This window comes from Mchenga conophoros, linkage group LG19 (genome assembly GCF_057382185.1).
Source record: "Mchenga conophoros isolate Kocher_MC1m ecotype Shallow Benthic linkage group LG19, M_conophoros_male_GT1.1, whole genome shotgun sequence".
NCBI classification, from domain to species: Eukaryota; Metazoa; Chordata; class Actinopteri; order Cichliformes; family Cichlidae; genus Mchenga; species Mchenga conophoros.
Window position 1 is genome coordinate 20,594,358 of NC_140544.1, and position 221,057 is coordinate 20,815,414.

The 221,057-nt window shown below is 40.4% G+C and overlaps 13 protein-coding genes across 23 annotated transcripts; 7 read left to right on the forward strand and 6 right to left on the reverse strand.

The window, feature by feature from the left end:
* The first annotated feature begins 1,524 nt into the window (after positions 1–1,524).
* On the forward strand, positions 1,525–3,522 carry LOC146552162 (uncharacterized). The gene is made up of 2 exons (XM_085256336.1): positions 1,525–1,771; positions 2,474–3,522. Exon 2 carries the CDS (start codon positions 2,476–2,478, stop codon positions 3,337–3,339), a length of 864 nt encoding a protein of 287 aa, XP_085112462.1. The 5' UTR covers positions 1,525–1,771; positions 2,474–2,475; the 3' UTR covers positions 3,340–3,522.
* Positions 3,523–4,846: 1,324 nt separating this feature from the next.
* LOC146552163 (uncharacterized) lies at positions 4,847–8,079 on the forward strand. 2 transcript variants are annotated; one of them, XM_085256334.1, is made up of 5 exons: positions 4,847–4,963; positions 5,232–5,328; positions 5,702–5,812; positions 6,261–6,427; positions 6,760–8,079. In XM_085256334.1, exons 2-5 carry the CDS (start codon positions 5,239–5,241, stop codon positions 7,685–7,687), a joined length of 1,296 nt encoding a protein of 431 aa, XP_085112460.1. In that variant the 5' UTR covers positions 4,847–4,963; positions 5,232–5,238; the 3' UTR covers positions 7,688–8,079. The 2 variants fall into 2 exon arrangements, with proteins under 2 accessions (XP_085112460.1, XP_085112461.1); XM_085256335.1 differs by having other exon boundaries at positions 4,890–5,130.
* Positions 8,080–9,216: 1,137 nt separating this feature from the next.
* Positions 9,217–13,872, reverse strand: LOC146552164 (uncharacterized). 3 transcript variants are annotated; one of them, XM_085256333.1, is made up of 13 exons: positions 13,711–13,872; positions 12,898–12,923; positions 12,726–12,758; positions 12,540–12,629; positions 12,057–12,128; positions 11,860–11,948; positions 11,645–11,747; positions 11,317–11,419; positions 11,185–11,237; positions 10,998–11,076; positions 10,304–10,776; positions 9,911–10,104; positions 9,217–9,802 (listed from the first exon to the last, which is right to left on the reverse strand). In XM_085256333.1, the coding sequence occupies exons 5-13, from the start codon at positions 12,111–12,113 to the stop codon at positions 9,658–9,660; spliced, it is 1,296 nt and encodes a 431-aa protein (XP_085112459.1). In that variant the 5' UTR covers positions 12,114–12,128; positions 12,540–12,629; positions 12,726–12,758; positions 12,898–12,923; positions 13,711–13,872; the 3' UTR covers positions 9,217–9,657. The 3 variants fall into 3 exon arrangements, with proteins under 3 accessions (XP_085112459.1, XP_085112457.1, XP_085112458.1); XM_085256331.1 differs by lacking the exon at positions 13,711–13,872 and having other exon boundaries at positions 12,898–13,063; XM_085256332.1 differs by lacking the exons at positions 11,645–11,747; positions 11,860–11,948; positions 13,711–13,872 and having other exon boundaries at positions 12,898–13,063.
* Positions 13,873–28,249: 14,377 nt separating this feature from the next.
* On the reverse strand, positions 28,250–38,346 carry LOC146552165 (uncharacterized). Of its 4 annotated transcripts, none has more exons than XR_014889902.1 (7): positions 38,210–38,346; positions 36,929–37,068; positions 31,937–33,057; positions 30,882–31,024; positions 30,016–30,180; positions 29,804–29,938; positions 28,250–29,413 (listed from the first exon to the last, which is right to left on the reverse strand). XR_014889902.1 is itself a non-coding variant. In XM_085256779.1 (7 exons), exons 6-7 carry the CDS (start codon positions 29,870–29,872, stop codon positions 28,791–28,793), a joined length of 672 nt encoding a protein of 223 aa, XP_085112905.1. In that variant the 5' UTR covers positions 29,873–29,938; positions 30,016–30,178; positions 30,882–31,024; positions 31,937–33,057; positions 36,929–37,068; positions 38,210–38,346; the 3' UTR covers positions 28,250–28,790. The 4 variants fall into 4 exon arrangements, 2 of the variants coding, with proteins under 2 accessions (XP_085112905.1, XP_085112904.1); XM_085256779.1 differs by having other exon boundaries at positions 28,250–29,393; positions 30,016–30,178; XR_014889901.1 differs by lacking the exon at positions 28,250–29,413 and having other exon boundaries at positions 29,425–29,938.
* On the forward strand, positions 38,340–45,362 carry LOC146552166 (endophilin-B1-like). The gene is made up of 10 exons (XM_085256777.1): positions 38,340–38,473; positions 38,623–38,764; positions 40,073–40,201; positions 40,447–40,580; positions 40,729–40,821; positions 40,935–41,018; positions 41,125–41,148; positions 41,449–41,538; positions 41,677–41,777; positions 42,732–45,362. The coding sequence occupies exons 1-10, from the start codon at positions 38,417–38,419 to the stop codon at positions 43,300–43,302; spliced, it is 1,425 nt and encodes a 474-aa protein (XP_085112903.1). The 5' UTR covers positions 38,340–38,416; the 3' UTR covers positions 43,303–45,362.
* A 6,352-nt stretch (positions 45,363–51,714) lies between these two features.
* LOC146552167 (uncharacterized) lies at positions 51,715–54,321 on the forward strand. Its single transcript, XM_085257067.1, has 2 exons — positions 51,715–51,990; positions 52,928–54,321. Exons 1-2 carry the CDS (start codon positions 51,801–51,803, stop codon positions 53,530–53,532), a joined length of 795 nt encoding a protein of 264 aa, XP_085113193.1. The 5' UTR covers positions 51,715–51,800; the 3' UTR covers positions 53,533–54,321.
* Positions 54,322–55,699: 1,378 nt separating this feature from the next.
* LOC146552168 (solute carrier family 35 member G2-like) lies at positions 55,700–60,777 on the reverse strand. The gene is made up of 2 exons (XM_085257968.1): positions 60,497–60,777; positions 55,700–57,289 (listed from the first exon to the last, which is right to left on the reverse strand). The coding sequence occupies exon 2, from the start codon at positions 57,265–57,267 to the stop codon at positions 55,906–55,908; it is 1,362 nt and encodes a 453-aa protein (XP_085114094.1). The 5' UTR covers positions 57,268–57,289; positions 60,497–60,777; the 3' UTR covers positions 55,700–55,905.
* Positions 60,778–69,141: 8,364 nt separating this feature from the next.
* On the forward strand, positions 69,142–107,496 carry stag1a (STAG1 cohesin complex component a). Its single transcript, XM_085257093.1, has 32 exons — positions 69,142–69,349; positions 94,015–94,209; positions 94,690–94,810; positions 95,017–95,172; positions 95,326–95,422; positions 95,509–95,585; positions 95,828–96,032; positions 96,377–96,528; positions 96,649–96,722; positions 96,814–96,937; positions 97,114–97,212; positions 97,376–97,455; positions 97,864–97,971; positions 98,063–98,177; positions 98,308–98,425; positions 98,662–98,765; positions 99,825–99,917; positions 100,262–100,555; positions 100,653–100,723; positions 101,004–101,172; positions 101,628–101,720; positions 101,890–102,064; positions 102,193–102,332; positions 102,676–102,777; positions 102,888–103,036; positions 103,505–103,633; positions 103,832–104,034; positions 104,159–104,327; positions 104,444–104,560; positions 104,701–104,815; positions 104,916–104,996; positions 105,982–107,496. The coding sequence occupies exons 2-32, from the start codon at positions 94,181–94,183 to the stop codon at positions 106,003–106,005; spliced, it is 3,783 nt and encodes a 1,260-aa protein (XP_085113219.1). The 5' UTR covers positions 69,142–69,349; positions 94,015–94,180; the 3' UTR covers positions 106,006–107,496.
* A 1,025-nt stretch (positions 107,497–108,521) lies between these two features.
* LOC146552170 (propionyl-CoA carboxylase beta chain, mitochondrial-like) lies at positions 108,522–114,314 on the reverse strand. Its single transcript, XM_085257681.1, has 15 exons — positions 114,026–114,314; positions 113,363–113,482; positions 113,202–113,270; positions 113,053–113,109; positions 112,811–112,924; positions 112,487–112,597; positions 112,195–112,303; positions 110,861–110,981; positions 110,701–110,782; positions 110,483–110,606; positions 110,291–110,398; positions 109,982–110,082; positions 109,567–109,665; positions 109,381–109,480; positions 108,522–109,269 (listed from the first exon to the last, which is right to left on the reverse strand). Exons 1-15 carry the CDS (start codon positions 114,269–114,271, stop codon positions 109,148–109,150), a joined length of 1,683 nt encoding a protein of 560 aa, XP_085113807.1. The 5' UTR covers positions 114,272–114,314; the 3' UTR covers positions 108,522–109,147.
* Positions 114,315–116,725: 2,411 nt separating this feature from the next.
* LOC146552171 (E3 ubiquitin-protein ligase MSL2-like) lies at positions 116,726–122,715 on the forward strand. The gene is made up of 3 exons (XM_085257235.1): positions 116,726–117,797; positions 119,009–120,414; positions 120,783–122,715. Exons 1-3 carry the CDS (start codon positions 117,656–117,658, stop codon positions 121,083–121,085), a joined length of 1,851 nt encoding a protein of 616 aa, XP_085113361.1. The 5' UTR covers positions 116,726–117,655; the 3' UTR covers positions 121,086–122,715.
* Positions 122,689–128,081, reverse strand: LOC146552172 (tumor necrosis factor ligand superfamily member 10-like). 4 transcript variants are annotated; one of them, XM_085257239.1, is made up of 6 exons: positions 127,785–128,081; positions 126,724–126,834; positions 126,387–126,423; positions 126,212–126,283; positions 124,860–125,101; positions 122,689–124,321 (listed from the first exon to the last, which is right to left on the reverse strand). In XM_085257239.1, the coding sequence occupies exons 1-6, from the start codon at positions 127,896–127,898 to the stop codon at positions 124,112–124,114; spliced, it is 786 nt and encodes a 261-aa protein (XP_085113365.1). In that variant the 5' UTR covers positions 127,899–128,081; the 3' UTR covers positions 122,689–124,111. The 4 variants fall into 4 exon arrangements, with proteins under 4 accessions (XP_085113365.1, XP_085113364.1, XP_085113363.1 ...); XM_085257238.1 differs by having other exon boundaries at positions 126,387–126,426; XM_085257237.1 differs by having other exon boundaries at positions 126,703–126,834.
* Positions 128,082–134,067: 5,986 nt separating this feature from the next.
* LOC146552173 (neutral cholesterol ester hydrolase 1-like) lies at positions 134,068–139,888 on the reverse strand. Its single transcript, XM_085257588.1, has 5 exons — positions 139,649–139,888; positions 138,186–138,441; positions 137,929–137,998; positions 137,630–137,801; positions 134,068–136,121 (listed from the first exon to the last, which is right to left on the reverse strand). The coding sequence occupies exons 1-5, from the start codon at positions 139,787–139,789 to the stop codon at positions 135,501–135,503; spliced, it is 1,260 nt and encodes a 419-aa protein (XP_085113714.1). The 5' UTR covers positions 139,790–139,888; the 3' UTR covers positions 134,068–135,500.
* Positions 139,889–150,649: 10,761 nt separating this feature from the next.
* LOC146552174 (serine/threonine-protein phosphatase 2A regulatory subunit B'' subunit alpha-like) lies at positions 150,650–213,224 on the forward strand. 2 transcript variants are annotated; one of them, XM_085257161.1, is made up of 13 exons: positions 150,650–150,838; positions 181,680–185,200; positions 205,314–205,598; positions 205,859–205,962; positions 206,059–206,161; positions 206,270–206,344; positions 208,430–208,673; positions 208,899–208,947; positions 209,044–209,133; positions 209,245–209,420; positions 209,563–209,681; positions 209,946–210,052; positions 210,156–213,224. In XM_085257161.1, exons 2-13 carry the CDS (start codon positions 182,432–182,434, stop codon positions 210,247–210,249), a joined length of 4,215 nt encoding a protein of 1,404 aa, XP_085113287.1. In that variant the 5' UTR covers positions 150,650–150,838; positions 181,680–182,431; the 3' UTR covers positions 210,250–213,224. The 2 variants fall into 2 exon arrangements, with proteins under 2 accessions (XP_085113287.1, XP_085113288.1); XM_085257162.1 differs by lacking the exon at positions 150,650–150,838 and adding an exon at positions 151,008–151,199.
* Positions 213,225–221,057: the final 7,833 nt, after the last annotated feature.

Consider the following 221,057-nt stretch of genomic DNA (forward strand, 5'->3'; position numbering starts at 1 on the left):
TAAGTACCATTTTTTAACGCTGTGTACTCACTCTTGCTAAGTACATGTGAACAGATCTTGAAGAAAAAAAACAAAACAAAACATACTTTTCTTTTCTCTTTAATTCAAACCACTTTACAGAAAGTACAATTGTTTACAATGAACAAAGAAGTAGGTAGGTTTCCAATGCTTAATTAGTGTGTAAGAATATTGCAAAATCTGCTGTGCTGTGTACTTTGTAAAAACCATGAGAAGGGCTGGCTGGCTGGCTGGCTGGCTGGAGAAGAAATGATAAATGTCCTTTTTTTTAACCATTCTCTCGGCCGGCCGTTGGCGTATGATGTGTGGCAGAGCACTCTGGTACAGAGCGCCGCCAGTTCGAACCCCCACGATCTCGCTGCCACGGCCCTGGCTTGGGGGGCGGGGATGCGCATTCGCGCTTCCCCTTTTGCCTTTTCCTGCTCCAGCCAAGTCCTCCGCCTGCTCGACATCTCTCCTATTACCTTTTATTACGCTTGCACTCATGCCTTTGCCTTTCACCACTTCAAAACTGCGCCTACTTCAATATTACCTTCATATGCTCTCTTTGCTTTTCGCCTTCCTCACTACACTAAGTACCATTTTTTAACGCTGTGTACTCACTCTTGCTAAGTACATGTGAACAGATCTTGAAGAAAAAAAACAAAACAAAACATACTTTTCTTTTCTCTTTAATTCAAACCACTTTACAGAAAGTACAATTGTTTACAATGAACAAAGAAGTAGGTAGGTTTCCAATGCTTAATTAGTGTGTAAGAATATTGCAGAATCTGCTGTGCTGTGTACTTTGTAAAAACCATGAGAAGGGCTGGCTGAAGAAGAAATGATAAATGTCCTTTTTTTTTTCAAGCCTTCTCTCGGCCTGGCTTGGGGGGCGGGGAGACGTGCACTCGCCTTTCCCTTTTGCCTTTTCCTGCTCCAGCCAAGTCCTCCGCCTGCTCGACATCTCTCCTATTACCTTTTATTAGGCTTGCACTCATGCCTTTGCCTTTCACCACTTCAAAACTGCGCCTACTTCAATATTACCTTCATATGCTCTCTTTGCTTTTCGCCTTCCTCACTACACTAAGTACCATTTTTTAACGCTGTGTACTCACTCTTGCTAAGTACATGTGAACAGATCTTGAAGAAAAAAAAACAAAACAAAACATACTTTTCTTTTCTCTTTAATTCAAACCACTTTACAGAAAGTACAATTGTTTACAATGAACAAAGAAGTAGGTAGGTTTCCAATGCTTAATTAGTGTGTAAGAATATTGCAGAATCTGCTGTGCTGTGTACTTTGTAAAAACCATGAGAAGGGCTGGCTGAAGAAGAAATGATAAATGTCCTTTTTTTTTCAAGCCTTCTCTCGGCCTGGCTTGGGGGGCGGGGAGACGTGCACTCGCCTTTCCCTTTTGCCTTTTCCTGCTCCAGCCAAGTCCTCCGCCTGCTCGACATCTCTCCTATTACCTTTTATTAGGCTTGCACTCATGCCTTTGCCTTTCACCACTTCAAAACTGGGACGATCTGATTTCCTCGTGTCAGCATTGTTCCCACATCATCATAATTAATGTTGTTCCAGGTTCAACATTGCAAGTGACCAATCACCTTCTTGTGACGTAATTCCTTTGCGACTTCGAAATACCCGCCTTCGATTATTTCGAAATACAAGTGAAGAAGCGAAAAACCGCCGCCTGTCCGCCGAATTTGAAGTCAATTCGCCTGTCCGCCGAATTTGAAGTCAATTTAGGATACTTTCCTTTAATAAACGGTAAGCATTATACATATGTTCCTCACTTGGCTTGCTGTTTGTTTGCTAGCGATAGGCTACTTGACGACAGCATTAGCTAACCAGTGTTCTCTAGACCAGCGTTCCCCAACTTTTTGGGTGTTTCGTGGCCCGGGGGTTGGGTCAGGCAAAATTGCAGTAGCTTCCCTGATCATTTTACAAACATAAGTGAAGAGAATCTGGACTAAAAGGCCTAGACTTATGGTTGTGTGCTGAATCTATGAATCAAACTATCACCTGGAAACATAATTAACTGGTCCATAGCTGTGAAACTGGACATGAGTTCTTGATTCTATGGAGATTAACAGTAATCCAGAAATTTACAAATTTGTCCTGGTACATCGCGTAAATGTTGTCCCAGGGACATCGCGTAAATGTTGTCCCAGGGACATCGCGTAAATGTTGTCCCTGGGACATCGCGTAAATGTTGTCCCTGGGACATCATGTAGAAGTTGCCCTGGGACATCGTGTAGATGTTGTCCCTGGGACATCATGTTAAAGTTGCCAGAGACATACCATATGAAAGTTTAGCTTCTTTTAGCCCCTGTTTGTTTTATATTATTTTATATATATATTTTTTTAATATTATATTTAATATTTACATTGTATTGCAAAAAACCCCAAAACAAGTTAAAATGAATTAATGAATATTGACTAATTAAACCTTCGCTATTTTTCCACCAGAAATGGACGACATAATTAGAAGAAGTGTTCTGAATGACGAAAAAAAAAGAACTGGAAAAGACACACAACTTTGTGTGCATGTGTCACAATGCCAGGAGGACCCATTCAGTGTTGTGTTAGAAAAATTGAACTCATTAACCCTTCATGGACATTATAAATGTTTAAATGTTGCCTCAGGTAAAGACAGGAAAAGAGACTATTACAAATTCAACTGCATCAGAGCTGGGGAAAAAAGTCGAAACAGCTACAGAGCAGTGGGCTGTAAGGCCTATGTTTCATTTAAAGTACTCAAATGTTGGAAAGACCACACAGTCATCGTGCAGCGTACATATGATAAGCATGATGGGCATGATCCTTCGGACCCAAAAGACGCACATTTCAACAATATTTCCAGTGATTTGAGGAGGAAGATTGAGGAACTGCTTTCCCTTGGAACTAAGCCAGCCATCATACTAACCGAATGTCATAAATGGGCCAAAGAACATGGACACAGAGATCTTCACAACAGAGAGCATTTTGTCACACCACGTGACATTGACAGTGTTAGAACCTGCATGATGAGGAAGAAGCACTTTAACTGTGGAGACAGTCAATGTGTACATACCTTACTTAATGGAAAACATCAAGAACATGTTCTCTTCTATCAACCATACACATCTGACCAAGAACTAATGATTGTTTTGCAGACACCTGTAATGAAATCAAACATGGAGAACTATGCAAAACAGTTAGTATTTGTTGACACCACGCACTGCGTTAACCAGTATTCATTTCCCTTATTCACACTTGTTGTAAGAGATGATCATGGGCATGGAGTCCCTGGCCCTGTGCTTCGTACGTCGCTTACTACATCCAAGATCAAATGAAACATCCAAGACCAAATCATCGCGCTAACTCTGAGCTCGCTATTCCGGTTCCCCGAACACACCTGTTGTTGACGATTAGTATAGCTGGATGAAGTAATGTGAGATCACTGGGTGGCCCAACAGGGGCTATGCATCGATAGTAGAAACATTGATCGGCAACCCTTTGATTGGTCGGCGAAAATGTCGAAGGAGCGCGCTCGGTATTTTTCGGCAGCAGAGCAAGAACTCTTGAGTGAGGGATTTCAGGAGTTTCAGAGTTTAATTAAAACGCAAGGGAACACTGCAAAGGCTGCAAAAGCAAGGAGAGAGGGCTGGCAGAAAGTTGCTGACAAATCAAACTCGTAAGTAATTTAATAATAATAATAATAACAATAATAATGGAGTGGATTTATATAGCACTTTTCAAGGCACCCAAAGCGCTTTACAATGCCACTATTCATTCACTCTCACATTCACACACTGGTGGAGGCAGCTACGGTTGTAGCCACAGCTGCCCTGGGGCAGACTGACAGAAGCCAGGCTGCCATATTGCGCCATCGGCCCCTCTGGCCAACACCAGTAGGCGGTAGGGTAGATTTATCATATCACACCATATTATCCAATATTATATTACATTATATTATATTATAATATGTTATATTATATCCCCTTTCACATTAGAGCCACAACAGGACCCACTAGAACATGGGAACAAGTAAAAGTGAAATATAAGAATATTCTACAGAATGGTAATATTTATCACTTATATTGCTTGTCGTCTCTTGGAAAGAGACCCTGGAATACTCTGTTTGTTTGTTCATAACAGCAACCAAGAAAAGGGCAGAGCAAAAAAAAAAAGACAGGTGGTGGTCCTGCACCCCCTCGTCAACAAGTTGGTTAAGTGAATAATACCCTCACGGGAAAATCGATATCTCTCTATGAGCACACTGTCGCGCTGAGCTAAAGGATCCTGTCTGTCCCGCAATATACGCTGAATTCTGAGGACTATCCTTATCAATCTTGCACCTTCCGCAATGGGTTGCTCGCGTAAACGGACAGGATATGACTGCGACAGACTTCCCAAATCCACCTTCGCTTTTATAGCCGTGGTCTCTCATCTTGATTACACGAAGTAATTTACAATTACTACTCTGAAATATGAATTACATCTGTAATAATCACATACATGTAATAGAATGTTAATAGTACATTTCCCTTTTTTAGGGAATGACCTGTATGTATCTGTGTGAAATCAATAAAAGGATCAAGTGCTGCATTATCTTTAGTTACATTGATGTTATTTATTTATGGTGAAACAGTGGTGGAATATCGCTGTTGCTTTCGTATGAATGACGCGGACATACCTGCGTGGCCGCGATCTAATCCTGTTTACATAAAGTAAACCTGCTCCCCAGCAGGTTTACGCTTACGGCTCTGTTGCTATGACAGCAAGTCCCGGATGGGCTTCGGGGAACCGAACGATCCAGGATCACGTGAAATCGTCAACAATCTCATCCAGCTAACTCACTTAGCGCGGTACGAAGAACAGGCCCCCTGTGGCCTATGCTATTGTCAGCAACGAAAGTCAGAAAACCCTGGAAACTGTTCTTGGAATAGTTTGTGAGCATTTCCCAACTTCCCCGAGGTAAATAATACATTGACAGCTATTAATTTTGAAATAATTCCTTTTCAAAAAAGTTATAACATGCCAGAATCTAATGCTATAGCTGCAGCATGGGCTGCAAAAAACTTTCCTTTCCAGTTGTTAAAGTTATTCCTATAGGCTGTATGCAGTATTTTATATATCTACTTGTGAGTTGAAATGTTTAATTTGGCATTGAAGTGGTGCTTTGAGATAGCAAAAACATTTTCATACTGTTTAATCTCATTTAGTGTTTTCTTTTTTTCTGTAGAGCATTTATGGTTGACAAAGACTTTGCGGAAATAAATGCTTTGCAGAAGGTTTTTCCAGAGTCAGCTATCCTTCTATGCTGGTACCATGTCTTGCAGGTAAACCACATTGTTTTCTTTTCACGTTGTCTAAGATGCACCTGAAACACATTTTTACAACAGGGTCCTGTTGTTATGATTTGCCTCATTGTGATATTCACCTACTCAGGTTAATGAATATAAAGGGATAAAATGTTGAGTGACTATGTCCATCCATTTAAGACCACAGTGCACTCATCTTCTGGTGGCTGCTTCCCAAAGCTCTTTTTGACATTTAAAAATATGTTTGCCTGGTTGATTTCTGTAATGCACAGGTCCTCTTGTCCAGTGAGTGACAAAGTTATTTTTGGACGTCAGCTTTCTTTTATGCTTTTTGTACAGCTGCTCCTCTGTCTCTCTCTCCAGATTAACTTTTTTTCTCTTACATTCACAGGCTGTTAATCGATGGCTTTCAAAATCAGAGTCCGGGGTCCATGGGCTTTCTAACACCCAAAAGAGAAATGAAATCATTTCTTTCTTTTGTAAGCTGAAAGCTTGCACATCTGTAAGTGTAATTTGTCTATTTCACATTTTGATTTCTTGATTACACTAAGAGCATAATAACTTTCAGTTGCTAAAAAAAGTTACAGAGAGATACAAAATAGATTTTTGAAACAATTTCTAAAACTGGCTTCTTATCTTGCTTATCAAAACAAGTACTTAAGCTGTGCAGAACATCATTGTGTCACCCACTGTGCAGTAGAACTTGTGAGTGGGATTCTTTCACAGACAGATGCTGAAACCAAATATGCTTATAGGTTTAGTGTTCCTTCTTAGCCATTGTAAGGGAAGAAATAATTGCTTCTTAATACAAAAACACGACATATTATTAATAACTTAAAATTCTTAATGTTATTCAATAAAAGGAAAAGGCCTTCAATACATAATATTAAAGATTTCAATAGGTCTGTTAAATGGATTGAAATATATTCTGTTGCATCCAATTCTCTTAGGAGGACGACTTTAAAGCCACATCAGCAGAGTTCTGCCAGACATTTAAGCAATACCCTTTGGTGTGCCAGTATTTTCAGAAGCACTGGGAAGGCATTGGCCACATGTGGTGTGACTACGGCCGTCGCTTCAGTCACGCTCGTTCTGAAACAAACAATGTGATTGAAAGGTATGATTTATTATTTTGACCTCATTCAATTGTATTGCTGAAAAAAAGATATTATGCTTTAATCCAAGAGGCTAAACTGAGTAGGTTCGTCATGTCATTGCCAGAACAGGTTTTAGGCAAATCCTTTAAATTCTAGCAGCGTTTTTTATGTTATCACAACAAAAAACAGAGTAGGTGGATTTGCCTAAATCAGCTAAACCGGCACAGAGCATTCCTTTATAAAAGACGTGTGCAATAGGTATTCCAATTTTTAAAAAAATAATACAGTCTTGATTAAAACTTTAAATTCCTTCAATTACAGTTACTAATCATTTCAAATAACTGTTTTTCAGATTTTTCCACCGCCTGAAATACCAGTTTTTATCTGGCTACAAGAATAGGCGTCTGGATGATCTGATTGAAGTGCTCCTAGGGAAGGCCGACGACTACTTCTCAGTCATAAAAACCCTGCAAGATGTGGGCCGCATGAAAAACAGGTTTGCTGACACCTTGTCTCAAGTTTCAGACTCTGCTTCAAGACTGATGGAAAGTGGTTGGGCTCTTAAAATTACAGTCAAGAACAGCCATGGAGTTAATGCATATCAAGTCCCATCTGAGTCAAGAGAAGACATGGTGTATGACGTCTGCCCTGTTGAGTCCTACTGCAACTGTACATATGGCTTACGAGGACTTCTTTGCAAGCATCTAGTGTTACTTGCAAAATTAGCAGAGGCTGACAATGACATCTATCCAAACATGGAAACAGACATTTCTACCTTGGCAAGAATTGCAGTGAAAGAAAGGCATTACTTTGTACACTGTGAGGACTTGAAAGTGATAAAAATGCCAAGTTTGTTTGGAAATCTGTGTTTTTTTGCATCGGCTGAAACACTTCAGTGCACTTGTTGTACGTTCTCTCACTATAACACATGTGCTTGCCTGAAGGTGGCTTGTAGCCATTTTAAAAAAATGAAAAACTCTCTGAAAAGTCCTCTATCAACTTTGAATGACACTCCTGTAGTTGAAAGCACAGACAAAAAATGCACAGAAGATGCAGTTGGAAAACTAAATGCTGTTTTAGACACAGTTAAACAGTGGGCATTCATTCCAGAGGGTATTACTCCAATGATAGATGAACTGCATACAAATGTCTTAAAAACAAAACAAGTAGGCAAAAGTATATGCCAGTACGAAATAAAGACGACAGAGAATGCACGCAAAATTAGGCCATTGTATTCTAGCAAGAAACGTTCGGCCAGCATCGACATTCCAACAGTCTGAAAATGAATGTGAACAGTCGATAACCACTGAAAGAGAGACATCCTCTGGAGAAAATGAAAACCTTTTGGAATACAAAACAAAAAAGAGAAGAGTTAAAGCTAAGTATATGCATAAGTAGACTTTTGTGTGACATTTCAAAGGGACTGCATCCATTACTTCTGTTTATTGAAACCTAAAGCTGAATAGCTGTCTTAACTTTCTGCCAAGGAACAGATGAAAAGAAATTGTTTGGTCTCTCAAGCAGTTGTTATTTATGTGTGTTATTCATTACTTTGGCTTGGTTGCTGTTTTTGATACAAATTCATCTGTGCCCATTGTAATATTTTCATATGTTACTATTTTTATATTGCTATGCATTATAAATAAAGGATTACTTATTACTATTAAAGGTCTGCATTTGTAATTGTTGGTATTATTTATAAAATATGCGCTCTTAAGTTTTTTGCTCCATAAAACGATACCTGTCACTTTTTGGACATAGAGTATCAGCTGTTGAGAATCCTGGCTCATACAAAATAGAAGTAAAAGGTTTCAACATCCAGCCTTTTTATGATTAAATACAAAGTGTAATAACAGAGTTATTGGGGTGTGATTTTGTTAATAGTTAGTCTTAAGTATAAGTTTAATAGTAATGAGTAAGAAAATATAGCCAGAATAATGGAATGAGACTAACACCTGACCTCACACTGAGATTTGGTATGAAGTGGCATGTTTGTGCTAATGCTGACATTGGGGCTCAGAGTTCCTCTGTGTGTATATATTTGTGAACGTTAACTTGGCTAATGTCCAAGGGTTTGACTGCTTTCCTGTTGGATTGTATCACAAAGAACAGGGATAAGAGCACCAGTGGCCGTGCACACCCTCATCTCTCTCCTTCACCCGATCATTAGTGTTGGAAACCGGCATTAGCTCAGAGTAGATTAGACTTCAGTATATGCAAGTGATTTGATTTTATGATTATTTGATTCAGTTTTTTCTGTGTTCAAGCTCAATTACTTTAATAAAATATGTTGAATTCAAACAAATAAATAAACAAATAAACTGTGGACATTACCCTTTTAAACCTTTCTGAAACAAGACAGGTAAAAACCAGTGTATAAAAGTTTACATAGGTATAAATAGCTCTAACACTTTACTCCAGCCTGGCGTCCACACATGTGGACATCACATTTTGGGTTATTTAGACCAAAATACTAAATCTTGATCAACAAGTGCCTGATATACAGTTATGAGGACATTATACTGCAACTGTTCTATCGAAATTTCAAATTAATGTCCTCATATGTGGCTCTCATTTTTCTCAGAAACAAAAATTAGGTAAAAAAAACCAAAACCTGGTAATTCTTTCTTTTTACATTCATCGGGTTCCAATCGGCCCAAATATCAAAGAGAAATTAAAAATGCATGCCATGGAAGATTTCGGGTCTTAGGGGGTTAAAATGACCAGACCCCTCTGGCCTGTTTTCCAGGCCACTAAATTAAACCCAGTCAATTACCAATTGAACAGAATAAAAACCTACGAGGTCCACTAATAGTCCAAAAGTCCAAATCTTTAATAGAAAAGACAGGCAGAACTCAAACAAACAATAATCCAAACGAGGAGCATATATACACACTGGAAAGTAAATAATTATAAGTTATTAAATCAGACTAATTAAATACAGTAAAACTAATAAGGGAAGACGAACACACGGGAAATAAAAATAACAGTGTAAACATACCAAAACTCAAAATAAAACAGGAAAGCTACTACAAACCGAGTGTGACACAATTACATTCATATTGAAACATATGTGATAATTTTCTTTCTTTGTAGCATTTTTAAGATATGTGTTAGAACAGTCATTATGCTGTTTGGATTAGGAACCAATCATTTTTGCCAAATAGTTAACACAAACTTAGAACAACAATGAACAATTTTCAAGATTCTGATTTACAGAACAAACAAAAGTCACAAAAGGTTTCATTATTTAAGAGACAAGATCAAGTTTTTCACACAGGAATGAAATGACAGAATCCAGTGCAGCGGGGCCAAAGGTGTGTGTCAGCAAACTGAAGGTTGAGGAATCAGTCAGCTCATGTTTAAGATTGTGTTGGATTTTGAGAAGAGTCTGTCTGTTATTAGAAAGTAAGATTAACAATGTTACACCAATAACCCAAATACGGGGAAATGACAAATAATACCAAAAAAGATACAACTTTCATATTGTTTTACTAACTTACTTTGTCATATCAGCACTTGAATGGTCGATGCCTTTACAGACCATGTCTGTTGTGACATCGCAGGCCAATCTTCCGGCAAACCCGAGGGCTAGCTCCCCAGCCTCCTCTTCACTCAGAACACTAAACACCGTTACTTTAGTTTTGGCCTTCTTAGGCCTGTCAAGAATCATTGCGGGCAGTTTGGCTTTACGGCCCTAAAAAAGAAAAAGTGCAAACACCAAAAGAGCAGAGAGAGACACACACATGCGCACAAAGTTAAATGCTTTTGTTTACATGGTGTAATTGTGTATATGTTGCAGCAAATGCACAATTTCCAGCCACATTGTCACTTCATTGATACGAGTAACCCGGATTTATTTCAGGTGACATCAAAATCACGAAATGTATATCTACCCCAATCAAACCTCTGAAAACATGAACTGACATGTTCTCTGCGTTGATTCTGCGCTTGATCTCGTCTTCTGTTATTGTGTAGGTTTTCTTTTTTGAGCTTGGTACAGATAAGCGACCATGCACTCTGTAAACTGTACTAGTTCCTTCTGAATCAGTTTGGAATTCTGTATCTGCATCGATCCTGTCAACATCATCAGCAGCAGCATTATCTGTACTCAGACTTGTGCCGTATACTTCTGTTTCTTTTTCTTTGTCTTCAGTCTGTGTACCTTCATCTCTGACTGTCAGTCTTCCTATCTCACTGTTACTTGTCGATTTGCTGCAGATGTTCTCTCCCTTAGGAACTTTTCCTTTGTCATTCGCTGCCTGATGCTTTCCCTGATGACATTCTTCACTGGCTACTTCTATTGCTCCTCCTGTATAGCCACCCACTATGCTGCACAACTCCTTTCCCTCTGCTGTGCTGCACTGTGCTGTTACATAAAGAAGAATGATATAAACAGCACTATATCAATTTAATTGTGAAGAGAAATCCCCACAATACGACACAGTTATGTCTAAAATAGTTTTGTGTAAAAACTGGATCTTGAAACGTCCACTTTAATTACACAGTCCTGGTGTGCAAAGGCAAAATTACGAAAAAAAAATTCACTTTAAACATTTTTGGACATTGTTTAGTTATATTGTGACTTACTCTCACAGAAGATACAGATGCCACAAACAGACTTTGAACAACGCATGTGCTTGTATGCACCACATTTCTGGCACTGCACCTGTGAATTTAAAAAAAAAAAAAGAAGAAGAAATAAACAAACAAAAAACAAATGAACAAAGTCCATTAAATAAACAATCTATATGGCTAAGGACATGTCATAGTGTACCCGGTCTTTGGCTGCAATCACACACCAGCACTGACTGCACTTCCTAGTTCGATCTGCAAAATATAATTTGTTTAAGTACAAGTTACATTTTCCAATGTTAGAGAAAAAGAAGGCAGCTAATTTTATCTTTACCTATTGAGGAAAATAAGTAGTGGCAAAGTCGGGACCTGAGCTTTGTGATTTCAGTGTTGTACTCCTCCACTTGTGTTTTACCGTCAATGAGAGATTGGGCAAACTAATAATTGACGAAGAATTAGATTAACAAAGAAATGTTTGTTTGTTTTTAACCCCCCCGAGAAAAAAAAAAAAAACAGAGCAACCAAAGCAAAGCATTACTGCTGAAATGGTTCAATCTACAAAAAAAATTGAGATTTTACCATCCTGCCTCTAAGGCTTTAAAAACTGAATAGGCAAAAATGTAAACATTACTTATATAGGTTAAAGCTATAGTTTTCAGTACCATTATGACATGCACTCCACATGAGTTCCCATCCTGTTGATGTGGGTGGCTCACATGTGACAAGGTCCACTCTCCAGCGCAGCCTCTTGCTGAAGCAAATGAGCTGAGAGATCGCAGTTATTACAAATAAAAAGCATATAGAGAAATCAATAACCACGTTCGGTAATGATTTCAATTAAATTAAATATGTTATGTTAAATATGTTAATTAATTACCTCCAGTTTTTCAACACCGCACTTTTTCTGACCTCCGACTCGCCAAATGAATTCATATAGACTATGGTCCTCTTGGGTATGTCACAAAACTGTTTTGTAAAAAGATGGATATGGTAGGCTTGGGCCTTGAGCTTTCCTAATGAGGGACACTGAAAAGTATCATGCACTAGAGAGAGTGCAAAATCTGTGCAACTTACAAACAAGGTCCAGTGGCTGCCGTTTTCCAGACAGGCTCCAATCAATTTCTCATACATCTGAAAGATGTTTTTCTGGAAATAAAAATAATGTGACAAGTATGTTTTTCTGTCAAGAATGACACTGCAAAACTGCAAAAGCTTGTCAGGTGAGACTTATAATTAATTCTGCAGATACACAAACATATAGAAAGTGTCATTTTTGGTTTACATTAATTAATTTCTATAGTGTGTACAAAACAAATCAAGACCACAGACTCAACACGCACCACTCAGTTTTTGGTGTTCTTTATCAGTTGGCCAAGACAGAAATGTTTTAATCTGTGTGCATTGCTTTTGAACAAGTCTTTACACAGAAAAGGTTTCAGAAAGGTATTTTTCAGGTTCTTCTGACAAGGCTTCAATTTTGGAAAATGCTGTTTGTTTATAGTGGCAACTTATAAACCCTTTGTGATAAGAACATAGTTACCACAGTCCAAGTCATACCTTCAAAAAGTATGCACTTTGTGCTCTTGTGGACCCATCCAAAATTTTTCCAGTGATTTGGCTTGGTATTGGATAAATGTGAGGGAAATTCTATAAAAATAACATAAATACACCTATGTTTTCAAATACATTACAAAAAACGTAAACATGCTATGTCATTATGATCAAACAAGCTTTTCAACATACCTCACACTGCAAATAGATTAGGCCATCTATTACCTTATAAAACAAATAAATAAATACATATAAATAAAAACAGAACTAAGGAACACGATTCATTAAGTAAATTGTACAATAACATTGCATGTGATAATAAAAGGCTTGATTGGTTGATTATTCAACATGAGTTGACATTTACCTGACATTGTGAAGGAGTCACAGTTTCTGTAAGGGTGTAAGAACATAACATGTGGATTTGTTACACTTCTTTTTCACAAGTTAATAACAATCAATAATTTTCATTCCATTATTTACAAGCTATCACACGATGTCCCAGGGACAACATCTACACGATGTCCCAGGGACAACATCTACGCGATATCCCAGGGACAACATTTACGCGATATCCCAGGGACAACATTTACGCGATGTCCCAGGGACAACATTTACGCGATGTCCCAGGGACAACATCTACACGATGTCCCAGGGACAACAATTACACGATGTCCCAGGGACAACATTTACACGATGTCCCAGGGACAACATTTACACGATGTCCCAGGGCAACTTCTACACGATGTCCCAGGGACAACATTTACACAATGTCCCAGGGACAACATTTACGCGATGTCCCTGGGACAACATTTACGCGATGTACCAGGACAAATTTGTAAATTTCTGGATTACTGTTAATCTCCATAGAATCAAGAACTCATGTCCAGTTTCACAGCTATGGACCAGTTAATTATGTTTCCAGGTGATAGTTTGATTAATAGATTCAGCACACAACCATAAGTCTAGGCCTTTTAGTCCAGATTCTCTTCACTTATGTTTGTAAAATGATCAGGGAAGCTACTGCAATTTTGCCTGACCCAACCCCCGGGCCACGAAACACCCAAAAAGTTGGGGAACGCTGGTCTAGAGAACACTGGTTAGCTAATGCTGTCGTCAAGTAGCCTATCGCTAGCAAACAAACAGCAAGCCAAGTGAGGAACATATGTATAATGCTTACCGTTTATTAAAGGAAAGTATCCTAAATTGACTTCAAATTCGGCGGACAGGCGGCGGTTTTTCGCTTCTTCACTTGTATTTCGAAATACTCGAAGGCGGGTATTTCGAAGTCGCAAAGGAATGACGTCACAAGAAGGTGATTGGTCACTTGCAATGTTGAACCTGGAACAACATTAATTATGATGATGTGGGAACAATGCTGACACGAGGAAATCAGATCGTCCTCAAAACTGCGCCTACTTCAATATTACCTTCATATGCTCTCTTTGCTTTTCGCCTTCCTCACTACACTAAGTACCATTTTTTAACGCTGTGTACTCACTCTTGCTAAGTACATGTGAACAGATCTTGAAGAAAAAAAACAAAACAAAACATACTTTTCTTTTCTCTTTAATTCAAACCACTTTACAGAAAGTACAATTGTTTACAATGAACAAAGAAGTAGGTAGGTTTCCAATGCTTAATTAGTGTGTAAGAATATTGCAAAATCTGCTGTGCTGTGTACTTTGTAAAAACCATGAGAAGGGCTGGCTGGCTGGCTGGCTGGCTGGCTGGAGAAGAAATGATAAATGTCCTTTTTTTTAACCATTCTCTCGGCCGGCCGTTGGCGTATGATGTGTGGCAGAGCCCTCTGGTACAGAGCGCCGCCAGCTCGAACCCCCACGATCTCGCTGCCACGGCCCTGGCTTGGGGGGCGGGGATGCGCATTCGCGTTTCCCCTTTTGCCTTTTCCTGCTCCAGCCAAGTCCTCCGCCTGCTCGACATCTCTCCTATTACCTTTTATTAGGCTTGCACTCATGCCTTTGCCTTTCACCACTTCAAAACTGCGCCTACTTCAATATTACCTTCATATGCTCTCTTTGCTTTTCGCCTTCCTCACTACACTAAGTACCATTTTTTAACGCTGTGTACTCACTCTTGCTAAGTACATGTGAACAGATCTTGAAGAAAAAAAACAAAACAAAACATACTTTTCTTTTCTCTTTAATTCAAACCACTTTACAGAAAGTACAATTGTTTACAATGAACAAAGAAGTAGGTAGGTTTCCAATGCTTAATTAGTGTGTAAGAATATTGCAGAATCTGCTGTGCTGTGTACTTTGTAAAAACCATGAGAAGTGCTGGCTGAAGAAGAAATGATAAATGTCCTTTTTTTTTTCAAGCCTTCTCTCGGCCTGGCTTGGGGGGCGGGGAGACGTGCACTCGCCTTTCCCTTTTGCCTTTTCCTGCTCCAGCCAAGTCCTCCGCCTGCTCGACATCTCTCCTATTACCTTTTATTAGGCTTGCACTCATGCCTTTGCCTTTCACCACTTCAAAACTGCGCCTACTTCAATATTACCTTCATATGCTCTCTTTGCTTTTCGCCTTCCTCACTACACTAAGTACCATTTTTTAACGCTGTGTACTCACTCTTGCTAAGTACATGTGAACAGATCTTGAAGAAAAAAAACAAAACAAAACATACTTTTCTTTTCTCTTTAATTCAAACCACTTTACAGAAAGTACAATTGTTTACAATGAACAAAGAAGTAGGTAGGTTTCCAATGCTTAATTAGTGTGTAAGAATATTGCAAAATCTGCTGTGCTGTGTACTTTGTAAAAACCATGAGAAGGGCTGGCTGGCTGGCTGGCTGGAGAAGAAATGATAAATGTCCTTTTTTTTAACCATTCTCTCGGCCGGCCGTTGGCGTATGATGTGTGGCAGAGCACTCTGGTACAGAGCGCCGCCAGTTCGAACCCCCACGATCTCGCTGCCACGGCCCTGGCTTGGGGGGCGGGGATGCGCATTCGCGTTTCCCCTTTTGCCTTTTCCTGCTCCAGCCAAGTCCTCCGCCTGCTCGACATCTCTCCTATTACCTTTTATTAGGCTTGCACTCATGCCTTTGCCTTTCACCACTTCAAAACTGCGCCTACTTCAATATTACCTTCATATGCTCTCTTTGCTTTTCGCCTTCCTCACTACACTAAGTACCATTTTTTAACGCTGTGTACTCACTCTTGCTAAGTACATGTGAACAGATCTTGAAGAAAAAAAACAAAACAAAACATACTTTTCTTTTCTCTTTAATTCAAACCACTTTACAGAAAGTACAATTGTTTACAATGAACAAAGAAGTAGGTAGGTTTCCAATGCTTAATTAGTGTGTAAGAATATTGCAGAATCTGCTGTGCTGTGTACTTTGTAAAAACCATGAGAAGTGCTGGCTGAAGAAGAAATGATAAATGTCCTTTTTTTTTTCAAGCCTTCTCTCGGCCTGGCTTGGGGGGCGGGGAGACGTGCACTCGCCTTTCCCTTTTGCCTTTTCCTGCTCCAGCCAAGTCCTCCGCCTGCTCGACATCTCTCCTATTACCTTTTATTAGGCTTGCACTCATGCCTTTGCCTTTCACCACTTCAAAACTGCGCCTACTTCAATATTACCTTCATATGCTCTCTTTGCTTTTCGCCTTCCTCACTACACTAAGTACCATTTTTTAACGCTGTGTACTCACTCTTGCTAAGTACATGTGAACAGATCTTGAAGAAAAAAAACAAAACAAAACATACTTTTCTTTTCTCTTTAATTCAAACCACTTTACAGAAAGTACAATTGTTTACAATGAACAAAGAAGTAGGTAGGTTTCCAATGCTTAATTAGTGTGTAAGAATATTGCAAAATCTGCTGTGCTGTGTACTTTGTAAAAACCATGAGAAGGGCTGGCTGGCTGGCTGGCTGGAGAAGAAATGATAAATGTCCTTTTTTTTAACCATTCTCTCGGCCGGCCGTTGGCGTATGATGTGTGGCAGAGCACTCTGGTACAGAGCGCCGCCAGTTCGAACCCCCACGATCTCGCTGCCACGGCCCTGGCTTGGGGGGCGGGGATGCGCATTCGCGTTTCCCCTTTTGCCTTTTCCTGCTCCAGCCAAGTCCTCCGCCTGCTCGACATCTCTCCTATTACCTTTTATTACGCTTGCACTCATGCCTTTGCCTTTCACCACTTCAAAACTGCGCCTACTTCAATATTACCTTCATATGCTCTCTTTGCTTTTCGCCTTCCTCACTACACTAAGTACCATTTTTTAACGCTGTGTACTCACTCTTGCTAAGTACATGTGAACAGATCTTGAAGAAAAAAAACAAAACAAAACATACTTTTCTTTTCTCTTTAATTCAAACCACTTTACAGAAAGTACAATTGTTTACAATGAACAAAGAAGTAGGTAGGTTTCCAATGCTTAATTAGTGTGTAAGAATATTGCAGAATCTGCTGTGCTGTGTACTTTGTAAAAACCATGAGAAGGGCTGGCTGAAGAAGAAATGATAAATGTCCTTTTTTTTTTCAAGCCTTCTCTCGGCCTGGCTTGGGGGGCGGGGAGACGTGCACTCGCCTTTCCCTTTTGCCTTTTCCTGCTCCAGCCAAGTCCTCCGCCTGCTCGACATCTCTCCTATTACCTTTTATTAGGCTTGCACTCATGCCTTTGCCTTTCACCACTTCAAAACTGCGCCTACTTCAATATTACCTTCATATGCTCTCTTTGCTTTTCGCCTTCCTCACTACACTAAGTACCATTTTTTAACGCTGTGTACTCACTCTTGCTAAGTACATGTGAACAGATCTTGAAGAAAAAAAACAAAACAAAACATACTTTTCTTTTCTCTTTAATTCAAACCACTTTACAGAAAGTACAATTGTTTACAATGAACAAAGAAGTAGGTAGGTTTCCAATGCTTAATTAGTGTGTAAGAATATTGCAAAATCTGCTGTGCTGTGTACTTTGTAAAAACCATGAGAAGGGCTGGCTGGCTGGCTGGCTGGCTGGCTGGAGAAGAAATGATAAATGTCCTTTTTTTTAACCGTTCTCTCTGCCGGCCGTTGGCGTATGATGTGTGGCAGAGCACTCTGGTACAGAGCGCCGCCAGTTCGAACCCCCACGATCTCGCTGCCACGGCCCTGGCTTGGGGGGCGGGGATACGCATTCGCGTTTCCCCTTTTGCCTTTTCCTGCTCCAGCCAAGTCCTCCGCCTGCTCGACATCTCTCCTATTACCTTTTATTATGCTTGCACTCATGCCTTTGCCTTTCACCACTTCAAAACTGCGCCTACTTCAATATTACCTTCATATGCTCTCTTTGCTTTTCGCCTTCCTCACTACACTAAGTACCATTTTTTAACGCTGTGTACTCACTCTTGCTAAGTACATGTGAACAGATCTTGAAGAAAAAAAACAAAACAAAACATACTTTTCTTTTCTCTTTAATTCAAACCACTTTACAGAAAGTACAATTGTTTACAATGAACAAAGAAGTAGGTAGGTTTCCAATGCTTAATTAGTGTGTAAGAATATTGCAAAATCTGCTGTGCTGTGTACTTTGTAAAAACCATGAGAAGGGCTGGCTGGCTGGCTGGAGAAGAAATGATAAATGTCCTTTTTTTTAACTGTTCTCTCGGCCGGCCGTTGGCGTATGATGTGTGGCAGAGCACTCTGGTACAGAGCGCCGCCAGTTCGAACCCCCACGATCTCGCTGCCACGGCCCTGGCTTGGGGGGCGGGGATGCGCATTCGCGTTTCCCCTTTTGCCTGCTCCAGCCAAGTCCTCCGCCTGCTCGACATCTCTCCTATTACCTTTTATTAGGCTTGCACTCATGCCTTTGCCTTTCACCACTTCAAAACTGCGCCTACTTCAATATTACCTTCATATGCTCTCTTTGCTTTTCGCCTTCCTCACTACACTAAGTACCATTTTTTAACGCTGTGTACTCACTCTTGCTAAGTACATGTGAACAGATCTTGAAGAAAAAAAACAAAACAAAACATACTTTTCTTTTCTCTTTAATTCAAACCACTTTACAGAAAGTACAATTGTTTACAATGAACAAAGAAGTAGGTAGGTTTCCAATGCTTAATTAGTGTGTAAGAATATTGCAGAATCTGCTGTGCTGTGTACTTTGTAAAAACCATGAGAAGGGCTGGCTGAAGAAGAAATGATAAATGTCCTTTTTTTTTCAAGCCTTCTCTCAGCCTGGCTTGGGGGGCGGGGAGACGTGCACTCGCCTTTCCCTTTTGCCTTTTCCTGCTCCAGCCAAGTCCTCCGCCTGCTCGACATCTCTCCTATTACCTTTTATTAGGCTTGCACTCATGCCTTTGCCTTTCACCACTTCAAAACTGCGCCTACTTCAATATTACCTTCATATGCTCTCTTTGCTTTTCGCCTTCCTCACTACACTAAGTACCATTTTTTAACGCTGTGTACTCACTCTTGCTAAGTACATGTGAACAGATCTTGAAGAAAAAAAACAAAACAAAACATACTTTTCTTTTCTCTTTAATTCAAACCACTTTACAGAAAGTACAATTGTTTACAATGAACAAAGAAGTAGGTAGGTTTCCAATGCTTAATTAGTGTGTAAGAATATTGCAGAATCTGCTGTGCTGTGTACTTTGTAAAAACCATGAGAAGGGCTGGCTGGCTGGCTGGCTGGAGAAGAAATGATAAATGTCCTTTTTTTTAACCTTTCTCTCGGCCGGCCGTTTGGCGTATGATGTGTGGCAGAGCACTCTGGTACAGAGCGCCGCCAGCTCGAACCCCCACGATCTCGCTGCCACGGCCCTGGCTTGGGGGGCGGGGATGCGCATTCGCGTTTCCCCTTTTGCCTTTTCCTGCTCCAGCCAAGTCCTCCGCCTGCTCGACATCTCTCCTATTACCTTTTATTACGCTTGCACTCATGCCTTTGCCTTTCACCACTTCAAAACTGCGCCTACTTCAATATTACCTTCATATGCTCTCTTTGCTTTTCGCCTTCCTCACTACACTAAGTACCATTTTTTAACGCTGTGTACTCACTCTTGCTAAGTACATGTGAACAGATCTTGAAGAAAAAAAACAAAACAAAACATACTTTTCTTTTCTCTTTAATTCAAACCACTTTACAGAAAGTACAATTGTTTACAATGAACAAAGAAGTAGGTAGGTTTCCAATGCTTAATTAGTGTGTAAGAATATTGCAGAATCTGCTGTGCTGTGTACTTTGTAAAAACCATGAGAAGGGCTGGCTGAAGAAGAAATGATAAATGTCCTTTTTTTTTTCAAGCCTTCTCTCGGCCTGGCTTGGGGGGCGGGGAGACGTGCACTCGCCTTTCCCTTTTGCCTTTTCCTGCTCCAGCCAAGTCCTCCGCCTGCTCGACATCTCTCCTATTACCTTTTATTAGGCTTGCACTCATGCCTTTGCCTTTCACCACTTCAAAACTGCGCCTACTTCAATATTACCTTCATATGCTCTCTTTGCTTTTCGCCTTCCTCACTACACTAAGTACCATTTTTTAACGCTGTGTACTCACTCTTGCTAAGTACATGTGAACAGATCTTGAAGAAAAAAAAACAAAACAAAACATACTTTTCTTTTCTCTTTAATTCAAACCACTTTACAGAAAGTACAATTGTTTACAATGAACAAAGAAGTAGGTAGGTTTCCAATGCTTAATTAGTGTGTAAGAATATTGCAGAATCTGCTGTGCTGTGTACTTTGTAAAAACCATGAGAAGGGCTGGCTGAAGAAGAAATGATAAATGTCCTTTTTTTTTTCAAGCCTTCTCTCGGCCTGGCTTGGGGGGCGGGGAGACGTGCACTCGCCTTTCCCTTTTGCCTTTTCTTTTTTTTTTTTTAAAAAAAATCACTTTATTTAAATATCAATATTCACAATTACAAATACACATAATACAAGCGCCATGCACAAATTATTCACATCTTATTTTACATATTACAAAAATAAAAGCTCCCACGGCAAGTCATTTCCTAATTTCATATCTCTCGTTTTTCTTCTTCTCAGCTCCGTTACAATGTTTTTACATACGGTGAAACTACTTATCATTTTTTGTTCTATAACACATTTAGCTCTTGTTTTCCATATGTGGACATTTATAATACACATCACCAACCAAAACAATCTTCTTTTATTTTCACTCATCTTTTCTTTAAACAAACCATATCTTACTGATTTTATATTATTTTCAATATTAAAACCTAGTTTTTCCATCCTCCTTCTTATTTCAACCGTCCTGTAACACGATATCAATAGATGATCAAGAGTTTTGTCTTCATCACAATTCTCCATAGGGCATTTCTTAGTGGTAACGAAGCAACTCCACAGAACCACAGCTCTTACTGGGAGACGGCCGACAGAGATAAGCCACACTGTATCTCTCATGTTCTCGGATATTACTTTGTCATATATGTTTTTAACTATTTTCTGATTTTCTTCTTTTTCCACAGCTTTATATTGTATCATACCTTCATTTTTTTTAGATTGATTTTATTATATATCTGTTTTGAATTTAATTGTAAAAGATTTAAATCATCCAATTTCCACTGATCCACAAGATCCCCAAACACAAGTTTAAAGTATGGCACTCCCGATCGGGCTCTCCCTTTCATTTTTTTCCACAAAGATTCCTTCCCTTGGATCCAGTGGGTGCTTCGCTCAAATGCGCTATATACATTTTTTAGAAAAGGAATCATCAAATTAACGCTAAGATCTGGCGCTCCTAATCCTCCATTTTCTTTTCCTTTATACATTAATTTCCTCTGTGTTACTTCGCGGTTTGTCCCCCAAATCAATTTGGTACACAATTTACTTAATTTAATAACAGTTTTGTGAGGAGGAGGAAAGACAGTAGCCAGAAACAACATCTTTGAGACTACATGTGTTTTCACGATATTCACACGCGCTTTATAGTTTGTATTTTTATTGTCCCATTTAGCTACTTCGTTTTCTATTTCACTCTCTTTCTTTTTCCAATTCAAAAGACATGGATCATTTTTAGTAATCCAAATACCTAAAATCTTCATCTCCTTGTTAGTTTTTAAATCAATTACAGGTTCTTTTAAGTTTTGTCCAAACCAAACTCCTTCGGTCTTTTCCTGGTTTAGCTTAGCACCAGAAGCTTGTTCGTATTTTGTTAGCAAATCCTTAAGTATTGATAGCTCCTTTTGATCTTTAATAATTACAGAGACATCATCCGCATAAGCAAGGGCTGTCACCTTGTAGGTGTCATTTAGGATGTATCCAGTAAAACGGCTATCACTATTGATTGTTTTAAGTAACGGATTTATTGCCAGAACATATAAGGCTGCGCTTAAAGGACATCCTTGTTTCACTCCACATTCGACATGGAAGGGTTCGGTCAGTCTTCCGTTTACTTTAATCTGGACAAGGGATTTTTTATATAATACTTTAATCATGGAGATGAAGGTTTCAGGCATATTATATGCTTTCATTACTTCCCACAAATAAGAGTGGGAAATGTAATCAAAAGCTTTCCTTTGGTCGAGACTTAAAATAAAAAATTCTGTGTCTTTTCTACTGTAAATTATTTCACGCAGAGTACATAAATTATCCCACATCAGACGACCTTTTATTGCACATGTTTGCTCTTTTTCTATAATTTTATCTAATACCTCTTCAAACCTATTCATAATTATTTTAGCAAATATTTTGTAATCAACATTCATTATTGTCAATTGTCTATAATTATTTATATTATCTCTTTCCCCTTTCTTATATAGCAAACACATTAATCCATTATAAAAGGAGTCACCCAAAGTTCCCTCATGCATGCCTTCATTAAAAACAGTGGCTAAAAATTTGGATATTTCATTCACAACTATTTTATAAAATTCGGACGGAAGCCCATCTAAACCAGGGGTTTTGTTTATGTTTAACTGACTGATCGCACATTCTACCTCCTCTTTAGTAATATTTCCTAAAAGTGAGGTATATTGGATGGAGTCCAGAGGTTCTATTTTACTTAACAAATATTTTACTGCACTTGTTTTTGTAGATAACGGAGAGAACATATGGGCACATAGCCTTCTGATAACTCGCCTTTTATCTACTTCTTTTACGAAGGAGTTTCCTCCCTCATCTCTTATAGAAGAAATGAACTCATTATTACGTTTCTTTTGGTTAGCACCAATCATATAATCTTTATTACCATTTATATCACCTCCCATTGATTTTTGTATGTTAAATAATATTTCATTATTTACTTTTTCAATACTAACTCTAAGTTCTTCAATCTGGTTCTCTTCATCCTCTTTTCTAAATGTTTTATTTTTCAACAATATGTATTGATTTACTTGTTCGTTATACTTTATATTTTTTGCATAATTTATTTCTCTACATTTAAATTTAAAAAAATTTCGCATCCGTTCTTTCAATATCTCCCACAATTGTATATCAGATGTTGTGAGTTTTTTAAGTTGCAAAACTTTCACAATTTCTACCTTTAATTCCGAAACTAGTGCCCCGTCACTTAGACAGCTCGTATTTAATTTCCAATAAGTGGAAGGGGGGTCAGTGCCACACAAAATCGTAGCTCTGACTACCTTATGATCAGAGAAATCAGTTACGAAATCATTATATCTTAAAGCTACAATCTCGGAAGATATATAAATCCTATCTATTCTAGTTTTAGAGGATGAGTCAAACCTTGTAAAATGAATTGTCTGAGGGTTTAAGATCCTATATAAATCCCTAAGAGATGCGTCATTACATATTTGTGTAAGTAATTTGCCTTCCCTGGACTCTTTGAAAATCGTACTAGCAATCCTATCATTCTCTTCCGTAACCATATTAAAATCCCCACATAGAACAGTATTAAACCCACATTCCAACAAATGTCTCATTTTCTTTAGTAATTGCATTTTCTTTGTTCTTTCTGGTGCGGTATACACATTAATTAACCGAAATTTTTGACCACCATAATGGCAATCAACAAGTAAAAGCCGTCCTGGTATTATATCTCTTTTCTTTATGATGTTCACATGAGTGTTTTTGAAGAAAAAGCCCACCCCATCTGCACTATCTTCCCCTATTGAGACTACTGAGTGGCTTGGACCCCATAATTTAATCAGTTCTTCAATATCTTCCTTAGTTTTCAATCTTAATTCTTGTAGGCATAATATGTCATAGTCCAGTTTTTGCAGAAAAAGCACTTTCTTCTTCCTTAGTCTTTCTGATTGTAACCCTCTAACATTCCATGTTATTATTTTAAGAATGCTCATATTTATGTAGTAGGAGGGTTATTCAGTAGAGGGAGGAAACATTGTAGATTCAACAGTACCTTGCGGAGGGCTGGATCATCGTCTTTTCTTTTATCTCTGCCATAAGACGCCATCGAGACACTTCTTTTCCTTCCTCCTGTCGTTGTTTCATTGACCAATTCCTCCATCGCAGGATGCTGTTTGTTAAGAAAAATCCCTGTTTGTGGATCCACATCATCTTGTCCTGCAGGATCATCTGTAGGAGAAATCTCCACAGGAGTCGAAACGGGTGATTCTTCACTATCACTTGCACTTAGATAGCTTTCAGATGAATTTTCTTCCTCGCTTTCTCTTCGCTCGTCATCGCTCTCACATTCCACATCAGAGGTTTGTGAGAAGGATTGGTCTCCCGGTTCCTCTCCACCTCCAACTGCCATTTCTTCGGGTTGTCTTGAAAGCGTCAAATCCTCTTTTATGTTGTTATTGTGTGCCTGCGGCTCCGTTACTCCCGGAAGATTTGTTGTGTTACGACTGCCTGGGTCTTGTCCTGAGGCAGCATCTGAGACAGCCAATGGATTTATCAAGGACACATTTCCATGTGCGGGCCTTTCCTGTAGCGGGGCTGGATTTGAAGCCACTGACAGCGCTGAGATGGTTGGAAGGTTCGTGCGAGAAGCACCCGTGGAGGGCTGCTGGGAAGCTTTAGTTATATTAGCAAAGGATTTGGGACATTTAAAGAAGGTGTGTCCCTTCAGTCCGCATAGAGAACACTCGCTGTCATTTTGGCATTCTTTAGCTTTATGACCCAACTCCCCGCATTTCCAGCACTTAAAGGTAGGACAGTCTCTTACTTGGTGGTCTAAAGCTTGGCAGACGAAACATCTGTTTGCCTGTCCAGGATATATGACACGCCCATTAAAGGGGCCAAAAGAGATGGAGTTAGGGATGGAAACAATATGACCTGCTCCATCTCTCCGCATTCGTACTTTGAATTTTCTTACTCCGTACCATAAGCCGAATTTGTCAACCGGCTTCACAGGAGGTTGCAAGACTTCACAGTACCTTTGTAGATAGAGCTCAATGTCTTGGTCTGGAACTCTCCCTGTCCAAAATTTCACCACAATTGTTGTGACTTCTAGCTGGACTGGAGATTCTACAGACCATTCCTTCCACTTCGGGTGATTTAAGTTGGTATGATGAATTTCCAAGAACCGTCGTAAGGGGGCTTCTTGAAGGAAGCACAGCTCAAACTCTCTTCTATTGGGTAACGAAATGAAAGAATAGATGTCCTGAGGGTTTACCCAAGAAGATTGGAAAAGGAGTTCCTCCGCCACATAATCGCGGGAGGGTGGGTCGTTACTTCCACCATATTTCAACCTTACCCATAGGTTGCCAAATTTAGAGGCATAGGGCAAAGGCACATAGGGGGGCATGTTCAAGAACACAAGGGCTACAAGCAGAAGGGAAGGGATAAACTCAGGATAAACTCAGGCGAAAAAACCTCCCTTTCCTCTTCCACTCATTTTGGCTGTTCAGAAACTTTTCCTGCTCCAGCCAAGTCCTCCGCCTGCTCGACATCTCTCCTATTACCTTTTATTAGGCTTGCACTCATGCCTTTGCCTTTCACCACTTCAAAACTGCGCCTACTTCAATATTACCTTCATATGCTCTCTTTGCTTTTCGCCTTCCTCACTACACTAAGTACCATTTTTTAACGCTGTGTACTCACTCTTGCTAAGTACATGTGAACAGATCTTGAAGAAAAAAAACAAAACAAAACATACTTTTCTTTTCTCTTTAATTCAAACCACTTTACAGAAAGTACAATTGTTTACAATGAACAAAGAAGTAGGTAGGTTTCCAATGCTTAATTAGTGTGTAAGAATATTGCAGAATCTGCTGTGCTGTGTACTTTGTAAAAACCATGAGAAGGGCTGGCTGAAGAAGAAATGATAAATGTCCTTTTTTTTTCAAGCCTTCTCTCAGCCTGGCTTGGGGGGCGGGGAGACGTGCACTCGCCTTTCCCTTTTGCCTTTTCCTGCTCCAGCCAAGTCCTCCGCCTGCTCGACATCTCTCCTATTACCTTTTATTAGGCTTGCACTCATGCCTTTGCCTTTCACCACTTCAAAACTGCGCCTACTTCAATATTACCTTCATATGCTCTCTTTGCTTTTCGCCTTCCTCACTACACTAAGTACCATTTTTTAACGCTGTGTACTCACTCTTGCTAAGTACATGTGAACAGATCTTGAAGAAAAAAAACAAAACAAAACATACTTTTCTTTTCTCTTTAATTCAAACCACTTTACAGAAAGTACAATTGTTTACAATGAACAAAGAAGTCTTTCTGGAGATGCTGGTCTAGAATGACAGGGTGTTCTAGATTCTCTGCCACTTTTTTGAGAAGAGTCTGACTCTGTATCTTTTGCCCATGTCTGTGCTGTTGCAAGGAAGTTTTGGATATCTTTAATAGCATCGGACACTTTTTCGCTCTGAATAATTACATCAATTGCTTCATCATCAACCAAGAGCAGAATCTTTTGCAAAAACTTTGCAACTGCGTCTTCTATGATTACATAGAGGACTTCGGGAGAAAAGGAAACTCTTGATTCAGCTGCTGTCAGTTGTGTACTGGAGATAACAGAGTCTGATAGACTTCTACCCATAAAAGTATTGGGAATTTGGTATATACGACTTGTCATTAAATGGTCGTACATTTTCTCTGTTAATTCCCTTGAGAAATTTTTGATGTCCTCGCTTATTCTAATGTTCTCAAAGGTTTTTTGGATAATATAATGTTCTTCCTCTTTTGTGAACTTGTATATGTCAATAATTTCAGATCTGATGACATTAAAGTTAGCTGGAGTAGAACATTTTACCATGGTTTCCAGAGTAAATGAGCTTCTTGAAGGGGAACCCATTCCCTCAGTTTCAGGGGAGTGGCTTAGGTTTAACAGACTAATCAAATGTCTTTTGCTCTCCTCCACTGTGTTTTTCAGCCCCTCTTTCATCTTTTCATAATGTTTTTGTGCGAACTTCAAAAAATGGTGTTTGCGGGATTTTTCTGGTGCGCAAGGAGCACGTGAGTTGAAAAACTCTCTCACTTTATCGAAGATGGCTCCCATAAATCCAGATTTGGGTGAGATACATTTCTCACTGTGGGAAGAAGAATCAGTGTCAGAAGAAAGGAGATTGTCAAATATAATATTGACAATGTCAGCTGCAAATTTTTCTACTGTGGCATCAGGTTCCAAACGTGCCTGCCTTTCAGCTTCTGCACATTCCCCACTTTCTGAACTTTCTTTCTTTTCTGAAAGTTGCTCTATTTTAGCAGGTGACTCAGTTTCTATATCTTCGTCGTCATCTGATAATTCATCATCTGCAGAATATGATTCTCGACTATATCTGGTCAGAATATCACTAACCTCCCTGATGGCGAATTCGCGTGAGATGCCGGACTCACTGCTGTCTGTGCTGGATTCAGATTGACTTGAATCGCTTACCGATATAATGCGTGAGCTTCGCCGTTTTATTGCGTATAATTTCAAGCATGAGAGAGCAAGAGAAACCATGACACGGAGTCTTCCAATATTCGGAATTTTTCCGCTGATGTAAACAGCAGGGTTTAGCGGTAAATTGCTCTGCCTGACCACGGTGGCAATCGACTTTACCTTATCTGAAATCTCCCTCTCAATCATCATTGTCAGCTGTGTAACACTCACACAGTACTGCTCAGGGATGCTGAGCGCTTTAGCAAAAGTGACTGAGATGGAGTCACCAAGAAATGGATTTTTTTCTAAATCCGTAGATGCACCACGCTGAATGGCGGGAAGCGCAAGTATCAAGATTTTGGCTGTGGCGATCTGTATGATTTCAGAAATCATGTCGGCCAAAACTGCTTGAACATCAGAATCCAAAAGTCCATTTTCTATTAAGATCCACTGTTCGTCAGAGAGCTTGTTGAAGGCATTATTGATAGTCGGTAACTGTCATGGTCCTGCGGCCATGACTGAGTGACTTTGTGTTTGTGTCCCTTATTGTTATTATTCTCTTTATTATTCATGGGCTGTTTTGGGATGGTTTGTGTTTTGGGATTTTAGATACTGGGTTCTGGGTTTGTGCTCCCTCTGTTGGTCCCTGGTGTTAGTGTTCCCCTGTCTCGTCAGGTTAATCAGGTCCAGCTGTTTCCCCCACCTGTGTGTGATTTCCCAGTGTCTCTTTGTGTACTTATAGTGTGTGATTTCCTCTGCTCCTCGTCGCGTCGTCTGTGTTCATACCTGCACTCAGAAAAATAAAGGTGCCAACTGGAACCAAAAGTGGTTCTTTAGACTGATGCCATAGAAGAACCTTTTTTGGTGCCACAAAGAACCTTTCAAACAATGGTTCTTTGAAGAACCATTTCTTTCAGTGGTTCATTGAAGAACCTTTAAAGGTGCCCCAAAGAACCATCAAGAAATGGTTCTTTGGGGCACCTTTAATGGTTTTTCAAAGAACCTTTTTAAAAATGGTTCTTTAAAGAACCATTTTTAAAAAGGTCCTTCAAATGGTTCTTTAAAAGAACCATTTTAAAGAACCTTTTTTGAGTGGTTCTTTAAAAACCATTTTAAATCTTTCAAAATAAAATGCATCATAAATTGAATTTGAGTAGGGCAAAATAAATACTAGCACAGCATAGACATATATTAATGGTTTATTGTCATTTTGTAGTTACCAAAACCCAAAAAGGCATTTTAACCCTCAGCACAACATCACTACTAATACATGTCACATATTAAGATAAGATAACCTTTACTAGTCCCACACGTGGGAAATTTGTTTTGTCACAGCAGGAAGTGTACAGTGCAAAAGTTATGAGGCAAAAATTAGAATACAATAAGAATAAATACAGTACACAGCTGTACAGAATATAATAAAATACTATATACAGTAGAATAAAATAAAATAAATATACAATAAGATAAGAATAGAATACAAATACTATATACAACTGAGTAAAAATACAACGATGACAGATAGGATTATTGCACTTAGTATTATTGCATATGTATGGATGTGTGTGCTTGATCAGTTAAAGTCTTTATTATGGAGTCTGACAGCAGTGGGGAGGAAAGACCTGCGAAATCTCTCCGTCCCACACCGTGGGTGCCGCAGTCTCCCACTGAAGGAGCTGCTCAGTGCTGTCACAGTCTGCTGCATGGGGTGGGAGACGTTGTCCAACAGGGATGACAGCTTAGCCGCCATTCTCCTGTCACTCACCACCTCCACTGGGTCCAGAGGGCATCCTAGAACAGAGCTGGCCCTTCGGATCACCCTGTTCAGTCTCTTCCTGTCCCCAGCAGAGATGCTGCCGCCCCAGCAGACCACGCCATAAAAGATAGCAGAAGCCACAACAGAGTCATAGAAGGTCTTCAGGAGTGGGCCCTCCACTCCAAACGACCTGAGTCTCCGCAGCAGGTACAGCCTGCTCTGCCCTTTCCTGTAGAGGGCGTCTGAGTTATGAGTCCAGTCCAGTCTATTGTTCAGATGAACACCAAGGTACCTGTAGCTGTCCACAGCCTCAATGTCCATACCTTGGATGTTCAGTGGTTGCAGTGGAGAATGCTTGTGCCTGCGGAAGTCTACCACCAGTTCCTTGGTTTTACTGGCGTTGATCTGGAGGTAGTTCAGCTGGCACCAGTCCACAAAGTCTTGGGTCAGTTAGTGTTTTAAACAGTAATAATTAAATATATTTGCTATACTATAAATAAATATATATAAATACTATAGCTACAGATAACACAACAAATAATACATGTATTGTTTAATTAATAAAACATCAGAAAGTGATAAAACACATTAGAAATAGCAATAGCTTCATAACAGACCAATAAATCAACACATTTTCATCAGCAGATGTTTGCATGTTCAGTAAAAATATTTCAACAAGTTTATGATTAAAATGATCAATGAACTTCAGCCTTACGCTATGTAATGTACGTTTCATGTTGTACTCATGGTCCTTTGTTAGTTCAGTTTAGGATAATGTCTCTGACGTATGTATCATATCAAATATATGTCATATCAAAACAAGCCCACACCTGCAGTTGTTTCAGTTTTTCACTGGTGTTTCCTGTCAGCTGGTCAACCTCACTCAGGCAGACATCCATATCAGCCAACCAAACGACAAGTTCCTCCCTTTGTGCTTCAAACCCCTCCCACTCTGAGACAAGGAGCTGAAAGAGAGAGAAAAGAGTCAATTATAAAGAAGAGAGAGAAGTGAAACCCTCCTCAGAAGGTCTGACTCGCATACCTGCAGTTGACCTGTGATGGACTCCAGTTTGGCGTTCACGTCATCCCTCGCCGATGCCAGCAGCCGAGTCTGCAGGGTGCCCTGGAAGAGCTGAGTTAATGTTCGACTCGTCCTGGTCAGGCTCTCCAGCTGGATGAGCTGAGGTCTCCCCTCTCACCGCTGCCTCTGAACACAGAAACACAAATTGCATCTGAAGCAGGAGGTGCAAGTTTTTTTTGCTATTCTTTTCTAAATCCAGGCTAGATCACGTGGAGGTATTTGGAAAACTTTTTTGGCCAGTGGACGACTGTTGTCTTGCAGAAAGTCAAATCAAACATATGCGATACACAATTAATTCACAAGAACACATTATAAAAAATAAGTCCAGTTCTTGCCTGATTTCAAGTGAAATCTGCATCAAAACAGGGTGACAGAAGTAAAACGAGTGCACAAAGCCTCACTTTGTAAAAGCCTGCTATTACAGTTCTCCTCTATGCAGACGACTTTCCTGTTTTCAAGGCACAACTTGGATCTGCTGTACGAATCTTATGGATACACACTAAATGAAACAATAGTGTGCATGACTCCAGATTCTGATCCCTCATCCTAATATGGTCCCAACATAGCAACAGCAATAAAGCAAATGTTGAGGCTTCAAAATACAAAGTCCATAAACCAATGGCTGACATGGGTTTTATCATAAGGGTGATAAATATACAGATTTCAGTCTGTCTTAGAGATCTGATGTTCATTTACCTGCAGATGCACTATACGTGCCTGTTCCATGGTTTTTCACAACATTTTGCACATCACTATTTAATACAGGAAGTAGGTGAACTAAAACAAGTCATCTTTCTTTGTGAGAGGACCATATTAATGAAACAAACCTCATCATAGGGAGCCCTAAAGATGCTCCTGCTGCTTCTCTTCCTCCTCATCCTAAGCTTCCTTCTCCTTGTCCTCGCCTTCCATCCAATTGTAATTCAACCTAATTGTGTTTCTCCCCCTCCTCTTCCTCATTTTGTTGGAGCTGTGAACACAATTAATGTGAATCTGGATTAATTTGTGCAAACAAGAAAAATCTACAGCTTTTTGGTCAGAGGTGCTCTTGTGATTTAAGCCGGGTAGAGTAGATTTATCTGTTGATGCTACCTGCTTCAGCTCTGGCTGCTGAGTGATATTTACACCCTGGCTGGATTACAAACTTTACCCATGTGCTGAACTTTGGCCCAGCGTTGATACCTCTTGTTAGTATAACGACCTCTTCTTAGCTTGTATGTATGATGGTGGATAAATGAAATATACAAAAAAATTAACTATATTGCAAAAGAACATCTATCTTGGAAACATCAAATGACCGGAGCATAACTTGTCAACTAGTCCGAAACTAAGTTATGCAGGAACAGTCAAAGACACCTTCTCATGTCACATTTCTATTCATTTCTATATAATTCGATTAGACAATAAAGAGTTATCTAATCGAATTATTCATTCAAAACTCTTATGCATAGCTGCATTTTATACAGCTCATACAGAATTCAAAGTACAGGTTCATGTGAGTATTTAATGTACGGCTCAGATCTACAGAATTTCAGAGTTTTTAGAGCAGACACAGAGCTCACGCCACAACAGGCTTCAGGCGCCATTTTAGTGACTTTAACAATATATTAAATTTTAATTTCGGTCTAGCTGACATTAGGTTATGTACGCAGCACGCAATTGAACCACATATTTTAGAAGCCAAAGGTTCAAATTAGCTGGGAGCACCTTCACTTAATTATAACAGTGGTTTTGTTAGGAAAACAGTTGGATACTAAATTGCGTTGACCTCAACGGCTAACGTATCTAGCTAATCGCTACTGTTAGCACAACATTAACAGCAAGCTACAATGACGAGTAACAAAAACAAAACAGTAATAAGGTTTTAATGAAAATGTTTTACCTTTTCCAACAGTCCCAGAATCCACAGCTTCAAAGTCCAGCAGGTACTGAAGACTGTTATCCGTTTCGCTGTCACCGTCCGTGAGGTTTTTTTTCCCGAAAGGTCAAGGCCCGCCGCTCGCACACTCTGTCTGCGCATGCGCATCCCAACGACGGACCCCTCCGTCCGCTCCCGGGAGGTTATAGTATGACGTGTTCTGACGTCACTCTCTCTCTCCCTGTCATTTATTTGGCTCGAAACACATATTAACAAATTGCTCAGTGATGAACAACTACTCAGATCATTTACCTAAGCAGTGTGCTTTGTCAAAACGAAGTGTGTGTCCATTACACTGACATTCTGTTCTGCAATTGTTATTTACTTGTATTTTATAATTTGACTTTACATACTGCTGGGTGGTTTGTAAAGTTTACAATAACTAGTATTATCATTATGCTATATTTTCAAAAATATATAATAATGTCAAAAGCAATGCCTTGGAGTAGAAAATAGTAATGCTTTATTAAAATTTAAAACTAAAGTACAGTATTTGAATGTGTGTATTGTGTCTACTGTTTGCAAATATTTCTAACTTTTATTTGAATATTCAGCTTCCTACCATCTTCTCTTAAAGGGTAATTGCCAGGTATCCCGCCCTCCCCCTTCACACACACATGCACACAAAGAAAACACACAGTATAATTCACAGCCTCATTATAGTGAATAAATATTTATGCCATTTACACCATCAAACTTAGATTGCTAAGGATGAAGAACCTTTTGTTCTTTAAAGAACCATTTGTAATAGCTGAAGAACCATCCACAAAATAAAAAGGTTCTTTGACGTATGATGGTTCTTTAAAGAACCATGAAGACATCTGAAGAACCATTTAAGAACCATAATTTTTCTGAGTGTGGTGTAATCCCCTGCGTGCTCTCCCTGCTGTTCTCCCTTCATGCTCAGGTTTGCTATTTCTTTGTGTAGTTTCTCCCAGTTAGTTCATCCTTAGTTCTGTTTTACCATCACTTTATATTTGATATTATCAATAAATCACCCTCACACCTGAATAAGTGCTGCGTTTTGAGTCCTCCTTCCACTCTCCACACGGCCGCTGCCCCGGACCGTGACAGTAACAGCTCATCTGGTGATAGGACCAGAGGAATATGAAAATTAGAATCCGGTGTTTGAGACATTGTTGTTCCACAGGGATTCCCTCTGTTAAAATCTTCCTGAAATGCTAAACTTTCTGATTTGAAAGACTGGGGAACGTTTCACGTGTATAAACTGCCAGGCGAACTCTGGAAGCTGTAACCTTTTGACTTAGCTTGGGTCCTATTTGAGGACTGTCCCGGATCAAAGGCAGATCAGACTTTTTTTTTTTTTTTTTTTAATTAAACTTTATTTACAAACAACAGTTTAACATACAAGGCACCATCATTAATCCGATTATGTTACATCCTCGGTTGAGCATTATAGCAAAACAAACAAACAAACAAAACGAACAAAAAAAACAACAACAATAAGCACAAAGTTAAAAGAGTTAGCACAAAAATAAAGAACAGTCATTGAAGGATTCGAACCAAAGGCAAAAACTAACGTGCAAAAAAAGGGCAGTCGTGATTATAAAATAGGGAGTTTTTTGTTTTTTTTAACATAGGTTAAACTCTTTAAATAAAACAACAAGTTTATGGGCTTTCTTGTTATTCACAAGTTTCAGCGATTTAGCCCAGAGTCTAAAGTCATTCAGCCATCTGTTTATACATGGTTTAGCTTTAAAGTATCTGCATTTGTGAATAAAGAATTTTCCCATTAACAAAATCGTCCTAATCAACAGGTCAAAATCTGCATTCTCAGCAAGTATTCCAAATTTTATTACTGTCACCGTCAAATGTGGTAACTGAATTCTCCTGGACTGTAGCCAGCTCCACATGTCAGTCCAGAAGGAGTGCACTGATTCACAGTTGAAAAACAAGTGATCCAGACTTTCAATATCATTTTCACAAAATGTGCAGGCGTTCACATCTAAATTAAATTTCCGTCTTAAGAATTCATTGGTTGGATAAACCTCATTAATGATTTTAAAGTGAACCTCTTTTGCTTTAGGGGAAAGAGGAAGTGAAATATACTTTTTTCTTATCAAAGGCAGATCAGACTTCTTCTGTGACGGCACTTGTTCGAATGCACGAATATTCACGCATGCGCAAAAGCACCCGAGTTCCAGACACGTCATAAAGGGTGCGCAATCTCGGCAGATCATCGCGCAAATAAATCTGCAACTGACAATGAAGTCCATTTTCTGAGAATGAGAAACTATGGTGCAGTGAGCTCTCAAGCCAGCCGCACTTTGGATTTTGTTGAATTTTTTTTCCTTAATACAGTATGCGAGTTACTCTGAAACTACGGAGCTCCGCAGGGGACATGGGAGAAAAAAAAATTAAGACGGACTTTTGCGAGATCCCGAGTTTGTTTTGCGAGATCTCGCAAAAGTCCGTCTTAATTTTTTTTTTCTCCCATGTCCCCTGCGGGGCCCCGTATGTATGAAACACAGCAGAGGTCGTTTTTTTTTTTTTTTTATCCTGCAAGTCTTTTCCTTATTTACTCCGGAGTGCAGCAGATGTTTTGCTGTGTTAACAAACAAAATAGACTATAACCCTTACTTTAAATATTATATATATTTAAAAAACTATGTTAAAAATTCTTTAAGAGGTGACACAAATTTCACATTTTTGTAACGTGGCAATATGCTGAGTGGCAGCTTTTTCCTTCATCACTTCCACAGTTTTTCTTAATAAGTTAGGACTGTAACAACTTCCAGAATAACCACTGCCAATTTTATCTATAAAAAAAAGTAATGTCACATAAATCAATCTTTATTTGTATTTATTGACAACATCAAGTAATAAAACACAGCTTTAGTGGTTTGCTGTGGAAATTAAAACATTTTTGTCACTGTATACAGAAAACCAAACAAAATGCAGTCCTTTGCTCAAATTACTGCAGCAGTTCAGTACCGCAGCTGTACATGTGTTGAGTTTGTCGAGTATGCCTTTGTGCTTGTCCTTTTCTTTCCATCATGTTTGCCAATACGAACACACACACACTTGATTTAAGATGGTGTGTGCTCAGTCTTCTAGCAGTATGTCCAGTTCTTCTAAAGGCAGTCGCACACTCTCACTTCTTTCTCTGTCAACAGGTCTACAAACCCCTCAGCTGATCGGGAAACAGCTGAATTGTATGTACCAGTATACATACATACTGATTTAGTTTGCAGAAGCGGTAACTACAGCAGGGTGATAAGTGTAATTGGTCAATTTGGTAAATATGTGCTGAGCAAGGCAGGATATTGATCAAGTGGCACCATCTTTATTTTTTATTTCTTTTATTTAACCAGGAAGATTCCAATGAGATTAAAAACCTATTTTTCAAGGGAGACATTTAATGAAATCATCTAACAAATAGTGTCGCCTACTGTGTGATTATTTGTTCTAATGTACCATCAAAGAAGTGCGTTTCAGTAAAAGTTTAAACCCTGTCTCATCTATAGTCTGTTCATCTTTTATATACAGGTTATCTTTTTACTGAATTGTAACCAAAAAAAAGATAAGGAGGAGTGGCTATCAGCTACTGATTCTTGTTATGCTCCTGTTTTCTCTTCACCTCTCTCAGTTGTCCGTCCCTAAGCTTAGTCCTTTCACAGGTTTCTTCCTCTCAACAGTCGCCAAGTGCTACTCACTAGGGATCCTCTCTAACACTGTTGAGATTTATACATATACACATTCAATGGTTGCACCCTTAACGGTTACTGGTATATGTAACATGACCACTTCTGTTTTCTTAAAAGTAAAATCATAGTCCTCAAAACACTAATGTTAAGGTTTCAAAGCCATTTCCTCTTTTTTACAAATCTGAGCACCCCTGTATAAAGTCAGTTGGTTGGTAAAACGAGCTGTTGTTCGTTATTAATTAGCTCAGTTTCTCTCGTATAACCGCACCTAATGAGTCTGCAGGGACTATAACTATAAATTGAGTTTTGGGAAATATCACTTTCACAGTATGTGTGTGCCTCACCAGGGGACCAGGGGATATTCTGTAAGGCCTTGTAGAAGATTACTGTGGCTTTATCCACTTTTCCTTCAGACACCTACAAATTCAAACTTACACACTTTACATATACAATGTAATCACTGTGATATTTGTGTATCCACAGCCACAGAAGCTGTTCTACACTTCTGTCTCCATGTTCAATATTTGTAAACTGCGGACAATTCAGTCGTTATTCCTGAAATGCACATATTAATATTCTCCTTCTTTTTTAATGATACTGACGCTTTCAGAGGCATCATTTCTTTTTCTTATTTAAGCAAGATCAGGTCTCTACTTTCTTCCTAACAGGTTTAGTGCTCCAGAGCAGAAAACAGCATCAACGTGAGTTTGTATGACCGGTGTCAACTAGAAGGTGTACATCCTCCAAAGTAAAGAGCAAAGAGCCCCGGTTTCTGTTGCTATGGCATTTTCAAAAAGTCCACGGATGCGGTTGCTGAGGCCATTCTCTGGCCGGACAGATAAGGGATCATCATGGAAATGTGATCTATAAATATTGCAGACATGTACAGTAAGTGCTAAGTATCGTTTGATAATGTGCAACCCTGTTTCTATGAAAGCTGTATTAAGTAAAACTAAAAGCAAGACTGCAAATCACTTAAATCTGCATTTAAACAACATTAAACACTGGGACTTTTTGAGATGCTCATCTTTCATCATGCTACTAAATCTTATTTGTGTTGTGATGTTCCATCAGATGTATTTATTTAATGCTTTTGAGCATTAAACAACTTTTCCAATTTTTGTTGTCCCTCACTGGACTTTTCTGAAATGTAGTTTTTTGTAAATACTTTCGAAATCATCACCTTCTGTTTTTATTTGCAGTTTTTTGGGGAAACAAGGATGTAAATTATGTGAATTTTGATGTGATCCTGCTATCTGATGCTTGTGATTATCGTCTGTTACCTTACCTCTGAGCTGCATCTACCAGCTGCTTCCTTTGTTATTCAGCAACTATGGCAAAGAGGCGCGGCACCAACTGCTGCAGTCTCTGGTTACAGAGTGAAAAAAAACGGCGAGCCCAGCGAGCAGTATGGCAACGGTACTCCACCTGAAGCACACATCACATGGAGGTCAGCCAGACCAAAATAAACAAATAAGCTTAGGGCTCAAAAAGCTTTGAGAAACACATCTAGAGAAGAATGGGGAAAAGGAGCTTTTATTAGCCTGGCCTGTACATAAATGCTTCAAAGAAGGGCGCTGGTGGTCCAGACTGAGAGGGCCGATGGCAGTACTAACACCTCACACTGTGCCAATGAGACAGGAGAGATTGTTAATAAAAAAGTGGGCATGTTTCTTGAATTTGAGTTATCTAGAAAAACATTGAAAAACGCAGCACTGTTGTACATTCCCTTGTAATAAAGCCATTTAGTTGGTAAACGTGCCGTAGTGTGTATCTTCTAATCTCTTAACCCTCCTTAGACTCACAGAGCTAGACAGGCTTGTCAGCTGATTGTTTTAATCCCGTCTCCCGCTGCTTCTTCACTCCTGATTACAGCCAACTGGTTCAACTTTTTACATAAAAAGAAATCGCCACTAAGAAATGTCTGCTTAAAAGGCTGGGTGAAGGCGTGAGTATAGCAGTAGTTTCCTTTTCAGCTAGCAATATTTTTCTTATCTAGTAATGAGTTCAGGCAGTCAGAAAATCACTGTATTTGTAATTATTACTTTTCTTCTTTTTGTTAATGCTTGGCTGTTGTTTCAGCTGGCTTTGGGATAGATCAGGATGAGCTTGGTTGTATTTATGTATTTACATATTTATAGTGGGAAAGCAAGATAAATACATAGGAATATGCTTTTATTTTGAATGATCTGAACCGGAAGTGTGGATAAAGGCGCTCTCTTATCAGGTAAATCTTTTCTTTTTTTTTACTATACTAACAATTTTACTGAATTTTCGACACCTATAAATGTCCAGTTTAATTTATGTAAAAGCTTAATATTATTTAAACCTGTCGGTATTCAAAATAATCCGTTTTATCGTTGTAGTGAAGCTTTGAAAAAAAAAAATCAAAAACGCTAGCTAATATTTAATATCACTGTGAATCTGTTGCTGTTGTCAAAGCCGACCGTTTTGGATAGCCGATGCGATGCTGTTATTTTCCACGGTTCTGAAACACATGTTAAAGACATCCAACTCGACAGAAGACGCGCTCAGGATGCGGAGGAGGCTAAACGGTCAACATACGCACTTGCTTCGTCCTCTTGGGCTCGGCTGCTCGGTGTTAACGGACCGTAATCTTGCCAGCAGAAAGTGGGGCGGTTAGCCGGGAGGCTATGGCGAGGTCTTCCTCTTGTTGTTGGTTAGCTGTCTTTTCATAGCGTGGTTACCCCGGTCCTGCTTGGCCGCTGATTGTCAGTTGGTCCGCCGGAGACGACGCGACCTTGGGGACGCTGTCATGGATTTGACTTGGTTGGCCGTGGATGCTGGTCAGTTCATCAACCGCGCTGTTCAGGTAATAATAATAATAATAATAATAAAGGAAACTATTATGTGTTTTTCCTGGGCTTTAATCTCAACCCTAAATCAGCGACTGCCCTTACTAAAAGAAAAGTGCGCAGTTAAGCAGTTTGTTAATCAATGTTACCCTGAAATTCGCTCCAGTACACTGGAGAGAGTCTAGGACAGGCCGAGAGGACTGAGTTGGATCCCGGACTGGAGGAGCTTTTATCACGGGCGGACGCCACCAAGACGTGGACGGACCAGATAATCTCCCAGACTGAGGCTTTACTGCAGCCAAGCCTCGGTAGGAGAACATGAATTGATTTAATGAAGCTGCCCTGATTCATTGAGCAGTTACAGATGTATACATACCCACTTCACTAACAGTTGGTCCTGTTTTTGCCACAATTAGCCCTGTTTTTATGATCCTGAACTCTAACCTGTTCACTGTATCCAAATATATAAAAGGTGAGAAAAAAGATCTGAGCATCATAAAACATCATCTCATTAAGAGTAATGGAGATGGTTTCCCTCTTCCGAGGAAGGTATTCTATGGAGTATTTTTAAAGACATTTACAATGAAGATGAGAAATATTTAGATGACCTGTAAATATTTATGAAGAAAATGCATCTGGGATGATATCAAGCAATTTCCAGCTGCCAACATACAGATAAAAGCAGAGTCATCAAATCCCATCAACTTACTGTTGTGGTCCTGAGTTAGCTGAGAGTCTTTACCTCTGGGACCAATCGTTTCAGCTCTCTTTGTCCTCCCACAGTACATGCATACATCTTCCTTGATGTCTCTTGTTGACTTTGGTAGCAATTGGCCTGTTCGGATGAATAGAGATGCTAAAGTTATTTATTTCATATTCTGTATAGTTTTTCATATTTATATCCTGTTCATATCCTGTACATAGCTTGTACTCACTACAGCCTGTACATACTTATAGTTATAGAATATTCACAACATACTTCATACCGTGTACATTATAACATACCATAATAGACCCATTTCTGTAATATACTCACATATCTATATTATTGCTAATATATATTGTAATATATCTATATCACTAAAAGCACTTCTGGATGGATGCAAACTGCATTTCGTTGCCCTGTACCTGTGCATGTGCAATGACAATAAAGTTGAATTCTAATTCTATTCTATTATTCTTTAGCCTGTTTGAATCCAATTACGTTTTCTAATGGAGTTATGAGTGGATGTGGTCTGCAATCTATCAAATAAAAGGTACATTCAGCTGCCAGATGCATCCAGGATACATTTTCAGGTCATGTCTCGCTGAATTTATCTTCCAAGGGTTTATAGTCTTCTTGTAAAATCATTTTTACAATGATATTTATTATATGAAACAATATTTTAGGACCTTCTCCTTGTGGAAGAAACTATGAAACCAATGCATTACAGTTTAAATCACAGGGATGAACTATGTTTTGAGAGGTGTTGTGTGTGTATTGTTTATTACCATTTTTATTAATTGTATTGTCACAGGTGCATCCTTTAACAAATGTACATGATAAAAATTGTCACATGGTGTATAGAAAATGTAGCCACTGAATTTTGATGTGACCTTTGACCTCTGATACACAGGAGTGCGGTTAGAGGACCGGCTGTATCAGCATCTGGAGTGGAGCGTCCCACCCCGGCCTCGTGCCGTTGAGTTACTGGGAGATCAGATGACTCAGGCCGGGCTGGAGATTGGATCAAACACACCTTATGGTGAGTACACACTCACCAGCCATTTTATTAGGTACATGCAGTTTGCCAATACAGGGTTGGTTACCAAGCAGTTGAGCAGGAATACCTAATAAAGTGGCTAATGAGTACGTGCATTTTATTGATCTGCGAGAAGGATCTCAACTATTTTCACATGTTCATTTCTTTGCTTATTCTTGTCTTTTTTGTGTTATGAGTATATATTGAAAAGTTGTCACTGTGTTGTATTTTTATGTTTCTCTGCTCAGGTACTGGATTGATAAGGTGTGGAGAGGCTCAGAAGCAGCTCGGCGAGGCAGAGAGGAAGTTTGTCCAAAGCACTAACGTTCACTTTCTCACTCCCCTGCGGAGTTTCACTGAGGGGGAATACAAAGCCATACAGGTAAACACATGCCTCTGTATCACATGCACACAAACTCGCACCTTTATTGTGATTATCACAGCAGTGATTAGGTTATTTTACGCTGTCACCCAAAATAATATTTAGTTTATAGGTTATTTGTAAAGTAAACAAGATCGCTTGTTCCTAGAATGAACGCAAGATGTTGGTGAATAAACGTTTGGACTTGGATATCACTAAGGCCAGGCTGAGAAAAGCCCACGAGGCTGAGCAAGAGGCCAGAGTGAGTTACACCTTTACATTATTACATACTTTTCAGTTAGTCATACTCTGACTAAAAGCTAAACATGTTGATATTTGACATTACAGTTCTTGTATCTTCTGTCTTTTTGTCAGAACCTAAATGCCAACCCACTGGAAGATGACTACTTGTCTCATGTCTCCTACATGTTCAGCTTCCTGCGTGTTAAATGGCTAAAGGTCAGCAGTTCTGTGTAGGAACGTGCATATTAACAGACGCAGATGAAATTGTTGTTCAATCTTCAAATAAGGCATTGGTCTTCTTATGTCTCTTTCATGCAAACAGATCTGGGCTCAGGAAATCTCACAGGTGAGTTCCTTATCAGTTTAAAGAACACAGGATCTGAAATGGTCTTCATACAGTATATCAGTGAGGCTCTCAGCAGTAATTGATATGAATATGGAGCTGCTGTTAGCACAGACAATATTTCCTTTCTGTAGTTTTCTGTTTGTTTAGACTTGAGCTCATTTTAAATGTTGTATTATTTCGGCAGCCATTTTTAGAAAAATAAGAGAAAAACCATACAGATGTGTGTGTGTGTGTGTGTGTGTGTGTGTGTGTGTGTGTGTGTGTGTGTGTGTGTGTGTGTGTGTGGGTTTGTATGTGTAGGCAGAGATGGAGCTGAGGATTTGTCAGAGTCTTTACAATCGACAGTCAGAAATCACAAGAGCTGTTGTGGAAGGACTCAGCAACACACATGTACGTACACTTAACGAGTTCAAATTTGTGTTTGTTTTTTTTTACTATCTGTTTCTTAAAGGAACTGTTGCTTTTTATATTTAATGCTTGTGGCTCTTTACCTTGTTGGATATGTTTTCCTGCTATCTACCTCTACAGACCAACCATATGCGGAGCCTCACTGACTTTGTGGATGCTCAGGCTAGCTACTATGCTCAATGCAACCAACATGCTCAGGAGCTGCAAAAACAGCTGGCCAGGTCTGTGTAGTCTCATTTCCATCTTCAGAAGAGGAAGAAGAATAGCTTCATTTGTATAGCGCTTTTTAACACACAGTTCCAAAGTACTTCACAGTTCGAATTAAACCATACATGTACATGTTTCAGCATACAGACACACAGTCAGGCATACAGTCTTATGCCCAACTGGCCAAAAATAATGGGAGAAAGCTTAAGAAAAAGCAGTTTTTTAAAACAAATGACTCTTTTGCCTGACCTGACAGAGCGAGGAAGACTGTTCCAAAATTTAGGCTCTCCAACATCAGAAGTGTGGTCCCCTCTGGATTTAAAATAAGAGCAAGGAGCAGTTAAGATACATTGATAAGATGATTAGAGAGGCCAACTAAGGTTATAAGCTCTTGGTAGCTGAGCTGTATATACAGGAGCCTGGCCACGTAGGGCTCTGTATGTTATTTATTTCACTAGAAGCCAGTGAAGGAAAGCAGAAAGGTTGCATAAAAGGTTTCAAGATTTCATTTTTGCAGTGTTTCCTAGAAAAAAGATTGGATGAGCCTTCTGGTGTGAGATTAAATTTCTGTTTTTATTATATTTATACCTTGAGCTGTTTAGGTTTGTAATTTTTCATACAGCACAATGAATCTCCAAATCATGGCTGTCTAAGAAAACATGTATTTTCAGTTTTGGTGTTTAACAGTTATTTTATAACTACAGTGTGAATAAAACAGGTTATTTGCAAAATTTCTTTAAAAAAATACAGTTTGTAGTGAGATTTGGGTCAAATCCATTATATTTTTGTATCGTTTTTCTTTTAATTGAAACTGAATAAATTAGAAGTTTTAACGAGCAGATTATATAACTTCAGTACAAAGTAGAAAATATTCAGGACATTTGGTCTTCTAAAGAAACCAGGACTACAAAGAATACTTTATGATTTGAACATGAGTGGATTATATTTATGGTTTTATTTCTCTGCAGCATTTCAGCTGTCTTCTGTTCCAATAACTGGCAGTCTGCAATTAGTAATCCCGTTGGTCAGCCATCAACAAGCAACCACGAGGCGAATGAACCCATCAGTGCAAATCACGTCACTCCGTTACCTGTGCTCGTCCACCAGCTTCCAGATTTCGACCAGGACTCGTGGACTTTAAACTCACCACCCCAAACTGTGAAAACCACAGCAGATTCATCTTTCAGTGCACTTCTGACTCACCAGACAAATAACAACAATAACAACATCATCATCTCCACCACCAGACAAACACCCAGCAACCATGCACCAATCTACAGCCAGTCAACAACTGTTCGAGCGATTGATCGTGTCTCTACACCAAACCAAACGGATCAGCTCCAAGCACCCGGCAGGACGGCCAGGATGTCTGATGCTTCTCCTGCTTCTACCCAGGTACTAACATTCAATACAACATCTTCAATAAGCAATGGTGCAGCAACAGCAGCCTCCCCGCCTTTACAACCCAGTGCAACCTGTAGCATCAATGAAGGAGATGTCCAGGAGTCTTCGTCAGGCCATCAGGATGTGGGCCAGTAGAGACGGCAGGTTGGGAACATGGCATCAACCCAGAGTATTTCAGCTTTGACTTTAGGAATATACACAGTGATTATATCATGTTCCAGTTTAATTAATCCCTTAGGGATTATAATGTGAAGTTGTTGAAGTTGCTTATTTTTTAAAAGCGTAATATAGTGCCACAATCATTTTAGACTTGAGCTTTATCCATGTATTATTCATGCTGTGTGAACATGATGATGGTAGATGTAAAGTCTGTTCTGTGTGTAACATTTCTTGGTTTCAGGCTGGAAGATGAAGCTAACAGACTGTTATCATTTTGCAGTGTAAAGTTGTTTTCAGTTAGTGTCTGTGAAACTGATCTTTTTTTCTTTCTTTTTTTTACGTTCTGGTCAGTGAGAACTAATCAAGCTCTGTGCCAAGTGTATGTGTTGGTGTGAATACATGAATTTTACTGTGTCTCAGTGACCGTGTGAACTTGTGGTAATACTTTGGCCCAAACATGTGACACCTTTAGAAAGAAGTGTATGTGCATATATGTGACTGCCACCTTCTGACTCTTGTTTGTTAAACATGAGGTCATTTTCCATACGAAACACAGTTTCACTTCTGTCTGAGCGCATTTGCATTGGGGAACCCAGAGGTGACTGGACCTTTGTGCTTCTTCATACACGTGCTGGGTCTTTTCCCACGCATACACTCATTTTTCACCCTTTACCTTCTTAAAGCCCCCATTTGGTCAAATGGGTGGAAATTTCCACGTCCAGATGTTGTTAATTTTCTTCATGAGGGCAGACCTGCCTAACGTGGGTCTACTCTGGAGGGACTCTGGATGGAAACAAATATTAATGTAGCACTGGCTGTACTGAAATAATTGCCTACAAGCTCAATGCTTTTGTCCCAGTATGTAAAGATGTGTGTGGGTTTGTGTAGTCTTCATATCAGAGCTGCTGCCAGTTTCAAACTACACGCACGCAGTCATGATTCAGCCACGAGTCGTTGAGCTGACGTCAGTGTGGGTTTGAGTTTGCGCTTGATTCATGTGAAGATGTGGAAATAAATATGCAAACAGTGATGTCATGCCGGTCTAAATCAAGTGTGGCGTCTATCTTTGTTCTCCAGTCAAGGTGTTTCTGTAATTTCCTTGTTAAAACTACAGTTCATATAGCTCACTTTCCCATCATACCAGCCATCTGTCTTAGATTTACACGCAGTGACAATATTTTCAGACTGAGGTCTTGATCAAGCCTCCAAAAAATTCTGTTTGTTTCACTGTTTCTGACTCACTGCCAAGCTTGCAGTTAAGCTGGATTCGCTTCACTTTTTCTTTTTTACACAAGAGTGAGATCTCCTTTTGTTTTACATGAATCACAGCCTTTCAACACATGCACACAAGCTGTAATAGTTACCCAGAATTGCTGACAAAAGTGTGCATATGTGTGTCTGTTTTTCACTCCCACTTAACCTTTTTCCTGTCTAGAGCTGTCCAAATAGATTAGATCAATTAAGAGCAGTTGGTGTGATACTGATCAAAGCAGAGCCTGCGGTTCATTAACACTATAAACAGTTATATCTTACGTCTTTACAGGGGCTGAGGTGCAGCCATCGCTGAATGCAGATTCAGTTCTTGCTATTTTTTCCCCTACAACTCAGCAAGGAAAAATAAATCTGTCCCTAAATGTTCATGAGCGTTCTTCCTCTGCACCGACAAAACAAGTCCCTGTCACAATTCCAGCATATTTTTATATTTCCGGTTCGCACTTTGTCCTTGAGCAGATCTCTCATAAGTCTTGGTATGAATCTTTTGTTTGATACAGGAAGGAAAGGGACGCTTTGTTCATGATGAGTGAGTTGGGGAAATGGATAAAGGAAATTTTGATTTTTTTTTTTTTTAGCTTATTTGGTTTCTTCTGATGCTACCTGAGGGGCACATGTTACAGATGGGTGCAAACCCTCATAGTTTAGTCTGTAAAGGCCTCATGCTAATGCATTGTTATTCAAAAATATAATTGAAATTCACTAAAGATAAAGGCCAGATTTTCCTACCCATGCTTAATAAAATAACAATAAAAAGAAAACAATCTGCATAATACATTTATTATCTTGTTATTTCTATCACATGATTTGTCTTCCCTTAAAAATATAAATGTCCCCAGTGTCTGTAAGAGCCCTCCTTATCTACATTCACCACGAGTTTGATTGCGAGACCAAGCAGAGAAAAATAATGAAGGTGGACTGATGTTTATTAGAAGATGTACTGATATTCAAAGCATCATGTCATCTGTGCAGTAAGAAAATCTAAGTGGACTGAGCTCATAACCTGGAACTACTCACCCAAGTACAGTAAGGTGCTCTAATTACTTTGATATTATTTTTAAACTATCTTAGCTATAAAGAAGATTGTTAGATAACCTATACATTAAAAAAAAAACCTTTTAAAACAAATTCTAATGAAACCCCATCTACCTTGTTTTACATTTAGATAACTACACCTTCAGGTGAACTACAAAACATGACATATTGTTCAGCCATTGTTTATCCAAAAAATAAGCCAAAATGCAGAAGCAGTGTGTGGAGAAACTAAGTACAGCCTTAAAGCTTAACACTTAACGGCTACCCTGAGGTACCCCTGAGCAAGGTACCGTCCCTACACACTGCTCCCCGGGCGCCTGCTTAGTGGGCTGCCCACTGCTTCACTGAGTGAATGGGTCAAATGCAGAGAAAAACAAGTAATTTCCCCATGGGGATCAATAAAGTATCCATTATTATTATTATTATTATTATTATTATTATTATTATTATTATTATTATTAAAGCTTACACAGCAATTAAGACCGTAAACAGCAGCCAGGTGCTGTTAATAAAATGCACTTGATTATCGATCATTAGCTGCTCTAGAAACGCAGACGTTTTGGCAGCTTGCATGTCTGAAACATTAAGGTCTGTGTCAACACGGTGCCCTGAGGAAAGACATGAGCAGTGATCTTAGACATTTTTTGCCCGTTATTCTGGAAGAGTTATTTGAAGTCCATCATTCTATAGTAACAAAGATTATTCACAAGTGGAAAACATTCAACACAATTGCCACCATTCCTTGGAGTCGACCTCAGAGCAAATTCACCCTGAAGCCAGACCATGTAATGCTCAAAGAAATAAAATAAAAAAATGAAATAAGAGTAACATCTCAGACTCTACTGGCCTCGGGTAGCATGTTAAATATTAAAGTTCATGACAGTACAATTAGATAAAGACCAAACAAGGATGGCTGTCAAGAGAAAACCTCTTCTCTTTTTAAAAAGAAGCAGCAGAACATCTGAAGTCTCCAAAGTTGCATCTGAAAAAAGACTTCTGTAACAATGATCTTTGGACAGACGGGACCAAAGAGGTCATAATGTACAAAAGCAAACACAGCACATATAAATGCTCTATCATGGTAGAGCAGGAAGGAATGCTGAGCGTGCTTTCTTTTTCATTCAATGCTTCTGTATTTTGGCTTAGTAAATATTAACATGGTGTAATATGTCGCATATTTTTGTTCACGCAAAATTGTATTTACCTAATTTTAAAACCCGCTAAGGACCAGATATTTTTTTATTATGTCCTGATATGTAAACCCTTGGATCTAGTTTATTTTTAGCATCACTGTATCCTGTGCGGTGTTTTATTAAATCATGCAATGATGACTAATGCAATCATTTTAAATGATTAGACACTATTATAAGTCTGCTATATGATTTCAAGGACTCTACTGTTTTACGGCATGCTCTATTTTAATAATAGCGCCATATTTGCATGTTTTCCTTCCCTCCCTGTCCCACATATTGGTAACAAAAAGCGTGTACACCCAATAATAACACTCAGTTCTCATAAAATGGTCTGTGTGATTTTGCACTGTTACCATGTGGTTTGCGCAACAGTGAAGTCCTGTTGCTGTTTTACATTGCCTGTTTAATGCAAGCTTAGCTGACAACACCCATTGTCCCATTTTCCCTAACAGCCCTGTTTCGTCAGAATGAGCCAAATCACAGGATCTGTTTTCTTCTAATTTCCCGGCTCTGAAAATTAGAGTCAGGAAAATTAGAGTGAGAAAAGCAAAAAAATGGGGGGAAAATGCTTTAGAAATCTAAGTCATCACCATCTTTCTCTCACTCTCTCCCTTCCTTTCCATCTTTTCCCACATCTCTGTATTTTTTGTCCTCCCTTCATCTCTCATCACCCCCCCTCCCCCGTTGCCAGCTGGGAGTGTTTTACATGACAGCTAAACTGTCAGTGTGGTACGCATGTTGGGGTGGTAAACAGCATCTGGCAGTTGCTGATAAATGTAACTCCTTTCTGATGATTCATGTGATGGCTTACATGGAAAGATGACCTATAAAGAGGAAAAAAGAAGTGGAAATCCTTTAGATGGGATCGAAGAAGGAAGATGAAAATAGCGACACTATCGGTTTCATAAAGCTCAGTTGTTAGTTCTAACATGTAACTCTTCCAGGGAGCTTATTCAGTTCTGTTTTACAGAAATGGGACAAGGAATTGCATACGCAATAATGACGAAAGACAAACCTGACCTTCTGTACGTTTCCTCGCCCACAACTCAAAGTCTTTCATCTTTTTCTAAATCTTCAATCCATCTTTTCCTGCAGGTTCTCTGTTTTCCTGAAATAAATGTGCCAGCTTCACAGTTGTTGCTCCCACTGCTACAATTATAGCCGCCCAGACAGAGACTATCAGGAATAGAGACCGGCAGACGTGCTGACATGTGCAGTAAAGCGGTCACTCTGGAGGTCTGCAGGGAGAAGAGTCAGGGTTTTTCCTTTGACCTTGACCTGTCCTACTTCTGCTGTTTAGCCACAACACCTGTTGATCAGAGACCTGAACATGCAGCTGGTTTTACTAAGAATGCAATAATGCTATTTCACAAGCATATAATGAAATCCAGACCATTCAGTGTTGCAACTTTTCCACGTTAAGAGGTCTGATGGTTGTGCAAACTGTACATGGGGACTCAGTCTATCCATAAAAAAGGTACGTTTTACTAAAAAACACAGAGAAGCAAGTTTCTAGGAATGCCTTCTTCCACTTGCTCAAGGTCCCTGGGGGGGTTAACTCAGTGAGGCACTGAAAAAGGTTAGTCTCTGTGGAGCCTTGTTGGCTAAAATGACCTGTTCTACAGCCCAGCTGCTGTTGTAGACATGTTGTATATGCTTATCTGGACAGTTGTTATTGTGAGATTAAAATTTAATACATATGTTTATGTATTCATTGTTAATAGGATGTCCTTATAGGTCCCTGATGAGCTCCAAAATGCTGCAATGTTGGAATACTGACCGATCGCAAAGAGATCATGTTTGTCCAGTAGTAGTGTCTCTTCACCAGCTGCCTGAAAATCAAAATAGAATTTGCAATTTGTGGTCTTACATACAAAACTCTTATTGACAAAACTCTGTATTTCAGAGACATCATAGTACATTACCCTGATCTATGAACCTGTTAAAGCACCAAGGGCAATAAGGGAGGCAGAATCCTCTTCAGTGAAATCGGTTTTCAATCTGTGTTCAGAAGATAGCTATTGGAGGTAATTTAAGATTAAAACTTTAGGCTTATCTTAGTTGACCCTGAATTCCCCCTTAGTCGTGCTGCTATAGATGTTCAGGCATCTGGATACCTGCGCTGAGCACCTTCCCTCTGCTCTGCTTTGCATTTATGTCTCACTACTGCACACTTTCATCTCTATGCTTTCTCTCTGATTGTACCTGATATTTACCATGCTGTGTTTACTACATTTAAGCCATTTAAATTTTGTTTTGCTAGTTTAGAAATATTTACAGTGGGGCAAAAAAGTATTTAGTCAGCCACCGATTGTGCAAGTTCCCCCACTTAAAATGATGACAGAGGTCAGTAATTTGCACCAGAGGTACACTTCAACTGTGAGAGACAGAATGTGAAAAAAAAATCCATGAATTCACATGGTAGGATTTGTAAAGAATTTATTCGTAAATCAAGGTGGAAAATAAGTATTTGGTCACCTCAAACAAGGAAAATCTCTGGCTCTCACAGACCTGTAACGTCTTCTGTAAGAAGCTTTTCTGTCCCCCACTCGTTACCTGTATGAATGGCACCTGTTTGAACTCATCATCTGTATAAAAGACACCTGTCCACAGCCTCAAACAGTCAGACTCCAAACTCCGCCATGGCCAAGACCAAAGAGCTTTCGAAGGACACCAGGAAAAGTATTGTAGACCTGCACCAGACTGGGAAGAGTGAATCTACAATAGGCAAGCAGCTTGGTGTGAAAAAATCAACTGTGGGAGCAATCATCAGAAAATGGAAGACATACAAGACCACTGATAATCTCCCTCGATCTGGGGCTCCACGCAAGATCTCATCCCGTGGGGTCAAAATGATCATGAGAACGGTGAGCAAAGATCCCAGAACCACACGGGGGGACCTGGTGAATGACCTGCAGAGAGCTGGGACCAAAGTAACAAAGGTCACCATCAGTAACACACTACAACGGCAGGGTATCAAATCCCGCAGTGCCAGACGTGTTCCGCTGCTGAAGCCAGTGCATGTCCAGGCCCGTCTGAAGTTTGCCAGAGAGCACATGGATGATACAGCAGAGGATTGGGAGAATGTCATGTGGTCAGATGAAACCAAAGTAGAACTTTTTGGTATAAACTCAACTCGTCGTGTTTGGAGGAAGAAGAATACTGAGTTGCATCCCAAGAACACCATACCTACTGTGAAGCATGGGGGTGGAAACATCATGCTATGGGGCTGTTTTTCTGCCAAGGGGACAGGACGACTGATCCGTGTTAAGGACAGAATGAATGGGGCCATGTATCGTGAGATTTTGAGCCAAAACCTCCTTCCATCAGTGAGAACTTTGAAGATGAAACGAGGCTGGGTCTTCCAACATGACAATGATCCAAAACACACTGCCCGGGCAACAAAGGAGTGGCTCCGTAAGAAGCATTTGAAAGTCCTGGAGTGGCCTAGCAAGTCTCCAGACCTCAACCCCATAGAAAATCTGTGGCGGGAGTTGAAAGTCCGTGTTGCTCGGCGACAGCACCAAAACATCACTGCTCTCGAGAAGATCTGCATGGAGGAATGGGCCAAAATACCAGCTACTGTGTGTGCAAACCTGGTAAAGACCTATAGTAAACGTTTGACCTCTGTTATTGCCAACAAAGGTTATGTTACAAAGTATTGAGTTGTATTTTTGTTATTGACCAAATACTTATTTTCCACCCTGATTTACGAATAAATTCTTTACAAATCCTACCATGTGGATTCATGGATTTTTTTTTCACATTCTGTCTCTCACAGTTGAAGTGTACCTCTGGTGCAAATTACTGACCTCTGTCATCATTTTAGGTGGGGGAACTTGCACAATCGGTGGCTGACTAAATACTTTTTTGCCCCACTGTAAAAATATTATGCATGTAATATTTTTATTTCAATTTATACTTATTTGATTTTATTGTATTTATTTTGACTTCAGATGAGTTTTTCCTTATTAGGTAGTTATTATGTCATATGTACACATATGGCATTCTGCTTCTGCTTAGCTTGTCTTATTTTTGTTGTAAATATAACAATATGACAGCTGCCTAACTCTGGGAGATATAAAATATATCTTCTGCTGAGGCAGATAATTCACCTCTCTGATTTCTGCTTCATTGTTGTCACTGGGAGTTTGCTCAGTGAGGACCACTGAAGGTCTTTATATAATATGAGCAAAAGTCATGGTGCTACACATATAAAAGTGAATTAAATTAGAAGAGCATACAAATATCTCTTCAAATCAATTTAAATATAGCCGTGATGATGTAATGTCGTTGTTAATGAATAAGAAGTTGAAGGCTATGCATTTATCTGGCAATAATTACACTGAACCTGGACATTTATACACTTAGATATTTTATTATACTACTGGTCTGTTATATAGAAAAAATATATATCAGTAAGATATCTTCTCTATCTATAGATATATCTTATCTATAGATATCAGTAAAGATATCTTCCATATCAGACTTTGATTAAACAAATAATATGATATAATAATAATATAATAAATAATAAACTGAGTTGGGAGACAAATTTTAAAATGACACAACATCTGCCAAATGGCGTAATTGGAGTTATGTTAAATGTCAAAGCTACTGCAACAGTGTAAACGTGTCATTACATCAGCAGACTGACTCAGAGTCTAGAGATGGCTTAACTTTAACAAGCGCACATAGCCTGTCCATCTCCATCGTGCATGCTTTTTGTCAGCCCCTGTGAATTATGACATATTACCTCCGCTGGAGCATTACTCACTCATTCAACAGAACCAGCTCTGCCCCACCCCTCCCCAGCTTGGTCCCCCCTCCTTCCTTCTCTCAGGGTTTATAACCCAGCAGCTCCAATAGTTGGCTAACTCAGAGGTGCTCTACATATAGTGAAGTAGGTGACTAAGTAAAGACAGAGCAGCTGGAGTGTGCAGGAGCAGGAAAACTTGCTGATAGAGGATTCTGATGTTTTCAGATATATGCGCTGCAACCCAACAAATCTTAAGAAAAAACATGCATAAGAACTCCATCATGCATGTGTTTTGGATCTGCCTGGTGCTGTGTACGGGTCCATCGTTGTGTATAAATGACATCAAGTATGAAAGAATCTATGAAGACAGCTATGACAATGAGATCCCCCTGGACCAGCAGGAGGGTGAGTTTTATTTCTTTCTCTTTTTTTTCTCTTTTCTGCTCCCTGCTTGTTTGAACAGATAGATATTGTGATGAATTTCTCTTCAGTTTTACTACGCTTTACTAAACCGAGCTAATTAAAATTTTTACTGTTTAATTAAATTTTTAATAACACACTGATTTAGATATGTATAAAGGTCAGCAGTTGTGTTTATTAAATTTGGTCTAGAGTATTTCTTGGTCCAGTTTACTATAATGCACCATATTTAAATATTTGATGTTGTAAAGTATATTTTTACTCAGATGATACCATCTTTGGCTTTCACAGTTTTATCAGGTGAGCATCAGACTTAATGAAACAGACTTACCAATAACTGGAACACATACCTCATACCGTGAACACAGAGCACAGGCAATAAGCAACCTCTGTGATTTGAGTCCACGTAAAGAATGCAAACTGGTAGCCTCAAATACCTACAGAAGGTGGACATTTCACAGTTTAAGCCCCCTCTGATGTTTGCCAGGTCCCTTTTGCATCGGTTTTCTTCGAGCGTCCAATCTCAAAGACTTCGTTGCTGTACCCCTAAATTAATGAGGTCCCCTGATGTCATTTTGGGATTGTAGCACGTGTATTTTATGTGTTCTTCATGACCTTTACATCTGTGTTGAATAACTCCCCAAAGCCATTTTCATACTTCACAGTGTGTCCAAACTTAAACTGGCATCATATCTGTGAAATACATCCAACTCTAATTACTGCTGTATGTTTAGCAGAAGTTCAGTTTTAACACCTTCTTGCCTTCTTTCCGTGTACTCGTTTCACTGATAAAGTCCAGTCAAATTATGACAATAAAGTAAATCTCCTTTTTTGGGGTTATATATGGCATGTGTTAATTCTATGTAATGCTTAAATTGCCTTTTGGAATGAATAATCGATGCATCTATGTGGTTGTGTGCAGGTGAGTCTCCAACTGCAGCATGCCAAACAGATTTCTCCCGCTGGGATAAACTTTTTATCGCTCTAGAGGACTCCAACATGAGACAAAACATGCTGCTGGAATCTGTGGAGCAGTGCTGCGGGGGAACGGCGTCTCTTAAGACCCAACTGGAGAAGCTGACGAAGGGGATGTGTCAGCAGTGTGCACCCAGCTTGGAAGCAGCTTGCAGGGTACATGCAGAGCAGGCAAGTCTTAGGCTGCAAAAGAGTTTGGTGGATCTCAGGGATGAGGAGGAAGAGAGGGAAAGAAGATTAAATGCAACCTTGCGGATGCTCCTACATGGTAGGCACCAGGACGATGCTTGGCTGAAGAGGCTAGAAGAAATCATTTCATCTGCATCTGCTGACAGCAGCATGAGAGACCAGCCAACACCAACACCTGACGGTTTGGGAATGAAGCTCTTCACATCTGGCCTGAAGGAGCAGGAAGTGACCTCGCCGGTGAACATAGTCACCATGGAAAGTGCTCTGGCTGCCATAGCAACAGAGCTTCAGAGGATTCATAAGCAGCTGAACAAAGTGATAGAGCAGGTAGGCACGCTGGGAAAGGGCAGAGGAGACACATGAATTGCCCAAAGGAAAAATAAATAGTAAAAGCTTGACTGGAAAACTCCTATTGCAGATGATGATTTTGCACATGTTGTTTGTATTTCTACCGCTCTGCCTTTTTATAAAGCCTCTGTTACACATGAGATCGTTTTTGTCTGGTGACAATGAGTTTCAATGTACCATAAATGTCATGGGTTTGCTATAATGAATAAAAATTAACTAAACAACTGAGTCAGCCTCGTGGAAAGGTTTCCTCCCTCCTCCCACACAGTGTCACTTAATTTTAAACTGTGTATTTATGTTCACGTCCATGCCCACTCTTTCATTAGTCTAGGTTACTACATGTGCTTTATCTACAAGTGCCAAAGTTTGCACCACTTGCCTTGGTGTTTGTGTAGTTGTGGTGTGGTCTGCAAATCCCCAAACCCACAAGAAGGTGTGTCAGTGATTTGGGATTTTTATTTAATTCATAGCAGGTCTCTCCCACTCATTAACTGCTTTAAAAGTGTCTGAATAGAAAGAGGCCACGACTTACGATGCTCGGAGTGTTTATGATTTGTGAAACCCTGCCAGAAGTATTACACTGCCACCAGTGCCTCCTACAGCTTCATACACACACGTGAATGCGTGCTCATTATTAAAAACCACAAAGACTGACTGTTGTTATGGCTAAAGGGAGTTTCTGTATACTTTACAGTGTCTGTGTATCCGTTTTTGGTCTTAAATCCTATTTTCATTCATTTTTTTAATGTACTTGCACTTCTGTTTGGATGTTTTGTTAAGATGAAAGAGGAAATTAGGCAAAAGGTACATCAGTGCAAATTAAAGTCATACTAACCAAATACGTTTTATTGTTAGCTAAATTTATATTTAATTTATAGTCGGTGTGGTTCAAAAGCACTCCTAGGTGATAACAGCAGCATTTAAATTTGTAGGTGATCATTGAGCTTGAAATCCACCATCCATCGATGGATCAGTAGTAGGGCAAAACTAACTTGTTTCACAGTCCTCTTAATATGATATTTGTATATAAAATCACAGTCAGTCAAGTAAAAATTAAAGCTAGCAAATAAATTTAGCAGAACATGAAGCACTTTGTTTTTCTATGGTATTTACTAGTGTAGAATTAAAAGGCAGAAGAAGAATGTAAACATACGTTAAGTTTGTCCTTTACACAGTGCTTACTCACACTAAAGCACTGAGCAAAGTGCAGCAACAGAGTATTTTAATGAGGCCAACACACTGACATCACAGAAACATTTCACTAGTGAAACACTCATGAATGTCTTCAGATGCCTACTCCCGTTCCCAAGTGTTTGTGGGCATGAAAGCTTCTTTTTAAATCTACAGCTGCCTCGAGAACTAAATGCAGGATTAGACTGTTTTTGGGGGGCGTTTCCTTGGATACAACTAACAAGATGGAGAGGAGTGTAGAAGTTATATCTCCTATCAATTCTTTTACACCTGTTTCACAGCGGTACCTGGCATACGCACAGAGACACGCTGGTCTGTTCAGTGTGGAGGCACCTGTTTTAATTAAAAGTCTCCATCTGTGCGATGTGTGATGGGGGAGTTTGGTGAATGGAAGTTATATCGAGAGAAAAAGAGCAACAAAGAGGAAAGCAGGAGGTTAATGATGAGGAAAATAGACGAGGAACGACACAGAAATGTAGTGATGGTGCTTATGTGTCATGCAGATCGTTATTAGACATAATAACCGTTCCCCAACACACGAAACAGTGTTTTTATCAGCCAGCTGGCCAGACACGCCACAATAACCAACCACCATCAGCCCTGCTTGCTACCCTGACATCCTCTCATTCTGCTGCTTCCCTTTCATCTCTGCTTTGTCATCGGCCATCACCCCTCCACCGCCCACCCACCCGCTCCTTATCTGTATGCCAATCCCATCATCTTCTCTCCCTCTGTCCCCATTTGTTTTCCTCTGATTGTGTGTCTTGCCCCTCTCCCGAGCCTCCAATCTTCCAGGGTTTTTTTCTGTTCTTTTCTCTAAGTCTTGCTGGCAGCCAAGAGGCAAATAGATGGCAGCAGTCCTTGGCCGAATCTCAGTTGGCAGCAAAAAGTGACTGACATCACATTGATTGTTAAATGTACTCAGTACACACACACACACGTGGGGTGGGGGAAAAGAGGGTGATAGTGATTACAAGTGGCTACAGAAATGTGCTGTGTTCATCAGAGATTTTAATATCACATCACTTGGTCACTGTAACAGACAACACCATGTTGGCACTTTTCCAAAAGCAAAGAGGATGATACCAAAAAAAGCTTCAATAAACACTTAGAAGTCTCTCGTGTACACTGGAAACAATCTCATGAAGGAGCAAGTGAACGATAAGAGTGACAGTGCTGCAAGGTGAGAGGAGGTGTCTATTTGATGGGAGAGTCCAGAATCTCCTCATACTCCTCCCTCTGCCGACGCCCACCAACTCGAGAGGGGAGCAGCTTCATTGCTACCAGCCAACCGACACTCAGGATGACCATCACGCTCCCCACGACCTCTGGTGCAGTGGGAGCCAGTGGCAGTACAGCCAGATGCAGGAGCATGGCGATGGGTATCTCCAAGCTCTGAGAGGCGGAAACCAGAGCCGGGTGGAGTCGGGTGAGAGCGTGCGTCATTCCCAGGAAGGCTACGACCGAGCAGGCTGCGAGGCCCAAGACCAATAACCAGGCTTCAACACTCATTGGCCAGGACCAGCCCTCTTGTAGCAGGGCCAGAGAGGCTGGGGCAAGTAAGCAGCCTGTCCAGCTTACTGTGAACAAAGCAGTCCCAACTCCCACCCTCTCCTTCAGGGAACGATACCCAACCAACGCTAGTGCCATCCACAGCCCTGCAAGCGCTGAAAGAGACCATCCAAATGCACCCCTCCAGAACACAGCCGGATCAGTTGGCGAATCTGAATTGGTCTCATCTACTGCAGGAAGTAACACAAGCCCCAAGCCACACAGCCCTGCAGCTATGGTGATCCCATCAGCCAATCCCAGCCTCTCTTCTAAGAGCAGGAAGGCAAGGGTCGCTGATAGTGCTGTGGTCGCCAGACGCCAGGTTGTTGTAGCATTTCCAGGAGAGACGAATGTTAAGGAAGAGTAGGCGCAACAAAGGGAGAGGGAGTAGGCGATGCCGTAACAGAGTAGACGTAGTCGATAGCCCTCTGGCCCAAAAGGGTTCTCCCCCCTGTGCAGTGGTACAGCCAGAGACAGGAGCTGTACGATGGACCGAACCAAGAGTAGAAACAGGGGGCCGAGGCTGAAGCGTTCGGAGGCCACTCGAGTCAGAACAATCAAGCTGCCATGTGCCAGCGCCGCACCGAGCAGGCCCACCCAGGTGAGTCGAGATGCAGACACAGAAGCCTCACCGAAACTGGCTAGCTGTTCCCCAACCCCTTTCCCAGACCCCTTTGCTGCTTTGGCACTACCCTCACTCCCTTCTCCTCCCCCCACGGTTTGAAGTTTGTGGGCTGTATCTTTGTCGTTGTGTCTTGAGCCAAAAAGAGTCAGGGGCCACTTCCTGCTCTCTGTCAGTTGTTTCTTATCTGACGTCTCCTCCACGAATGAGCCAAAGTCCTCAAAAGACGGAGCATCGTCATAGCCATCATCCCCAGGTTGGGGAAAGTGTGTGTGTACTCCTGGCTGGGGGACATAGGGTGTGTGGGTGGCATATTTGGCTGTAACAGTGTGAGGGTGGATCTTTACTCTCTTCTTAGAGCCACCCAAGAGGTGAGTGGACTCCATTTTGAAACTTTAGAGAAGACACCTGTAAGGAAAAACAAAACACTTTTAGCTCAGCACATAATATATAATTCACACGTGCACAAATCCTCTCTCCTCTTTCCCCTCTCACAACATCCCGCTGTGAGATTCTGCTTGATATCTCATATATCTTTAATATCCGAGATAATAATAGCAGTGACTCACATCTTCCCGTGTGCCTGCGTGTTTGGCAGGGAATGTACGTAAGCTCTACCCATGTGACCAATCATGACTTTATTGTTTTCTGTGTGGTGATACTTTGAATTATATAGAACAATTATGTCCTTGCAGCACTTCTACATCCTCATGGATAGCTCGACCTTCGTGGGGGCTCAGAGAGTGTTATGGCAATGACAGTTACATAAGCAAGTGCTTCCTGCCTCATTTGTCTTCAGTCTTTCTCTCTCTAATGACTTTTGCCTCATTCTGTCGCTTCCCATTGTCCTCCCTCACTCACTCTCGTTTGTCAATTTGTGAAAAATATTACGCTGGCATTTAAATAATGTTTGTTTATTTCCTTGTTCATAACATCATTTAACCACCCGCTTCGCCACCTTTTTATTTCTCCCTCTCTCTTTAACTCTCTCTCCAGGCTACACATATATTTTTAGGGCTTTTTGGCATTTATTGTGTTAGGACAGTGGAGAGAAGACAGGACTGAGAAAAGAAAACAGGGGGCAGACATGCAGTAAATGCCCTCGGGGTGGATTTGAACCCAGGCCTGCCTGAGCGTTATGGTAAGCTCCACAGTCTCTTAAGTGTTGTGATTACTGTGGAACAATATTGCTATGCAAGTGCAAAAGCATAGAGAGCATATGGCTCAGTTATTTCCCAAGAGATATGAGGCAATTGTCCCCAAGTAAGTTTACAGTAGTAAAATGACTCTTTATTTTGGTGTATTTTATGAATAAAGCATCAGACAAGTATTACTAAGTATTACTGTACCCGCTCATTCAGCCTCAACCAGCTCATCTAACAAAAATGACTTGTGAGCACTGTTGGCACAGACTGTAGGAGAATCACATTTCACAAATGACATTTTCCCTGCAAATTGCACATAAAATTGAAGTTGGCGCACGATTCACAGGTTTCTACAGCATCTGATTGCTTGGATGTGAAATATTATCAAAACTCTGATTTAAACAGTTGTTTGTTTTGTTATTTTTTATGGCAAAAAATAAGCAGTTTCTTTTAAAGAAATGAACTATATATGGACATATATATATATGATTATTTTTTCTTCATTATGTTAAATGTCATTTTATATCACTATATTACAATAATGATGTGTCGGAATGAAACAAAAAAGGCCATTTATTGATAAATTAACTTAAGATAATTGTGTTTGGTTTTTGGTTATTCTGGTAATTTCTCCCAAGCCGATTTTAACCCTCTGACTCTGGCACCAAACAGTCCTGCAGCAGATGACATAATTCACCAGGAGATGTCAAGAGGAAAACTACCATCGGGTAAACCACATGACAAAAGAACATCTCTTCAGACCAACACAAACTACATTTCTGCATGACAAACGTCCTGAGCTCAGACTATAAAAAACAGCATTTCACTATTATTATAATTTCCTACTAGCAGACGGACTCAAAGCCAGTCGTTTTGGCAGCTCGCTGTTGTTTCTCTCATCATCAGTGATGCAGTCATTTCAATTTGGTAGTAGCAGGGGGAATTTGTTAATTTGTGGTTATGTGCCCTTCGTGCACTCTCTCTTCATGTATACAGATTATTCCACAGCACCTAACATGAATTGGTGTGTTTTAAAAACAGCTGGGGGGTTAAGTAAGGGCTGTTTTTTTTAGCTGTTTGCATCTCTCTGGTTAATAGCAATTGCCCATAAATAATTGAATATAAAGTGCTTTGCATATACCTTTTTTTTAAAGATGATCTTTGGAGCTTGTATAACATAAGTAAACTATACTTTAGACAAGTCCCAGGAATATGGCGAGAATATAGACTGAAATGAATGATTTCATGATTTCCCTATGTACTTCACAGTTTGCTGAATCAGGCAAAAAGCCACATATGTAAAGTTGTTCTGCTGATATTTTAGAAGCTCTCTTATCATGTATGCTAACTGAAGGTTATCGGTAACCTGATCAGCTCCTCTGTGAAAACACAAAGAGCAAAAAGAGATCCGGATATATTCCTGTCTGCCTTTTCTCTTTTCAGTCAGTTAAATATACTCTGCTGGATGATGCAGCCAGCCACTGCAATGCTGCTGCTGCTCCTGCTGCTGCTACTCCCAAAACCTTGTTTTACACCTTACACAACCATTAAAGTGGTTCGCTGAAAGACCTGCAAAATCTGAGAAAGGAAGCAATTAAGCTTGCATTTCCAGAGAGAGAGAGAGAGCCCTTCTGATTCAGTCTGACGGAAAAGATAAATCGTGCACAGTCCTCTCTGTGCATCTTGTGTATTTCATTTGACATCATCATCTTCTAAGGGCTTAAAATCAATAGTATCTTTGAAACTGACTATTTATAGAACAATCACTTAATGGATGGCACTCTTATACTGTAACTAAACAGACTGGAAAGCATATGCAGCTGTCAAAGGTAATACAGTTAAAGTATGACTGATAGGCTGCTTAATATTATAGAGGAGGGAATAAATGGCTTTGTGTTATTTTCTTAAGGGTTCATGAATGCTGGACTCTCTGTAACCTATGCTTTTCTCAAGGTTAGGCTCATCGATGATGCGCCCCTGTGACGCCAGAAGGTTGAAAAAAAAAAAAAAAACACGGGCGCGCACACACTCACACACACGTACACAGAGTCATAGCGAAAAGCAGAGGGTTTGTGCTACCGCATTTAAAGCCACTTAACCAATTCCTTTCACACTATGAAACACTATGTCCCTGCTTGTTCCGACATCATAAGCTGCTGTCAGCAGCTCCAGGTACGACTGCTCGATTCTTGGACCTGACGCAAGGAGATATTTTGGCCTACATGCATCAAAAATCTCAGTCTACCTTACAATGACAGCCCGACCAGTGACCCACGGCCAATTCTTGAATGGGGAGAAGCGCGCGCTCGCTTACACACTCTGCGTGCGCTCGAGGATTGGCACAACACAACCGAATCGATGTCGACTTCCCAATTAGCGGTTTACTCTATTCCCGGTAATAATGGGCTATAATTAGTAACCACCAGGTGGGTTATGCGTATTTTAAAGCTTTAGAAACACCTCGACTCACCTGCTTTCCCTCAAGCCAGCTGACCACCAGGTTGAACTTCACTCTCGGGCAATCTCAGTCATTTACTGAGCACCTCCAACACTCCATCACCTCGTCTTGGCCATTTGTTCATCTGTTTCTTCCTCCCTCACCTCTCCTCTTCTTTTCCTTGGAGCAAACGGAATTTTCCGCAAGGGCACCTGCGGTCCCTTCACCTCACTCTGCAAGCGGAAAACGCGTGTTTTATAACAACCTGCTGCCCTCCATCACTCTCTACACTGATACAGATGCTCCTCCTCGGCTTGTTCAAAGAGAGAGCGAGGGAGAGAGAGAAAGGTCTAATCATAACGTCTGAGCATGCGTGACATTCACCGCACATCTGATCAATCTGTTACCCGTGAGAGATAGAGACTGGCAGGAAAATAATTTCATCGAGCACAATTATTATAAAGTTACGATTATGCTAATGATCGATTAATCGATTATTCAAGGCTATTTACATTGTAAGGTGAAGACCCTTCAATAATACAGAGAAATTATCATCAGCTTCACCCATCTTTTCTGGCTGGATGAGAGTTATTCCCCGGAGCTCCATTAAAGCCTTCACAGACAAGCCTAGACTTTTAGCATATTAATGGATTTTGGAATAGTATGTCAACATTTATAGATGGGTGTCTGACCACATTTTTAAGGTCTTGTCACGCATTTTAAAATTTAAAGTAATGATGATGGTAATGAAGAAAAAAAGATTAAAGAAGGTCAGCACAGTTTTCCTCCCCGCCTTTTTAATTCAAACGTTGCACAACCTCGCACATTTTCATCTTTCTGCAACCTGACAGTAATTGCTTTGACATTTTGCTGCAGAAACACTTGTGTGCTCTGTTTTCTTTTGAGCTATATTAACCTTTAGCAAATGTAGCTGATGTTGTATTGGATCTTCGTATTGTTTAAGAAAAAAGCCTCCAGCTGCTGTTTCGTTACACGCAAGGAGGATCCACTGGGACTCTAGGGTCAATATTAAGGTCAAATACACTGTGTACCCTATCTCCATGTTCACTAATTGACTCAAATTTTTAGATTATGGACATGACGCAGCCCAAAATTGGTCTCTTTTCTACTTGCCTCATTTTGTTCCTTTACTTTGTGATGAGGATGTGTGCGAAGACTTAAACACTAGTCTGTATGGTGCTATTGGATAGCTGCAAAAATCTGTTAAACTGTGATGCAGATTATTCTCTACTATTCACTGACTCAAGGACAGTTTTTGTTGCGATTCACTGAGTGTGTCATGTATTTGATTGCACTGAAAGTTAAGGTTCAGTTTCTCAGACGTGGATTTAATGTAAAAAGAAATTTCACTGGACCTAGTCATTATATTTGTCTTTTAGTTTAGCACTAGGTTTAGCCAATGTCTTGGAAACTGGCTGTAAGAGCTTTGATTTCTTTCTCCTCAAAGAATGTTTTTGTTTTTAATTTAATGCACCCGCCCATGTGAAAAGCCAATTACCAGCGCAATATTTTGCCATGTAATAATTCATTTTTAAACATCATGTCTAGCTGGAACAAGCTGGACCGCACACAAAATTTTAGCTTGGTCTCACTGGCCCTGCTCACATTAAAAGTCATAAACAGCTCCATGAAAATCTAATCATTCAGACTGCAAATTTGTAATGTTTATTCATTAAAAAAAAAACAAAAATTATGCCCAGATAGCTCATTAAAATGAAAATAACAAAGCCAAATTGAGCCGTGGTTCTAAAAGTTAATTTTCTTTTACTGTTTTTTAAATTTTGAAATGTCTCTGTAACTGTTTTTATAGTGACCTCTTTTCTACTTTCTTTCTTTCTTTGACCCTCTCTTTCTCCTCACTCCTCTATGCATCTGGTTTAGGCTGTTTCACTGAGGATGAGGAGGACTATCTAGTGTTTCCATGGTTACAGTGAATAAGAGTGGATCGGACGCAGCTATTTGGGGCACTGTTTGAATCCAAAGGACTGCAGGTTTTGGGAAAAGGTTCATGATATCCAAAGACCTGCCCTCCAGGGAGGAGTTGGTGTGATGAGATGAGAATATGCTAAGAGAAGAAGAGCTGAGCTGACAGCAGGGAGAGCATAATGGGTGAGGGGTAGCTGGGTTTGGTGGGAGCAGTGAAGCAGAGAGAAAAATTTGGGGATGATAGAAGGATGGAAAGTACAGGAAAGGATATATATATATATATATATATATATATATATATATATATATATATATATATATATATATATATATATATATATATATATATATATATATATATATATATATATATATATATATATATATATATATATATATATATATATATATTGGTTGTACCAGCAGGTTGTACCTGCTGCGGAGACTCAGGTCGTTTGGGGTGGAGGGCCCACTCCTGAAGACCTTCTATGACTCTGTGGTGGCTTCTGCTATCTTTTATGGTGTGGTCTGCTGGGGCGGCAGCATCTCTGCTGGGGACAGGAAGAGACTGAACAGGGTGATCCGAAGGGCCAGCTCTGTTCTAGGATGCCCTCTGGACCCAGTGGAGGTGGTGAGTGACAGGAGAATGGTGGCTAAGCTGTCATCCCTGTTGGACAACGTCTCCCACCCCATGCAGCAGACTGTGACAGCACTGAGCAGCTCCTTCAGTGGGAGACTGCGGCACCCACGGTGTGGGACGGAGAGATTTCGCAGGTCTTTCCTCCCCACTGCTGTCAGACTCCACAACAAAGACTTTAACTGAACAAACACACACATCCACACATGTGCAATAACACTAAGTGCAATAATCTTTTCTGGCATCGTTGTATTTTTACTCAGTTGTATATAGCATTCGTATTCTATTTTTATCTTATTGTATATTTTTATTCTATTTTATTCTACTGTATATAGTATATTATTTTATTCTATTCTGTACAGCTGTGTACTGTATTTATTCTTATTGTATTCTAATTTTTGCGTCATAACTTTTGCACTGTCCACTTCCTGCTGTGACAAAACAAATTTCCCACGTGTGGGACTAATAAAGGTTATCTTATCTTTATATATATATATATATATATATATATATATATATATACATATATATATATATATATATATATATATATATATATATATATATATATATATACATATACATATATATATAAAACACCCAGCACGCCCCTGCGGGCGGTTTATCCTTCAAGCTCGGGTCCTCTACCAGAGGCCTGGGAGCTTGAGGGTCCTGCGCAGTATCTTAGCTGTTCCCAGGGCTGCGCTCTTCTGGACAGAGATCTCCGATGTTATTCCCGGGATCTGCTGGAGCCACTCGCCTAGCTTGGGAGTCACCGCACCTAGTGCTCCGATTACCACGGGGACCACCGTTACCTTCACCCTCCACATCCTCTCGAGCTCTTCTCTGAGCCCTTGGTATTTCTCCAGCTTCTCGTGTTCCTTCTTCCTGATATTGCTGTCATTCGGAACCGCTACATCGATCACTACGGCCGTCTTCTTCTGTTTGTCTACCACCACTATGTCCGGTTGGTTAGCCACCACCATTTTGTCCGTCTGTATCTGGAAGTCCCACAGGATCTTAGCTCGGTCATTCTCCACCACCCTTGGGGGCATCTCCCATTTTGACCTCGGGACTTCCAGGTTATACTCGGCACAGATGTTCCTGTACACTATGCCGGCCACTTGGTTATGGCGTTCCATGTATGCCTTGCCTGCTAGCATCTTGCACCCTGCTGTTATGTGCTGGATTGTCTCTGGGGCATCTTTACACAGCCTGCACCTGGGGTCTTGCCTGGTGTGATAGACCCCAGCCTCTATGGATCTTGTGCTCAGAGCTTGTTCTTGTGCTGCCATGATTAGTGCCTCTGTGCTGTCTTTCAGTCCAGCTTTGTCCAGCCACTGGTAGGATTTCTGGATATCAGCCACCTCCTGTATCTGCCGGTGGTACATACCGTGCAGGGGCCTGTCCTTCCATGATGGTTCCTCGTCTCCCTCCTCTTTCTTGGGTTTCTGCTGCCTATATATATACATATATATAGGAGCTCTGCACTGTCTGTCTCTCTTGCTCCATCTCTGGACAAGAAAAAATTAATTATAGAGTACAGGGAAGGAGTGGCAGCAGAGGACGGAAAGCTCACTTTGAGTGCACTAAACTTGGGTTTTGCATTCTGGAAGCAGTCTGTCTGCTGCTTCCTTCTATGTATTTTCCTGTGAGAGTGTCTTTTTTCTCAGTCTCCCTTTTGAACACATATTCTCTCCCTCTGCTTCTTTATTAGGCTCATACGCACTCTCACACACACATTTGCACATTATGCCACATGTCTGCCAATTTCACAGTTTGATTCTCAGTCAGTTATTCTCCTTGGTTATTCCACAGACATTACAGTTCCACTTTGTAACAGTTTAATCCACAACTCGCATCCACAGTAAACAAACAAAAAATACTTCAGCATTAATCCTTCTTCCTCTTTCTCTGTAGACTAGGGCTCTTTTTTTTTAGCCTTGGCTGTTAATCGGCATGTCATTATTCAAAGCTAGGTTTCTTCGATGTTTGACAGCTTCGTATTAAACCCTGGGCTAATAAGTGAAGCACATCACCAGACAGGACACATTCATCAGCAGACCCCTGGTGTAGAGAGGACAAATGGGGTAATTAAAAAGAAAAATGGGAAAAAATCTTCAACTGAGATTCAGATGGGGATAAGATGCAAGAAACTGGGAGCCTGGGCTGTTGGTGTATGACACACAGGCTGCAGCAAAAAACCTTGGCTGTGTCCACTACCATCTGTGTGTGTGTTCCAGCGACGGAGGTGGATGTGACGGACGATGACGGCCTGATTCACAAGCGCTGTTGTGATAGACTCAAATGTTTGCTTTTTCTACTCAGCAAATATAGCACTCAGCCTCTCATACATTTTGCATTACCACAGTGGCGATAGAAAGAAAAGAGTAAGGGAGGGTGGGGATGACATGAACATGATGAGATAAGGGGCAAAGGATGAGAGGCGTTTGGAGAGTCTGGAAATGGATGTCAGAGAGGCAGTGAGTTAAATAAAATAGCTTCAGGAGTGAGAACGCTACAAGCAAGGTCAGAGGAAATTAAAAATAGGACAGGCGTACAGGCAAAGAACAGCCATATAAAGCTTTTCTGTTAGTCAGCCGCCCTAGAGATGAGATGAGACAGAGCTAAGAGTAAAAAAATGTCTTTGCATAACTCAATACGTCAAATGATTACGTCTCGGTCTAAAAAACATTCACCCTTGAAGCGCTCGGATTTCCAAACAGATAGAGATGCTTGTCACTGCTATTGGATACTGGTGTCATAACCTGAGATTACCTTGACAGTCTAAAAGGGTTTTCTCAACCGATGCTGCACCACACAGCCTCTGTTTCCATGGTTACAGCCCCAGAAAAAGTTTATAGATTATGACGGATGCTGTTGTCGGGTGTGTTATGAGTGTGCATCCATGTCGTGTGCGCGTATAGATACTAGTTACCAGACGTCCGTTGGTTATGTAACACAACACTGCGCCATGCATACAAAGGTTTTTCTCAATGACACAGCTTAAATATGGCAAAGATTTGAACTGGAATAACCCTGGCAAACGTCTGCACAATATGTTGAGATTTCTAATGTTGAGGATTTGGGCGGCCCAGAGGAGGAAAAAAAACTTGAAAAGCCAACGAAAAGAAATGCAATACGGTGCAACACCCTTCTCATACAGATATAATGTGAGTTTTTTCTGGAAAAAAAAGAAAAGGCTTAATACTCAGGGCAAATCAGCCAGACAGTATCTCATTTGTGGTGTTATAGTGTGTTTATATGTGTGTGCTTGCTGCCTGGCCTAAGATAATGCAGGAAAAAAACATAAGTAAGACATTGAATATCAAATAATTAGATTTTGAATGTGGAAGACTGTCATTCATCACTTCCTGTGTTCATTCACATTGAGCCAGTGCTGAGAAAAATAAGCAGGTCAAAAGGCAATGATGGTCCTGAAACCTCCTAAAATTAAACACACATCAGTTGAAACAATTGTACTGATCATATGTAGATTATATGCAAACTCAAAATAAACAACACAGTGAGAACATAAATTTGTTTTCTTTGTGGGCATCCACTGAAAATCTGAAGTTAGCAAAAATATGACATAGTATGCTGCTTCGCATCTCAGAAGCAACTGAAGGAAATCTGGATAATGACTGCCCCTGATCTGAGAGTCTGAGCCTTTGTAAGCAAAGAGTCATACACAGCAATAGTGAATATTGTACTTGTGACCTTTGATTGGTGTTTAATGCATGCTTGGGGTTATTAGATATACTTTCTTGCATTTTTTTCTCAAAATATGTGCACATATTTCAACATCTACACATTTATGAGTTTTATTTTGAAAAATCTGAAAAGCAATAGTTTGATTATTTGCATTGGCCTTTATCTTTGTACTCATTGTACCCCAGAGCAGCTTTATGATTGCATTGGCCTTTATCGTTGTACACACTGCACCCATGAAATTCCTCAAATTAAGAATAATAACAATAACTATGATGGGATGTTTGTGTGGGTGTACTTGTGTTCTTTATCTGTCTTTAGGAGCAAAGTTTTGGAGTGGAGAGTTTTTGGAAAAATAAACATCTTTTAGCTTCTTCCTTAGTTTTCACACTCCTTCAGTTGTTAGAATTAGCTTCTATCCATCCATGGATTGCACAAAAGATGGCATATACCCTGGAGAGGTTGCCAGTCTATCATAAGGCTAACAATAGCTTTATAAAGGCTGGTGTTTGTTTATCCTAATGCACACGAGTGTTCAAAGGTATTCTGTCTCATCTTTCCCAACCATACCTAATTTGTGTATTCATTCCTATCATAAAAAGTAATGTAAAAACAATCAGTGACAGGTCTATCAAAAACCATAAAGCCTGTGATGAAAACAGACATAATTCATTAAAAAAAACAAATACGTGAATAAGCAAGACTGAAAAAACAGTGAGCTTGATTTAGAGAGAACAAGGTAGATGCAGTTATTTTTCCTGAAAGCAGTTAAGTGAAAGATTAAAGTCATGCGCCTTACCATCACCATTTTCATTTGGGTCAGCCTATAACTGATTTAGGTTATTTTTTAAATAAATACACAAAAGAAAAATGGTATTAAATTTATGTGTGGTTACATGAAAATGGAACTGATTTAAATTTGGAAGCCTAGAATGAAAAAATATATAAATGCATTAAAACATAGAGCGAATACGAGATATAAATGTAGCATGCTGTTGCACAGAATCTACAGAACGCTCTTTTTTCAGTCTGTTGAGTTTGGTGAGCCACATATGCAGAGCTTTCTTGCATTACCTGCTGGCCAGGGTTAGATTGTAGGCCTCTGATGATAAGAAGCTCCATAAAGTGCTGCAGTAATTCTGAAACAAAAGACACCCTTCCCAATGCATCCCAAGTGTTGTTAAGGTCTGAAAGAAAAACTGAGGCCTTTTGGGTTGGTTAAGGTTAGGGAATGTATTATGTCAGTGAATGAGCCACACAATCATGAGTGTGTGTATGTGTTTGTATGTGTGTGTCAAATAGCCCTGAGGGGAGGATCTTGCTACAGCTTTTATGGGCAAGATGTGGCGTTGCTATGGCAAACAGTGCATCCGTCAAATGAATAACCAGTTGGTCTGTTTGTGCGTGTGCTCTTGCGTCTATCTGTGCATTTGCAGACGCATCACTGCCCTATCTTAAAAGATGTAATAAAGGTTAAGCAGCCTTTCTTTTTGATTTATGCACTCACTCTCTAACTCTCACACACATGCAGTATGCACTGCTGGTGTTTGATATCCACTTAAAGACACTGATGTGGGAATAATATAATTAACTGAAGTAATTTCTTTTTCTGTCTGTGTGTCTCTATCACCCTCCCTTTCTGGCAATATCACGCCATGTTGAGCTGGAGTGAGTAATGTGAGTACATCCAGACTATAATTGGGTTTATGCACATCCAATTTCAGCCCAAGGACCTGCTGTAGGAGTTCGGCCATGTGCACATGCACACTCTTATTTTTGTCACTCTCCATCTAGGATGTGAGTCTGAAAAGCATAAAAAAAATCTACAAGCCAAAGGTCATTAATGTAGAAGATTTATGCATGTGTGGCCTTGTCACACTTTGTCAACTTTAGAAACTAAGAAGTATCGTAGTCCCTTATCTATAGAGAATACACCCTAGAGTTTATCAGACTGCTTGTCAGCCAAAAAAAAGGATAGAAAAAAGGCTACTCTGGGCTCTGAAGAAAAAATGCCTGTCACTCACTTTTACTTAGGTGTACTGAATAACTCATATTTATTAAAAATAATTATAAGGAAGAAAGGAACTACATAAGGGTTTTGTGATGTAGCCTATTTGAACACAGAAAGGTGTAATGTATAGCTGTAATATTCCAGATGACAACCAGTAAGTGCTTGTAGTTTGTAGAATTTTAAATGGCTTCTTATATGCAATTCTCGCCAGACAAGCCCTTCAAAGTAGTAACTCAACTGGGAAAGAAGCGGGGAGTCTCGCTGCTCCTGTGCGCGTCCCCGTCAGCGATGTGTTGGCGGGGTCCCTCCCTTCTCCCCGCTCGCCCCCGGAGGCTCGTGTCCGCCGCAGCTCGGTGTGTCCGCCAGGGGGCAGCTGTGTCTCGGTCTGAGGCTGCGCCGCTCCCGCTGCATCACAGAGAGGAAAATACCACCAGATGGCGGTTTAGGATTGCTGCTCTTCTCTCAAGGCGCGGTTCCGCTCGCTCGGCCAACTTTCAATATTAAAATACGCACGATATTAAAACGAAAATCGATTTTTTAGTTCGGAAGGTGATAATCGATTTGGCGATGGTCGTTAAAGGTGAGTGTCTTGTGTTTTTGTCGTGTTTTGTGCGGTGGGAAGTGAGACGGAACACAGATTAAAGATGGTGGACACAGACAGGGAACACTGGTTGGTTGGGGGATGGGCGCTAGCGGCTAACGGAGGTGAATGTGCTTTCTCTCTCTTCCTCACTTACATTGTAGCCTAGCGGAGCCGTTAGCTTGCGAGCTAGCCCCAAAAATTTTCGGCAAGACAACTTGATGGAAGGGCAAGTGTGTGCCGCAGCACCGGCCTGTTTTGCCACCGATTTCCACCCGGCGGAGGAGTTTGGCTTGTCAACAAATAAAGAGCCATGCGGTGTGACGTGTTTTCATGGTCTTTGCAAGGCAGGATTCAGAGCATCACCTTCTCTCATTTGCAGAGCCGTATTATGATTGTACAGTATTGCCCTCCTGCCGTGCGCTGCTTTCTTTGCTTTGGTTTGTCACCAGCTCAAACGCTACTTGCCACGTTGTTGTTGACATCGTTGTTATCAACCAATTGGCAGTTTTTCCTTTTGCATACGCACAAGATACACAACGTGAGATATCCCAGTTTCTACTTTTTTCTTTTTCTTTCCCACCCCCTTGTGTCAACATCAGCATGCCTTCAAGTTCCTGGGAGTCGTGGTGACTTTCCAAGCAGCAAAATAAACATGTTGCTTTATTAGTCAGTGACAGCACATGCATGCTTTTCAGTGCAAACATGCAGGACGGACTCCTGCATGTTTTACATAATTATTATGGCGCTTCTTCCCCCCTTTCCTGCCCCCTTCTGTGCGGGAAGCAGGCAACATTGAGCGGGGAAACATGAGTCACATAAGGGGGGGGGGGGGATGGGCTCCACCAGCTACCCCTACAGGTTTAAACAGGCTTCGGTCCTAGCTTCCCTCCAACACTGACCCCTGTGCAGCTCACCCAGTGCAGTCTAGTTAGGCGATCGGTTATAGTGGGTCAGAGTGCCTGCTGGCAGTTTGCATGAATCTCAGATTGTTGCATAACTGCTTTGTTTACAGTCAACCATGTGATTTCTCATGCAGGCTGTGTTGGTTTGCTATCTGCAGCCTGCTTGCCTTCCATTATCACACTGCAGAAATATACACTACGAACAAATAAAACATGATGGGACCTGGAAAGGGTTTTAGCTGTTAGGCTCTTGACTCATTTTTCACAATAAACCAGTGTAACAAGTATATCATGGTCTGTTGTCATCTGCAGATGTTAGGCTAGTTTTATTTATTTGTCTAAAATCCAAGCACATTCTGGGTAGACATTTTAATAGCAAAACTCCATAATATTGTCTATATATGTGTATTTCATAAAATTGTCATGCATATCGTGCTGTATAGTTATAATAATCAGTCGCTAAAATATCTTATAAATCTTTTTTTTAGGACTAACCAACAAGTGAGTACCTGGGAGATTGTGTATATCATAGCATTAATGCAAAAATATTTCTGTAAGTGCTTCTTCCATTGATTTGAATCATTGTTAATCTACTATGTTTGGAGAGTTAGCCTTCAAGCAGTCTTACAAATATTATTAGATTGATATTAAACTAGATTTTTATTTGTGGCGGTGGGTGTTCTTTATCATTTTCATGCTGCCACCAGACAAGTGGAATAGGGAAACTACCACTTCTGTAAAAATGTATTTAGGCAATTTATACAAATGTACTACTTGAAATTTTGTGGGGAAATGCAGCTGACGGCTGCATTTATTTGACTCTGTGCTATGACTATATCTGCCTGACTGAAAATCTGTCCCAGCTCTGTTTGTGAAATCCTGAGTACATTCCCAATGAATGTCCTCACAAATTACCTCTTGATTACATTATTAGGTTGCAGTTTTGTGGTAATGTACATTGGGAGCAATTTTCTTTTAGTGAAATGCACATACCAGGGTTTTTCCTGTTTAAGAAAGGTCCATTGGGGTGTGATTTTGTGTGTAAGGTGAATTGGTCAGGACAGTTTTGGGTTTCTTGTTGTTGTTTTTAATGAATGTGCGATACCTTACCTAACATAAGTTGAAGGATTTTCCTGTGATTTATGGCTATTTAATAAACAAAAATGTCTTTTATCATTAAAAAAATGAACTTAAAAATGGTTACACATATTTCTATTACAATCCTAGAGATTTTCCTTCAGAGTGAGGCCCAAACCTGTTTGCCAAAATTAAACACACATGCACACGCATAACCACACACAATCACACTTCCCTGTAAGGCCTCACAGACAAAACATGTTTCAGTGGTATTTGCACTACAGAGTTTGTTTACTTTTCCAGCAGAAGAACCCATATAGGCTGTTGCCTGTTCCTGTACTATCCTAACACACTAAAACACATTGTAGCTGTAGTAGTAGTACAAGAGTGTTCCTAGAACGTAAATAGGAAAAACTGTTCTTATTTGATCCCAAATTACTGGTTAACTTGTATCCACCTTAATGGAATGTGTTTAAATGGTGTAATACTAGACACAGAGGTGCTCTGTTTAATAAAAAGTAAAATTTTAATGTCCATAAAATTGTCATTTCTATTTGCGGAATTCAGTGAGTGCTAAAATATATATCCTTCCCTTTGGCTTCAGAATACAGCAATTCAAAGCTGACACTGGGTGACATTTCTTGAGCATGTCATTGTTTAAACCTTTAAATAACAGAAGATTAAGGGAAATGGTGAATAATCCTTCCTCTGTTCCTCGAAATCGCTTGGCTCTTTGCCCTAGCTAGAAAGCCAAAATAAAAAGGACTTGGATATTAGTTGTAATTAGTATTATGAACACATAATGCTGCTTGTTGTAATTTTTAAATTATGGCAAATGTGTTGCAGAACGATTTTACGTCTACACTGATCTTGACGATAAGATACTGTAATAATTCAAGCATATCAGAGTTTTGTTTTAGACCTTGAATCAAATTGTAAAGAGCAGACCTTGATTTATGTTATGAGCGCTTGATCATTTCTTAGCCAGAGGCTTTCACCACTGAAGTGCAGCGTGCTTTTTGTTAGAGCCATATTCCTATAATGTTACAGCTCAGGGGATTATTTAATGGCTTTGACATTTGTCAGAGCTTATTAAATGGTGACCTTGATTTAAGATGCTGGAAAAAAATGGCACTATCATTGAAAACCAGCTTTCAGTGGTTTGCAAGAGTCAAAAAAAAGAAGAAGAAAAACAAGTAGTATTGTCATATGTGCAAACTCTCAGCGATTAGCCATGTAACACCTGAGAAGTGAGAACAGCACTGATTTATCGTTTCACATTCACAACGATGTTTTACTGAAGATAATGGAAGATCTTTTATAGGTGTATTTGGTTCAAAGTTCTGAATGAATTCATCCTATCAGCAATCGCAGAAGTCTTTGTTTTATTACTTTTATTGCTATGGTGATAGTTGACATATTTACTGTAGTAGAATTCCACTGTGCACACGTTACACCTTATTTTTTGAAGCGTAAGTTGTGTCACTGTGGTTGTGCACTATAAGCCCTGCAGCTTGCTCCTGTCAATATGGAATAAACCTTTGGAAAGCTTTTGAAATAGTTTTGTCACTGCTGGTTCGTTGCAGGCGTTCCTTTTGCGGTTTGCTGGATTGTAATTAGCCTCATTGCTGTTGTCAGACCTGTTGACTGTCAAGTAGAATGATGTTCTTTCAAAGCCAAGCTGAATTTATAGCGTTATGGCACAAGGGTGCAGGCAATGTGGGCCTTTTGACTGGTTGGCAATAGACAATGCATATCTGTATTTTCTAAAAAGTAAGTAAGTAAAAAGATGATAAATGTTCAATTTCTAAGTAAAAGTAACAAAATGAGATGCAGACAGAGCAGAGTACACACATAGGATTACCTGTATTAAAAACACTTAGGCTTGCAGAGCAGCACAGGTGACTCCCTTTTAGCTTAGCATGCACCTAACAGTATACACTAGATATATTAGTTGGCCCTTTTTAACTCTATGACTAACTCTAAAAAATTGCAAAATTAACTAAAGTTAGTAAGTTAAAGGGTGGGGTCCATTTGGTTGGAAAAATGCATGCCTGTCAGTTTTCTGTCATGCCACATGGACTTGTCCATACAGACTTCAGTGCACCAACTCTGCTTGCACCCATCAGACAGACTTTAAATGAGTATAACAGGAATGACTAGTTGGCTCTGAAGTTTCCAGCTGTTCATATCCACAACAGAATATAATTGCCACTGTCACAGGCGGCGAGAGTAGGCGGGGTCATGCAGAGTGCGAAAGGGGAGAGATTTAAAAACTGGCATGGCTTTATAGAGGAACTGCTGTGTGTTTGTGGACATTTGTAGAGGTGGGGGGTATATGCATTTATTCACAAACTCTGACACATCAATTTTCCTTCAAAGATTTATTATGTAATATAGTTTATAAAGTGCTCGTCTGGAAATACTTAACAACCAAGGTCTCTTAGGGAAGTTTCTAGTTTAACCTGATCCAACCCTACACTAGTGTCTTGGCTTAGCATCACTGAGTTCATGGTGGCAACACATGAACTGGCTCTCTGCCTGCTGAGCCCTTAACATTGAGAACAGGAAAAGGAGTGATGTCACGAGTTGCAGTTCAAGACTGTGGCAATTGAATCTGTCCAACCAAGGGATGAAAGAGTTTTCGGTAAGGCAGCGGAATGACCCTCAATGACGGCCACAACGCGACCTGCACACCCAGCCAGTGGGGAAGTTCAAGACTGCAACGACCGGGTTGGCTGGTTAGCAGCAACTGAACTTTGAGGGAAGAGATTATGATTAGAAAACAATCCAGAGGGGAATAAAATAATTGTATTTGATTGTCTGTTAATATACAAAGTCTCCCACCCTAGTAAAGTTTATGTGAGCAATAAAATGTCTGTAATGTCCAAGTCTAATTTCAGCGTGGCTCTGGACATAAGATAGATAAGTAAACAAAGTGAAATCATGTTAATATTTGAATATACCAACTGGACTTAATATGTCAAATGGCACAGTGGGTTTTGTTTTTTGTTATAAAATTACTTACTGGAGTCTGGAAGTAACAGTGAGGAGTCTAAATAGGCTAGAGCATGATCATAAAGAACAACTGTACATCTTTTGTTATGGGTTATGTAATGCAATATACATGGACATGGAATGGCACTGCATCGATTGCCGGTTTGATTACCCATTACACATGCACAAGGAAAAATGTTTTGAAAGGGTCTTGCATTGCATAGTGTTTTCTTCTTGAATGAAATAACAAAGAATTGAGCTGCTGGCTAGGAGTAAGCTTTATTAACATAGAAGTGTGTGCTTGGGCATGCTGATGGCATTTTAAATAAAGATATAGAAGGCCATTAGTCGTTTCAATATTCAGGGAGCTGTAGAGATATCAAAGCCCACACTACAAGTGAGGAAATCTGGAAAAAAAAATTACAAGTCAAAGCACAGAAATATGTAAAGTATGTGTTTGCACTATCAACAAGAAACAAGAGATTTTTTTTGAAGAACTGTTGCTTTTGTTTGTTTGATTTTTAACTATCCTAGCTCACATTAAACCAAGATGTTACAATACCAGTCGATGTATATGTATATTAACCCAGTATTTTTCAGTATTATCTATTCCCTGATATAGTGCGTACAAAGGAATACTAGGCTGAGTATCATTGCTAGACTGTTTGAAAAGGAAAATGGCATGTTTTATAAATAATATAGTAATGCAATCTTGACATAATGATGGGTTTAATGAGATGATGTCAACTCATGAGGTCTTTACCATAAGGCAGCAAAATCTGTATTCAGAATCTATCTGTTAAAAGCTCCTCGGTTGTCAGAGTGAGCACTAATGAGAGGAGATGTGCTTTGCTCTGTGTATGCGTGAGAGAGAGTGTTTGTGTGTGTTTTTGGAGGGTTGTGATCTCTCACTGGTATTACTATATAGTGGCTCAGTGCTTGCTAGCCCGAACAAGCTGATTTTACCTCCTGACATGCAAGCGTGTTTGCTGACACAGCTCAGCTGTTTGGCTGGCACTGGCTGTCAAGAGTCAAGAGCACAGAAAATAGTATAAACCATTTATTTCCAAGAGTCAAGATCTTAATTTTTCTTTTCAGGAAGAAAAATTGTATTCCATCCTGGATCTGAAAGGTTTTCTTTGCAGTGTTTCAACATATATAACATATATTTAGGCTATTTTGACTCCCTGATATGGGACTATTATAGTTACCCTGACAGTGTTTCTACATCAAAGGTTTTTCAGCTGTGTTTTACCGTCATCGATGTCACAGCTTAAGTGATGGAACGACAGGCTGAGTAATAGTTTCCATTTTACTGGCACTACCTGCCTGCGACTTGACGGCTGTTTTTTGAGCTTCAAGTCAGTTTTTCTGATTTTTTATTTTTTAAAATTTTTTATGAATAAGCTATTCAGCTGTTAGCAGCTGTGACTCTGCTAATGTTCTAACAGGGCTAAGGCTTCTGATAGACTCAATTTTCCACTCTTAGTGAATAGTGGAATGTATTATTTTCTCAAATAGGTCACATTTTAATACTCATCTGTATCTTTTGCAGGTGACTCAAATATATTTGTATTCTATGACACTTGGTCTATTGTCGATAAAGGTTTTACAGTGCCGGACGTTGGTTGTTCTTTGTATTTCCTGTTTTAATTTGACATTTTAAATCACCTCAGATTTTCCATTCTGTTTCCTTCCAGACTTTTGTGCTTGGTCTCCCCAACCTTATTCATTTAACCTGTGTTCACATAGCTTGTTACAGTTGTAGCCTTTTTGTTTTTCAGTTTCTGCCCTTCACTCTTAAGTGTATTTTTGCATTAAAGTGTAATTATGCTTGCTACTTCTACTTACCTAATGGATTTAATAAAATTTAAATTGGTAAATAAACTGTAAAATATGAATAACCTTTTACTTTTGATACATAGAAGATTGTAGTAGATCACAAATATCAACTGCATGATTGCTTGCTTCCTTATTTTTCAGTCAAGCTCTATCAGTGATGTGAAAATCCATAGAAACATGAGACAACAACAGCATAACAATGTGCCCCCGAAGTTTCCTCTTGCTGGAGGCATAACAGGTGAAACATTGTTTTATTTCCATCATTTAAAAAAAATATCCAGCAACAAAGTGGGGGTGTTTTTGTCACCTTTTGCACATCTGCAGTAATAGTTTGAGATTATTTCTGTGGGGGCTGTTAAATATTAAAAGTTCATAAACATTAAACAGCTAGATGACATTTTCAATACGGGCCATATTTTGCAGGAGGAGTAAAGAGGAAATCAGTTTAAAACATCATCTAATTTCCCACTCTATCACCTAGAATTACACATTGTTTAAGTAGATGTTTTGGCGTGCGTCATCTGTCTTCTGCTGTTAGGGCAGACGATTTTGTTCCTGTCTGATTGGATTTCTTGCTCTGCTGAAACTGACAGCAGTTCATTTTACATCAGCAATGTAAAGTCGAGCTTTGTGGACTGGAACACCTTATTAAAAACCAAGCCTCTGACAGCCAGCTTGAAGAAATGCCTGCCCACAGCACTTCTTCTCTCTCTGAATGCAGCAGAGAGTTCAAGGTGGCATTAAAAAGTAGTGCAAGCAGTGATTTCTATATGGTGGCTATCTTATGAGTAAATTCCCCAAAATTATAATAAATAACTAATAATATGTAATAAAGAAAAGTTGTAAACATTTGCGTGACCTACCGATGCACAAACAAGCGTATGTTTGCTGGTCTACTAAAAAAGTAGGGCAACACTGTTATGTAATGGAGAAAAACGATATAGAAAACATCACAGTTCATAGTAAATTCTAGGTTAATATATTTGTAACAAGCTGCATATAATTGGAATATATTTTTTAAGAACATTTATTTTGTGCTTCTTTTTCTTCAAAAGAGGCATAGATTATTTTCACACAAGTTGCTGGTAATCAAATTGCTTTATAAGTGACTGGCTAGTGATAATTAGGCTGTAAAAATAAATGATGCATGTATGAATAATAAATAAATCAACTTTTTAAAAATTAGCTTCCAATTTTATCTTAAAAAACATCACCAGGTTAAGCTATGTTCGTATCCCCCAGGCAGCTGTTTCCACAGCTCAGGGCATAAAAAACAAAAATAAAAAAGAAGAAAAGCTTGCTGCACCGAATAGTCTGCGTTTCTCAGTTCCCTAATCCCTGTGTGAAAAATTTCTTTTAAAGCAATAGCCAGCAGTATAATAAAGAGAAAGTCCTGGATGTGCATAAACATTGATTGAGAGGTGTGAAATGTATCTGCGGCTCCTCCAGGACTGTAGTCCATAAAATGAAAAGAGAGGTTATGATGCATTATTGACTCGTTTTGAGGCATTTAGTCTAACCTCTGTTTTGCTTCCTTGCTGTCCGGGACATGAGTAAATTCCCGCCTCGGCCCGGGGGGTATTTGATTTGTTATTTACATTCAGAGCAGTCCGATCTAAATTTGACACCAGACCAGACCTGCAAATCCTTAAGGTGTCATTTATACGACCGAGGTTAACAACCAGCTTCAAGCGAGAGCAAACACCACCTCCTCAGTATCAGCTGCGGAAGTGTTTGTCTCAGCGGTCAGTGCTATTTGTACACAGTCTTACTTAATATTGATTCCCTGGCTTGTGCCAAGTCAATTCTCTGACTGTAGAGGGGGAAATTAAATGGTCACTACAAGACAAGAATTGCAGCAACGTGAACTAATAGAGGGAGCTTTCCTGCAGGGTTGGAAGCTAAAACTAGTTTTAAAACCATGAAAAGTATTTTAGAACTTAAAAGTTTTTTTTTTATAAATTTCCCTGCACATTGTCTTCCCAGTGCTGTCCACATACAAACCAAACCATCCAGTTCAGGCTCAGACAAACATTTCATGAACTGTTTCCTTAAACTTTTCAAATTTGTACTTGGACATGCTTGGATTACTTTGTATCAGCCAAAATGTCCAGGTATGGTCAGTGTTTAGCTCAAAACTCAATGTCAGTGAGCCCAAAAAAACAACAATAACAAAGATTTTTGAGTATAAAATCTAGTTTTTAATCTTTGCATTTAAATACAATGACAGTATATTTCTGAGTTATTCATTTCTTTGTTGGTAACTTGGTGGTGTTTGAATTCTTAATCTATCCTTATTTAAAAACCACAGATAAGAAAACGTGGCTGTTTTAAGTTCTGAACAGCAAATCTTCACATTTGAGGACAGTATTTGCCAGCTTTGCTTGTTTAAGCATGTAACCTTTCAAAAATATTGCAGAATGTGATTTATCCAGAGGTTCACAACCCTGAGCTCTAGTTCTGATTTACCAGCATGTGTTTTTCAGTACACTTTGATTTTCATCCTGGGCTTCTTGAACAGGATTTACTGGGCGGTCTCCCTTACTTGGCTTTGTGCTCAGAGCCCAATCAGAGCTGCCAACCACTACTAACAGCAATACGTTGTATGGGAAGAGCAGTGTCCTGAGGAGAAATGCAGCTTTTCCTGAAGCGAGAACACAACTAGCAAATGCTTTTAATAAATGTTCATACAGTTATTGACACAGTTATTTTATAAATTCATTCACAAATCACTATATCTACTATAATTGTGGTCATTAGATAAAGAACAGGAAAATATCATATATATATATATATATATATATATATATATACCGGGTATATATATATGAATGAGAGAGAGAGAGACTTTAAAGCTTTTCAGCTCTAAATCCAAGGGCTCTCTGAATGCATTATTATCTACCTAATCGTTTTCAAAACCACTGAAAAAACATCAACTGAAAGCCTGCACACTGTTTCTTTAAATAGTTTGTCGATGATTGCCACAAATACCAATGGCACAAAATGAAAAATCATTAGTTCTGCTCTTAGCAGTCATATAAACGAGCTATTGTCCAAATGTTGTCAGTAATGCGTGTCTGCAGTTTGACTTGCTGCCTAATGGACTTGGTGGCAGCACAGATATAAAGTAATGATCTCTTTATTATGTGTTTTCTAAAACACTCCACCGCTAGTAGAGAGAAAGCTTCTGTTCTTTTCTCAGCTAGTCTAAAAACATTATTGAATATACCACTGAGTACGAATCCAGCTAGCTGCTCTTTTCTTTGTGTTTTTGTTTTAAATGTCTATGTCTTGACATTTGTGTCAGACACCTGGCTGAGATTTACATACTCTACCTCCTTGAAGCTCTCTTTTAAATCGGCCATCTGCTTCAGTCAAAGCTCGCTAGCCTCTTCTTCTGAATCACTTAGCTGCAGTCTGTATCTGGGCAGTCATTTTCTCCTCAGCTGCCTGCACGTTATTGCAACATTACAGCATTTTTTTTCTTCCTTTTTTTTTTTCTTTTTCTTCTTCTTATTTTTTTATTTGCTTTGACACACCTGCCTGCTTAGATTAGCAAGCTTCTCACTCCTGTGAAGTGTTCAACATGCCACTAGGATGATTAGGAAGTAATAATAGTTATCAGAACTAATAGCTTCCATAGGTTGTGTGTGTGTGCATGTGTGTGCATGTGTGTGTGTCCTGCGCCTGTCCTGCTTTTCTTTCCCACTCCATCAGAATATGAAGTATAGACTGTAAATCTGGGCCAAGGTGAGAGAGGGTGCCCAGACAGATGAGAGAAGAACAAATTAGACACTGTGCTCCCCTCCCTCTCCCCCCTCAGCACTGCTGTCACACTGTCTCCTTTTTTTCCCACCTTACCCCCTCCTCCTGTTTGCCCCCTGATCTCCCCCACCCTCTGTCCTCAGTTTCGTGGCTCCATTTTGCGTCCGCTACAACCGAGCAGGCAGCCATTGCACGCACAGAGGGAGAAACATTTATTGCCTCTTCTCTGCTTCATCTGTCTCTCTTAAGCTGTTCCACTGCCATGCACCCTCCCCCCTCTTTTTTTTTCTTTTCTTATGATCTGTTTATCCTTTATTCACAGAGGTAGTTCTCATGAGATTGGGAAAGAAAATCTATTTTTCAGCAGAGATCTTATCAGCGAGTGCTGTTCACACAGCATCCTTCCCCTCCCCTCCTCTTTGCTAGGTTTAATCTTTGTGTGCTGCAGAAAACGAGCATACAGTAGTTTGTGGCAATAACAGATGGCTGTGCATGTGTGTGCTTGGTGACTGTGTCTCTGTGTGTGTGCAGGAACATGACCATGACTTTCTATGTTGGATAATGTCTGGTAATCTCCCGTGTGACATAATCATAATCTGGTTAAACCAGACAGCCACAGTTGGCCTCAAGGCTGTTCCGCATTATAAGGCCATGGCTCCTTGCTCTCAGTATGTATGGAGCCTGGCAGCATGATAAAGTGCAGTTATTGTCCTGGCGTTTCAGCTTGTAGACGTGGCCCACGGGGACCAATTTTGGTTTAAGCTTAAAAGTCCGGGGCTGTTTGGCCATCACTGGAGAAGTTTTAAAGGCTTGGGAGCTGCTGCTTTTGTCTTTATTGTAGCTGAGAGCAATAAAAAAAAATCACTTTTTGTTTACTTCTTTGACACTGTGATTATATGCTGGGCCTTATTCCCACAATCCTTGAGAGAACAAAAGCAGAGAAAAATCAGTAGGTGAGAAACACACTTCTATTCATCACTGTAAATCAAAAGAATCTCAAGGTAGCTGTATTTGTTAAAAAAAAAAAAAAAAAAAAGAAGATAGTTTTCTAAATCCAATGTACACTACCTGTCCTACAGTATAACAGATATGATTACCAATCCTCTGGTGACACTGTGGAACAGTATAGTCATATGGGACAAAACAAAAATGCTACAAAATTGGTTAAAATTTCATTAAATTTGATTAATCTACTAGTTTTACCTCAAGCACACCCACCTCTGTTAACAATTGTTTGATAATAGTAATGGCTCAAACATCAGCCTAATGTTTTTAAAATTAGGATGTGCTGTGCTTGTCAAATTTATTTGACCATCTGTCATGAAAATAAGAAAACACATGTTGTCAGAAATATGACAAAAATGTGTTTTTAACTGTTTGTACCTAAACTCAGAGAAGTCATAAATTGGTGTCATTTATTGATTTCAAAATGCAAACTCATAGCATACTGTTGAGTGTTAGTGAGGACACACTGTTTAGGTGCCAGCTCACATGAATTAAAAGTGTTGCTTGTACGCGTTGTACATGGTGTCGGCTTTTGCTTTGCTGAAACTACACATTTGTTGTTGGTTATTGGGTACGGCACGTACGGATCATGCAGGTTACTGCCTGCTGTTGTCATCCTTTGTTTATCTTCCTTGTTTTTCTTTTACAAGCATAGTTGTGTCTGGTCTGCCAGCGTACTTCCAGAAGAGTGGCTCTCTGTTTTATTTTCCATCTATCATAATTGTTTCTCGACTTTCGCTCTGGTGTTGTCTTGAATGCCGTGCAAGGTAGTAATTTAAATTGTAGAAAGCCAGCAAATTGGCATATTAAATCAAGGCGCAGCATTACTTTTTAAAAGATGAACTTTGTTTCTCTTTGCACCTCACACAGATAGATGTTTTCTGCTTTTGGTTCCTGTTTGAGGCCAGATTAATTTAGAAAATACCAAGGGAAATAAACGAAAAGTAATAGCTGTTGTAAAGTAGCCACAGTTACTTCAGTGCTTCCACAGTTCTATTTTTAGTGGTGGTAACTGCTACTTTTAATCACAATAAAAATACATAAACCTGGCTCTCTTTATATTTTTCATCTCATGTTTTATTATTAACATAACAGTTGCTGCAGAGTAGCACGTCTTTCTGTTGCTAATAAAGTATTAATCTGCTTTCTCCTTCTTCTGTCATAATTGTTTCTTGACTTTCATCTTGTATTTCACACCTTAAGTGTGAGAAGCTGGCAGACTGGATTAAATTAAGACTTAGCTTTACTTATTACAAGGCGATGATGGCTTTAAGGTCTGTATTTATCACAGAAACTTGCACCTCACACAAAAAAGATCTCATTTGAAATCTGATAATATCATAAATTTAGAAAATACCAAGAGAAATAAAAGATGTTTATAATTTCCCAAAAGTATTTGAGCAAACCCAAACCCCAACTTTGTAACGGATGTTTGCAGAAATGAACAGTGAGCTGCTCTATTGCGATGAGGTACCAGGGTATAGAAGGACTCCTCTATCTGATGCTCACTGAAGCATTTTCAGTAACAAAAAATAACTATTGCTGGGTCTGACAGTAGAAGAGGTCTGGGCTAACTAAAATATTTAAAGCTGACATGTTTTCCTAATCATAATGTTGCATGGGCTCACTGGCCCTGCAGCTGCAAAGTCTTAAAACTGAGGAGCTTATTCAGAGTTGAACTGTTGACTGGGTGTTGGCCACTCGCCAAAATGTTTTGTACAACAGAAAACACCTCGTATTTACCAGATTTCCTCCAGTGGTTTGTAATTGCAGGCAATATGACGTTCTGTTTAATTATCCATCATACAGTACGTCAGTTACAACCGCTTGTTGCCATTCACAGATGACGCAAGTCGTTCCTGTAAGTGCTTCTCTCTTAATTACATTTGGGCTGTGTCTCAAAGCTTCTCACTGATCGTTGCATGCATTAGTCTTATGACCTTAGCCAATTAATGATTTTCGTCACTGCAGCTACTTGTACAGTGAATCTGCACTTCAAAAAATGCTTGTTTTTGGAATGATTATATACGTATCCTCAGCGAAGTCCAGTGGACTTTGAAGCAAAGTGAGCTAGATCTGCGCTAATGTTATTTTAATGGGTTTTTCATTTACCCACATGTCATCTCTCCTCTAGGATTTATGAAATTTTCCATTATGGTTTTTGCTTAGTGTTTCTGATTAAAAATAAAGACTTCAGCTCCATGATAATGTCTTACTTGATGCAGAAGAATGAAAGATCAGAAAGAGCAAAAAATAAGAAGATAATAACAAGATTAAGCAACTGACAGCTGTGAGAAAACGGGCACTTCCTCATTCTCTTCTCCAACTTAGAATGAAGCTGTCTGACTTGATGCAGGCTATTTGTCTTACATTCACCTGCTGCAGTATACTTGACACGTGCATACTGTAGATGTTTGCAGTGCTTTATGACACCGTCCCAGATCATCTAGGCAATTTGTCTACCTTGTATATTTTCAGGTGCTTGTAGGCAACAGCTTAATCAGCTCAACAGACATCAGGAATTTGTTATAGCCCTTTGGTAAAATCAGCATTTCATCAGTTCGTAGTGCTGTATGCACATTTTGCTTAATTTAGCAAAAGTGTACACACATACAGCCAAGCTTGTGAATCACATTTCCTTAGCTCTCAGTATGTTAGGACGCTTGTGTTACTTTGGTGTGCCGTCTGGGGGATTTTCCCATCATTGGATGATCCCTCAGGCCACTAGGTCCACCAAGATTGAAGTTAATTGAATCCATTTAAACCCTGCCTGACTAAAGTAGACCAATATCCTTGAGCAGCCAGCATTCACCCTTGACACTGCTGTAGGACTCTTCAGGGATAAATCACGTATGACTAAAGAGCAGAGATACCTCACTGTGCCACTTTCTCTTTATAGCGTCTGCTGTCATAAAAAGTGGTGTCAAATGTATATTGTAGAGACCACATTCACGCAGAGAGGAGACACTGATGATGGTTTACAGTTAGAGATCACCGCTGAGGTGAATTTATAGGCCACATTCTTGCCCAAATTGAATCCTTTTTTTTTTTTTTTACAAAATAATTAAACTGCTAAACGGTCGTTGAGCAGAAAATTACTCTATTCCGAAAGCCATGTAGAGATCAGTGCTTTGCAGTCGTTGACAATTTGCATATACATAACAGTCCATTCAGTTTTAATAAGGCAGCATGCCCCACATTATTGTACAGACCAGTTTTGAACATAGTAACAGAAAGAAGTGTAAAAGCAAATCCATTTCAATCCGAGCTCTGTGTAACGGTTGCTCAGAAGATCAGTTGCTATAGTATACTGAAGAAACCAAGTTAAGCTGTTTGTCAGCCTGTTGCATAGTGGTGTGTTCGCTGAGCATTTGGCTGTAATATAAACAGAGAAAAACTCCTCTCCTGCTTCCTTCAGCTGGATTTTCTACTGTAAGGCTTAAACAAGATAGTTGACAGTCTTGTCTTGGCTTTGTCTTGTATACAGCATTTATTGATTCAAGAAGAGCAGTTTCTATTTTAATAGAAATTATGGCTTAAAATACGCCTAAATTGTTTATTAAAGTGATGTTAAATGCACCTTTTTACTTTTGTTTGTTTAGAAGTAGATGTGAGTTTGATTCGTTGAAGGCCACGGTCAAAAACGGAGGTAATAAAAGAGTCTTTTTAATTGGCTTGGTCCACTCTTGTCATCATAAGAGAGTCTAAAAATTGATCTAGAAGTGTCTGTGGTCATCATTTGTCCGGCTTTTTTATTTCATGGAGCTGGAATTATATATATATATCATTGTTTCTAATATTAGTGGATGAAATTGCTTAATGACACAAAGATTCTGTTTTAATGCTCTTGCCTTCGCTGCTCTCTTACAGCTATAGCAGAGGCATTTTACTCAGGTTCTGGTGCCCTGATAATAGTTCATATTAACTGTTTTACATTTAACTCATAAATAGTATAGCAGTTGAAATGTTAAAAGATGACTGAAAAGTACATGAAAGTACATTTTTGAAAGTACAAGTATGAATGGATTTTTTTAATCAGTAAGGACAAACAGGTTATAAGAAATGTCTAAGCTTTTGCAGAGCTTTCTACTTGTTGGTCAGCCAGGTGTAGTTTTGGAAGCACGAGGAATACCGATTATGTCAGGAGAAATTAAGCCATTATGAACTGATTCAAATGGCATGAGCTGGGAAGTAACCAGAGAGGAACTCTTAACTTCATACTCTGTACCTTTCAAATTGTTGTTTGACATCATTTAATGGCCCGGGCTTAATCTGTGAACACATGTCAACATAAAACGTAAACATTGTGATTGCAATCAGTCAGCTCAACAACCATTTTAAAATGCATTTTGTTGAGCTCCAGTGCCTTAAAGTAATTTCAGCCTAATCTTCATTCAAACATTCACCTCATCTCCAAAATATAAACTGTAACAGTACTTTTTCCATTGCTGCAATCCTGTGGATGTCTTCGTACTTTGACAAGCCACTTACTTTGTTTTGTTTCTTCCAGCTGTATATTTAAAGTGACAGAACCAAGATTTAAAAAAAAAAAAAAGGGGGGGGGGGGTATTATAGGTTTTATCTTAATTAAGGTGAGATTTAAACCCCATTGACTTGCAAAATACCTTGAATCGCTTTCTGTTCTAATCACTGAATTAACTTAAATTCTGTTCTATTCTACAAATTACCTGTTCTTTCTTTGTTTGCTAGTGATGCTAATCCTATTTGTGAAATTGACATATTTCTCTCATCAGTGGGCCCAGCGAGATGCGAGATGTGTTAATAACCTGCACCTCAATCCCTGAAATATCTCAGAAATTGTAATATTGACCTCGGCCGCTCACTCAACAAGTTGTTCTCCATGCCACATTAAAGCAGTATGTGAATCCTCCAGGACATTCATTTGTGGACTAGTCTCATGAACATATATATATATATATTTATTTATTTATTTATTTTTGAGCATAGAGACAGAAATAGCATGCAAGGCTGGATTGGTTATATTGGCTATATTATATTGGTTATATTATATATTCAGGCACTGCTCACAGCTCACGAGCAGTGAGCAGTGCCTGACAAGCCAGCCTTTATTTCTTTCATCCTGATGTTAGTAGTAGGAATCCAGTCTTGCTTTTTAAGTCTCATTGTAGCCTAGAGTGTTGGAAACTTGTCACTTTATGTCTCTGGAGATAATGGCCAATTATAGCAGACACAGTGCAGGTTTTAGCTGCCAGAAGAATCTCCCAGCAGGGACCACCGTGGCAGTAAGGTGTATGTAACGCTTCTTTAAGTTTTTGGAGAAATATTTAGACTCTCTCAGTTGAGGTAAAAGCAATGATGAACCCAACTGTTAAAAACGGTTTTAAAGGCCCATAAACAATTAAAAGTGTAAAGAAAAACTTTTTTTTTTTTTGGTTCTATGAAAATACTTTAAAGGAGCAACGGAGAAAATCATTATCATAGAACAGTTGGTGCATAACAGAAAAGAACCTTTGTATTTAGAGAAGTGTGAGTGCTTCTCAAATTAATATATGGAGCAAAATAGTGCCATATTTCTGTTGTAACATCTGGGTTGACTCGCATTGAAGCCTCAAGTGGCCTTTTGAGGAACTGCATTTTCTGACACATCATTGGCTTCCTTTACTTTTAAGCCCTGGAGGATTCCTACCAGATGTTTATCTGTGTGATAAGTGGAAGCACTTTTTCTTTTAGCTATTTTATGTGAACTTATTTAACATTTACATTTCATTTGTGTGGAAATTTTATACGCAGGTGGTAAAAGTGCTGACATCCACACTGCTGAGTGATCATTGTAACAAGTTATTACAAATCATTACCAGCTACACAGAGACTGGCCTTGCACTCTTTTATGTTGCTGTGGAGAAAACAGTTAAATGGAAGGACAAGTTTTCTCTCTCTCTCAACCCTTACATGCTGTTCATATGTCATGCTTTCACGGTATGGCCTTTACCAGTTTGGGCATGGGCCAACTGTTCCCTCATAACTGTCTATACCAAATTTTAAACTACAGATGTATTTAGAATATATAAATAGCACATCTAACATTAATACATGGATGATTAACCCTTAAAAACACTTCAGAGAGCAGGTAGAGTGCTTTGTTTGGCTTTGTTTTAGGCCGCACAAAACTCGTTTTTAGAGAAAATCTTCTACTGATGTGTAATAATATGACCCAAGACATGAAAACATAACCGCCATAATGATTCACATATTGTAAGTGAAAATGGCAAGCTGCCTGGGTTTATTATGTAATGATTACAACTGTTAAACACTACTCTCACTTCTGCCTCATATAAAAATCCTCATTTTGATTATCTGTAATGAGCAATACTAGCATTAGCTAACATTAATTGACACTGAAAACACAAAACACACTTAAAAACAATTCATTAAAAAGTGATCTATGCAATCATAGCAGTGGTTGGAAAATTTCTGTGCGTGTATGTCCTGGACACGTGTTTCTCGCACTCAGTGTAATGGCAGCTGTAGTGCCTTTATTATATTATGACACCCACCCAAAAACCTCTTTATAAATCCTGTTTTAATGTCAGTGATCTCAGAATAAATAGATTCTTATTTGCTTATTTGGTTATCCACTGCAGGCGCTAACAGTTCTTGCATTTGTTTAGCACTTTTCTGGTCTTTCTAAGCTCTCAAAGTGTTAACAATGGATTCATAAACCCTCGCGGGCATCGAGAGAACATGCAGAGTTTACCTAAAAACAGCCAGTCAGGATTTAAACCAGGAAACTTCTTACAGTGAGTTAACGCTGCCAACCCCTGCACCACTGTGCCACCCTAATACAGAGAGTATGTGTGAGAACACCATCTGTTCCTTGTGTGCATCATGTATGATCACTCCTATGTTGTTTTACCATTTTATTGTTTAAAGATTCCCAAAGACCAATTGGTCCCTGTCCCCGTAGAAACCTGGCCAGATGTGGAGACACAGTCAGTTGAACTCTAGCAACACAGTCCCATTAAAAAAGACACACAGGCATGACCTGTACAGTTTCAGGATTGTTCTTGATTTGACCCAAACTAGTAACTTTAAAGTCCGTCTGAGTAGATACAAATTTAGCCTGGAACAGGCTGACTGTACAAAAATTTGTAGCACCTTTTACGACAGTATAAAATGTTTTAATCTTTTCCGTTTTTGTGTATTTGGGGGAAAGGTAATCGAATTTCATTCTAAAAGAATGACATTTATGATATTTTTACTGCTGTCAGATGTCGAACTGAACCACATTTCACCTGAAAAATATGTAAAGGTTAATTCTTCAAAGAACATAATAAGTTTTCTGTTGTCATGGTATTTCATAAGACACTCTTCTGATGTTATGTAACATTGGTCATAGTAAAAGTGTTAATTAAAAATAAAAATCTTTCCCAACAGGCAGGTAAAAAGTGACCTCGAAAAACATTAGTTTGGAGAAAACTGCTTTGTGAAGCTTTATTGATGCTTCTCTGTCAAGGTTTTCCTCGCTGTAGTAGTCTCTGGCACTGGAATTGATTTATTACTCTATAAATTATACTAATATGATTTCAGCCCATCACTCGCTGGATGGGCTGTACGTTTTCTGGTTAAATTGTGCATCTGTTATACTTGGTGTAGTTGTGTTTTATGTTCTTTTTTTTGTGCAAATCGTCTGTTTTTGTAAGTTACAGAAACAGTGGGACACAGATCCTGCTAATCTCATATTGGTAAGGTGGAAGGGACATCCTTACAAGCAGTTTGGACAGAGTAGAAAGCCAGTTTATCTGCGCCTTATCAGAGAAAACGGCTCAACTTGAGCCGTTTACATGCATGAGTGCTTCGGAGAGGGTGTATGGCTTCAGGCACCGAGATCATACAAAAAACCCAGTTAGATGTCAGAAATATGCTGTATTGTTTTTTTTCACATGCATTTTTTCCAATCATTTAAATTGCAGTCTCACCAAATCAACCTAAAAGTTTTATTAATAAGGAATTGTAAGGCCATGCTGTGGTTTCCACATCCACATATTTACAGCGTGGTCTGCTCTGTGCAAAAATAAACTTTTAATCGTTTGCCCAAGTCTTTGCTGCATTATGAATGAGACTGAAAGCTGCCCATGAGGAAGGAGACGTCAAGCTTATTTTATGTGTGCGAGGGTACTTCAAAGTAGATGTCCCAGGGAGGGAGAGGCTAATATCAGAACAACTTTAACCAACACTGGAAGAGTGCTGAAATAGTCTTTAAATCAGATTTCATGGAGCACTCACTGGATATGTAACTGGTCCCGTTCTATTCTGCTCTCCCCTCTTAACTATGGTCCCTCCTGTCTCCACGCAGCCAATCAAATATGCCATCACCGCCGGGCTTATGACCCACACTAGTTGCTATAGCAACGCCGGCCTGCCTCCTAGAGAACATGTCATGCATGTTAAGTGGTTCTCAGATGCTCGCTCGTTGTCTTTCTGTCTCACACTCACTCATAAGTTCACACACACACACACAGACACACACACACACACACACAGTGTTGCACACACACACACACAGTGTTGCGCGCACACACACACAGTGTTGCGCACACACTGAGGATAAAGTCACTTAACAGACCATAATTGTCTCTGGAGTAGAAGTCTTTACTTTATGGTTTTAGCGGCTTTACTTACATCCTGAATATGTTACATGTGTGTAGTTTTGTTTTGTTTGTTTTTGTTATTATTTTCCTTCTACGATAATTATACGTGATGTTCATGTTTGCCATGACGTCAATTTTTATTGTTTTTAAACTAGCATATTCTTATAGGGTGACCACCACCTTGTCCAGGAGCTCTGTAAGGGTTGTTCGGTACTTCTAAGCAGCAACTTTGAAAACCTCAACAAAAGTATTGTCAGACATTGTAATATTTAAGTTATTGTGTGGAAATACTTACAAAAGTTCATTACAAGAACTATGTTTATTGCAAAAAAAGAACAGTAAAAAATTGGCAACAATTTGTTCCCAGTTGTTGGGGGGTTACAATTTAAGGTTTTCATTGTCATGTGTACTGTCCAGTCCTGTAGACCTTGCACCACCTCTCACCTGTCCTGATGTCCTGCAATGGAAATCTGGCCACTTTTCCATTCCATGATCTTCCAGTTTACCACTAATACTTAAGGTCTCCTAGAAAATTTGTAAATGTCTAGTTTCCCCATTTTTGGAAGCTGTTTAATATATGCTCAACAGATCAAAACAAAGCTGTTCATACGTAATGCATTTTGAAAGGAGACGTCACTGTTATCTTGCATGGCTGTTATGGCTGGGTCAGAATTGCAGGTCGATTTGAAGTGGCTAGTAACTACCAAGTCTATTCCAAGCAAGGACAATCATTTAATGAGTAAATGACTTAAATCCGTTTAAGCTTCACCTCAAAAAAAAAAAAATCCCCTTGGCAACATCTTCATATGGTTTGCAACACCCCCACAGAGGACCTTATCAGGCAGCTGGTTATAATGTGGTGGCTAAGTGGTGTTTGCAGAACACCAAGCGTCATGGGACTAATCAGTGCCACTATCTCCCTGTAGTTAGCCTGCAATGGAAAAAATACTCATAACAGTTCATGCTGCGTACATTTATACATTTATTGTCTAAGTGGATTTCAGGAGAGAGAGAGGGCGGGATGCTGTTGGCAGCTTCTTTCGCGTCCTCCAAAACAGAGTAGTTGAGGAGACTCGCTGCAAATTATTCATAGTCTACTGTTGAAGTGTCTGCACTCTTGGGTGCATCTGTGTTTGTGCGGGTGTGAGAGACAGAGTGCAGAGAAATTGAGGAGCAAATGTGCATTGAGGATTATTTAGTTGTTGGTCGATAGTGGGTCAGGCAGGCTCCCAGCTCTCAGTAACACACACACACACACACACACACACACACACACACACACACACACCCTTTTCCTCTTCCTGACTGTATAGCTCACTGAGAAAAAACATGACAAGAGGATTGATTCAAATGAAGTTGGCTTCTGTCCCTTCGGAGGAAGATAATCTGATGATGAAAGGGAAGGAAAAGCATGTTGGGGTTTGGAAAAAAAAAAGAAGAAGAAGAACTAACAGCTGAGACATAACAGTCTGTGAAATTCAGAGGGACTGAGGTGGAGGTGGGGTTGGCGTCTCCGACTCTAGAGGGGAGAGTTGTTGGGTGGGGCAGCGGTGAAGTTACATAAGAGCAGTCCTGCCTTCTTTCTTCTATGCTCTGTCAGTCTGGATGTGGCTGCAGAGCTGTTACCTCGCTACATTTTGTGATCCCTTAGTAATAATAAGCTATATTTAGTTCCACTGATTACAAGTCTCAAGTGAAAAATAGCCTTTGCGGTGCACATCAGCGTTTTGATTATTTTCAGCTTCAGCTGGCACTCTGAATGATGTGAAGTGTTGTATTGAGATTAATCTGCAAATTAAAGTCACTCAAGATGATTGCGCTAAATTAAATAACAACTCATTAACGCCGCCGTCTTTGGTCAGTGCCCTGTCAATTACCGTCAGATTTACTGTCATACACCTCACACATGCCCATAAATGGTGGGGTTCTGTTTTTATTTTGCTCACAGCTTATTTTTTGCATTATTCCACTTGAAACCTTCAAGCACTTCATACCTAATGCTAAAGATTATAGGTGGAGATCGCCAGACAGCCCATGACATGAGGTTATCACAATACTTACAATACTCACAATATAATGTGATTTTTAACATTTAGTGATATGCTGAGTATTCATATAACATGTATTTATTTTCACCTGCAAAGTATATAACAAGATAAAGTCGTACTCTTAAGTTCTTTTTTGATGTTGAGTTGTCGTACATACCAACACTGTCATAAATGTTGCCATAAGATGGAGTTAGTATGACATCAGCAATTGAATAGGGTCAAGTTGGCAATTACGTGCAATCTGTTTCTGAAAATTCAGCAATTAACTGTTAAAACATTGAAAATCACATATCTGTTGCTGTCCGCATAGACAGAAATTCACATGGTAAGTGTATTGATCCTTATGTAGTGCTTTTCTACTCTCCCAGAGCACTTAAAGTACTTTACACAACATACCTCATTCACACACATTCATTGGCTGCATGGGAGAACAACTGGGTTTAGTATCTAGTCCAAGGATATTTGCAGACTGGACAGGGATTGAACCACTGACCTTCCGTTCAGTAGATGACCTGCGCTACCTTCTGAGGTACAGCTGCCCCATTACAGCGCGTACACATGAATACAGATCATTTTATACTATTCCATTCTATCAGTTGAAAGCTTATGTGCATGCAAGTATATCGAATACATATTAATTTAAATCATTTTATGCTATTTAAATCTATGGAGAGGAAACATTTACTATTTTGTAAGTTTATAAGTACTCCTTTTTTGTATTTGCATGCAGCATCTGACTTTTGCACATTAATTATAAATTTACTTTTACAGGATTTGCTTATCTAGATTTTTTTCAGCGTTTGCGTGCAAAAAAACGTTCAGGTAATTTATATGCACAATGATATGAACAGAATTAGGCTTCTTTTGTTTTGCTGTTCTGCGCCTGTGCAGCAGGAACGCAGAAGGCCAGAATCAATTAAAAGCTTATGTGCATGCAAATGTGCATGTAAATTCCCAGCTGTTAAAAGGCTTTGCTCACTGCTGTCTTTTGAAGTGTTACTATGTGTATTATATTTTGCAGCTAATTAAGCTACTTGGAGGGTTACACATTATCCTTGTTTAGTTATTAAAATCCTTATTTGGCTGATCTAAATCAGCTGGTCTGTTTCTTGCAATTGTACAGTTTGTTCAGATCAGTGTGTGTGTGTGTATGCGTGTGTAGTTCATCATGGGGAAAAAGGGGGCTCTCCTGCCCATGCTATTCCACAGTACAAACACTGTGTGGAAGACAGTATTTAAATACACACTCTCTTAGCCTGCCCCCTACTGTTGCCCAGACCTACTTTCAAACACACATGTATGCGTTCACACACACTCTAAGGAAAATAGATCACTAAAACACTCTGTAGATTAACTGAACTAGATTGGAACTGAGCTGTGACTTAAATGAGTGTCAGTTGATTTTTCTCAACCCACTTTTCCCAGTTTAAACACAGTCAGGCAGTCTGGAGATAGATGCTGGGCAGAGGACTTTGTGGATCATACTGCCTCTTCAGGTTGACAGTGGTATTGCTCACCCTCTGCTCTTTGCTCTCATTAGCATATGAACAGGTCAACAAATAATGTTATAATTCACTTAGCTGCCTTTCTTCTGAATGAGGATCTAGCTTAGCTGTCAGCTCATGAAAATGAAATGAAAAGCATTTTTGGATTATTTGTTTATCTCCATCATTCACTGAATCCCAGAGGTTTTTTTTTTTCCAATTTCTGCCATATTTTATTTGACATCATACTTTCCCCAGCTTTTGTCAAAAGACCATTTTTCTTTAACTAGAGGGTAATACATCATGTTTCTGCAGTGTTTTTAACATAACTCACAGAATTTAGGAGTTTATAAAGTTTTGAGCTGAGCTTTTCTTAAGTCAGTAGAAGATGTCCACTAAATTAATGAAATGCTCATTCTTTAAGTGTCAGTGGGTTGTGGTTAAATTGTTTGACAACAGCACTGTGTACAAATCTTTTCCACCCAACTTGAGATTTTGCTGTTGTTGTTCTCAAGTTGACCAGTTGGTGTCTTCCTCTCCCCGTTTCCACACTGACAGCTCATTTTCCACAGCAAGTGATTGAACAGCCTCTCTCAGGATTCAGTGACATTTTATAGTTGACTCTCTTTGGACAATGAACACTTAGACATCGTATAAAAGTATTCAGTGATTTAATATTCAAACCATTTAGATCCCGGTTCTATTTAATGAATCACAACTGAATGAAGCAATCACTTTAGGACCTCATCAGTATTGTGAGAGCTACCCTTGAATAATGCCTGAATGTTGCATATATGTATTTCTATATCTACACCAGAATGTCTGTCATTAATAGCGGTTACTGGTTAACAGGTTATCAAATCTGTATTATAACTATAACCATAATAAATCTCTCTTTCTCTTTCTTTTCAGGAGCTGAAGAAAGTTAACTTCAGTCCGTCCTGGAGCCTCTCCTCTCTGACCTTCCAGATCACCCCCCTTCCCTCCAACCAGTTTTGTCATATTGTACCACCTCCGTCACACCTGAAGAGACCCATAAGAAGAATTGCACGGGTCATCAGTCCCCCTACTGACCAGGATGATCACCTCAGAGCTCCCTGTCCTGCAGTGAGTTTTTATAAAGGGCAACTGTCAGTTTGGCAACAATCCAGCATTAAATTTGTTTTTTTAATTGGTTATTTTATCCATTCATCATCCACTCATCCAGAATCAGGCTAATTTAAAAGAATACAAGAGTAATTGTTTTAGATTTTTTTTAGGCTACCTGGCCTGGAAGTGAATAATGATTTCTTTTAGATTCCATGTTTTATCACATTTGGCCTTAAAGGTTTGTTTCCTGTAGCTGATGAAAGATATTTGTAGGACTGGATGCTACTTTAAAACGATCTTTGGGAAGACATGTTTTTGATTGACCTTTATAGTGTTCTAAACTCAAAGTGACAAGTGCATTAGTGGGTTTTTTTTGTTTGTTTTTAACTCACCCAATTCATTTGTTTGCCTGTCAGTGGAATTGAATATTTAATTTGACTAATGAATACAATCATTAAACGCTAATGAATGAAATGCATTTGTGATTTGCTCTTTCAGGGACTCATCCAATGAGTCTGGGGCAACAGACACTGTGGGAATAAGTATGAGCATAAGTGAGATGGAAGATCCAGAGATGAAAGGAAAAAAGAAGAGAGGGAGACCTGGCAAACAAGCACCGGTACAAGAGTTTGTTAAGAAAGGGGAAACTTGTGGAAAAAAATCTGGTTAACAGACAATGCATGTCTCTGATTTTGTCTGGTGGTTTTGAAGTGTGTGATGGGTGGTGTAGGAAGAAGCTGTTATATTTCCCATTGTGTGCAAGTCTGTGTTTGGGGATGGGTGTACATACAACGGTTTCTTTAACTGACATTTCCCTGATTTCAGACATCCAATAAGAAGCCACGGAAGTCGCCAACAGACAAGACTATGAGTGTGGCCAGAGGGCGAGGGAAAGCCAACGGTGTGGCTCAACATAACGGAGATGGGGGAGACCCAGTCACTCTATTTGAAGTGGTCAAATTGGGAAAGAGTGCCATGCAGGTCAGTGAACACAGGTTTGATTTCATAAGCACCAGTTTAAATAAAATATTTAAGTATGTAATCAGATATTATAATGTATTATATCTGTTTGAAGCTTTGTAAATTTATGTTTCTCACTGTCCTTGTCATTTGATTATTATTTTCTGTATACAGTCAGTAGTGGATGAGTGGATTGAGTCATATAAACAGGACAGAGACTTGGCGCTGCTAGACCTGATCAATTTTTTCATCCAGTGCTCAGGTTGCAAAGGTAGGCGTGTTTTACTTAAATCTGTCATCCTGTGTGCATGCATTATAGACAAGACTACCAAATCTGCTGTTTTTTGTTGTAACCAGGCACCGTGAGGATTGAGATGTTCAGGAACATGCAGAATGCAGAGATCATCCGTAAGATGACCGAGGAGTTTGATGAGGTAATTGTCTGCTAAAATAAGCAGAAATTAACATGATTTAAATAGTTGTGAGCGTGCTATTATTTAGTTATGCACATATATTACACTCTGTTGAAGACGTGTGGACAAATTTGATGATATCGAACTGACAGCTCAAATCAGTTTATTGTTGTATCGTGTTTCAGTTGAGCAAAAAAAATAAAGAACAAGAAGTTAAAATAACTGTAATCTGTCTGTTATTTGTTTTTGTCTTTTTTCAACAGGATAGTGGGGATTATCCTCTCACCATGCCAGGACCTATGTGGAAAAAGTTCCGTTACAACTTCTGCGAATTTATCAGCGTTTTGATCCGCCAGTGTCAGTATAGCATCATCTATGACGAGTACATGATGGACACTGTGATCTCCCTCCTCACTGGACTGTCTGACTCTCAAGTGCGAGCCTTCAGGCACACCTCCACGTTGGCGGGTACCAACAACATGATATTTGTTTGAACTGCAAGCAGTAATTGTTCCAAAAATACCTCCACATGGGCTGATAACACAAGTAATATTACAGTGGGAGATAATAATTACGTTTGCTTAACACCGATCAAAATAAGCTCGTTGTGGTGATAAAGACAGAAAAACAACTAATAATTTGCTGCGTCGAGGTCTGTTTTGTGTCTTGTACTAACAGTTATTTATTAACTTTCTGCTGCTTGACATTGCACAGCTTAATCTGGACTTGTGCACACTTTTGTTAGGTAGATTGAAAGTGTATTTCCTAGGACGAAATGTCTAAAGGTTTTGAATGCTGTTATCTCTCCATAGCAATGAAGCTGATGACAGCACTGGTAAATGTAGCGCTGAACCTGAGCATTCACCAGGACAACACCCAGAGACAGTACGAGGCTGAGAGGAACAAGATAGCTGGCAAACGTGCCAACGAGAAGCTGGAACTGCTGCTACAGAAGAGGAAGGAGGTGCGTTTGGGTTCGATATCACAGGATTTACTTTTTAAGTGTCTCAGATTATCATAGGTGGTTGTGTGGTACTACTTAGCTGTAAATCCGAGTGTTTAACTTAAAGTCTTTCTTGTACAGCTCCAGGAAAACCAAGATGAAATAGAGAACATGATGAACTCCATCTTCAAGGGCATCTTTGTGCATCGTTACAGGTACACACTCTAAATGTTCCCTTCCTTAGTGATGAGGATTTAAGAGCAATATTGAAAGTATTTTGGTGATTCTGTTTTTCTTACTTTGTAGGGATGCGATCGCTGAAATTCGGGCCATCTGTATTGAGGAAATCGGCGTGTGGATGAAGATGTACAGCGACGCATTTCTTAATGATAGTTACCTAAAATATGTTGGTTGGACTCTACATGATAGAGTAAGCAAATTTAGGAGTTTTTGTACAACCCTTGGCTGATATTTACCACTGGATTTAATGTAAGGGGATGAATGATATTTTCACAGATACAGAATGGTAGATGTGTAGTCCACCACAGCAGGATTTTATTTAAGATGTTTGGCCTGCTTGAACCAATTTATTTGTTTTTTTTCTAGCAAGGAGAAGTGCGTCTGAAGTGCCTGAAGGCTCTGCAGAACCTGTACACAAACCGAGAACTGTTCCCCAAACTAGAGCTTTTCACTAACCGCTTCAAGGTAACGCTAGCAGCGAGAACTGAGGCTGCTTTCTTATAGCTCCACAGTAGACATGGGCAGTGTTTAGATTTTTTTTTTAGTTTTCTGAATTCTCTTTTGTTTCTCCTTATTTATTCTAGTTCTCTGCAGTTGTTTCTCTGCTCAACTTTATCTGTTTTGGCAGGACCGAATAGTATCAATGACACTGGATAAGGAGTATGACGTGGCTGTAGAGGCCATTAGATTGGTCACACTCATTCTGCAGTGAGTAGCTTTGATCTTTCTCTGTATTTTTGCATGCCTACATATGAAACTCTTTTTTTCTTTTTAGATTCTGGTCAGCATTTTAGCATAAGATTATATTTTGGCTATCATCACATGCTTAAGACGAGGATTATCATGTACTGAACACTCAGTTCCTGGGTTACTTTAGCTGAGGAGAGGATCTCAGTCACACTCACAAATAGATTTGGTAGTTTACTGTGAACTAGTTTAATAGTTTTTGATTGCTATTTCCTTTGACTTCTTTTTATATGCAATATTTTGTTAATTTTTAATTATTGCTTTCATCCTTTGGGCGTTTTCAGTTATTTCCCGTGTTTAATATTGTTCTCACAACCAGCTCTAATTGATTTAAACTTGATTAACCTGTGTGCAAATTGTCTGCTGCAGGGGCAGTGAAGATGCTTTGTCCAACGAGGACTGTGAGAATGTGTACCACCTGGTGTACTCTGCTCACCGGCCGGTCGCTGTTGCTGCTGGAGAGTTTCTTCACAGAAAGTGAGTCTAATTAGGGCATTTATGGTGTAATAACATTGTTAGTTTTCAATTTGTAAAACTCTTATTCTGTCTGTTTCTCACTCGCTGACAGATTATTCAGTCGCCATGACCCGCAAGCAGAAGAAGCGCTGGCTAAACGCAGAGGGAGGAGCAGTCCCAATGGGAATCTCATCCGTATGCTAGTGCTGTTCTTTTTGGAGAGTGAGGTAACGCTCATGAAAACACACATCTTATCAGCATACTGTGTGTTTTAGATGTTGGGCACTCACAAACACAAAGTAGTTCCAGAATGATGCCTGCAGATTGAAGTCTCTTTCAATGTGATTTTGTGTGTAGCTCCACGAGCATGCAGCTTACCTTGTCGACTCTCTGTGGGAAAGCTCTCAAGAGTTGCTGAAAGACTGGGAGTGTATGACTGAACTGCTGCTGGAGGAGCCCGTGCAGGGAGAAGAGAGTAAGGCACACAGTATTTCACACTGATCTTATTTCCTTTGGGAGAAGCTGAATCAAATAAAATACAACCGCTGAGAACCAGAGAGACGAGATGATGTAATAAAATCTTGTTCCCTGAAACTCTTCGCTCCCTTAATCCTTTTCTCTGTTTCCGACCTTTGCTGTCATTCGGTTTCTCTTTTGTTTCCTGTGTCTTTGTCTCTCCTCTGCTCAAACGTCTTCTGTTTTTCCCTGTAGTGTTGTCTGACAGGCAGGAGAGTGCGCTGATCGAGCTGATGGTGTGCACCATCCGACAGGCAGCAGAGGCACACCCACCTGTTGGCAGAGGCACTGGCAAACGGGTGTGTAAAGTATACACATATCATACTCCAGAAACACTCAGAGTATTCACTTTGAATGTTGCAGATGAAACCTTATACAGTCATGTGATAACCTTTACTGCTTCCATATGAGTTAACGGGGAGAGTACGAGCCAGGTGCTATTAATCAGATCCACTTGATTAATGGGTCATCAGCAAGTTTGAGCACATCTATAAAAGCTGAACATCTGGTAGTTTGCGGGTCTGGAGAATATGAGGTGTGTGTTAACGCTGCTGCAGTCCTCCCAGGATTGGGCATTCCAGAAAATTCATCCCAAGGTCACAGCATTCAAATCTCAGAGAGATTTCAAAAATTGCAACTCTAGAAGTACATCACAGGCAAAAATCGACAACACAATATGTAAAGACGTCTACACCTCAACTTGAATGAAATCCTGTGGCAGGATCTCAAGAAAGCTGTGCATAAAGAAATACCCGCAAACGTTAATGAACTGAATAAAGATCGTAAAGACACGTGGGGCAAAATTCCCACACGGAAAATGATTGCTTCAAATTACAGCTGCTAAAAGTGTTTCTACAAGCTTTTGTATCACAAAGTGAACTTAGGGTTTCCCAGGACTGTATGGAGTCCAGTAAAAACCTGCTTTTTCACATGACTGTACCTGCCAAGTGGGCATGTTGAAGAGGAATTCACTGTGATCTGAAATGTGATGATGTATTATACTTAAGTGTAAAAGCAGCCACCTTATTTACCAGAGTCTGTGTTAATGTGCTCATCTGTACTTTTGATTCTGTTGTATTGAACTTTTGTTGTTCTCCACTTTTTCAGATTTTTTTTAAAATATGTAATTATGTGCATAAAACTACAGCAAATAATTTTAGCAAGACGTTATGTGAATATGTTATGTTGTTAAACACAGAAATAGTAAGAATTTTCCTACTCATTAGTACCTTTTTTGGTCATATGAAGAGGGGAAAATAATTCAGTTTTTGGTCCCAACAAAAGAATCATTGATGTGTGTGGGTGTGTTTGTGTGTGTATACATATATATATATATATATATTTATTTTTTTGTCCAGGTGCTGACAGCAAAGGAGAGGAAGACCCAGATAGATGATAAGAACAAACTGACAGAGCACTTCATCATGGCTTTACCCATGCTGTTGTCCAAGGTAAGGCTTTTCTTAGCTTGCCCATGGCCATCAAGGGAGAGACCAGTGATAAATGACCTGGCTAGAAGACCGATCAGTTTGTCAAAATAAATGATCTGCTTGTGAGAATTGCTGCTGAATACTTTGCGCCCTCAATCTCTTAAGTCTGCTGGCTATATGTGTAAAATGTCACTCACTATTTCACTGAGAAACAGAAGCCAAGCGTTGCATGCTGATTGATGGGTCTTTCTTTCCCGTTTTAGTCCTTCTGTGCTAGTTTTGTAACTTTTTTTTCCCTCATACACTATTTATTTATTTTTTGTCATCTTTATTTAATTCTCATCTCTCCGTTACTTTGCCCAAAGTACCAGGCAGACTCAGAGAAGGTAGCCAACCTGCTGCAAATCCCCCAGTACTTTGACCTGGACGTGTACAGCGCTGGGCGTATGGAGAAGCACTTGGACGCCTTATTAAAGCAGATCCGTCTGGTTGTGGAGAAGCACATAGAGGCCGATGTGCTTGAGGCCTGCAGCAAGACATATAGCATCCTCTGCTCTGAAGAGTACACCATCATGAACCGTGTGGACATTGCCCGATCACAGCTTATTGACGAGATGACCGATCGTTTTGCACACTCGGTCGAAGAGCTGCTGCAAGAGGTATCGGGCAAAGTAGCTGGCTGGGTAGACTATTAGAAACCGGGCACTATTTGTGCCCATTTGAGTCTTGTATACTAACAGATGTTGGTTATTGCAGGCTGAGGAGGCAGACGATGACGATATCTACAATGTGTTATCTACACTCAAGCGACTCACAGCCTTCCACAAGTATGATCTGCAGCTGTTTCAAGATAAAAATATGGATTATTATCATTGGTTACTTTGGCTGACAATCATTACAGAATCTGAGATTATTAGCTTAGCATACCAGATAAGGTTTGTGTAAATCTGTAGGGAGACATTTAGTTCGCATTTTTGTATTGTAAGAATTATTATTCATTCATTCATTCATTCATTCATTCATTCATTCATTCAGTGTTTTGGAAGAAATTTTCCACCAAATAAATGTGATCATTTCAGTGTGTGCTCTTCTCGTTTTCTCCTTCAGTGCCCATGATTTGACACGATGGGATTTGTTTGGGAATTGCTACCGGCTGCTGAAAGCGGGCATCGAGCAGGGCTCCATGCCAGAGCAGATAGCTGTCCAAGCCCTGCAGTGCTCCCACTACTCCATCCTGTGGCAGCTGGTCAAGATCACAGAGGGGGTTCCCAGCAAGGTGCTCAACCGGCCTCACTAACAGACCGCACTCAGAGTTTAGCTTTATCATTGGTCAGTGGCTCAGAGTGAATGCTGCCATGTCTAAGCATCAGTGGCCCAGAGGGACAAGAGCTTATCTGTATTTCTGCAGAGCGGGGTGGCTTAGTGTAGAAATCCATCTCACTGTCAGACAGCCCCAGTCCTCAGTCTGGGACTCACCCCAAATCTGTCTCATTTAACACTTAAACACCTTACCAAGACTTCAGCTCCCATTATAGGATATAACTTATCTGGAACATTGTTGAAAACATCAAAAGTGTTGCTGAATTATTATTCATAATATTCCTTCATTCATACTGATAGGATGACAAAGACAGCTAGCCTGACTGTCACAGCTGTTCATTAGCGACTCTTGCTAAAGTACTCATTATTTTGGCTGATTATCAATGTCTGTGTGATGTTCCCTGTGTGCAGGATGACCTGGTGGCTCTCAGGAGAGTGGTCAAGTCTTTCCTGGCAGTGTGTCAGCAGTGCCTGTCCAATGTCAACACACCGGTTAAAGAGCAGGTAACAGATGCTATTGTGTCATGAGTAACAGAAGAGCTTTGAAATCAACTTTGTCTCTCGATTTATGTAAAGGATGCATGTTTTCTGTTATCTCTACATATCATTATTTTGTTTTTTGAAATATTGACTCTTTGGTCAAGCTGTGACAATATTGCTGTTTCTTGTTTAGGCATTCATGCTTCTCTGTGACCTGTTGATGATCTTCAGTCACCAGCTGATTTCTGGTGGCAGAGAAGGCCTCCAGCCACTGGTGTTTAACCCAGACAGCACTCTGCAAAACGAGCTGCTAAACTTCGTCTTAGACCACGTCTTCATCGACCAGGATGATGAGAGTCAGAGCATGGGTGAGAGAGAAGTTAGATCGGATCATGTTGTGGTTTCTGTTTCAGATCCAAGAAGATTTTAACTGTTAAGGTTGAGAGAAGGTAGGGAGCTTTGTCATTGTTGTCCACTACTGTCTTTGTGCCTGCAGAGGGAGATGAGGAGGATGAAGCCAACAAGATCGAGGCTCTCCATAAGAGGAGAAACCTGCTTGCAGCTTTCTGTAAACTCATCATCTACGACATTGTAGACATGCCTGCTGCTGCTGACATCTTCAAACACTATATGAAGGTTTGTGTGTAGCATGCATGCTGAAAAATAATAACCAGCTGATAGTTTAAAAGAGAGAAAACTTTGGAAAAAAACAAATATGGTGAGATAAAAAGCCATCACAACAATTTCAGTACTAGTAACAATATCTTTGTTTCGCTCTGACACTTATGTTAATGTTAGCATTATGATATAAATGTGGCTACTTCTGAGACAACAATGGAGCTGATTTACTGTGGAATTGAAAAAAAATGGTTTTAATTCACCTAAATTTACCTTTGATGCAAATCTGAGTGTGATATGAGATTCAGTGCATTAATTCAGACAACTTGGGCGAATTAACAGTTTCGTTTCTCTGCCTCAGTATTATAATGACTATGGCGACATCATCAAGGAGACTCTCAGTAAAACCAGACAGACGGACAAAATCCTCTGTGCCAAGACACTCATCCTCAGTCTGCAGCAGGTGAGACAGTGATGGTGCTTTTTACACAGCTTCCTTCTGTGTACTTCTGTGTTACAAGTGCTCTCCTGTGCATACCCACTAACTCCTATGCACTCATATGTGTGTTGCAGCTGTTCAATGAGCTGCTGCAGGATCAGGGTCCCAACCTGGACCGAACGTCTTCTCACGTGAGCGGCATCAAGGAGCTCGCCCGGCGCTTTGCCCTCACCTTTGGCCTGGATCAGATCAAGACCAGAGAGGCTGTCGCCACGCTACACAAGTGAGATCACGAGCGCTGTGGTGTCTCTGTAAACGGAAGCTGTAGATTGATACTTGTAGCATAAATTAAAAGAGTATGAGTGATTCCAATTTGTCTTTACATTGAAATACCAATAATTGATGCAGGATTTTGGTTAATTCTTGCATGTTCGGGATGTGAAATTAAATAATTTTAACAACTTATTCAAGCCTGCGAGCAAAACGTTAAGTAAACTTTTACCGACCAGTTTTAGAATCACATAGGAAGCATAAAACAGACACAAGTTTTTATTTGCTTTTAAAGTTACATGAATTAAGTTAGTACAAAAAATACACCGTTAATAATTAATCAGGGTAGATTGAGGTTAAAAGAGTCTTTGTTATATACACCAACTGTTTGTAAAGTTGTAGTACTCGTGTAACTTTGTGTTGCTTTCTTTATTGTCATCTCTCATTATTTCTCCTCTCTGTTGTCTTTCCATTGTGTCAGGGATGGAATAGAGTTTGCATTTAAGTACCAGAATCCTCGAGGACCAGAGTTTCCTCCTATAAACTTGGCCTTCCTGGAAGTCCTGAGTGAATTCTCCTCGAAATTAATCCGCCAGGACAAAAAGACAGTGTAAGTACTTCAATCCAATTTATCATCAGCTAATACTCCAGCTTTTATATACCTATGTTCCCCTGCTCCACCACAGCTGGTAGCTCCACATGTTTGATTCGGCACAGTTTTTATGTTGGATGGCCTTCCTGACAAAACCCCAACGGGATTTGTGTCAAAGAAAAAGGATAATGCTATAAAATGCTGCTGCCTCCACAGCCACTCGTATTTGGAGAAGTTCATGTCAGAGTCGATGTCAGAGCGTCGGGAGGACGTGTGGCTGCCGCTGATTTCCTACAGAAACAGCCTGCTGACAGGAGGAGACGAGGACCACATGTCTGTTACGTCAGGCTCAAGCAGCAAGACCGGCTCAGTCCGCAGCAAGAAGGGTCGACCGCCACTCCACAAGAAACGTATTGAGGGTGAGCAGAGATGAAGGATTGCCCATTTTATTGGGGTGGCCTAACTGAACTTGATCTCTTAAAGGAGATGAGACACTTACTCCTGCTGCTGAAACTGAAATTACTCTGTTTGCTTCATATTCAGAGGAGAGTAGCGTAGAGGGCTCGTGGATGATGCGCAATGACACCCTGCAGACACCCGGGGCACTTCAGACTCCTCAGCTCACCTCAACAGTCCTCAGAGAGAACAGACCAGCAGAGCACATGCCTGACCCAGACTCAGAGCCAGGATCAGAGAACGATTACGTACACAAGTGGGTTCATGCACATGTTGTCCGTAGGTGCACATGCACATAGAAACGTTAGCCCAGTTTTTAAAGTTACAAGACAGCAGCAGAACTAATGGACATGTGTCTTCGTTTGTCCTCAGTCCTCAGATGCAGATGTCATGGCTCGGCCAGCAGAAGATAGAAGAGGTGAATAGGAAGGACCGAACAGGCATGAACTACATCAAGTCTCGCAGCAATCAGGGTGTCCGGCAGACTGTGTAAGTGTGTATTTTGCTCATAAACCGTAAGCGTACTGTGAAGATGTTGGGTAAAAGTGGAAACACAAATTCTGTCCAAACCTTTATCCACCCTAAAAGTCACAGTAACCAAAATATCGTAACCTGGCATTCCCTTTCAGGCGTGGGCTGATGGAGGATGACGCGGAGCCAATCTTTGAAGATGTGATGATGTCATCGCGGGGCCAGCTGGAGGACATGAACGAGGAGTTTGAAGACACCATGGTGATCGACCTGGTCAGTTATAAACTATTCATTTAGTTGATACGAGGTTTCAGGGGTTTTTTCTCGTTCTGGTTGTGACATGGCTTCTTACAAAATATTTGACCTTTTACAGCCACCTTCAAGGAACAGACGTGAAAGAGCGGAATTAAGACCGGACTTCTTTGACTCTGCAGCGATGATTGAAGACGAGTCGGTAAGTTATGATTTGCCAACTAAATATCGAAAAGAAAACTGAACAAAATAAAAATAAAATAGTAATAAGTTAGACTATAGGTAATGAAGGATAAGAGGAGAAATTAAGCATTCAAAAGCACAGAAAAACTGATTTAAAGAAGTCCTTTCTCTAACAAATTTCAGCTTCTGTTTAAAATATATCTGATTGGCTAACATTTCCAAGATATATAATTTTTTCATACGTTACACTCATGTGCATTAATCACAGATTATAACCTTATGTCTTCTATGTCATCTGTTTATGGTTACTTGTTTTTTGTTTTTTTTTACTTCAGCTGAGCACTTAAAGTTTTTTATGTAGTTTTATTAATTCAAACAAGGGCTTTCAATCTAACAATGCACACACAATATTATGACATATAGACATGCAGGTTTCACTTATAGATGTTCCACAAACAGACTATTTAATGATGAAAAGTATTATATTAGTATTTTTAAAAAATAAGTACTGTAAATTTGCACCAGCGGATTTCAGTTCCTGCTTCTAAGAAGGTCAAATCCAAAGCCAGAGTAGAGGTCAAATAGATGCATTTCATCAATCAGCACAATTGTTGGATGGATAGTTTCTGAAAAGTTGCCATTGGAACAATAACACCTGTTAACATTTGGAATATTTTTACCAAAATTCTGGCATCAAAGTGTATTTTAGTTAATTCTCGTGGTAATTAAGAACTTTTGATCTTAGAAATGGCTAAGCAAACCAACAATTTTAAGCATCAAAATCAGTTTCACTGATTAAAAATTAATTAAGTTATTCTGAAAGCATTTTGGCTTTTTCACAGTACAGACATAAAGGTGAGATTTTAAAGTCCCTGCATATAAAGTGAACTTCAGTAGCAAAAGAGCAAACACTGCCGCACTTTTTATATAGAGCATGTACTTTTTCTTCTTCTTCTTTTTTTTGGGGGGAAGGTTTTCTGACTTTCTCCTCTTCATTGTTCCAGGGATTCAGCATGCCCATGTTCTGATCTGGAAACTGGAAAAGATCCTAAGATCAGGATGCTAATCAGGAGTAAACGGAAGAGGAAGGTTTAGCCCAGATCACCTGCCAATCAAGACTCGTAAGATGAAGAAAAAAATCATTTTTGAAGTACTTTTCTTTCTCTGTAAGACATGATGGAAGGATGCTTTTCAAGAGGATCTTCTGAAACTGCAGGATCTCACCTGGAGGCAAGGATCCGCCCTCTTCAGTCAGGCGGATCGGAGGATCCACAGTGTAGTCTGAACTATTCAAGAGCCTTGTCCTGCTTGTATTCTTCCTCCTCTTCCTCTTCAGCCTGTTGGTTTAGCATTTGTTAGCAGTACCTCTGATGGCGCTCTGGCTGCATAATCCTGCAGCCGGCCGACAAGTACTCGCAGTTTTTACAGCCCTCCCCCCTCGCCTCCCCCCGTTACACACATGTACAGTTGTTTGCTTCGGCTCCCAGTCTGCAGCGTAACACTCTGTACAGCCCCCACCCCCCTCTTTTGGTGTTGCACTTCACCCCATCTTAAATCCAACTAAATGTTCTATATCTTTGCTCTTAATACCACCCACTGCCCCGTCTCCTCTCTCTGCCATCTCTGAGTCGTCGTATGTGTTGGTGCTGGTGCGTGATATGCGTGTGAAGTGTTGGTGGTGACCTCGGTTAGGCAGTGGGATGTGCACACAGAGGTCGACAGCTGTACACCGACCTGGAGGACGTGATGCAGCTGCCGTGTGTGCATGTGGTGTCAAAGCAAAGAGAGAGTTGTGTTATTTAACAGTGAAGATGCATATCTGACCGACCACGGAGAGAATCCACACCTTAAATCTTCTGCACACACAACCCTCCAACCCCTAAATAGCGGCTTTTTGAACTAATTTTAAAAAAGTTAAAAAAAAAAAAAGACATATTTTCAATTCTGTAGCTTTAGTACTAAAGTTTTAAATCAAGTGTGTTTTTGTTTTTGTCTGATGTTTGTACAGCTCTTTCTTGAATATGTACCTTGTTTGTTGCCAAATTGTGGCCTACATACTAAAAAGTATATTCTAGCCCCTCCCCTCCACACCTGTAAGTCATATCCAACGGATACCGATGATACCAGCTTCCAAGCGCTGTAGGTCTGATTGCAATCGTTTCGCTGTTCACTCTTCAGTTTGTTCATTTTACAGGTGAAAACATTTTGCTACCTGCAATCAGTGTTAACAGACTCAGAAGATGGAAAACTTGTTGTTCATATCCAGTGCAGTGATGGATCTTTATGTATGACAGATTTGTTTGAATGTGTTTTGAATGTGTTCAGCCATGCCGCCACCACCCCAGTTCAATATTTACAACCTTTATTCACTGGCTGGTTTGCAGTCCTGTAAAAATCAAAGACAATTGGATCTTTTCTGCAGTGCAGTTGACATCATTTGCCCCAAAATACTGTAAAAGCCTGTTTGTTTTTTTTCTGTGAACCTAAATTCTTTTTAATAAAATAAAATCTGTAATCAATTCATGGGCTGGTGTCTGTTGTTGTCAGATACAGTTTTCCACTTGTGTGTTTAATGTGAAGAATGAACAGTTAACCTTCCTTAAAACCACAATATGGATTTCTTTTTTTTAGATTATTGAATATATTAGGCCTTTGTCAGAGTCCTAGTTTTATATCTTATAGGTCTTCTGAATAGGCACACATTAACCGAAGGTACAATATATAGACAAGTCTTAAGCCACCTGAGCATGACTTTTTTGCCCATTCATCTAGAAGAGCATTTCCGAGGTCGGACCTGGATGTTAGACGAGACGTCCTGGCTGACGGTATCCATTCTAGTTCAAGCTGAAGGTGTTTGATGGGGGTTGAGGTCAGAGCTCTGCATGGGTCAGTCCGGTTCCTTCACATCAGACTCATCCAACTATGCCTTTATGGACCCTGCTTTGTTTAGTAGGTTACAGTCATGCTACAATAGAAAATGTGTCTCCTCAAACTGTCTACACAAAGTTGGAAGGATACAATTGTCCATAATGCCTTGGCAAGCTGAAACGCTAAGATTCACTGGAACATAGAGGCCAAAGCCAAAACGGTGACCAAGAGCAAGGTTATTATAGTTAACTAAAATTAGATTTAAAATATTTTAGCTAACCCATATCCTTAATTTTAGTATTTGATAGTTTAGTAAAAATGTTATAGTTTGCCTGATGAGGTATTGATGGACACAAAGTTGACTATGGAAACTGAAACTAAATTTAAAAAAAAAAAGAGTCAAAATGTATCGATTAAGTGTAGTTCATCAATTTTGTACACAGGCTGGCCCTCAGACTTTATGCCCTTTAAGTCGTTGAAAACTGTGACCGGTTCAGCTATGACCATTTACCCTTAAACTATGAGACTACACCAGCTCCATCCCATTGTGTGTCTGTTGTGGGAGCTGGATCTGATCATGCACACTTAAAAGAATGGCTGAGATTCCACTAGATATGATCCAGCGTCTCTGGCAATAATGACTTTTAAAACAAAGAAAATGAATAAACACGCAGAATATTGAGGCCATGATTTATTTTACAGATGACAGTACAGAGCCTGCCACAGAGAAAAGGCACAGTTCCTGTTGGTAAGGACGTCTCCTTGACCTAAATGGAGGACATCAAATGCTTTAGGTGCCTTTTGAAAGCACCAACTGTAAAAAAACTGATATATAGTATATGAACAACTCTGAAAACATTGCACATGATAACAAACTTTAGTTTGTTTGCATTTGCTGCTAACACTAAATCTCTGGCCTCTTAGATAGCCATATCAACAGTAGTTGCCAATATGACCACTGTGTGTGACTACGGGGTCATTTATTTCAGATGTTTTTAGGGATTTAATATAAACTATAAAGTAGTAAAGATACACATTCTGATTTTGTTGCAAGTGCTCCAAATACAAAATCAATTATACTTAACAGAAATCAGGAGTGATCTTCACTTGCTGCTTTCAGTGGAGTGGTAAACTAAATCTAATAGACAGGCTCCCAATATCACGGGGTACCGTTAAAGGTGGGTGAGAGAAAACAGTGAAAACTGAGTTTGCTGATCTGCTGTCTGCAAAAACCCCCAATTTCATTTGAAATGTAAAAGTCAATACAAATGCCTTTCCATAGCGTTAGTGTGGAGAACATTTTCACAGAGGAATGTTGGCATGCTTCTTCCAGGGGTTGACCTGCTTCTTGCTGGCTAGCACCTCTAGATCTTGGCAGATCTTTTTGCGAGTTGTCGCTGGCTCGATGATGTCATCCACAAAACCTAAAACAAGCACAGTCGGATAAAGATGTACTCGGTTTGTTGCCGCATACACTGTCAGCAGATAAAGAGCAGGAACAGTCAAAAAAAAAAAAAAAAAAAAAGCAGATTTACCTCTGACAGCAGCTGGGAAAGGGTTAGCAAACTTCTCCACGTATTCAGCCTCTGCTTCTGCCTGGTTCTCCTTTCCTCTGAAGATAATCTGAACGGCACCCTGAGGAAAAAAAAAGAAATTAAAACTGTAAAAATAAAGGAAGCAGAGAGAAAGGGACAAACAAAAAACCTAGAGGTAATGTGTACCTTGGCACCCATGACGGCGACCTCAGCTGTAGGCCAGGCGTAGTTCACGTCTCCTCTCAAGTGTTTTGAGCTCATCACATCATAGGCTCCTCCGTACGCCTGGGATGCAAAGACCAAAATAAAAGGATTAATTCAGCAACAAGCAGCATTTCAGACAGTAAATGAATGCAGATGTAAAATAATCAAAACTGATAAAATGCTAAGTTAGCTGTTTGTTTTTTTGTAGCCGATTCAGACAAAAGATTCCAGTGAAATTATTACAGAGGCTTTTATTCTGAAAAAAAAAAACACTGGGGTGTTGAGTTATCATCACTGCTCGCAGTTCAACGTGGCAGTGAACTTGGAGGTGCTTTTTGTAGGCAGGGCATTATACAACAAACAGCTGAGCCAGATGTGCAATAGAAACCTCACACACCTTTCTGGTAATGATGGTTATTTTTGGGACTGTGGCCTCTGAAAAAGCAAAAAGCAGTTTGGCTCCGTGTCGGATGATGCCTCCGTACTCCTGAGCTGTGCCTGTTGAGAGAAAACACAGCAGTTCTATTGGATAGGGGTTCAGACTATCAGATTTTCTACAGGTGGTCTGTTCAGTCTCATCCAACTCACCGGAGAATCACTGGTCGTTAAACTAAACCGATTAAATCATGAACTTCAGCATGGCAAACATGCCCTGCACATAACTGCAGCCTGTGTGTACATGCATGAGGATATTATCCAAGAATACCTGGCAGGAAGCCTGGCACATCCACAAACGTGATGATGGGAATGTTGAAAGCATCACAGAAGCGAACAAATCGGGCTCCCTTCACTGAGGAGTTGATGTCCAAACAGCCTGACAAACAAGACAAGTACAAAATGGATTGAATGGATTGAGGGTTTTTTTTTTAACTGTTAGTTATTCACATATTTTTCTTACCTGAAGCTACTTTGGGCTGATTACCCACAATGCCCACAGTGCGTCCATTCATACGGGCAAATCCCACCACAATGTTTTTGGCGTAGTTGGGCATGATCTCAAAGAATTCCCTCTCATCTACTATCTGATTAAGAAAAAGAACTTTTTTTTTTAAACACACACAAAAAGGAAATGAGATGTTGTGGTACATATTAGAAGGTGTATGTTTGTGCGCATACTGCATGAATTATGTCCAACATGTCGTAGGCTTTAGTTGACTCTAAAGGGACGATGTTGTCCAATGATGGTACCAGACGGTCGCTGAAAAACAAATGAGACATCAGACAAAAAAGGATGGGATTTGTGATTAGTTCAATGAGGGCAAAGGTTACTGCCTACCTAGAGTCATGGGACTCCCTGATAGGTGCGGGATCCTGATTGCTAAGTGGCAGGAAGTTGAAAAACTCTCGCAGGTTGAGCAAAGCCTCAATATCATTCTCAAAAGCACGGTGAGCCACACCTACGAAAAAGCAATAAGACATTTTAACGAGAGTTTCTCTCAGACGAGTTAAACACCCTGACTTGAGCAGTAATGCTTGATTAGATTTCATTTGCTAAACAGATTTAAAAAGATGCTGTGAAAAAGTCTTAAACCACCCCTCATTTCTGTATATTGTGCTGGGAAAATAGGCAAAAGAAACATGCAAACAAGAATGAAAACTGCATAAAGCAAAAGCAGGTTTGCACAATTCTAACAAGCCTGAAAGTCAATATTTGGTATGACTACCTTTATTTTTCCAACACAGCATGAACTTAAGTAAGGTTTCTTTAAGTAGTCTTCAGAATTCCTGAAGGACATTCAAAGCTCTTCTTTGGATGTTGGCAGCTTTTTGTTCAATTCTCTGTCAACATTCTCCCATACTCCTTCAATAAGGTTGAGGTCCAGCTTCCATTGTGTGTTGGCAGGGATCACTGTTGTACTAAAAAATGAAGTTCATGCCAATCAGATGCTTTCCAGATGGTCATGTACGATGGATCATGAACTACATTCTTTTTCTGTGTTCATAATTCCATCAATCCAGACAAAATCTCCAAAACCACTGGCTGAAATTCATCCCCAAACCACGAAAGATCCTCCACTGTGTTTTACAGATGGCTGTAAACTGTGTCAGGTCTCTTTTTTCCAATTTCTTAATGACTTTCACATACAGTTTATTTGCAGCAAATAGTTTTTAGGCCTGTTATTTCTTGTTTTGTTCTACACTTATTCAGTTTTTGGAAATCACTTCTTAGTGCAAAACATAGAATTTTATGCATGCCAAAGTGTTTAAAAGTGTTTAAAAAATTCACACACACATTCACACACTGGTGATGGCAAGCTACATTGTAGCCACAGCCACCCTGGGGCGCACTGACAGAGGCGAGGCTGCCGGACACTGGCGCCACCGGGCCCTCTGACCACCGCCAGTAGGCAACGGGTGAAGTGTCTTGCCCAAGGACACAACGACCGAGACTGTCCAAGCCGGGGCTCGAACTGGCAACCTTCCGATTACAAGGCGAACTCCCAACTCTTGAGCCACAATCGCCCCAAAGGTGGAAATGAAGGGTGGCTCAAGACAGGCTCACACTGGTAAATATGACAAACCTAAAGCCAGTGCTGGTAAAGCACCAGTGATTGCTACAGCTTAGTTTACAAAACTCTTCAACATCCACACATCTAAAAAGAGTCTGACCGGACACGGTGGTATGAGTTTTGGCTCCACCAAGCTCCTCCTGAGTCACATCTTCATTGGTGACAGACTTGACAACATCAGGCCCTGTGATGAACAGGTATGACGTGTCCTAAACACACAAACACAAATGTTTCTGTGCTTATTGGAATTGAATGCATCTCTTCTCTAAACACAAAATAGCATTTGCGTGCCAGTTTGGAAATATTTCAGGACTTTTTCATATTTCTTGCAGCTTAAATAGCATAAAACTAATATTTTACCTACAGTGGATTTTACTGTGTCAGCTACATACCTTAACCATGAAGGTGAAATCTGTGAGAGCAGGAGAGTACACGGCTCCTCCTGCACACGGACCCATGATGAGGGAGATCTGAGGGATGACTCCTGAAGCCATCACGTTCCTCTGGAAACAAGAACACGTACAGTGTCAGAAATACGACACCAGCTGTTGATGATGAGTTTACGGACATGACTCCCGCCATTTATGTGGAATGTTAAACCGAAAAGAATTTAGGGCTTCAAGCTTCTGAGCTCAAAAAATCGTCAGGTGCAAAACTTGACATTTTAAAATTGATTTACATGAAAAGGTCTGCACAAAAATATATAAATGAAATACCAGGAATATATCTGCATATCCAGCTAGAGATTCCACTCCTTCCTGGATCCGAGCTCCTCCAGAGTCGTTCAGCCCGATTACCGGAGCCCCGACCGTCATGGCCTGGTCCATGATCTGACCACAGATTTAAAAGTGGCACATCAAATGAGGAAATGACCAAAGACAAACACACCCATACAGATGCTAACTTGCTCACAGCTGACAAACACGATGTTTAATGTTACTGTGAAACATCTGTATACCTTACATATCTTCTGTGCGTGAGCTCCAGACAGACTTCCGCCAAAAACTGTGAAGTCCTGCAAAAAACACAGAGTGCAAGACAAAGAGATTGTCACATAAAATCGAGTTGCCACATATAGTTTTTCTGTACAATGAATGAACACTGTACCTGACTGAAAACATAAACGAGCCTGCCATTGATTCTACCTCGGCCTGTCACAACGCTGTCACCGGGGAACTATGAGAGAAAAAAAATGATCAAAATTCACTGAAAATGTCGCAAAATAAGAAACACGCTGCTGCAAGAGGTATTTGTGCACGACCTGATACCTTGTTTCTGTCCTGCTCCATGCCGAAGTCGGCGCAACGGTGTTCCACAAACATGTCCGTCTCTACAAAGGATTCAGGGTCAAGCAGTAGTTGCACTCGCTCCCTGGCTGTCAGCTTACCCTGGACCGCATCACAATGGTAAATTTATTACAGTCATGCATCAGATATGTCACCGATCAGAAAGTTTGCCTGCCACACTGCAAAAGCTATGGTTTTGAAATGTCTGGTTGCTTTAGATCAATGTTTCAAGTGTTGCATACCATAAGCAAAGCTGCCTCTTTATAGGAGTTTACTTCCCTAATTTGTCAGGTCTTATTATTTAATCCCTTACCAGTTTGTGAGCTGTTTAATTGTCAGAGGTTTATCCCAATCTCATAAAATAAATCATTACATATACCTTAAAAACATTTGTTATTGTGAAGTTTGTTGTTTAAATAAAATTAACCCTTTCAGGGCTAAAACAAATAATAACAATGATAATAATAAACTTTTGTTTAAGAGGTGTGAGAGAGACCAGCAAAACAAACAAGCCCCTGCGCCTGACATTTAAAGCACCAACCTCCTGGCTGCCAATGCATTTGAAGCATATGATATTATACAATTAAAAGAAATGTGTTAATATATAAAAAAATAACAGCCTCGGTCTGCGATAGCTGATTTTACCCTTTTATGTTGTGCCTCTATCCTTTGCTGACCTCCCCCCTGCAGTGCCGCCTCTCGCTTCTGGTCAATCCTCTCTTTAACGGACAGGTGGCTGACGGAGTACCAGCGGCACGACCGATGCAAACTTGTCTGCGGTACTGTTACCGATACTGCGCCATATTTTACTCGCGCCACGCTCCTTAAGGACACCTTAAAACCATTTATCAGTCCGCAACTGCTTCGAGCAACACTGATGGCCGCCATCATTGCTGTTCGTGTAAGCTCTTCTTCTTTAGTGTTTAATGTCTGATGACAAGCCAGCGTTGGGGCGCCACCAAGTGGAATGGAGTGTGGCTCGGGAGACGATCAATAAAGAGGGAGGAAAACCCCTTTCTGAGCTTAATTTTAAGTTAAACATGTTTTTTTTTCACATCTTACTTGCTGTTTGTTATATCCGTTTACTTCAATAGAACTGTCAGGGGATATAGTGCATACTAACAAACGATCTGCTACACTGTTCTTATGTATTTCACTAAATTCATAGGAGCCATCTGTCAGTATCAAAACACTAGGCCTGCAGAATCTATATAGTTCTGAACTATGCACTAGAATCAGGAAAGACTGAAACCATTGAGCTATACTTGTAAATAGCACAGTTTTTGCTCTTTGCCTTTATATCACCCCAAACAAATGAGGTTTTATCTTGAGATGTGCCGAAGCCTTCAAATACTCCTGAGATGTGTCACAATAACATCTGGAATATAACTCAGTAATTCCATCATTTAATTTAAAGGATTCTTAAAGGGGCCTTTGTGTTTAGTTTGCATGTCTGAGTGACTCTGCAAGCCTCCAACTCCAGTTCAAAAATAGGCATGCTAGCTCAGCTGGTGTAGTTGTGGATGTGAAGGTGAATGGTTTCCTGTCTCTAAGCATCAGCCCTGCAATAGACTTACAAATGTCCTCTTGCTATAGATGTGTGGGAGAGAGTGTCCTGCTTTTCTGCATTATTGTGTGGCATGGGAGCTTCTCTGTGGTAGAGAGGAAGGCTCTGCTGAGGGTGGTGAAAGCTGCATAGACTATTGTTTGTAGCAGCTGCCCCCACCACCACCACAGACGTCACCAGCAGATGCAGGGAAATTGCCTCCTCTTTCTTGAAAGACTCCCCTTCAGGCAGGAAGCTGTGATCTAGAGCAGAACCACCAGACTAAGGAAGGATCTTTTCCTCAGAGGCTGTAAGACTTTTAAACTCTGCTGGTGCTCTGTAATCTCTGCTACAGCCAGAGGTAACAGATGTGATAAATCACTTGTGTCTTTGCACTACCCTCTTCACATGTTTGTTTTATGTCTTATTTGTACTTAATATTTCCTATTTAAAATAATAAAAAGAAAAACCTGACATGATTGCAAATTTTAATTTCAGCTCATGAGAATACATGTGCTGGAAATACAATGAAAACCCTATAAATCCTTAAATCCTTTGCCCGATAACAGCTGGGATAGACTCCAGCCCAGCTGCAATCCTGACCTGGATGAGCAGTAGAGAATGGCTTCTTAAAAGCTTCCCCCCCCTATTTCCAGGTGTATCCCTGAAACCCCAGAATAAAGTATATATTTTATATTTTGACATTTGTTCTCAGATTATTTATATAGTCCACTATATTAAATCATATGACACATAGATGTCTATACTTGCTCAAATGCTGTCCATGCCCCAAATAGGGAAATTTTTGTGATCTTCTGCTGCCTTGAAAAACAGATGACTTGAGGATTTTTGGTTTAGTTATTTCAGTTTAAATCCCCATTTGTGTGCATATTTTTTACTTCATCTACTGCAGCTGTGAGCTGATTTTTCTTTGTCGTGTTTTATACACTTTGCTCAACCTGGGAAAATAATGTAGTTGGTCATTATTTTCTGCAAGTTCTAGCACAACAGCGGGCGGGGAGTCAAATGATGAAATTTTGACCAATAGCGAAAGGAGGGCGAGCTCGTGCAGCCAATCAGAAAACAGAAAGTCCTCGCAACAGCTGGTGGGCAGGAGCTCTGCCCATCTTGGATGTCATGTTACAGGGAGTTTATATTGTAAAGCAGACCTTCCTGCCAGCTTTAGCGCTGTCACTCTACAATTGCAGGGTTATTTATGTCTCAACCACGAATTTGAAAATAATGAATTCACAAAATACATAAAAATTATACCTGCCCTAAACGTAGTTTTTAAGCGATTCCAAAATACGATTTAAATACAAAGTGGCATTTTTCTCTTACCCCCAACTTCATGATCACCAAATTGCATGTCAAGTATAACAGTTAAAATAAGTTGTAAATCCACCTTTTCTGTTTTTGTTTTGTTAATACATGTCTCTTCGAACAGTTACATACGTTTTTTTTAACATCTTCATATGCTCTGCACCTTGTGTATATGCGCATTCCCGTAAAACGAGGAGACAAAACAGTGAGATGGCACGACAAAGAAGAAGTAATTTGACATGAGTCTTGTGCTAACACCACGGGTGTACCAAAGGTCAGTCATCTTTGACATATTTTGTATTTTTAGCTATATCTTTTCTGACTCGACTGAGTGTGACACTCTAACCTTAAGGAAGTTTTTCCACCCTCTTATTAAAATAAAAATACATTTTAAGTAGCGTGTTGCTACGTAGTTTATGACCAATTATAATCGTTACAGTGAAGAAATAAAGCGATGGAGGACACGGGAAAGGCGCTGCGGTAACCACGGTAACTAGTGGAAATCTCGCGTGATGATCATGCCTGTCGATAGGGGTTTATGCGAGGAAAAGTGGAAAATCGAATGATTGATGCATTTGCAAAACGGCAAGTTAGCTATGTTTCGGTCACCTCTCTCCGAGCATTACAGCAAAACGTACCAAAATTGCAGAATTTTTCTTAGCCGGTCGCATTTTGCTCCTACGTGCGACGTATAAAGCCACCCAGGGGGGTTAGTGATACGGTTGACTCTTCGCTAGCTAAATCGACTAGCCATGCTAACGCTAGCTGGTTAGCTTTGTTTACATCAAGTGCGCGCCTGGAATCTGTTAACGGATTTCTGACCCGGCGAATTCATGATCTCGCCAGTCCGTTGTTCAGTTAAACATCGACGAGGATACTGGGTTGTAGAGTAGATTGGCTCTATGGCTATCATCGATGATCTCTTGTGCAAAACGTCCGGCTGATGCAGTAAGCTAATGTTAGCTACGTAATGCTAACCTTTTAATTATGGGTGATTTGCTCATTCGAGTCAGCGTTTGCCCTTAGACTTTGTTGGAGATGAGTATAATTATAACTCTAATAGGTCCGAATTAACAGGAACTGTAACTGCGATATGAAAGAGTTCGCTGGTTAAATGTAATGACTGCGAACCGGTGATGCTAACCTTAGGTAGCCACCTGCCAAGCTAGCTAACGTGCTCGTTTAGCGATAACCGCCTCACCATGGTCGTTGTTTCATATTGTATATATTACTGATTCATGATTAACATCTCTTTTGACACACTGGAGTGACTGATTGTTGCGTCGCTAGAACAATTTGCATCCCCTCCATCACCCTGAGGCTGGGCTCTCTTTACGTTGCGACGAGCCGCTGGATTTTTTTCCTTCCTCGGACCGTGTTTCCCTGAGGCTGCGGAGCACATCGCCATGAACCCGGTTAATGCAACCGCTCTCTACGTGTCTGCCAGCCGGGCCGTGCTGCAGTGCGACCCGCGGCAGCCTCATTCCTTCGCAGAGATGTACAAACTACTGCCCTTCTTCCGAAAGTCCCTCGCATGTCTTGTCTGTGGTAAGTGATTTGAGAATATTATAGCAACACAACACACTTTCAGTCCAGCTTTAATGTTATTTGCGACACTGTATTCAGTTTTGAGCCATACATTGGCTGAATTGTATTAAAAAATAATTACCATTAATATTGACTGAAGTGTCCGTGGGTGTGCGTGTGATCGCAGCAGTTGTGACACGATTTGTCGCTCTTGTCTCCGTGGTCTCCTTGGCAACCGAGGCTGGAGCACCAGTCATCCGTCCTCTTGACAAGACAGATGACTGCTCCGTTGTTGTGCCTGCTGCAGAGCCATGTGTTTCTTATTCATGCTTTATTTACCAGCCCGCTTAGCTAGTGGAATATATGAGCTGACACAGCTTGCACTGAGGAGACGGGCAATATTGACAGCTATGCGCGACAACATTTTTGACCTTTCCCTATTATTTGACAGTGGTTTTGCTATGCTTAATTCTCCTGTGAAATATTCAGTCAGAATTACATGTTTGGTTATGTAAGCAGTAAATATCAATAATATTTCTGTTAAGCTCATTTGGTTCTTATTTGCTTGGTGCAGATATGGTTCTGGCTAGTTCAGTTGATATCTAGATTCCGAACAAGTCGTTGATAAATTGGTAAAAGTTCATTAACTGAACTTTTTATCAAATATTTTGATACCAACTTAATCAATTAAGCACTTGTTCCAGGTTTTTCACCTTTATGAATTGCAGCTTTCTCTGATTCATTTCACTTTGACTGGATCATTTTTTTGGGTCCTTGACTGTTGATCAGACAGAGCAGGATATTTTCCATCTCTGTGATGTTGTGGTAGTGATATATCATTATAGGATATAATATATGCTTATGCTGCTCCCTTGTCACATTTTTAATTTGGCAAAGCCGGTGCCTTTCCTGACCCATCCCCAAAGGGATTGGACTTTCCAGCTGGAATTGAACTGGGGACCTTTTGCTTGCCAAGTGAAAATCCACTATGCTATAGTTGTTAGTTTATAGCTGTTGTTGCTTTAAAAAATCACAAATGTATCTGTAAGAATTATAATTAAGAAATGGTTATTGTAGCTAATTGAGAATACAGCTGTTTCTATAAAGCTATGATTACGTGAGGTGGAGCTGAGTATAAATGTCTCATGGCCAGCTATATACTGTGCCATAGTAACTGTGCCTTTGTTCAAAGGTACTAAACAGGTGGATTTTTTTTCTCATTTTTTTCTCAGGTAAACTGCTTCAGGATCCGATTTCTCAGACACATCCAGAGTGTCAGCATTATGTCTGCTTGGGCTGTAAAGGCCAGAAAATGCAGATAAGGCCATCATGCAGCCGTTGTAAGGACCACTCCTCCTTCCAGGAGAACAAACAGCTCTCTTTACTGGTGCAGTGTTACAGGAAGCTCTGCTTCTATGTAATTCATTCACCGTTGCTGTTGTGTGTCAGCAACCATGTAGGAGGGTCTCCAGAGGTAATGGCTTTGCTAGAAGAGGTGCTATTGTCGCACAAAGACGAGATGGAAGACCCAAGTCTAGTGCACGAAGATGTGAATCCCTCAGCTCCTGAGTCCCTTACGCCCACAGAGGCACCACCTGCTCCTGCAGAGCTCTCAGCTGTACCTCAGAGCTCTTCCTCTGATCCTCCCTGTTTCAACGGACCACAGGAATGCAATGGAGACGTGCTGGAGGATGTAGATCCCTCTTCTCCTGAGCTGGAGGTATGCGAGCTGGTAGAGGAGCAGGCACAGGCAGGCCTGTCTGTATCCAATACCGGTTGTGGAGGACTGGAACTGAGTCTGACCACTGGACGTTTAGCCCCAACACCAGGCACTGTGTGCTCACTCAGGGATGGGGATTCAAGTAGCAGGGAAGTGGAGGAGGGGGAGGTGTTGCTCCTCAGTGTGGAAGAGGTGTTACAGACATTGGATCCCCTTCAACCTGGTCGAGACTCTCTTCATACACAGCCGGTTAGGACACATACTCACACACACACAGCTATGGACAGAGCACACACTCAGATGTACATACAGCTGGATGCAGCTCACAACTACACACAGATTCAAACAGGCAGGACTAATACAGTGGCAGGCCATGGTGCTCACACACATACATCTTCCTTTGACCCTCCTTCAGCCTCCAAGCCCCCACCAGTCCGCCTTAACCGCAAACGATCTCATTCAGAGAGTGACAGGGAAAAAGTGAAACCTCTCCCGATTGCTTCTATCCTGCAGGGCTCTTCCTCAAACTCACACACTCCTAATCCCTCTCACACATTGCACACACATCCACCCACGCCTTCCCTAACAGTACCAGCACACACATACTCATCGCTTCCCAACGGAGCACCTCCTAAGCCCAGTCGACCTGCGCCGAACCACAATAAAGGTGCCAGGAAACATCCGGAGCCAAGCCCTAAGAAGCCACATGTCAAGGCTCGCACTGGTGGCGCTTCCAAGACAAAGGAAAGAAGCAAAGACCAGCGGTTGATGGCAGGCTGCCTGGTACCTCCAGCACCTGCGAGGCCTCCATATAAGAAGCCAGTGGAGAAGAAGGGCTGTAAATGTGGAAGAGCCACTCAGAATCCGTCTGTGTTGACCTGCAGGGGACAGCGTTGTCCCTGTTATTCAAACCGCAAGGTAAAACCATTAATCTATTAAATGAGCACATTATACGCTTAAAGATGAATGCTGTCATTATGTGAGTTTGTGTAGATTGTTCATGCTGCTATTTTATGTGTTAGTGTAAACATATGACAACGATGTTTTAGTACTTTTGTTTCTAACCCAAAGAAAACAAGTAATGGAAAAAATAGATGATGTATTAGTCTGCTGTTAGATGATATATTCATGATATATGATATATATAAATATTCAAACTTAGTAAAGGCAGGTTTTTGTATTCTTTTGTGACAGTATCAGAAACTGAGAGCTTTGCATCGTTTGTGCCACACTGGCCCTGTGTAGCTAGAGTAACGCTGTTGTCTGTTTTCTCTGATCTTTCGCAGGCATGCTTGGACTGCATCTGTCGAGGTTGCCAGAACTCCTACATGGCCAATGGTGAGAAAAAGCTCGAGGCCTTTGCAGTGCCAGAGAAGGCCTTAGAACAGACGCGGCTTACGCTTGGTATCAACCTCACCAGCATCACAGCAGCCGCCGCCCTCCGCAACCCGGCAACCACCAGCATCCGCGCAAACACCCTCCTCAATGTTGCCACCGCAACAGGGACCCCCGTTTCGACAGCTTTCCTGTCCCCCAGCCCCCCACAAGAGCCCAACTATGAGGAGAGCCTCGAGTTGCTGATCGGCTGAGAGGCTGGGACTCCAAAAATAGACAGCATGGTGCTGATAGAATGTGACAACTCATCATTGTCTGTCAGAAAACGTGTACCTACCCCATTGAGGGGAAGGAAATTTAAGGCAGCTATGGGTCTGTCCTGTCCTGTAATCTGCTTTCCTTCTGTGTCAGAAAATGCTGAGTAGTACGACTAGCATGGGTGTGCCAAAGCCTCCTGTATTGTGCCTGTGTGCCAGTGTTTATTGTTGCCTGTCTCTAGTTAACACTTAAACTCGGTTCTTAGGCTGTTCTGTACATCACAGGTGCTTTTTTTTTTTTTCCATTCATAGACCAGACATACTCTAAGAGGCAATAGAAACTTATTACAGGTTTTGTTTGTGTGTACACTCACAAGTATTCGAGTATCTGTGAATCCCCCCTACCCCCCACATTTGGTGCAACAACAACTACATCATCATCATATCAAGGTTACAGCATTTTTCATGTTTGAGTATTAGTCCTTAAGCTTTAGAAATACATAATTTGTGTCAGGACAGCCCTTACTAATCTTTAACCCTCTGTGTGTTCACACCATAATTGTGAAGGACTCTTGTGACTTATATATGTAGATCGTATGTCTCACACAAGACTGTATGCCTTTTCTAGCTCATTAATTCACTCAATCCAAGTACTGTCGGATGTTAACGAATTTGTCTTAATGAACTTGACTGATGCAGGCATTGTACAGGCAGCAAGATAATGTCAAAGCACTTGGCTGGTTCCACAGTTTGTGAGTGTAAGTGTGTGTGTGAGTGAGTGTGTGTAAGTGTTTGTGTGTATGTGCCTGGTGAGATTTACTGTAATGTCAGTGGGGAGGCGGTTGTTGGGTTGTGAGGACTTAGTCTGATTGATTGGCCAAATTACAACTAAAACCGTTCTTAGCATAGCAATAGGAGCACCAACACGGAGGCTCCCAGCTCCAGTGCACGCACACACAGTTGTTTACAGTATTGCCGTTTTAGACTTCAGCTGACTGTCTTCAAAAACAGTTACTGTTATGCTTTGGTTATGGGATTGTACATGACTCTGTGTGTATAGATAAACCGAAGCCATAGGTCGTCATTTACAAGATAAAATATGCTCTGTCCATGGATTTTTTTCCCCCACACACTTGTAGTGTTCAGACTGATCGGAGACCAACTCAGAGACTATTTTTGATACCAAGCGTTTAAGATTTGGTACCACTGTCTTTCCTTTTGGTTAAATCACAATGAAGCCCTCCCATAACTCAACATGCTGTGTTGTCCGCGTTTGTGTTTACTGTCTCGGCTGTAACTACAATATGTTTGTTAGTCCAGTCCAGTGACCAAAAAGAGACTGCAGGCCACCCACACACCTTGGTGGTTCTTTATTGGCAAGAAATTAGAAGGCGGATTATAATATGACCTATCTTCCTGTGTGTGTGTGTGTGTGTGTGTGTGTGTGTTTCAAAATGTATTTCTTTTGGGCATTACTTGAACCCTGATTAAGTTTTTGGTATTGATTTTTTTTTTTAACTGTAAAAACTCTTGTTTGGGGAGTGACTATTATTGCTGAAACATTCACTGCCATATTATGGAAACATGTACTACAACATGAATTAAACGATAGTTTTTTACTTTTTCAGTATTGTCTTAAAATTTAATTAACCATGAACGTCTTCACTAACATTTATTGGCAATCCATCCAGTAGTTTTCAGGATACATGTAGTGATATAGTATGTGGGGATCACGATTTGTGTTTTACACTTTAGTGTAAAAATGTGTTGGAAAACACTTAAAATACAGTATAATCTGACACATCTCACATATTAGAATATCATGAAAATTCTTTTTAATGGTAATTTATTTTAATAGTGCGGGTTGCTACTAAAACTTGCTGCATCAGTGAATGAAGGGATTCATTTTTGTCACTGCTGAAGTTTTGAGTGGACTTAGAGCACCTTGGATTTTTAGTTTTTCCAGACTTTAGGATCTTAATTTTCAAATAAAATGCAAATTTTACTTTTAGCTGAAAACTTTGGACCACTGAGCAACTTTTTAGCTCAGGTAAGTTCCTTTGATTCCGATGTGATTTGATATTAGGATTGAGAAAGCTGTAGTATCTTTCCAGAAGACACCTGCATGTAGTGGCTCTTGATGCGATTCCAGCCTCAGTCCAACACTTGAAGTTTTTTCACCGTTTTCCCTACTTTTTCCCTTACAATACACTTTCTATCAATAGGCTTTACTACAAAACTCTGTGAACCTCCAGTTTTTACAGGAATGACATCCTGGCTTATCCCTTTTGTAGAGAGTATCAATGATTATCAGATCATGACTGTCAAGTCAGCAGTTTTTCCCATGATTATTGTTGGGTGTACTAATTCTAAAGGGTGTTCTCATTTTCTGAGATACATCTGTGTTTTTGTTAAGGCATTGAGAACTTCAGAATCCCTTCATCTCTTTAATACCACATTGATTCGCTAGATTGCACAGCGATGACATAAACGAGTAGGAAGTTTCATTCATAATATTCAACATGTAAAATCTTGTCAGAATTTTTGATGTAAGACCTCTCATGTGCCCAACATCACTGCCCTTTCCAGTGACTGATAACTCACCTGGGAACTGTTTCACCTGCAGGCAAAACGGATTGGTTCAATAGAGGGCATTCACGCGTGACATTTAAATCTCTATCTATTGAATGGTTCCAAGTGCACCTCTATCTATCCGAATGCAAAACATAATCCACGTTTGCTGCCGTACATCAAGCTTCCATGAAGTTTCTCAGGCTTGAAAACGGAATTCATATCCTGCGTTAGGTCGACCAATTAAAAGGTCACTGATGGATTTATTTCGATGACATTATTTCCGGAATGTCATACATGACCCGCGGTCCCGAAGAAGTCCTTTTGCTATCCTTACAGTCTTTTCTTCTCTTCCAGTCCTGTTCCATCCGACTGCCACTTATGTTATCAAGCAACATTCTGCTTCACCTCTGCTCATGCCTTTTTAAAATTTCAGTCCTGGATGCTTATTTTTAGCTCACGAGGAAGGCCCCAAAGTAGTTTGCCCGACCGTCCATCTCTATGACACTAGCATTGCTAACAGTAATGAAGAGGCGATCTGCAGGCTGTAGAAAGGCAGTGCCAGCCTGATGCAGAGAGAAGAGGCCAGGCTCCTGACCCCGGGGCCAGCAGACACTCCTAATCGATTTCATCAGTAAGATAGGTGCCGTGTAGGAACTCATCTGTGGGCAACACCAAAAAGAAAGAAAACATGAATAAAGCATGGCATTATATATCAGCACATATCACTGATTTGTAAGCGTTCTACCTTTCGGTTTAAATTTACAGGCTATACTGACTTAGTTTAATTTTATCCTGATTGACACTGAGGTTATTTAAACCAACTCAAGCTCAAAGGAAATCCTGTAAGGATATATGCATCTCAAACAAGAGCAAATAAAGTAACTTAACACTTGAAGGCTGTGAGCTTTAAATGTTCTTTAATGTATTTGAAAGAAAAAGGAAGTGTGTACTTTTAAGAAGCCTTAAAGGACACAACACTACTTAAACGGAGGGACAGAGATATAGATATTGGAAGAAAACTAAGTAATATGGTTAATGATTTCTTGGATTAAAAGGTTTAGCTGCCTTTTTAATTCCATCTCTCACTTGAACATCATGAAACCATATTTATTCGCTAAAACACTAATAGTATAATTTCTAATTATAGCTATAGCTAACCATCACCAGTTATCCTTTAATAAGTAAAAAAGCTTTGACCTTCTTGTAGATATACTGGACAAGCTGAGCTCCTTGCTCCTCTCTTGTTTCCCCGTCCATCTCCCCCATGGACGGGAGTTTGAAGTAGGTCTGGGCGTAGATGTAATAGAGGCCTGCTCTGGGTACCAGCAGCTCTCCTCCTCTCAGCTCTATGTTCTGCAAGAAGGACAGGCCTCTCTGGCCTTCCCACACTCTGATGCGCTCTCCCAGGTACCCCTTGCTGCTCTGTAAACCTGGAACAGCTACACGCGCATACAGAAAGTAAGACATAGTATATATGCATAGAAAAAGCACTGAAATACAAAAACACTTAAAGCTTCAAGACTGAGTTTTATTAAACACTGTTAAAACAGTAACTGCTAACCAAATTATAAACAAATGTTCATGACATGTACAGTGGGTAAGTAATGTTCACAGATGTGCCCACAGACCAGCAGCTATCCACAACTGCTTCTCTAATAGATTAAAATAAATGTTCAGCCATGTATTGGTGCTGCATACTGTGGAACAATTATTTTTCCTCTAACATGGTGCCTAATCTAGAACTACTAAACCACTATTCAATAAATTAGACTGTCAAATAAGTCGTGCATCAGTCAGACACCTGCACCACATTTGAGTGGCTCCCTCTAGTGGTAGCATGGAAAAAAATAAGACAAAGTAATGCATGCTCCTAGCCTGTTTCCCCGTCCTCCCCACTTATTTACTGCGGAGATGTTGTTCAGCACAGTTATTAACATAAAGACCGCACCGGTGTTAATGCACCTTGCTGACCTAACATGCAAAAGTCCCTGGGTGGGCTGCATCCGGCGTAAAAGTCCACGCCAAATCAAAAACATGCAGATCCCTCCACTGTGGTTGAAAAAAGAAGATGAGCTCGCCATTTTTAAAGTTGCTTTTTTGAAGAGTCACAATGAAGGTACAAATGTGATTCTACACATAGTACCTTTAAAGTGAATTCCTTTTGCATGCTTCAAAGCTTTCCTTTTACATGCTATTCCTCTCAGCGGGTCTGTGTACACTGGATCTATAGTCCATTGCATACAATGCTTGGAAAGTATCTACGTGGGCAATATATGAGCTTTTTTTCTTTTTCATTTCTCAGACAAAGACTAATGACTCATCTCAAAAACACCATAGGAAACTCCAGGGTATGAGAGAGCGGTTGTACAAGCCCTGACAGACATGTAGGTGTGAGGAGGTAACAAAATCTGAAAGGAGCCTCGGAAGCCTGGAAGCAAAATTCTTAACCTATGGCCTTGAAAAGGTAAAGCAGTGTGCACACGTGTTATGTGTTTCAGGTGTTTGTTATGCATTTCAGAATCAAATGTAACTGATAAAATGATCCTCACTCTCTGAATTTGGAGGCTCTGCTGATGAGACAACACCAGTCACATGTGCACCAACTTTGGGAAGAGAGACCCCTGTGAAAAATGAAACAGAATACACACACATACACACGGGACATTTTCAGTGTAAGAAGCCATGCGTGACAGTGTGATTGACATTGAATGGTATGGTTCTTACTTCTCTCTGGAGTAGGTATCTGGAATCTTTCAGCAATCTTCTGACAAAAACAAAACAAAACAGAGGAATAATAAGAGAGGAGGAAGTGAAAGAGATTACCAGTTATGTAAAATACAAACATACAGAATCACTAAACTAACGCAATCAGAATCAGCAAGGAAGTCACCACCGTGAACCCCTCAGTACACAGTCTGCTTTAACCCAGCTGTGATGGCAGATGTCCTTTTTAAGGACTTCCAAAAGTGAACAATCAAAACAGTCAAATTAGAAGTAACCAACTCTATCAAATTTCAGCTGAACAAAGATCAATAAAAACCTTCTTTAAGTAGTAGTGGACCTGTTGCGTGACCTGCCAGCAGGGGTCGCTCTTCTTTTCTGCCGCGTCCAGGAAGTTCAGATTCGGGTTTACAAGACAGGACATGCTGCTCCTGGAAAAACTCTCCTGCATCTATGAGAGTAAAACAACAAGTAGAACAGGGTGAAACTAATCAGACACATGTGCAAATTCTTCTTACCTACCAACTGATCTGTAAATATAAAAGTTGAGGCACTGGGTATTAGGTTACATGTTCTCCCGGTGTAAGTGTCTGTGGCATAACCATCATTGATATACATGGACTGCGCACATTGGCTTCAAAATACCTGTTTTGGACGCAGCTCCATGAGGTGAACAACAGTGCTTAGAAGGCTTTTTAAAAAATTAACAGCTTTAAGTCTGCTGTAATCACCATAAGACATACTGCGTGTGTATGTGCGTGCTTGACAATTTGCTGGAAACATCATTACAACTAAAAACATAATGTCAGCAGGCTGCCCTTGCGCCACAGGTGTGTCTGAGCGGAGACGTGTGTGTGATTCCCGTGATTATGATATTTTAGAGGCGTTTTCAGCTCGTCACAATGTCTACCCGTCTCTGAAATGCGTTGCTTTAGGGTGTCACAACCCATTTCCTCCAATTGTTTAATGTTATCTCGCCCCAACTTTCTTCGCTCTCATTGTCCGGCACTGGGTGCAGAAATTCCCGCAGGGATTATTACGGGACTTTTAGGAGTAACCTAAATAACCTTTCTAAATTTCTCTTTAAAAATAGATATTCCCAGCGCATTTATTTCTATTCCTTGTTTATTTATGAGGCAATTAAATCAAAGTGGTAAAGCAATTTTAATGTTTTTCTGACTATATCTGCGGTCCACAGGTCATTTGGAGTTCATGTTTTAATATGCAGTTCCTCTGTCCTCGATCATACTTATCTTGTTCCACAGGTATGAGCCGCATGCCTCAATGAAGATCTGTGTTCTTAGTAAGCTTAGCTTGTTCCCATGAAGCATGTCAGGACACCATGTTTGACGCCTCTCACTCACTCTCATGCGTTCCACGCAAACCAAACGCATTTCTTACCGTGTTCAGGACTTTGTTGAAGTACATAAAACTGACGGCGACCGCGATGGTCTGGAGGAGGACTGCTGCGAGTAAGATGAGCCCCAGACTCTGGACAGAAATGGACATGGCCATATCACACAACGACTGAATTCACCAAGAAAAAAAGTTAAGGATCAAGAAAGCGCTTGAGTGAGGCAGATCAAGCTCTGTTGCATTTCTTCTGTGTAGGACAGAAAGAGAGAGGGAGGGAGGAAAAGTGTGCAGGCGTCTGTAGGTGGAGCAGAAGGGAGGTATGGAGCATTACAACAGCCTCAAGATGTCACTGTTATTAGATAGAAAGGGGCAGGGAGCTGCTGCACATGCAACTTTAGGATGCCTTCAGTCAGTGTCGGAAATGTCAAAACTTGCTTCCTTTTTTCAATAAAATCTCCTTTTTGTCCCACTTCAAACATTTTTTTTTGCTACTAATAAAGTCACGTACTGTTATATTATGATATAATAAAGAAGGTCACAATCACAGACAGAAAAGTATGTATATGCTTAAACCATATAAAACTATATGCAATCTTGAATTAGTTCAAAATAGAGCCTAAAAATTCTTTCTTTGCATGACTCAGAATAGCTTTACGACATTTAATCCCAGTGTCCTCAACTTCACCCATATTTCACAACTCAATAAATCTGTCACTGTGTCCAAGAAGCAACTAATCAGTGCATTTTTACAACTTAATTCCCCAAATGTGGGGATAATCGAGGACAACATGAAGGCCCTGGAAACAGTCAGCCGTAACATGTGTTGTGGTTTATGTAGCCATGAAGCAATTTTGTTTTGTCTCTCTTTTATGATAGAAATAAGTTATCTTGGTGTCTAACTGTTAAACAGCTGCAGGTGAAGTCAGTTAAGGAACCTTGGTTTGCAGTTATCCTCTTGGCCTTGCTTGCGTGTTGCTTGATGAAGGAAATAAAGCGGTTATTGTTAAAACATGTGCTGTATGTCACATGTGTCGCAAGTAGGGTTGCCAACCGTCCCTTAAAATACGGAATCGTCCCGTATTTAGAAACAAAAGTACACGTCCCGTATTGAGCTAATAAGGGACGCACTTTGTCCCGTAATACAGTGAGAATCAAAAGTAGTCTATAAATGTTTATGGAATTAACGCTTTGTTTGAAAACATAATTCCCAGCCCCTCTCCTGCTTTGTGACCAATGAGCTGACAGCACACTTATGACAATTCAGATTACCGCTCATCTCATTGGTCGAGGAAAGGTCGCTTGCGGAGAAAATACCGGAAGACAACAGATGACCACAACAAGAAGCATGGCCAACAGGGAAACAAACGCCGACACTGCGGTGCAAGTCTCGGACGACAGTACACCTAAAGCTGGGCAGACACTGTGCGATTTTTTCAGTCGCGTTATTCAGCTCCTGCTCAAACTGCACGATTGACTCGCAGGGGTTAGAAGTTGGTAGGTCACGATGCAGGGTCTCACACTATACCGCCCGATGCTCTGATGCGACCCGAGTGCTCACACTGTGCCTCCATAACATGAAGGTTATAACAGAAAATCTGTCGCTCTGTCTTTCACTCACACAGACACACAAACCACCACCATCAACTTTGCTAAATTGCTAATGAAAAACATTGATCAGGCAGCTGTGAATGAGCAGCAGTGTAAATCCAACTATTTTAACGGTTGTTGTGGTCGTGATAATTTTGTGATGCCACATCGAAAAGGCTCGGATGAGCTTTCCAAAGTTCTACAAGTTGTGCCTCCATCCAAAATGGACCAAAGATCGCACAGTGTGAGCCCAGCATTAGAGCAGCAATGTTTGTTCGCTCAGAGAAAGAAAAAAAGGCTGCAAAAGCACAGGGAGGAATGGGAAAAGGGAAACACCTGGCTGGAAAAGGTCACCATAACACCTATAAAGCGCACTGCACTGTGTGCCGGCGCACTTTTTCCATAGGCATGCTTCTAATGGTGGGCACATGAAGAACATGAGGGGCGTGAAAGCTCGGGGAACCCTTAACCAATTTCTTGTCCACCAGGCCACGGCAGAAGCAGATATGGTATGTAAACACTGGTTTGTTTTTTAAACCCTCTGGTTAAGGTTAAAATGGGCATGTGCAGTGAATATCAGCGCTATGTGGCCAGAAGTGTGATAATATAATTTATTTTGTGTAATAAACAACTCCAAGGATAGATGATTACAACAAATAGATGACTAATACATAAAAGTAATACATAGATGAATAATGATGATGAGTTAAGATGCGTAATCATGGGAACAAGTGGGTTTACAAACAGGAGCAGCTGATTAGCTTTAGAAAAGCTGAAATAATACCTCAGCTGAAGCCAATTGTACTAAATGCACTAAATGTGCACTGTTACAAGAATATTTTTCGTTCTATTGCTTTCTATTAATTTATATAATTTTAAGTTAAGCAGGACAGAGTTCTTTTAAAGAAAGATTTACTTATATTCTCAAAAGTTACGCATGACAGGCTTCTGTTTAAGAAAGAGACCTGTTTTACTGTGTTAATGTTGTCATTTTGAGCTAAAAATAAATGGCTAAATGATCATTTGTTTCCCATATGGTCATATCACAAAGAATATGCATCTGCTTAAATCAAATTCAAGTCAAATGGTTAAAAAATAATTTCACACACACAAAAAAGAGCTACCACAATGGGAAGGGTGAAGACAACTAGGTTGCCCGGCCCTGGCCACGAGGTGTCCCTTATTTATTTTTCAGGAAGTTGGCAACCCTAGTCGCAAGTAAGAGACTGTGCAAAGCAAATCAAAGCAGCAATAGGCTAACACTGTGAGATAGTTTTGGATAGAAGTACTGCGCAGGTAGCAGATCATCAGCATCTGAAAGTAATCTCCTTCCTGCTATTGTGTGGTGATCTGAGAGACTTCTATTTGATTAGTGCTGAATGACCTGCCATTTTTAGGGCTTCTGCGTACCCACATAGTATTTGTCACAGGGGAGTGATTTAATCGGGAGAATTTAACCTTGAGTAGTTCCCGTGCTTTCATTCCATCACCTCTAACCCTTGCTCTATTGTCAGTGTCAGGAAGTGAAAGTGGGGCTGAAGGAGTTCACAGCTCCAGGATGTGAGTGACCCTCCCAACAATCAAACGCTGAGGGAAAGCATGCAAAGCCCATTCAAAGCCGCACGCATGTAACTTTAATCTTCACACGTTTGCACATCACTGAATATTTCCCAGCAGGTTCACTAAAGCAGGCAGCACCAAAGTACATTCAAATATACTCAGAAGTTTAAATGAGGATCGCAGCAGAGATTAAAATATCAAAAATGCGGAAGGCAGAGTAAAGACTAATGTGATTCCCAGGCTTGTCAGAGAGAATGAATGGAAACGGTGAGTGATACCTGAAGACTATTTGGCCTCAGGCAAGCCAGACGACACCCTGAGAGACATACCTGTCAAAACTTCAACAGCAAACATGCATTTAAACATGCATTTTTATCAGCCTTTTTCCATTTGTCTTATTGTTATTTCTTCTCCTTACCTTGAGACATTTGGTGACCTTTGACCTGTGTCAGCTATTTTCTCATGCAGGTCTTGGCTAGCTTTAATCCTCTAGCAATTCGATGCCTAAAGGAATAGTCAGACATTGTGGGAAATATGCCCGTTTTCTTCAATGAGTGTAATCAGTAGTTTCACCTTCTTGTGATCTCTTTGTATTTCTATTCATGAAGGTAACTCTTGAGTGTAGACTTGGACAATGATACATCTACTTGCTCCAGCGTGATCCTGACTTGGTTAGACTGTGGTAAGGAGTTTTTCTTAACAAACGAAAGAATTCAGCAATAATCCACTTAAGCTGTCTTCCTGGTCTTTTAGTGTTGTTGGTGGGGACAACTAAGCAGTAGAGTTTGCACAAACCAAACAGTAATAACAACTAATCACTGTGCAATCGACTGACAATAGCTGAAATACTGTGACATTTGGCTGCTATATCTCATTAATGAGTATATTTAATTGCTTATTTGGTGTATTTATATATGTATTATATGCTATATTTATGCTTATATTAATATTCAAGGCATATGAACAAGGAACTTGCTTTATCTGATCATGTAAATGTTTGTCAGTCAATTTTCTACTTCGGAAAAGCTCAACAATTAATGATCATGTGGAAGATGTATATTTAAATCAAATCAAATCAAATCACTTTTTATTGTCACATCACATGTGCAGGCACACTGGCACAGCACATGCGAGTGAAATTCTTGTGTGCGAGCCCCACAAGCAACAGAGATGTGCAAACACAACAACACAAACGAGCAAAATACAAGAATGGCCAACCTGAAACTAATAAATATATGTACAATATATAATAGTGTATGCATTTCTGGATGTGTATACTAAATATTTTCCTACGTGTGTGTGTGTGTGTGTGTGTGTGTGTGTGTGTGTGTGTGTATACACATTTTTACAAATTAAATAGTAATAAAATAAAATAATAATAATAATAATAATAATAAAATATATAAAATATACAGAGTTGAATATGTGCAAAACAAGTGGCATTTATATACAGTGTGGAGTGCATAATGTTGAATTTATATATACTTGTACTTACTAACCTAATTTATATAAGTTACACTTCAACTATTGTATTTTTAGTCAGTTCTTTATATGACATTTGTTGCTGTATAATTAATTAATTTGCTCATTTGGATGTAATTAATTACTGGTATATTTTATTATATACTACCCAACGGTAAAGGTTAAATCAGGGACTTTACTTGTATTTACTGTTTTGCTAATTTAAGAGATTTACTATAATGGAAAAGCATATAGCATTTATCATATATCCTTTCTTAGTAACCAAATTTAAAAGATATTTGATCGTAACCCTTACACTCATTTATAGTCATAGTGATAGTGAATTGCATGTTAATCTGTGTATCAGCTCTGTGTCTTTGTTCTTATATTTAGATGCAGTAGGTTCTTGTGAGGGGAAACACCTTTCTACAGAAGCCAGCTAAATCACTGGTGTCTCGATGCATTGTTCGACACTTTGTTTTCTGAGCAGCTGTAGTCCTCAGATGGGAATTTAGGGAGATTCCATGACTTCACTGAGAGGAACGCAGGGAGGAGAAGCCTCAGGGGAGGGACAAGACAAGTAGAGTGCAGAAGGGAGTAGATGGAGTGTCCTTTAAATCTATAAGTCTAAGCTTTGCTTCAGAGCTTTGCCCCATTTTTCTCATAACTGTCACAGTTTTATAACACCATGTATTCCTCACAGAGAGACAGATGTTTTTTCCCTCAGTATTAACTAGTAGGTTCCATTTGAGGTATTTGAAGTTCAAATCCAGATGATTTTATTCAATTAATGTTTTTGCAGTTTATGGTCAAAATTTATTCAGCAATGCCATTTTCCTTTTAAAAAAAATTGTCATCAGACAAAACAAATGAGTAACATCATGTTAAATGGGTGCTACTACAGAAGAGAAAGATAGTCTTGTAGTCCAGCAGGGGGCAGGATCACACTGATTATTAGGGCTGTAACAAATTATTTGTGTGGCCACCCAAAATATTCACTCAGTTCTCTTGAAACTAATTAAGATGCATGCATAGGCCGTCTTACTCCTTGTATTAATCGCACGTCTGGATAAATGAAGAGGCTATGTCACGAGCGGCGTCTAGTATAAAATCTTTCCCAAATCAGACACGTGGATCCAGACAAGAGATGGAGCAAGAGGCAGAGAGATTTTAAGATTTCGCTGGAGGGACAGGATTAGAGGTTAGTATGTCAGAGGAACATCTGAGGTTCAGTCTGGAGACAAAGTAAGAGAGGCAAGGCTGAGATGGTCTGGAGATATGTAGAGGAGGGATAGTGGATAAATGGGGCAAAGAATGCTGAAGATGCAGCTGCCAGGCAGGGGGAAAAAGGACATCCACGAACCTTAGTCTATCCCAGAAGCAGGGTACACCCTGGACAGATCGCCAGTCTGTGGCAGGGCGAGGCTATCTCTTAAAGTACAGAATATTATATGAGTATGTAGACTGGTTGACCATTCACATAATATTTGTGATTTCCAGCTTATAGTTTTGGCAAAAGGAAACACAATGAGTACATTTAGTCAACCTGATAATGCCCCATGTTCAACAGAGAAGTTTTTTTTAATTATATATATATATTTGTTTTGGTTTTCTGCAATAATCAGTGCAGTTCAGTCCAATGATCAGAACTTATGTAACTCAAGCTGAACATTAAGTCATCCAGAAAAACAACAAATGTGAATAATGAGACACACGGAAGGAAAATGCACCAAAATCATACTGTATTTATTGCACATCACAGGCTGATGATGTATGCTGTAGCTGTGAGCTTTAATTTAAAAAAGAAAAAAGGTTTAAAAGAAGGAGAAAATTGGAACTCGAAGCCTGCAAATGCATTTTATATACAACAATCTGGTCAGGATCGTGATGCTATCCCTGCACCTGGCATACATGCAGCTGCTTTCGGTTAACTGCTTCTGACAGGCAAACAAAATACCTTTCAGTCATTTATATAAAACCAATGAATTACTGTAAAAATACAGGAAGATGAGTGTAAAAATAAACAGTCATCAGACTAAAAGGAAATGTGCATTTTGTTAGCGATTGTCAAGAGCCAGAACATGTTAGACATTGTGTTCTTATGGTGCAAGCTGAACTCAAGAAAGGCAGTGAATACCTACTGAATACCTTGCTACTTAGATACAGCTTTGCTTTGAACTTAATACTATGCAAGCAGGCTAATATGCACGATCAGATCAGATTCATTCTTCAGATGAACACAGTGAAATGCTCAGATTTCAAATTTGGTATAAAATACAACTGAGGCTAGAATTTTGTTAGCTTTGCAGGTATCTGACCCCAAACATGTAGGATTCTACAAATTTATTTGGTTATGGTGATGATACAAAATCTAAATATAGCATTGTTATTATAAAGTATTGTGAGGGAACATGACCGTCTATACAAAATACCTTAAATATTAATATTTAGGGAGACAGTTCATTCAAAACCCAAAAAGTAAACCCCATAAAATTGCCAGACTAATTTTTATCCTTTGGGGTGCATGACAGTTTAAAAAATTCATGGCAGTCACTTTGATAGTCATTGAGCAACTGCAATATGAATAAAAGCGGCAGATCTACTGTATACCAGCCAACAGGGTAAAATACTGAGCACTGCTGAAACTGCTGACCTGACCTCAGCTGTTTTTAGTGAGAGGGGGAAAAAACACCACAATTCAAATGATTGTTTTCGACTTTGGGGCCTAACTTGTGATGCTTTTGTTTTAATAGTGGAGTATAAATTAAAAAGATCTTGTGACATTTATTACTCATGTGTTTTTTGTGTCGCTACAAAACAGCACATGCACGATCCTTCGTATTGGAAACAGGCGATGAATGAATCCATTTAAGCAAAGCTATTGGCTGTCAAAGCACTTTAATGACTTTATAAAGTATCTTTATTAGTTGGTCACAGTGTTAGCTATGCTGATGTTGCCTGCAGATTAGACTGGTTCTAAGTATCACAAAACCTTCACATGTATTGAGCGTGTGCAGGTACACAAGGGCCCTGAGCTTAGATGTCAGATTTTTAAACAAAGAGTACATTTACTAGGCCTTCAGCCAAGCCTGTGATTCACAAAGACAAGGGCTTCCAACCATTACTCACTTGCAAAAACACACATACACACTTCTACAGGTTGTTCTGCAGCCAGCTGAGGTAACCCCTGAGTGCCTTCTTCCCAACGTCAAATTCAAGTGGCCAGGATGTTAAACTGAAACATCCATGGAAGCCATCCTCATAGTGGTCGCTGGTAACAGCGACCCCTGCATCCTGTAAGCGGCGAACATACATCAGCCCATCATCCCTCAACACGTCATGCTCACATGTTAGAATATATGCACGAGGGCATTTTGCCAACACTTCTGGCCCAGCCAGCAGTGGTACCGCTCGCACATCAAGCAGGCCTGGCACCTTCTTCAGAAACCCCTCAGATCCCTTTTCCACAATAACAGGCTTGTAGTTCTTCTTGTACTTCTGAGTAAGTAGCACATTCCAGTCAAGTCTTGACCTCAGCTCTGGGGTGAGTGAAGAGTGTTGCAAAGCGCTGTGGTTGTTCACTAAAAACTCGGGCATAAGAGAGAGGTCAATGTTCAGATACTGCAGCCAGAACTGGATCATGCTGGTCCGGTAAAGGACGGGGATATATTGGTTCTGCAAATAGGAGGGTGTATTGAAATCCAAAGCCTGGAGCACTGGATAGATCAAAGCCTGGACACTGAATTTCACACTCATGCTGTCATCTACAGAAATCTGAAAAAACAAACACACAATATGAGTAATGGCTGTGTACATTGCAATGCAGACTGTGTGGTGATGTCAAATGGTTGGTTCTCTCCTTTTCCTTACAGCAAGATGAACGTGTGTTTTTCTTCTTTCTTTCAACTCTAAATTACAACCAACAACAATGTGGTGTTGGACTTTTTTTTTGTCATGTTGCATATTAGAGCCAGGTAGTTCAATTCAATTCATTTTGTTTATTTATTCGCCTCAAGGCACTTTATATTGTAAGGTAGACCCTACAATAATACATACAGGAAAAAAAACAACAATCATATGACCCCCTATGACCAAGCACTTTGGCGACAGTGGGAAGGAAAAACTCCCTTTTAACAGAAAGGAATCTCCAGCTGAACCAGACTCAGAGAGGGGCGGCCATCTGCTGCGACCGGTTGCAGTGAGGGGAGAAAGACAAGACATGGTGTGGAAATAACAGCTTTGTAAAGATAGCTTTGCAATGCAACTAATTTACAGTGCTGTGAAATAGCATGTGCACACATCCTGTTTTCAACTAGTTCTGTGTGAAAAACCAATGCTCCTCCCTTGTTAAATAATTAATTAAATATCATGGATAACTTTTTATAGAAAGCTGAGTTCAATTTCACCAGCCACACTCGGCTGCCAGACCTGTTGAATCAGACGAAATTACTTTAACAGAACCTGTCTGAGGTGAAGGGTTTTGAAGCCATTTCTAATTCTTTGGTGTTCCAGCAAACCATTGTGAGATCCATTATTATATTAATAGTGAGCCTTAAAAGGAGTGGACAGCTTACCAAAATTACTCGAATAGTGTATCGACAACTCATTCAGGAGGTCACAAAATAACCAGAACAACATCCAATGCCCTGCGAGCCTCACTTGTCTCAGTTAAGGTCAGAGTTCATGATTCAACAATAACACTGAGCAAAAGGGCTGCTTTGCTGCTTCAGGACCTGGATGACTGCCATAACTGATGGAACCATGAATTCTGTTCTCTGCCAGGATCAGTTTGTGTACTGAAGCTCAAGTTCACTTAGATTTACAGCATGACAATGATCTTGAACACACCAGCAAGTTCACCTCTGAATGGCTCAAAAAATTAGGGTTTTGCATCAGCCTGGTCGACTTAAATCCAATTGAGATGCTTTGGCATGAACTTAACCAAGCTGTTCATGTTTGAAAACCATTCAAAAACAATGCTGCAAAGAAGAGTGAGACAAAATTCCTCCACAGCAACTTTTTCCCTTAATAAATTAAAATCATGATTCATAAACTGCATTTTGTATTACCTTGGGTTATTTTTGTCTAGTATTAAAAACTGTCTGATCACTTAAAACATCTAAGAATGACAAATATGGAAAAACAAAGAAATCAGGATATATGTCATGATCCAGAGCATTATACTAGCAGTCGTGGAAGGCATTTTATGAATTAAAACATTTGGCATTTGAGCTTGATATACGAATTGTCGCATGCATGCAGAAAATAGCCTCTGCCTTTACCTCCTGAGCAACTGCAGCAGCAAGGTTTCCTCCAGCGCTGTCACCTGCCACAGCCACACGATCTGGGTCAATAGAATACTTGGCAAGAACCTCTGGAGACAAGAAGTGTTTGGCAGCAGCAATACAGTCTAAATATGGCACTGGAAAGTGCACATCTGGATACAGACGATACCTACACACACAGAGGGTTCAGATGTAATTTACTAGAGGTTTAGAAAGCTTTGGAGTATATAATTAAAGGGACACTCCACTGATGTTGTGAATGGAGACTACAGTTTTGCAAGAGGAAACACACTTACTCAACAGAGACCACAACAGTATTCAGCTCATCTGACACCATTCGGTTGGTAATATCATATGGCCCCTTCTCTGAGGAATTGAAAGAGTGAGAGACGGTTAGATATATGCCTATTGTGTTATTGACACTTAAGAAACTTTGCACCTAAAAAGCAAAGACAGCTATAATTATCACAAGTAATGTCTCAAAGTCTATGATTCTGTTTAAAGTAGGCATATTATTTTTATTTCTAACTAGAGAAAGCAGTTAGAGACTCACTGGTGGTGCCGAGGGCCCAGCCACCTCCGTGGAAATACATCAACCCTCTCCTCAGATGACCCTCCCCTCCAGCCGGGGGCTCGTAAACTCGCACTGGGATGCCAGCGAAAGAGATGTCACTGACCTTCACACCTGGAACGGCCCCTGCACTGGACTCAGTACTCAGAAATTCCTTTAATATCCCTTCAAAGCCAAATGTGAACTGCCTGAAAGATCTAGTGTGATGGTCAAATCCCAGCCATTGCTTCAAAGAGGCCTGAAGACAAGAGTAAACCAAACTCCAGCTCAAACCCCTTGATTGGTACTTGTTTGTTTCAGGACACACATTAAGAATTGAATACATAGATTGAAAGGAAATTAGTGGAAACAACAGAAAGTCATAGGGAATTTGGCAAAAGGCAAAAATGTAGTCATCTCTTGGCAGGATTTTGAGACACAATTTCTCACAGTCACCTTTCTCCTCCTACACTATGCATTACTGATATGTCTGCCCTTTCCCTCACTTAGAGTGTCACAACAGCAGTGCTGAAGACACTGTTGCACTGTCACATGTGCAGATATCACATTTTCACTCTAATGAAGGATAAAGTCAGTTTCTGTTATGCATCAGCACACTGTTCACTAGTGGGTTTTAAAACTATTTAACAATATCAGTCACACTTGAGCACGTTCTTGTGCAGAAACAATGAAGCAATGCAAAATTAATATTAGTGATGTTTTCTTAAACAGTGTCCTCAAACTAGATAATAATGACTGTTTTAAATCTTAAAATAACACAAAAAAAACCACAATAAATCCAGATTTTTAGTAAACTCTCGCTCTGAGGATTAGTCTCGGCCAGCGTGTTAATAATCTAGCCATCTATTGTCTGCCATTTTCAAAATGTAGAACACAGGTGAGGGTGCAAAGTTCATGATCCTCTCACAGCCCCAAAATAAAAGTCTCAATAACTTTTGAAATCACACAGTGGGATTACTAAATGAGCTCTTTCACAGACTTGGTGCATTTCAACCCTGCTGTGAAATCAGATTTCATGACACAAGCATGAAAAGTCCTCTGGATATCTGGTCATCCAGTAAAACTAAAAACTGGACTATAGATACCTTGAATCCATGACATCCGTATTTATTTCAACAGCATATCATTTTGCACTGTTACACTGAATATCAACACCAAATGTCATATTCTAGCAAAGAAAGATGGTACCTTTTTCCCCCCTCTAAATAAACACAAGGTTCAAAGTCCAAGTCTGTGTTTGACTATGTTTTGTTCAGAGCATGTTTTTAATAATGCAAGCTTTTCAAAGACACAGTGCATGCAGCCAACCTGTAATAACACATTTAATTAAAACTTTGCACATAGAAAAGTCAAGATTCTGTCTAATGCGATCCTTCTCATTCGTCTCTTTTTGATGCCTTACGTGCACCAGCTTTTCTTCCTAGTGAAAATATCTACTCTCTTACCACATGAAATGCTGTCCTTAAATAGGCATCCAGTATCATCAACTTCCACGGCTGCTGAATGGCATCAGGGAGCGGGATGTAAATATAATAAGCAAGTGCCAGCGTTAATGACACAGTAAGCAGGAGTGACAGCAGCCTCATCTCGCAGCTGTGGGATGATGTTTCTTCAGTTACTGACTGGGCGGAAGACTGAGACAGACCCCGCCGCTTCAAGCTGTCTGATTCTTAATTTGTCACTGGCGCTTGGCACCAGAATACGTGGGCAATTAAGCACTTCCGCTGGAAATCTTCAAAATAAACCTACATTTTGAAAGTGACGTTTCTTTTAAAAATAAAACGTTTTGAATAAATCTATTTTAGTCACATAACTTTGAAATTGGAAAACATGAAATAGCCGTGGTTCATCTGGTCATATGCAGGCAGGTCGTATGAAAAATAAAACAAATAAACTAAAAAAACAACAACAACAAAACAAAACAAATACATTGAGGTAAAAATACCCTAGTAAAAATAAGGCATCACAGTATTTTTATTGCGCGATTTGCATGACTGGATTAGGGCTTTTATTTTGAAAGCTGGGTGAAAACAGCAGCGAATGGGCATCTGGGAAGTGGGAGGGTTTGTTTTGAACAGCTGTATGCGTGTGTAAGTTGTATTACATGTTTGTAACCACCGAGAGGCACAATGGAGCTGCAGTCCATTAGACATTAGATTAGTGTGGGCAGATTTTGGAATCACATTTTAAAGGATGACAAACAGAATGGTATTATATGAATTGCTTCTGTATTTTAGGCCTAATCAAACCAACTAGACGGAAACCGAAAAGAGAAAATAGCAAAAAGAACTAAATGCTTTTCTTCAGGAAACTCAGTGTTAATCCTTGAGATGTAATTTTTTTTAAAATTCCTTTTGGATTTGGAAAGGGAGGATTTGCAGTTTGGGGTGGAGTCATGTTCCTGTTCAAACTAGGAGCTCCTTTCTCGCTGATTATTGATGCCTTTTTATCTGCAGACATCAGTGTTAGACCAAAGTCTCACTGGAAGGTATTAGTGGTGCAATTATGTTTAAGTTGGTATGAATCTTAGAATACCTAGGGTGCAGCTAAATCTGCATCAGATTGCCAGAAAGGCCCAGTACAGTCAACAGTGCCGCAGACTTCATTGCAGATTGGGGAAAGCGTCTTCTCCTGTCTCACTTTCTCTTTCTGTGCTATATAACTCTGTCTCTTCCCATGGTTTAATTTTAAATGGCCACTGTCTGTCCCTGGTGGCCCGGTGTGAGAATGTAAACAAACATCATGATGATGAGGATCTGACCTCTGCGCTGAGCTGATTTTCCAAAACATAGTAGCAAGACCACCTGACCGTGTCAGCTTAGTCTCTTGGAGGACCAGCGTGGGGTTGACAAGGTGGCTGCAGGAGGTGATACAGGAAAGCTGATTAGTAAACAGGGACACAGTAGATCAGCCTGCTTGTTCCTCCAAAGCTCATTAATTAACACGCTGTCGGAGCAAATTGAGAAAACGACAGGTTGTGGTTTTATTGCCTCACTATATTTTCATTCTACAGTGCTAATTATGACCTCTTTCTCACATTGTACACATGTTTTTGTTCCAAATGATAATTTGAGCAACTGGTGCATAATGAAATCACTACCTTATGCAAACCGCTTCATCTGTGCTTTACAAGCCTGCCTAACGGAAGGTATAGCCAGAGCACAAAATGTGATGCTTTTAATGCAGATTTCGTTGAACCATCACGCCAAAGATATGGATGAGCAGCAGAAAGCAGATTATACAGCAAAATCAGTTGCATATATATATTTTTTGCACATCATGGTAATTTGATACCTTTGCACCTAGTTAAGTGTAAATGCTTCTACTGTTACTTGTGATGGACTTTTTTTGCAGTCATCTTGACATCCTAAATCCTGCGGTGTCAGTGTTTCACACTCAAAAGAACACTTAAGCCAGACACAGATGCCACGCTTGCTTACTTTTCAAAAATCCCTCTGAATGAGAGTGTCAGCAGAAAGCTTAAATTGTATGTGTGACATATGCACTTTTGTGTGTGTATGTGTGTGTGTGTGTGTGTGTGCGTGCACACAAACGTGTGTGGTATAAAGCGTGTACATTAAAATTCCCTTTTACTGCCCCCTTCCTCCCTCCTGTGTGTTGGCTTGGCGTCTCCCACCAGTCTGTGGTATGGAGGGCAGAGAGAGGGCCCCTCTCTCATGTCACTGACTGGAATTACACTTATGGTCATATAACAAGACTAAATGCACGAGGCAGAAATTGAGGTTTTCCATTTCAGGCAATGCTGCCTCATTGCTCAGCCTGGGTCTGACATTGCCTTTAGATATGTGTAGAAATTATGGTACTTGAGCGCTGGATCTAATATACTTAAAGTGTAGGAGTTAAAATTGAATTGCTTTGTTTAACAAGTTGTGTTTTAAAACAGAGATGTTTTTAAAGCAATCTGTTACAGGTACTTGAAACTCATATTAAGAAAGTGAGCAGGCAGTGATTTTCAGTCTGTCTGAAGCACAGATGCATGCATTATCTTGAACAGGATATTTTTAACTTCACTACTTTTGTTTTCTTTCATGATTCAAAAGAGGCTTAAGCACTCCTGCAATTTACAGGATGTGGCTGTGTGTTTGAAATCAGGAATGTTGTCCCTTTGATATGCCAGAAAGAGAAACAGTTCAGCAGTGATGCTGAAGGGACCCGGATGACACAAGTGAGTGGACACACATATGTAGGATTTGAAAACTGTTTCTGTGAGTGTGCATGTGTGCATTGCAGTAATGAGTAAAACATCAGGATCCAGGTAAAAAATCTAAATAAACAGCTTCTGTGAAAGCACTTGAGTTCATGACAAATTTTCCCAAGCGGGCAATAAAGTATCGTATCGTATCGTATCGTATCGTATCGTGTCGTGTCGTGTCGTATCGTATCGTGTCGTGTCGTGTCGTTCATTTATAGCAAGGGAATACACCAGAATTTCTCTGAATATAGCTCTTTTCACATTGAACTTGGGTGGAGTGTATTTCAGTTTCTCTTGAGACAAACAAACATTACAGTGAATGAAGACTGAATTCCATGTATCTGAGAAACTGTCATTGTTGACACCTGTGCTCTTTCTGCTAAGATAAGTCAGATCATCTGCTATGAAAGCTGAAATTTGGATGGATCGATAAGAACTGAGGATTTCCAAACAGGGTAACCTGCCACGAGTGGAAAGGTTTATAAGCAGTTTAAAGGAAATGATGTTGAACAACTTCAAAAATATTTAGACAGTAACCCATTTTAATTTGTCATTAAAAAAAAACTTTCCATACTTTTTAATTTCAATCATCTCACATAAGGAAACAATGAAGTGTGTGACTGGGCAAACACACTTACATGCAATGTCATTGTATGGTATTTAGGAATGTCATGGGGCCAGTTGGTGGTCGCGATGCTTCAGTTGCAACACAGACTATTTCTGAAATGACAAACAACAATCTGTTGTTATTATGTCTTCCCCAAAGCAAGGCGTCATATCAGAAAGAATGGCAACAGAAGCAGCAGGCTCGTGTTTTTGTTGGGCGGCATGCTGTCGTTGACATTAGGCGTTCAAGTACACAGTGTTCTTAATTGGCTGAATAACTGACTATTTTGCTCTGCTGGTGATGAAACGCTGGAATCATTTCAATCTCTTATTATAATTATTCATCTGTTGCTGTGCTTCTGCTCTTATCGGCACATGTCTTGAAATTGGGTTTATCTGGGTTTTCAGCTACATGAAGCAGTAGCGTGGTTCTTGACATGTTCTGCTACTTGGGTATTATTGTTGTAGCTTAAGAGTATATGTGGAACAGCTGCAATCCCTGCTGCAGATAGATAGATATCAGAACCACCTTTAGAGAGTGTATAACTTGAAGTTTTTTGTATTGTACTATATTAGTGGAGGAATTTTGACCACTCTTTTTTTTTCTTTTACAGCGTTGCTTCAGTTCATTGAGGTTTGCTGGCATTTATTTATTTGTTTTAAGGTCCTACTACAGCATTGCTGTTAGGTTGAAGTTTTCACTGGCAGAGTCCATTGCAACAACTTGAATCATTTTAGGCCATTCCTTTGTAGATTTGCTGGTGTGCTTGGGATCACCATTGTGTTGCATGACCCAACATGGACTAAGCTTTAACCGTCAGACAAAAGGACTCACATTTGACTCTAGAATATTTTGGTATTCAGAGAAGTTCATGGTCAACTCAAGGACTGCAAGGTGCACAGGTCCTTTGACTGAAAAATAAATCATCACCCCTCCACCACCTTGCCTGACAGTTGGTATGAAGTGTTTGTGCTGACATGCTGTTTGGTTTCTGCCACTCATGGTGCTATGCTTTATGGCAGAACATCTTGTCAAACACTTGGTCATATCTGTCCAAAGGATATTCTTTCAGAAGTCTTGTGGTTTGCTCAAATGCAACTTTGCAAACCTAAACTGTGCGACTGGTATCTGCTTAGAGAGAAGAGGATTTCTTCTGGCAACTCTTCCAAACAAGCCATATGTATTTAGTCTTTTTCTAATTGTATTGCCATGAACTTGCTAACTGAGCCCTGGAGAGTCGGAGAAGTAGCTCTTACAACCTTAGGATGAATTTGCTGGGAAGACTGTGGCATTGTAGTAGACTGTCACTTATACAGAACCTCTCTACTCAAACTTTTTAGTCATTCTTCCAATCAAACACAAATTTATATAGTATTTTTACCTATACCTAAGTACTTTTATCTAACATGAACACACAACAGATACATCAGAGATAAGTCAGGGTTTAATATGTTGCTCAAGAACTACTGCCTACCTTCATAGACGGCCTGCTCTACCACACGACCTGAATGCTCCAGACCAGTAAACTGCAAATACGTCTGCTTTAATAGATATGTTCACACACTTGCTGTTGATCCCTGAAATAAATGCATTTGATAAGCAGTATTTGGGTGCTACTTACTTTGTGAATTGCTATGAAAATAGTAAGTTTTTCCACAAACTGTGAAAACTTTTTTCTTCATATGCTTTTATACCTAAACAAGATCCAAACACATATATAAAGGTATTTAAAACACATTAACAAGTTAACAAACATAAGTAATTTTTGTATGAAAATAAAATTTTCCCTTACTAATTTCTTACTTCACTTATGTCTTAGTCATAGTTTAATGTACTGCATTAAATGGCCACACAAAAATTATGAACTAAGGATTTAATTAAAATCTTAGTAAACTGTAAATGATTGTTCATCTGATCCCTGCCAGGTAGGCATTTGTTGATTTATTAAATTGGAGGAGAAGAGATTAGATACTCACTCTAGTTTATAATTACTCATCGTTTTTTTTTCTCAGACCCCCTCCTTTCATTTTCAAGCAAGTCTTTCCACCCATTAATAGCCAGCTCATTTCTTGTTCCTGTCAGACTCAAGTTTTCCCCTGGTCTCCTGGGGATCTTGCACCGAAGAAGGCAGATGGTATAGTCCTTCCACTGCAGTCAGCAGGAGACAGCACATCAGTTTCCTCGATTTATGCTTCCCACAGTTTGGAAAAAGCATCAGGCTGGCAGCTGTCCTGGGCAGAGATGAGTCAAGGGTCAAGTGTCACACTGATGTGGGCAACTGCATGGCTCAGCCCTGACCTTTAACCTAGACCTGCACGTGGACAGCCTTGTACTGTTATGTAGAGGAGAAATGCAGCTGTGCAACCAAACAAAAAACCTCAGCATGGCTCTTTGATGGAAACAGCGGTGAATATAAGCAACCACATTAGAGACAATACAGCAGAGCAACAAGGCAGCAGGGATTAACATAGCATCTATGATTAAACAACCATTAGAACATGCAGATCAACATGAGCACACACATGACCTCCCACTTCCTCCCTGCCATATCCAGCCAACGCCCCATCAGACTCCCACGAGCCTGTCTCTGGTCTAAATGGGATCCTGATGTTCTGTTAAAGAAACCCCCACACCCACTCCCTGCCTTGCGTTCCCCTTAGCCAGAACCAAGGCTGTTAAATGCGGTTTTGCACTCCTCCCCTCGTTCTCAGCTGCTGCCGAGCGATGTTGACAAGAGGCAGCTGTTGTTGTGGTGAGAGGGTGCGAGTGATGCAGCAGGCAGCAACCAGAGGAGATACATAGATAAACCTGCAGATAACCAGACATATGGCCGGGGTCACCTTCAGCATGCGGGTATTAAATATGTGAGCGATTGCCTTTTTATCGGCACATAGGTCTGCGGTTGCGGCTTGTGGGGAATCTATTAGCTAATTAACATACGAGGATGAGAACATTTGGAAACAGGAGCTGCAGCTAAAGACCCTGACATGTTGAGAAGCTGCAGAATGTCTGCACACAAGCTGAGGAGCCTGCCTTAAAAGACAGGAAGGGGGTGTCTGGGTCGAGAGCTGGGAGCCAGTTTAGACAACTGGTATCTTGTAACGCTCTAATAAAACTCTTCCCTTTTTACTAATGTTTCCCCGTGGAGACAAGACCCAAACTGAGACCGAGAGTTTGGCAAGCTTGCTGATAATAAGCACACACAGACACACATACACACACACACACAGACACACACACGGCCAGAAGTAATATGGAGACAGGTAGGCTCACAGAGTAAAATATCTGCAATATCTTTTTTTTTTTCAAACTCTCCTTGGTAATAATGATTAATAGCTGAACGTAGCATGTATGTGCTGGGGTGACCCCACTGTCCCTGGCTTTATATGTGACGCTGTATTTCTGGCATCTGTTGCTTTCAGCAGAAGCTCAGATCCAGGTGTCTTGTCCTTAAGGCAAAGTTCTCATGTGCAGCACGTATTTGTAGTTTATCTATGCTGGTGTATGAGGTGCTGAGTGACACTCCCTGTTCCATTTTGTCAGGATGTGTCAACACCCTCATTGCCTCTACTTTTTATCCCTCTACACCTCTCCCTCCTGACTCTTTTTTAGATGTGTGTTGCAGCTCTCACAAGGATGACACTTATTTTTTTTTCTTTTCTTAGTCAAGGTGTTATTCTATCTTCAAGGCGAAGGCTAACTGAGAATGAGTTGAGTGAATTTCATGGAGAACACAAGACTTCAAAGTGGGTAAAGGCCTAAATGGTCAAGTTACATGCACTCATACAAAACAGATTCCTTCATGTGTGAGTGATGGAATGCAACATTTTGATGCCCTTTACCCAAACCCTTTTGGATCCATTGTTGAAAACATGATAAGATTAAATAAATTATATCCATCTAAGGGCAGTCGCGGCTCAAAGAGTTGGCAGTTTGTCTTGTAACCGGAAGGTTGCCGGTTCGAGCCCCGGCTCGGAGTCTCAGCCGTTGTGTCCTTGCCGCCTACTGGTGATGGCCAGAGGGGCCGATGGCGCGATATGGCAGCCTCGCTTCTGTCAGTCTGCCCCAGGGCAGCTGTGGCTACAACTGTAGCTTGCCTCCACCAGTGTGTGAATGTGAGAGTGAATGAATTGTAAAGCGCTTTGAGGGTCCATTATTATTATCTATTTCTGAGAAAAGCCAACAGAAGGCTTTTTTCTCGTTTTAGTGGTAAGGAGTGGTGCTGAAGTAAATGCATCCAAACTACATGAAACAGATGCACAAATCCTGAGAAAATATCTTTTTTACAAAGTAGTTTTATAAATCACTGAAGCAACACATATGCCTCAGACACTTTTAGTGCAACTGCAACACATTCATTCGTTGCAAACATTTCAGATCATTCAGTCACAGGGGAATACGGTATGGGTATGATTTCATTTATCACAAATCCATTGGCTCCTTCAGTGCAAAACAGGAATATAGCTGCAATAAATTTTCAAAAAATGGAAGACAGAGAATAGTCTGCACATGCAAACTATAGAAATTACACAAGAAATGGACTGAAAATCAGTAGCATGACGTCTTATGGAGTGATGAATCCAATTTGGAATTTTTTTTTTTTATTAAAGTGAGTCTCTACAGCAGGGATGCCAATACTCTGGGCCACATCCAGCCCAACATGTTCAACATCTCTAAAACATGATGGAGGCTCTGTCCTGATTTGGGGCTGCATTCTAGCCAGTGGTGTTGGAGATCTTGTCGAAATTGATGAAATTATGAACAAAAACAAGTATCATCAGCTTTCGATCCACCATGAAATATCTTCTAGAAAGAATCTGATTGTCAGCAGCCTAATTCAAACACACTGCCAATGCAGTAAAAGCATACCTGGCTAGAAGAACACATAATGGAACACCATCAGTCACTGACTGGCCTCCACATTACTGAAACAGTATGAGATCATCTTGACAGAGAACAGAACAAAAGGCAGCCAACATCCAAAGAAGAGCTTTGAATGTAATTCCAGAAGCCTGGAGAACTTTTCCTGAAGATTTCTTAAAGAAATGACAAGAAAGCTGAGTAAGAGTTAATTGTGGACATACCAAATAATAACATTCAACCCCATTAGATTTGTACAAATTCAGTTTTTTTCCTTTTATCCTGCACCTCCATTTTTGACATGTGTAAAAAAAAACAAACCTGCCGTACCTATTTCTCAATAAATAGAAGCTTTTGTGTAGCACTGCATATACTGCTAAAAAGCTGTTTCCTACTCTTTTTCTTATTTGTAATTTGGGTGAATTGAGATTTTTATATTTCACATTATTTTTTGTTGCTCACCGAGCATGAAAGATGTGTTAACCCAGATTTCCAAACACAGTAAACAAAATAAAAAGCATTAAAAAAAAACATAGACTGCCGCTAAAGCTACATTCTGCTCTATTCGTTTATCAGCGACTTACTGCCTAAGTTTCGTGACATGTTTAAGGGACTTACTGTTGTCTCTCTGGCTGTTCTTCTTCTGCTGTAATTCTGGACTGGCTCCTTCACTAATTGAGTGAGAGTACTTATTTGTATCCTGTTGGCCAAACACGGTGCTGTCACACACACAAAGACTTGGAAATATATAGCTGTACACACACATGGACACACAAAGTGGCTCCACTTGTCATGTGATGCAAACCTTGTGATAGCTGATATTGTTACAGGAGACACATTCCAGTAGGACTTGTTGGGAGATCTTAGGTGTGAGCGTGTGTTTTTGTGTGTGTATGCAAAAAGATGAGCTCCTTTAAACCAGTTTGTCCATCAGCAGGTCTCAATGGCATAACTTCACACCTTCAGCAGCAAAACCACAGAATACATCCTCTTACTGCTATTTTTTGCCCCTTTGAGTCATCTGCTAAAATTGTGGTTTCCACTATCAACTAGCGTCTGCAGCCTCATCAGCTCTTTTAACAGCAATGGAGGACACTGAAGTCCCATCAGCTGCTTTGACCATGTGGCTCTAATAACAGAGGTTTTTATATGTGGAGCTGGGGGAAGGGTCACTTGTTATCAAAAAAACAAGAAGTGTGGAAGGGCTGTGGGGAGAGTTCTCCGCTTAAATTTTCTGCATGGGTGTTACTGCCAGCCATCTGACTAACAAAAAAAATCTTCTTGTCTGCATTTATAAACTCGAATTGAGTCATAATCTGCAGTTCGTCATTGAAGCCGACTACCTGGTCTCCATAGAAACACAGATTTTGAGCATATTAATCTTGCACTTCACCAAATTAATTGTGTGGTTAATACCTGCTGCCTTATGTAAACACTATATTTCAGTTTTATCACTTATGAATTATTCAAAATGAAATGTATTATTAAAAGAGGCCCACAGAAAAAACATTCTTATACATTTAGACTCAGGCTGAACAACACTATCCCCAAATTATTCATGAAAAGGGGCCCTAAAAGCTCCACATTAGAGCTCATACACACAAATAATGCTGATATATTGTAAAATGGAAAAACTACCTTCCCTGCACTTGTGAGGAATAACAAAGAGAAAGGGATCTTTAAATCTAGTATATGGTTATAATTCTTTGTGGATTCACTGTGAAGCCTCCCTCTCTGAGTACCAACCTTTTAGACTCCTATTTGTAAAAGGAAAGGGGGTTGGGGCTAATTTCTTGACTTCATTTTAGAAGTCTATCTTGGTTTGTTCAGTAGGTCTTAAGGAAACTGTTTTTTCATAGAATGTAGATACTAAAAAGTGAGGTTATTGACTCTAAACCCTACCCAGACTAATGCGTTATTCAATGTATCTTGAAATTTTATATGCTAGACCAGTGATGTCAAACTCATTTTAAATTGTGGGCCACATATAGGGGCCCACTCTGAAATTATGTGGGCCAGACACTATATGATAAATGTGTAAAATTACACTGCAATGACTGACCTGTAATTATAAAATATAAGGTTCTCATTAATTCACAGAAAATGTCCTTAAAGAAACAAAAAACAAAACACAACAAAAAACTGCAGTCTCACTGTAATAGTGGAAAAACAGAATTTTCCTGTTATTCAATTGTTTATCTGTTAGTTAATTACTTTGTTTAAAAGTTAAAAGTTCAAAATCTATGCACTCCCTCACATGAAGCTGTCCAGTGGACCGGATTGGAATCGTTGTCTGGCCCATTCTGGCCCTCGGGGCTTATGTTTGACTTTCCTGCGCTACCCCAAAGCATTAATCAGCTAAGAAACCTATCAGCATATGGATCATAAAAATACAGTGTGGTTTCAGCCCTGATTAAAAATGGGTATTATAATAATAATTTGTAATCTCATATGTTTTAACTATAGGTGCACATTAGATATGCAGAAAAGTGATAAAATACAGAAGAAAAAGAAATACGACGTAAAACAGCACACGTCAAAAGCAGATGCATGGATACTGCGTATACTTGGGTAAATACACGTATCCTGGCTACTTTTGAACGCTGGTAACCTGGGTTACTAATATCCTATCCAGGCTGCTAAAGAGCTGCAAACGTAAGCCAGCCGTCACTCTGCCGGAGCCTCCGCCCCGCCGGTATGTTCACGGGAACTCCCCCCTAAGTTCCCCGGCTCTCTTCTCTCTGCTCATTCTCTCCATGAGCGTTCACACACGCATACACACAATCCCTCTCTGTCACACACACGGAGCCTCTGCGTGTTGAAGCAAACCTCCGTATGCTTTCTCCGCTCTTCCCCGGCTACCCGAAAAGCGGCTGTTCGGTTTCGCAGTCTGCGTCGAGCCTTGTCGTGACAGAGTTTGGAAACGGCTGAAGGAGTTAAGGAGGGGAGACGAAGGTAAGCGATGCGGTCAGAATGAGCGCTTTCCCTTGTCCCTGTTTGGAAAACTTTACCGTGCGATTACCGCCGTCCCCGCTGCATTGTAAGGGTGGTGAGGGGGGGGGGATCGCCTGTACCATCAGCTGCGGGGTTTTTCATAACTGGGGCGTGTTTATTGGGGTATTTGTCTTTGCGCGCGCGTAATGGTGCGTGCAAATTCGCACAAGTGCCCTTTCACTTCAGTGGGGGATCCTCCAGTCGTGTGAAAGGAAGTTTGGAGATTGGACGCGCAGATTGTAGCGGATCTTTGAACCTGCCCGCTGCAAACAGCACGGAAGCTGTGAGCGAAACCTTGCGGGAAAGCTGCTGAAGCGCTCAGGTAACTTGACTTTGTGGCGTAAATGAACTTAACGTCTGGATTTAAAAGCAATTCTGTAAGTTATTTTGATCGTATTTATGATGCTCTGGGTACTATAAACGATTTCCCCCACGTTGGGAGTCCAAGAGCCTCACAGAGAACGACTAATTAAAGGATTTATGTAAAATGCCTTTTTTCTGAGTGCACAGTGCATAATTGTTAAATAAATGTTTACTCCTATAGCACCTTCCACGCGGAAATACACGCGTGAAACATTTTTAAACCAAAAATTGCTGTTTATTACTATGTGTCTCCAATATGGAAACGACACTCCCATAACGTGTTTGTTTGTGCGCATATATGTTTGTGTGTCCGTGCCACTGCGGCGATATCCTGTCATATCGTGTGAGGTGGGGGTCAGTCACAGGGTCTCTCCCCCGGTATTCTCCTAGAATAGATGTGACACACACACACATGCACATAAGCACACACACTATGAGAGGCATCTTCTGTTATAATTCCTGCCTTTTCTTTTAGTGATGACCCGTAATGACCTCAGTTCTTAGATTTTTGTGCCCTTTGAAGCCCGCTGTAGCTTACACACCTGAAAGACACTTTATTTTAAAAACCCACAAATAGCACTTTCCCACCTGTGACATTGTCAGTGTGTTTTTTCTCATTGATGCTTTGCAGTACATGCGTCATCTCCTTGCATCTACTTCACCATTTGATTTCAGTCCCGGCTATGCACGAGTGTGTAATTGTATTATCTTGTTTTCTAAGTAGTTCTATAGGTGTTTATCAAAATACTGATTCAACTTATTGCTGGAAGTGAACAGCTTAGATATAAAAGTGAATTAGTCACAGCAGAAAAGCTTTTATTGTTATATTCCTTATTCCAGGCTTTGAAAATTATTATTTCTTCATCCCTATGAGCACAGAGATGCTCATAGGGATGCATTTCTGAAGGACTGTATAAGCAATCAACACAGTCCAGGGCTTGACATATAGCCTGTCAGTTGTATAGCTATTCCTTTTATTGTAGAGTGGAGAGTGGTAGGAATGAGTCAGAGAGGGGAGCAACAAACCAATTCTTTCTTGTGGCTCCCTGGCCTGTTCACTGGATGTGTCTGTAAGATGATGGATGTAAGAATTTGTGTTTGTGTCTGTTTGTGTGTGTGTGTGTGTGTGTGTGTGTGTGTGTGTGTGTGTGTGTGTGTGTGTGTGTTAGAGAGAGAGAGGGAGAAGGAATGAGAGGATCTTGTCTGCCGTAACTCGAGCCTGGCTGGACACACTGACTCTATAAAGGCCACAAAGACTGCTCTGCTTGAACTCTTGGGAATGTGGATGTTTGGGTGTGTGTGTGTATGTGTTGCATCACCAGACCTTGTCACATTTTCACATACTTATCTTGTTCTAATCATCAGTGACAGATGTAAAATATTTGTTTTTCATATATATCTTTTTAATTTAAGTTATTGTATTCAGTAAGTAATTGACTCCTTAAGAGTCTCAGGGCTTGGCTTTTCAAATGTAAAGATTTCCTGGTTTTTTTTGTGTGTGTTGTGAATGGAAAGGAGGCACTAATTCAGCTTTTCCTTTCTATGCTCAAGCAGATTTCGAAACTCCTTTAATGATTTAGTAAGTTAAGGTGAAGAAACACTAGCCGACCGCAGTAAATTCAAAACAGAACCGCACAGCAATGTTGGACTCATAACGTTTGGCAAAAAAATGTGCAGTATATGCACGAGATTCCTTTTGTGTTCAAATTTAGTTGGCATAACTGTAACTAAGCAGACCGGGAACTAGCAAATTTAGAAAGGACATTGATTTTTTTTTTATTTTAAATATGAATTGTTCTCGTCTGATACTTGATCTGTTTCAGAAAAGAAGAGTCTGACTATTTTTTAGGGAGTTAAAGTTTATCGATACATTGGCCGATGTACCTTTGAAACATGCATGCACGTTGTTATAGTTATATGTGAGAGAGAAAATTGTGGAGTCATTCTTTTACTTTACAGTAGTTTCTTTGTCATACTAATTAGCAGCTGTACACACTGAGATTGTGCAATAACATAAATTACTTCTAGTGTCTTTTCCTGCATCTTCTTTTGTTGAAAAGGTTCACAAACAGTTTTTATATCAGCATGCATTGGACAGCATATACATCAATACTATATATCTGTGACAGACCAGTGTATTAATTTAGGTCTAACTGGGACTGCAACAACGCATCACTTTGCTGATTTAATAAACAATATTTTTCATTTGTTTCAAATAATTGTTGAGTTCATTTTTAGAGCCAGCACATCAATTTATAACGTATCTCTTGTGTAAGCGTGTGTGTTAGAACACATTTAATAGAATGAATGCTATTGAGAGAACAAATAAAATTTGCATGTGCATGTTTTTCTTCTTGTCACCAGTGGGCTGAGCAATGCTTTCCCCTTGTGAAATGTGATGTTAAGTTAGCTCACGGCCTGAATCAATGGGTAAACTTACACTACATGCACAAAAGAACTGGGCCACCTACACATTACATGTACACGAGCTGCTTGGTCTTGAAAACCCGGAGATTTGGAGCTCTGTAGTTGTTGGGTCAGCAGTGATTTAATGACTTTTAGACACTATATGCCACACCACTCACTCTGAACCTGCTCTGCAACTTTACATGGGCTGCCACTTTGTGATTAAGTTGATCAGGCTTCTAATCACTTCCACCTTGTAATACCGCTTATTTTTGATCATAAAATATCTCGGAGGGAAGAAATTTCATGGACTATTACAATCTCTTTAGAATGGCCCTTCTTTCACAAATGTTTGTAAAGGCATTTATGATTTTATACAACTGAGGCAATGGGCCTGAAAACACCAACATTGGAAGATTAAGAGGTGTGGTCAAATACTTTTCAAATAGTGTGTCTGAGTCTCAACCCACAGGAGGATAATTAGTACATTCACACTTAACAGGGGAATAATACTTTATACATAACAGGTACTTTGTAACCGCAGACCCTTTTGAAACCCTGCACTATAACCTGACATGTACCTCCCTAGAAATGTAGCTATATGTTAGCGTCAAAGCCTGCACAGGTATGGCATCAGAGTAAACTGCATCGCAGGCTCTACATATATTCACCACTAGTATAAAGTAAGTGTGAGAGCGTGAGAGAGGCCGAGCAGTTTGGGTTCTTCTCTCTTCACTGATTAGCGACGGTTGTTTCCTTTTATATTAAATGATTCCAAAGTGTTACAGTTCTTGATACTGAGAAGCTGAGATTTCCTGTCCTATTCTTAATCCATCATTTGAAAGTGTACATTTGATGATTATTCAAGTGAATACAGTCCTGGTCCCTTCCTCTTCTTTCCTTTCACCTGCATATTGCAAAGGAGATTGGTTTGGTTTGTTATTATTCTAACTATTAATTATTTTAACTTCTCTGTAAGTTGATCACCTACTTTGAGTGGAACGGTGGGCGGATAGGCGAGAGAGAGTTTGGAACTGTATTTATGCGATTTCTCACCTCACAGATGTGTGTCTTTTCGCAGGTGCCTGTGTGTGTGGATCTTTGCCCGTGTGTGTGTGTATGTATTTTTGTGCGCACTACTAAGGGTGTGTGATATTAATCTGGTTTTCGTCCAGCTCTCACATAGGCGTAGAAGGACAGTAAGTGCCTAGCAACAATATCCCCATTGGAGTACTTTGGGAGTGTCCTGATGTAATTTAGTAATGAATGTGGTTGTGGTGGGTTCACACAGACAGATGTAGCTTGGCTCAGTGGGCTGAGTCACAAACTGCAGACTCACACTGTCCTGTTTGATTCTTGTTCATGTTTGGTCTATTTATAGCTGTTTTAGGTATTAAGTACAACATCTCTTGTTACCAAGGCAAAGGCAACAAATAACAGATTAACTCTGAATATAAATCACCTGTGGGAATTTGACAAAGAGAGTTTGATGTGAGCATATGATGTTTATATATGATGCTAATATTCCATATGTCTGAAAAGCACAAATATGACTACTAATTGTGTGAATTCCTCTACTTTCATTGATTATGTCTGTGCTTTATGAGCGATGCAATTATTATTATTTTTTACAGTACCTTGTTTTTTTCCATTGTTAGAGAGGATTTTTGAGGAACTCGTCATTATCAAAGCTGAGGATGGAAGGTGCTATTTTTGCAATTTGTTGAAAACTCAGATTTGCATTTGGGGATTTGCGCTATATAAAAATATGCAACTTTATTTGATTAAACTTGTCTCCGGGGCTAGATTGGATTTTAGGATTGTTTATTTTCAGAGGTGTGGGATGTGAGTGGGGTGTTATATTACCTATAAGTGTGTGTGTGGTTTTTTTTTTTTTTTTTTTTTTTTTTTTTTAACTTTCTTTTCATTTGACTTTTTTAAGAATGCATTCAGTGGGAATGTCCATTAAACCTTCATCAGGTGTCATACGCTGTTCTTGTGCTGTTACTCTAGGGTTATTTTTGCCTCTTTCAGCTCAGGAGGGAGATTTTAGAGCTCTGAGAAACTAACCTTACTAATTTCATCAAGATTTAACTGAATTAGGATTTGGAGGCCTCTGCTGCAAAGTAAGATTGTGGAATTTGAGTAGCTCAAGGCATTCAGTAACCAGAAAGGTCTAAATAAAGGTGCTCCTGCAGTTTGGGGAAGCCTTTGTATCCTGTGTTTTAAAGAGAAAAAGTAGAAGTGAGGGTCTTTCAGTCTTTTGACTCTGTTTTGACCACTGGTTCTTTAACCCATCCATCCATGCATTCATCCATCCATCCATGGACAGGCTGTGGGGTTTGAGTCAGAGTTATTCCTACACCACCCTAGGGATTTATTCTCCAGGTTGCCTCCTGACTGAGGTGAGTCCAACTGGGTGGAGACCCTGGGGGCAGAACCAGGACACGCCTGTTCTTTAATCTGTTTTTTTATAACTTTGTGAAAATACAACACGTTAAAGCATATTTTTTTAAAAAGTAACAGTAACACTGATGGACATAAAAAAATGTGTATTGCACATTGCAGTTTTTCACTTTTGTTGTTTCTTCTCATGCAGAATTCTGTAAACCTACATCTCTTTTTAATTAGTGTTTTGTATTGTTAAATAGTGAAATTACCTCCAATAGTAGACACTGTTCTCTTAACAACATGCACTCAGTAAATGCATTTGTTTGGTGACTCTGTGAATGCTAAATCCTCACAAACATGCAAGATGGCATATAATAGGAGTCTAGTTGGTTATGTAACAGGAAAGAAATACAAAAGAAAACTGTGTTTGAACTAACATAGGCACGCAAAAACTTTTTTAAAAACGAGATCCTCATCCAGTGTTCGGCTCTCTGTCAGACAGCTGCTGTGTGCGAATCACAGTTTTTAAGCCATATAAAGAGAAGAAAGAATCCAGTGGCATGAAAATGTTAATCACATTTCATTTTTGGATTACTTTCATGCAAAATTATCAGTTGCATCACATCCACACCCAAACTCTCTGAGTGTTTGTGTCTGGCTTTAAGTCTAGATGTGTGTGAGTGTGTGCGCGCACGTGGTGGGATGGTGAGGGTGTGGTGTGTCTGTAGTCAAGCCAACATTAAACCGAGTACCAGGACACCGACTGCTGTTGGCCTTCTCACATTTATGCTTTCTAATTGATTCTGAGTGTGATTTATGTAGCTCTCTGCACCCACATGCGCTTGCCTGCCCTTGGTTGTGCAAGCACACACACCCACGTGCACACACACTAACACACAAAGCTGTGTAACTCATCATTGTAGCACAAGGCCGTATTGTATTGAGTGTCTTCATGGCCTTTTTTGTGACACATTCATTCACATTTCCCAGAAACATGTGTCTAGTGTGTGTGTGGGTAGGTGGGTGGTCGTCTCATATTCCGTGTAACACTGCCGGCTGCTAAAAATTAAGACATGACAGGGAAAGTGTGAGTGTGATAGTGAGAAGTGGGTGTGGGTGTTTTGGGGAAGCTGCATGTCAATAAGCTGAAGTTACTCAGTTTAGTAACCACAGCCTTTTGCCTTCAGGTGCTCAAGTGCCGCCCAAATAGTTAATTGTTTTTTGGGGGTTTTTTTGGAAGGCATACAATTATTTTATGGCTTGATTTCTGAAAGCTAGCAACTCAGAGAAATGAGGAAAGAGAAATCCAGATAGAAGCAACTGAGGAGATTGCAATCAAAGGGGTAAAGGTAGGGTTATACCAGCTACCGGCAGGTTTGTGTTATGGTGTAGTGTTTCCATGACAGTGGTCGTTATAATTAGACAACAGTATAATTACAAAGTTGATAACAATACTCGGTAAACCTTTGTGTGACTTAAAAAAAAAGTCCTATATGCATGCAACTAGATTTTAACTTGGTCAATCTTGCGATACACATGGTGATATGCATTATTTACCTGTTTCTTATGACTGTTCAAACGGGGAACAACAATAAAAACAAAAACATAATTAGCATGTGGTTGTCAAAATAAGGCCAAACAGAAGAGTTCTAAAATTGAAAACAGCGTTAGGAATAGAGCACAGCCACAATGGAGTGATTCATACACAAGCGAGTGGGAGGTGGACTGTGCCCAGTGGCCTCTCCTAGCTACCTTTAACCACTGAGAGATCCACCCTGGGAAAAAGGAAGTAGGACAAAATAAAAAGAGGTTGAGGGAGAGAGGATGAAGATTAGTGAGAAAGTGATGAAGATCCTGACACGGTAATTCAGAGATCTCCCACAATCACTCTACAGCCCCATTGACTGGCTCCATTGTAGCCGCAGTAAAGCACGCTCGTGCTCATTGGCTGGTTGGTTCTGAATGTCGCTGCTTCTCATCTGTGAACTCTGGAATTTGTGTGTGCGTTTGTGTGTGATGAGTTAATGGCTATCCATTGAGTGGTTGATTGTGTCCTGTTGTCCACACTGGAGCTCTTTGTCCAGACTCTATGCACTGTCACACATATGTGCATTTACACGCACATCTGAATACAAACCAGGCATTCCTCCAGTGGCAGGGCACTTGCCAAGCGAGAAAGTAAAAGAGAGACTAACGGGACCATTCATAGTCATGGTGGTGTGGTTCTTCTTGGCCCTAGTTCCAGACATGAATGGGTTTGAGGCTAAAAATATTTTATTGCAGCTTTTTATGCTTGTTTTGATTCTCCTGCTCTTTTCATTACCTCTCCTCTTTTAGGTTCTCTCACAGTGGAAACAATTGAAGCCTGTGCTGCATTAAGGTGCATTTATGAGAATTGTTTTGAGTTTATAGAGTGGTTGCACTCATTCAAGGTGTAAATTTGTTGAAATGACAGTCTTGGAAGGTAAACAAGACAGAGCAGGAAAAGACTGTCAAAATGTCATGAGGCACATCCGCGTCCGTGACATCATGAGGAGACTTTGTGCACCTTTGCCCCTTCATTCAGTGCGATGGCTTGGCCTGCGATACCCTGAGCTGTATAGCAGACAGGCTGACTAAGTGACAGAGGCAAAGGGGTGTTTAACTGGTCAGTGTGGGTAGACCATGCGTCTCACTGGCTACCACAGATGGACAAAGACAAGAGGGGAAAAAATGGAGAAATGGCGAGTTAGAAAGAGAAGCACAGAGACGTTAAGGAAAGGCTGCCAGAAAAACTCACAGGGTGAGGGAATTGGAAAGACAGAAATGTGGGTAAATAATTCGATCCACCATTGTGAATTTGCTTCCCCACTAAAATACCACCAGGGAACTAGGGGGAGAGATTATTTCAGGCTCTTGTTTATTATGCCAGCCTGTGTCTTGGGACAGAGTTAAGGTCCTGCAAGCTGTAAGTACATTAACATGCAAGTTTGGAAGAGAAGAAGGGGAGGAGGAGAAGGGCGGCAGTCTTTCTGAGGAAGAGACAACTCAAATGCACCAGTGCCCGCTCTTGTTTTTTCCCCTCAGTTTAATCTAAATCCATTCAAGAAGCTTTATTGGCAAGATAAGATCGCTCTGACATTGCCAAGGCTTAAGTGCACCTCTCCCTCTTTCTAGTTGTACGGAGGCGGAAGTAGGTTGGTGCTGAGAGAGGAATGACAGCCTTTATCCCGGTCAGTAAACACAAGCCAAGGGAGTCCCTATATTGTTTATAGTGTGTCTCTAACTCTCCACTCCCGTACATAGACACTTAGGACGCCAGCACAGTGACTCAGTCAGAGACACACACAGTAAATATAGATATCCAGGCCTGCGTACACACACAAATACGAGGTCGCATATACAGTAGGAGCGCATAGATAGACATGTACAGGCACACACACTTTGAGGTCGTGGTTGGATGAAGCAGGGGTATGTGTTTTAGTGTACGTGTGTGTGTGGTGGATTTTTGGCAGCCTGTATACGGTAAACTGGTCAAATCTCAGCACATTCAAGCTTCTTTCCTGCCTGCCAGTCTGACCACTAGTGGCTTTAAGTGTGTGTGTGTGTGTGTGTGTGTGTGTGTGTGAGAGAGAGAGAGAGTGAAACAGCTTCATAACAAAGTAATCTTTAGCAAACATTAGATAAACTCATGTAGATCTGCTGATTTTATGGCATTTAGAAAATATTTTACGTGACTTGATTTGCAGCAGCTGCGTTTCTGTGAGGAAAGGGTAAGCCTTCATTTCTAGACAGCGCTTGCATAATTTCCATCTGCTGGAATTTTTGCGTATATACAATTCAACTATAGCATCATGTTTTCCGTCTTATTTCACAATACAAAAAAGCTACTAGTGACTAAGGCTCCAAAATCCTCATTTATGTAAGCCATACGTCACATTTGTTGCTTAAAGTGTACCACTCATTTCCTGGCCTTTCTATGCCCGCTATATACTCTGACCACCTCTTTGCAACTTCAGCACTTAATTTGGTGCCTCCTTTTCTTCCTTTCTGTCTCACTTCTCACACTTCTGTCTTCCCTGTTGTTTTCACTGCTCTTATTGTCCTTAACCAAATCATTTTCCCACCTTCATAAAACCCTGTAGCTATTTTAATTTGACTGATTGACTCTTATACAGTATGTTGTACAAAATGGTTTGTTTGCTACTAACAGAACTGTGTTGTCACAGCATTTCTGCTCCGTGAGGTAGAAGGTTATTACCTCTGTGGCTCATTTTTCTTGGCTGGGGTTCCCGGGGGGGAAGTTTTTAAGGTTGGGTGGCTGTAGCTGTTGCTGTGGGTACATAACTACAAGTGAGCTGGTTTTAGAAAAGCAGGGGAAGACTGGGTGAGCAGAGTAAACAGCCATAAAGTAAACAGGTCAAGATGCCCTTGAGCTACTCGTTGAACTTGAACAACCCTTGTGGAGTTGCTTCTTTGCCAGCAGCGGAGGACTCAGCACTTGCATCAATGTGAAGCAGAGCTGCAGGAGAAGCACGAGAGATCATCCTGCCATCCAAAACAAATATGGTTCTAAAGTTTCTTTTAATACAACAAGTAAAGCGGCAAAGTCGCAGCAGACTCTCGAGGACACAAAATGTGACTTCGCTGTTACTTTGATCATTGGATTTTCCTTGTGAGTGTGCGTACGTGGTTGGAGGGAGGGGGGCATCTGTATAATAGTGCTATGACTGTCAGTGCTACATCCTTGTGGTTTCCATGGCTACAGACAGTGCTGGATCCCCACTGTGAGACAGACTTGCACAGACACCAGACAGATGAGAGCAACTTCAACTGATAGTTAGAGCTGTGTCGTGCTGAGAGCTGAGACCCACAAAATCCTCAAATCCTTTTTTTGTTTTCCGTCTTCCTCTTTCTTTCTAATGTATTGGAAAGCCATCAGAAGCGCTTCCCCGACTCTGTTAAGCAGAGCTACAATTTGGATAAAATCTTACCAGTGGTGGAAAATATTTTTCAGACTTTAAGTGGATTCATTTTAAAAATTAGATGGGTTTGGTGTGATGGGTAGCGCGGTAAGGCTCCGTTTTGCAAAAGCCCTGAAATTTCTTGTGATTTTTGCCTTTCACACTATTAAAAAAAAAAAAACTCTGAGATGGGTCACACCTGTCGTTGCTTGCTTCTGTAAGTGTGCCTGGAAATGTGCCCTGGAGTTTCTTTGATTCTTAAACCTTTTTGCCTGAAATAATGAGTGACATTTACTGACAATAAAACACAATCTCAGCTTTTTTCTGTCCTTTTTACATTCAGGAAGCCTGTTTATTCGCTGGAGTCCATCTGTTGGGAATGAGGCATTTTAGCCTTACGGTCTACTTAAAATTCTCTTGGCAGCTGGATGATAGCTTGTCACTCCCATTTTTCTAGTTGGTTTACTGGTCTTGAAGCAGACTTAACAGATAAAAGGAAAGAGGACACACAAGTTTAACTGATTTCGACTCATTTTATATGAGTAACCATGTCTGCTATGCCCTTTGCTCTCTCACTCTTTCGCTCTCATTCTGTCTGTTTCCCCCCCTTTCTGTGCTTCCTCCTGCTTTTTTATTCTGTCTCCCACATCTCCATCATCTGTTTTCTGACTGAACACTGTTAGTCCATTTAAAAAAAAAAAAAAATTCACCCCATATCTTCTTCCTTTTGACTTCTCATCTGTCTAGGCACAATCCCCTTAGGGAGATAAACAGCAGAGACCTTACAGTCACTGTCTTTGATCCAAGCTGAATAATGGTATGTGTGTATGTTACAATATCTGTCCATGTACAGTAGGGGATGTAAGAACTGCTGCACATACCTGCACCCATTCTCTTAATGCTGGTGTAAATATCTCCATGCTTTCACTTTTTTTTTCTCTAAGAACTCTCAGTTTATTGTGTGTGTGTGTGTGTGTGTGTGTGTGTGTGTGTGTGTGTGTGTACCACACCTGGGAGAGCCAAGATGTGGTAGTTTGATATCACTGGCGCTCTTTCATCAGTGAGGTGATTCTCCTGCTATGTGTTTGAACTGCAGTGAATCAAAGCTTGTTGTACATCTGCAGCTGTGGCTGTATCACCTGCACACTCACTGTACAGCCTGTGCAATCTTTCTTTGCTGCCCATCTTTCTTTCATTTTTTTTGATTTCTTTGTAGCTTCATTGGCTTTGTTCTTTGTTTTTTTTTTCTTTTTAGGACGCATGATGTGGAAGCCAAATTCAAGCAGATCACCCTTTTATCTGTAGTCAGCCATTGTCACTCTTTGCACAGTTAACAGTACAGCTTGTAATATATCCAGTCCCAGCTGCAATGTGCAACAGAGAGTTTTGCAAACTCCCTCTTTGCTTAGTGTTTGCTTGCTGACTCATAGGGGAGGCATATTAACACAAAGGGAAGATTTTGTATACACATCTGTTATTTGGAAGATAACCACTGGAGCTGTCTAACTGAGCTTTTTCCACACAAGACCTGACTTTATCAGTTTCTCACATCATTGTCAAGGAATTTTGGCCCACTCATCTTTACAGCACTGCTTCATTCCTTACAGTGGGCATTCGTTTATGCACGGCTCTCTTAAGGTCCCTTTACATTTCAGTCAGGCTGAGGTCTGGACTTTGACTGGGCTGTTGCAACACCTTAATTATTTTCTTTTTCAGCCAATCTTTTGTAGATTTCCTGGCCTGTTATGACCCGGTTGGGACAAAGCTTTTAAGCTGTCAGACAGATGCCTTCACATTTTATTCTAGAATACTTTGGTTTACAGAGAAATTCATGATTGACTCAATGACTACAAGATGCTCGAGTACCGTGGCTGCAAAACAAACAGTCAGTTGTTGATTGGTATGAGGTTTTTATGCCGATATGCGGCGTTTGGTTTTCACCAAACATGGCACTGTGCATCTCTATTTTAGTGGTCATCTGTTCCTTCCAATCAAACCATAATTATTCAATCTTTTTCTGTATGCACTGTCATCAGCTTTTACATTTAACATGTGAACTCAGGCCTGTAGAGTCTAAGATGTAGTTCTTGATCAGTTTCTTTGAGCATTGCGCAGACTGACCTTGGCGTAAACTTCCTGTGACTCCTGGGAAGATTGTGACATTGTGTTAACACACACCTGAATGCTTCAGACCAGCAAAACGCCAAATCTGTATTGCTGATGACGTTTTTCTGGATCCCACTTACCCTTTTAATTCCTGTAGAGGCAGCAGAGGTGTAGAGAAGCATATGAAAACTTTCTTTTTCACATGTTGATAATTAATTTATATGTGCTCACAATATTCATGGAGCATGAAGGTTACAGCAGTAATATACACTAAGTATTTTCTCTGTTGTTATCAACCCTTCAGTATATCACCTGGTATTAAATACTAATCCAAAGTGAGGGCTCTAATTTACCCTAATTTAAATACTTCTGCCACATTTTGTGACACTAAAAGCTTGCTGTCCCTCGCAGCTGTTTGTAGCCATTAATAAAGGGAATTAGTGGCATTTACAGAGGCTTTTAATGTTGGACAAATGTGCGCACTGATCCTTTAGGAACAATAGACCTATTTCACAGCATGAAATTATAGGTAAAGACAGATGTGGCTAATCACATTAGCAGGGTTTTGTACCTAAATGGAACAGATCCTACATTAATGTCATTAGTAACACCTGCGTTTACCAATTTTTCATGCCAGCATGGCTGCAGCGAAATAGTTCTTTAAGGCTAGCAAAGGTTTTGTGTTTGTGGTTAATTAGCAACAGCTTCTTGATTGAAAACATCTAGATTTAGTTTTAGCCGTACTTGTTTTATGCAATAGTGTGCACATAAAATGGCTCTGTTTTTGATCAGTCATGTTTAGTGCCTTTTAGTTTAGTGCACAGACCCACTGCGGTAATTTGTAAAGCTAGATTGCAAAAGTATGTTTATAAGTCACAGAGAGTGTGGCATGCATACATACTAAACATTAAAATGACCTACAATTAGAATAATAATACAACCCCATGTACTGGCTTTGCCAGTCTCTACTTTCTCATTGCAACCTGATTAAAGACTGAGTTCTGAAGCGTTCATCTCAGAAACACTGAAGTGCATGTTGACTACATTGATGTGGCCCGTGTGTGTAATTACTCTGCAATTTCGTCATGGTAACGTTGTGATTAAGCAGTGATATATGGGTTTATTTGTAGCAACATTGTATAGAGTTTCACAATAGAAACCAACACAATCTAGTGACAGTATGCGTGGGCAGAGTGCTCATGGGAACCAGAGTGGCTTTTAACATTCATTTCCTCAGGGAGGGCTTGGATTGCCTCGTCGTTGTTGTTGTTGTTGATAAACTCATTCCCATAGTTCAAGGCCAAAACACACAAATACACAAAGAAAGAAAGTTCCTACTTTCCCTCGCGTGCACTGTACTCATACAAGATGACTCATCATAATGTAAACTGTAAAGATGCTTAAAAATTGTTTCGGCGTTTAAAATTCAGGCTCCTTCACATAATTCGTACAGTTTGTGTTCACATGCCCTGGAGTTCAGACAGTGCATGTTTAAGCACACGCATGCATATATGAATACAGCCAAACAAATGAAAGCTGAACTTTATTGTTAGGGGTCGGAGCGAAGAAACAGTCGAAACAGAAGATAGAGCCTTCTCATTTTCCGGCTCGTCTCCATCAACTTTCAGATCATCATTTCAGTTGAAAAGGGAATTTCTTTTGCTCTGCAGGTTGAAGGTGTTTTCTCAGTGTTGCATGTTGAATTTTTGTAAGATCACTCAAAACTATCTGGGTGAATTTGTATGTGTTTCTAATCCTTAGGAGTATAAATGTGTGTGAATGGGTGAATGAGGCAAGTTGCCAAAGTGCTTTGAGTACTCAGAGTAGAAAAGAGCTATATAAGAACCAGTGCATTTACCACTTACAAGGAAAATTAATTAAGCACTCAGCATTTTTATGCATTATTACTATTTACAAAGCCCAGAGGCAACATTAAAACTGCAGCCTAACTAGTCAAACCCACTGGAGTCTGTACACAAGTTGTCTGGGGGGCCCAGCGGTGTCTGGCACTAGGATGTAGCATATCTTTCATCAGACTTTCTCCAGCACATCCAGGATCCTCGATCAGATTGGGATCTGTGGAGCCTTGAGGCCAGGTTAATGCCTTTGGCAGACTTGCTAGCTGCTACCTTGCATGCCAATACATAGTCCTCGATTCACAGCAATACACTTCAACCCCACATCCAATTTTCAAAAGACAGGTGGACAATAACTGCAGAGGCAGACTGTTTTTATATTTAATGTGCGTGTCTTTGATGCTGTGAAATCATCAGAGTGGATTTTAATGGTGAAAAAAAACCTACCAGCTAGAGATCAATTTTGCATGCAGTGCTGAGGACACAGAGCAGCTAAAACTTGCCGTAGTCATTGTTGCTGGTCGAGAAAATCATCGACGGATAAACTTACAACAAGAGCAGTTATTAGTTTCAATCCTGATTTGTGTACCCAGCTGTGTAACACGTCGTGAATATGACCTAAAGTAGAAAATAAACAAGATGAACAAGAAAATATTCTTATTTTTCCTTTGTTTTTTAAATAATTGAAGAAAAGAATTGACAGTCTGTGCAATGGGGAAAATCCATTGTATCTCTTTGTTTCTGTTGCATGTCTAGAAGAATGGGAATCGAACTGTATATTTTCTGGCTTGCATGGGTTTGAAGGGGCAAAGGAGGTGAGGATAGAAGTTGAGTGTTAAGATTCCCCCTCTGGCAAGGCAAGCTGTTAAGAACTAGAGACCATGACACTGAGTGTAGGTATCTAAGATATCCATCATTTAAGCTGCATCATATATATATATATATTGAGCACTTGAGGATGCCGACGCTGCCCTCTGGATGCCCTCCTTTTCCTCAGCCTCCAATGGATGTGACATAAACTTAGAGCATATTAATCACACCCTAGCGCACTGTCAGACTCTTTTCTCATAAGTCATGTTATAGTGGCTTGCACACAAAGTCTTCTGTCTTTGTTGTTGTCTGTCTCCGGGAATCCAAAACCTTCCCTTTTTAGTCAAGATGAATGATTATAGATTGCCTCTGTTTAGCCAGTGGGTTCTCTTTTCATCCCTTCTAATTTTGCAATCTTTAGAGGTAAAGAAAAATAAACTGCATTGCTTTCTTTCTTTCTTTCTTGCGTTTGCAGCTGTTTCTGAAGGGATATATGAATACATTAGGAACTGAGTAGCTATGACAAAAAGAACTGCATGTGTCGTTTTTTTCCCCCTCAAAATGTCAGAGTACCTCTCCTTTCCTTTCTGTTTCTCTAAGCATGATGGACTTCCTCTATTTCGCAGTCGGAATATCTCTTTTTGCTAAAACCCAGTCTTAATCCCAAACAGTGCAGTGTGTCATAGGGAGAAAGAGCTGAAATGATGGGAAGCTTTTATAGACTGAAACGAATGACTGATGCTTTTGAAGTGAGCCAGTATTTCCTAAAAGAAGATGAAATCTTTGGACTTAACTTGACACAAAGGCCCAAGGCCTTTTTGAATAGATCACTTTAACTAGAAGTTCCCCTCTTGACTTTATAATGAGGCTTTTTGGAAAGCTTCTCTGTAGTTGCAAAGTGAGGGGTGGAGACTGAGCGAGAATCGAAGCCAGTTTCCCAGAGGTTTACTGACTCCTGACTTCAAAGGCTAAAACAGTCACACTGTAACTGTTGCTCAAAGAGCCAAATCCTGAGGGACCAGAAGTGTGCGTTTGTGACTATACATTTCCAGTAGTGAGAAATTACACCTCAAGACTGTTAATGTATAAGGGAAAATGTGTAGAGTGTATACCTTTGTTTCCTGTTTACATGAATTTGAATACAAAGAAATATATATAAAACTTGTCATTCTGCCTGATTAATTTGCTTTTTTATACTTCTAAAACTCAGAAGTAGACACAACTTCAGCTGGGAGATTGAGACTTCTCCTCGATTTCAAGTGTTCAAAATTCATTTTCAAACTCCTTATTATATTTATTTGTAAATATTCACGCTCTTTTCTTACTTGCAGCTTTGGTCCATGAACTTGTGCGGGCGGTTTATGTGGGGTTTGCAGACCTCTCTTGCAACAAACTGTGCAAGTGTAGGTGTCAGTGTGTGCTTGTGCCTTTCGTACGGTCCGCTGCTTTGTCTGCGTGTGCTTGCATACGTGTAACAGCAAACAGATGTGAAGCATGCACTTGGAAGACTTGGCAGTATACTCACAGGATGACTGTGTGTCTGCCTCCAGTGTCTGTCTGGAGCTTAGGAACACTGACTGGAAATTTCAGAATCATAGTTCTCACTGCCTGTTCATGTTATATGGAAAGGTAACACGGACTCATTTACATTTATAGCATTTACTGGCAGCTAATATTTTGGGAAAGACAGGGATACGCCTACTTGACATATTGCATTTACTGCCTTCTCAACTTTTATGGGAACATGCGCACACACTTGCACATGTTGAAGCATTGAGGCATAAACCAACAACACGTCTTTGTAGTAGTGCACAAGGAGAGGACTTGACTTAGCTGTTAGAAACATTTGCTACTTGTGTGTGCTGCACTACTCCGGATAAGGGAGAGTTAACAAGTCTTCAGTGTGGTTAGTCGTTCTCTGACCTACCTTACGCAGTAGCTGCACACTGCAGAGCACGTCATTCCTCATAGTGATTCCAAATAGTGACACTTACTTCATACTCTTTGAGGTTTATATTTCAGTCCTTCTTTTTGTAGATTTTATTGCCAATTAAAAGCAGTAGAGTCGTCAAATAATGTTAAGAATTTAATGGTAAAATCTATTGATTTAATTCATAAATAATTGGTACAGTAGTGCAATAAAGTACTGCACGTGCAACCTCGTACATATTCACATTTTAGTCTGTGGTTGGTTAATCATCAGAGTTTTAAGTTTCACAGAGACTGGAAGGCTTCTTCCTTTGGGGAATGTGAGGTCTCTATATATAATTTAATCTTAGTGTCCTAGTTGCTGGAAGATCGGTCAAGGAGATCATTAAAATGATTAGGATTCATCCGTTGCCTATGATTATCCACAGCCCTGCTGAAAGACTCTTGGATGGATAGGATGGACCAGCACTGACAGTTCAGCCGGGGATTCAAGTGTGTTACGCCAGTAAATGCTAATGTAGCCTCTAGCTGCTCCCTCAAGTGAGGGGCTACAGAGGTCTGGTAAGCTCACACCTTTCTCCATACCCAGTCTAATTCTAAATTCAATTAAAAATCCTGTCTGTCACTTTCAGAGCTGTACATGCTGGTGCTACATTTTACTGCATGTTACCTAGTTACTACAGCTCTATTGTGGTACAGTGCTCTGAGAAAGGTTTGCAGGGGGTTTAACTTTATAGACTTGAAAATAGAGTTGGTGAGCTTTTGAGGTCGGTAACTCACTCCTACTTCACTTAAAAGAATCTGCTCAAGAGAAGCTAATTTACATGTATGTATATATTTTTTGCATTAGCTTTCTGTCTGCAGTTTAATGTTATTTTCATCTCTTATGGGTTTTTTTTTGTCTAAAAAGATCTGCAAATCAACTTTTTATCTGAGCTCACTAAGCTCATGACTTGACACAGTCGCTTGCTGATGATCCACCGAGGCTATTCTATAATTGACATCACTGTTGGCAGGCAATGTGACTGTGTGCATGACTGTGTTGCTGGGCTGTTGGTCAGCGTGTAAGTATGATGAATTGTGACAGTAGTCACTGTGATGATACAGGCTTTAAGCCAGTTAGAGCCATAGTAACAGGACAGCGTTCCCACTTTGCCTTTGAACTACTGCTATGCTGCTATAATGAGGGAATTTTCTTTTCGGAGCCTAACCCAAGGGAGGTTGTCTGTGTGTGTGCATGTGAGTCACACATGCTGTAGCCATTGTCTTTATGTCTTGCTGGCCCATAACCAGAGGCTTTGTTGTTTTCTTCAGCCTCCAGGTGACAGTAAGAAACAGGAAGTGTGTGTGAGTGTGTGTGAGTTGCCCTTGATGCTGAACTTTTCTCATGTACAGAGTAGTCTCACATGAAATGACCTCAACTTTGTGAGCCTTTGCCTGCAGGACTGGGTAGCCTGTCAAAAAATTGTGTTTGTGAACACTTGTATGTCCGTGCGTGTGTGTATGTGTGCCTGAGGACAGCAGAGGCAGGTAGCGTCCCTCCTTAGCTCTATTTTAAGTCCTGGTTTGACATTGTTGAGGTGTAATAAGCCATAGTCAAGTCAGCTCATGTAGTAAATCTTTGCTTATTGTGCAGCCATATTACAACTAGATATGCACTTGCATGCACACACATGCACAAACCTACGCACACATGCGTGCGCTCGCACACACACACACACACACACACACACACACACACACACACGCACATACACTAGTGATACATATAAATGCAGTCTGCAGCTATATTAGGAAGACAGGAAAAATAGCGCTCTCAGCCTCTCCTTTTCTTATGTTTACTCTGAATCTTTGGTGTGACCAACCCAGTTTTCTAAACTGGTTGGACAAACAAGCTCATTGTGTGTTATTATATTATCTTTGTGTGTTTTCTTTGTGTGGGTGGGTGGGTGGGTGTTGGGGTTTTATTCTCTGTTTCTATTCTGCTTCAACCTTCTTGCTTTGAGGCACAGTTTTGCCTCTTTTACTTATTTGTTTACTCACCTGTAAGAAAAATCACAGTACTTATAACATTAATTTTCCTTGAAAGTAAAGAAATGTTTATGTAACGTTGAGGAAATGATCTAATGAAAAGCAAAAACGTGATACGTGCTTATATTTTGCAATTTCTGCTGATAATTGCCAAAGATTGCAAATAAAAGTGGCAAAAATTATTTTTTAATCTTCATTTTGAATGAATGTGCAGTATACGTCCCTCTGTGTTTCTCTCTGCATAAATGAAAGTACAGTTAATATGTCCAGTCAGTTTTCACCGTCGAAAATGGGGATCTATGTATAAAAATGGAAGCTATTTGTAAACAGTTTTTGTAAAACCCCCTGAATTACAGCTTAAAGTCTGCATTTCAATCACATCTTGATTGTTTAATGTAAAACCCACTGTGGTGGCGTCTATGCCCAGCATGATTCAAACTGAGTTGTATATTTATACCGTGGCAAATGCAATGTACAATAAAGGAGGAGCTGCTTCTGAAGTCTAGACCTAAACCCTGAGCTTTGCCTCAGCAGCTCAACCACATGCTCAGATAAAGCCATATTCCAGCCAGCATGTGTTCCACTTGGCAGCCACTGAGGGTTCAGGGGTAAGTGAATGAAAAGCCCTGCTGCTGGTGTGCGGCTTCCAAGCAGATGAAATAAAATATCAAGTAAGGCCCCAGAAAAACATGAAGGAAGAGTGGACAGAAATGGAAAGATACTTTAGATTTTTAAGTTGTCTTTAAGGACTTTAAAGGCTAGATAACACTAAAGAGAGGTTTATATGACAAGTAAAGGAGAAGGAGCGAGAAGGAAGTGGAGGTAGTAAGCAGGAGCTGGGAAGAAAAAGGGAACATTTTTATGTAGCTGTGAATGACGATTTTGAAAATTTATATGGATTTAAATGCATAAACATGGCCTTGTTTTTGCTTGATGCACTTACGTACAGAAAAACTCACAAACATGCGCTCTTGAGATGAAAAGGCATTCGGAGGGGTCACATACACAAACACGACTCCAAGAATAGACTCTAAACACTAGGGAACAAAATAACCTGGTAACAGCGGATGTGGCGTGCATGTGTGTGTGTGGCTGTGTGTCTGTGTGTGAGACGGAGGCAGATTTGGAATTTTTTTTTATGTGTGTTTGTGCCAAAACATTTATTTTTAGGGTTAATTCCTTATAAAAGAGCAGTTCAGTTGCTTTGGTCCTACTTTCATCTCCAGCTGTAATGAATCCTGTAAGCTGTTTAATATCTGTTACTTCCTCATGTAGTGTCTTTATTGCTCCCACTACATGCACTAATTTCTTTTTTCTGTCTGTTGAGGTTTTGCACAACCGCTGGTTTAATAGAAAGGAGGGAGAAGGGTTGAGAGAGAGGTGAAGAGAGTCCAGTTTTATAGTCTCGCTTGTGTGTCGGGTTGTAAATACCCCCCTCCCTCCTAACAGGCTTAAAGTGACAGCTTGCCACTTGGTGCTAGATTCTGGTTGTGCTGAAAATGTGCAGCTAAACACTTTTTGGCACACCATAGATGTGGAAAAACAGCTGGACGTTACATCTTTGTGGAGGATTTACTGTAAGTCTGAAGATTTTTTTTATTAATCCAAAGAACAGCAATCCCTTTAGCTAATAGGTCAGTTTATTAATGACTCTTATGTAGAGCGGTTAGTCAGGGTCCTACCGGCTGACATAATCCACTAAATGATAAATTAGAGGATCATTTATATAATTTATACCACATTTGCCTTCCAAGTATGCATCATGGAAATCTTGATTATAGGTTTGGTAAAGTATTGTGAGGTGTGTTTAAAAAGGAAACCTTAGCCATCCTGTCCAAGCCAAAGACTCATTTGAGTTTTCATCTTGGGCTCATAGTATTTGGAAGGCTTCACAGTAAGATACCAAATTCCCTTCAGACATAAAATTATACATTTTTAGAAAATTAGACTACATCATAATTTTTTATTTGTGTATTTAATTATTAATGTGTCTGATGGTTCTTTCTACAGAGTTGGTCACTTACTAAATGGTGAATAACTTTAAACAAATGAAACAATGCCTATACAGAATAATAAAAATGGGAGAATCGGGCCAGGATGCTGTTCGAGGTGCTCCTTTCTCACATGTAGCGCAGTGCGGGAGAAAGTCCACATCCAATGCGATCTCACCATTGGGAATACTCTGTTTGATTTAAGAGAGGGTATTAGCTGGCTAACACAGGAGACATATTGGCCACTCGCTCGATGTGAATTCACTAGACAGTTCCCATGAGCACAATCGGGCATTGTACAGGCTTTTTGCTCTAGAGCGGACATAGCAAAGGGTTGCAATGCATGCATGAAAACAGTTTTAGTTGTAGTCATACTTTAACTAATGGCAGTCATCAGTTCTGGCTCAAATCGACTTGTTGAAATGTTGGTCTTGCCGAATGGTTGACGAACATGGGTTGTACCACTAAGTCCTGATTTAGATGTGGGGTTTTCTGTGTGTGCGTATTGGTGTGCATGTAGCGAGATGAGGAGGGGTGAGTCACCGGTGGTTCGGAACACGATGACTCCTCGCTGACTCGTGACGTCGGGGTTGTGGCGACAGGGATTTGCGGTTAGAAACCCTAATCTGCTCCTCATATGACCCTCTGATGGACAGGGACAGCAGTCAACACACACATACACACACATAAGCGCACATACCTACACACATAGACAACCCTCAGACTAGTTAGTCTAACTCTGGCTCTTCAGTCTAAACATGCACTTATATGGATTTCTGTTAAAATCTGGAGATCTCTACTCTTTCTCTCATTATAAACACAGTCGTGCTGCCTGCATGTATCGACCTAGATGAGCGCACAAATGTCTCAAAGACATTATGTTTGGACATCCAGAAGATGTCTTGAGGAAAGTGAGAATATATTGTTTTGTTTTGTTTTTTTAAATTATTTTTTATGTCTGCCTGTGAAATTATATATATAATTATATATATATATATATATATATATATATATATATATATACTTTACACCACTGATTTTATGCCTTTAAGATCCTTTTTTTGAGTCTATACTATATTTCCATGAAAGTCATAATGACAGATGTGAACTCTTTTGAAGGCTTTTTAAAGAGATTTGCAATTAAGATTTAATATTTTGTGATTTTTAAAAAGCCGTGGGGTGAGCTTTAAAATGAATTCTAAGAACGTATTTAGTGAAAACATAAAATTTTTATTTCATTCTCTAATAAATCCACATTTTTTAAAAGCCAACTGATTTCAGTGAATTAGAACATCTAACACTATTGATAGTATGTTACTACTAAGTTTTAGGTGAATATAAAAGAGAAGACACTTATGTAAAGGGGGAAAAATAAATAAAAAATGAAAGGTGGTTTTATGTGGTTTGTAGCTTTTGCCTTTTGTTCACTGAATAATGGCGAAAATGATTGGAAATCAAATACCTGGCAGGATTTGAAAGTCTGCTTTTGCCTCTCCCTCACTTTCTCCTCTCTCAAGTCTGATTCACACTCACTAATGTGTGTGCTAATGTACAAACATGTCATTTCAGAAGCGCTAAAGGCACACCTCTCCACAACACCTATCACCGTAAGTCTATACTCAGCAATGGGTCATGCTGACCTCGTCACAATTAGCCAGTTTGCAGTTTAAGCTTTGGACTCTCATATGATGGTTTTGAGCTGTGTGTGCCTGCTGTGGCTTATTTGGAGAGATTTGGTCATTGTGTCGTTGTTGAATGATATTTGTTATTGTAGAAACACTCTGGTATTTGGGGAATGTCTGAGTTCAGATGTTTCTTGAACAAGAAATTTATATCCAACCAGCGTTGGGTCTGGGAATGGGCTTGGGACTGGCTCCATGATGTGTAGTTTTGGACTGCTCCAAATATATATGAACACTCAGCTCCTCTTAATGACTGGCTATTTTTGTAGTGGTCTAGCTTTGATAATGCTTTACTGCATAGTAACACAGTCTCCATCAAGGTCGGCTAAAGCCTCTGTAAGCAAATAAAGATTGTTTGAGGCCAGTTAACTGTTCATAACAACTTCCTGAACACAGAATATTCATGCTGGATATCCTTGAGCTAGTACAAGAGTACTGAGTTTAACTACAAAACATTTAAACATTGATACTGAATTTGTAAACTTGATATATTTGGTATATATAAGCCTATTCTTTGGACCATTTGGGCTCTAAAAAGTTAAAAAGTTGCAAACTGAAATAACTAAATATGTTCACTAAGTGTTGCTTAACAAATTTTAATGACACATAATAACCTGAAAAACTGCAGTGCAAATGCATTGGGTTTTCTAATTTTACATTAAGCTTACTTTTTGGTATTATTGGGGAGTATATCAATAATCAATGACAAGAGGAACCTGGGCGATTCTGGCGTTACGTTCACTGGCAACGTTTCAAAGCTTTACAAAAGAAAGAAGGAAAAAAGGGACGCAGAGACAAAAGGAAAAAGGAGAAAAAAGCAAAAACAGTGATCCAGCTGTGTGTGAGATTGTAATAAACAAACTACTTCACTTGGATGCTGTTTTCCCACTTTACACCGACACTCCTACACAGATGGAATGAATTTGGTTTGAGAAGTCGCTTCATGTGTAAGGAATAAGCCAGAGATACATTACAGTGTGTTGTGTATTACTGTATTATTATTAGTAATAAGGGTAAAATGTGCAGTTTGGTTAGGATATATTCATGTTTTAAGTAAGTGATTTTAAGTCCTGTTGCTCCAAATGCAAAACATTTTCCTTTTCATATTATTTCCTTTGGTTTGTGTGTGATTGATGTTTGTGTTCAGCTGCCAGATTTCTTGTTGGAAGTAGGTGGTGTAAGCTAGTTGCCGTTGGGTCTTGGGCTGCAGGTGGTAGCAGGAATAAACTGACGACTAGTGAAATCCAGGTCAGCTGTCTTGGCACATTACATTACATTTATTTATGTGTCCTTTGTCTTTTTATCCTGTGTGTGTGTGTGTGTGTGTGTGTGTGTGCGCGCCTAATGTCTGATTTATGTGACTCCTTGTGCATTAGCAAAATCCAGCCAAAAGTGTGACATCACTACAAATGTGTTTGTTAAATAAGTGGCTATACAAGGACTGGGTCATTATGGGTTGCAGGCAAGGCATAATGGACAGGTGCGTGCGTGTGTGTGTGTGTGGTGGTCTATGTGCATCTATGCATGGATGTATTTGTTTGTTTGCATCTATTTTACACAGGTATATTTGACTGTGTTTGTTGGTATCTGCAGTTTTTGGTGTTTTGAAGCTGATGCCAGCTTTCATCATCTTCTCATGTGGGCTACAGTGTTGAATATTTACAGCTTGTTTTTTCTGCCCTCTGCAGTGGAACAGTAAGGTGTTCTTGTGTGTGTTTGTGTGAGAGAGAGATCAAGACTGTGTGTCTTAGCCTTATAAGGTCAAGCTGTTTTAACCAGGAAACATGTAAGGATAAGAGAAGATGTGAGTCACCGTTTTCCTTCATCTGCTCAGAAGCACAAAAACATCCTCTCCTCTGCCCTCAACACCTTCCCTAAGGGGCTATACAGTGCATGTGTGTGTGTGTGTGTCCGCGTGTCCTGGGGTCCTAGTCGTTTCTGTTTTGTTCCTAATGAGGCGTCAAGCTATTCACATATCCCCCTTTCATGAGAGATGCAGCTGGCAACAGCCGGTGCAGCACTGGAAGAGTCGGTGGAAGACTGGAGTGGAGTGAACCTTGCAGTACTATTGGACTTGATTGAGTATTTATCTCCTTAGTTGTATATGGTGGATTGATCAGAAAAAAAATAGTTACGTTTCAAATAATGTTATTCAGATAATTTATTTATTATGAATATTAGAATAACTAATGTCTTAAGTAAAATCAGATTGTATGACTCTGTGTACCTATGTGCGTGCTTCTATAAGGAACTGGCCAAAATCTTGTCTTTAGTGGTCTCAGACAATCAGCAATGACTCTGCAGAGAAAACTATCCAACCCTTACATGTTCATTAAATCTTATTTAATCTGCATTAACTATACAAACATGCTTCACAAAAGAAAGATGTTGGAGTACATACTGCCATGATATTATTCAAACCTATGAGTCAGCTGGTTATTGAACAACTAATATTTACTATTTCAAGCTCATGCCAGGACTTAAAGCTGTGTGTCTATGGTAAGAACACCAAGTAAGACCCTCTCGCAGCCGTCCATACTCTTACCTGCTTATCCCATTCAGGGTGGTAAGGGGTGGCTGGAGCCTATCCCAGCTCTTATTGAGTGTGGGTTTATTCTGTGCCTTTACCTTACAATATAAAGTGACTTTAGGCAGCTGTTGGCATCCAACAAATCCAGACATCCCTTCAGTTGATCCATCTACTGTTCACTGAAACTTAACCAGAAATGGTCTCAGTGTAGGGGTGGCTACCAAAAAGAAAGGGAAATGGGGAGAAAAGGTGGAATTACGCAAGAACTGACTGAAAATAAGTGGCAACAGGTCTTATGGAGTGGAAGAGAGTGAGAAATTCTTTTGTTTGAATCATTAATATTTACAGAGGAGGTCAGGAGAGAGGTAAAACAGCGAGTGCATGCAGCCATCTGTAAAACACTGTGGAGGCTCTGTCACGTCTGCACGCCAATGGTGTGGAAGATCTTGTCAAAGTTGGTGGAATTGTAAATGCAGAAACACAGATTTTAATCCAGCATGCAAAACCATCTGGAAAGCATCTGATTGGCAGTGGATTCATTTTTCAGCATGAGTTATCGCAAACACACTGCTAATGAGGTAAAAGCATACCTTGATAGAAAACAGTGGAGAACAAAAAGTCATCGATCGGCCTCCCCAGAGCCCCGAACTCAACATTACTGAAGGAATCGACTGTAATCTTAATATAGAAAAGAACAAAAGACAGCCAACATCCATAGAAGAAATTTTCTTCAAGATGCCTGGAGAACTATTTCTGAAAACTATGTGAAGCAATTACTTGGAAAAAGTAAAGAAATGAGGGGTGGCTCAAGTTTTGCACAGTAGTATACTCTGGAACGATCTACTTTTTTTCTTAGTCTTGCTCCTTGTCTACACAATCAAACATTATATATATATATATACTAGATACACTACCAAGTGTTGGAAAAAGTTATCTTGGTAAATATTTGGTCCTTAGAATTTGTTACCTAGTAGGTCAAAGTAATCGAAAGCAAATTGATCAACTTTTGTCATATTATTAAGATGAATGGCATTATGTAACTATAAACCAAAGTATAACCAAACTATAAGCCTTTCTTTGTGCTCCATTTCCGCTCCCCGTTGAGGAAAAAATACGCCTTCACAATGGAAACTCCCCCTACCTGAACCTGAGCAGGATCTTCTTGCATGCAGCTTACTTCTTTTCAGCTCTAGCTGCTGTTTTGACCTGTAAAAACCAATGCTGTTATTCTGGGACATGCTGTATCAAGCCTGCAGATGCGGTTTCGTATTGACAGCTGTATGTGCGTTTTTGTTTGTCTAGAGTGCAGTGATTTGTGCTGTAAGCCTGGTTCTCATCCAGACAATAATTTCGGCAGACATAACAAGAGAACCATCAAGTCTCTGCCAGATAGCACATACCACTTTACTCCTTCAAATTAATTATATACAATGTTGAAAATGAACACATGCTCTTTACGTGGTTCCTTTTCCATTTTCTCCTTTAAGAGCCTCAACTGTGTTGTGTAGGAGCGTTGGAAAATTTCACAAACTTTCTCCACAAATTAAAAAGCATCTCTGTGTTTGTCTGAGTTATTCCTTATACATAAATGTATGAAAACACTATCTTTTATTTAAACAAGCAGATATATTCTTTCTAACTTGAGGGCTTTGGACGCAAATACCTTAACTGTCCCTTAATCATTTATTGTCTCAGATATCCTCGGATTCTTCCCCTGTGTTTTGGCTTGTTTACAGACATCTGGTTTACATAGTATATCTTTTTTACAGCAACGAACTGGATCATTTTTTTTCTCCATGCTCTAGACCATCAAAACACCAGCTTTTCTCAAGCTAATGGTCTTATGCTTCTGGCACAATCAGCAGAAATCTCCTGCTGTGTTTTACATATCTATATGTCACATTTAAAACATGCAGTATAAGTTACTGTAGATTTTCTTATTAGAGAAAAGAGTTTAAAGTTTATTTCAGCTTTAATTAATACATGATGTCCCATTCTTTGCAGCTGACACAGAAAATGATAACTGAAAATGTAGCCAAGACTTTACATGGGCACTGCTGTCTGCCAGAGTATCTATTTGTCTCCACCTTTGTGCTCTTGCCAGAACATTACAGTTCAACAGTTGACTGACGCAGAGCTGATGAACAAATGTGGATACAGAATAAGTTTGATTCTCTTTTCAAAGACATGACTCTGTAACTTGTGTGTGTGGATTCAAAGAGTTAGAGTAAATAATTTATGTGAGGATTACAGAGGGAGGCAAAGAAGTGGGTCAGAACTGCATTTAGTTTATTAGACATTTGCAAAGATCAAACAGTGAGTGAAATAGATGGAGACAGAAATTACAAAACAGGGAGTGGAGCAGGGGGTGTTTAAAACTGACACTTTGAACAATTAATCACATGTATTTATGCATGTGTTTGTCATCTTTGCATCTTTGTGTGTTTATGTTTCTGTGTATCTCATAGGGAAGTTATATTTTAAAAAATTCCAGTAACTCCTCTTTATTAGGCAACTGTTGTTCCTCATGGGGCAGAAGTCAGTACCCACACTAATCTGTCTCTCTCTCTTGTGTTTAGTATGAGTGTGGCATACCAGAGGTCTGTTCTCGCTGTGTGATCTCAATAACAACACTGAAATTGTGCCTCAGGATGTGTATGTGTGTCTGTGTAAGACCCGCTCCCCCAGGAGGCCCCTCGGGCCTATTGCTGTGACAGCCAATGACAGCACATGCACCCACACAGACAGAAAACAGTGGTATATTACACATGGGATAACAAATGAGGATTAGAGAGTGTGACAAGAGATTTAATGCTTCCTGGTGAAGGTCAAGTTGAAAAAATAACTATGTTAGGTGGAAGAAGGAGATGGGAGGAAGAGCCAAAGAAAGTCAGAGAGGATGGGAGAGAGAAAAGTGGAAAAAGGCAACAGGTTGCCACAAACATAAGGACTCAAGTTCATTACTTTCTACTTGTTGTGCTTTTTAATGCATAGGCCAAACAAACACAACAATCTAATCTCAGAAAACTTAAACTTGAGGGTTGTTCTTACCCTCAACTGAAAACATCATCCGGACTAAGATATTTCTCTATTTATAGATTTAGCATGGAAAAATAAAGCACCTACTTGCATTTGGTTAATATTTTGTAATCTTGTTTTTTTCCCCCTCAAGATGTTCAAGACACTTTAAAAACAAACCCACACTTTTCCTGTACAGATTTTGACTCGGAGCTTTGGCTTGTTGATTTTGAGCTGGAAGCTGGCAGTGTACCTCTGTGCATCCTCTGCTACCTTGCCTCTAAAATATGTGCAACAGAAAAAAAATATTTAGCTAGTGATAAATCAGAGCAGGCCTCGAAAAAAACTAACACAGAGTGTGTGTGTGTGTGTGTGTGTGTGTGTGTGTGTGTGTGTGTGTGTGTGTGTGAGAATCCTCTTTTTCTGAAATATGTGTCAGTGAGGCATGTGAGGACACTTGTGGGTGGGTGTATTCACATCCATGTATGTGTGCGCGTAGGCTGGTCAGTGTTATAAACACCAGCGGAGTTTGTTTACATGCTCAGTATCAGTTTGGGAAGCTGTCATTTACCAAGCTATACACACAGATATTTAACACAGTGTGCACAGTAAGGAGTGTGAGTGGACATGTTTGTGTGGATGTGTGTGTGTGTGTGTGTGTGATTGTCATCCTGTAATCATGTTTTTCTAACTGACTGTCCACATTTCAAGAGCAGCTTGCCAGGAAATGTAACTTCCTGCCCAAGAGACTGATTCAGCAGCATCCAGCTGTTGCATGTGTTTGGTTAGAAACACAGGAGAGGAAAAAGTAAGACAGAGGTGTGTGTGTGTGTGTGTGTGTGTGTGTGTGTGTGTGTGTGTGTGTGTGTGGAAAGGGGTGGAAGGGGATTGCCTGTTTTTGTTTTTTGTTTTTCCCATACAGTTTCTTAATTGTTGTTTATCCAGACACCGAACACCCCCTCCCCCACTCTCCCCTACGCAGAAGCCCACCTCCTTCTCTTTCAGTTGTTGTTGTTGTTGTTGTTGTTTTTGTTTTTTGTTTTTGACAGATTTAAGTAGGAAACTCCATCTCCTTAAGAACCCATTAAATATCATGTGTCTGCACACTCAGTCTAAGTTATTCTAACCTTTCTGTGCTTTTCCCCTCCTGTGGTCATTCTGAAAATCTTGAATCCCACAAGTATGCAGTCCTGAATTCACAAACGTGGGGTTTTGAGACACTGTTTTCATGTATGCTACGAATGCTTGTGGTTGTGACTGCAGTAGCACTATACTACTATTAAATTTTATGTCCGGACCATACAATATGTATGAGTACATATGTGTAAGATGTAATGCCTCTAAGCGATGTTCTTCTAGCACGGGAAAGAAAATGGAGAAATAGAAATTTGTGCATTAAATACAGAAACTAAGACATCTAAAACTAGAAAAGCGGAATGTAGAAAATGGAGTGGAGAGACAGAAATAATACTGAGCTGGGTCTTCACATGCCAAGTTATTTTCACTCTTGTGCATAATCTTCAAATGATTTTAACAATCAGCCTTGTTTGCCATCCTACTACACAGTATGTTTGCTTTCTGAGACTGGTATTTATTGCTTGACTTCCTTTACTGTACAGATCAATGTCTCCAGTAGCTCTCAAATGCAGAGATGAGCTGAGTTGGGTTTTTTTTGTTTTGTTTTGGGGTTTTTTTAAGAAATGTTCCCAAGCAAATATGTTGAATATGAAGCAGGGAAACGGAGAACATAACATCCCATTTTCAGGAAGATGATGAAATGAGCATATCACATAAAATATATGTGAAAATTAAAAAAAATGGTGTATATATATCTATATCTATCTATATCTAGCTATCTATCTAGCTATCTGTAGAGATATCTGTCTATAAAATAAATGTTTTTAAAAACATATGTGTTAATAGTTTCTGTATGTGTGACCATGCAAACTTTTGCTCATTATTTAAGGAGAAGAAATGGTGCATACAGATATATGTGTGGATATATACATGCATAATTAAGATTACCAAGATGTATATCTTAGTTTAAAGAGTTCAACCTTTATTATTATTTCATATTTAATATTTCACTGTAAGGTTTAAATAAACAGTTATATTCACTAAAATAAATCAGTCTGTCCTGTTTTATTTTTTTCATTTTAAACTCCTTATTAATTGTAAATATCCTCTGGAAATGCAGTGGTGCGTCTTTATTTCCTTGACAAACATGCAATTTGTGCCCAAGAATGGAGAAAAACAGCAATGGAAACATGAAAGCGCCAGGTGTTTTCTCCCCCGTACAACACCTGCTTCTCTTTAGCTGAGTTGTGATTTCTCAGCAGGGTCATAGTAAAGTCTTTGTTGATCTTCTCTGACGAAACAGGGAGTCACGACTGTCTGCTTTAACATTCTGCCCTACTTTTAACTTGGGTATGTCTGGTACCTTTCTGCACCGTTATTTTAGAATGGCGCTTCAGTTCAGATTTTACTGATATAGCCAATTCACGACAAGAATTATTATATTACCTTATTTTAAAGCAAAGATGCTTACAGCTGGATACTAACTGGAAATTGTAGCATCTTGCACACACAAAACACCTAATATGTGCACATGTATGGAAACACTCAAATACACAGTTGTCTACTTCCTGATTATTGTCGTAATAATTTACTTTTTCTCATGTTTTCCCTTTCTCACCCTGACTCCTTTCTCCTCCCTCTTCCCCCTCTTCTCTTTGTTTACTCACAGGTGGTGTCCTCCTATCCAAAACACATGCTCATCCTAACAAATTGCTGACAGAACAAGACGGACGGGGTAAGGGAGTACGGGAAAGAGAGATCTCCCAGACGCACACTCATAAAGAGAAAGGGGCCATTGGCCATCTGTGGTCAGTCCCCTGCTATTTTGCAGCTGCGTTGGAGTCAGCGAATGGTCCTGAGCTCTGATAGGAAAAAGAGTTTTTTCTCCAACGTTGCCCAGGGGATGAGCCCAGGCTAGGGCAATGTTAAAGCCTCGCTGGCCTTGGATTAAGCCCCTTGGGCTATTTTGTGTAGGGATGGGTGATACCCCAGCTGGATCCTCTGCTGTCACGATTCTCCACAGCTATCATTAGTGGCTAATGAGCTGCTGCTAGAGAGGAAACGGGGAAGGTGCCTGCGGAGAGAGGTGAAACATTACAGCTCTTATTAAGAGGCCCACAGAGAATTCTTTGCCTATTTAAAGCTTTGACTAGCATGACTTTGCCATTTATTATTGTAGGCATTTCTTTATATATTTTGATAGCCTTTTTTGTTACAGCATAAAAATGGCACCTAGAAGTTGAAAGACTTTTTTTTTTTTTTTTTTCCAGGAAGATGATTCAGTGTTTGGACATAAATTATTTTTCTCATGAAGCAGTTTCAAAAATATATTTTTATTCAGGAGGAATTTTGGTAGATTGTTTTTGTTTTACTCTTCCCGATAATTTTGACCTTCCTATTCCCTGAAGATCATTGGTCACCATGGCAGCAGCCTATCGTGTTGTTGTGAGCAGCGTGAGCTGTTACAACAGTGTGGTAGTAGACCGACGCACTCACTCCCATGCAGTACACTACTGCTCAGGGCCATGTGGAGCACTGTCCCAGGGCTTGGACTGCACTGTTGCACACCGTGGCACCTGTTCTGAGCTCCTTGTTGCACCTGACCCTCAATACAATGACCTTAACAGCTCGCCCATACACTCCCGCAACATTATTGCTCAGCAGCTTCCTAACCATGCTAAAGTTTGTCTTGCCATGGATAGTACTCATAATGGGAGCCTAGAGAGGGCAGGCAGCAGTGGCAATTTATCTTTAGGAGAAGAGAGCCCAACATGGCGTGGTAAGAAGACCTCTGGTGGTGGAGCATCGACTGGGAGTATGACCTCCTCTGGCAGTCTGAAGGATATTACTGAAGAAGCCATCAACCTGGCCAGTGGTAAACTCAAGGAGTTTTCATTTGATAAGCTCCGCCTCTCATCCTCCAGCCACATCACCTTCCGGAAAGGCCGTAAAGTCCGTCCTGACTCTTTTAGTCGTCGCTCCACCGACCTGGAGATTATTTATGGCCACTTCAGCTCCAACCTTACCACAAATGCAACTACTAACGGTATGACAAATGGCACGGCTTCTTCTAATGACGAGAACCTGCCACCATTTGTGCAAGGGAAAGGAACGGTGCTAGAGGAAACGAAGATTAAGGGCAACCCAGGCACCATGTCGTCCATCACCAAAGTTGCTGGTGGCTCAACAAACAGCCTCACGAGTATTGGGTCATTAGACCAAAGTCTGAACACAGTGGCCTCCCTGTACCGCAACACCCTAGGAGAAGAGAACTTAATTGCCCGTCTGCTGGAGAAGACGCGAGCGGAGGCAGCTACTGGCGGAGCAGGTGGCGAAGACATACGTGCCTGCCTTGATATTCTGCTTAAATGTTCTGAAGACCTTAAGAAATGCACTGACATAATCAAACAGTGCATCAAACACAAAGCTGGTGGAGGCCCAGAGGATGGGGAAGCAAGCCCTGACAGTGTGTATCGGGCTGTGATGACTCGTCTCAGTTCCTATCTTAAGAGATTGCCTCTGGAGCTGGAAGGAATTGGAGGTTTTGGAGGCTGTGGACAGGGTGCACCTGGAAGCGGGCACAGTGATTTGGCTGAACTGGTTAACACTCTTCACTCCATCCAGCAGGGACCTTATTCGCCGATATTTGGCAATGAACAACCTCCTCGCTATGAAGATGTGGTGCTCTCTCCTCCAATCCCAAAGACTGTTCCACATTCTGTTTCTGCTCCATCCTCTGTCTCATCTACTTCTTTATCTCTAAAATCAGATTCCATCCATACCAAACCAGTTCAGAGCTCAGCCCAGCTTAGAGCTACCCCACTTACTAATGGAGTTATCCAACATCCACATACTTCTTCTTATACACAACATACTCTCTCTCCTCCAACCATTATATCCTCTTCATCCAGCTCCTCTCCAACACACTCCTCCTCCCCTCTTCGTAACTCCCCGACCCCAGCTTATACACACACTCCCCCAGCATCTCCCATGGAGGCTCTTTATATTGAGGAGGAGGAAGCAGATATGGGAAAGACACCAGAACAAATCTCACAGCAGACACACACTCCATCTAGAGGGATGAACAGCAGCCAGAGCAAAAGTGGGACTATGATGGGGCAACACATGCACCTGTCCCAAACACACACGCTCTATAACTCTTCAAATAATTTGCCAGTCAGCTCTGGCTATGGCTCAAATTGGCCTTCCTCTGCGTCACTAACAGTCTCTGCACCCAAAGCTGCTGCACACAGGAATGATGACATTGACAAGCTGCTCATGGACTTGGAGAATCTCTCTCAAAGTATGACTCATCCCAGAAAGACAGAGCCTCCACTTCCAGCCAAAACCAGGAAGAGAGATGGGAGCCAGGGGATCACCTCCAGTGAGTCCTTCACTCAACCCAAAATGGCTCTGTTCCAAGTCTCAAAGCCAGACAGCCACTTAACCATGAACGGCATTAGCTCCAGAACTCCCCAGAGTTTCACTCCTCCTAAAGAAGAGAGGAGTGAAAATGTGGCAGGAGAGGAGGAGGATGGGGCATTGTTGCTGAGAATCCTTGAGAGCATTGAGAGTTTTGCCCAAGAACTGGTGGATTCCGGAGCAGGGAGCACAGGGAGTGCTGAGAGGAACAGTGGAAAGGAGCGGGAGGTGATGAGGCTCCTGCAGGATACACTGGCCACCGCTGGCAGGGCTGATACTCCTCTGGAGAGCACAAACCCACCAGCTGCTCCCACCGCTCCAACTGTACATACAGATGCAATCTCAGATACACTGATAAAACACACCTTGGCAAATACACCTGAAGTTTCACCTGCCCCAACACCTGCAGTATCTGATTCTGAAAGCAGTGCTTCAGCTGAACAAGCACCTAAATCTACACCTGAAAGTGCTCCCGAACCTTTGCCTACACCTACACCTGACCCTCCAGTCGAGTCTGTGGATAAAATTCCAGAAGCGTCTACAGATGAGGATGACTCAAAACCAGTCTCTGCCCCGATATCCTCTGCACCTGCAAACTTGCATTCCTCTACGCTTTCCGATGAAACCATACCTGTGGCCGCACCTGAAGCTCCAGCTCCTGTTGCTACGCCAACCACAGCAAGTGCTACCGTTGCTGTTGGTGAACATACTGCTTTGAGAGATGCTGGCTCAACCCTTCTTATCCAGCAGACTCCAGAGGTCATTAAAGTAAGTGTTCCAAAGTCACACTCACAAATGCATAATCTAACAGACAATCAAAGACATGAACATTTCAGAAAATAGTTTATTGGTGCTGTGAGATTTGTTTTATTATTATTGCATTTCAAGCTGCTGCTAGGAAATAAAGAAATGGGTGTTTCAAGGGCTTGAGTAATATGAAGTACTTATTCCAAGACGGTGCCATTACGGGTGCAGTCCACTGATTGGGAATTTGTCATGTTGGAAAGATTGCTACATGCAGTGCAACTCTGGGTTAATTTATGTTCATTGATGTATATAAAAATGTGCCATCTGTGCTTTTAAATGTTACTGTTGATCCATTTAGGTGCAGTATGAGGGCGCCTGACTGAGGGATAGACATAGAGGGACCACACAGGCTGATTAGCATTAGACTGAAAATAAACTGAGGATTTCATTGCTGTGGCACAACCGGACTGATGCTGCTGTAATTGGTGGTATTAATTAGCTCTAATTAACATGCTGTTACAGTTACTCTATCTTGGCTTGAATCAAAAAAGTTGAGGCTTTGGATCACAGAACAGAATAGCTCCTTGTTGTGGAGTGGCTCTTTGTTGGCTTTTCCTGGTTTTGAACTTGTTTTGTTCTGTAATTGTATGTGTGTGCAGGCGTATGCATGTGTGTAGACTTTGTTTTTCTTACTGTGGAAAATGTAACGGTAAATTGCAGTTGTGCTACAGAGGAAAAGAGAAGGGAACTAGAACTTGATAATTTTTTTGTCTGTGTCTGCGCGTAAGCTGGAGTTAATGATGATAAAAAGGCAGTGTTACCTCAGCCAGTCCCTAATGTGGATGTTCTACTGCAAATTGTAGATTTAGGTAATTATGCATGCCAGACAAACGCACATTATCATCAACACAGAGGAATCAAATCATTGTTGTCATTTATTCCCCTCTATATTTGACATTTTTCTCTTACTAATTTATTTTTCCTCTCTCGCTCCAACCATCCTTCTCCTCATCACGCTTCCTCTGCTGTTTATGTGTGTTTATTTACTGAGCTGTGTAACCTTATGCCCTGCTGATATGTAGGGCACCTATTTATGAGGTTACCATGGTAGCTGCCACAGTAAGAACGGAACAGCCAGCACCCGAACACATCATTACACAATCTCCTTCCTCCTCCATCTTCTGTGTCCCTATCCATCCCTTTTTTGTTTTTGTTTTTTCTGCTTATCTGCTCCCACATTTCTTGCAGTTAAACTCTCTCCGTTTTTCATTTTTCTGGCTTATAGGTCTACTTTTGTTTCTCTTCTCAGTGTCCTTCTTTCACCTGCGGTCAAGGATTATGTCCGTACTGATCACTTCTTGTCTTCCAACCCTGTGATTGGCTGTTGTTTTATTTTGGGAGAGGTGAATAACTGTTGTTGCTGCGTGGAGAGCAGAGAAACCCAATGGGAGGTGCTCATTGGAGCACTGGAGGAAGTGGGGGGAGGGTTGGGTTGTTGGCACAGCAAGCGTTAATGGTATCATTACCCTACAACCCCCTCCACCCCTGGCACAGCTAGGTGTGAGGGAGACCTAAATCTGTCCACCCCTCTGTACTATGGCATCCCGTTAACAGACTCACTGTCGCCACAGTGTAAATGGACCGGCATACGTGCATGTGTGTGCATGTTTGTGTGCGTGTAAGCATGTGAGCATGTGTTATGCACACCTAGGCTTTATTACATGTCCAGATGTTCATACATGTGTGCATTTACATGTGTGTTCATGCATGCATTAAATTTGTTTGAGTTAAACGTGATGAATATCGGAGTCTGATCAACTGTGCGTGTGTGCATCTGTCTGGCTGTCTGTTTGTTGGCCCATGGGTAAGATGACCCGGTGCTACTGTGGGTCACAGCTGAGTTTGGAATAGCTCTTCGACACCCAATACCAATTCTGGCACTCTGGGAATTATGTTAATATTCCTCAGCGCCAACCCTGCCCTGCAATGCATTAAACTGCCAATCAAACTGTAAACAAGACAAGCCCCCTCATGCACAAGTGAGAAAATGCACTCACACAACTGCAATGAACCACACACTCCACGTTGAACATTTGTAGCTTTGTTTCGCTTGGCACTGCCATAGCTTCACTGGGAAGTTCTGCTAAGCCCTCTATGGTGACGCAGGCCCCAGGCAGTAGTATCTTCATCTCTGCTTTACGCATGTTTATTGTTGATTCTGCTGCTGACAGACTAATACAGGGCTTTCTGCACCTGTCAGAACACACCCATTAATCTCCATCATGACAGGAAAGCTGACTGATATAAATCAGAGGCAAAGCCGTAACACTCATAGTGGGGAGATGTGATGGTGAGAGTCAATTAACTTTAAGGGCAATGGGCTTTGAATGGGCTTTCTTTCTATTCCTGTCTCTCTGTTTTTAGGTAATATAATAAAAGCTGCTTTCGGCTCCTCCCTTGTTCACAATGGGTTGGCCACAGTGAACGTTTGATTTGGCAGATTTTTACACTGGAAGCCCTTTGTTTCTCCTCCCATATTTAAACCAGAGGTCTTTTGCTTGTTAGGCATATAAGTAAACCACTACAGTATGGAGCCAAATTTTAGGTAACATGGTAAGATGTATTTTAAAATGAGACAACATTCACTGGTGGGTAAATGTAACCTAATTTTTGTTCTAGTGGCATTGCTTCAGTACAGTTAATGGTGGAATTGCTTGCAGACACTGACTGGATCTATAGCTGCCACTCTGATAGTTTAATTAACACACTGCTGGTTTAAGTAGTTTTACCAACTTCTGCAGATGTGTCACAGATTAACAAGATTAACATTGGTCTTTAGCTCATTTTAAATTTGATGGCAACAGTATGTCTCAAAAGAGTTGGGACAGAGCAATTTACCACTGTGTAGCTTCCCCATTCAGTTCAGACTTCTGGGAACTGAGATCAGCTGCTAGACTTTTTAAATAGGAATATTGTCCCATTGTCCCACTCTGCTATAGGATTTTGGCTGCTCAACAGTCCTAGATCTTCTTTGTCCTATTTTTTGTTTCATGATGTGCAGAATTTTTCAACATGGTCTGGACAGCACCTGGACTCTTCTACCATGAAGCCTTATTGTTGTAATAGTGCATTATGTGGTTTAGTATTGTCTTGCTGAAATTTGCAAGGCCTTCCCCGAGAAAGGCATCATCTGGATGGAATTCCAGTATTTCAGGATTGGCATGCTGCCAATTCCATAGCCATTAATACATCCACATATCATCACAGATCCAGGCTTTTGAACTAGGCACTGATAACAAGCTGGGTGGTTCCTTTCCTGAGTATGGAGGATGCTAGATCCAAAAGGAATATTAAATTTCGATTAGTCTGACCACAGAACAGTTTTCCACTTTTCCTCAGTTCATTTTAAATATAGTTTGCAGGAAAAGACTGGACATTTCTTTGCTAATGGAGCTTTAACCTGGATTTCCTTATGGCACAGTGAACTGTGTTCACAGACAGTGAATTCTGGAAGTGCTCCTGAGCCCATGCAGTAATTTCCATGACAGAATCATTCTTGTTTTTCCGTGCAGTATTGTGTGAGGGCCTGAACATCCCAGGCATGTGCACAGAGTTTTCTTTCAATACTTGGTATCTTTTGAAAATATTACATACGGTAGAAATATTCAAAGTCTTCACAGGTTTTTAATTTTTTTAATGCACCTTTGGTCTGAGCTATATGTCTCCCTATGTATACAGTAGTTCCCAAAAGAAAAATCAGTGGGTCTAATGGGGTAAGATTTGATCGGTTTCTTCTTGACCCTTTTCGAGAGTCCTTTGATTACTGGACAGTCTCAAAAAATATGTGAGTGGTCTGGTTTTCCCACATTTCCTCCAACACAGTTCCACTTTAATTTCTTTCACATATGATGAGATTATGAGAGGTGTATTTAAATACCACATTTTTAGTTTAAAGTCAAATTCTTTCCATAGTAGACTATTACTTTCTCTATGCCAGATTGTACACACCTCTTCCCATACTTTGTAGAATTTAGTCATTTTCCCTTAATATTTGCCATGTTTTGCATGGTTTCATTTATAATCTATATTCTTTGTGATTTTTACTGACCATTTACTGACTTTCTTTATGACTTGAATTGTAAAACGTCTTATCTGAATGAATCCATTTCACAATTTATAAATGCAGATTTTGCAGATTTGTGAACTTGTGCTTAACTCTCTAAGATGCTCGTTTCATACCCAGTCATGTTACTAATCTGTTGCCAATTAAGCTAATAGTCGCACAATGTTCCTCCAGCTGTTTCTTTTTAGTATCACTTAAATTTCCAGACAATAGTTGCCTCCATCCCAACTTTTTGAGTTGTCTCACTCCTGTCAAAATGAGCTAACATTTTTAATGGAAGAGTATTGTGGATAAAATATGGCTTTATGACACTTGTGAATCCTTGCATTCTGTTTTAATTTACATTATACATAAAATGTAAAATGTCCATCCATCCATCTTCATCCGCTTTATCCGGGGCCGGGTCGCGGGGGCAGCAGCCTAAGCAGAGAAGCCCAGACCTCCCTCTCCCCAGCCACCTCCTCCAGCTTATCCGTGGGAACACCAAAGTGTTCCCAGGCCAGCTGAGAGATATAATCTCTCCAGCGTGTCCTGGGTCTGCCCCGGGGGGCCTCCTCCCGGCGGAACATGCCCGGAACACCAACCCCAGGAGGCACCCAGGAGGCATCCTTGTCAGATGCCCGAATCACCTCAGCTGGCTCCTTTCGATGTGGAGGAGCAGCAGCTCTACTCTGAGCCCCTCCCGGATGGCCAGACTTCTCACCCTATATCTAAGGGAGAGGCCAGCCACCATTCGGAGGAAGCTCATTTCCGCCGCTTGTATCCGCGATCTCGTTCTTTCGGTCACTACCCACAGCTCGTGGCCATAGGTGAGGGTAGGGACGTAGATCGACCGGTAAATTGAGAGCTTCGCTTTTACACTCAGCTCCCTCTTCACCACGACGGACCGGTGCAGCGTCCGCATTACTGCAGCTGCAGCCCCAATCCGTCTGTCGATCTCCGGCTCCCTTCTCCCATCACTCACGAACAAGACCCCGAGATACTTGAACTCCTCCACTTGGGGCAGGAACTCATCCCCGACCTGGAGTGGGCACTCCACCCTTTTCCAGCTGAGAACCATGGCCTCAGATTTGGAGGTGCTGATCCTCATTCCCGCTGCTTCACACTCGGCTGCGAACCATTCCAGTGCGAGCTGGAGGCCCCCACCCGATGAAGCCAACAGAACCACATCATCCGCGAAAAGCAGAGATGAGATTCTGAGACCACTGAAGTGAAAGCCCTCCGCCACTTGGCTGCGCCTAGAAATCCTGTCCATAAAAATTATGAAAAGAATCGGTGACAAAGGGCAGCCCTGGCGGAGCCCATCACCCACCGGGAACGAGTCCGACTTATTGCCGGCAATGCGAACCAAGCTCTTGCAACGGTTGTATAGGGATCGAATGGCCCGTAGCAATGGGCCAGACACCCCATACTCCCGCAGCACCTCCCACAGGTCACCCCAAGGGACACAGTCGAATGCCTTTTCCAAGTCCACAAAACACATGTAGACTGGTTGGGCAAACTCCCAACTCTCCTTTCCAGCACCCTGGCATAGACTTTCCCAGGGAGGCTGAGGAGTGTGATCCCCCTGTAGTTGGAACACACCCTCCGGTCCCCCTTCTTAAAGATGGGGACCACCACCCCGGTCTGCCAGTCCAGGGGTACTGCCACGCAACATTGTAGAGGCGTGTCAACCAGGACAGCCCTACAACGTCCAGAGCCTTCAGGAACTCGGGGCGGACCTCATCAACACCAGGGGCTCTGCCAACAAGGAGTTGTTTAACTGCCTCAGTGACCTCGCCTCTGGAAATTGGCGGGTCATTCCCCTCATCCCCAGACTCTGCTTCCTCCTCGGAAGACGTGTCAGTGGGATTAAGGAAGTCCTCGAAGTATTCCTTCCACCGCCTGACAATTTTCTCAGTCGAAGTCAGCAGCGCTCCGCCAGCACTATACACAGTGCAGGTAGAGCACCGCTTTCCCCGCCTGAGACGCCTGACGGTTTGCCAGAATCTCTTCGCGGCAGTCTGAAAGTCTTTTTCCATGGCCTCTCTGAACTCCTCCCACACCCGAGTTTTTGCTTCAGCCACTGCCCGAGCCGCATTCCGCTTGGCCTGTCGATACCTGTCGGCTGCCTCCGGAGTCCCACAGGCTAACCAAGCCCGATAGGACTCCTTCTTCAGTCTGGTGGCTTACCACCATGGCAGGCACCAACCACCTTGCAGCCACAGCTCAATGCAGCAGCTTCGGCAATGGAGACGCTGAACATGGTCCACTCGGACTCAATGTCCCCAGTCTCCCTCGGAATGCTGTTGAAGCTCTGCCGGAGGTGTGCGTTGAAGATCTCGCGGACTGGGGCCTCTGCTAGACATTCTCAGCACACCCTCACTACGCGTTTAGGTGTACCAGGTCTGTCCAGCGACCTCCCCCGCCACCTGATCCAACTCACCACCAGGTGGTGATCAGTTGACAGCTCAGCCCCTCTCTTTACCCGAATGTCCAGAACATATGGTCGCATGTCTGGTGATACGATTACAAAATCGAACATCGACCTGCGGCCTAGAGCGTCCTGGTGCCACGTGCATTTATGGACACTCTTATGTTCGAACAAGGTGTTTGTTATGGCCAAACTGTGATTTGCACAGAAGTCCAATAACAAAACACCACTCGGGTTCAGATCAGGGAGGCCGTTCTTCCCAATCCCGCCCCTCCAGGTCTCGCTGTCATTACCCACGTGAGCATTGAAGTCACCCAGCAGGACAACAGAGTCTCAAGGTGGAGCACCTTCCAGCACCCCACCCAGGGACTCTAAGAAGGCTGGGTACTCTGAACTGCCACTCGGCGCATAAGCGCAGATGACAGTCAAGACCCGTTCCCCGACCCTAAGGCGCAGGGAACAAACCCTCTCATCCACCGGGAAAAACCCCAACGTACCGGCAGCAAGCCGAGGGGATATTAGAATACCCACCCCAGCCCGCCGCCTCTCACCAGGGGCAACTACAGACTAAGACAGAGTCCAGCCCCTCTCCAGTAGACTCGTTTCATTGCCCAAGCCATGCGTAGAGGTGAGCCCGACTATATCTAGCCGGTACCTCTCAACCTCACGCACTAACTCAGGCTCCTTCCCCACCAGAGAGGTGACATTCCATGTCCCAATTGCCAGTCTTGGCACCCGGGGATCAGTCCGCCAGGGCCTCCGCTCCTGGCCGCCGCCCGGCACACAATGCATCCGACCCCTATGGCACCTCCTGCGGGTGGTGGGCCTGCGGGAGGATGGGCCCATGTCCCCTTTTCGGGCTGTGCCAGACGCTCGCCCTCGGGCACCCTCCCCGGGCCTGGCTCCAGGGTGAGGCCCCAGTAACCCTATCCTGGGCAGGGTAAACTGTTCCCTCGATGTTTTCTTCATAAGGGTCTTCTGAATCGCTCTTTGTCTGGTCCCTCACCCAGGACCAATTTACCATGGGAGACCCTACCAGGGGGCAAAAGCCCCCAGACAACATAGCCCCTGGGATCCCTGGGACACACAAACCCCTCCACCACAATAAGGCAGCGATTCATGGAGAGGAATGTAAAATGTGTTTTTGGAATTGGGGGTTGTATATAAACTCATTCGCTGACAGCACAGTTAACATACTTAAAATAGGCTTGTGATTAGACTGGTGTTATGAGTACTCAGCTCAGTGTATGCAGATGGGAAGTAAAAAATGCAATATTGCCTGCTATTCAGAGCCTTTGTGAAAGTATTCATCAGAGTACCGCTCAATGGTGATTCACCATATATCAGCTTATTATAAAGAGATGGCTGAGTGTTCCTATCTGACTTTTTAGCCAGAAGAGGAAAGTGCACTGTTGACCTTTTAAAACAGAAATCGGCAACTTCTTTTGGTTCAGACAGTTTTGAAAGAGTATGGAAGGAACGATAAGGAGAAGCATGGAGATATAAAGTAAATTATTTTTTGGTTTCCTGAGCAGTTGGCTTTGGGAAGGAGAAATGCAAAGTGCATCTAAAGTGGGGGGGAGGGGGGGGATCTGCAGCTCCCAGTTGTTGACTCTGGGTCAGCAGAGAGTGACATCATTCCTCAGCTCCTTCCACAGGAAATAAGGTCACAGCGGGGACCTTGGCCAAGGTGCACAAGCACACAGTTGAATGCTTTCATTTAAGCACGCATACAGTGCTCTTGAAAGACAGGATAATAGGTTGCTATGTGTAGGAAGAGTTTTCCCAATACAGTTCATACCACCAAGGTATAGACAATGGAATCAGATCATGTTCATACTATCAACTTGGTGGAGCTCATTTGGCTGGATGATCCTTTTTTTTAGTGCGCACATATGCACAGGCATACACACACTTGCACAGAGAGCACTTTTAAGCATCTGACATCATAATTCACCACTCCCTAGTGCAAGGTTGGCTGTGATCCAAGTGCTTTTGTCAGTGTGATGTCCTCAGCTGCAGTGTGCGTGTTCATTTGCACACATACGCACCAATCCACACGCCTGACTTTTTTAAGGAACTGTACTTATTCATCTGAAAGGTTTTAATCTCAGCAAGAGTCACCAGTGTGCAAGTTTTTGGGCCTCCTGCCGGGTCACCATGAAAACCAGCACAACATGTTTATTAGTATTAGGTAGGCGGTGGGATTCCCCTACCCCAGAATATCAGTTCTGCAGTGCGATTGGCTAATGGGGACTCCCTCTTAGAATCATGGCACCAGGGGGAGATTTAGGTTTATGTGACTGTGTTGATGTGGGTGTGACCGTGTGTGTGTGTGTGTGTGTGTGTGTGTGTGTGTGTGTGTGTTTCTTTCCTCTTGAAAGAGTTTGCCAATGTTCCAGAACACCATGACTCGGTGGGAGCTTGGGTGTCACCTACCCCCACCCATCTACTTCCAGTCTACCTATTTAGCCCCCACTCTTCCCCTCCCTCATTTTCCTTTGAACTCACCCTTCACCCAATTCCACCCAGAATGTCCTGTGGGATTTCTCCAGAAAACTCCCTCAGCGCTAAAATACTCTCACCGCTTGGCCAAAACAAACATGTTTGGATGTCTTCACTGAAAATGTATGTGTGCTTGTTAAGTCAGGAGGCACAGAAGGAATTCAAAAAGAGTGGAATGCAACCCAGAGATGTGTAGTATAACTGAGTTATTGGACTCCTTTTTCTTCATCCTGACCTCTAACTCCATCGGGTCATTTCACACATTTTGAAGCAGAGCCAAGAAGGTCAATGGCAGCAGAAACAAGCATCTTCTGTCAGGTGCATGGTCACAGTCTAATTTAAGTGACAAACTGCTCACAAGTGATAACCGTTAGACAGCTGCTACCCCCTAGTGACTGTAAGGCCCAACCATACCATAAAGTACTTTGTAAGCTTGCAGTCTGATTTCACCCTGGTTTGTTGAAATTAATAAGGCCTATAGCATCATCTACAGGAGGATCTGTGAACTAACTGATATATACAACTAGAAAATTAATTTACCAATGAAACTGCTATACTTAACTATTTTTGTTGCAATATTGCTTCTTTTTTAGAGAAAACTGCTCCATGTTTAAACATAATCTCCACTGATTGCGACATTTTCACAGTTATACAGTTGGAAGGACAGTGGTGCAATATACTTGGTATGAGAGAAATGTTACCTTTTGTCTGATATTATGTCGACACAGACTGATATATATATTTTCTTATGTTGCATGTTAGAAGAAAGCAGTTTCCTTTTCGCTAATGTTTCTTTGTTGGTTTTTAAATGAGCTGCAATTTAGGATTATATCCGTTGTGTGCATGCTATAGTGCTATCTGAGTGTCATGTACAGAGTTTTGTTTTTAATATTCCAAAATATTATATATTTAAATAATTATAGAGGAAGCAGGACTGATCTTCTCTGGTATTGGTGGTTTGAGGTCTCTTGCTGCACTCTAGTGACAGCTCCCTCACTGTAGCTCCATGCTGAGGACCAAAACTATTGCTGATGTAGGATTAGCTCACTTGCTCTAAATCCTAAGATAGCCATGGGAAATGTAATGCAAAACCTGCCCTGTTAGCCATATGTATAAAAATAAATGCCAGTGAAGGACTGGAGTTTGTTGTTATTAAGCATTAGTTGTTGACAGGCGGTTTTCCCAGATAAGGGAAATGGTTCACTGTGTAATTTTTCAGATGTAGCTTGTCTGGCAAGTTTCCCAGAAATAAGTAAAAAATTGACACTAAACCTCTATAAATATTTTCGTAACATTAGGAGTCCCCTTCTGTGACCACTCGGGCAGTTTATATTGAGTTAAAATTGCATGCTAATGTTTTACATTTCCATGCCATGTAACCATTTAGCGAGAAAGTGCATATAAGCATCACAGATCTAACACGTGGAAAATTATCTCTTTGTATCTTCTTTAATATCTGTTTATGAAGATTTGTAGACACTCAGAATAGAAAATATAGGGCTCTATTTAGTTTATAGGTAATCTCAGACATATCCAAATCTTATAAATACAAGTCCCTGTTATGTACGTATTAGGATTTATTATTTTTTTTGTTGACAAAAAATAACTGGACTTTTAGCTGTGTAATATCAGTGTCAGTGTCTGATTCCAGTCAGACAATTAGAGCAGCTGTGTTTTTAACTGCTCCCATGTTGCCTTCCTGTGATTGGGATGTGAGTTAGACCGTAGCCAGCACTGATTAACTTTGTCTATCACAGAAGCGGGAGTTTAACTCGGTTCATTCTTCCAAGTTTAGAGAGGAGGTTCCCAAGGTAACTGTATGTGTGGGCGCGCATGTATCAGTGTGTTTGTATGCATGCGTGTGTGTTCTTCTTGAGAGGAAGAGAGAATGGGTGTAAAGAATAGAGCAGCGATGTGAACTCTGCTTTCCACTGTTGGCACGGGAACCCTGGGAGCATTCCTCCCTACACTCGATCCAGGGAAAGGGTTGTCACCATGGAGATGGCATTTGGCAGGCCTGGTCTAAAGTGAGTGTGTGTGTGTATAATCAGATGGATGGAGAGGCGATAGTAGCCTGTTCCATGTGTATCGGGTTCAAGTTGAAACTTTATTTGTCCTAGTTGGTTTCATTGCAAGAATTAGAAATAACATTACATAAAATTATGAGACTGGTATGCATAACTGTGCACACTTGCCAATGATAAAATAATTGCTTTAATTCTCCTATGTACTTAAAAGTGTGCATGGATATTTCAGTAATTTAAGCCTTTTTTTAAATGCTGTATAAAGAACTATAAGGTCATTATCACATTATTATTATGATAGTAGTAAATTGTGTCAGAACATTTCCATATTAGAATATCTAAGCAGTCCAGTTAAACAGTAAATGGTTGGCTATAGCTTTACAAGTAAATTTAATTTTGACTTGACAAACATGTCTTTCTCAATGTTTGTTGTCGTGTGTGTGTGTGTGTTAAGTCTGCCTGGTGCCTGAAGCAGAAATAAACGTGAAATCGGTGGCTATATTTACACAGATAATTTTACACAGCGGACAGGCAGTTTCATAGAGCAGGTGTGTGTGTGTTTAGGAAGTTGTCATGTTCACACTATTAAGCTGCTCTGAAAGACTTGGTTCCTGTTAAGTGAACACATCAAGGCGCACGTCCACACCCGCACACAACCACATGTGTAATATGCCCTGACAAATTAGAGACATGTATCAATGCACTAGTAAAGACTGCAGGAGCACACGTGTGCGTGTCAAGTGTGCCAACAGTCGGATGAAGGCAGCAGTTGTTGTTCGACAGCTGACCTGCTGTGCTTCCCATCGTGCATTTATTTGATCAGTGTTGTGAAGGCTGCTGACTCACCTGTTTCTGTGGCTGTGTGGCTGGATTAGATCTGAGGGGTGGGCAGAGAAAAGCTTGCAGACATAACACACACACACACACACACACACACACACCTGTTACGTTGCCTTTTGTTCCTGTTAAACTTCCATCAGCCGCCAGAGTTTCTTCACTGTTATGCTTCTTTTTCTCCTGTCTGTGTAAGAAAAAGTAGGTTCGAACCAAATATATTCAGGAAGGATGCAGGATGCTCAACAACAACAAATCCTTTTTTTACAACTTAGAACATATTCAAAGTGACATGTAAGGGGCTATGAGTAGATTGCTGATGTGCAACATACTTGATAAGATGACCAAATAGTCTTTCCCAATGGATCATCCTGTTGTCAGAGCAGTCTGTCTGATCTAACTGGTTCCACTGTTTGAGTTCAGAACCAGGTGGATACATTCTCTATTATTGCATTCATCTGATATTGAGTCAGTGTCAGAAGGATACATCTGATATATAGTCGGTATCAGATGTTTTGGTCCAACATGAGGGAAACATTTGCTTGTTTAGCTCCTTAATACTCAATTAAGTTCACCAGCTATTTGTTTAGAATATTGTGGTGTAATGAATACAATTTAGCTGTTCCTTTTTTAATTAAAACAACTAAATTAAAAGATGTTGACATGCTTGGAAAGAGAAACTACACAAGCACATTGTCTTGTCTATGCTCAGTTATCAGATCCATTTCATATAGATTTTCATATTCAAGCTGATTATAAGTACAGCTTGAATATGAAATTCTACGCTATTTAATTATTTAATTTAAGTTGAGTAATTAACTAGTCAAAATTCTGCCTTGACGTTGCATTTCTGTTGGCCTCATGTGTCCCTTCTTGTAGGAACAGTTTGTCCCAGTGAGTGTTTTCATGTCACCTGAGCTCACTAACTTCATACGTACTGCCATGGACCGTCACTGGAGTTTTACAGTTTGTATAGCTTAGTAAATTGGTTGTTTTTATTCATTTTTTCTGTTATTTTTTTTTAATCTTTAATAGCAGGCTAATCATCACAGAACATTCAAGATTCCAGGAGGAAAATTGAAGATTTAAGAACAAGGGTTTTAGGACCAAACGGAGCAATTTTGACAGGGCAGGGTTACACTGACTGTCAGTCACAGGAAAAGAGCACACAGCTGCCTGGTGGCATTCCTTTCTGGCTCCCATTACACTCTCACACAAGTACTGTAACTCTTTATACAGAGATTTATGATAACACAAGCTCATTGCTACAGCTGAAGAGGTTGTGCAGAGGAAGTGGAGAGAATGAACTCCCTTTCATTGACCAGGATGAAAGAAAGTAGAAAAAAAAAAGAAGAAAGGGTCAAAAAGCAGGGTGGGATTTCACATGAGATAATAGGCTGGTGAGACTCTAGTGCACATTTGTTGAGTGATACAATATATTTGCTGTATAATGTTTCCCTCTGAAGCATGGAGGTAATAGGTAGCTAGCATTAGACAATGTGTGCATGTGACAGTATCTGTATCTGTGTGTGGGATCGGTATGCAACCCTGGCTTCAGTATGGATCCCAGCTGTTCCAAAGAATTCAGCAGGGCACACAGGGATCTGAGAGGAGTTACCCTAAAATACAAGGTGACTCATTTATTTTTCTGGAAAGCTACTCACACACATGCATGCACACTGAACCTTTCTGTATGCAGTATGGCTCAAACTGGAAGAAACAATAGTGTCACAAATGGAACAAATACAATAGTAGAAAAACGGTTAGTGGCAGTCATGATGCATCAAGTACAGTATGTGCAGATATCTTGTGTACTGTCCTAGACTTCTAGGTATTTGAGCTGGACAGATTTAAAATGGGTCACCCTGTACATCCTGAGGGATCCCCTCTGTGTTCGGCTTCAGATTGGTGTTGCTTGGCATCGAAAGGGTTTTAGCTCAGCCTTGGTAAATTTAAGGGAAGCCTTTCAGGGAGCATTCGAGGACACACTGCTGACAGTTTATGCTCTATTTATTCTCACTGTTAATTAGCTATTACCATCCGAGGAAATTTGTCTGTACTGTCCATGTATCTATTCAATCGCCATTCAGGAGCAGTAATGTGGTTTGATATTTCACATTTGGATATTGCTACTAACCGTTGGTGTCCATACATTAAAGAGCATAGAAACAGACAGCAGTAAATCTATTACTTCCAAAAATTCAACTGCTACTTCTGCATTATTGATTGCAGAAAACTAGATGCAGAGGTGATTACTTTAATACAATTTGATAACTGAAATCTTGGTTCCTTGTTTTTACTAGAGATGGCACGATACCACTTTTTTATGTCCGATACCGATACCGATATCATAAATTTGGATATCTGCCGATACCGATATGAATCCGATATAGTGTTTTTTAATCAACAAAACTGTTTTTTAAAATATCTTGCTGCATTTTGCAAGTCTGCAAGTTCATACTCAAGTTTAAAACAACAACTACACTAAAGCTATTCTGTTATACCTGTATACAAAAAAAATATTTCATAGTTCAGCAATACTGATCAATCTAAAAAACTTAGACCTACACCATCCTCCCTATTCTGGTATTTTAAAGAGTACTTAGCGTAAATATTAAGCAACCTAACTAATAGGGTTCCAACTCCCAGCAACAACAAAAATAAATAAATAAAAAATAGGGAACCACCCCTCACGCGCCACCTCATGATGCTTAATTGACGTAATCAACCTTAATTTGATGCAGTGTGAAAAAAAATGCACAGAAATCAATTATTTTTCAAGAAATATTAAATAGATTCAACATCTTTCTTCAACAAAATTGCAGACTGCACAGATGGTACCTTCCCAAAGGAAAAAGTACTATAGCTTACTAGGGTATATATATTAGACTTAATAGTCACTATATACAGTAATTGACTTCTATTCATTTTACATCAAATTAAAACTTTGTGTGTCAGATAATTATTTATTAAAAGCTAGACATTTTAAATGAGAATAAGAAAGAAAAGTATGTCTTTGTGCCCCCTTTTCCCAGTTAATGCTCTATCGGCCCCCCTGGTTAAACTTTGCTAGATCCGCCCCTGCACAGTTACCAGCGTCAGCTACGTAGAAAAAGATCCTCGAGTAGAAAGTAATATTAAATAAATTCTAACAACAGCTTATCAAGCTTAAACGTGCTGCTGTTGTTCAGCCGCTGGTTTCCTCTTTCTGGTGCAAAGTGGGGCAAAAACAAACAAGAGAGACGGACTCGCGACAGAAAAGCCGATCAGCTGATCATTTAAGCAGTTTCACGATTGAAGTAGCAGCCGGAGAGCGAGAGGCAGTCGCTCGTTAAGCTTAACGCAGGAATGCTTTACAAACATTCAGAGATGGACTTACACACTTGCTTTACTTCTCTCGGGGATAACTTTGTCGGAGATGAAATGCCAGGTTGCTAGCGAAGCTCCAAATGCTATCCAGACCACTGACAGGTCCCGCATGCCACAGCTGCTCTATCACGTGATGCATACTGCTCTGACGTGCTAACGTTCTGAGGTGAGTTACAGCGTGTTGCAAGTTTTGTGAGGTGCTTTCGTGATATTTAATGGATCGGATTACATTTTTTATTTTTCTCCGATATCCGATCCAGTCATTTAGGTCAGTATCGGACCGATACCGATACGTAATATCGGATCGGTCCATCTCTAGTTTTTACTACTTCTCAAATGTAAGGATTTACTGTTTTGTTTTTTTTATATTAATAATTCATCTATTCTGAGAATCTGTAAGTCGAGTAAAAATGCCGAACGGTTCCTTTTTCATCCTCTCAGTTCTTAAGAGGAGCTGCTGTTTGTTCTTTCTTTCATGTGACAGTAAGCTGATGATTTTGTTTGAGAAACTTAGCGGGATAACCACATCACCTTGTATTATGGAAGATTGTCAGTAGTTGCTTTGGATTTGTGATTTTGTTTTACTGACAAAGGGCTGGATGAATGATTTAAACTCAGAGCAGTTGTGCTGTTAAGAGGGAATGTCGGAGGTGGAAAAAGGATAAACTGCATGTATCATTTCAAATTCTAAAAGACTGCTGGCATCGCTACCAGAACACTGTTAAAGAGGCAAAAAGGGAATATTTTGCAAATATTATTTCTTCCAACTGTCATAACCCACGTGTGTTATTTAGGACCATTGACACTGTTCTTAATACTCTTTTGAATGCCTGTTTGGAAGTTTCTCCTGAGATTTGCAATGATTTTCTGAACTTTTTTTATTGAAAAGGTTGTCACCACCAGGGCTCTTATCACAGCTCCTGACTCTGACCCCTCTGTCTCTGTCCCTTGCGCTGCTGTTTTCACTCAGTTTGAGCTTGTGACGCTCTCCACTTTAGAGGATGTGGTTCACCATATTAAGCCCACAGGTTCCCCACGGGATCCTGTCCCTCCACAATTCTTTAAAGAAATTTTTTCTAGTATACAACAGTATGTCCTTGACATTATTAACAGCAGTCTGTCTTCTGGTATGGTTCCTGCAAATTTCAAACATGCAGTAGTACAGCCACTGCTTAAGAAACCTGGCCTTGATCACAGTTTTAGCGAACTATAGGCCTATTTCCAAGCTGCCTTTAGTCTCCATGGTTTTAGAGAAAATTGTTTTTAGTTAACTGAAAGATTTTCTAGATGAAAATGGAATCTTTGAGGTTTTTCAATCAGGTTTTAAAACCCTTCACAGCACAGAATCTGCATTATTAAGGGTTTTTAATGACATCCTTCTGGCATGTGATTCTGGTAACCATGTTGTTCTTGTCTTGCTTGACCTAACTGCTGCCTTTGACACTGTAGACCACAATATTCTAATTTCTCGATTACATGATGTAGTGGGTATTGGTGGCACTGCACTTAATTGGTTTAGGTCTTATTTGTCAGATAGAACTTTCTCTGTCAGCCTTCTCGGTTACGAATCGTCTTCTGCTCCTCTGTCATGCGGCGTCCCACAGGGCTCAATTTTAGGGCCACTGCTCTTTTCACTGTATCTATTGCCTCTGGGTTCTATCCTTAGAAGGCATGGGATCTCATTTCATTGTTATGCCAATGACTGCCAAATTTATTTGCCACTAAAACACAAGGATTGCATCTCCATAAAACCTCTCTTGACATGTCTAGATGACATTAAAGCTTGGTTGGCTCTAAACTTTTTAAATTTTAATGAAAAGTAAACAGAAGTGTTGGTGTTTGGACCCAGTGGTACCTCTGAGTCCTCCTCTGTTGTTTTAGGATCCCTGGAATTCTATTTTAAATCTGTTGTTACTGACCTTGGTTTTAAGTTGGACAGTGATTTTAAATTGGACAACCAAATCAGAGCAGTGGTGAAGTCCAGTTTTTATCATTTAAGGCGACTAGCAAGAGTAAAATCTTTTCTTTCGAGGCAGCACCTTGAAACAGTGATCCATGCTTTTATTTCTTCCCGCCTGGACTACTGTAACTCACTTTATGTGGGGGTCAGTCAGTCATTGCTCTCACGTCTGCAGCTGGTTCAAAATGTGGCTGCACGACTCCTAACAGGAACTCGAAAAAGAGAGCATATAACCCCCGTGCTAGCCTCTCTGCACTGGCTGCCTGTGTCTTTTAGAGTTAATTTTAAAATTCTTATGTTTGTTTTTAAATGCCTTCACAGTCTTGCCCCGCCTTACCTCTCTGAGCTTCTTCATCCCCACACACCCTGTCGGTCTCTCAGGTCAGCTGACCAGCTGCTCCTGGAGGTACCGAGATCCAGGAGGAAGCTCAGAGGGGACAGGGCCTTCTCTATTGTGGCTCCAAAATTATGGAATAATTTGCCCATGCATGTTAGAGAGGCCCCTTCACTGTCCACTTTTAAATCACGTCTTAAAACCCACTTTTATTCCTTGGCTTTTAACCTCAGTGAGACTTAGTTTCTCTTTTAATTGAAGTAGTTATTTAATTAATGATTTCACTCTTCTTTTATTTGGTTTTTATTTATATCTCATGTAATTTTATTTTACAGTTCCAATGTACAGCACTTTGTGTCAGCTGTGGTTGTTTTAAAGTGCTTTATAAATAAAGTTGATGATGATGATGATGATGATAAACTCTTTTTATTTAAAAAAAAAAACACACCGACTGGCTCTGAAGCAGGGTGACACTTGTGGATTTTCATTATGTTCAAAAGGGAATGCTGCTTTGAGTCTTTGAGCTAGCCCAGTGGAAATTCTGTCAACAGATATAACGACAGGTGTCTCGCCCGCTGATTCAACACTGCCTCCCAAATTACCGCTATGAAAATATTTCAGCTTGCTTGTCCAACCCACTCACCCTGAAGCACCAACTTAAGCTTCCTGTCTGCAGTGAAATTATTTCAATCACAGTCACTTTGAGTTGTAACTTCCCACTGGCTAACTTTAGTCGGCAGGAGGAGGCAGGAACAGAGGAGGGCTCATATCCTGCAAAGCACTACGCCAAGATATGCGACATGGTTGCACTTCCCCGCCTCCCACCACCCTAATGCTCAGGACAGCCGGTTTGTTATATGTGTGTGCTTTGCCAGGCATGGCTCATGTTTCTCAGTGCAGTTTGTCAGAGCCCAGCTTGGAACAGCAGGCACCAGTGAGGCTACATCAAATACATACATTCAGAGCTGACAGGGGGACACCACAATGTTTCTTCCCCAGAAAGAAGCTACGATTTGGGATTGCATTGGGCCATAAAACAGCCCGGTACCATGTTTTTGCCTCCCGTCCTGCACTGTAGCACAGGACGTCTAAGGATCATCTTTTTACATAGAAACACTGCTGGATTACTGCCCCACAGGACAAAGTGTTGGGAGCATGAGTATAAATGTGAAGTTTGAAGGAGACCGATTTTGAGTGCAAATAATTCCTAAGGGACACTTTGCATGAAATGCCACACGTGCTGGATATTCTTTGTTTTCCTGAAGTGGTTTTCCAGTTTTGGCTCCTGGATATCTGAGCTGTTGGGTAAACCTATCATAGTCAATCCCTTTTCTTATCACTTGCTGGGCAAGCTGGTGAATCTGTAGTCGCCCTGTCGTTAGCCACATCAGTGTCCGTGTCTGGTGGGGTGTTGTGAGCCTCAGCCTCCACCATGATGATCAAGGAGGCATCGTTACGGAGGGACCCTGACCTCAGGGGGGAGCTGGCCTTTCTGGCCAAGGGGTGTGACTTTGTCCTCCCCTCACGGTTCAAGAAAAGAATCAAGTCTTTCCAGCAACAACAGGTCAGTCAGTTCAACAAGCAAGACAGGCAGGGTACAAGTGTGCATGCAATAATAATAAATAATAATTATAAGCGCATAAAGATGTGCAGATGCAAATGTATATCTGTGTACACACACATATATTAGATGCATCTGGTTCTCTAACACACACAGAGTGACATGCCAGAGACGACAAACTATTCTGAGGCAGATACCAGCTGGGTATTAATAGGCCAGGAGGTGCAGGAATAGAGTGACAGAATGAACGGTGTGAAGGAGAAGACTGCTACAGCTGTCCTGCTCAATACACAGAGTATGAAGGCCCAAGAGAAGAGACCAGGAAGTCCCTATGGGAACACAATGACTTTTGATTTAAGATGCAGTGTTGATTAAGCTCCAGTTTTGGTCTTCATATTTTAATAAGTAGCTCTGGAAAATTGGTTGCGTATCACATTTAGGATGTAGTCTAATATTGGGGTCTTGGGGTAAATTTGACCATGTAAGTTATTTGGTAATAAATTTTTTTCTGAGGACTGACTGTATGGATGTGTCTTCTGCCACCTGGAACTTTTCTTGCCAAAGGTTAAAATAAAAGTGCACTTGTGACCGCTTTTTACTCATCTATGACTAACAGAATGGCAGGAAAAAATAGTCTCTTGTGTGTTGTTTATGAGTCACTTTGAGTTTCCAGTTCAACCTTTTACGTAGGTTCTCTATCATACTACAGTGAAGTTGTATCTTATCTACAGCTCTGGGGAAAGTTATCTATGACAGTGATTAAATTCTTCATTCTTATTTGTGCTTTTCATTAAAATGCATACAAAGTTAAGGAAGCAAGGTACGTTTTACATCTAGACTAAGACAGGTAGTTTGAATCAGTAAGCCACCAAGACTGCAGTGTTTCAGTCATTGGAACATTGTCTCAAAAAAAGCTGAAATATGATGTTTAAAGTTAGGACCACAAACAGCTAATTAACACCCATCCATGCTTGTCCTTTCCCACACATGATCTCCCTTCTCTCTTTTCAGATCCAGTCGAAACCAGAAAAGAAACCCGGAACGCCTCCTCCCGCTCCAGTTGCAACCACAGCCACACCAGCCCCCACGCCACGCTCACCCAGCCCTCCTCCAGCTCCGGTGATAGTCACCCCTCCTCCTCCTGCCATTAACATTCCCAGGTTCTACTACCCTCGTGGGCTTCCTGCCCTGGGCCCGGCTGCCAACCACGATGCAGAAATTGCTGCCATTGAGACAGTCTTCACCGAGTTTGAGGAGGAGAAGGCTGATATTTATGAAATGGGCAAGGTCGCGAAGGTAAAATCACACCTTTCCCCCAACCTGTTTTTCAGAATAGAACAATCTACATTTAATTCCAGTAAGGCAGTTGAAATGCCAACGTCCATATTGAGACTTGAGACTTCTTTACATTTCCCAGAAGGCTTTTGTTTTTCCTGAGAAATCACTGTATGTAGTGGCCTTGTTAAAACAGTGCTCTTTCTAAGCAATGCAACTCTAGGAAGCAAACGTGTTGTTCAGAGTAAGGTCATACAGGCAGTTGTTGTGTTTCCATTCAGGCATGCGGGTGTCCACTTTACTGGAAAGCACCCATGTTCTACGCAGCAGGTGGTGAGAGGACAGGCTTTGTGTCTGTTCACTCGTTCATTGCAACTTGGAGGAAGTAAGACACGTGCATATTCTTTAAAGCCTTACAAATAGAATAAAACAGATGCAACTGGGCTTTGATATCATATGTCTCTCCTCTCCTTTCTTGCAGGTTGTTGCACAGTTGCCATGACGATGCCTCAAAGTTTGTTTACTTGCTGGCTAAACCTGGCTGTAACTACTTGGAGCAGGAAGACTTTATTCCTCTACTGCAGGTAAATATCGTACCAATATAAATGAAATAAGCAACTCTGTTATTTCTGTGCTACACTATATTGTTATGACAACTCTATATACTAATTTTTTCCTGTTTGCCTTATTAGGACATTGTAGATACACATCCTGGGCTCACGTTTCTGAAGGATGCACCTGAATTCCATTCACGCTACATAACAACGGTAAATGGCAAAAACCAATGAGATCAGCTGTGTTTTTAAAAAAATATATTTATTTGTAAGATTGTGTTTTAGCGAATCTCACAAGCTCTGTTAACTGAAAAGGAATAGCAGTTCTAGACTAAGCGCCACAGTAATGAGGAAGCTCTTTATGGCCACATGTATCAATGACCTTGTTTGTTCAATAAATGTCCAAAGCTCATGACCAAAGGCAAGTAATGGAAACTAGATTAACTGGCTTCAAGATGAGAAAACTTCAAAAGTACAAGCACATTACCAGTGAATAACAGAAACATTTAAAACGTGACTGTAACAGTGAACAGCAATTAACTCTCTCAAGATCTTTTCTGTTTAATGACACTTTAATATTCTGTCCTAGGGGTGCCATTATAGTTCACCTGATTGAGTTATAATGACCCTTATACTGAAGGCTAAAGTCCTTCCTGCAGCAGCCTGAATTCACGTCTGTGCCAGACTCTGCTGTGAATACTATTCTTCCCACCTTACTATCTAGCCTCCTCTTTCATGCCAAATAAAAGCTAAAACATGCCCCAAATAAAATAATATTTTTCCATAACTACCATTTGGTCTAAAAATGATCCAATTATCCAAAAGAAATCGCTTGATGAGGTTATAAAATACAAAAAAACCCCAACAAATCATATATTCTTCCTTCACCTGCTCCTTTTCCTTATTCTTATGCCTCTGAGCAGCCCATATAGGGGTTGCCACAGTGGACATTTGCCTCCAACTCACACTAGCCTTAGCATCTTCCTCCATTATGTCAACCCTCTGCATGACCTTGATCTTTTCTGTGGTTTTTGTCTCATCTTCAACATCCTTTGACTAATATATCCACTCACCCTCCTCTGTACATGTCCCGACCATATCAGCCTTGTCTGTCTAACTTTGTCTCTTAACCACTCAATCTGATTAGCATTATAGTCTTATCCATTCTGGTGACTCTCAGCCAAAATCTTAGGTATTTGAGCCCTGGTATTTGAACTCATCTGTCTTCACTATCTCTGCTCCTTGCAGGTTCACTGTTCCACCTGCCACCCTCTTCTGTCTTGCTTCTACTGGCTTTCATTTCTCTTATCTCTAGAACATACCTCCACCTCTCCACACTCTCTTCCACCTGCTTCCTACTCTCACTATAGAACAGTATCCATAATCTCCTCTTAAGTTGTCAGCAAAACAGCTTCTGTGTGCCTCAGCTGTGGAATATTAACAGTAGAGCATGTGAGTCTTTGAATGTAGACGGGGACAGCTGTGCAAGCTGAGGGTTTGCTTTTTAAAAGTACTGAGATTTCACTGCACCGATGCGTCAGCCTACGGTGACTTCACGGAAACACTGATGCATTCCCTACCATCCCTTTCCATAGAGACACCCCCTGCATTCCCATTTTATGACACTTCCTATTCAGTTTAGACCAGCTGACGTGCTACTGTATGAGACGCTAGTAACCCATGGAGGTCCATGTACCAGAAAATGGATGATAATCCAGTGTTGTGGGTCTTCCTCTTGGCTAGATGGGGAATATTTTTAATATATCTGGATGACGGGGCTTGTACAGACCTCGTGAAAATGTCATCAGTTTTATTTTTAGTTTGACAGTTTCAGTTTTAGACCTTGCCTTGATTTTAACTTTTTAGAATCACCAATACAAAAACCACCAGATGTCAAATACATAAATTAAATTGGACAAATTAAGTTTCTATGATTAATTGAAGACAGCAAAGGCGATTGTAATTACTAAATAGGTTTATTAATAATTCTGTTAAAAGCCTTATCAAGAATTAATAATTCTCTACTCCACTGTTAAGGATATATTAATCATTCTTTGGTTAAAAGTTAATGTAAAAATTTCAGAAATTATGAAAGATGTCTCTCATAATTTAATAAACTCACCTCCTTTAGAAATATAGTGAGGTCTTGTTATTTGGAAGATATTGAATTATAGGATTAATCATGAAAAGTTTTCACATTAATCATGAGGCTTTACTTTCGTTTTATTAGCGCATTTTATGAAAACTATTATATAATAGAATTGTCTTTGTCGCTATTCTACTATAATGTCATCACAGGTGATCCAGCGGATATACTATGTAGTGAACCGGTCATGGAAAGGTCGTATCACAATGATGGAGCTACGCCGGAGTAATTTCCTTCAAACTCTGGCCCTGCTGGAAGAAGAGGACGACATCAACCAGATCACTGACTACTTCTCCTACGAACACTTTTACGTCATCTACTGCAAGTTTTGGGAGCTGGACACTGATCATGATCTGTACATTGACCCCAAAGATCTGGGGAGATACAACAACCACGGTAAGAAAACAAATCTCAGTTAAGGATTTACTTCCCCCAGCTGAAAGAGCTCCATAGCAGTTCAATTGGGGTTTTTCTAATCCTTTATATGAGCACTGAGCCAAAAATCTAATTGTCTGAATCAGTACTTAAGTGTTTGATTTTAATGTGCTTTCACTGATTTACAAATAGTGTCATCTTGTTTCTGTGTATTTACTTCGTCTTTTTATTCTCCCATTTTAACAGCATCCTCAAACAGAATCATTGAGAGATTATTTTCAGGGGCTGTTACTCGGTGAGTAAAACCCACACGTGAACAAGCATACGTAGCCAATTACTTTACTGTAATAACTGTAGAGCATCTAAATGGTTCTGCCTCTTTTCTTTCCAGGGGTAACGCTGTGCAGAGAGAAGGCAGGATGAGCTACGCTGAGTTTGTCTGGTTTCTGATATCTGAGGAAGACAAAAAAAATCCCACCAGGTATTTCAAAAGTTGTTCCGATATGTGTGTGATTGTTTAGATTAGTACACTGCAGGTATGCAACAAGTAATCTGAGTCTGTGCGTAACACATTTGTTACCTGTCTTTCCAGTATAGAGTACTGGTTCCGCTGCATGGACGTGGATGGTGATGGTGTCCTTTCCATGTTTGAGTTGGAGTATTTTTATGAAGAACAGTGTGAGAGGATGGAAAGAATGGGCATCGAGCCTCTACCCTTTCAGGATTTGCTCTGCCAGATGCTCGACCTGGTCAAACCTGAGAACCCAGGTTAGTGCTCAAACTTTCTTGCCCTTAGTCTTTTTTTTTTTTCTTATTTCACAATTACGTTTTAATCAGTAGACGGCCAAACACAACCCATTGTGCTTTTGAGACATTACACCTGCATGTGTGTTTGTTTTATTTCCTTTAGGTAAGATAACTCTGAGTGACTTGAAACGCTGCCGGATGGCTCACATATTCTTTGACACTTTCTTCAACCTGGAGAAGTACCTGGACCATGAACAGAGAGACCCATTTGCTGTGCAAAAGGTGCAAATCTTCAAAATGTATTTATAATATTCAACTATAACTGTGGATCTTCTTGATATTGTGATGATCCACTCGAAGGCATGCTTGTTAGGTTATTAGTGATTCGAAATTGTGACTCCCCACAGTGTATAATCTGGCTGGATTTTTTTCTAGTGCCATATAGCTTCTTCGCTTCTTCTTCTTATTATTATTATTTTTTTTAGTTTTATGTATTTTATCTAAAGCTATAAAACACCAATATGTATTGTGTTTGTGGCGCTCCAGGACATTGATAGTGAAGGTCCAGAACCATCTGACTGGGATAAATATGCCTCAGAGGAGTATGAGATACTAGTGGCAGAGGAGACTGCAAATGAACAGCTGCACGAGGGGTAAGGCGTAGACACGTTCACACTCATTCACGTTATTAACTAAAAGTTTATCATTTTTATTAAGAATAAAGGTGTATATTGGTTCTCTCTGTTGTGTTCCCAGGTCATTTGATGATGACTATGAATCTGAGGAGCTTCAAGTTCCTGGAGAAATTGGGAAAATGGAAAAACTGGTCATATCAGACCTGTCTGCATAAAACTTGGAATTCTTGGGCTTCTCTTTCTGGTAAACAGAAAGCAGCAAGGTGATGGAGAGCCACTCTGGATATATGCATCCATACATGGATCGAAAGACAGACAGAGAAAGGAATTCTGGCTCCTGTCTCATGATTTCTCTGTGGAGTTATTGTATTGTATGTGTGTGTGAGTATGGCCATAAACCAGTATTGTTCTGGTGTCTGGTGCAATAATGCATCTGTATTCACAAAAAAAAGAATGTCCCTGCCTCCAGCTTTTTGCTCCACAGAAGCCAAAGACAGAAGTTTGGTAAGCTCAAGAAGGACTCAAAGAAAAACACTTAACTGTAAAATAATGTAATTATTGTGAATTCTCTACTGACAATCCTGCCAAAGGACAATCTTTTTAAGAATTTTGCTAAGCTCAAGTTAGACTGACGGGAAGCCTGCCATGCACACAAGTAGGCATCTAGTGGGAGAAACTGGCAGGTAGAAAAAATAATGACAATGATAGACACTGCCATTGAAGAGCAACAGTCCACTGCTTAAAAATATGACACACACTGCCTTGAGAAACCTGCTGTGTGAGCATCTTGTCACCATGTTTCTCGTAAAGGAAGCTGTTAGTCCCTTTAATTAGAGGTCATAGAACAGCTTGAGCGGTTATATCAGCACCTCCACTTAGTGGCCAGTATGTGGTACTGCATGCCATCCGTGGCCTGCACAGTGCTTGATGGCTGGCTGTCATTTCTGTGAAGGAGTTTAGTTCACCGCACAGCCTGAGCTGTTCTTTATTGTTGCAGCACTATCAGCGCTCCACCTCTGGACGCTCTCTGGAGTCATGGACAGTTATTTTCAAGCTCTACAATTTCAATGTATTAATTCTCAATCAGATAATGGTGAAAGATATGGGATATGCACATCAAGTGATGCACAATGCCAGTCATATCAAACTCTCCGGTAGAGTTGCCCAAACATTTCCACCTGTAACATTTTTAATGAAACAATAGATGTGCCTACGATTTGTAAGTTGTTCCTGCCAGTCTCATGCAACATCTCACTGTATGTTTTCCCACATCCTTCTTTTCTTTTCTTTTCTTTTCTTTGTTAAACCTTTATTTTTTTATGGAATTTTCAATTTGACAAGCAGAAGTGTAGAACAAAAACATTGGGCTTGAGTAAGCTCAGCGCACATCCAAGACAGACGCACCGATACAGTACATTACACAGAAAGCTGAGCTTTATTGTTTTAAGTTAAAAAGAGAGAACTGGGAAAAGTCATTCTGTCTTTTCATCATCAGAGTTATCTTCTCCGTTTATTCTCTCACATCCTTTTTTGAATTTGTGCACTGCCTTTTAATTCATGTGAACTGTTACTGTCGTTTAGTCTCTGCAAAAGTATCCCCTTTTTACATACCTGTTTACATCTCATCACTATTGATCATTTGTTTATCAGCGTTTCTGAAGTCCACTCTACCTATAACACACAAAAACACACCACTAAAGATGCCTTTTAATAAATAGGTTGCCTAAAGCAAATTTTAAACTCACATATGTAGTGGTATCATGCCGGCAAACCATTACGTAGATACGTTTGAGATTTCAAACAGCACTTCACTACAGTGTTTGTGGCTTTTAGAAAAAATGATTCTCTGAGCACGTGTCCGTGTTATTCAAACAACAGAAGACATGCTGAAGAGTTTCCAGTAGAACTCTCTGTAGTGTACATTGTCCTGACACTACAGTTTGTGCTTTATAGAGACTAAGATGCATAGATGTGTCACTGCTCAATTGCTGTATAGATATTCAGAAATGTCCATTCTGTACTGATATGAAGCCTTTTTTTTTTTTTTTTTCAGGCACATTTTTCTTAAAATCTCTTAAAACCAGTTGTTATAGTACAACCCAATCAATGTTTATGGTTAGATGCCACTATGTGAGTTTGGTCTGTGAACCCTTTAACTCCTTTATTTACTGTAATAGCTAGGAGTGTGTTTGCACTGATAGAAGAGTGTGCTTTAGGAGCCTGTGTTGTGTAGCTCTGTTTCAAGCCGTTTTGTTGCCATGGGGATTGTGCTCCAGGATCGGTGGATGTGTGTGCCCTTGTATAACTCTGTAATTAGTAGTAGTCCTCAGTGGCTTTAAATTCACCGATATATATACATCCTTTTCTGGCATTTGCTGTACAGACTCACCATAGTATAGTTGCAGTTGAAGGGTAAAAAAGACAGCTTGCGGATGCTGCAAGGTTTTAAGGACCTTGATCACCCCACTTCTGCTTTATATTTGTTGTAAATCTCTCTAGCTTTGTAAGAAGCAATATTATAATATTATTAACAGTAATAATGAGCCATTATGGACATAACAACTGTAATATGATGGTTTGTATTACTGTGCCACTGTGTGGCTTTGGGATGGGGGGTAAATTATGTTAGCTGTGTGTATGCTTGTGTTAGACGTGCAGTGGATTTTATCAGCAGAAGTGGGTGAAATCCTCTTTTCTACCCAACCTGACAATCACAAAATTTGTAGATACAAGATATCATCTAATATAGAAACTGTTGAGACAGATTTTTCACTGCTGTGATCACATTCATTCACTCTTAAAGAGATTTCTTCACCTATACGGTATACAAGAAAGAACTAATTATGGTGATGAGACATCAAGTCTGGACGACGACTTTTTGGTTCTATGCAAAGTATCCTGGTGCTCACGCTCCAAGCATCAGGCAAGGAGCAAAGCCATGCAGGAGTTTTACTTTACTTTTAGAGGTAGAGAAAAGAGTTTATTTTTGATCTGTGCACAGAAAACTTGAGTAGGCTGAGATGTGATGCAAAGTCTGGTGGTTATTGTATTGGCATGGTTTTCCCTCTTTACATCCATCAATTCTTTCTTTTAGTCTTTCAATCTTTCTTTCTTTTTTCTGTCCTGTCTCCTGTTATTTGTTGCTTTCATTTTAAGTTTAAAAGTTTAAATAAAGATGTTTAAAAAAATATTTCCTCTTTGCTCTTTATGGTCTTATTCCATGACACACGTGTCACATTCAGACATCGTTATTCCCTCCTGTGTACACACACTTTGTGCTCTTAACGTGTTTGCATGCACTGGTGCTCAATAGCCCGTCTTGGATACTGGCTATTTTCATTCTTAAAGCTTAAGATTTTTCATGTTGTTGTTTAATTTCATCTGTTGTAGTTATTTTTAACAAATAACATTTGACCCTATATGGCTTGTATGACGCTGCAGTGAATCAATATGCTAGCATCGGAGCCTCCATGACAAGAGCAGGAGCTAAACAGGAAGTCTGTGGTCAATGAGTCACATTGTTGAGGTTTTTTTTTGTTTTGTTTTTTTCTTTTTGGATATTTATGAGATTCCCAAATTGGCAACAACCAAAAATCTAGGGTTTATTGTGATTGTAGATTACATCAGCTGAGCTGTTTTCCAAGCATACTGTTTTTGCTGCCCCAGCTTAGAGGCATGATTATACAGGTGACAAGTAAGCCAATGAGCTACACAACCTTTTTTTAATCTGTAGTAGCAAAGACAATCTCCATTGAGCTTACAGTGTCATTGTTTCTGCTCTCAGCGAGTGTTGCATTGGCTCAAATGTGTCTAAAATACTGTAAGCAATACCTAATTTTATACAATAGAACAATGGTAAGAAATGCATTCCATGAATCAAAATTAGAATACTTTATTAATTCCTTAGGAAATTATGTGACTTACAGTTACTCCAAGACAGTAACAGATTAAACTATTTAAATAATACAATATGTTACAGAGTTTACAAATTTAATAAATGGCATTAATATATACAAATCGCTCAACTAAAAATATAAAGAATATGCAGGGTGGAATATATATGATTGACATTTGACTCTAACCTGTGAACTTTCTCATTTGCTATTTTACAGTAGCGCATGTGTAGGTATTGCATTGTTTACAGTGTATTAGATGAATAAGGGTGTGCAAATGAGTATGAAAAGAATATGGGTCTCTCTCTCTCTATGTTGGCGCTATGGTGGCCCCCAGCAACACTGAACTGGATAAGTGGTTAAAAAGATGGATGGAAAATGACATATATAAATGACATAGGCTTTGAACCCCTTGAATGCCATTTTGACAGTTATATTTTCATCAATTAAAAATTTAATAAACTAAAGTTTCTACAGTGATGCCAATCGCAGTGTTTGAGTTACAATGGTAACCAGCTCCTTAGCATGTTTGATGGCACTGTTGAAAAATGAGGTCAGCAAGGTTATTTTGTCATCCTTTGTGCTATATAGGTCTGTACCATGGCTCTCAAGTTGTCATGATATTGGACAAATCAGCAAAGTGACTGAAGATGAAGATGCATTTGAGAATGCAAGTATTTCATGCATCCCACTGAACATTGAAGGGTCTTTACCCTGCCAACTTCCTACTACACAGACTGATCTCTGATTGCAACCTTGTGTGAAAAAGATGGAGTTGTATCTCCTGGACATCCTACCTACCCAGTTAGGTTGCCTAAAACAGCGGTCCACAACCCCCGGGCCTCGGACCGGTACCGGTCCGTGAGGAGTTTGGTACCGGGCCGTGAGAGTTGAGGCTCAGGTGTGAAATGTATGGTTTTCAGGGTTTTTATCGGTTTTCAGCGTTATTTTGTTATCGTTTTTATCGTTAACTCTGTTTTCCTGGGTCTTTTCACGTGTGTTATGAATAAATCTTCTTTTTTTTTTGGTACCGGTACTAGTTTTATTTCGTTGTATTTATCCGCGACACCTTAAAGGTCAGTCCATGAAAATATTGTCGGGCATAAACCGGTCCGTGGCGCAAAAAAGGTTGGAGACCGCTGGCCTAAAACACACGAGAAAAGACATTTTTGGACTATTCCATGTACCCAATTCTTCTAATGTTTTTAAAAGTTTGTGAAAATGTCAGGAGGCTTCATCTTGTGGGGACCATAACTTTTAATTATAATATTGTTTTAATTCACAAGTTGTGATCACACAAATTAATTGCTTCAGCTAACTGTGCTTTTAGATGAAACTGTTTTTACAGTGTTTTAGTTCCACCCCTCTGTTTTCACCCATCTTGATAAAACTGATTTGTGTAAATAGCACTTAAGAAAACGTATGTTATATATTTCTGTGGGGATGTAATTCTTGGCAAAATGAGGGTGATTGCAGGCACCGTTTCTTCTGGGGGTTTATTGTTCTGAATGCACTGATTGTTCGAACAATGGTGTAATAGCTGGCACGGTGTCACATTGTGATTTGCTCACGAGCAATTGGCCTCCCAGCGAAGGTCAGAGTGGACTGGTCATTGTTTAAAATGGCACTCTGCTTGTTTTCCACAAATGTCAGGGACAAAGAAATTAGCCAACCAGATCGCTGGCCCACCTTCTTGAGTCACAGACATTCCATGGCTGTGATTGCCAACGCCCACCACCCTATGGTGGGGTGACCCAGCCAGTGTGAAATCCCCACCGTGATGTCATGACTGGAAGGTATTCTTTAAGATGGAACATATGACATGATTGGCAAAGATGGAACAAATACAAATCTCATCTAAACACTGTGTGGGGATAAAGCTGACTGGGAAACCCACAAAATGGTGAGGCGACAACTGGAACCAATTGATCTCATCAACGAGAAGTGCATGGGCACTGTAAGGCCTTGATTAATGTAGAGTGCGGTACTTGTTCCATGCATACCAGTGATGCCAGAAACATAAGCTTTGGATAAAGCTGTCTGAGAAAGTCCTGAAAAGAGGAAGGAAACAACTGGAAGCAATTCATCTTATCAAAGCGAGACAAAGAGATGAGCTTGGGCAAAGAAAGCCTTTGAAATCGCTTCTTGTTCCAGATGCTCCAGAGATACTAAATAGAATATTAATACTATCTATTTCAAGCCAAAAGACCCCCAAAACAAGCCTAAAATGGTAAAAGAGTCCAAATAAGAGAAAAGATATAATTTGTTTTAACATTATCAAATCAAATCACTTTTATTGTCACATCACATGTGCAGGTACATTGGTACAGCACATGTGAGTGAAATTCTTGTGTGCGAGCTTCACAAGCAACAGAGTTGTGCAAAATACAATAATGTAAACAAAAAATACAAGAATGGCTACATCTGAAACTAATAAATATATGTACAATATATAATAGTATATGCATTTCTGGATGTGTATACTAAATATTTTTCTACGTGTGTGTGTGTGTGTGTGTGTACACATATTTTACAAATTAAATAGAGTAAACAATAAATAAAATATACAGAGTGAGACATGTGCAAAACAGTGGCATTACTGTACAGTATGGAGTGCATAATGTTAAAGTTCCAGTAGTGAAGTTGAGGTGTCTATGACGTGTTCAGCAGTCTGATGGCCTGATGGAAGAAGCTGTCTCTCAGTCTGCTGGTACGGGACCGGATGCTGCAGAACCTCCTTCCTGATGGAAGCAGTCTGAACAGTTTATGGCTGGGGTGACTGGAGTCCTTGATGATCCTCCCCGCTTTCCTCAGGCACCGCTTCCTGTAGATGTCTTGGAGGGAGGGAAGCTCACCTCCAATTATCCGTTCAGAGCACCGCACTACTCGCTGGAGAGCTTTGCAGTTGTAGGCGGTGCTGTTGCCATACCAGGTGGTGATGCATCCAGTGAGGATGCTCTCAATGGCACAGTGATAGAAGGTCCTGAGGATGCGGGGGCTCATGCCGAATCTTTTCAGTCTCCTGAGAAAGAAGAGGCGCTGCTGCGCCTTCTTCACTGTTTTGTTTGTGTGTACTGACCACGTAAGATCCTCAGCCAGATGTACACCAAGGAACCGGAAGCTGCTCACTCTCTCCACAGCAGCGCCGTTGATGGTGATGGGGGTGTGTACTTCTCTGCACCTCCGGAAGTCCACTATCAACTCCTTTGTCTTTGCGACGTTGAGGGTGAGATGGTTGTCTTGACACCAGTGGGTCAGGGCGCTGACCTCCTCCCTGTAAGCTGTCTCATCACTGTTGGTGATAAGACCCACCACTGTAGTGTCGTCCGCAAACTTCACAATGATGTTGAAGTTGTTAGTGGCCGTGCAGTCGTAGGTGTAGAGTGAGTACAGGAGAGGGCTCAGTACACACCCCATTAGTTTCTCTTTCTAGCATGTCATGTTGGTAAATTTGTATTTAAATTCTCACTGCATTACATATATATCCTGATGTAATGCAGTGAATTAAAAACCATAGATTAAACAGTGTCATGTGTACAAATAAGAAGTTAGCAAAGAACCAATTGTAGAACCAGCTGCATTTCTTTAGTTGAAATTATAAATAATCCCAAAGATTACGCAGTTTGACACACAGGTATTAGCCAAAAAATGTTATATCTCACCATGGCATGCATTGTTTCCTTAAAACATTGAGGAAACTGGACAAGTGAAAAACAAAAGGAGATGAACGTCATGTCCTTAAAAAAACAGGACAAAAACATCCAGCAAACACCTAACACGTGACCTGGGAGATGCATCTCACCATTCCATTTATCCACACACTCTTCACTCAAACCTCATCAGGAATGGTCTCAGTGGAAGGCTGCCTGTCAGGAAGTCATTCTTAAGGACGGGAAGCAGGAGGGAAAGACTGAGGTATGCTAAGTTACACAAGAACTGCAATGATAATCAGTATCATAAAATTGTCATCTGTGTGTATGGACGAAGTCAGGAGGCTTTTGATTGATCGTGGAATACCATCTGAAAAGAATGATCGCAAACAAAAAGGCCAATGCAGCAAAAGCATACACAATGGAACACGATTGGCTGAAGAATAAAGGTGGCAATATCAAATATTGATTTAAAAGGTCATTAGAAGTCTAAAAAGTCTGTTTTTGCCTTGTATACTATATTTCCATGTATTTTTGCACATCTTTTAATAAATCACTGCAACTATTACTCATTCGCCTTGCAAAATATGAAGAGCTCAGAGGTAGTTCAAGATTTTTGCACAGTACTATATTCCAATTAAATGCACAATTTAGGTCATGGAGGTACAAACACATGTCAGAGAAATCATTTTAGTATATAACGGTCCAACCAGCTGCCCTGCATACTGAAAAAGGAGGAAAAAAAGGTTTGGAGGGGGCAGAGAGAGGTGGGAGACATGTCTGCACTTGCTGGTTTGCTGAGAGCCTTGGGTTGACTCTTTTGAACTCATGATGAGGTAAATTCCATCCTCACATCTTTGGAAAGAAGTACCTCACATGCACACACACATGCACGCGCCATCATATTGCACCTCTCTGTTCCAAGGCGCCGATTATCAGCCCATTACCCGCTCTTAGACCAGCATTTCTGATAATGTGTACACAAACACTACATATGTACACGCAACATACACCCATAAATGCATACATAAACACACACACGTGCAAGATCTAAGAGTGGAGTGAGGGCATAATTAACATCTAGAAAACCACACTAAAGAGCTGGCTGCTGTCCAATAATCTCATTTCCTGCTTTCCCTTCTTTACTTTCTATCTGTTATAAGAATATAGAGTGCATATTATCATATGGCTGGACACATTCCACTTACTTCAAAGCCCTTTGGTGAGTGTGCATGATTACAGGGTGGGCTTGGTTTAAAGAGAATCAGAGAGAGAAAAAATCTGAGGAGGAGAGATGAGGAGAAAGAAGGCAAGAGAGAAAGCAGCTGGGTTGGTGGTAAACATCTGGCAGTTGTGGAGGCCTGGCCCTGACATACAGGGGAAATAGTTGCATTGCTGTTCCAAGATCTGCTCCCTCCAGTCTTTCCTCATCCGCTCTCCTCCACAGATCTAATCTAATGTGACTAAATGCCTGTAATGGTCCAACACGTCACTGGAGGTTGGCCTACTTTGGCTTTGTTAGCAGAATTATTTAAATCAAGAAGGTATTTTTTTAAAATTCACAGACTGATTGTCTCCGACTACTATACATTGTTTCCACAGCTCAAAATTGTGGGAACAGCTTCTTGATTCTGAGTTACAGCCCCTGTTGCACAATTCATTTCTCTCTTGTTTTAAAGCTAAGCCCTTCCCTAACTCATCTGCTTCTCTTTATCTACATCCCCCCTTGTGAGGATGCATTTAAGACAGAGGAGCTTAGTGTGGTGTAAGGACGTAAACTCACAAGTCATTGGTGTTCATAAAATTGTATTTGTATTTGCTATTATATTTAAAAGGTACAAGAGAAGCGAGAACGAGATATGCTTAATGGGCTCAGAAAGCAGCATCCATATTTCCATGACAACTGTGCCAACTTGGTCTGCTTTGAAAAAGAACCTGATGTGATCAAAATGTCAAGAAGACCATTTAATGTGTTCTTGATGGTTTCTGGGAAGGATTCAATACCTAAAAGAACACACAAATATTTATTTTGATATGGCTTTACACAGTTTAAGTATTATTTTATATTGCATTATGGCTTGTACATTTAGGACATTATTTTTTGTGGGGGATTTACTATAGGAGCTACATAACAATATTTGTATCAAAACATCTAATAAGGTATATGAGGCAAAGAATTTTGTGTGTACAAGGCACAATAGTCAAAAGGGTGTCAAGTTTTTAGGGAACACTGTGAAATCTAAAGTGTTTTTGTGGAAATAACCTACATGAAAGCAGAAAAAGCTGAGCCGACATCTTATAAGGAGAGGAGTTCTCTCACATTGATCATCAGTCGTATTTTTGGTGGGCAAGTATGATTTGTCTTTTTTGCCATATCAGTTGCCCCCTTGGGTTGATTTGTGTTCACTGAATTGAATCAAATTCCATTTAATTCCTCACAGGCACATTGTCCTGGTAAAGGACCATATTTCTTTTGCTGGATTCGAATTACACCGGTGACTATTTTCTAAGTGTCGTTGCTGGAATGTGTTTGTCTGTGCCAGCTGAGAGAAATGAAGAGCTCAGGGGCAACGAGTGTATTTGGCTCTGAGTGCCGGTTTGAAAATACAGTAAGAATTATCAATGTGGACAAAGATATACAAAACACAGACGTAACGAATTGAACGGCCTGTTTTTTGTTGTTGCATGTGCCAGGGTTAAATGAAACAATGTCATTCTGGTTTTCTGCAGTGTTGAATTTTCTGTGATCGAAGCCAATGAGTGGCTCAAAGTGCAGTAAAAATTTGTTGTGGATTTCAATTTAACAACAATTTTTGATCTGTGATTTTACTCCCATTTTTTTATTGTCAGAGTAAAGTTACTGTTTTCATCAAATGATGGATTTATAGGTTTGTATTGAATCTATACAAATTATGTTTTTGGCCCTGAGACACGTTTTGTGTTCTAATTGTGACATGCACTTGTTGGCAATGATGTCTTAATTTCAAGCGCGAACATGCACATTTGTATATGTGTGGAAGTCTGCTATAATGAACCCCGGGGGAAGAAGGTGAATGCATGCACAGATGCAATATGGTATTGTGTAGCATATCATACACCGATCAGTATTGGAAAAGTCTTATTCTTTTTAAAACCTGTAGCAAATTCACCACATATGTTTTAGAAAATAAATCAGACCATTAATCGATGTCAGGTATCAATGCTGAACCTAAAACCCTTGAAACTGTGGGCTCTTGGTGGGCTAAATGATGCCGAGTTCAGCCACCAGAGGGACTTTGGTCTGTGGTTAAAGATGTTTTAGAGGCGCTGGAACAGAGCTTTGACCCACTTGACACTCTCAAAAATCTGCTATGGGTGAATTAGTTTGAATGTATGGTATAAGAAATTATTGTATATTACTTGAGAAGTTTATTTTATTTATTTACATTTATTGTTGAGTTCTTGGTGATTTTTTTTAAATTTAATTGTAGTTTTTTAAAA

Bases quoted from the DNA above. Each gene is read 5' to 3' on its own strand.
- LOC146552162 (XM_085256336.1), top strand. From the start codon at position 2,476: ATGGACGACATAATTAGAAGAAGTGTTCTGAATGACGAAAAAAAAAGA.
- LOC146552163 (XM_085256334.1), top strand. From the start codon at position 5,239: ATGGTTGACAAAGACTTTGCGGAAATAAATGCTTTGCAGAAGGTTTTT. The intron at 5,329-5,701 runs GTAAACCACATT...TTACATTCACAG, and splicing joins GCTGGTACCATGTCTTGCAG to GCTGTTAATCGATGGCTTTC. The intron at 6,428-6,759 runs GTATGATTTATT...ACTGTTTTTCAG, and splicing joins ACAAACAATGTGATTGAAAG to ATTTTTCCACCGCCTGAAAT.
- LOC146552164 (XM_085256331.1), bottom strand. From the start codon at position 12,948: ATGTTATGTTCTTACACCCTTACAGAAACTGTGACTCCTTCACAATGT. The intron at 11,949-12,056 runs GTAAGTTGCACA...TTTACAAAACAG, and splicing joins GCAGCCACTGGACCTTGTTT to TTTTGTGACATACCCAAGAG. The intron at 11,077-11,184 runs GTACACTATGAC...TTAAATTCACAG, and splicing joins TGATTGCAGCCAAAGACCGG to GTGCAGTGCCAGAAATGTGG.
- LOC146552165 (XM_085256779.1), bottom strand. From the start codon at position 29,872: ATGGATGTCTGCCTGAGTGAGGTTGACCAGCTGACAGGAAACACCAGT. The intron at 29,394-29,803 runs GTGTGGGCTTGT...GACTGGTGCCAG, and splicing joins AAAAACTGAAACAACTGCAG to CTGAACTACCTCCAGATCAA.
- LOC146552166 (XM_085256777.1), top strand. From the start codon at position 38,417: ATGGATTTGACTTGGTTGGCCGTGGATGCTGGTCAGTTCATCAACCGC. The intron at 40,581-40,728 runs GTAAACACATGC...GCTTGTTCCTAG, and splicing joins GGGAATACAAAGCCATACAG to AATGAACGCAAGATGTTGGT. The intron at 41,149-41,448 runs GTGAGTTCCTTA...TTGTATGTGTAG, and splicing joins GGGCTCAGGAAATCTCACAG to GCAGAGATGGAGCTGAGGAT.
- LOC146552167 (XM_085257067.1), top strand. From the start codon at position 51,801: ATGTTTTCAGATATATGCGCTGCAACCCAACAAATCTTAAGAAAAAAC. The intron at 51,991-52,927 runs GTGAGTTTTATT...GGTTGTGTGCAG, and splicing joins CCCCCTGGACCAGCAGGAGG to GTGAGTCTCCAACTGCAGCA.
- LOC146552168 (XM_085257968.1), bottom strand. From the start codon at position 57,267: ATGGAGTCCACTCACCTCTTGGGTGGCTCTAAGAAGAGAGTAAAGATC.
- stag1a (XM_085257093.1), top strand. From the start codon at position 94,181: ATGATCACCTCAGAGCTCCCTGTCCTGCA. The intron at 96,938-97,113 runs GTAAGCAAATTT...TTTTTTTTCTAG, and splicing joins GTTGGACTCTACATGATAGA to CAAGGAGAAGTGCGTCTGAA. The intron at 101,173-101,627 runs GTGCTCAACCGG...CCCTGTGTGCAG, and splicing joins CAGAGGGGGTTCCCAGCAAG to GATGACCTGGTGGCTCTCAG.
- LOC146552170 (XM_085257681.1), bottom strand. From the start codon at position 114,271: ATGATGGCGGCCATCAGTGTTGCTCGAAGCAGTTGCGGACTGATAAAT. The intron at 113,110-113,201 runs GTACAGTGTTCA...TGTTTTTTGCAG, and splicing joins TCGTTTATGTTTTCAGTCAG to GACTTCACAGTTTTTGGCGG. The intron at 109,666-109,981 runs GTGTGTGAGGTT...TTTGCATCCCAG, and splicing joins TAACCATCATTACCAGAAAG to GCGTACGGAGGAGCCTATGA.
- LOC146552171 (XM_085257235.1), top strand. From the start codon at position 117,656: ATGAACCCGGTTAATGCAACCGCTCTCTACGTGTCTGCCAGCCGGGCC. The intron at 117,798-119,008 runs GTAAGTGATTTG...TTTTTTTCTCAG, and splicing joins CCTCGCATGTCTTGTCTGTG to GTAAACTGCTTCAGGATCCG. The intron at 120,415-120,782 runs GTAAAACCATTA...GATCTTTCGCAG, and splicing joins CCTGTTATTCAAACCGCAAG to GCATGCTTGGACTGCATCTG.
- LOC146552172 (XM_085257236.1), bottom strand. From the start codon at position 127,898: ATGGCCATGTCCATTTCTGTCCAGAGTCTGGGGCTCATCTTACTCGCA. The intron at 126,835-127,784 runs GTAAGAAATGCG...TTACTCTCATAG, and splicing joins TCAACAAAGTCCTGAACACG to ATGCAGGAGAGTTTTTCCAG. The intron at 124,322-124,859 runs GTCAAAGCTTTT...TGTTGCCCACAG, and splicing joins TCCAGTATATCTACAAGAAG to ATGAGTTCCTACACGGCACC.
- LOC146552173 (XM_085257588.1), bottom strand. From the start codon at position 139,789: ATGAGGCTGCTGTCACTCCTGCTTACTGTGTCATTAACGCTGGCACTT. The intron at 138,442-139,648 runs GTAAGAGAGTAG...TCTTGTCTTCAG, and splicing joins TAAGGACAGCATTTCATGTG to GCCTCTTTGAAGCAATGGCT. The intron at 136,122-137,629 runs GTAAAGGCAGAG...TTGTTTTTTCAG, and splicing joins CTGCTGCAGTTGCTCAGGAG to ATTTCTGTAGATGACAGCAT.
- LOC146552174 (XM_085257161.1), top strand. From the start codon at position 182,432: ATGGCAGCAGCCTATCGTGTTGTTGTGAGCAGCGTGAGCTGTTACAAC. The intron at 205,599-205,858 runs GTAAAATCACAC...GTTTCCATTCAG, and splicing joins AAATGGGCAAGGTCGCGAAG to GCATGCGGGTGTCCACTTTA. The intron at 210,053-210,155 runs GTAAGGCGTAGA...TTGTGTTCCCAG, and splicing joins AATGAACAGCTGCACGAGGG to GTCATTTGATGATGACTATG.